We start from the raw sequence: 218190 nt of genomic DNA, 5'->3' as shown, positions 1-218190 counted from the left end.
AAGTCATATGCTCAATGCGACCAGTGATACCATAGCTATGAAGTAAACGTATAGATTAGATCAAAATAATATGACTTCTTCAGTTAAAAATAACAACCGCCCACTTCTCATTTGACATAGTATCTAAGCTATACAGCTGGCCACATGCGATGGCCTATGGCCTGGAAGTTAGGCAGACTGGCAAACGACGTTGCTAGAATTCCTGGTTCAATTCAAGCAACGCGGATTGGCTACCTGTCTCTCACATAATGGCCCATCGGCTGCCCATACCGTTCTACTCTATTTAAATGTCCTGTTCTAACGTAACAAGGGAGTTGACAATAAGTCTGCTACTAAAACAAAGTTTTCAACAAACAAGCAACTGTTAAAGTTACTGCTTGTTGCTTGAACTTGAAAATAAGTAACGGTCTTCTATCAATTACTAAGCTATTTACAAGCTAAACACACCGTAATTATTAAATTGAACATTTTTTACTTGCAGAGATTTACAATATTTAGGCTTACTTTGTGCTTTTGAAACTTACCACAAGTTTGTTCAACGTTATGAAACACGAGTAGAATATACGAGGTCAGTTCAACTTTTAAACCACGTGAATTATATCACAATGCTTTGTATAAAACCACACGTTAATTGTTCGTAATTTTTCAGTGTGCAATGTAATCCAACTAACCATTGACTAAGCAAGCTACATCTATTTCGTGTGTGTGTTTAGTCTGAAAATTATTAAAAATATAAAGCATCACACTTCTTATTGCACTGACACCTTTTCCGTTTAGTTAGTGACTAGAACATATTGTCGGCTGTCTTTGTGGCTATTTTTCTCACTGTCACCAACCACTCCTGAACTCAAGCTGAGTTATAAAACTGGAGATCCGGACTTTGTTGATTCCTCCTCACTGACGGCCACCGCTTAGAAACGACGCCGTGTTCTTCCTCGTGAAGAGATAAGGAGCTCTTGGGCTCGGACACAGAAATGTCTCCATTATGTCGGTGAAGGCACTGGACTTGTTCCCAACAGGTTGCAACATGTTATTCCACTGCATGGTAGCACCTAGAAGTAATAGCATACTTTTAACATACTGTATTTATCGATTTATGTCGCTGACCGAACTTTTCATATTTTAGTCACACACGAAATTTATGGGAGGAAGGTACTTCTTTTTTGCCCCAAGATAATTTGTGTCAATCATGCCTCGAAAATGTATATGAAGTTGGCTCTCCTGTTTACGCTATTGTTAAGAATATTTAAATGTTTTTTTTTTTCTGAAGAAGGAATGTCTGTATTTTTTCCTCAAAATTTGTTGCATTATTGCATTTTACTTACACGAACTATACCTCAAAATGTAATTACACGTTATATCGGCACTAAGGCGGGCCATGTAAAGACCGGAAGTGGATCTCGGACCAAAACAACCAGTAATGTTTGGAGACCATTGTTCTGATGGTTGTAAAAGCAGATTAGTAATATGTTTTATATGTGACTATCGTTACGGAGCGTTGCTATAATATATATTTCAGTTTGGAAATTAAGTTATATTAAAGTTGTGTGTTATGTTATGTAACACTATAGTGAACATTTATTATAATGGCAAATACATAAGAATGTACCAAGTGTCGGTTCAGGCAATAGTTTCAGGATTATATTGATTTCAGCAAATACTTTAGATACTACTCACAATCATTAAAATTGTAAGGATTCTAAAGGTGTGTGGGAGACTTTTTCTTGTCTAAATGCATCGTCCTCATATTTGTTCAGTGCCAAGTGTTTGTATCAGCAATTCAGCATGGAGGTGAAAAATCGTACACAGCGAAAGCAGAGACGTAATATTTAAAGTTGTTCAAGTTTTTGGAGGGAATTTATAAATATTGTAACACGGTAGCACGAAAGGAAGCGAGAGGAGAAAACAAATAACGAATAACTGTCCACTTTATTTCGCGAGTTTACCTGGGTTTTAGCCGTCTTAGTCGAGCTATATCCCAATTGAGGGCATTTTTCAACCCACCTCGGGAAACTTTCTGCACTCATACCCTACCCCCTCCCCCCAACACACCCACCTCCAACCAACACACACGTTCAATTTCAACACTAGATTTCAAAAGTAGTTAACTGGCATGGCCAAGAAAGTAATATCGTGCAGACTACTCACAAGCAGCGTGCCCCTTCTGGCTCAAGTGGAAGCAGTCCACAGAGAAATTGGAGAGGTCTGTTAGCTTGATTCCGAAGAAGGATCTTCTCTTCGGCGGGGTTAGCCTGGCGGTGAACGGTTGGATGACCACGGCGAAGTCCTCCTTGGTGTCATAGCGGCCACTCTCAACCTAAGAGCAAAATAATAGCACTTTTATGCATAATCTAATCTCAGAATAGGAAATTTTGTCAAGTTTTGATATCACCTTTGCCTTATGGATTTTTAGGCGCAATCAAAATCGACACAGAGTCACTGTAAAGTAATTGTATTTACGTACAAATGTTCAATAATTTCTCATTTATACAAAATCAAATTAACACACACGAACCTCAATTGTTTAGTGGTTAGCGAGAGGTCCAGCTTCGAGCCCTGGGTAAGGATTGAGTGTTGTTTTGTGCTTATATCCCACCATCTACTTCACCACGTCATAATTCATCCCATCGTCACGATTAACCAAACAGGTAGAAAGCGAAGTAAAGTAGCCGAAGCAGAAAGATGGAAATAAAATTAACATATAAATTGCACTTGAAAGAAAATTCAAATAAATTATTAACGAATAGTTTTTGAATTATCGCTAAAAGAGGACAGTATATAAGATCAGTGGATTGAAAGAGTTATGCCGGCGCCATTTTGGTTACAGTGTTCCAGGGGTGCCCACAGAAGGGATTGTGGCGCAGATTGCGCGATCGAAATTTTTTGGGGAGATTTTTTCCTTAATGTATTATAAAATTCAACATATATGTATATATTATTTCCAAAATAAATGTAAAGACGTTTACACCTTAGGTACACCATATTTAATCCATTAGATCAGGAACATGAAGTATTTAGAGGTAGCGATGATGCCCACAGGTGGATTTGTGAACTTACGTTATGTCCAAGCAACTTTTTTTTTTGGGAGGGACGATTTTTTGTGATGGAAATGTGATGTGAAACCGTGCAGCATTTGGTACAAGTTGAATTACGTTATTAACTATCCATTGCTGTTACATAAATAGCAAATTCTAGACTGCCAAAGAAATAGTAACGGGTAATATTATTATTAAGAAAGTGGGGATATCCAACTCTTACACATTGGGTCTTAAATCGACACGTGGATTCTGGTGGGGGATTGAGGATTAAACGTTGGGGAGGGGGTCAATATCCAACTATTGAATATCATTGTTAAATCTTAGATTATCGTGGGAATTTTAGTTAGGGGGCTGAGCATTAAATTTGGGGGGGGGGGGATATCCAACTATTGTGTATTAATATTACGTCTGAGATTGCAGCGGAAAATGTGGTTTGGAGATTATTTTCATTTGGAGGGAGTAATATCTAGGTTGGAGGATTGAATATTAAATTTCAGGCGAGGAGATATGGAGCTCTTAATAAAGTGTAAAATCTTAAGATTGTCAAGGGATTTCTTTAGGGTTCGAACATTATATTTGGGGACTATAGTTAGCGATATGGTATGCACACGTTTCGGCGCCGAACATGGGAAAAGAGAAGCTGGAAAGAGTAAATATCAAGCGATCCTATGAAAGTATTGAAGTCTCATTAAATTAATATTCTTGCAAGATTGCAAAGAAATTTTCTTGCTCGCTTCGTTCTCAGTGTTGCGTTATAAAAATGTCTGTCTGGAATTTTCATGAGACGATTGTGAAGAATTATACTGTAGCTGAATTACAAGACAAACAATATTCTCGATATTTAATAATAATATAATTTCTTATAATATAAAGTTTAGTGTCGGTATACTGCTCTAATTTAAAGCAGGTGAGTCAGTTTGATAATATGGTTCTATTAGCAATATAATTGTATTATTGATTCCCTGTAGGCTATGCTGCAATAGTTGTACTAACTGTGTACTTCATAGTAACGCCTTGCACAATGCACATTACTCGATAAAACAGGAAAATAAATAGTGTCAAAAACTTATTGTTGCAGGGTAATTTTGCTTTAGCAAGTGAAATTTGCACTTAAGATGAAATCCATGTAATTAATGCTATGGATTACTAAAAAAATGTAATTTCCCCAAGCAGAGGGGGTGAGTTCTTTGAAGGAGGCACCTTATTATATTCTCGTCCCGGCCTTGGCAATTTCTAGCTAGGGTTCTGTAATTTTTCGATCTTAAGTTGTATAAGACTTTGTGTTAAATCTTGTTCTCCAACCACAAACACTGTTTAAATACATATTTATATAATTATGACACTTGAGATTGCTAGCTTTCCGTTATTTCGAAAATTTGAACCATTAAAAAATATGGACAGTTTAACAGGCTATTGTATTCAAATGCATCCATTTGTAATGCATCCACAGTCTAGCTGGGGGATGGAAACCTCTGTGTAAGAAGGACGTGCAGATCAAGTATCGTGTTCAATAAAGCTTAAAAAACGTTACTTTCAGTAGACACGCTATCGTAATTAAATACTTCATGTGGATTACCACATGATTTAGGGGGATGCATGACGAGATTTGGGGGGGGGGGGATTGCGCCATTGACCTTGGGGGGGGATGGGCACCCCTGCAGTGTTCCCCAGATATATTAATCTGCTTTCACGAAGATACTTAAACAGGGTTTAAAATCAAATTTGTCCGTAAACATTCTTAATGCTAGAATAACATAGGCTACATGGATGTAGCTGCTTGTCTACTCGGTGGCCTAGTGTGTTGAGTGATGGACTCACAATCTCGCCGTGGGCGGTCCAGGTTCGAGTCGTCGTGTGGGCATAGGTGTTGCTTTGTCAGCGCACCTTCATCAGCTACACCTAATCATCATTTATCCTCATCGTCGACATTATCCAAAATGGCAAAAAGGCGACGTCAAAGGAGAAAAATAAAAATACTGAAGAACAAATTGGAGCATATTTGATAAACGACCTTTCGTATGTTGGTACAGATGGCAGGCAAATTTAAAAGTTCATAATCCTTAAAATATGTACAAAATATTGGATGCATTTGCTTTAAAATTGCATTTTTTACTGCACTTAATATTTTAGTATTTAGAAATTGAAATCGAACCAATATCATGTGCGTATTCCTGCCTGAATAGAGGCTAAGTAGTGAAATCACGCACTGATATATTTTAGAAATATGCGTTCAAAGTAGATAAAAAATCATGTGTAGCTTAAGTCTCAAGTCATATTCTCTCATTACAGCTTTATAGTTGAAATTGCATTAAATGTGAAAATTTGCAATATCCAAATTAATATTACTCAGAGCATGTTAATAAGTTGTAATAATTCAACATGCTCGCTTTCTCCCATAACTTCGCGTGCACTTCCAACAACAAAGACTCAACCAGAAATCGAACTTACACCTCTCGATTACAGGGTATGAACTTAAACACCACCAGGCTATCATGCAAAGCCCAAGATACTTGTGAAAATCTTAAATAATATGTTATAATAGGATGCCTTCACGAACTGCATCGAACGTGTCCAGTCGCTGTTTCCATTGTTGCTATACGTTATAATTTACACATGCATCCTTCAAGCTCAAGGTAATCGAAGACCCTTTATATTCATCCAAAAAATTGCAATAAGCCTTGACTTTAAACCCTTCACTCGGATACCCCATATTCATCTTGGAATTTAAGTGTCGTACACTCTTTTGTTACTCGTAAGTCTTGATTTTCCAACCAGATACTAAAAATAGCAGCTGGAAAGTATTAAATAACTTCCTGGTTATACATTTTGGTGGAGCTTGAAAATTATGTATACATGCAGTGGGTGAAGGCGAAGGTGAGCCACAACTTCAAATAAGAATGTATTTTGCGACCGTTCAGGAACTAAGAAAACTTGCTGGCTACCTCTCTAGCCAAGTTCTCTTTCCCTGACGGAATGAGTTTCGTGTTTCGAGTGGAACTCTTGAATTCTGAAGTGGTTGGTTCTGCTGATGTAACAGAACCTGATGAATCCAAGCTCCATCACTGATGAAGATTGGACAGATAGGGTGTGCCTCCTTCTTGCTGCTGTCAGGAGAAGGGTAAATAAAGGTGTAAAGGTGGAATTGAGAACTAGGGCAAATACTGTTGGTATCTATAACAGAAGAAGAGGCAAATTTCGATATGTCAGCGTCGTGAATGGAGCAAATCGTTGGTGGAATCAAATGTCGGGGTCGCGTGATTGGAATTTAAGCTGCTAGTCGTGTCTTCCTGGATGATATTTCAGATAACTTTGCTAGTATGGACACCAAAGGTTTGTTCACCGGCACCATAATGTAGTATATGTAAGTTCACGCTGGTTTGAATTCTGTTGAATAGGGAGGAGACAAAACAGACATTTTCTGCTACTAAAAACGATGACGAGTCTCTTGTCTCTGTAATTTTTTTGAATGGAACGGTACTCGAAGAAATTTGGTGGGTGTGTGTCCTGACACAGACTCACAGTTCGCGTAATGCAGATACCACAATATTTGGTATGCTATGTCTGGAGGACCTAACATAGATCGGAAAAACCATGAACATGTCACAAAGTGTTACAATCTCTCTGGCGAGAAGCAAATATTATAATCACAAACCTTTCAGTTTTGGAACAAAAGCTATTTATATGTTACAAAAATGAACATCAATGGATTTACCAATTCAATCTCTCGTGCGTGAAACTCCTTCACAACTCTTTTGAGCATCTTGTAGGCACTCTTCGAGTCACGAGTGAAGTAGAGACATCTACACTCAATCAGCGACATCAAGGAGCATACCGGTGGTTTCTCCACGTGCCATCCTACGGTGATATCTGCGGGAACAAGAGAATATTACATTAAACCCTATCGACATTTGACACTCATTAAAATGACTTTAAAATGAATCTAACCAATGGGGTATCAACCAGAACCAGCCGGTCACTTGACTGATTGTTCCCAAACTAAATTTAAAATGTTAATTCTTGCTTTTGGAAGGGGAAGAATAAACTAAGCCACGAAAATGAAAAAAAAATGTCTCTCGTACTTCACAAGAGCTTGAATCTAATACAGGGTCTCTCAAAACTCACAATCTAATTGTGAGATTTTAATGCTATGCTGTCGTAGAGATATGTATATCTAGTGCAAATTTGTGTATTTACAAAATGTTAATTGGTTTGTATTGAATTTTGTGTAACCGTTAAATTTTCCATTTCAGACCTATATCACTGGTGATGAACGTAGAGGAAGTACCGATTTAATAAAGAAAAATCTGTTCAGTGATAAAGCGACCTTATACACACGTGGAAAGGTTAATCGACGTAATTGTCGCATTTAGGCTAATAAGCAACAAATTTTCTTCAATGGGAACGAGAGACACCAGTGTGTTTTAACTCTTTGAGCTCCGTAGAGACAATTACCATCTCTATGTGGAGCACTAATTCTTTGCGACATATACTTTGAAATGAATATATTGTTCATGTCTTAACCTGTTTTTGTAATTCAAATTTTTCTTTAAAATAGATAGTGACTTTTGAGACACTCTGTATATTAATCTGGTGTCATCAAAATTCCCTCCAATATTTTTACATTTTTCACAAAAAAATATTTTTTCCCATTTCACCTTAAATTTTACTTAAAATTTTCCCTGGAGGAAGGGAAATTTCCCTTCAAGTAACAACACTGAGTAATGAAATGTAGAGTCTACCCAGCACTGGCAAGAGATTAACGAATGTCCGAGGAAGGTTATCCTTGAGGTAGTCTAGAGCGCGCTGCAGGTTTCGCTTGTGATCCAATGCAGAGCTGCCATCTTCCGGGTAACAGGGAGAACCACTACAGATGTCGTTCTGGCCCGTCAGGATCGTCAACAGCTGTAAGAAGAACATGTAGTGATTTTATACCTTGAATTTATTGCGATTTCTACTAAATAGTCAACAGCAAAGCGATTTTAAATAACCAGAATGCAATCAAATGAAATGGTATGATCTCGTGAATCGTAAAAAATGTTGGGATTGACATGTCGAAATGTCCGTTTGCCACGCCCCCCTCCCTTGAAAATGAAAGTCAACCAAAAAGTTCATGTTTCACGCATATAACTTCATTTCAGTCACAGTAATACATATGTTAATTATTGCAAAGGCATTACAGGAACATGATAACTTCAAACTGAAGCAATGTTTTTTGAGGGAGCAACACTATTATGGGGTAAAATTTGCCTCGTTTGCCCCTCCTGAAAAAAATACATTTGCTTGCCCCTCCCTGGAAAGTATCTTGCGGACGTCCATGAGCATCCATGCTTCATTCCTTCGGTTTGGAACGTCGCTAAAATCGATCATTTAATATAAAAGCTTAAAATGAACCGAAACACGCCTGCCTTAATTAAATATATTATTATTGTTATTGTTATTATACCTCCAGCTTCATCTTGGCTTTCCGCTAGGTAACTTTTCCGCCTTCACAAGGGAAGGTGCGTTCAATACCCTGTTAAGGTTCAGATCCCACTTTACCAGCCTTGATTAGCCTATCGGTGCATAAAGTGAACTTTAAAAAACTTAAATTCATTAGGTTTCCCAACAAAGATCCTGTAAACCCTTCATCCTTTTCCCATGCTTACCACATTAGCAGCCAGCCTAGACTGCAGTTTTCAGACTAGCGAGGCTGTGGCGTTTGGATTCATAGCCATTATAATCCTCTGTTGGTCTCATGTTGTGTGCTGTACTGTTATGTTTGTCATTGTCCTTTCAACCATCTCATCTTAACACCATTCATCCTCATATTTGCGATTAGCCAAAAGTGACAGAAAAGCGAAGTAAAATAAACTAAATCAATCACATTAGAAGCTCAAATAGGTTCTCTTGATTTTAACATGTTTTTCTTTCAATTGGGGCCCCCGTGGCGGAGTGGACATCGCATTACAACGCCAGGTGTCCCGAGTTCGATTCCCGGCCTGGGCATGGGATGTTTGTGAGTGTCCATTTATCAATTTCATAATATCATCACTCATCCTCATCTTCGCAAATTAGACAAAAGTGGCACAAAAATCGAAGTAAAATAAATCCAATCAATCAATCTTTCAATTGATGCTAAAAGAAGACCGTTAATTGTGCATATAGTTGCAAATATTTACGTCTTGAACCTTCAAATTTACTATACTAACAATATAGTCGCCACATTCATTGTATTTATATTAGATTCCGCTTTTCCATTGGAAAACGTGTTAAAAGTACTAATTTGAGGTGTGTGAAACGTGAATTTTTTTTTGAAACTAACAGCCACAAAACTGTTTACATTATGATAGTGAGTATCATTTCATACATCGTTATCGTATGTACACAGACACGCGTAAAACTTAAAAACATACATACATATAAATTTGTGCACCCATGTGTGTGGAGATTAAGACCCCCCTCCCCCTCCCCCGGTCTTCAATGATTTCGCACCCTGGTGACCGATAAGCATTTGGGAATGCCAACCTTCCAGTCGTTGTTGAAGTCCACCTTGGGGTGTTCCTTCATCAGCTGCACCAGACGCTGTGCCTGCTTCAGTAGGTCCTCGTCGTGGGACTGAGGGACCCCCATCGCGAAGTGCGACTGGTTGCCCCGGAAGTCCGACAGCAGATCCGTCCCTACTGCGAAGCCCACCAAGTTTGGGTTGAACTCCTTCAGGATGTTTGGCAAGGTCAGGAACTCCCTCCACGTCCTGTCGCCTCCTGTGTACAGTAGATAAGAAAATATTCAAATTAGTTGCATTGGGGAGGAGGGGGTCGAACGGATCCGACCCGCACTGGAGATTGGCATCGTTCATTTGAAGTTACAAAAAAAAACAGAAAGCTTGTTGTCTTTATTGTTAATAACTATTCGAACAGAATAATAAAAAATGAATGAAAAATACAGGAACCAGGTTGTATTTCCATATTCTACCATTTAATCCAAGAAATAAATGATTCCATAGTTTTCAAAATTCAAAAAATTATAGTTTCAAACATATATATACCATATATAAATATACATATATCTTGTGACCACTGTGCATTCCATCCATATGCTGTTTATTCCATCCTCTTCCACGCTCCAGAAAACGAATTTCGCTTTTATTGCTTACACAGTTTGTCTGTAGCGCATAGGCGTAAATTGGCGGGGGCAAGGGGAGGGCACTTGCCCCCCCAATTTTCAGTTTATTAAAATTTACAAGTTAGGGGAAGGGTCTGAGGAGCAAAGTAATAAAGAGTAAAATTTGTGATTTCGCATACGTCACAGTTATTTAGCAAATAATCCTGGATGCTGCTTTTACTGGATGGAAAACTTTTCAAACCTTTTCCCCCTAACATAAGCCCCAAGTCTGATTCTGCCCTCTCAAAATTAGGCCCAAGTTTAATTCTGCCCCATCAAAATTAGGCCCAAGTTACGCCCATGTGTAGATTGATTAGAGATTTTGTCGCTTTTCGACATAAAATATAGCCTATGTAACCAGCAACCGTGAATCTGTGATTATTAGTTGCATTAAACAGGATAACAATGTAGTTTTTCTTTTAGGGCTCGAAGCATCGAAACGAGGCTTGAATAAACCAAAGGATATTAAGAATATTGGCCTTGATGTCCTGTACGCGCTGTGAAAAGTTATCTGTGTTACAAGTATTATCAGTGCTGTGGTCCCCAAATTTTCACAGGGTACACGATAAGTTTCGTGAAAGGTTAATGATTGATTGACTTGCTTTATTTTACTTCGCTTTTTGTTCCACTTTTGACTAATTTGCGAAGATGGGGATGAGTGATGATATGATGAAATTTGATGAATGGGCACTCACAAATATCCAATCCCAGGCCAGGATTCGAACCCGGGACCTTTGGCGTCGTAGCGCGATGTGCTAACAACTCCGCCATGGGGCCGGCTCGTGAAACGTTAAGTGGAGACTAAGTTTGTATTATGTTTCCATTAAATACATGAATGATAAAATTCTGATGATGATGATAATGATATACCAAAAATTAGCATAAAAGAGGCATATTATAATAGAGAAGGCATTTTTAAAATATGAAACGCGTAATTTAATGATTGCGTTTGAACGTAAGGGGTACAGTACAACATGTTACTGTATTTTATTTTTTTATATTTCTTTAGTGAACTGTTAGTTTGTATACTGTTAATAACTTTAACAATACTCCTAATAACACTACAAATGAAAAATTTGGAATAAAATTCTGCACTATTTACATTGTGCAATAAAGTATTTTTCTGAAGATGTTTCTACCTCCAAATTACTCCTTTTGATACATCACCACAGTTGTCACAAGAACTCTTTTTTTTTCACAAACTCTAGAATTAGCGTCATTTGCAGTCATACGTTCATATATGAGGCTTAAACTGATCAGCTGAGGGGCTTCTCGACACTAAGTTCCCAATTACGTAAACCAGAAGTATTTGACCGTAATAAGTACGTAGAAGGTAAACGCTAATCAGTAGAGAAGACCACGAGGTATACGGCGTATTCCACCGTATACCCTCGACTACAGCCCTGAGCATCAATGTGATGTTTTTCAATATTAGTCATCAGAACTCTAAAAAATTAACTAAATGCCACTATTGGTACCAATTCCTTGCGTTCTTTATTACAGTCCCCCTTTTTTTAGTATTGATGTTGTCGTCGGTTGGGCGTCTGACGATAGACCAGGGTTTGACTTCCAGGATGGGTGATTTCAGTTCGGAATTTTTCCCGCAATATCCTTGCATGGAGAAGCTTTAGGGTTGACCAGCCTCTAATAAATGGTTACGGAGGTAAAGGCTGATCACATCACCCCCACAAATGGCTGAGGCCTAGAATGTAGGGAGTTCTACTTCCACACCCCTATATGCCTTCACATGTGCAGCATGCAGTGGAAGGGGGGGGGGAGTTTCTTTACTTTCGCTCACATAGGCTAATAAGGACTGAATCTGCAGTTTTTATCAAAGCGTGCAATGGTTTCCATCATGGATTTATTCATTTTTTTCCATTTGGGTAGTGTAAGATGGTTATTAGATGATATCGAAGTATATTTAGTTAACAAATGACTATAAATTGGACTTTTGTAAAAAAAAATGGGGGGATGTTTTGGGTATGTGAATAAATCCAGCGGGGATCGAAGCCAGGGCCTCATGGCTAGAAGGCGACAGCATTACCTCTACGTCGTTCGTGCTGTTAAGACATTATTGTAAGCATTTGTATCCGTTCTGGGTTTATTTCTGATGAAGAGTTATTGTAAAGATGTTCAGACCAGTTTCAGAAATTAATCCCTCCCAACCTCCTTGTAACTACAGAAAGCGACTACCTCTGCTCCACATCGCCTGGCGACAGACAAGTGGGTTATCATGCCGTATCAGAGGGTGACACGTGACCCTTCAAAGAGCATCCACTGCACTTGGTTACAGACTGGCCTAGCAAATCGAGTTGCATAAGTGACTTATGCAATAGAAGATTGAGCTACTGCCACGAGAGGTTTATCGCTTACGTAGTGTTTTTTTCTTTCTCCTTGTGTTAACCTAAAGATAATGAATATCACGCTGTGATTGATCCGTGTTAGATCACCGTGTCGACATGGGTTTAAGGAATTATGAATGTGTTCTTTTGTAATTCGGTATTATTGTTACTATCTGGAATTTTCAATTCTATTCAATGATTTCCTTGTGATATGGTATATTCAGTCTTTGTGACACTGGCCCGGGAACGGTTATGATTGGAGAGAGTACAAAATTCACATTAATAAATTCTCTCTCTCTCTCTCTCTCTCTCTCTCTCTCTCTCTCACACACACACACACACACACAGACTCCCCCCCCCACACACACAAGCATATAAACAACGTAGTATTTGAAAAAGGATGAAAGGGAATCTTCCCTCTTGTTATTAAGCTTTAGCACTGGAACGGAGAAAACTACAAACGTAAACACACACACAGTGCACTACTTTTCTGGCGATACGCAAATGTGCGGAATATTTTTATAGATGAGGTTAAAACTAATACTTTATTTTAGCGAAAGAAATGTGTGTAACTACATGGATGTACGATAATTTATGAGCACAACATAATATTTTGATTGATTTGCTTTATTTTGCTTCACTTATTTGTAACAGTTTTAGCTAAATTACGAAGATGAGGATGAGTTTGATGATGAAATTGATGAATGGACACTCACAAACTTCCATGCCCAAGCCGGGATTCGAACAATAATAATGACAAGCCAACTAGGAGAGTACCGGAACCTTTCATCCCAAAAAACTCAATATGCTGACCAAGGCAGAAATTTGTTTTATTATAAAACATAAACTAAACATAACGTTTCAACCTTCTGGCAAGGTCTTCTGCCTTGGTCAGCATATTGAGTTTTTTATATCAGGGAAACAAGGCGGCTTAATGGTGTTATAATTGGACGTTAAGTGTAAAGTATGTCCGGGCGTCACCACTGTGGGGAGGTGGGGGCCTCAATTACACCCTGAAGTAGTCATAGTCTACTCTCCTTAGCGTGACCAACTCTCCCGTATTTTTAAGGATTCTTCCGGAGAAAGAAGAGTGAGAAAGAGATAATGAGAAATAAATTGAGAGATAGGAAAATATAGGGGAACGAAAGAAGAAATGTAGAAAAAAGAAAAGTAGATAAAACAGAGGTAAGAAGGGAAAAAAGAGGTAATGAAAATGATGGAGTAGAGAACAGAACAGGAAAGTGTAAAACAGAAAACAGAGACACTGCCACAGGAACGTTTATCATTTTAAGGGACTTACAACGTTCAACCTTCACACTCACACACACACATGTATAATCATGGGACATTATATTCTACACCAGGACACATAGCTTTCAATTTTAAAAATGAAATTTACTTAGCCTTGTACTGCCCCTCCCCCCTAAAATATTTACAAGATAATATTGATTTTTGGAAGAAAAAAAATATGGCTACTTTAAAATATAGTTGTTAAGAGATATTCAAAATATGTACAATTCGGGAGCAGATAAGCTCTAGGCTTGATTCCATCGTCTTACACTCATTTCAAACAGTTTTTATTTCATTATAAAGTGTTCCGAGATCAGGTGACGTAACTAGTACCAAAGATTTCACACCGAAGCGTTAAGCAACACGGGTTCATTCAGTTTAAAGCGTAACATTTACAGCGCATATGCTCGAACAACAGACCGAGGTGACACGGTGCACGGTACACGTGCAGCTTGTCGTGTCGCTTCGGTTCGGAAAGTTCCATTTATTTCTAATGCTTGGTTTCCAAGCGACACAAGTTTTGTCGCCTATCGCGTGGCATGTCCCTTGAGTCAACGTGCCAATTAACAGCAACGTTTCACATCGTAGCGGCATAACACCCCGCACAAAGACAAAGTCTACGTTTGATTGGTGAAATTCTAAAGCGACACATGTTGCATGTCACTTGTCCCTTCGGTGTGAAATATCCCTTAGAGAAAGGCCCGGTCAGAGCGACACCTTCATCTTGTCGTGTCGCTTCTGCAGGAAAGATTGCACTTATTCCTCATTGGTAGGGAGGCAAATTTACGGTAAATAAAAACAGAGGAGAGCGGTAAATAAAATGTTAGATCAGGGATATATACCAGCGGTGAAAAAAAAATTGGCACACACTTTTTCATTATGAGAGGAAACAACATACAAAAGAGCTATAAATTGATAAACTACTTCATTTTTATATACTGTACACATACTATACTACATACTATACACAAGTACTTAGCTGTCCAACCAAAAAGGAAACATTTCACAAAATTACTTTAATTCTATATTGCATATCTCAAGTGATTTATTCATTGTATGTATTTAAAGGATATCCTTGCTGTCCAACAATAAAATAAACATACAAAATAGCTATAAATTGATAAACTAGTTCATTTTTATATACTGTACACATACACAAGTACTTAGCTGACCAACCAAAAAGAAAACATCAACACAAAATTACTTCATTTCTAAATTGCATATCTCAAGTGATTTATTTATTCATTGTATGTATTTAAAGGATATCCTTGCTGTCTAACAAACTGCATATACACAAACACATGTTGAAAATCACATGATGATACACAAAATTCATTCATGACTGAACACAAATGACACCATTGTTTCCCTTGATGTGCGGGAACAGACTAATCTTATCGCTGCTACAGCTAGCAAGTTCAATGAAACTGGAAGTTGAGTAGACATTCGGGGGAAGAAAGGAATGCAGCTTAACAGGAAGCGAAGTTTTCGAACTGAGATTATGTGCATGGGAAATCCTAATTTGCAGCGTCTTCCTGATGTGATCGAAGATAAAACGTTCTTCAGCTGCAAGTGGCAGGAAACTTTACGCAAATTTATCGTTACAAATCGACAGTTTGCGCGCACAACCTCGATTGCCGGTTTTTGAGTGTTTTCTACTTAATTTGATGATATTTCACAGGTTATTTCGCGAAAAAGCGTTCATTTCGTGAAAAAGCACACTTTTCGCATTACTTCGCGAATAAAACTCATGCATATTTCATCATTGGGAGTGTAGCTAAGTGCAGAATGTTCAAAATTGCATTTTTTTCCTTCTCATTTCGCGATTTCGCGCATCGCGAAAATTCAATGTCCCTACTCATTGGATTCCAAGTAACACGTATCGGTTGTCGCGTGTCGCTTGAGGCTGAAAGCTCCCTAAAGAATAGAAACCAAGCACTTTTATTTGTGATCTACTTGTGAAAGTGATGAACGGTGTCGGTGAAAGAAAAAAGAGAAAGTTTCCTCTCCATTACATCTCTTTTCTTTTCGTTTTTACTCGCTTGTTGTTGCTCATTGTCGCCTAGTTTCACGCTGCAATTTTACTACGCAATAAAACTTTGAATTGGTGCACTATTTAAACACATTTGAAGCTACGCTTATGTACTCTCATATAACCGAGACACCACCTGGCCCAAGAAAACAATTACATAACCTTCCCTCCATATAATCGAAAATATCGTTAACATAATATTCAACAGATGATAATTATAACACATTTTCAAATCTCACGTTGTGATGCAATTTCCTTTCGGACAAAGAGAAAGGAGATGTCATTATTACGTTGACATAAATTATGTAAAGGTAGTACCTCATTAAAGGTCCCTTGCGTTATAAGCTGAAACACGAGTTTCTGACCTGGTTCATACATCTTACACTTTGTCGATCTAACGGATTTTCCTCTTTGGTTATTCTGCTGAAATACCAAAAAAAAATGGTCAAGATATCCCTAGTGCATTACACTGTGTCTAAAGACTGTACACCGCGCTACGACGCCAGAGATCCTGGGTTCTAATCCCGGCATGGTCATGGGTCTTCTTTGTGAGTGTCCCTTCATTAATTTCATCATATCATCACTCATCCTCATTTTTGCGATTAGGCAATAGGAGCAGAAAAGCGAATGTCCTCATCCGTGTCCGTGCGGTCAAAGGCGCTGTGCTTTGGGTTCCGACTGCGGGACGACATGGGTTCGACTCCGGCTGGGTTCAGTCTCTGGGTTCTCGGCCTGTGTGTAGGACCGGTCGCAACCCACCATCGTGAGGAAATTGGGGAGCTACGAGTGAGTAGCGTAGCCCGGTCTGGGATATCTCCTACAACGGCAGAGGGTTCAACGTGCTGACGCCCCGTCACCTCATTACCGATTGAAGATCTCCACACCTCTTATTGTGGGAGGGAGACTGGGAGTCGGGAGATAGGCCAAGGCCCTTCCAGGGCTGTAGAGCGACGGGTTATTATTATTATTAGCAGAAAAACGAGGTAAACTAAAGAAATCAATAAATCAACCAATCAATCAACCGTGAAGGCTATAGCCAGGGCTGGATTAAGGTGGGTGCTATTGATGCTGCAGCATTAGGCCCATTCCTGAAATAGGCCCAGATGAAAAGAGACGAGAATTTTCCGAAAGCTGAACAGTTTTCTTTTGCTATAACATAAACCTACAGCTCTACAGCACCATGGCGGGCCTTGGCTTACCTACCGACTGCTGGTCTCCCTCCCACACTGTTCCGCCGTCACCTGTTATAGCGTGGAGGTCTCAGACCAGTGTCTTTTGCTATACTAACCTGAAAATAAATCAGAATTAAATTTGGAGCCCCAATTTCGGACGCCTAGACACAGCGTTACTTATTATACAGTTACTATTATTCTTCGCGCTGTGACGTAACCATAACGTCGTTGTGTTTATTGTTCACTGAAGATTTCAAGTTAATGCTTTCAATTTTACGTTAAACAGTTTACATAGTAATTTAGCTGCGTTTTTTGCAATATCTTGGCGATTGTTGCCACTTTATTATTGTTCGGTAAGTGCGACGTAGTAAATTTTTCACCTTGAAAGTTAATTGTACAGAAAAAATCGACGGTATGCAGCATCAGGCCCAATTTCGTCTTAATCCGGCCCTGGCTATAGGAGGTGTAGGGTAGAGCTTCACACATTCTTGGTTTCGAGCAAAGTGGAGGTGATTTGACCAGCATCACGTTATAGTCAGCTTTACTCCCTTAGAGTTACCCTCAGGTAGGGTTGAGTTAAGTCCGCTTTAGACGCAAGCATTTTCCTTAACATGTGTGCCATGACCAAAATGCTATCGTTTAAAGTGAAAAATATTATGGCATCTATTTCATGAAATTTCTCAAGGATATAATCGACTCTATTTCTGTACCATATATCGAAGCATAAGCAATCAGAAGCGATCTCTAGATCACGAGTGTAGATGTAATGGCGGCCGCGTGAGATGTAAACAATGTATCACTTTACATTTTTAAAACAGGATAACTATTCAACCGAGCGGAATAACGTTTCCTATTGAATGGTTTTAGGTACAAATCAATGGCGCTGCTTAAATACATGCTTTATAGCGTTTACTGTACACGCATGGAAGAATGTTTTAGTTATTTCAATTGTAAACACCCTACACTCAGCATAGATGGTGTAACTGGACGTGTCTTTCGTGCTGTATATGTTATACATTGCAATCGCAAAAGCTAGCCGAAAAGTTACACGAAATGCTTCCATGTAAAGCAATATCTGATCTCTGGAATCGAACCCGTGGCTTTGAGACACCCTACTAACTTGACCACCGCAGTTTTATTTTTATTTTCGACTATAAATAAAAATTTCTGTTTCTTTCTAATCTAAAACAAACGATGCAAGCTTCCAGGGGGTGGTCTCCCCCAATCCTGCCAACGCCAATGCTAACAAGACTAACTAGGAACATGATAAATTGGTAATTTTCCGTCTCGCCTAATGGCTTATGAGCTTAAGATACTCTAATGTCACAGGTGTCCGCCATTTTAGACGAAACGGTAATTCGCGTTTGGCCTAATTCAAATTAAAGGGGAAATAATTTCAAATTGGAGAACTTCTTGTCTGCAGGCGAAACGGGAATGGACGGATAGATTGGCCAAAATAGCGTGCAAAATGTTAAATCCCTCCCTTGCTTCAGTTCTATTGCTGCATTCTCGCAGAATCGTATTCCTGCAATCAGTAGGTGCTTAATCCGTATCTCTTCTGTTTTTGCATTCACTCGAATACAGTGCTAATCATGATGAGAGGAAGCAGCACACAAAGTGATGGGGGGGGGGGGGGTTGCTAGGGGATGGTATTCCCTCAGCTAACAAGATTTTTGCAAAGCATACCCCAGCTGTCTTATTATCACCATTTTAAACCATAGGAGTATCCCCCCACAATTAGCTCCAAGGCTCGACCAAACACCACCAGCTAAAAATTTCCACTTCAAGCGCTTGATTGTTTCGGTTGCTGTAAATAAAGGACACAGTTACCTACATTCACATGGACTTACCAATGGTCCAGGACACCCCCTCGTACTTGACGAAGAGATCGGGCAGGAACTCGGCCAGCGCTCCGTAGCCAGCCATCAGGCTGTCCCCCAGGGCGGCCACCACGTCGATGTCCCCCGGCCGCAGCCTGTGGACGCTGGAGGGTCTCTTGGAGGACCTCGACCCATCGCAGGGGAACCTCACTGACCTCGGAAGGGGATGCTGCGTCTTCGTCTCCCCGTTGTCCGTCAGGAACCCCAGCAAGTTCACCTGCCAAAAGAACATTCATTATATGTACATACAAGTTCTCAGCGGTATTATCGCCAAATCTTTTTCTCGTCTTGATTCTCAATCTCGTGTCTCGATTTCGTCTCACGTCAATAAAATCCTGAGTAGCTTCTCAGTCCATATTTGTACAATAACTTTTGTCTCGTTCACATTGTACATTTTTTGAGAACCTTTGTCTCATTCTCAGTCTATTTTCTTGAAGAACCTTAGACTCATTCTCACTCTATTTTTATGTAAGAACATTTATCTCATTCTCAGCCTATTCTTGCGTCACCTTTGCCTCATTTTCTGTACATTCTTATGAATTTTTGTCTCTTTGTCGCTCTGAAACCAGTTAAAGCTAAAGCAAACTCAAATCAGTTGGATCAAGTGTTTGTCCAGAATTTTCAATGAAGTATGGGTGATCACTGTCTTAGACAGATTTATGGCAGTTTTAGCTCAAAAACTATAATAAGTCTAGGTGAAAGGATTCACTAGGGCTATCGACCAGGTGAGTTGTGGAATTGATTCCAAGCTTTCGAGAGCTAACGTCACTTCTCATTTCTACCCTGATTATGAGAGTGATGTTAGCTCTCGATAGCTTGGAATCATTTCCACAACTCACCTGGTCGATAGCCTGAGAGAATCTTTTCATCATTCATTGCCAGGAAAGCTTCAAGACTTACTTCAATAAGTCTAGGGTTTGTATTAAAAAAATGGTAAAATTTTTGTGATGGTGTTAGAGGTGTGTAAATAAATCACTAAATTGGTAAAATAAAATGACATAAAATAAAAGTAACTATAAATATAGATAAACAAACCTAACAGAATACAAGGAATAGAGGGGAAAATAAAAGCAATGGTAGGAAATTAATAAACACAATGTCAGGTATTTGATCTAACGTTGATATTATTACACCACATGTGAATAAAGGTGTCTATCTGAAATGTTAGGAACATCATTGAAATATTAGTGCACAAAGGAACATAGCATTTCTTACCCCGAATTGATTGAAAGGGGACGTCAATTGATTGTCATCTCCGAGGGAGCGACTCACGATGACAGCGGCGAGAAGCAGCTCCAGCCACATCATCGATGTACAGAGTGTTCAGCATCTGTTGAAGAATAATCAAGTACAAGATGAATTCTTGTTATAAAGTTGTATTCTAATACCATGATGTTTTGCTTATTGTGGGATACACAAGAATATAATCCAATTTTAACTACATTGCTGGACAACAAAAACCGGACACTTGCATTTCAAGAAGCAACTACTTACAGTTACTGTTATTCATCAAAGTAACTGCATACCTCCAACAATGGTCATGATATGTAGGGAAACAACACGTGTAAGGTATAATCAAACATAAACAAACAAACTTAAGCAGTGATACTTAACTGAGAAGAGTAATTGCAATTCAGATGTCAAATATTAAAGTGTCCGTTTTTTTTTGTCCAGCAGTATAGATATCATCATTGCCCAACATAGTGAGAAATCAGAGGAGCTACTTGGTGTAGAGCGCCATCAAACAGCCACGACAGGACTCGATGCGCTGAACACACCTTACCCAACGGAGCCACTTTATCTTCAAAGGGTTGTTGAGTCAATCAATGGCATAAGTTTACTAGATCCCCTAATTAATCAGCTAATACTCGCGCACACACGCACACAGTCTCGCTGGTGAAGTTGGTACATTCAGTCCATTCTTGTGTAAGGTAGTTTCCTCGTTTTCAGTCCATTTTTGCGTGATAACCGTTGGGAGACATGTTTTCCCTAAAGTAAAGTACACAAAAGTAAATCTCTCTTGGCTCAAAATCCTTCTATCATTTCTATTGTATTATTAAATGTAAATTTCCATGTATGTACAAACCGCTGCTAAGTATGCACGCGTGTGTGTATGTGTGTTTACCATCTCCATAATTTATGCAAATTATGCGTAATAAGAAATCAAGGTATCTTCCAATTAGCTATGATTTTCACCCGTGCACGAATTATATAATTTTAATATTTTCTCTCCATAGTGGACGTTGATCCTATATTTTAAGCACGAGTTTTCGTTAGAATATTTGAACTTATCGCAGAAGCGTCTGTTTGATTTGATTGATCAAATATATATATCGGAATTCTCTGTACGCATCTATGGCTATCTAATCATTTACTGTTTAGTTAGTCTAATAATGATATTAGAGTTGAGATTTTGAAGGTTAATATTATCTATTACCATGAGTCTTCAAAATCTTAGCATAGAGAGTTAACATTATTTAATAAAAAAATCCCGTACCTTTTATGGATTTCCATGAAATTGTAGGGTTTAATAATAGAATATTTCGCAGAAAGAAAAGTTCTCGATTAGATCACGAGACAATAATATAAGGAGTTCTGGCGTTACGAGCCTTGCCTGGACGAGGGCGGGAATGAATAGAGACTTAAGTAAATTAGAATCTAGATCTTTCGTTTATTTGAATTGTTGTTTTTAAGTCAACTTTATGCACATATAGGCTAATCGGGACTGGACGTACAGTTTAAAGTGGGATCCGAACCACTGTGCGATGTGCTTCCACTCAAGATATTTCTTGGCAATTGAAGTTGCTTTACTTTACGAGTTGTTCAGATATATAAGAACATTACCACAGTAGGCACCGTGGAATAGCCTTAGCCTATCCTTTTGCTCAAACAAATGGCCAATGTGGGAGATTTTAGCATCATTTAGAGCAGAGCAAGAATCACAGAGAGAGAGAGAGAGAGAGAGAGAGAGAGGAAATAGGGAAAATTAGAAAGAGAGAAGCAAAGGAAGAGTGAAAGAATAACAGAGAGAAACAGAGGAACAGAAAAGAGAATAAAGAGGAAAAAACGAGAAATAAAGAAATAGAAAGTAAGAAAATTAGAGAGAAGGAAAGGAAGAAGGCGGGTCAGAGAGAGAGAACGAAAAAAGAACAGAACGAAAAGAAAAGAAAATGAATAGAGGACAAGTGATATAATGAGAAAGAAAAATAGAAAATCTAAAAGAGAATAACAAAGGGAGAAGTAGAGAAACAAAAGTACAGCGAAAGATAGAAATTGAATGATTGATAAAGAGAAGCGGTGATGGAATAAAGGGAGTTTGCGAAATGGAGGATGGAATGAGATCGAAAGTCAGAAAAGGATAGAAAGGAAGAGATTGAGAAAGAGTCGAGACAGTACCACCTCAGTGCCTTCCTGAAAAACATAGCAATTCTCACACACGATCCTCTATTCTGAGACATTCGTTGCAAACGTCAGTCGTTCGTCATGGCATGACAAGCAACCTTGATACCAGTTTCAATGTGGGTCAACCTGCTCATCCTCATTCGCGATGAGAGAGAACGAGTTCATGGTCAAGGTGGCTTGTGCTCGACGAAAACAAAGAAGGTGAAAGTGGTGTGTTGTCTCGTTAATGAGGTGTAACATGTGTAACATGTCACTTTCTCATAATTGCCTGTAAGACATTCTATGGCATAGAGATGGTTAACAGTTTTGCAGGTAACAGAATGTCAATAGGGTTATTAGAGCCACGGTGTGTTGTTGTCGACCTCCGTGGCGGAATGCTCAGTGCAGAGCGCTACAACAACAGGGGTAGCGGGTTCGAATCCCGAGTGGATGTTTGTATTGTCTAATCTGTAGAAAAGGGTAAAGTAAGAAAATGGAAAACTAGATATTAAGAGATATATAATTGAAATCGACGAAAACTAAATCGTAATACTAGCTGACTTTTGTGCAAAAGAAATGAGGCAGGACACCTGATCGCCACGCAACAATACCGAGTTCGATTTCCATGGTGGGTGGGTGACTTAAGGTGTGAATATTCCCATCATTATCTCTGCTTAGAGTGGCTTTGGGGTTTGCCGAGTCCTGTTAAATGGGTACCTGCTACCTGGCCAGTTAATGCCCGCTAAAGATTTAGGTCACACATTCAAAGAAGAGTGTATGTGCATCGTTATATACATACTCTCATTTTTTTCGCGAAAAAAACTCCTAGATACTGATAGGGTGGACCAACATGAGGACCAGCCTGATTTTGGATGGGCTATGGCCCATTCTGCAGCACCCTTGACGCCACCTCTGAACATTAACCTAAAGAGTAAGAAGTGTACTTCGATAGGAAAAAATTGTATCAAAAATACGAAAAAAATAATCCCGAAGACCTAATTAGTGGTCATCCTGGAACTAAATTTAACTTCACATATTCCCTTAGACTCACCCAAGATCGAAAACCTTGGATACCTCCCCCTCTCATAGCTAGTGTACTCACCTCATGTTTGAAAATCTCGCCTGTAAATTTTTCCACTAAATTCCTTTTTGGTCAAGAACTGCCTGAGAACATTCCGTTGCAAAATTACCGCTGCACTCTGTCCAAAACCAACACCGTTTTCTCTAAGTATAATGTTATTCCATCTTACACAATCGACCGCATCCACTTCTTGAATCCCCAGACAATGCTGCAGCGTACACCCACTGTCATTAACCGCTTAATGAAGCTATTTGTAATCGCAGCCCATTAAGGCTTCATAACGGACACCAGCCCCCGTGGCTCCTCCTTCGAAAGCTCGTCGACAAGTGACCACCAGTGACGTACCGGAAAGAGCTGGTCGCAGACAAAAGCTACTGAAAATGCCTTTGGGATATTGCGAGAGCTTGTGGTATTGGAATTCAATATACCAAAGGCTTTGTCAATGTCTACCGAGTCATCTGCAGAGTGTCCGTCGAACTATTGGCGGTGCCTTCTTTGTCCCGGAGACTGAGTATGTGGATGTAAGAGCTTGTCGCCAGGAACGTTCCCTGAATCGGCGAGTAGTGGCTACGTGTAGTCCATAGCCGTCGCACAGGAGCACAGGAATGTACAATTGTGCTTGGAATTTGGTGGCTTGTTGTCAACACGTTACGAATGCCATGTTCGAGGCTTGGCGTGCGTGTAGAAGACCTTGGAGTTTTCGTGCGTTTGTCTTCATGTACCTTCAAGGACTATCTTTTAGCACTTGCTACAAGATTGGCTTTCGCAGAAAATGACACTAATACTGTGATAAGCAGCGAAGAAGTACACGCTGAAGCTTTTGGAGGACTTCGTAAGCGCAGTATCTGTACTTGCATCGCACCATTCCTCTCTTAAATGTCTTTGGTTAGTTCTTAATGGTAGATGCAAACGAGAAGTCATTCCTCCACTTCACAACCATTTTGTACAAGAATTCAAAAGGTCGACCATTTGAAGTGTTCGAATGGCAATTTCGACACAGAATTGTTATTTTTAGACGTTTCTTCATAATGTACCAATCACACGACTAGACATCACTGACGTACATCTTACGATTCTTCAGGACACAAAAGTGAATGATATGTAATTCGCTGCGTCTTGGTTCTTTAAAGAAAACGGAACACGCAGATGTAATATAGAAAATAACATCCAAATTTCGTAAATATTAACTTACGTAATCATGAGCACATTTTAAATAAAAAAAAGTGCAGAGACTAACAGTTGAGACACCATAAATGTGGGATTATGAAATGTATTTCATAACAGATTTCCCAAAAGATCCCATTAATTATAATGCTAATTTTCCTTTCTTTTGGGTCTTAAATATTATATAATAGAGACTGCTGTAGACCTGAAATACAGCCTACGGAAACCAGCGTCAGAGCAAGTCGGCTCAGTTTAGCATATTTCGAATATATATATATCATTGAAAAGCTGCCCCCTACACATTGCAAAATATATAGATTGGACCCCATACATTCATAATCTCGTGAGATTTGTGGAGGTGATGCAATTTCCCCAGGGTTGGAAGTAATACCAGTGCTCGAAGTGAAAGGGAGATGTGGAGGATGGTATTTCTTCATCTAACAAAATTTTGCAACCCAGTTGTCTCATTGTCACCATGTTAAACCACAGGAGACGCCCCTTCCCCCAGCTAACCTCAAGTTCGATCAAACATTCCCCACCTAACATTTGCCACTTCAGCCGCTGGCTAATACACACTCTTGCATGAGTTGTGGAGTGACGTTTATATTATTTTCTATTTTGCTTCTCTAACGTCGCTTTCCTACATCTAGGTTAATCGCGGCTATAAGTATGAATGATGAATTGATGATGAAGTAGATGTCGCTACCAACAACGATCTCATTGCAATGATGAAAGATACCCGCACGGTACTTAAATTCGTTCCAAGTTGCAGCGAAGGGCGTTGAGCGGTCGACCCAAGTTCTCGCTATGAAAGGTCCCAGATTCGAATCCCATTATGTGGGCATTGTTTCTATATGAGTGTGAGTTCGTCGCTACCATACAAGTATCATAGACATCGTTGCGGTAAGTCAAACGTGGTTGAATATGAAAATAAAATAAAATACGTTTAATTAAATGCTGCATGCCTTCACCAAGTTTCAAATCCTTTATACAATCTGCCCGTGGAGGCGATTGGGTTCCAAAACCAGGGGGGGGCAAGGACAGTATATTTCCCTTTGTATATAAGATTTAGGATAGTGCGAGGGCAAATGTGGCGAAAAGTGGGGGGCAACTGCCCCCTTGACCCCCCTAAACGCCGCCACTGCATTCTGTTGAAAAAAACACTAAAGTGACTATAGCTCTTTTCAGTTGTTACGGCGTGCGCTCTAGAAGCTGGCAGGGGAAGTGGAGAGCGGGGAAACGACCTATCCAGCGCAACGAGACAGGCCGGTTAGAGAGAGAGACTGCAGCGTTGCCAGAGTAGCGGGAAAGGGGAGTTGAAGTCGAAAGAACCATGAAATACAGACGTCCCATTGTTCGCGTATCGCCTGAGAATGCGTATCCCCATCTTGTGGTCAGTAGAATACCGATAAGTGTATGATATCAAGTGTATACGTTGTAGGAATTCTTTCCAACTGTACCGAATGGTAGCTAGCGTTGTCCATTACAATCACTGCGTCTTTGATGTTCCTTTCGTCAAGCGTATCTAAAAACTGCAAAAAACCACTGAAAACTAATTTACATTCCTGTAGAAAACCAATGTGACTAGAACCTACGTGACAAACAATAACGCGCCCACCTTTACCCACGGGCACTTTTAAACCCCCTGTACCCTCTTTACTTTGCCAGATTTTCGTTGGGGCGTAATTCTGATGTATGTACGTTTCATCTCAATGAAATACCTATATAGGGCAAAGGTTCCTTATTTTTTTAGAAGATGCATTTTTCGCAAAAACGTTACTCTGGCTGTAACTATATCGGCTCTCTCCATCAGAAATCGTCTAACGTCGTTGCTCTTTTTGTACTTGAACCCCATATATTTCAGTATCCTCCACAACGACGAAACTCCCCACTGAAAGCTTATTTGTGTATGCAAATCAACGAAAACTTGTTCAGTGTTGGATATTCACCCTTTACATAATACCCGAGGATAATTCTTCTTGTTATATCTTTATCCCAACCGTCGATTGCCTTTGTGATACTGTTCCTTTTGATTCGCTTGCGCGGTGATTCAAATGACGTGGACCCCGACGCCTCAAGACTGTCTTTGCCTTCCCTAACAATATGCTGCACAGTTCGCTTCACAATGGAACACCGAGAGTACAAATAAACGTCACATCACATGCCACATACACGTTTATCGAAGAATCAATGCAGTTAGGCAATACACGACGCGACAACAATTACTCCCACGTATGTTGTTCCTACATTCCACTCATAACAAACAGGAATCAACACTGGGGCAAAAGACCATCAGCAACGCGGTGAATTGGCAACACAGCAACGTGCAGAACGAAGTTAGCGCTGCAGCTTCCTCCCTCAACTGCGTAACTCTCGGCTCCACCGCTAGGTGGTCTGTTCTCTGGTTGGTCAGCGGCATGTTCCCCGCTCCCCACTTCCCCTGCCAGCTTCTAGAGCGCACGACGTAAGAACTGAAAAGAGCTTTAGAGTAAGAAGAGTTTTTGAATGTGTGTATAAAACTCTTTATTTACGAAGCAGTGTTGGCATTGGACTATATGAGATGCATATCAGAAAAAACGTTATAACTGCAGGAAATTTATAGATATCCAGTTCTCACAAGCTCGTTGCAGTGTGCAATCCCGTTTTCTTTCTTTGTCGCTTAATTTATTCCTCAGCTCAAAATGAACCACGATTGAAATTTGGAACTAACGTGAGAACAATTGAGAGGTATAATAGGTAAGAGACCAGTACAACTCCTCAACCGAACACGTGATAATTGTAATATTTGATAGGCAGCGCCATCTCTGATCGCTGGAAAGAGTGAATATGCCATGATTTGTATACCATGAAAGAGTATATAAAATATGGGTGGAAAACGATTCAAAATTTTAGTATGTAAGAAAGGCATATCTCACTCTGACCCGAACTGAAGTCTTACGCGTGTTGTGATAGGTGCTTGTTTCGCGTCTCCGCCAACAGGAGGAATTCTACCAGCAGCGTAGTCCAGGCATCATGGCTGATGTTGTTATGGACACTGACAGTGAAACTGAAGAAAATGAAAAGGGGGAAGAAAAAGGTAAAGGAATGGAAACAGAGTAGAAAGACCAACGGAAAGCCTTGAAAAAATTTGAGAAAGCAATACATATCCAGCAAATGAGTAAAGCGAAATGTAAAGTGCGTAAAAAAAATTAACAAAATTTGTTGCAGTATTCCTTCATGCCAATTAGTGTTGGTCAGTTGCTTATTGATTGATTGATTTGGTGTTTTAAGTCTACTTTATGCACAGTAAGGCTAATCGGGACTGGACCTACAGTTTAAAAGTTGCTTACTGACTGCGCTTCTGTGTGTGTGTGGACCTGTGTAAGATAAGCAGAGAGTAGTTAAGGTAAAATGTTTATGACAGCTTGTGAAATTTGGTTTTTTCTACTCATTAGGTTGGCACTTGTGATAGTGAGCACATATATCTGTTCTCTATCATCATTTTTTTCGATATTAATTCAGCATATTTAAATATAAACCTTTTTCATCACTGATTTGTAAAACGATAGAACAACGCTCTTACATGTTCACAGCACGGACTAACGTGCAGCCAAGTTACACCGAAAACGCAAAAATCCTTCTCCTGTATTATTTTTTTGTAGGTTATGCCCTTTTCCCAGCATCCTCCCTCAATTAACATATTCCCTCTATCACCTAACTTTTAAAATCATCGTAATACCACAGCTAAATATACATAATTCTTATGAATGTTCATATTTCGTTTATTTTTGTTCGAAGTGTACAATATGCTATCAGTGATTTTCACTATCTGTGGTTTCATCTTTATTCATTTTAATCAATTCAAATGTTTCGATGAATTAAGTATTATTGTTTTTATGAGTCAATGGAAATAGTGACATTTGTCTTCCGACTAATACCAATAGTATAATTAATAATTAATATTATAATTATAATAATATTGATAAAATTTCGTGTCAGCGATTTGAGGGAAATTTTGCACCTTTGAAAGTGAAACCGTGCAACAATGGTCCGTTGATCAGAACGTGGAAGTCAAGTTGCGACTCCTGACACATCCGAAGCTTCCTGGAGCCAGTCGGAAGTACGTCAAGGGATTTCCAAGCACCGGCTTCTCTTTTGGAATACAAACGAACCAGGCTTCTGTGTCTGACTAAGTTTAGAGACAAACAGGCTTAGTCATTTTGCAGAGATAGGAAGCGACAAGTTCAACGAATTAAAAAATGCCCAAGTTTGATTATAGCATTGCAACTATGTCTTCGGGGAGGCCCACAAGTTACTGCTTTTCTATTTGTACAAGGAAAAATTAGAAAATGAGCTGAAATTCTTAATACGTAGTGGCGAGAGCAATAATGAATGGAAATCATAATTATGAGGTACCCATCAATAACATGAACTTTACACAGAAATGACTAATGCGAATGTTACAAGACGTGAGAAATATGAACAAAAAATTGAGTTCAGTTATTTTCAATTCAATTTCCACTTCAAACGCAGTCGTCAGAATTAACACTCTCTCTCTCTCTCTCTCTCTCTCTCTCTCTCTCTCTCTCTCTCTCTCTCTCTCTCTTCCTTTCTCTCTCACTCTTTCTGTCATTCTATCCATCCTTTTCTCTCGTTCTCACATGTCGCTTCGGTCTGAAAGCTCCCTCAAATAGTAACTCTGAACTATGGAGAGAGTGTATCCTCTTAGTTAGGCAGGTTTCAAACAGATGTGACAATAAATATGAGACACGTGTCATTTAAAAACGAACCTTCAGAAATAAATGCAACCTTTCGCACCTTAGCGACACGACACTACACGTGTCATTCGGACAGGCTCGTTTTGTCAATATTGCGCATCGTATCACCTACGTTCATTTTACTTCGCTTTCTTGCCATCTTTGACTAATCGAGAAGATGAGAATGAGTGGATATGATGGAATTGATGAAGGCATACTCACAAAGAACACACATGCTCAGGCCGGGATTCGAACTAAGAACCCCTGGTATCGTGGCGCGCTGTGCTAACTACTCTGCCACAGAGATCAGCTACAGATTTGAGGTGAAATGTCGCTCGCATGTCGATTGTCACGTCAATGTGAAACTTCCGTGGCGTGTGTCGCTTATAGCTTAAACCATAGTGAAAGATTAATGCTATTTTTAATTTGTCAACTTAGAAATCTGTTTAAAAACGACTACTGATTTACTTTTCTTGGCGGTGCGGAACTATATGGCGAAGCAATGGACAATACCATCACCAAATCAAGTGAAAATAAAGTGCCATCTCTTACCTAAGAACCAAACTTGCCGACACGTTCTTGCCAGCATTGTCAGACGACCACCTTCTGCACATGCCTTGGGCAGACTTCCAGGCTGCTGTCAACGTCCACATAGAGTGGCCGAAAGTGAAAAGTGATCAGGGTTTCGCTGCGCTGTCGGCTGATTTGATGACGAAACTTACTTTTAATCGGAATGGACCTCTTTATTCTCTCCCCTCCCCCTTCCTCTCGCTCAGGTGTATCTGTTGTAATCGACGTAACAGTTGAACGCATGCCTTCACCGATGGTCAATTCACCTAGGTCAACCAAAAGTGGGGCAAGTCTCTTTTTTGTTAATTTCTTTCATCTCGTCTACAATGGGCTAATTTCCAGTTACTAGACGTATCCACGGCACAGATTTAAAATAATCCTGGATCAGGTTTTGCAATTAACTTTCGACATTTCCTTTTGGACAATTGTCGCAGCTGTAACATCATCATATCCATCGCCACACGTTTCAAAAGCCGTCCCCTTTTCATAAACGCAGTATACGGCAAGCTTGTAAGTTATTTTCACAAGAAGATAAATACGAGGTCTGTTCAAAGAGAAACCGATTTATTACAATGAGAAACAAACGTGGCAACTCTAAAAGCATAGCCTTAAGCTATGTTCCCCTCTCCTTCCCTTGAAACATGTTGGGGAGGAATGTAGAAGGTTTCTGATATCTTGCAATGAAAAAGTTTCTTTATCGATGTCTCCGTGACAGAGAGAGAGTGTGTGTGTGTGAGTGTGTTCATTGGAACTTCTCTATGACAGACAAAATGAGGAACTTCAAAATATCCGTTATTGAGAAGTGTTCAATATTCGGAAATGAACTTACAATGCTATAAAATCTCGATTCGCACAACAAAATATCTCATGGATTTAATGGTCCTCAATTTTTTAAAGTTTAACGAACAACATTTTTCAATTTTCCATATTTATTTATAATGTACGTACAATTTCGCAAAATATCTCTAATTTCCTTTTCTGGAAGACATTGATGATTTCACCTTGATACGCACCCACTTATGGTATCATTTTAAGTGTTTAATATGTTTAATATGTTAATTGTCTATGATGACGTAATTTGTTTTGTTCAATTGGGTAGCCTGTTATGGTTATGGACTAACCTTAAAACATTTGATTGTGGGGTTGTTAGGTGAGAGATATGATAAATGTTGCTAGATAATGGAAGTGATTTTGGAAATGGACAGATGTGATTGTGTAAGTGAGTTGTTGCAAAGATAATTTTGTGTTCTAAGTTAGAATTTGAGACTTTATAGTTTACTGTTTGAATATTAGTGTCGTTCTAAATATATGTGCGACAATGTGAACATTAATTCATGAAAAAATCTAAAGGCCGTAAAGCCAAATTTGCTGGTACAAAACCAGCTGAATCCAACATGGACACGGACATTAGTGCCATGGAACTTTCCAGCAACGTGGAAATCATAACTTCTGTAGAAGAAGTTAATAAGTTGAATTCTCAGTGTAATAATATAGATTACACCCAACAAATAAGTAAATCAAGTTCCAAAAAAGTTTATGAGCAACAGGTATTGAAGTACAGAAGTAATCATTTAGGTCCGTATGAAATATTTGTGAAATCTAAACATCAGGATGCCTCAGGTGGAAATGGCAAAGGAAACATTGGTCAACTTCACATTTTAAAATTAGGCCAAATAGTCAGCAAAGAAAATATTAGAGGTTTGAAAGAGATAGATAGCCTTGGGAAAAATCTAGCTAGACTTACATTTACGACATCTAATTATGCAAATGATTTCCTTTCGAATCCATTACTGTTACAGAATAATTGGGAAGGTTTTGTTCCATCACACCGAGTACGAAGAATGGGAATTATGAAAGATGTACATCAGTCAATAAGTGAAGATGAAATATTGCAAAATATAAATTCATCAACAGCCAAAGTAATAAAGGTAAAACGCATTGTGAAGTATAAGTACGAGGAGGGTACTCGCGTTGCTGTTCCAACTCGAACGGTAATTGTAACATTCGACTCGCAATCCTTACCACAATATGTCACACTGTTTTACAAAAAGTTTGATATTGATAGGTACATTCCCTTGATTAAACAGTGCACTAATTGTTTTTATTATGGGCACTTCAGGGCTAATTGCAAAAGTAAATTAAAATGCAAACGCTGTGGTGAGAATCACGAATCGTCCTCTTGCACAAATAAGATCAAGTGTTTCCATTGTAATCAGGAGCACACTGCAATTGACAAAAACTGTCCTGAAAAACAACGCCAAAAGGAAATAATCAAAATTATGACAGTTCAGAATGTTACGTTTAACGAAGCTATGAAGAAAGTCCCAAAAATTATCTATATGTATGGATATGAACAGATATCTACTGGCCATGTTCAGGAAATAGAAAAGACAGTAATGCCATTTACATATGCTTCGATATCTAACAATTCGAGTAGCACCTCATATCATAATAATATAACACAAGATCAATACAGTGTATCTAATAAAAGGCCATTGTACAGTTCAAAGAAAGCTGGAAAATATTTGGAAGAGACTGAGTCTTCTCAAGGAAAACGCCAGAAATCTTCTCAAACATTGAAACCATTTGGACAAAATGAATATAAAAAGAGAATGACAAACCCTGATTATTCTTTGTCAGGATCTCGAAAAGACAATGCTCCGGATTTGTCGACAACATGCCAACAAAATAAATTATTTGTTCTTGCAGAGGCGGCTCAAGCTATCCAGCCAAATCGGGCACAAGAACAAAATTCTACAAAATTCCTAAATAATTTTTCATTATTTATAGAACAATTATGTAGCCTAGCAGGGACTTCGACATTGAACGTTAACCAGGACTGGACTTGCATTGCTACAAGTATTTTACAATACTTATTTCAACAACCAGCATGCCAGACAAAGTCTTGAAAATATTACAATGGAATATACGAAGTTTAATTCCTAATAGACATAATTTACAAAATATTTTATCTTATTTTTCTGCAGATGTCCTTCTTATACAAGAAACGTGGTTGAAAACTGACTCAACATTGAAGTTTAAAGGTTACACTTGGATAAGAGATGATCGTTTAGATGGATACGGTGGTTCAGCTATAGGTGTTAAAAGAAATATACAGTATGACATTATTTTGTTTCAAAATATAAACAGTCAAATTCAGATTACAGGTGTTCGGATTGCTGATACGTCTTATGTATCAATTTACTGCCCTCCCACAGTGCACCTCCCTGTTACAGTGTGGCAGAATATCGTTGGGCAGCTTCCACCAAACACTTCATTTGTGCTGGCAGGGGACATTAATGCACACCACCCTATGTGGGGCTGTTCTCTAACTGATCGATCAGGTAAAGATTTGTATAATTACTTGCAAGATTCCTCAGCTGTATTACTCAACGACGGAACACCTACAATAATCTCAAGACCTAATGAACAGCCGAGTGCTCCAGACATAACTATTACCTCAAATGATATACCTTCAAAAATCCATTGGAGTGTATTAGAGAAGTGTTACAACAGTAATCACATGCCAATTATGATAAGCTTTCAACATAATAAAAATATAACGTGGTTTACTATGCGCTCTGAACAAAACAATAGTCAATATATATCAAGAAGGGTTGAATGGCAGAAATTCTCCGGAAATGTAAACAATGCAATAAAGAATGAATTGCTGAAACAAGAAGTATCGTATGACACATTGGTTTCTCTCATTCGACAAGAACAAATAAATGCAACAGTATCTAATTTTGGATCTAGAAGAAAAGTGACTCCGTGGTGGACAACGGATTGCCAGAAATGGGTAAACGAACGACAAAAAGCATACATAAATTATAAGGAGAATCCTACCATCAATCATTTTATTAGATATAAAGTAATTGCAGCAAAAACTCAGAGGTTCCTAAAGAAATCAAAATCATACTTTTGGAAGTCATTTTGCTCTACATTAACTAAAGATTCTTCTATTTCAGTGACTTGGAAAATAATAAGAAGTATGTCCAATAATAATACTTGTCATTATTTTGGAGGAGATATCAATTCAGCCTGGATAAAAGAATTTCACCGCAAGTTGACACCAGATACGGTTGAAACTAATCTTTGTCAATTGTTAAACTCTATGAAATATCCAGAAACATCCACGTTAGAATCGCTATTCACTATGGAGGAATTAGAATATGTTGTTCACAAACGAAAGAAAACGTCTCCGGGTTTAGATGGTATTACATACGAATGTATTCAACACTGGCCTTTGAATGGATATGAAATTTTACTAAATACATACAATTCAATATGGAATAGTGGAGAAATTCCATCACAGTGGAAAGAAGTGGTGATAATACCCATATTAAAACCAGGTAAACAATCAGGAATACATACGAACTATAGACCTATTGCAATGTCATCATGCCTTGCTAAATTATATGAACATTTAATACTGAACAGATTCACATGGTGGGTCGAATATAATCAGAAATTACCGAAACATCAGATGGGATTTAGGAAAGGAACTGGAACAGTAGATGTATTAGCAACACTAATTTTAGATATATGGCTATCTTTCATACGGCGGGAATTTTGTATCGTAGTTTTTCTCGATCTAAGTAGCGCCTATGATTCTGTCCTTCCAAATTTACTGTTACAAAAATTGGAGAAAATGAACGTTCCACGTAATTTTATAAAAAGTATTCTTGGATTATTATTGGCACGTAAGTTGTACATTCGATATGGAGGACAGTTATCCACCGCACGTTATACACATAAAGGTCTACCACAAGGTGCAGTGCTGAGTCCCATGCTATTTAATATGTACACGGCAGATTTAGGCTCAAAAATTCTTCAACACACTCGTCTATTACAATATGCAGATGATATTGTTATATACACTAGTAGTAAAAATATTCAAGAAGGGGCTCAAAAAATTCAAAAATCTCTGGATGAATTATCATCATGGTGTGATATCAATGGAATTGAAGTAAATCCAGATAAGTCTTCGGTGGTAGTTTTTAATAAGAAGAGATCTCATTCATGCATATCAATAAATATAAACGGAAAACCTATTAGTCAACAAAGAAGTCATAAATTTTTGGGACTTATATTAGATGAAAAACTTAAATGGAAGTCACAAGTAGAACTGGCACAATGTAAGGGATCTCAAGTGTTTAACATAATAAAAATGTTGACAGTTAAGAAAAAGTGGGGTGCTGATCCTAAATTATTACATCAGATCCATAAACAGATGCTAAACTCAAGACTAGAGTATGGTTCCTTTATGTACAATGATAATTTAAGTTGGGCTTTTAACACGCTATCTTCTATCCAATATAGCAGTTTATCCAGGATTTATGGCCTTTGGAAAGGAACTCCAAAACAAGCAACTTTCGTAGAAGTGGGAGATCCACCATACAAACTTAGAGTTAAATATCTTGCGAGCAAATTTTTACTTAAGAAAATTGCCAACACGACATCTCCGATCATACCAAAACTTCAATTGTTAGACTCTTTGATGCTCATCAGACGTACAGCAAAATATAAATCCAGATTACCTATACTATATTATGCTTATAAGGACATTAATAAATTTCAAGCTAATGTTATTCGTTTACCTAATGCACCATGCTTCATGACAGACTACTTTAATATGATATCTCCCATGAGGATTCATTTTCCTGCCTACCCAAGTAGAGTTTTCAGGAAGACAATCCCTACAATTTCAAATAATATATATCAAGATTACATACATTCAAAATTACAATGTGAATATCACATATATACAGATGCTTCAAAATCAACGTCTGGAAAAACAGGAGCAGCATTTTACTGTGATAATTCTGCAGAATTCAAAATTTTTCCTTTGCCATCGTATCTGTCCATTTACACTGCAGAAGCTTTTGCAATACGACAGGCATTGCTTTATGTACAAAATAAGAAGTTAAATTCAGTTCTAATTGCAACCGATTCAGCCTCTGTGCTAAATTCTTTACAGTTTGCATCATGGTCATGTCATACGGAATGGTACATTGTTAACATAAGAATACTCACACTGAAATTAACGAGATTGGGATATGATATCAACTTTATTTGGACACCTGGACATTCTTTAATAGAAGGGAACAATATAGCAGATACTTTGGCAAAATATGCAGCGAATCAAACAATCCAACGGCCGCTTTCAATAAAGATTCCGTCCGTAGTTTTGGAATCACACACTAGAATAATACTATTTACTGACTGGCAAAGCTTGTGGACAAATACTGGCACTCAATGCGGTAAGGCCTACTATGCTATACAAGAAAGAATTCCAAAGGAATGTTGGTTTAAACAGATTCAACTCTCCCGGAGTTCCCTCACAACTATAATGCGCTGCAGGTTAAATCACACTATCGCCGCAGCTCACCTTTACAAGAAGAATTTAGTGACTTCACCAGTTTGTTTGTGCAATGAATATACTGCAACTCCAAACCACATTATATTTCAATGCAAACTTTATGAAACTTACAGAGAAACATTTTTACAGGAATTGTACAGGAGTGGACATCAAGCGCCACTGACACTGCCTTGTTTACTGACTTCACCTTCATCCTCGGTAATTTATATTCTTACAAATTATCTTAATAAGTCTAATATAATTCTTTAAAAGTGTAATGAAATTTGGAAAGTATTTATTATGAAAGGAATAATTGTGAGTAAATATTATGTGCATACATGTATATAATACCAATTGATAAATTGTTAACTGGTGCATGGATTTTGTCCACAACCAATAAATATTTTTATATATATATATATATTTTGGAAATGTGAATGTGTTAATTTGTGTAGGTAAAAAAAAAAAGGTAAAGTGTTCCCCTGTGCATAGCACCACGCCATGAAGGCGTATAGGGGGTGTGGGGGTAACGCCCCACACTTTCTTGATCCGGTCGTGAGTGGGGGTGATGTGATCAGCATCACGCCTCTGACCGCCTTTACCCCCCAGGGTTTCCCCCAGGTACCCATGTTATTCGACGCTGGGTAGGCGCCGGGGCCGCTTTCACCGTTAGAAAAGTTCCCGGATTTGAACCGGCCGGGGATCGAACCCGGGACCTTGAGCATGGTAGTCAGACGCGTTACCGACTGAGCCACCGCGGCCACGTTAATTTGTGTAGCCAAGAACTATTATGATCTTAATACAATTTTGTTTGTAATAAGGAGTTTAATTGCGAGTGCAAGTGTAATATATTAACATTAACTGACATCTAAATATATTTTTGGTGTGCGAGAGTTAGCAAGGTTTACGTTAACATATCCATCCTTATTTGATTTCCCACTACCTGAGGGCTTCAAAGTAGGCTGATAAGTCTCAGGCTCGCCGTTGAGGAATAAACGTAAGTTGATCCATTGAGAATAATCCGAGGAACGTAACAACCTTGTTTGATTTAAATTTTCTTGTTTGCATATCTACCATGTAACAAATATATTGAATTCTCAGACCGTATAGTAAAATAGATAAATTAACAGAATTTATTACTTTTAAATCAGAAAAGAAGCCCACACACCTCACAATATAAAAATTGTATGCAATTTTAAAACAATGAACTTCATTTGATTGATTGATTTGGTATATTTCATTCATATTTATGCCACTTTTGGCTAATCGTGAGGAGAGGATGAGTGATGATATGATGTTATTGATGAAGAGACACTCAGAAAAAGACCCATGGCCAGGCAGTAGCTGTGCTAACTGCTTCTCGACGGACGGCAATGAGTTTAAAATATTCACAAACCCCACATGTATTTCTGCAGCCATTCGCAACCTCTAGATTTCAAATCCGGGACGACGAGTGAATTGGTTAAATATACCAGACAACGTCACAAACAAGACATGCAATATGGCACTTAAAAGAAGTTACTTCTTGAACTCAAACCGACGTTCGTGGGAATTACCAAATTATCTCTGATACGCATCTTTAGAAAGAACGCCATAGCTCCACAACGACGTTGTGGTTATATTTTTCAGCGGTAAAATCCTTGAAGGTTACATAAGATGATATGTTGAAGCGTGTAATGTGCTCACTGAAGAAATGTGTGTCTTTGGAAGTTAGAACAATAGAATAAGTAAATAAATACACGTATGTTATTCATTTCACATAGTACTCAGGGGTATCTTATAAGGGGCGTGTCTTCGAAGATAGAAGTTTGCGTTTGTAAGATTGGCTCTCTCAAACGAGTAGACAATTGGTGCACCATAATAAGGCATTCATTGTCTTTAAAGCATCAAAGTGAAATTCTTTGCCTTTGTGTTGATTGGTTAATCCTGGTCCCGAACCGTAGAAATTCTGTCAACAGTAGAGAGACAGAATTGGTATGTAATCATTTTTTGCTTATCCTCTTTCTTTCTCGCTCAACTCTGCTTTCTTCACTCCATCTCTCTAGTTTTTATTCCCCTTCTACGTGAGTTTTTCGCTCTTGCTCTCTCTTTTCACATTCCTCTAGCTTTAGCTCCGTATCTCTCCTCCGTATCTTCTTTCTGTCTCATTCCTGCTCTCATCGACCCCCCCTCCTCTCTCTCTCTCTCTCTCTTTCTCTCTCTTCTTACCTTCTTTCTCTCATCTTCACATTCGAAATAACTCTCTATCTTTCTTTCTCTCTTACTCGTCTTGCATCTCTCTTCCTCTCATTCTCTCAGTTTCCTTTCTCTTCCTTTTCTATCTCTCTCTCTCTCTTTTACTCTCCTTCTCTCTAGCTTCCCCTATATGTGGGCGTTTCCTCTCTGGCTCTCTCCTTCACTCCCTCTCTACATCTGTATCTTCGTTCATCTTCCTTCTACCTTATTATTTCTCTTTGTCCTATCCTCACCTCTCCCTCTCTCTCTTTCTCTCTCTTTAATCCATTTTCTACCATTTTCTTTCTATGTCCATCCTCTTTCTCAATAATTCTCTACCTATCAATTTATCTTGTTCCTCTGGTCTCTATCTCTCCTTCTCTTCTCTCCTTCCCTCTATTTTCTCTCCCTTACTTTCCTTCTTTTTCCCTGGCTCAATCATGCTTTCTTCCTCTCTATCTCTAGTCTTCTCATTCTCAGTTTCTCATTTTCTCTCTTGGAAATAATGTTATTCTTAGCTTAAGAAGTACAAGTAAAAAAAAATGACATCTTGAATAATTAAATACCAAGTCTCACAGTCCTCTCTCTCCAGAGAGGTATTTTGCTTATTTTCTACAGTCACTACAAGCGACCACGTACACTTCACTTCATTGTTTCTTTCCTTCCCTACTCCTCTCGGTTCCTCATCATTCTCCCAAAACACTTCTGTCTCTATGTGCCGGAAGGTTTATCTTGGTCGCGTTCCTGCCAGTAAGTGGTCCGTCGGGTCTTTGTTGCCAAATTTATGTTTCGTGCAAGCGTGGTGACACGCCGTGCTGTTGCATGAAAGGGAAGGAAATAATAACAGTGAGTTATTGAAGTGCTCTCGCCATCTGAAATGTCTGCCGTTGGCTACCCCTCTTCTGTGCTGTTCGCTCTGTCTCTAACGCCACTCTTAGTGGGTGGAAGGTGGAAGCACTCACGTGCCTTCTGCCAAGGTTCTCCAGCAAACGACAGGCCACCGAGTGGAGGGAGCGGTACCACGTTAAACCTTACTTACTTAGTCGTGTCTTCTTCTACCTGCCGGTGTCGAGGAGTTACAGAGAGTTCTCCAAACGTTTCTGTCCATCGCCTTTTCCTGTGCCTCTTTCCATCTTATGCTTCGTTTCTCCAAAATCTCTTTGACACTCGTATTCCATGTCTTTCTTGGTCTTCCTTTTGGTCTTGTTCCTTGTGGACGTGCTTCCCATATCTGCTTTGGCAGTCTCGTCTCACTCATTCTGCTCAAATGGCCGAACCATCTCACTTGATTACGTTCAACTGTTTCTTGTAGTGGCTGAGCATTTAAAGATTGCCGAATGGTTTGATTCCTTATCCGATCTTTCCTGGTTTTCCCACTTATTCTTCGAAGGTACCTCATTTCCATTGTTAAACCTTCTGAGGTATAATTCATGTCTGGTCAGCCCGCTTTGATTGTAAAAGAACGCTCTCGTATTTTTTATGTGTACTTTTGTCAATTAGCGTCGCTTTTCTTACAACTTCTGGCTAGTTGCGACGTTGTGTATAAGTAACGATGAGATTAATCTGATGATGGGTCACTCAGAAAGAACTCGAACTCGGGAACTTGTGTGGACAGATCGAAAGTCGAGCACTTAACGTCAGGGTTGTTAAAGATTCAGGAGCCCATAAATTCTAATTGGGTTGCGCTGCAGGACCGGAAACTTTTTCGATTCGGTCCAAGTTGCGTATTGCTTCATTTCAATACGGAACTTGGACCCTATTTGAACTGATCCGGGAAAAAAGGTTCCTGGACCAAATTTAAATTCAACCGGAGAAAAGGTTCCTGGACCGAATTGAAATACTTCACAGATGAGAAGGTTCTTTACGGTCCAGAACTCATTTACACTTTCTGATTTTTCTCTCCTGTACCGGAATTGATTTTATTTAAAATTCCTGGACCTTCAGCAACCCTGCTAACGCGCTTTACCACCAAGACTGGGAAAGAGCGCTGTCCTATGCACGTGTAGACTGCAGAGGGAGCAGTGGTACTGTAGCATTGAAAGACGGGCAGGAAGGAGGTAGTGAGCGATGCAAGAGGCTCCGGTGATCTCGTTTGTGCAGTGTTCACACACTAACCAGCAGAAGCGCAAAATAGTTGCTCATGGCTGCAATTTACATTATTGTACGTACATCACATCTTTTTTTTCTATTACATCTTTGAAACACTTCGTTAAGGATTTCCCACCCATTTTAAGTGTTCAATTAAATGCCTATTGACGTAACTCCGGATAATAAATATAAACTCGTGCGGCCATTAACGAAAAATGTTTCTTTTTACAATGCAAATTCTCGGAACGAAACGCACACGAATATCATAAAGACACAAAGGTATTACTCTCTGAATAGTAATTCCTTACAGTGTTATTTACTTACAGTACCACCCGCTTTCCTTGTTGTTAGTTCTCATGAAACAGGTTTTCCCACTTCCGTTTTGAAGACAATCTTCCGCAAATAAGTGTAGCTTATTAAAGACAGTGCAGTAGTGTATTCCCTGATGTCCGTGTAGCACTTGATACACTAAGTAAGTAGCACTTTACATTATTCTCCTTCCTTTATGTGATTATAACATTAGTTTCTATTCTTCGTCCATTGCAAGAACGAAGTTAACGTAAACAAAACCACGTGACTTCCAAGAAATAGTTTCTTTCCTATGTGTTAGTTCTGGTGTTATTTTGCGCATGGTAGCATGGTATGAGAAAGAATTTCTCTTTGGAAATTACTTCCCTCAATCCGGTTTCATAGTTTTGGCCTTAGGGGATGATACGTATAATATTTAAATGCTTGGAAATATGTTATCGAAATATTTCCCTCAAGTGGAAATTTTGTCAAAAACCACGCAGATTTTTAAAAATATTTTAAATGTACGTGGTTTGGCTACAAAGTCCATGTCAGAAATAAACTATCTTGTAATCCAAGGAAGACAGAAACAAATTTAAAGAAAGAGAGAAAATGGAATTTATTTCAAGCCGCAAACAAACTGAGTACATACCTTGGAACTGAGTATAACGTTCACCAAAAGTCTGAGGACAGCAACATTTTATACTAGGCAGTAAGGAAAAGTAATAAAACCAAGTGTTATGTAATTATTTAAAATTGTAACAGAAATTAAATATGATATTGCAAATGGCAATATATTTTACGAAACAAATAGAGTTCCTCTGCTTAAGAAAATCTATTTTCTACCATTTCATCGTCGATAAGTCTACAATAAAGAAAAGAAAGGAGATGAAAGGAGAGAAGAGGAGAGGAGACGAAAGGAGAAGAGAAAAGCAGCGAGCGAAGGGGAGAAGAGAGAGGATAGAAGTGGAGAAAGAGTAATGACTGGAAGGAAAGAAGACGTGGGAGACAGAGATGAGGAAAAGGGAGAAAAGAGGAGGAAAAGGGAGAAAAGAGGAGAATAAAGGGGGAAACAAGATTAGATAAGAGGGGAGTGAAGAGGAGAGGAGGAGACGAGAAGAGGTGAGTGAAGGGGAGAGGAGAGGAAGAGAAGAGGGGAGTAAAGGGGAGAGGAGGACACGAGAAGAGGGGAGTGAAGAGGAGAGGAAGAGAAGAGAACAGGGGAGTGAAGAAGAGAAGAAGAGACGAGAAGAGGGGAGTGAAGAAGAAAAGAAGAGACGAGAAGAGGGGAGTGAAGAAGAAAAGAAGAGACGAGAAGAGGGGAGTGAAGAGGACGGGAGGAAACGAGAAGAGGGGAGTAAAGAGGAGAGGAAGAGACGAGACGATTGAAGTGAAGAGGAGAGGAAGAGACGAGAGGAGGGGAGTGAAGAACATAGGAGGAGTCGAGAAGAGGAGAGTGAAGAGGAGAGGAGGTGAGTGAAGGGGAGAGGAGGGGAAGAGAAGAGGGAGTAAAGGGGAGAGGAGGACACGTGAAGAGGGGAGTGAAGAGGAGAGGAGACGAGAAGAGGGAGTGAAGGGAGAGGAGGACACGAGAAGAGGGGTGTGAAGAGGAGAGGAGAGGAGAAGAGGGGAGTGAAGAGAAGAGGAAGAGACGAGAAGAGGGGAGTGAAGAAGAGACGAGAAGAGGGGAGTGAAGAGGAGAGGAGGAAACGAGAGGAGGGGAGTAAAGAGGAGAGGAAGAGACGAGAAGATTGAAGTGAAGAGGAGAGGAAGAGACGAGAGGAGGGGAGTGAAGAAGATAGGAGGAGACGAGAAGAGGGGAGTGAAGAGGAGAGGAGGTGAGTGAAGGAGAGAGGAGGGGAAGAGAAGAGGGAGTAAAGGGGAGAGGAGGACACGTGAAGAGGGGAGTGAAGAGGGGAGGAGACGAGAAGAGGGAGTGAAGGGAGAGGAGGACACGAGAAGAGGGGTGTGAAGAGGAGAGGAGAGGAGAAGAGGGGAGTGAAGAGAAGAGGAAGAGACGAGAAGAGGGGAGTGAAGAGGAGAGGAGGAAACGAGAGGAGGGGAGTAAAGAGGAGAGGAAGAGACGAGAAGATTGAAGTGAAGAGGAGAGGAAGAGACGAGAGGAGGGGAGTGAAGAAGATAGGAGGAGACGAGAAGAGGGGAGTGAAGAGGAGAGGAGGTGAGTGAAGGAGAGAGGAGGGGAAGAGAAGAGGGAGTAAAGGGGAGAGGAGGACACGAGAAGAGGGGAGTGAAGAGGAGAGAAGACGAGAAGAAGGGAGTGAAGAGGAGAGGAGGAAACGAGAAGAGGGGAGTAAAGAGGAGAGGAAGAGACGAGACGATTGAAGTGAAGAGGAGAGGAAGAGACGAGAGGAGGGGAGTGAAGAACATAGGAGGAGTCGAGAAGAGGAGAGAGAAGAGGAGAGGAGGTGAGTGAAGGGGAGAGGAGGGGAAGAGAAGAGTGAGTAAAGGGGAGAGGAGGACACGAGAAGAGGGGAGTGAAGAGGAGAGGAGACGAGAAGAGGGGAGTGAAGGGGAGAGGAGGACACGAGAAGAGGGGTGTGAAGAGGAGAGGAGAAGAGAAGAGGGGAGTGAAGAGGAGAGGAGGAAACGAGAGGTTGGGAGTAAAGAGGAGAGGAAGAGACGAGAAGATTGAAGTGAAGAGGAGAGGAAGAGACGAGAGGAGGGGAGTGAAGAAGATAGGAGGAGACGAGAAGAGGGGAGTGAAGGGGAGAGGAGGCCAGAGAAGAGGGGAGGGGTGGAGGAAACGAGAAGAGGGGAGTGAAGAGGAGAGGAAGAGACGAGAAGAGGGAAGTAAATAGGAGAGGAAGTGACGAGAAGAGGGAAGTGAAGAGGAGAGTAAGTTACGAGAAGAGTGTAGTGAAGGGGAGAGGAGGAGACGAAGATACGAGAAGAGGGGAGTGAAGAGGAGAGGTGGAGACAAGAAGAGGGAAGTTGAGAATTGAGTAAAAGAGAGGAAGGGAGAAAAGTGTAGTGGAGTCGGGAATCGAAGACAAGAGAGGAAATAAGAGATGGGTGGAGACAAGAGGCGTGAACAGGAGGCGACATGAGATAGAAGCAGAGGAAAAGGAGGGTGAGGGGAAGAAGAGACGAGAGGAGAGGGGAGGTAGTTGCAGAAAATATCGTCTGAGCGTCAAGAACTGATGCATTCATCAAATTATCAACATAAAACAATCAAATTGCGATCTAATATATTCTCGGGGCCAAATGTCTTTCGGCGAAGTTCAAAGCAAGTTAAGATCTTTCGCGTACGATTTTCGATTTAACAGCGATTGCACCACTAAAAACATGAACTTAATTTTCATATTTGTAAGAAGTGAAATAAACTCCTTACACCTTATTATCTCTCTTGTTTCAGCAATGAATCCCTACTCCTTTTTGTTTCGCTTCTTTTCGACGATTTTGCTTGATGCTTATTCACCAAATAATCAGGTAAGTCATAAATATGTAACAATTTCTTGTTCTGTATGTTATGTGTCTTCTTTGTGTTTTAGTACTAAGTATTATTATTATTTGATAATAAAAATCCTTAGAAAAAAAAATTGGACCTAAAAGGGATGAGGAGACAGGCGAGTGGAGAAGTTACATAAATTAGAACTGCATAATTTGTATTCATGTTCAGATATTATTAGAATAATTAAATCAAGAAAACTTAGGTGGGCAGGCCATGTGGCACGAATTGGAGAAGAAAGAAGATTTTACAGGATTACACAGGTCAACAAAAAAAATTAAGTTGTTGAGACTTTTTTTACATCCGATAACTGATTTCGCATCTTCAAGATGTATTGATTACAGAAAAGACTGCCGTTTCGCTGTATCACATCACGTTTCGCAAAAATGACACGTAATATGTAGATGCTTGAACTTGCAATTCTGTAATACATGTGAACCATACAACAAACATAATATGCTAAACAGTAATGAAATACACATTGCATTGTATTGTGTCCTTTGTACAGGTATAAACTAGTACACGAAATTCATAAACACATTTCACATTGCCTCTTGTCTCTTGTAACATTTAAAGTCCAAAGTAAAAGAAGCATAAAAGCTACTAATGGTGAGGTACATATTCAGTCAATAGAACCGTTGTCGCTTGGATGAGAAACTTCTTTTTTGACATGTTATCTTGTGTACTGTAACAGGATCGTCACGTTTCATATATATACATATATATATATATATATATATATATATATATATATATATATATGTATAAGTAGTGCAATCAACCCGGTTGAACGTCCTCTTGTGGTGAGCTGAAGTGGTGAGCTTGCCTTAATGGATTTTTCTTGTAAGGCATGAGCTCTATTTGATGGCGCAGTGTTGCCAGCTTCTTACTTGAAAAAAGCACCAAGGTTTTTGGGGTAACCTAACCTAAAACAAGGAGCTGGCAACCTTTTTCTCGCAGTGTTACCAGCTTCTCACTCGAAAAAATCACCAAGGTTTTTGGGGTAACCTAACCTAAAGCAAGGAGCAGGCAACTTTTTTCTCGCAGTGTTGGCAACACTACACCCGAAAGTAAAGCTCGGTGGGGCTTGCTTTAATGGTTTGCTCTTGTAAGGCATAACCCCCCCCCCCCTATTTTCGGACATAGTATTACCAACATCTTACTCAAAAAAAATCACCAAGGTTTTTGGTCTAACGTAACCTAAAGCAAGGTTGCCAACCTACTGGTACTTTTACCATAGCCTTTTACAAAAAAGAGAGAGAAAAGAGGGAGGGAAGAGTTAAACAGCCGGCAGCCTACCTACAGCTTTTTTTTTTGTCTAACCTAACCTAAAGCAAGGGGCTGGCAACTTTGCTTGAGGTTTGCTTTACAGTGCATAAAGCAATTTTTGCCAACCTACATATACTAAACAAAGAGAGCCGGCACTGCCGTAAAAGAGAGAGATGGATGGATGGGAACACTACACGGGTTCAACGTCATCAAATAAAAATCGCCTTAATGGTTTTTTTCTTGTAAGGTACGATCTCTATTTTCTCGCGGTGTTACCAACTCCTACCTACATTTTTTTTTAGTTGGCAAGGGCTAGAGAGAGAGAAAAACTTATAGCTGGGAACAGTAATGAGCGAATGCGCCATATCGTAATTTTCCAACTCCCCGGGGGCCAATGTTTGTATATCGCGACCTTTGTAAACCTCTCTCTCTCGGGGGGAAACGATGTGCCTCGCACACACACACACACACACACGCACACACACGCACGCGCGCGCATATGTATTGTAACACAAACAAACAAACAAAATAATAATTGTTGTTTTTAGGAGGCCTGGCCCCTATAACCTCGCCAGGGTGCGTGGTGCCCAACCAAAAATGTAAAAGTTTTCTAATGGCTGCGGTTATAGATTACCGCACCTCTGTAGAGTTTCACGTGTTTTTTTTTTTCCCCCAACTTCCATGAAACCCTACAGAGGACCTCCGTAATGCATGCAACGTGTACTAACGACTCTAGTGTTATTTTGATGTTGTGATATTTTTTGGATATAGAGTTTTATTGTGAGATATAGATAAAAATAATTATGTTTATTATAATATTTTCTTGATGAAGATGGAGAATGTATGTGCGTGTGTTACAAATAAAGTTGCATGCTTTTTTCTAGTGTGTGTGTATGTGTTTTTGATGTTTCGACAGCATCTGAAACGATAAAAAAAAATTTATTGTTAATTTTCACGTGTAAAAACAACAACAATTTTTTTTGTGCAAATTTTCTGATTGTCTCGTGCTATAGTGCAAAAAAGATATTGTAGCTGATGGCTAATGAAATTAACATTGTAACTGATCTGAACTAGTGAAATTCGTATTGTGCCATTGTAACTGATTGTGCTAGTGCAGAAAATTTCTTATTGTGCGAGAAAAGATGTTAAAAACCTGGTTAAAACTGCTCTGTGACCCTCTCGTTCTTCACGTCGTAGGCGAAGGACTTCTCTGCAATCAGGATGACACTGCATAGGGTATCCTCGGGCAAGGCATCGTGGAACTCGCAGACGACCTTGATGTTGGTTCGATCGTTGACCACAACCTTCTTCCTCTTAGATGTGTTGATGACGAACATCGGTCTGCGGATTTTGAATTCGCTGGGGGTGTAGTACATGTCCACGCTTCCCTCGGTCACGCGTTTGTAAGCCGTGTAAGCTTCGTAAAGTTTGAGGTAATCGTCTTTGGCCACGTCGAGGTTGTAATTCTCGCGCGGGAACACTTCGTTGCGTCCATTCTTCAAATAAACGTTCTTGATCTTACAGTCGTCGAACTTGCTGGAATCTTTTTCCTGATTGTTATTGCGCCCGGTCTGAAAGAGCACTACGACGAAATCTGGCATGTCGAACTGTATGTTGTTGAACTGCGTCGTCACGTCGAATTCCATGTGACTTCCCGACGCTATTTTCTGCACGCACTGGTAACCGTGAAAGTGAATCGGCACCTGCGGACTTTTCAAGATCTCCGCTTTGTACTTGAGGGCGTAGTTCGTTTCGTATTCCACCACCGGCATTCTCAATTCCATGCTCCGGATGACGCACTTGGCTGCTTCGGGTAAAGTGTTGGCTTTCGGCGTGGTGGCGTCCGGACCCAAAGTAGAGTATCGCATCAGTGCGTCGTTGTCGTTGGCCGCTCTTCGAAACGTAACGCGCAGTCCTCCCTTCCACATGATCTCCTTGTAGTCTGAGAAGAAACCCGGCAGCAGACGCATGGGAAAGAGTACCGTGTGAATTTTCGTCGATATTTTGGTCCCGGCTTCGAATCCTCCCGCTTGATAGTATGCTGCGTCCGTTTTGGATAATTTCAATGTTCCCACTGCCGTCGACGTGATGCCTGGATAATCTATTCTGTCGATGACGGTATTGTGTTTCCTCACCTCCACCTGCGAGAACAGGTGAGGCACGAAGTTGTCCACGAGTATCAAGTTTGCTGCTGCGGGAAACGCGTCTCCGCTTTCTTTCTTCACCACGTCGAATTGAAGGTAGAGGTCCGCTCTGTGAGGATGAACGAACCCGTCGCCTACGTCCACGTCGTATTCGATCTCCCTGTTCGCTTCGTTCAGATTGGCGAACGTGCGACGGTTGGGAGGGAAAGATTGCAATTCGTAACTTTCGATTTGCTCCATTTTACATGTATGGTTATTTATTATACGTTGATCTCCACGATGGCCGTCGTAGTGGCACCTGCGAAATCCACCACGTCTCCTTTCTCGTTCGTCACCACCAACTCTATGTCGTCTATGCGGTTGCGACATACTGGAAAATAGATCGGCGAAGAGGGTGTGTAGATGATCGGTTCCATGAACTCGGAACTTGGTTTGAAAGTGGCTATGATTCCCGTCTGCTTGTGACTTCCTAACAATCCGTCCAAAGATTTCGTGATCATACCTTCGGCCACGTTGCAGTGTACGTTCAGAGTCTCTATGGCCAAGAATTTAGGAATGTTGGTTGCCACGTGCTTGATGCCAGCTTCGAGTTTGGTGTCGTTCTCGAAACCTAAAAGTTCTCCCATGGTGCCTAGGTCCACGGTCTCCGTCGCGGATAGGATTTCCACTCTGTGCGTGACCGAATTTTGAGAAAGATATGTGCCTTTGGGTAACTGAGCTTGCAAAGTGGAAAGATTGTATTGTCCTGGCGTGACGACGATGTGTTCGCTTCCGACGCTAATTTTGTTGTTGTGCTGCGTAACGTTAGGTATGAGGTACATGCTGTAGAATGCACGCAGAGCCACGGATTTAGGATAGACGATGTCGTCGTGCAGCGTGAGTTTCAAGATTGAAGATTCACTCGTGAGATGGAACACGCCCATTCTAGTGATGCTGTTTTAGGTTCCACAATGCTTTCTGGAAATCCTCGATCGTAGGGTTATTTATTTTAGAGAGAAACGCGAGCATGGAGAGGCAGAGATGACCGCAGTTCACGTCTCCGAAATTTTGAATGCGTTCGTCGTTGTAGTATATGGAGGTTTTGTTCGTTTTCAGATAATGAATTAAATTTGTAGGTGGAACACCTCCGAAAGAATCGAAAACGAATACTTTATCATTGTCGTTTTTGTGGTAACATATCCAATGCGTGCCTGGATTTTCTTGACCGTCCAAGTTGACTACTCCGCATTCTCTTCTTTTAACGCTTGAAGGTAACGAGTCGGACATGAAAACTCCTCTGAAGTGTTTGATTTGTAACGGTTCGATCAGAGATTCAATGTCTCGGTTGGTGAGTGCTTCTGTTTCTTTTTTTTAAACTTTCTCATCACGCCCTTCCCCTTCTTCTCCATGACCAGGTTGTGACGTTTCTGTTCTTCCAACTCGGCCTTGTTCTTCTTCGAGTCGATGACGGTTTTTGCGATGGCGGCACTTCCGCCGGCCAAACTTCCAACGGCCCCCAATGCTGCCAGGATGGCCGGGATGCTGAATATGAAACCTCCGATCTTTTGCTGTTTCCGCGAACGTTGCAATCTTTTCAATTGAGGTGTGCTGAGCAGCAATTTCATTCCGTGTCCTTTTGACAAGCAAGAACGTTTCTTCTCGCGTTGTTTCTTGGTGAGTAACCCATCGAGAGCACCTAGATTTTTTAGATTGGAGTATGGTATCTGGTACACGACACCCTTGGGCTTCATGTTGATGCTCTATGTGTTATTTTCACGGTATGTTATTTATATATATATTCTGAGATTTTTTCTTGTGTAGTTTTTTACGGTATGTTATTTATATATTTTCAAAGCCTCGCAGTCGTTATACAAATTCTATTACGTGCTTCGTTTTCTTGCCAAGAAGTTCCTTTGTCCCCTTGTACACGATTCGAGTTTTGTTCTCGATTAAAATAGATAGCTTCTCGTCGCATAACATGCTAGCGTATCGATCTGGTAAAAATAGACTGTATTGTGCGTTGAGCAACAGGCGTACCTTGGGACCATACTGGGTAGAAACGATTGAACCGGAAGTTATCGTGTAAGGTTTGTCGACTTCCAATTCCTGAATTTTTACATACTCGACTGACAAATTTAGCATTTGTTTTAAGCTTGGAGATCACTTATTTTTTCGGTCGTCATATCAAAAAAAAATTTCAAAGTGTTAGAGAGAAATTTAATTGTTTTTCACGATGTGTGTTATTTATATATACCGAAGATTATTTTTTTTTCACGATGTGTGTTATTTATATATATCAAGTTTTTTTTCACGATTTGTATCGAAGATTTTTTTAACAGAGGAAGAAAGTTCGTGCTTCGGAAAACGCGAGGATGTGCGTAGTGATATCTTCCTTCTCCTGCATAGACTTGTACCAATCATCAGTATACTGTCTTCTTCCCTGCATCGCCTCGTACAGTTCGTCCGACCTCTCCTCCAATTTTTCCCCTGCAGCCGAAAGCAGAATGTTGAGATCACCGCACCTCAGGCCGCTGATCTCCCGAAGAAGGTCCTTGAGAACCATTTCACAAGGGATGCGAAATTCCGGCGTCGTTCTTGCTATGATTAGAAGTTTATTAACATCTCCGTTTACTACTTTCTTGAATATTTTAGATAGTAGCTCGGGTGGCAAATTAGTTATGTAATCCATGTTGTTTTTTTACTGTATGTTATTTATATACCCCACCCCAATTTTTGTTTCGTGTTCATGGCGATGGTGGTGCCTAGTGCGGCGACCCGTTCACCCAACGATGCGTCTCTACTCACGAATCTTTCGAAAGCTGCGTGCTCTAACTTTCTGTCTGCTTCGTGACGTGCATCCAGATCCGTCTGCGTGGTGTTGTAGGCGATGTCGTGATCTTTGCATGCGGCGTCCAACGGATTCACACCCTTGTCTCCTCTCTCCAATCTTTTCTCGAGTTTGGTACCCGGTCCGCAGTACTGGTAGCCAGGTAGATGCATCTCGAAAGGTAACTTGTTGATGATGTCGTTCACGAGTCCCTTTCCTTCGGCCACGTTCCAGAATTTCGGAGGCAGCGTGTTGATGATTTTGATCAGGTAACCTATGCCCTTGTCGTCGTTCACGATGAAGTTGGAAAGTTTCGTGCTGATCATGTCCACGATGCCAACCTTCTCGTTGTAGAAATTACGGTTGCCTGCATTCTCTTCGCCGGCTATCACCAACAATCGGTCCACGAGTTTCCTAACGTCGTCCACCCAAACGAATTCTTTGGGTAACGTGTTGTAGCGTTTGACGCCGCTGCCTGTTTTGACCTGGTTCCAAATCGGTTTGATGAGATTCCTGTACTTCTCGCCGCTGCTCGATTTCACCCTATTCTGCGAGGCGTCGTTGTTCTGGTACAAGGCATCCGTCATGATCAGAATTTCCTTGTAACTCTGGTAATCTTCGTCGGTGTAATCTTTCGGCTGCTTTTTGGCGACGAGTTCCCACAGTCCCACCGTACCGGGATACCTGTTCCAACTATCCTTGTCGCCTAAATTGACTTTAATGTCGTTGCCTTCGAAGGTCACCTTCGATTTCCCAATCTTCCACACCACACCTCCGCCTTCGCTGGTTTCCATGCTGGGATACAATCCGAACACTTCATCCTTGTCGAATTTCCCCGTGCTCAGGTAGTCTCGTGCCAAAGGTCCCAACTCGATTTTATCCGAAGACGACGTGCTGCCTATGGCTCGACGTCGTGCCGGTGCATCCTTCAGTTCGAACGGCGTCGAAGGAATGCTCGAAATGGGCGTGGGTACGGCGTAACTTTTAGCTGCGAGCGGTACGAGTTCATTAATCAAATTTTTATTTTGTTCCGTGACACTTTTAATTTCTTTACCTAGACCGCTGATGGCATCGATAACAGGTTGATCCTGACGTTTCTTCTCTTCGTAGAATCCGCGATTCTCGGATTTCCAACCTTTGAAGCGTTTCGCGAGGTAATCGCGAAGCTTGAGATTTTCGTCTTCGATTTTTCGTTTCGTCATGACGTTATTTATATACGTCGTTTCTCACAACGTTGCAACGTTTAGAAAGTCGTTGATTTTGTTTCTGTATTTTCCGTCGTTGGGTTTCCTCGTCATGTCGATCGTCGCGAATCCGAAATCGTCACCGTTCCAGCAAGTAGAGCAGCCTTCCGAAAATTGATTGTAGTTCATGTCTCCGCCTACGTAGTCATCGTATGCGTGCTTGAGGTTGGTGTGATCTTGACGAAACAAACATATGAAATTAGCGTTGTCGCGCACTAACTGTTTTGGAATTTTGGAAAACGTTTGAGCTAGGTAAAAACAATCCATTCCTTTGTGACGACCTTGCGTGAAAAAGTTGCGAATTTCATTTTGATTTTCCAGGATGGCGTCGTCGAACACAACGACTGAATTTTCACGACAATCGTCGAGTGGTTTTATTTCCGAGGCGAACGTTGCAATGTCCAGACCATCGTACAGTTTCATCAGTTGCTGGTATTTGGATTGCTCCAAACTTTTCGAGAACACGTACAGGTGCCTGTTCTTCCAATTTAACCAATTCGGTGCGAGGAGAAAATTGTCCACGAGCAGTGTCGTTTTCCCACACCCCGAAGGACCTACGATCAGACAGCGGATGCTGTCGGGAAGCAACTCGCCGTTCTTTTTCTTCGTTTGACTTTCCGGATCCGGTAGACGCTTCACCACGTTCCACGTACTCACAAGATCACTTCGTCCGCGTCGATCCAACTCTTTTCTGGAAGTCCCAGCCATTTGACAAACAGTTTGTCACCTTTCCTACGCAATACTTTCTCGATGAGGTACGTGTCGGGGTGTTTCGTTTTAGAGAGTTCCTCTCGTAAAATCTTCCTTTCAAAATCTCGCCGCTACTATCTTTTATTATATACGTGTGTCGGTTTCCGGGTAGAACTCGAACCACCGTAAAGAGTTCCGTGCTCCAATTTTTTGTAAATCCCTTCTCGAAGGTGCGTTTGAATTTGCTAATCCTCACCCGGTCTCCAATTTTGTATTTAGCTTTTTTTGTCGTGGGTGTGTACTTTGGACAGTAAACTGTAGAAATTAAACGCTGCTCGTCGGACTTGGTAACGTCGGCTGGCTTCATGCCTATCGTTCTGTGTACCGTATCATTATAGGTGTCGACGAGTTCCGGCAGGATGTCGACCCATTTGTAATTTCCCCGAAGCGTGAATCGTTTCCACATGTGTGTTTTCAAGGTTCGATTGAATCTTTCCACGATGCTGGCTTTGATGTGACTGAAGCTCGAATAATGTCGAATCTTGTGTTTTTGAATAAACTTTTGGAATACGGCGTTGTAAAATTCTTTACCGTTGTCCGTTTGCAGAAACCGTGGTCGTCTGCTGCCGCTTTCGTGAAAAATTAATTTGAATGCTTCCGTGACGCACGTTCCTGTTTTTGCCTTCAAAGGTAGAGCCCATGCGAATTTCGAAAATGTGTCTATGACGGTGAGGAGGTACTTGTTGCCCTTGTTCAATTTATGTATGTTTTTCAAATTGCCGCTACTCATCTCCACGAGGTCACTTTGCCAGAGGTCGTCGATGCCCTTGGTTACCACAGCCAAACGTTCGTAGTTACGGCGTGCAGGTTTATGCAATTCTTCGACGATGGCTTGCCTAGACATTTTCTTAGAGATTACGTTTCAAGAGAAGCACAAGCGTGATGGGATTCAAAGAGGGTGGCACTTCGCTCGTGTTTTGAATGATCAGCTTATCGCCGGCACTCACGTCGAAAACGGTGAGATCTTCGTCTTCGTGTATTTCATATATGTTGCGCGTTTCGTTCCAACGCGCCAGAGGAATGTTTCCTGCTTTCTGGACACCACGATTCGATATCAAAGTCATGGTGGGAACGCTAGCTTTTCTGCCGTGAGACCAGTACGAAAATTCGTTTATCTGAATCGTGCCATCGAGGAGAAACTTGTAGTACGGATGATAAGGATGTAGCATGTACAGTTTGTTACCTTCGACGAAGGTGGAGATTCTTTGTTGATTGGGAATGCTGTTGATTTCGATGGCTTGCAGAGAATGCAGTTTAGCGAATTTAGTGTCGACGCTAACGAGGTTGCTGTGAACTTGTCCGAGTTTATTTTCGATGGGGAGCAAATGCTCGACTATGGTATCCGTTACGGTAGATAACGACGGTTTGATTTTCACTTCCACGTTCAACTGCTTGTAGTTTTCGTTGAGTTCTTGCAACTTGGCACCGAAAGAGGCCAGCGTCGATTCCTGCGTGGATTCCAGCACTCCAACTTGATCTCTGATGTTGACGACGATGTTCTGAAGGTTCTCGACTTGATTCAATTTCGAGCTCTTCTCGGTAAGATCGTTCACGATGCTTCGCATCTCTGTAAACTGCGTGTGAAGGTCGGCGACGCTCTGCGAAGTGGGCAGCGTCGACACCAGCGAACTAATTTCGTCTCGAATCTGTTCCACGTTCGCCGTTTCCGTTTCCAGTCGTTTCAGCATTCGAGATATGTTTCTTTTCAAAGCGTGCAATTCTTTGGAGGTGGGGAGATTGGCCACTTTACTCTCGAGATCGCTCAACGAGCTTTTGATGTCGCTCGAATCAGATAGTGCCGTCACCGCCGTTTTCAATTTTTCCAAATCTTCGCTCGAAGGCACGCTCGTCCGTAACGATTCCAAGTCACCCTGTATGTTGTCCAGTACATGATGAAAATGAGCGAGATTCGTTTCGACGTTTAAATTTTCTAAATATTCGATCTTCTGCTGAACCGTGCTCAACGTGTCTTGAATGCTCGTCAACGCTCTCGCTTCGGCGTGAATATTTTTAATTTCTTCGTTGATCAATTCCAAGGACGCCTGAAGCGTAGCGATGGTGGTTTGAATGTGTTCGAAATCTCGATACGCCTCCAATTGAATTTTTATGTTCGCGACGCTTTTACCGATGACCTGCAGTTCGTCCGACGATGGTAGGTTCTTCATGGTATCTTCCAAAGTCTGCAACTTGGATTTAATTTCTTCCAACGTGCTGGTGAATTCTTCTTGTAATTTGGAAACGACGACATGCAAGCGTTCTGCGTCTATATCGTTCACGACGGTTTGAAGTTCAGAGAAATTTTTTTCTATTGCGGAAGTTCGTTCTTCGATTTCGAGTTTCAATTTTTCCAAATCTTCATTTTTCGATTGAAATTGCTGTAATTTGGCCAAATCATTTTGAAGCGAATCCACGCTCAACTGTATATTTTGAACGTTGTCGTAAGAAGGTACGTCGACATAATTTTTTATCAGCGTTTTCAGTTCGGAATCGATTTTCAGAATGGGGTCGAGACATTGCGTTTGGAGCGTAGCGATTTCCGACTCTAAACTTTTGTTTAAGGTTTCCTGCAAAGCGATCAAATCGGTCCTCAACTTCTTAACTCGAATGTCCAACATGAGAATCTCTTCTGCGTGGTCCACACGCTTGGTGTTGCCGAAAATGTCGTTAGGCATTTTGTTAACGGTTATTTATAATAGGATAGACGATTCGTAATTCTACGAAGAGAGGAATAAGTTTGTCGTAATCTCCGAGGAGTTCCATGTAAAGATAATCTCCTGCGGACACATCGTACGTAATGTTAGAAAGCATCTTGTCGTGCTTGATTCGAAAAATGTTCTTGCCGGTAGAAATTTTGATTTCGCCTGCGTTTTCCGGATTCACGGTGATTTGAAGTTTCCCGTCGATCGGAATTTCGTAGAAATGTAAATTGTTATTAAAAACATAAAACATCTTGCCCACATCGTCATTCAGTTTCGTCCAAATGCTGTTGAGGTGAATGATCAACAGACCGTTGAGTTTAGGTAACACGGAAGGTAAGACTTCATGATCTGGTATGGTTTCCATAATGATCTGTTTTTTGAAACCGAACAAATTCATAGGCATGCTGGTTATTTAAGAATACGGTCATAGTTTTTTTTTGTAATGACAGTCAAAGTGTTTTTTTTTTTTTTTTTTGTTTTGTTTTGTTTTATGAATCTTCTGTTGAAGATGGACATATGTTGCAGGTTTTGCTTTCTGCTAAGCGATAGTGCCCCCACGGCAATGTGTGAATACCACACTCGAGAACGCACCTCTTGTCGTCGTTGGGATCCAGCGCAATTTTTCTAACTTTGTTTGTGGTCAACACATGGTCGACGCTCTGGATTCGCTGTTCTGCTCTTAGAACCGACGACCTGGTCTTGAGGCAATCGACGAAGTCCTCGAATGCGAGATGCTCCCGAACCACCTGTCTGCCGACACCCTTGGCCTTCTTGGTAACGCTGCCCTCGGCTTTGATGGCATAGGCCTTGGCGCGAAGACCCGCAAACTCGAGAATTACATCACCGTCCTTCTCGTCTTTGAGTTTGCCAGGCACTTTTTTGTTTTGGGGCAGGATGCCGTACTGGTTCGGCTGGGGATAGCCCGAGGTGTCGAAGAGGTTGGCCAAAGCTGGTACCGTGACTATATCCCCGTACGCGTCGTCCGTGCGAACGTGGTACACCAAGCTGTCCGTGTCCGTGTAGAGAAGCGAGATGTTGTGGCTATATTGTGGACGTAATATGTCGTAGTACGTCTCGAACATGTGCAGCTTGCTCAGGTCTAATACTGAGGCACCAACATAAATTGGCTTGTCGAGTTTTACCTCACTCTTCCTCATATGCACCAGAGCAAGCTGCTCATTATAAATGGTCCTCGATTTGAATAACGGGTTCGCTACGAGCCTGCGACATTGTGCTTTCCTCGTTACCAATTTTATGTCCATGCGATTCCGTACATTCTCCATAGTTTTGCCAAACACCGCATTATTCATAAGCTTGAAGAAATCCTTATCGAGCTCGGACGTGGCTGCGGTGCGGTGTTTGGTGTTGACTTCAATATATGGACGCAACCACAGAGAATGCTCGAACTTGAGGATGCGGTGAACTGCGTGGACCGCGACCCCTCGCTGCATCAACCACCGGAGATTCTGGTAGTGTAGGACGTAATTCTTCTTGGGCTCGAAATCCATGACGAGCTTCTTCTGGTTGGAATCGGGTGGACACTTGAACTCGGGTGCAGGGGGGAGATCGCTGAACAAATCCTGCAGCTTCTCGGAGAACTCAAGGTCCACCTCGGCGAAGAACCCATGTTCCGAATCGTCGAAGCTTTCGACGTCGAAGTTGGAAGGGTCAGCCCACTCGAAGCCTCTAAAGGGGAGTGACTGCATCATGGAGTGCCCGTAGAGGTTATTGACGTCCGTGTACATAATATAGCTGGACGGCTGTGAGGGCTCGTAACCGGTGGCCATGTGGTGATTGTTGGCGCGCGAGTGTCGCTGCGACACCTGGACCATTCCACCCCGCACGGCACGTTCCACAAACAGCATCATGTCCACGTCCGAAAGAAGCTCCAGCTCGATCTTCGTCACCAGAAACATGGCTGACCACGCCAGTCCGGGGAGACTGTAGAAGTAGGCAGGGTCCAGCTGGTAGATCTTCATTGCGGTCGCACGGAACGTCTGGAACACGTCGGCGAGGAGCGTCACGTCAAGTCTGAGGTAGGCGTCGTGGTAGTCCCCGAGAGTTCGACAGCCCAGCTCGCGCCACATGGACTGGGCGTGGTGATAGTCATCCTCGGTGATGCCCGAGCCTCGCAGCTGACTGTAGAAGTTTGCTCGAGGAGGTAGCGACGTCTCTGCGAACTTGGAAGGGTCTGTGATGTATTCGTAGGGATAGACCCCCTTACGCTTGAAGAGGCCGGCGTCCAAGTTCGGAAAGTTTCCGGAGGTAATGAGCATTTGCTCGTCGCTAAGCTTCCCTGCGAGAGCATCGAGGCTGGCCGGGAGGAACCTCAGGGAGTCGAGGAAGCGAAGCTCGACGGTAGAGTGTGTTTCTGAGATTCGCACCCACTTGCTCAAGCTAATGTAACGCTCCTCGTTCTGCGCCAGGACGTTGATTCGCATGTCGTCGTAGCCAAAGTGAGGCACCAGATGGTGGAAGTCGTACCCCGAGCCATTATGAAAAAACACAGGGATAAATCGCGGGTCCCGAGCCATGAGGTTGCATCCGTTGCACCAAGGACCAACATACCTACCGTCAAAGTGATCGTGGTGTTGGACTTTACGGTTGTTGGCGGTGTACTCCTTGACGCAGACAGGGCAAGCGATGGACTCGTCGTGTCTACGCTGATCGTCGGGGGACAGTGGGAGCATAGACTTGGGGGCCAACAGTACCTTCCCTATCTCGCTGGCTTCCACAACCATCCTCTCGAGGAAGTGTTTGGCTGCGTCGGGACCACGGTACACGTAGGGCTCGGGGGCAATGTGCTGGTCACGTCGCACCACAACGTATGCATAACTCGAAGCCTCGTGGAGTTGGTAAGGGGTGGTGGAAGAAACTTCGGGATCTGGATCGCAAGTGGACAGGGGTTTGAGGAAGGCCTCGAAATCCGCGATGATGATAGCAGGATGCTCCACCATGGCACCGTGCATGTGGAAACGCTCCACGGTGCCAGGTTTAGGCAAGACTGCCACACCAGGCTCGTTGTTACTACAGTAGATCTTGTGGCTGGCAAGCTTCTCTGCAGTGATGTTGGAGCCTCGAACATGTTGGTAATTGTGTTGATCCTGTCCGTCGAACATTGACAAGCACCTGCGACACACCTCGACGTGGTGACTATCACTGCTCCGCTGGCTCGAAACAAGTCTAGAGAGCGAGCGAATAAGAGTGTAGTGGTGATGGGTCTCGTCCTTGATAAGTAGGAGATGGATTTCCTGCGCACCATCGTCCTCTACGTCGCTCACCCGGATGGGGTACACCGCATTTTCGTCAGTGAGACCGTAAACGTTGATGGCCAACCGCGTACGAGCCTCGAACTTTCGAATGTCCGGGACCTCTACCGGGTAGTCGATCCCAGCCATGGCAACTTCCAGCTCTGCCTCATAGGGTAGGTAGTGGCCAACACGTTTTGGATTATTTTTTGGCTCAACTGGGTGCAACGCTGCCAGAACACACCATACGAAGCACTTGGCGTCACCGTTCTGAATGTTCAGGACAGCCTTCTTTGCCGCAATAGTAGGTGGTAAGGGGACGTAGCTGGAGGCGGAGAGAGGCACGAACTTACAAAGTTTGACGCACAGTTCGTGAGGCTCGCCACACAGCGAACCCCCCGAGCCTTTAGCTTGATGTTCTTCCTGTTTTGCCACCAGCTCATCGGTAAACTGGTTGTAGATGACCTCGAGGTTGTCAACATCCGCCAGATGCAGTGTCTTCGCCTTGGTGTTGTGGCAGAAGCTGTAAATTTCGTCGGACGGTTTCTTGTACTGGCAACGTAGCGATGCGTAGAATTTGGTGGAGTGCATTGCAAGCGCCTCGCCGAGGATGGAAATAATTTCGGCTCGCACGTTCTCCAAAAAGATACGCACGTCGCATGAGCCCTCCGAAGTGATGACAAAATCTTCTAACAACCGCTGGAAAGCAGACTGGTTCGCTTTCGCCACAGGCTTGACGCGTTTGGCGGATGGTGGCGAGTCGGCTTCCGCTTTCCTCTTGGTCGAGCTGGTCGACGGTTGTGGAACAGGTGTTCCGACGACAACTTTGCATGATGTTATATGCCTCTTCAAATTATTAATGGTAATAGGTATACCGCACCTAGGACATGATTTTTTAGCGGTTACACGCTTACCAGGTGCACAGGTACGACAATGTCTTGCAAAATGTGCGCTTGATATGGTTATCTTGCACACAGGGCAATTTTTCTCAGATTGCATCTTGTTGAAAATATTTGTGGGTATGTTATTATATATATATAGTGGAGTGCCACAAAATAAATACTGTGCAATAATTCACAATAGTGTTGGGTTTGATGGGAGTGTGTTATTTATGCTATTTCTTGCTTCTTAATGAATCCTGTAAATAATTGAAAAAAAATAATTAAGCTTGTGTATAGAAAACACAAAAATATTATGTGTGCATAATTCTACCAAACATTTTGTTTTCTAACCCTCAGCCCTCTTGGCGTATGAAGTATAAATCATAATTTCAGAAAACATGGTTATTTTCCGCTCGCCATTTTAAAAATCAAACCATAAGCATTATTTATGTTTATAGTATTCGTCGAGCGATAGCAGATAGAGCAAGAATCGTTTTCCTACAACCCATAGTTGATGAATTACAAAACATCTTAGAAATTACATCTTGAAATTTTAATCCAAAATAACTCGAAAACAGCAGGCAGTAGTCATCATCCCTCCAATAAGTTGTAGAGTACTTCTAATTTTGTATCGAATGCTATTAAAATTTTCGAATTAGAGTAAAAACTAAGCCAGCAAATCAAGTTTCTCAAAAAAATAAAAAATTGTCTGTATTTCCGAAACTTGAGGGGGTAGAAACGATTTTATTTGCTAGTCGAATAGTTCTCGTCGAATCCTATCCAACAAACCTAAAATCATCATCCTAGCTCAATTAGGAGCCGAGAAAATCAATGTCTTGGAAAACGTCTTAAGATTTTTGTCTTAAGAAAATTTTCTTGACAGACCGGAAGTAACATCTTGAGATACCGGAAGTCGACTTTCTTAAAGATTGAGATATTTGTCTTAAGACATTTTCCAAGACATTGATTTTCTCGGCTCCTATGGGGCCTAGAACCATGTAACTTTGGTCTATGTATATACCAACACTTGCCCGACCCTGTGGCCGAGTGGTTAGCACATCGCGCTGCGACGCCAAGAGTCCCGGGTTCGAATCCTGGTCGGGCTTGGTTGTTTGTGAATGTCCATTTCATCACTCATCCCCAATCTTCGCAAATTAGCCAAGAGGTACAAAACGTAAAATAAAATAAACTAAATCAATCATTAAGTTCCGTGTTGCAATCATGAAATTAAATTTTAATTAACTTTTTTTTATCCATCTCTCTCTCAAATCTATATAGCCTGTTCATATTTGGCATGTCAGCCATTTTGTTTACGTAGCAAAAAAAAATCTCAATGCTCGTTGTAGCCATAAGTATAATTGGATATAATTGCCGGATTTTATTTAATTTTAGGTTTAAAATCAATAAGCGTGCATAAAAAAAAAAACTAAATATTTTAAATAAATAAGATTCGAATAACTATGTACTTCCACTAGTCTTTGTGATGGCGCAGCGGTAGCCTTGTATTCAAGGGTTCGATACCCGTGCAAGTGGTTTTTGAAACTCTAGGTCCAGTCCCGATTAGCCTTACTGTACATAAAATAGACTTAAAACATCAAATCAATCAGTACTTCCACTAGTTTCTGCGTTAGCACAGCGGTAGGCTTGTATTCAAGGGTTCGGTACCCGTACAAGTGGTTCTTGAAACTGTAGGTCCGGTCCCGATTAGTTTTACTGTGCATAAAATAGACTTAAACAAAAAAAAAAAAACGTTAACTCAATCAGTACTTCCACTAGCCTCTGCGTTAGCACAGCGGTAGGCTTGTATTCAAGGGTTCGGTACCCGTACAAGTGGTTCTTAAAACTGTAGGTCCGGTCCCGATTAGTTTTACTGTGCATAAAATAGACTTAAACAAAAAAAAAACGTTAACTCAATCAGTACTTCCACTAGCCTCTGCGTTAGCACAGCGGTAGGCTTGTATTCAAGGGTTCGGTACCCGTACAAGTGGTTCTTGAAACTGTAGGTCCAGTCCCGATTAGCCTTACTGTACATAAAATAGACTTAAAACATCAAATCAATCAGTACTTCCACTAGTCTCTGCGTTAGCACAGCGGTAGGCTTGTATTCAAGAGTTCGATACCCGTACAAGTGGTTCTTAAAACTGTAGGTCCAGTCCAGATTAGCCTTACTGTGCATAAAGTGGACTTAAACAAAAAAAAAAAACGTTAACTCAATCAATTAATCAGCACTTCCACTAGATATCAAAAACACGCAACTCTCCTCTATTTTTCATGTCTTCCTCTAACAATTTAACATATTTATTTTTTGAAATATGCCCCGCACACATATTTCCTACCTACCAACAGCGGCACACGGAAGAAAAAAAATATTCCAGCTACCAAGATGCTTGCTTCAAATATATAAAAGCAGAAAGAGACATGAAACACCTTCTATATTCTCTCTCTTTTTTGCATGTTTTGCGAGTATATTTTCTTCCACAAAAACCATACTTATAAATCAAAACCAACTCATGCGAGCTAAGAAACAAAGTTACTTACTTTTAGAAATTCTGCAGAAATACTCTTCACTAACGTTAAAAAATAAAACACAACTTTCTACACCAGCGCTTTAAGTTTTATACGGTTTTCTAATGACGTCAAAAATGATATGTTAGCCAACGCAACGTGGACCAATAGAAATCTAAGAACCAAATTCTCTAGACCATTCTCCCCCCCCACATTTCTGCCACATCATTTTACGTGTTGTGTTCGAAAATTCACAAGTTAATGCATCGCATCATTGTTACCTATGCTGTTAACTGGCTATGAAATAAATAACCGGAAAATTCATTGTATTTTTTTCTCTGCCACCAAGCATACGGCAGATGGCAATCTGTGACGCACGCAATAACTATCAAGGCTATGAAATAAATAACCGGAAAATTCATTGTATTTTTTTTTCTCTGCCACCAAACATACGTATTTGTTGAATTTGCGTTATTGCGTCAACATTATTATTGTTAGCTTTTAAAAAAACAGGAAGTACATCCGCCACTGTGAATAGCCAGAAATGCTGCCCCTCCCAGTCATCCATCTCTCTTACAATAGCGTGTGTGTTGGCAACTCTTTCTAGTTGACGGGAGATACTTTCCGTATAAAATACAGAGAGGGAAAGAGAACGAAATTGTCGTTTTTCTAGATATCCACAGGCAAAAGCATAATATTTTTTCAAATACAATATGACAGTCGCTTTTCGATACCGAAAAACTAAATACAATATATATATTTACAATATTAATATTTATTTAACAATATCTACCTACGAATTTGCCTCGAACGAAAACATGTCATAGAAAAACATTTTTCCAGCCGTAAATTCAAAAATTTTGGTCCCCGCGCGCGCGCGCGTGCGTGTGTGTGCGTGTGTGTGTGTGTGTGTGTGTGCGAGGCACATCGTTTCCCCCCGAGAGAGAGAGGTTTACAAAGGTCGCGATATACAAACATTGGCCCCCGGGGAGTTGGAAAATTACGATATGGCGCATTCGCTCATTACTGTTCCCAGCTATAAGTTTTTCTCTCTCTCTAGCCCTTGCCAACTAAAAAAAAATGTAGGTAGGAGTTGGTAACACCGCGAGAAAATAGAGATCGTACCTTACAAGAAAAAAAACCATTAAGGCGATTTTTATTTGATGACGTTGAACCCGTGTAGTGTTCCCATCCATCCATCTCTCTCTTTTACGGCAGTGCCGGCTCTCTTTGTTTAGTATATGTAGGTTGGCAAAAATTGCTTTATGCACTGTAAAGCAAACCTCAAGCAAAGTTGCCAGCCCCTTGCTTTAGGTTAGGTTAGACAAAAAAAAAGCTGTAGGTAGGCTGCCGGCTGTTTAACTCTTCCCTCCCTCTTTTCTCTCTCTTTTTTGTAAAAGGCTATGGTAAAAGTACCAGTAGGTTGGCAACCTTGCTTTAGGTTACGTTAGACCAAAAACCTTGGTGATTTTTTTTGAGTAAGATGTTGGTAATACTGTGTCCGAAAATAGGGGGGGGGGGTTATGCCTTACAAGAGCAAACCATTAAAGCAAGCCCCACCGAGCTTTACTTTCGGGTGTAGTGTTGCCAACACTGCGAGAAAAAAGTTGCCTGCTCCTTGCTTTAGGTTAGGTTACCCCAAAAACCTTGGTGATTTTTTCGAGTGAGAAGCTGGTAACACTGCGAGAAAAAGGTTGCCAGCTCCTTGTTTTAGGTTAGGTTACCCCAAAAACCTTGGTGCTTTTTTCAAGTAAGAAGCTGGCAACACTGCGCCATCAAATAGAGCTCATGCCTTACAAGAAAAATCCATTAAGGCAAGCTCACCACTTCAGCTCACCACAAGAGGACGTTCAACCGGGTTGATTGCACTACTTGTATATATATATATACCTGTGTATATATAAACAGTAGTTGACCATCATCGATGTATTCCAGCGTCCCTAGTAGCGCCTTTCCATTTTTCATTTTCGTTGTACTTTATTATTTATTGTAGCCGCTTAAGATTGTCATATGTCTCATTCAGGTGGACAGAATGAGCGACTGGAGCTGATGCTAGGATGTTACAATTGAGTAGCAGCACACCTTCTAAATATATCTTGCTTGAATCAATGAAGAGCCTCCATTTATATCTGTTATATTGTTCTCCTAACTTATTTATGAGGTTTGGAATGTCTATATCAGGGGCGTATATTCTTCGCTAGCTATCTGCAAAGCCCAGAGACTAAATTGCAAAAGAAAAATCTATTAGAGAACGTGCATAAAATTGTTCATTTCAATAAGAAGATGATGATTCTTTAAGAGTTGGCAACCTGCCCAGGTTTCTTCAAGAATATGCGAAATGCCGAAAGTCTTCCCACCATACTGGCCGATTAACTTGCTTTTAAACCGAAGGCTAGCCTTCGTCTTGAAAGCAGTGTTGCCTTTCCTAAGAACGAGAAATTTTTGGGGCCAAAAAAATGTAGGAAAGGGGAAAAGAAACACCTAAAAAAAAAGTGCATCTCGCCATCATCCAGCTGCCATAGTTTGTTTCCAGATTGAATCGGAAGAGAACAAACTTTGCAGCAATTGAGTAAATTCATGAAAACAGGGAATTTTAAGGTCAAAAAAGAATTGTTTGGCAGTGTTTCAAAATCGCTTCACCCTCATCACATCATATGTCCATTCGAACACTACAGTAAACTGAGATAGGCCAGGCTTTCAACTAAGCATACGCCACTGGTCTACATGCAATATACTAAAGAGCTTTACTGAGTAAAATACTGTTTTAGTTCTTTCTCGCAATGTCTGTAAACTGTTACATATGTTCCTGGAGCTAGCAGGTTCTTCTTTCATCCTTGAAGCCACATGTTCTGCAGAATCCTTTGGGAGATTTAAATCTCTGACCAAATCATTGAGTTAAATTTGTGTGAAAGTTTGGGGAGTGTCTTGTGTGTCTTCCCAGATGTGTCTGTTATCTTCAGATGACTCGGCTGGCATAGAACTTGATTCAGATTGCTGCAGGAACGTCACAGGCATGTGGTAGAGGCCTTTCAAGTCGAGATAAAACTTTTTTTTTAAGCCTTTTTCTTTGCACATACAAAAATAACTCTGAGTGAGTGTAGACTTTCACATACATTTTTGTATTGATATTTCATTGGGATATTGTGTATTTTGTAATCTTATTATTCAATAGACTTGTGAAAATATTTAAAAATTGGTATGTGATAGGACAAAACTAGTGTCATTTTTGGATTCAGGTACGTACACAACGTACTAATAAAACAATCGTCACAATCCAAAAAGGAAAATCCGTGTTGACCTGTGTTATTGTTTGGAAACCTGATGGTCAGAGATCTCTAGGAAGGCCAAGACGAAGATGGAGGGATAATGTTGACATGGACCAAAAGAAAATCGGTAAAGATGGAAAATATTGGATTGATCTTGCACAGGATAGGGACAGATGGAAGGCTTGTGTTGCTCCAGCCATAAACCTTCGGGATTAGAAATGCTAGAGAGTTATTATTAGTAGTAGAAGTAGTGCAAGTCCGTACTTGAAGCGAACACACTTGGAGAATGGTCTCGCAGTTCAGTCTCGAAGTCTCGGACTGAGAGCGGAAATCTTTCGAATTGCACGTCGACTGCAGCGCCAATACAATCGGTACATAAATCTAAGAACTTTTTCACACGTTTTAAACGCTTGTTTTTCACCATAGAAATCACATAGCATTTTAAAAAGTTCTCATGCTTATCTCTCCGTACCTTAGAACTAACAACCAACATCAAGTTGACCTTCGACTTCCACGTTTAGAAACAACAGAACAACGAGTGCAGAAGTCTAGTAAAGAAGACTACAATCTCGTAAGCTGCGCGCAATGAACACGATTGCTCGTGTACTTGGCGCTTTCGAAAAGCACTAGGTGACGTCACTTCCGACAAGACCATACTTCAAGACTGCTTTTTGGACCTTTCAGACAGCCAGAGATATCCTCTGGACTCAAAATTTCTGCAGACGGGTAAAGGCTGGATGCAGAACTGATCAATTCATTTTTTCTCCAGCAGGAAACAATTCAACGAGGTACCGGGATACAGGAACCCGTTCCTGCTTCTGTTCCTTTCCCTTGCGAGGTCCCCAGGATAACCCAGAGAGCCAGTAGCGTTCATAGGCTTCGACCGGGAGATATTAGCGTCATAGCAGCAATAGGGGATAGCTTAACAGCCGCTACTGGGTCTTTTGGTAAATCAATTTGGTTATCCGATTTTGTTGAGGATTCTGGAGTGTCGTATGCTATAGGTAAGCTGTATTTCTGCAGGTTCAAAGAAATCCATTCAAATATACTGGGTGATGCATAAATATTTGAGGTGTTACAAAAATGTATTGCATGTAAATGTTGAACTTTCATTAATGAAACCAGTCCAGAATGTACGAGAAACTCAAACAGTTTTTATTTACACCTACAAATGTTCAATGTGTGCACCACGGCTGACACAGCACGCATCGACACGATAGTCTATTTCTTGCCACACTCGTATCAACATGGGCCTGTCGATAGTGTCTATCGCTGCGATGATACGCTTCCTTAGGGCTGCGATATCACGCGGCATAGGTGAGACGAATACCATGTCTTTGATGAAACCACATAAAAAGAAGTCACAAGGTGTGAGATCCATGATCTTGGGGACCAAAATATTTCACAAAACACTGTGAGTGATGTGAGTGATATGGCTGATTTGAGTGTCGCCTACCGGCAGGGATGTGAACTCTCAGCTTAACAAAACATACATGCACAAACTGTTTGCGTTTCTCGATCGTTCTGGACTGGTTTCATCAGAGGCGGCGCCAGGGGGGCGCGAGGAGGTGCTTGCGCACCCCTTATTTTTTTCCGCACCCCCTTCAGCACCCGCTACGTTGTCACGTGCCAGTCCCGATGACACAATGAGAAATGCAAGGAAGAAATGTTTCCAGAGAGCGACGATAGATGGCAGCACGCCATATAAAGAAGAGCAGAGTTCATTGTAGAAACTAGGAGCGGAGAAGAGTGATTATATGTATATATTATAGTAAATGCAAATTACATAAAGGAAGAGTATAAAAATTATAGAAGGAGTGAATAAAATGTTGTAAATAGCAAATTAAGATAATTAAGATGTGTTCGTATATGAAACATTTAGGAAAGTTAATAAGTGAGCAAATGAATTCAGAACTGTATCCCATTTTGATCCTCGTGATCAAAATTTGATTTAATACCTTTAACGATGAGAAAGTCGTCAGCTTTTGTGGTTGTCTGTCCCTCGGTGGCGCTGTGTCCAATTAGACGCCCCAAAGCACTTACGGTTGCGCTCCTTATTAGACGCACTAGGCCATAGGTAGCGGTTGCTGCTATAGCGATCCTGGGCTGTTCCCCTTTGATCGTTACATAGGAGGCTACTGTCAGTTTAGACGCCCCTAATCTTTATATAAGTATAGCTTGTGTTGCTGTATAATGCCAAAGAAGCGGGGAAAGCGAGCAGGAAAGAGAGTAAAAGAATATATATTGGAACGAAAAAGACAAGAGGGTGGGGAAACTATCCAACCCCCAGCTAGAAGTAATGATCCATTGGGTTTACGATATGATATTTCAAAAGGACAAAATAAATATAATCCAGAGGTCATAGACGTACCGTCATCTAGTAAATGCAGCTATGAGAATTGGCAGGGGAGTAATGATAAAGACCCACGAGGAAAGGGAAGAAAAGATGTATAAAGCATAAAATTCAAGAGGCCAGATGACGTTATTGGAATTAATGTAAATAACGAACGATTATATAGATGCAGATATGTAATAAATAAGATTATGCTTTAAGAGGAAAGAAATAAATTAGAAGAAGGAAAAGAGAAAGAAGCCTTTTCCCGAATCAAAGATAGAAAAGAAAAAGAAGCCTTTTCCCAAATCAAAGATTGGAAGGAAGAAGAAGCCTTTTCCCAAATTAGGAGAAGAAAAGAAGAAAAAGCCTTCTCTTAAATCAAAGAAAAAAAAGAAGAAGCCTTTTCCCAAAATAAAAGGAAGAAAAGAAGAAGAAACCTTTTCAAAGATAAAAAAGAAGAAGAAGTATTTTCCCAAATCAAAGATTGGAAGGAAGAAGAAGCCTTTCCCCAAATTAAGAGAAGAAAAGAAGAAGAAGCCTTCCTTATTGGAAGAAAATCCATTTCTATTTGAAGAAGATGAAGAAGAAGATTTCCTTTCAATGATACATGTATACATAAGAAGAATATAACCTATGTATATTTTGAATCAACACATATATATTTTATGTACATACAAGCTTCGCTATATATTCTTCTCTGTATTGTGTACAGTTTTCAGAATACAGATCCGCATCTAACTATATCCTCTTGGCTATAAAACGCTTTCTTATTCGTATTCTCGAACAAAGAACCTATCCCCTGAGATAAGATGTCTGTATCCGTGGAATTAATACAGGGTGTCCCACGAACGGCGCAACTGGGAATTAAGAGTGGCGTTACTTTGTAACCGAAACCTGTACATACATAAGTCATACACCAAATGTTAGCCCTGTCCAAGTAGATATTTTTAAACATAGAAACAACAAACGGGGTGCAGTGTTGTTCATGCAGTGTTGCCAAATGTAAGTGAAAGTGTAAATTTATTTTTCCACAAAGCATGGAAAATTGCATGTCAAACATTCGTACGGAAATTTGGACGTCAATTTCCACCTTGGGTAGGTGGACTATTTCGCCATCTATAATTCAGAGAAGAAAACCGATCGTTTTCGCGTATAGCCAATCCTGAACTGCCTCGTAAAGGCGTACCGGTCCAAATGGGTGTTTTAAAAAAATTATGAGGTACAGTGGCAACACTGTTGATGTTTGAAGGCAACAATAGGTGTGTTTAGTGATGGTCTATGACATGGAAATACTGGAAACAGGAAAAAAAGAAAATGAAAATTATGGTGAAAAAAGTGTTACTTACCTACTCCTGGCAACCATGCAATGCGCGTGACAGACAGTGTAGCTTTACAAAAGATGTTGAAAATGACAACCATTTTCCCTGAGGCATTCATCAACACGTTTTATCATGTTGGAAGCAACTTTATGCAAGGTTGATTGGTTTATATTGTTAATGGCTGTGCAAATGTTTATTTTTAGATCATCAAGTGTTCTTGGGTTATTAATGTAAACTCTTTGTTTTAAATAACCCCACAGAAAAAAAATCTGGAGACGTCAGATCCGGGGAGCGACTGGGCCATAAGTTTTTGCTTATAATGTGATCGCCAAAAAACTCTGCCAACATGTCTAAAGTTTCATTAGACGTGTGACATGTTGCGGAGTCTTGTTGAAACCAACAATCACGTTCATCACGTTCCAACAGAGAAATAAACTGTGTGATAAGGTCACGATAAACTATTCCGTCAACTGTTGTGTTGAAAAAGAATGGACCGATTATTTTTCTCCACGAAATCGCACACCACACACAGATCTTTTGTGGATGAAGTGATTGTTCATGTAACAAATGGGAATTGTTACTTGACCAGTGTCGAGAATTTTGACTGTTGACATATCCATTTAAGTGAAACCATGCTTCATCCGTGGAAAAAACCTTATCCAAAATATTCACACCATTGTCTCTTAAATCACTGGCAGTATCTTACACGTGCACCTTTGTCTGCTTCCTTCAGTTCTTGCACAGCCTGTACCTTACATGCACGTAGGTGCAATTGTTTTAACGCTCGGTGAGTTGTTGTTTTTGATACACCTGACTGTGCAGCAAGTTGACGAACAGATTTCCTGGGAGTTTGTGATATTCTCTGCTCCACATCCTGCAGCACACCTTGTGTCAAAACTGGTGGTTGTCTGTGGTAGGGTTTGTCATTAACTGATCCTGTTTCACGAAATCTGGAAACAAGTCGATATATCGTCGAATTTTCTGGAACACTGTTATTCGGATATTTCTCGCGAAATACAGTTTTTACACTAGCGTACGATTTTGAACAAAAATAATGTTCCACAATGAACACCCTCTCTTCCAAAGAGTACTTCATTTCACAGAACAATTCTAATCTTCCCCTACGAACAATGCGAAATGCACCGCTCAAACAGCTCTGAGTTCACAACTAACTGATTCTTTTGTTCTCGTTCGGTGGGCGCTCTTATCGCATTGCATGGTTGCCAGGAGTAGGTAAGTAACACTTTTTTCACCATAATTTTCATTTTCTTTTTTTCCTGTTTCCAGTATTTCCATGTCATATACCATCACTAAACACACCTTTTGTTGCCTTCAAACATCAACAGTGTTGCCACTGTACCTCATAATTTTTTTTAAAACACCCATTTGGACCGGTACGCCTTTACGAGGCATTTCAGAATTGGCTATACGCGAAAACGATCGGTTTTCTTCTCTGAACTATAGATGGCGAAATAGTCCACCTACCCAAGGTGGAAATGGACGTCCAAATTTCCGTACGAATGTTTGACATGCAATTTTCCATGCTTTGTGGAAAAATAAATTTACACTTTCACTTACATTTGGCAACACTGCATGAACAACACTGCACTCCGTTTGTTGTTTCTATGTTTAAAAATATCTACTTGGACAGGGCTAACATTTGGTGTATGACTTATGTATGTACAGGTTTCGGTTACAAAGTAACGCCACTCTTAATTCCCAGTTGCGCCGTGCGTGGGACACCCTGCAGTATAGTCAAGTACGTACCCCCAGGGTCCGTATCAACGTTCAACTGAAAACCATAACCCTTAGAGTGTCATATTATGTCATGTCGTCACATTGACCGCCGAACGTTAGATACTGAAATAAGACCGTTATTATTGTATGCGACAGACAAGCACTTTAAGAGAGTGCTTATATGCTATTCTGTACTGGCGGCAGCCTCTATGAAGATCAGCGGCAGTTTTTTTCCCTCTCGTCAGCATTGTTGTGTCATGAGGTTTTTTTCTTCATTTGTTTCTTCAAGTGGTCTGTTTGTGGTTTTCGATAATTGCCTATAACTTAATGCGAGTTATGTTATTTTCTTGTTCTTTATTCCAGTGTTGATAAACGGTTTACTTTCCGCCTACTTGTTCTTATTCACATTGGATCAAAAATTTCAGCTGCTTTCAATTTGATTTCAGTCGGTAAATTTATGTTAATGAGTGGCGGCGATTAGGGTATCAATTGCACCCCCCCCCCCGCTTTTTGCTATTTTTGCTCCCGCACTGTACTAAACCTTATTACCAAGTAAACTGCCCACCTCCCCCCTTAGTTTTGAAAGGTTGCATGCGTGTCTAATGTTTTTTCTTATTTTCAGCATCGCACCCCCTAAATTTCTTTCCGCACCCCCTTAGCCCCCCGAGATGATTAATCCTGGCGTAATTTAAGTTCAATAGTTTACTTGCAATAAATTTTTGTAACCCCCCAATGATTTATGAAACACCCGGTACTTTCAGTTGTTTCTATGTTATAGAGATGAGATCAATTTTTTTCATCATGGTAAAAAAATAACATTAGTTTTAGTGAAGAAAAAAGTACTTACGTTTATCTCAATTCTGAAACATTCAGAACATACTGTAATAATTATGACTTGGATTTTTATAACCTAAAAAATCGCCAAAATATAAAATTAGCTTATGACTTTAAATATCCATAAATGTTTGAGTTCTTGTTTGAAGTTCGCTTTTTGCACAGAAAGGCTAATCTGGACTGGCCTACAATTAAAAGTGGGATCTGAACCACTATGTGCCTTCGCGGGGTATCGAATCCGGATTTCCATAAATATAAAAAAAAAGTAAAAGGTAAAGTGCTCCCCTGTGCTTAGCACCACGCCATGAAGGCGTATAGGGGGTGTGGGGGTAACGCCCCACACTTTCTTGATCCGGTCGTGAGTGGGGGTGATGTGATCAGCATTACGCTGCTGACCGCCTTTACCCCCCAGGATTTCCCCCAGGTACCCATGTTATTCGACGCTGGGTGGGCGCCGGGGCCGCTTCCGTTAGAAAAGTTCCCGGATTTGAACCGGCCGGGAATAGAACCCGGGACCTTGAGCATGGTAGTCAGACGCGTTACCGACTGAGCCACCGCGGCCACCATTTCCATAAATATGCCATATCTAAAGGGTGTTCCGTATAGGACGCCGAATTGAATCGAGTGCTATTGTCTTGTTTCGAAGTTGGCAGACCTGGTCTTACCAATGTTGGTATCTATTGTCATGCCGATTATTAATGTAACCTCAATTGTTTTGACTCGTTTGTTGTGGTTACGATATGGAACAGTTTACGATTGAGCAACGTGTTCTCATTGTGAAGACATTTTATCAAAGTGGTGAAAGTGCAACACAGACAGTGCGAAAACTTCGAACGATTTTCGGAAGGAATTTTAGACCTAACGAGTCTACAGTCCGCAGACTAATGTTGAAGTTTCAGTCAACTGGTTCAGTGTCAATCACACGGGTGATTGGATGCATCGGGACAGACATCTGCGAGATAGTTTTCAATAATTTTGTGGTGTGTATAAATGCATGCAGACTCAGTACGGTTGGTATGCCTGACATTGTCTTTCATACGTAAATGGGAGATGTTACTGCTTATATATATATGTGTGAAATATAACTATTTTCATGATATTTCCCTATTTTTATTTAATTTTCTAATTCGGCGTCCTGTACGGAACACCCTATACAATAGAAATTTATAATTTCGTAGCTATTATCCAGAGCGGTGGGAAAGAAATGTAAAATAACCAAATTAATCAACCAATCAAACTTATGATTAATGAACTGTGTTATCTTCATGAGAAAAAATATTTGCATAAGATTAAGTACAGGAGAGAAACGAGATAAAGCAAAGCCGACCATGGGCGCACCAAAGAAGGTTGGTTATGGGGGTCAGAACTTTACCCTTGGTTCATCATGTTACACAGAAAATTATCTTTTTCCCATAATTTGATGATAGAAAATTTCTGATCCTTGTATCATTTATCATTTTCAAATAACAGAAATCACTGTTTGGAACGGTACAACAGCATTTATCAATCGTTGCAACCTTTTGTAGGAATTTCAATTTATCCCTTATCAAGTTGTTGCTTGAGAATAAGAACCACGCCAGTGTTTTTTTTTGTTTTGTTTTTTTGTTTAACTTTTCATGTTTTTAATTTGGTTGAACCCTATCATACAAAATGCCTTCGTGCACCTAAGAAACTGACATTCTCTATTGTTTACTGTCGTATATATCACGTATCAATACTCTAATAGATATAAATAATCATGTAGTTTTATATACGTATTACGATCATTTTCTTTTATTTAAATTCGCAGGAGGTGCCAAGACATGGAGAGAGTATTTAACTCTTCCGAACATTTTAAAGGAATTCAACCCTCGGTTAAGGGGATACACCACAAAGAGTATACTTACCATGCGCAAACCTGGACACCTAAATATGGCCAAGTCTGCCATGATCCTGAAGGACACCCTGGGTGTAGCCAAAGGCCTAGTTAATCGGATAAGAAGGGACAAGAAAATCGATCTTTACAACGACTGGAAGGTAAGTTCAACAAATGTAACGTTAAATTATTATTATTATTTTTTCTATGAACTGTTGGGGCGGCACCGAAGTAACCCACATTTGCAAAGCAGAGAGGGGGTCAAAATTGGAGTTTATGATTCGTTGTTTAAGCTTTACTGGCCGTTCAAGGCAATTAGCTGATCGTTGTGGACGAACGCTCGCAAAGTTTTAATAAATCGGGGAGTCATTCAGTCATTCACATATCCCAGCTGAAGTGAGTGTTCTGAACTGAACTGGGCTTGCATTGGTTACTACCTGTTTAATTTCCTTTAAATGTGCTGTGCCGTGCCGTGGTGTGCCGTGCTGTGCTGTGCTGAGCTGTGCTTTGCCAACCGTTCATAACGGGAAATCTCTAAATTTGATGATCTAATAGATTGCCGGTAGAACTGAATTTAGTAATAAATTTCCTTGCATGGATTTGCACACAGATAAAGGGCCGTAGCTAATTTTCACTTTTTAAAACAATTCCTTAACTAAGCGTCTATTTTTTGTGGAAATCTCATTCTTATGTGCATGAGTGTTACCAGCAACAAATAACTGCAGAACAGAGGGTGGGGAAGTATCTTTGGGGGATCACACAGATACATGTTAACAACAAACACCGCTTGAAAATGCATACACATTTATAAAGCAGTTTGTTCAATTACCAAGATTTTGGTGTCTGATAAGGAGGGCCGTAATGTAGGCGACTTCCCCGTATGCATCTCCTCCACTTAAGTACAGTTACTGTATATGTGTGCCTCTTTAGTAATCGTAAAGCTACCTTTGATAAAGTGAGCTCTGTGGTCAACCTCAGTACCGAAGTGGTTGCCAGGGGTAAAAGTACTCGAATCCTAAGTAAAACATGGTTGTTTGTGTTTGTCCTGAATGAAAAAGTATAGAATGAAGTGAAAATGATGTGAAAAGATGAGAAAAAGAGTTGCATGGAAAGCTACAGCTTTTGTGTGTTCCTACGTAAGCGGGTTTACGGGTTCAAGTCCCGGCCAAAGCATCAGTGTCCTTTGTGACTGCCCTTTCATCAGTTTCATGTAATCATAATTCCTCCGCATGGTCGCGAATAGCCAAAAGAGGCAGAAAGGTGAGGTACAATTACAAAAATACAAATACAATGCATTAATTAAAGGTAAGATAGCTTACAGCTTCCAATCGCTTCTTTGACTGGTTTCCTCTTTCCTCTGTTGCAGCTGATCACCGTTTTTGTGGGGAACTTTGATATGTGTATGTTCGCGTGCTACGAGGACCACGACATGATACGAGAGCGTCGGGACAATCTTCTGAAGGCATTCGACTATCTGGAGAAACATCTCCCAAGGACCTTCATAAACTTACTGCCCAGCTTTGGTAAGTTATCACGAAAGGATCTTCCAAAGATGTGGGGGGCAGCATCCCTTGTAGTGTTTGAAGGCCAGTTTAATGGTGGATCGTATAATTTCGTACATGTAAAAGGCAGTTGCGATGTCAAAATTTGTATTTAGTCCACTTGAGAGCCGGTGTTAGGAAAGGGGAGCTCGGGCCTAGGCTCCGCGTTTCAGAGGACCCACACCAGATGAAAATAATTGTTTGGGAAAGGTTTATTACGAGTGTATAGGACTATGGTGCTTGGAATTAAACAACTAATCTCATTTTCCTGACTTTTGTTTCGTCATACTTGAAAATATCGAAAATTACTGAAATTATATTCTAAACAAAGGATTACACAGAAGTCAAGTTCTAATGTTATTGGATATGATTTATAATTCCCACTTTAATATATAAAATAATAGTTTGTTATTAAACACACCTGGTTTTGTATTTAAATATGATTGTCTCACACGCTTCGGAATTAAATGAAACACTGATTTAGAAACTTTTATTAGTTTCCCACAATTCTTGAATTTAAACTTCAATACGTTCTGCTTATTGCCCTTATTCTTATTGGAAGGAAACCATCATTGTTACAGTGTTTAAAAAAGGTGATATAATGAACAGCAATAATTACCGTGGAATTTCTCTCCTCCCAACATCATATAAAATATTATTTAATATTCTCTTAACCTGACTAACCCTATATCCTAAATCAATATGGGTTTAAACGTAACAGATCAACTATAGATCATTTTTTTCACATCAGACAGACACTTAAGAAAAAGTGGGAATATAATCAAAATGTCCATCAGATAGATAGATATTCATTGACTTCAAAAAGGCATATGATTCGGTTAAAAGGGATATATTGTGTAATATATTAGTCGAGTTTGAAATACCTAAGAAGCTTGTCAATATGATAAAAGTATGCAATAACGAAACAGAAGGTAAAATTCGTCTGGGTATTAATATGTTTCATCATGAATTATTTTCTTGTAGTTTACGGTTGTGGCAATATAGCAACCTAACTGTGAAAACTATATTTTATAACAATGTAACATTGACAACAACCATTATATAACGGATTCTTTATGTTTAAAAAATTGCTAACCATTGTTATAACTATATATTTAGTCAAAATAAAAATAAATGTCTGATGAAGGGAGCGTGTGTTCTCCTGAAACGTCACAACGAAAAACTGTTTTCTTATGCTTGTAATGAACGTAAACTACAAGAAAATAATTCTACAATGCAAGCAATGCGTACATACAAGAAAAACTATAATTCATTATGGGTTAAGACAGGGAGATGCATTACTTTCATTGCTATTTTATTATATTTTGCCAAGGGTCCCGGGTTCGAATCCCGGTCGGGCTTGGTTGTTTGTGAATGTCCATTCATCAATTTCATCATTTCATCACTCATCCCCATCTTCGCAAATTAGCCAAGAGGCACAAAACGCGAAGTAAAATAAACTAAATCAAATCAAATTATATTTTGCCTTAGAATATGCTGTTAGGTAAGTAAAAGAAACTAATGAAGGACTATAATTAAATAGTTTCACTCAGTTAGTAGTTAGGTGATGATATAAATACAATTAAGAATAATGCTAAAATATTTTAAAAGCATAAAAGTGTTAGGGTTGGAAGTTAGCAAAAATAAAACTAAATATATGCTTACAGGCCGATACCAATAGTAATAATCAATATTTAATTATTGATAACAACTCATTTGAATCATTTTCCAAATTCAAGTACTTAGGGGTAATCCTAACAAATGAAAATGATATTAAACATGAAATAAAAAGCAGACGTAATTCAGGAAATGTGGGTTACTTTTCTCTTCATAAACTTTTATATTCTCGTATAATATCTAAGAAACTAAAAGTTATAATATACAAAACGGTAATTTTGCCTGTAGTATTATATGGATGCGAAACTTGGTCCCTTTCATTAAAAGAGGAACATAAATTAAGAGTATTTGAAAAAGCATATCGAGAAACACAATGCAGAGAAACTTACTTACAAAACCGCGCAGCGCCGAACGAAAAAGAATCCATTGTTGATTAGAAAGAAAAATAATGCAAGCTTCAACTTGCTTTGCGTTCTTTTTCGCTTGGCAGACACTGCGTTACAATTTTAACAAGGATAAAATATACATTCAGAAAGATTAGACTACAAAAGAATTTATACGAGGGCTATCGAAAAGTAATTTGAATAATAAAGAAGTTTACCAAAATTTATCAATCGTTACACCCTATGTGGAAAAAATCTGCGAACGTCCGTGAGCCCCCCTTGCCCTCCTCCCTCCCTTGCGCACGCCTATGAATGTGACTTGCACTTCAGTAGGTTATTGAATCAAATATTCGTAAGATAATCTGGACAAATTATGATTTCTCTGAAAATCAATCAATCTTACCCACAAATAAATGATTGGCCTTGCACTTGTAAAATATGTGAACTTATAATCTTTACTAATCTATACTAATTTGTAAATTGTCAGTAAACACGAAAACTATTGTTTGGTAGACTGTTAAGACTTTACTCTTTTAGCTGTTACGGTGTACTTTTACACTTTAAATACATAAAGCTTGAACTTATTGGAAATGCTGCACTACCATTACAAGGCGTTCAAAATTATGAAAGAACGAGAAAATCGAAGTGTTACGAAACCGGTTTTCTGACCTGATTCTTTGAAAGAAGATAACAGAACGTTGTCCAGAACTTGCACAAAAGTCGGGGATCTCACATTAAATCTATTCCAATCCAACCTAACAGCTTAACCTACTTAATGATTTAACATTTGCGAGCTTTATGAACTGTGTTCAAGTTTCAAAAACATAAAAGAGAAAAATATAATGAACGACTGATTTGTAATACAAATTCCGATGTACGTAAATTTGAATAGCACCAGTGAAATTGGCGAAAGGGCGGCGGCAGCAATGTGAATCACTGAAGTGTGACGAGGGCACTGGGGCGTTGCTGGTCACGAAACTGATGCTATTCTAGGATCTTCAAGACGACCCCCTCCCCCTCGTCGAGGCTTCACTATTTGGCCCCAATGCCCCATCTCCGCACCTCATCTCACCTCCAAGTGCGTCGTTCAGTGCTCACCCTTAACCCCCAGGAAAGCACCCAGTCTGCAGTCGACAGTGTCACCCCCCTTCCTCCAGATGGCAAGGATTCTTCACACATGTTCGTGGGTTCGACACCGGTTCCAGGCTTGGCGGGGGGGGGGAATCATCTGGTAAGTAATGGTCATCCCCATGATAAAAGCTGACGGGGGGTCGGAGGAACTGTGCTCTCCAAACTGATAAATTCTGATGGGGGTGCTGGTGATAGCTGTCCGTCAACACTGATGACTTCTCAAGGCGCTGATCACTAATTATTATGAGTCGTTGGGGGTTGGGGCGCACTGGTGTAGACGAACCACTTATGGTGATCGCGGGTCGCAAGAATAACTGGTGCTTAAGTCTCAAGAACGTGATGATCACGAAGATGAAAAGTCCAGGGGGGATGATGCACTTCTGAAAGGTGCTGATCACAAACATGAAAAGTCTGAAGGGTGGAGTGCACTGCTGGACTCGAAAAACGTCTGGTGATCACGCGTCGCAAGAATGGTAGTTCCAGTAGGGAGGGGGTGCACTTTTGTCCTGGAGGGGACGAACCTCTGGAAGATGCTGATCCGGAACATGATGATTCCTGGGGATGCTGGATGCATCTGTTGTGATCTCTGCTTCAAACTGCAGCAACAGTCCTTGCTGGGCTGAGACGAATGGTGTAAAAAGGTAGGGTAAGGGGCAACTGAAAAATGAACAAGAAAACCAGACCAGATCGTTTAAAAAAAAAGGTAGGGGGCAAACTGAAACGTTACTTCTTGAATGAATCCAAAATAACGCGAGTGAAGCTAAAATCTAGAAAATGTGCAAAAAATTGCAATAAAACGCAAGGTATATGGGGGGGGGGTTAAGTTTAAAAGTTATTCTTTAAAATAAGCAATTGCAAATGCAAAGCACTAGCCCAAAGGTTATTTATTAAGATGGGGACGTGTGACCGGGGCTAGAACAATAATAATAATAATAATGATAAAAATATTAAATTGATAAAGGACGTTATTTTCCCGAGAGTGGTGATGAACTTGCAACAAGTGAAATATCCCGTCCTCTGTAGTCAACGTTGACGGCATTGGAGGGGGGAGTAATTACTTTAGTGTACAATGGGTAATAAATTGACTAAAAAAAACATATCATATCATAAAAATACTTTTGACTAAATCAGAACATTCACTTAATCTCGATGTGCTGAGACATTATCAAGATAGAAGTTGAATAATTTCAATTTGCCAAATATTGGCACTTATTTCCTTATTTATGGAGGTGTATGACCTTCCTGAGTAAGATGGCAAAGTAATACGAAGTGTATCCTGCTATACAGAATCAAGTGGGATGTAACAACATGATGTTGCAATCCTCAACCAAAAGCAAATAAATGTGCTTAGTATTGTGAATAAAAACTTTCATACTAAGCATTTTGTATTGCATTTAGAATGAAAGTGTTTTTTTTTTTAATATTGTGTAGTAGTTGTGGTGTGTTTGTGTTTATGTGTGTCTTGTGTAGTAGTTGTGCTGTCTAATGTGTTTGTGTTCGTCTTGTGTAGTAATTGTGCTGTCTAATGTGTTTATATTTGTCTTGTGTAGTAGTTCCTCCATTCATATTGGGGGTTAGGCGTAGAGCTGACAACTCTGCACTGTAAAAAAAATGTCAAGAAACAGCAATATAAGGGCATGGATGTTCCCAAGGTAAAATATTCCGGAGGTAAAATAGTCCCCCGTTCGGATCTCCGGGTGGGGACTACTTTGGGAGGTCCCTGGACTAAGGATAAGATCTACATTAGGAATAAGGATATTAAAATAGGCACCTGGAATGTTCTGAGCCTTTACCGGCCTGGGGCATTTCAGTGTACAGCTAATGAGATAGTTAAGTATAAATTAGATGTAGTACCTGTCCAGGAAGTTAGGTGGCCAGGAGAAAGTAATTGTAAAACTAAAAATTATACTTTTTTCTATGGTGGTACTGAAAATCATAATTTTGGAACAGGCTTTTTCATAAATAATAGAATTATCTCGGCTCTTAAAACAGTAGAATTTATTAATGATAGGATATCATATGCAGTTTTACAGGGTAGGTGGTGTAAAATTATTTTAATAAACATACATGCACCAACGAAAGATAAAGATGATAATACTAAAGATGATTTTTATACAGAGTTAGAACAGGTCTTTGATATATTTTCTCAGTATGATATGAAAATTCTGTTAGGTGACTGTAATGCACAGATTGGCAAAGAAGAGACATTTAAACCCACGATTGGTAAAGAAAGTCTTCATGAATTAAGTAATGATAATGGTATAAGATTGATTACTTTTGCAACCTCAAAGAATTTAATTGTGAAAAGTACCACTTTTAAACATAAAGATATCCATAAATATACCTGGTCTTCTCCAGATGGTAAAACTCATAATCAGATAGATCATATTCTCATTTATAAGAGAAGGCATACAAGTATAATTGACGTTCGTACACATAGAGGTGCTGACTGTGCCAGTGCCCATTATTTAGTAATTGCTAAATTAAGAGAAAGACTCTCAGTGATAAATCATAAGCAACAAAATCTAGAAGTTCTAAAATTTGATACAGGAAAGTTTACTGATGAAAGAATTAAGACAGATTACCAAATTAAACTGTCAAATAGATTTGATATTTTGCAGGATTTAAATGATGATGAAAATATAAATGAAACAGACATAAATAAGAATTGGGAGCACATACGTAATGCAATAGAATCAGCAGCTAAATAAAGTATAGGATACCATAAACCGAGAAAAAGTAAACCATGGTTTGATAATGAATGTCATAATCTAATAGAAATAAGAAATCAGGCTAGACTTAGGTGGTTTAATAACACTGATGATACAAATCTAAACAATTATAATAGAATAAAGCGAGAAGTTAACCGCACGTTTAGAAGTAAAAAGAGAGATTACTTGAAAAGCAAAATTAACGAAATTGAAACAAACAGCAAAAATAAAAATATCAGAGATTTATATAAAGGTGTAAATGAGTTTAGAAAGGGGTGGCAACCTAAAGAAAACTTGATAAAAGATAAAGACGGTGATTTTCTAGCTGACCCAAGCGATATTCTAAATAGATGGAAGAAGTACTTTAATGATCTTTTAAATGTCCATGTAGGAGATAAATCAGAGGTAAATGAAGTCCACACAGCAGAACCTTTAGTTCCAGAACCTAACTTGACTGAAGTTAAAGATGCTATTAAAAGGCTAAAGAATAACAAAGCACCTGGCATTGATTTAATACCAGCTGAGTTAATTAAATATGGTGGAAATTCATTAATATGTCAAATTCATAAATTAATTTGTTTAATATGGAATAAAAAAGAAATCCCTCAACAGTGGAAAGAATCCATAATTGTTCCTGTGTTTAAAAAAGGTGATAAAATGAACTGCAATAATTACTGTGGAATTTCTCTACTCTCAACAACATATAAAATATTATCTAACATTATTTTAACAAGACTAACACCATATGCTAATGAAATTATCAATGTGGATTTAAACGTAACAGATCAACTACAGATCAAATTTTTCACATCAGACAGACACTTGAAAAAAGTGGGAATATAATCAAAATGTCCATCAGCTATTCATTGATTTCAAAAAAGCATATGATTCGGTCAAAAGAGAGAAATTATATAATGTATTAGTAGAGTTTGGAATACCTAAGAAGCTTGTTAGTATGATAAAAATATGCACCAGTGAAACAGAAAGTAAAATTCGTGTGGGTATTAATATGTCTGACAAATTTACAATTCATGATGGGTTAAAACAAGGAGATGCATTATCTCCATTGCTCTTTAATTTTGCCTTAGAATATGCTGTTAGGAAGGTAAAAGAAACTAAAGAAGGACTAAAATTAAATGGTGTGACTCAGTTGTTAGCATATGCAGATGATGTAGACTTATTGGGGGATGATGTGAATACAATTAAGAATAATGCTAAAATATTTTTCAAAACTGCTAAAGAGATAGGTTTGGAAGTTAACAAAGAGAAAACTAAATATATGCTTACAGGCCGAAACCAAGTGTTAGGTCTAATAATCAAAATCTAATTATTGATAACAACTCTTTTGAACCAGTTTCCAAATTCAAATACTTAGGAGCAATATTAACAAATGAAAATTATATTAAAGAAGAAATAAAAAGTAGGCTTAATTCAGGAAATGCATGTTACTTCTCTCTTCATAAACTTTTGTCTTCTCGTTTAATATCTAAGAAACTAAAAGTTAAAATATACAAAACAGTAATTTTGCCTATAGTATTATATGGACGTGAAACTTGGTCCCTTACATTGAAAGAGGAACATAAATTGAAAGTATTTGAAAATAAGATCCTTAGGAAAATCTTTGGACCTAAAAGGGATGAGGAGACAGGTGAGTGGAGAAGGTTACATAATTTAGAAGTACATAATTTGTATTCATGTCCAGATATTATTAGAATAATGAAATCAAGAAGACTTAGGTGGGCAGGCCATGTGGCACGAATTGGAGAGGAAAGAGGAGTTTACAGGATTCTTGTTGGGAAACCAGATGGTAAGAGACCTGTAGGAAGGCCAAGACGAACTTGGAGGGACAACGTTGAGATGGACCTAAGGGAAATCGGTAGGGATGGAAAAGAGTATATAGAACTTGCTCAAGATAGGGAAAGATGGAAGGCCTGTGTTGCTGCAGCCATGAACTTTCGGGTTTAAGAAGGCTAGAGAGTTAGTTAGAGTTAGTTAGTATCCGGAACGTTAAGGAAGGTTTATGGTTTCTCTTATTTAGGTTTATATTAGATGTAATTTTGGAACAGCTATATTAGGTGGCCGGTCGAGTATATGTTTTTTCTAGAAATTCATTTAATGTAAAAGTCTATTGTTTTGCTTTTGCAATGTGAGTAGCCAAAAAGGGTAGACATAGAGTCCCCTATTATGTTAAGGAATTCCACGTGGACATTTGTAATTTGTGGCCGAGATATGGCTTTGATATTGGGTAGAGAAAGGCTCCCCTTATATTTTGTTATGAATGTTTTTGGAGGTTGACCCTGAAGATGGTAGTTTACCTCATGAGTTGCAGATGTGAAAATATGACAGAAGAACGAATAGAAATTTACGGAAAGATGTTATGCAAATTTTTCTTTGGTTCTGTTTAATAGTAATTTTGTCGACCTTTAGTTAATAATTTGTCACCCGTTATTTGAAACCAAGTTAAAGCTGTGTTAGTTCTATGATGGGATGTGGACACGTTACATAAGAGAGTGCTCTCTGGGTTTTATGTTTACTCAATAGAAAGTTTTGACTATCTTATGGAAGCCGTTATGATCTAAATTTTATCTTGGCATTGTTGTAGTTTTCCTTTTGATCAGAAGTTTGTATATTTTTCTTCTTTTAACTTAACTATGTTTGAATTTGTGAATAAGGTTTAGACGGAGAACCTTCTCTCATGTTAATTTTTGGAAAGTTTTTTGGAAATTTGAGATGTAAATAAATTTGTAATCGTTAATGGGTATTTCCTTATAGTAAATTTGGTTTATAAGTACAAATCAACTGGCCTCCTTTTGGTTTGGTGAGGTGTCCCGCCGTCAATGGTCAGTGAGGCGGAGGCTTTATCAATCCATAAGATGTCAGTTTAGATTATGCTGATTTCGCTCGCGACTCGCATGCGTATCCTCACTGGTCAGTGGGATGCGGGTGCGATCACGATGGAAGTTTAAGCGTAAGGAAGGTTACCTACTTTAGAGTTAAGGTTCTTGGTTAAGTAAACATTTTTTTTTTTTTTTATTCAAAAGCAGACCCTTACCCGAACTTTGGGATGCGGGCTCTCATGCCCCGCAGGAACTGAGAATTAGTCGTGGCATATATTATAACAGAAAGATAATTGGTAGGCAGCGACGCCCGGTCTTGGTCTTTCGAGGGGACCGAGCCGGTGTGTCGTGTGCCTTGGCAACGGGCTAACCAGCTCTTTGTTGCAAGGGACAAGCAAGATATTTTTCCGTGGGGCATATTACCCCGATAATAGTGCTGCCCCCTCAAAAACACCACTTGAATTTGAAATTATCGCATACTTGCGTCCCTCAATTACATAATAATTAATGTAAATGACTATGACTGAAATCAAATTATACGTGTGAAATATATACTTTTAGGTTGATATTCGTTTTCGAAGAGGGAGGTGTGGTAATCCTTGACCTCCTTCTAGATGTTCCATGCCCCTACATTATTATACTTTCAACTAGAATATATAGTTTTAGTAGTCCCTTCATGCAATGATTTTTGAATGATTTGAATTTTATTCTAATGGTAATTTTTAGCATATTGTATCTTAGAAAACTTCTCTCACAATTCTTAACTGAGTAATGCTGAACTTTAAGATATCGACAGTGTTTGGAAGTTACTTTTCAAAAGTAATTCAAAGTTAATCACTTGAGAAATTAATTCAGTTATAATTACTGTAGCTTTAAAACGTATCTAATTTAGTTACTATTACAATTACTTTATTCTAGATTAGTTATATCTTGAAAGACATGGATCAAAACATAAAATGCAAGCGCACTATTAATTTCATCACAGATGACCACCAACCAAAAACTTAAGTTTCATATGTAATTGAGGACTAAAAGTGGTAAACGTTGTAAGTGCCAAAAGCGAAAGTGTTGGGAAATCGCATCGTTCAGCACATCAGCTCGTAAGAACGTTCACACTAGTGCCTCTTTACACGCCCTTTGAACTAGTTAGAGGGTTATCAGCCCAATTTCACGTTTACCACATTATAAAGCATGGCACATTTCACAGTTCAACGTGGAAAACGGTGTTTGAATTATTGTGGCACTTACAGCGTTTACCAATTTTAGTCTTTAATTATAACTGCTGGTCTCCGTGTTGGAGTGGTTAGAACAGCGCGTTACGACGCTAGGAGTTTCTGGTTCGAATCCCGGCATGGGTATTCTTTGCATGGGATCGTTCGTAAGTTTCATCATTTATCACTCGTTCTCATCTTTGCGATTAGACAAAAATGGCAGAAAAGCGTAGTAAAATAAACTAAATCAATCAACCATATAATTATAACTAAATTATTATATTTTATATGTAAATACAGAGGCAATAAAATCCACATCTTTTACTAAAATATGAAAAAAATAATATTTTATTGTATTTTTGTTGAGCAAACAATATATTATTCAGAATTACTGTTGAACTGTGGTATACCAATGAGGATTGTTGGAGATTATGTAGCCTTATGTCGAAATTATTCTAATTAAAATACACTTGGAATAGATACATTCTGGTTCCTGGCAATAAATAAGATTGTTCTCGTGGTCTCACGATTTCAATAATCACTAATTCATCCATTCTTCAGGCGAGGATATGATTCAACAAATTGTAAAAATGGAACAGAAGAAAATTCCTTTCTATGCGAAAAAATAGTAATTGTACACTTCCGTTCAGATCAATTGGTACATACTTCAACTGTTCGACCCTATAAAGAGTGACACAGGAGTGTACAACTAACTTTGAACTTAGTTACTAGTTTGGTGGAAAAATAACTGAATTTCAGGTACTAATTTCATAAAGTAAGTAGTTTACAGTTAATGTTACTCGAAAATGTTACTGTTACTTCCAAAGACAGCTGCAGAACATACCAGTATAATTAGTGAAGAACTGTGAGAAGGACTTTGGACATTGTGCGGAGGCAACGTGTGTAAAATTGTACTTTTGTATTATGAAACGAAATAACAATCACTCTTCTGCTCGTTTACCCTTATTCCCGGTTTTCAGATAAAGGCCTCCCCTATGGCGTGGTGGTAACGTCGTCGCCTTGTAGCTACTCAAGAGTTTCGATACATGGTGGAGGCGCATTGCACAGTGGTTCGGATCCCATTTTAAACTGTAGGTCCAGTTCTGATTAGCCTATCTGTGCATAAAAAGGACTTAAAACATCAATTCAGGGTTTTCAAATAAAACATTTTCTTAAAGTATAGTAATTTGAGCTTTAATTTCCATTGTAACACTGCTAAGCCTTGTTTCCATGTCATTAAAATGTTGACAAAGGAAAGCTTTTATAGTATAAAAAAAATATACATAAAAAAGGTAATTTTTTCACCCTCTAACAGGGTCTTCTTCAGACGAATATTCACAATTGACAATAAGCAAAGATTATTTGGTCTTATCGTCATCCTGAGAAAATGGAACACTCTTTTGTATCAATTGGAATTCTGCAAGAAAAATACATTAAGAATCTGAAATTTACGTCCTTGTGGAAAAATTAACATTAATACTTTTAAGCATTTTTCAACAATGTTTATAATTGAAAAAATTGAAAATGTGTTTTATCTTTAATTTCATTTTACTAATACAGGGTGCAGAATGGCATTTCAACAATGAAAGCACGGTGCGTTGCGTTGCGTTCTACCCAAGAATATTTTGAACGGTCGCTCCATACACAAGAGAAGAACTTCGCTGGAGCAATCGAACGAAAGCAATTCTCTGGGCAAGTAGTGATGCGAGACGGCTCTACCAATGAACACGTGACAGGGAACGGGATTGCGTGGAACGGCGGAAAGAAAACCTATTTCTAACCTGTGGCTTCTGTAGTTACTAGCTTTCGCAGCATCGTGTACTGCTTCGCTCTACTCACTCGGCCCCCCCCCCCCCCTTCTCTGCCACTATGTGCAACCTTGCTGCAGCAGAGATAGTTGAGACAGAGTATAAAGTATCCAATCGAAAGTAGAAAGTACTGTCATACAAAATGAAGTGTACAGTCAACGCAGGCACGTATCCAGAAATTCCTTTCGGTGGAAGGGGGAGACAATATATTTTTAAGGGGTATAGATAGAACCTCAGTGGTGCCCTTTTGGTGGCAAAGCGGGGAGGGTTGGGGTGCCTAGCATTAAGAGGCAAAAAAACGAACGAGGCACGAACTAGAAGTAGACTTTGGTAGTTTACGGGAAATTGTCTCACTAGTCCTCTTCACTTTCGAATTACTAACAGATTCTGTTGTACTGATCAACCGGGAAATTGAAGCCGGGTATTTACGTCTTCATTATATTCTAGAATGTTCCGCAGGTAAAACGTTTCGTTATTACCAGTGGTTCGACTCCACCTCTTATTTGAGAAAGTTTCCTTTCCCGCTTTCCAAAGAATAAATAATACAAAGAATCGTCCTACTCGTGGCACGCTTTGTTGTGCAGCTTCCAAATGATGACAAATCTTTACACAATGATCGCGCTCGCTGCGACAACAACAAAGAAAACGCAAGAAACGTTTACGTGCAATATTGTCAATAAAAGGGTTATAGAACATTCTCCGTCTTGCCTCGATAATTACTCTCCTTAAATTATCGTCACATTGTTCAAGAAGCCAAAAAACTAATTTATCCAGTGTAAACTGATAAGATTTCCTGCGGGGGCTCGGCCCCCTGATCTCCACCTTGGATACGTGCTATGATCAATAATATGGTTATGGAACATTCTCTACCTTGCCCCGATAATTATTTATCTACTTAACCCTTCAAGCCGGGAGTTAAATACCCATCAGCCGCTGCGAGAGGCGGTAATTTTAAATCACCAAAACAGCAATTTTCTCATAATGTCACAAAATCGAACATATCTTAAAAACCATTTGCTCAATTACAATGAAATTTTCAGGACTTGTAAACCAAACTTCACACTAAACAAAAATGTATAAATAATGACATTTATGATATAATAACAAAAATAATAATAATTAAAACTTACATGTCATTTCGTCACTATTACACGGGACGTATACGTGTACGTCGAACCGCCTCTAGAAGCACTATGAGGGTCCGTACACGTGTACGTTGAACCGGCCTGAGGGGTTAAATTATCGTCGGATTTTTCAAGAAACCAAAAACCTAATTTTATCTAGTGTAAACTGAAAGATTTCCCTTGGAAGGGGCTCGACCCCTATGATCCCCATCTTGAATACATCAATTACAGGGTTCTAGAACATTTTCTGTCTTGCCTAGATAATTATTACTCTCCTTAAATTATCGTCACATTATTCAAGTAGCCAAAAACCTACTTTATCTAGTGTAAACTGAAACATTTCCTGGGGGATCGACCCCCTTTATACCCACATTGTACACGTGCTATTATCTATTACAGGGTTGTAGAAAAATTTACCTTGCCTCGATAATTATTTCTCTCCTTAAATTTTCGTCACATTATTTTATTTCACACACACAAGAAACCAAAAAGCCTAATTTTATCTACTGTAAACCGAAAACTTTCGGGGGGGCTCTAGCCTACTGAGCCCCCCTTGGATACGTGCCTGAGTCAACGCAGCATTTGATTCAAACTTATTCACAAAATTTTTCAATTATTTCAATTACTGTCCTCACTTGGTCCGTTTCGTGTTTGACTTAACTACACTTATTATTGTATTTTCTTCTCTGCGTTCTGAATATTAAAATAAATACTGAACATAAAATAACGAATTTTATATTAATATTTAACTACACTCATTATTGCATTTTCTTCTCTGCGTTCTAAATATTAAAACAAATACTTAATATAAAACAACGGATTTTATATTAATATTTCGACTATTACTACCCTCCACTGATGATATATTGCTTATTTCTGTAAGAACGTATAACTAAAATCTCATGATTATCAATTTCCCTGATTTACTACTATTTTTTTAATTCACTAACTCACCTCTAACCAATATGGCGTCATCTCACATTGAGTACCCTAATCGACCTACCTCTATGTATCTACCTTGGTTATATTTAAGCTGAGATTGGGCAACATGGCCCTCGGTTGCCATGGCAAACGGTGCTGCCATCTGTTATCGAAAAATTACCACAAAATTGCCTTTAGTACGGCCTTAAACTTAAAAGGAACTCCTCGGTGTTGTGCATACATCTTGGTATGGTAGTTCGGGGCGCAAGCTAGGCCTATGTGATGATAGGTACGCCGATAGCCATGCATTGATGCTATGCACAATACTGCAACCATTCTACGTTAAATAATAAAGCTAGTCTAAGGATTAATTTGGAAATAAAAGGCTAAAGATCAAATTTTGGCTCAGTTATTATTGCGTATCTCTTGATGTGGTAGTTCGATGTAACACTATGTAACATTTATTCTGCGTTTTATTGGATTATCGTAACCTTTTATTGTTCCTGTATTTATTTTATTTGTTGTGTATCTTCTTTCACATTTCCTTATTGACAATGATTAGTGGGTCATTCCACGTCAAATCATCCAGGCCATGTCACCCACCATCTCCGAGTTTGATGAAATTCAGTATACTTATAGAACTTTTCATGCTGATTACAAAAATGACAACTTTTTTTAGATTGGTCAAGGGGTTCAGAAATTACGCGTTTTTAAAAATCTCTGTGTACGCCACATGCGGTTCCACTTTAAATGACACGCATTAGGTTATAAATTATAGTATCTTCTCTCAGGTTTGCCGTAGAAACTTCATGTTTGATTTCTTTTGCTCAGGATAGTGTAAGCTTTCATTCAAATAAGGTTTCCGATCAGTGTATCAATAATCATGTATTTTATGTATAGTTTCATGTATTTTTTTAGAAAAATAAATGACTAACTTCAAGAGCGAATTTCGTGCAATGTCCCCCCTTCAATTTCACCCAAATTTTATATACAGGTAGCTCAGAGTGGGTACTAATGCTTGATGGAAAACTTGGGATGGGCGGTTCAGAGACAGGGTGATAAAAAAATCATTTGCATTAAAAGTTAATCTTATTAAAAATACTTATGTATTAGCACAAAGTCTGAAGTACAATATGTTTTGAGGTATAATATTCACAATTTCTGTTCACTATGTGTGAAGGTAAGCATAGACGTAACCTGGTGGGGGCAAAGGAAATCATTTTCCGTATCCAAAATATATAGATTAATTAAAACCTACAAATAATAATTGCAGTGGAACCCCGATTTCAAGTTCCTCGATTTTACATTTCCCTGCATTTTACATCCAATATTGGTGGTCCCAACATAGCAAATTTTCCTTGGTTTTACATTTTCTCGCATTCTAAGTTTTTTCAGCTTGGTCCCCTGAACAACGTAAAATCGAAGTTCCACTCTATCTAAATTAGTTTCAACTGTCTTCAATTCTTTAAAAAAATATATAATCATAGTCATTAGCATTCCCAAGCTTAGCAACTTTTCTTCGAGAACATTCTTCTTTTTGTGCATTTTATCTCAATATGGATTTTTTTTTACTCTTCACGGAGATACGTAATACGAAGTAAGAATTAATAATACACATTTGTGTTGAATGAAGATTTCCCAAATGGAGCTTTTCTTGCCACATAGCAGAGAAAATCTCCTTGTGATGGGGTGGTTGGAACACTTAGAAGACTTGTGTAGACATCAACAGTATCAAGTAACAAGTTCAGCAATGAAGTACCAATTCCATAGAAATATTATTAGAGGCATAAATTTCTTATTAATCACGTAAGGTGAAATGACAACAACCTCCAGTACAATGTGTCAGCGATTGCAAAGTACTATAGAATAGGACCAGGAAGATTAAGCATGCACTGTTTTGAACTTAAGCTACAGGTTATTTACAGTGTTCGGTAAGTTACTTTTTACAAGTAACCGAGTTTCAGTTACTCATTTAAAAAGTAACTCTGTTACAGTTACTGGTACTTTGAAAGTAACTGAGTTACTTTACAGTTACTGTGAAATAAACTTACAGTTAATGATCATTGATTTGTGTAAAAATTACAAATTGTGTTTCTAGTACGTAATCCGTATGTCTTCATAAACCTACATTACTACTGCAAATAAATGACGAAACACAGAATCAACTTTGCTTGAACGATTTTAATTAAGAAATCATTTGAATGCTGACCACGGTATTTTGAATATGGTGTCATTGATTCCACTTCCACCTATTTCTTTCTCCTCCATTCCAAGTTCAGCAAAATCCAAAGACCCACTCCTTCAACGATGACTGTTTCCTAGCTCGACAGTCCACCTGAAACACTGAAGTTTTCACATACAATTAGATATGAATTGAAGTAAAGCGTGGATGAAGTTAGCATGCAACAAAGCATAGCTTCCTTGACAGGCCAGCAATTCCAAGAAAATCCTTTCATGTAGCATCCAGAGAAGGTACAGATATATTTTCTTTTACAGTTGGGAACAGAAAATGTGAACGGCACAATTTATAGTGCATGAAATTTTGGCAATGTATAGAATACAATCGAGTAAGTATTTCTCGGTACTATCTTCATGGGCGTAACTTGCAAACTATATTTGGTTGAGAGAATCAAAGTTTTCAGTGTCATAAAAATAGTGTCAAAGATTATTTGCTAAATACATTTGAAAAATCACAATAATTACTCTTTTTTTGTTTGTTCCTCAAGTGCCAGGAGGTTCACAAAATATATTTAACTTGTAGGTTTTAATTAATCTATAAATTTTAGTAAGGGAAAATGGTTCCCTTTGCCCCCACCAGGTTACGCCTATGCTTACCTTCACACATAGTGAACAGAAATTGTGAATATTATACCTCAAAACATATTGTACTTCAGACTTTGTGATAATACATAAGTATTTTTAATAAGATTAACTTTTAATGCAAATGATTTTTTTATCACCCTGTCTCTGAACCGCCCATCCCAAGTTTTCCATCAAGCATTAGTACCCACTCTGAGCTACCTGTATATAAAATTTGGGTGAAATTGAAGGGGGGCATTGCACGAAATTCGCTCTTGAAGTTAGTCATTTATTTTTCTAAAAAAATACATGAAACTATACATAAAATACATGATTATTGATACACTGATCGGAAACCTTATTTGAATGAAAGCTTACACTATCCTGAGCGAAAGAAATCAAACATGAAGTTTCTACGGCAAACCTGAGAGAAGATACTATAATTTATAACCTAATGCGTGTCATTTAAAGTGGAGCCGCATGTGGCGTACACAGAGATTTTTAAAAACGCGTAATTTCTGAACCCCTTGACCAATCTAAAAAAAGTTGTAATTTTTGTAATCAGCATGAAAAGTTCTATAAGTATACTGAATTTCATCAAAATCGGAGATGGTGGGTGACATTTTCACAAAATTCTGGATGATTTGACATGGAATGACCCTAGTTGTAGTCTGCTTGAACAAAGAAGATTATTATTATTACTGTTATTATTATCATTATTGTTATTGTTATTATTATTATTATTATTATTATTATTATTAACCTTAACTAAATTTGCATTCCTAAGCCGGCACTCGTGGCGGAGTGCTTAGCACATAGCGCTACGACGCCAGGGGTCCCAGGTTCGAATCCCGGCCTGGGCATGGGTGTTTGTCAGTGTCCATTCACCAATTTCATCATATCACCACATAATCTAAATCAGTAAATAAACCATTAAAATATCGTATGCTAAAAACTCTGATAATAAATTATGGAATGTTTTTGCTTTCTAATTCATTTATATGTATTTATATTTATTTTATTGCAGAGATAAGTACAATCCTGCACAGTCCAAGAGAAGTGCCACGAATTTGTCAATTTTTGAGAAATTTGTTATGCTCGTGTGTCTATGGTATGAACATGGATAAATTATTTAGGATAGAAAGCATGATCTTCAAACTAGACGAAGAACTGGTAAGTTTACGGCAACATTATTTTAACATATTATTTCGTCATATTTATTTCGTTGTATTGTAGATAGTAGAAATATTGGAGCGAGAAAGGGACAAGGGACGTGTAGAACCATTAATTTCTTGAAAGACATTGAAACATTGTACGGTGTAACATTAATTACCAGGTTACAGTCTGTTTAGGCTCTACCAGGGTTGTTAAAGGTCCAGGAATTTTAATAAATTCCATTCCGGTCCAGGAGAGAAAAATCAGCAAGCGTTAAATGGGTTCTGGACTGTAAAGTCATATTTATCTGTGAAGTATTTCAATTCGGTCCAGGAACTTTTTTTAGGATGAATTTAAGAACGGTCCAGGAATCTTTCTTTCGTAAAAATTATACGGTCCAGGAACCTTTTTTCCCCGAATACGGTCCATGAACCTTTTATCCGGATCAGTTTAAATAGGGTCCAAGTTGTAATGACCCTGCGTGGTCGCCATTCACTTATTATTAGACCTTGCGTGGTCGCTATATTCATTTTAATTTCGGATGAAAGAGTTAAGCGAAATGTCCCTGCGAGGCGTATGCTTTTAGTTTAAATGTCTTCTGTAAACGTTAACGGATCCACCTCTAAGTTTATTAGCTTCACTTATTATTAGACCCCACGTGGTCGCTGTTTTCTGTAAACGTTATCACTTATTGTCATTTACACTGTTCAACTATTTGTTTAGTATTGCAGAGTCCTGCGTGGCTCATTATTAATTGTATTGTCTGAATGCACACAGTTTTAGTTTATTTTGACACGTGCATCTAGTGATTTTCCCACTAGTGATTTCTCAATATCAGACCTTGATAATTCTCAGTACGGAGTTTGCAATATGTAAAAAAATGTGTTGGTAACGCGTACTTTTAGTTAGAATTTTCACCGCCCATTCGCTACCGCAAGTATAAAGCCAGCGCAGCGTGGTCCGGAGCTCAGTTGGCTCCCTGATGTCAACGGGCAAACATCCAGGGTTAATCGGCCTCCCAGTTTGAAAACTAGAAGACGACGATGATAAGAGGGATGTTCATTAAATATTTCCCCTGACCCAGTTCTAGTTAATCTAGAATACTGAAATTTTACGTGTGTAATGATACATATGTGCATAGGTCATGAGGTAATTTACAATTCTGAACTCCTCATAATTTTTGTCTTACAAGTACTAAATTGAGACAAGGTGTAGTGATGGATGCAGTGCAATACCAAGCAGTCATCAAGTTTCTTTACTTGAGAGGCCGCACACCAAAGGAAACTTTTGGTGAGATGAAATGACCTATGGAGAGGATGCTCCATCGTATGACGTAGTGAAGCACTGTCATCATCAGCTGAAGTGTGGTCGGATTTTAGTAGAAACATCTCCCATTTTTGGGCGACCCCAGTCAGCCATTGACGAAAACACCATTGGTCAATTGAAAGCCGCCATCTTGGATGATCGCCCCATAACCGTTCGCCAACTAGCTGAAGATGTCAAGATCAGTGTGGGTCTGTGGAAAAAAATCATCCATGACCATTTGCACGTGCGGAAGGTGTCTGCCCGATGGGTATCTCGGCTACTCGAACCTTTCCAAATGCTGGAACGAGTCACGTGCTCCCAGGCTAATTTGACCATGTGCCAGGAAAACCAGGAGGAATTTTTTGACAGACTAATCACCCAGGGTTAAACGTGGGTCCATCACTATGACCCAGAGACCAAGGCCCATTCAAAACAATGGAAGCATCCTGACTCACCACCACCAAAGAAGGCCCGTGTCCAACCCACAGCGGGTAAAGTGATGCTCATGGTTTTTTTGGGACCAGCATGGAGTAGTTATGATGGATTTCCTGGCGATGGGTACCACAATTACCAGGACACAGTAGATATATTGACTGGTTCATAAACACAGGAGTCGAGGAGTGTGCTGGACTGTACTCTGAAGAGAATTCCTGAGAAGCTCGTGCCAGTGAAGGAAGATAAGTGTGAGATGTTGCAGTGTACCGAAACAGTTCTTTACCCGCTGTATTCTGTGCCACTTTTCCTGATGGAAGTTCTGGAGAATGAACTATATCTGTGGAAGACTTGGAACATCATCCGACCATCAGGGTATTTATTTGTGAGTGTATTGATTATCAGCTGGCTAGTTACTTTGTTCTACATTCTGTATCAGATATTACAATGTATTATTCTTGTTTCATTAATCCGTGTATGCATGCCTAACGAAGTCCTTGATCATTTCAACTGGCCTATCAACGGAGTAGACCCGCAAATCTCCAACTGGAACCAAAAGCTATTTCTAGCCAAGTCCAAAGAGCGCACTAGAAATATCAAACGAAAATTTAAGACTAAAGGCCATGCGCTCGAGCTGCACGAAGACGACTTGGTTCTTGTTCGAACTCATAAGCTTAGTTCGAGGAAGAATAAAACAATAGCTAAGCTCTTTGAAGTGTATATTGGACCTTATTTAGCCACTGATCTTCGGAACAACGCAGCAATGTTAGTTCACCCCAAGACCAGGCAACCCCTCGACCGAGTAAACTTCGACAACCTTCGCCTACAGGTGTTCATCGGAGCGAAGAAGAGAAGTGGTAGGGGAAGAAGATGACCTAGTGACTAAAGTGTAGAAGAAACAGAAACTCTTATTACTGTCATATTTTCTATTAAATTAATATTTCATGAAAAATTTTCATAAATTGTAAGATTTAAATTTCTTCACAATTTTCGCCCGAGGAAGGGGCATATGTAATGACTCTGCGTGGTCGCCATTCACTTATTATTAGACCTTGCGCGGTCGCTATATTCATTTTAATTTCGGATGAAAGAGTTAAGCGAGATGTCCCTGTGAGGCGTACGCATTTAGTTTAAATGTATTCTGTAAACGTTAACGGATCCACCTCTAAGTTTATTAGCTTCACTTATTATTAGACCCAACGTGGTCGCTGTTTTCTGTAAACATTAACAATTATTGTCATTTACACTGTTCAACTATTTGTTTAGTATTGCAGAGTCCTGCGTGGCTCATTATTAATTGTATTGTCTGAATGGACACAGTTTTAGTTTATTTTGACAAGTGCATCTAGTGATTTTCCCACTAGTGATTTCTCAATATCAGACCTTGATAATTCTCAGTACGGAGTTTTCAATATGTAAAAAAATGAGTTGGCAACGCGAACTTTTAGTTAGAATTTTCACCGCCCATTCGCTACCGCAAGTATAAAGCCAGCGCAGCGTAACCCGGAGCTCCGCTCTGTGGGACCTGGAGTGGAAACCTCACGGTGCCCAACGAAGCTCCAGACCATCGAATGTCGAGATCGCCGCGTCATAGTCACGCGTTCGCGCGATGTCAGTGAAGAACCTCAACCTACCCAACCCCGTCCAGGGAAATAAAGGAAGACGTCCAACAACCTAATCATCCGATTAACCATTCAGGGGGGACAATTCGTACTCCCACTTCCTCCCTCTGATAGACTATCGAGGCAACCAATGATAGATGCAGAACGCCTTAGCGATTCTGAAATGCATAATATTGACAACCGGGAACTTCAGGGCATTGCATCTGAGTACGGTTACACATCAGATTCTGTTGTAAATGAAGAGAGAAGAGTATCCGCTCACACCGGAGCCATCTCCAAATCGCAAGTAGGGAAAATGCGCCCACCACGACGAGTATATTCCAGATCTTCCGAAAACTTCTTTATAAAGTCAACGGATAGAAGAGAACGTTATATGCAATCCACACAAACCAAGACCGTTGATCCCGATGGGTTTCAACTCGTACCTAAAGAAAGAAAGTTCCGGCCAGTACTGCGACTGCTGATCCACCATCAACAATTGAAACATCAAATAGATATGATGCGTTCACATCAGACCAACCGGAATTACCACCTGAAAATATGCAGATTCAAACAGAGGAAGAAGACGAATTACCTTCCGATTCCACACCAAAACCTACCAGAGAGCCGTTGATCTATGTCTATCATCAACCTGCACCTCATAATTTTGTCATGAAAACTATCGAAACTACCAAGATTAACCCAAGGGTGCGTTACACAATGGATAGTATACGTTCCCAATGTACTTCATCAAATGATTTCAACAAATTGAAAACATATCTTCAAACAAACAGAGAAAGATTCGCTCCGAATCGTCAAAATCGTCCACTTCGGGTTGTCATTCGACATCTTCCTATAGATCTAGATACGAAGTTCATCATGTCGGAGCTCATTGGTTATGGATTTGAAGTTATGACTGTTCACCAAATAAGCCAGCGTAACCCAAAAGGTCCCGGAAGGAAGAACATACCACTATTCCTGATTACTCTCAAGAGATCACCAGCAGCATCAACGATCTACGATTTGGAAAGTATTAACATCTATAGGATTGAGGTCGTAGAATATCAGCCCCCAACAGTCATACAATGCCATAAATGCCAACGTCTAGGCCACACCCAGCAACAATGTTTTACCATACCACGCTGTGTTAAATGTGGTAAACCACATGAAGCATACAAATGTCAGAAGAAGAGGGATGATCCCCCCACGTGTGCGAACTGTGGGGAGAACATCCCGCAAACTTTAGAGGCTGTCGGATCTTCACTGTAATAGTTCAACAACAGAGAAAACCTCAGATGATAAATTGCAGTCAACCTGTCACAACCACCACTACAGCTCCAGCAGCTTCAGCTCCAGCTCCAGCTTCAACATCTATCAGGCCCACTAAAGCAGCACGTTATACATCTTATGCCTACAGAGCTGACCCACAGTCTCGAATGGGACAACGTCACCAACCAACAACAAATACTGGGCAAGCTGGCCAAGGTCTGCAAATACTCCTGGATCTGGCTAATACATGGAACTTTACCAAGATATGGCAACATGTATTCCGAGGACTACAAAAGATCTCTCAAGCAACCTCGGGAATGTCTATAATACCAATCATAATACAAATACTGACGTTCTTACCTCGGATCATCTCCCTGTTATCGCAGATATTGCCCAGGGCATCTACTATCATAGGCTCCAGGCACTACAGGAACCCAAAACAGATTGGAATGCTTTTCGCCAGCAATCACATATGAGACTGAACCTCTATCAATCAATGAATACGGCTGAGAAGATCGATGAAGCAGTAAACAGCTTTACAGAGGTTATTAAAACATCTTAGAACCGAACAACGATTACCACGTCTACTTTACCTACGTCAAACACTTCTCCAGTACTGGAAATTTTACTTTGTTTGACACGATGGGCCCGACGTCGCTGGTATAGAACTCAATCACCCCACCATCTTTACGAATGGAGGTTGCTTGCCAAAGAATTACATAATTTCCTAGTAAGAGAGCGGACCTCCCAATAGGATGAACATCAACGAAAACTGGAACCACAAGACAGGCAATTTGGAAGTTAGCGCGCACTCTCGATGCAAGAGATAAGCCAACGTTGAATTCGTTAAATTCTCCCGAAGGACCTATAGTGAATCCTCAGGAAATAGCGGAAACTCTTGCACACCAATTCCAAACGCATTTCAAACTTAATGCAGAACTTAATGATCAAGAAACAGAGCAAGAGGTGCAAAATACATACGACCAACTTCTACAACTTCCATCGACTCTTGATGCTCCACACGTAACACCTCGTGAAGTCCAAAGGCTGACAAAAAAGCTAAAACCGAAAGCAGCACCTGGCCTAGATGGTATTCCACCTGCGGCACTTCAGAATCTCACAAGAAAGGGGTTTGTGTATCTTGCCAAACTTTTTACTAACATTATACGACTGGGCTATTTTCCAACACAATGTAAAATGGCAAAGATAATAGCTATTCCAAAAATGGGAAAGAATGCGCACGAGAAGACAAACTATAGGCCTATAAGTCTATTATCTCATGTTAGTAAGCTTTTCGAAAGGGTGTTGTGCCAGCGTCTCACAGTTATTATAGACGAACATCAGCTAATACCAAACCACCAATTTGGCTTTCGGAAAAATCACGGTACTACATCACGGTACTACCGAACAACTTGTCAGAGTCGTTGACTATGTTGCCGTTCATAACAACAGAAAGCATAGTGTCGCTGGTTTATTTCTGGACGCGCAGCAAACATTTGATAGAGTATGGCACGGTGGACTAATGCTCAAATTACAACAACTTCCGCTACCTCAGTGCTACTTAAAAGTTATGATGAATTATCTGCAAAACAGAAAGTTTATAGTAACTGTGCAAGGGCAGAAATCTACATCCAGATCTATTGAAGCAGGGGTGCCTCAAGGCTCTGTCCTTTCCCCTACGTCCTCTGAAGGTCGTAATCAGGCAATTACGTATCGACGTGCCCTATGATACTTTGTTTGCGGAGATATTCCATATCCGAAAGAAGGATTACTAGCAATATATGCAGATGATACTGCATTGTTAGTACATGCAAAATTACTGTCCACTTGAGAAAAACGAATTAAGAAGTATGTGCCAAAATTAATAAATTGGACTCAGAAATGGAAAAAAAATCCAACAAAAAGAACACCATAGTTTTTGCATGGAGTGGAGCTAGGGAGAAAATCAAACTCCAAATATTCCAGACGCCAGTCCCTATGGTCAATAAGATAAACTACCTAGGAATAAGCCTTGATACAAGACTGACTTTTGGCCCATATCTAGATGAGGTGGCAAGAAGGGCAAAACAAGGAACAGGATACCTTATGCCTCTACTAAGATCACCAGCGTTGTCAATTGAAACAAGACTCCATCTGTATCAAATGATGATTAGACCTATATTATTATATGCCGGCCCTACATGGTTACAGGCTGCTAAAACACATTTCAAGAAATTGCAATATGTACAAAACAGAGCACTCAGATACATTGGTCATTACCCGTTAGCGACACATATACTACAACTCATGGACCAGCCCAGGATTGAAGATTTACTACATATTGTCCGGGATAACCTGTGCAGACGGATTACGATGCATCCAACCCCATTAGTGCAAGCTATAGGTCAAATAAAACCCCGAGTAGAGAGGGTTTCACTTCCCCGTCCATGACTGTTTATATAAACCAGATAAATGAAATGACAATCAAGTTAATGTAATGATTGTGATTGTTCATATATATGTAGTAGTGAGTAGATTTTGGGGATTTTCTGGGAACATTATATATTGTACTAACGCGACAGTTGCGTTAGTTTTTGTAAAATATTGATGTAAAGAAAAGTAATTATTTTAACAGTATTTTGTAAATTATTGTCAATTCCAGTTAATGTTAAATAAACAATATACTGGGATACACAAATTCTGACGTCAAATCCAAAAAATCCCGGAGCTCCAGGGGACACAGGATCATCGACGATCCAGTGAAGTCCCCAGTGTGGTGGATACCAAGCCACGCCAGGGGGTTACGGAAGACGTCGCGTAGGTCTGGAACCTATGCCTAGATGTCAAACAAGCAGAAGATTTCATTAGACGACCGCATACCTTCCGGTGTGTTGTTCATCTCTTCAGCCATGGGTACCGAAGGAGGACGCGACTGTCAGACGAGGTCGAGATGGAACAGAACCTATCTACAGAGACTGCCCACCAGGAAGGCACGCCAGCAGCCCAGATGACTCCACATTTCCAAGATCTGAAATCCAGAAATATCGGCGCCATCCCTCGGCATCATCCCTACCCAAGAGGTGGTTTTCGTGGTGGCCTGAACTCCAGACCTGTGAGTAGGCTAGATTTTGAAGAATCTCGCAAGAGAGAACGTCAACAGTCGATTTCCAGTGCAGACCAAGATGGTCTCCGATGGTTTTCAGTTACTGAATCCAAGGAAAGCTGCGAAGCCTAGTCAATCTGTGCCGCTTGCTGCCTCAGTGGCAGTGTCCAACGCATATCAGCTTCTTCAGACTTATACCAAGGACTCTGATTCTATGGCAGGAACATCTGCCACCAACGGACATCAAGATGGAATTGAATTCGCGGGTGAAAAATCTTCGTCCAATCGCAAGATACCTCCGATATTTATTTACAATGTATCGTCCCCGCACACATTTGTGGCTACGCTGCACAATATTCTGAAATCCGAACCGCGAATTCGATATTCAGCTGCAGTATCCGAATTCACTGTCAAACAATTGCTGAATTCGAATCTCTCGAACGCAACCTCACTACCAAGAAGATTGAATTTGCAAGCGCACCGGTTCGACAAGATCATCCTCTGAAGGTCGTAATCAGGCAATTACGTATCGACGTGCCCTATGATACTTTGTTTGCGGAGTTGGCAAATAAAGGTTACGATGTGCAAAATGTACAACGCATGACGCAGAGAGACCGAAAACCACACGTCCGGAAGCAAATACCTCTGTATCTGGCCACACTTCTCAGGAACGAAAAGTCTGCTGACATCTATACAGAAGAGTTCCTTTCCTATTATCGGATCAAGATTCTGGCATATCAACCACGCAGCATCCTACAACGCCACTGATGTCAGTATCTGGGCCACACCCAAAGTACCTGTGAATCTCGACCACGTTGTGCGAAATGTGGAAATGACTACCTTACCGCAGATTGTCCAAAGAAGGACAGAGAAACACCCGCAGTCTACTGTAATTGTAAGGAAAATCACCCGGCTAATTACCGTGGTTGCCGATACTTCACCGCCATGGCGAAACGGCAAACATTACAACCGACACAGTTTACACGCGCGTCGAATGCGAACACAGAGTCCCTGACCACTCCAGCCGTAACCTCCTCTCAGGATGCCACCAGCTATGCAAATACCGTGAGTAGTGTTGCAGACAACAGACGACGACAACGTCCTAAGGCCAATGAAGAAAACGAAGAAGATGCGGATTCCATACTCAAATCTCTACTGGATGTGGTTAATAAAATGCACTTCGAGAAGATATTGAAGTACATTAATAGAGGACTCCAGCGAATGTCACGTGCTACAACCAGCATGAACTATGTCACGATTGTTCTGCAAGCACTCATTGAAATGCAAAGTGACGGGTGCTTTTAATCGCAACGGACTTCTACGTCAAATAAATCTGCTTGTCTTTAATGCAAATGGCATCGAAAAACAAACCTTATTGCTTCAACATTATTTATGCTCACGGAATATAGATGTCGCTCTTATCAATGAGTCTCATCTTAAACCGCATATCACATGGACAGTTCCCAACTACAAAATATTCCGAGAAGATCGAATTGGTGTTCGTAAGTGGGGTCTGTTAATACTTGTTAAACGTGGTCTCTCTGTTGTCAAGATACCAGTTTCACCTTTAGCTTCGTTGGAAGCCTTGGCGGTGAAGTTCCATGCACCAAATGAAGACCTAGTTGTCATTTCAGCATATTAGCTTCTAAAAGAAGTTCTGGCCACCAACAATTTCCTTGTACTAGAAACACTTGGCGATAGAATTGTACTGGGGGGCGATTTGAACGCCAAACACGGTGACTGGCATTCTATCACCTCCAACACAGCCGGAAACGCTTTGGCTGGTATAATGGATCAGCTGGCTTTTTCCATATCTGCTCCTCACGAACCCAATCATTATCCACGCAATGCAAGTCGTCCCGATGTTCTAGATGTCATCCTGACCAAAGATGTCGGCCTCAGCACTATGCGATTTGTAACTTGGGACCACGATTCCGATCATCTCCCTGTCTCTGCTTCCATCGGATACGGTTTATATCAACATCAGTTCTGCACCTTACGAGAAGCTATTACTGACTGGACTCTTTTTACCGCTGGTGCCCACAATTCCGTTGACCTAACTACTCCGTTGTCATCATCTGCAGACATTGACAGGTGTGTTACTATCTTCACCAACGTCATCGCAGATTCCTGGCGCCAATCCACGACATTCACCAGAGATCCACTCTACTCATGTTACTCCAGTTTTGTACATTCTAACACGACTTGTGCGTTGGGCTCGCCGACGATGGCATCGCTCCAGATCGCCCATCCACCGGGGAGACTGGATGCTCCTTCAGCGTCACCTTCATCAATACTTACACCGTGAACGAATAGCCCTGCAGGCCCAATTATTGATCCCCAGAGGCAGGCTGAGCTTCTAGCCGATCATTTTTACGATCAGTTTCAACCAAACAATGATCTCCATGACGCTGTTACAGAACAGATCGTCGATGTTGCTTTCCAACGTCTTCAACGCCAGCCTTCGTCGTTGGATGTTCCACCTGCCTCGCCTCGTGATGTGGCAAATGCAACACGGAAACAGAAAAAACAACTCTGCTGCCGGCTTAGACGGGATACCTCCAGCTACACTGAAGCATCTGTCTCGTAAGGGTTACGTCTTTTTGTCGAAGTTATTTACAAACATCTTGAAGATTGGTTACTTCCCACTTCAGTGGAAATTGGCGAAACTCATCGTACTACCAAAGCCTGGCAAGGTTCCACAAAATGCCAACAATTACCGTCCCATCAGTTTGCTTTCTCATCTTAGCAAGCTTTTTAAACGAGTTATGCAACGATGACTTCATGAGATCATATAAGCTAACCATCTGCTTCCAGATCATCAATTTGTTTTTCGCCGTTCCCATGGGACGAACGAACAACTTGTTCGCGTCGTTGACTATGTAGCGATTCGCCTTGATTGGAAGCGCCAAGCATTAGGATTATTTCTATTTGTACAAAAGGCTTGAGCTTGGCATGCTGGACTCCTGTATAAACTGCGACGAATGAGGTTTCCACTCAGCTATAGAAAGGTCATAGCCAGCTTTCTGTCTAACCGAAGTTTCATTACGTCCATAAATGGGCAGAAATCGACGCCAAGACTGGTGCGTGCTAGGGTACCTCAAGGATCGGTGATTTCTCCGATACTTTACTCTTTGTATACTGCAGATGTACCCACCCCAGATAAAGGGGTAATTGTCACATACGCAGACGACACTGCACTATTCACTACCGGCAAACGTGTGCTTCAGTGTCAGAAACAGATGCAAACCTTCCTGCCGATCTTTTAACGTTGGTATCAATGGTGGAAAATTAAGATAAATCCAGAAAAGAGTACTTCAGTCGTTTTTAGTCTATCCAATGCTAAAAAAGGGGCCAGCTTGCAACTATTTCAGCAAGCTGTACCCAGCGCTGAACAAGTTAGATACTTGGGGGTGTTGACTGATAAACGCCTTACCTTCGGACCACACATCAATGCCCAGACTAAGAAAGCCAAACAGAGGATAGGATATATATATACCGAATGTTCCGGTCCATGGCACTCACACTCGAGACACGCCTGCATTATATAAAATGATGGTGCGGCCGATATTACTATACGCCAGTCCCGCCTGGCAGCATGCAGCGAAGTCTCATTTAATTAAACTGCAAAGAGTCCAAAATCGAGCTGCTAGAGCAATTGGAAGGCATCCTCCTCTTACTAGCATAATCTAGATGCACGAAGATCTGAATTTGGAGCTCCTTGATGTAGCACTACGACAAGCCAAAGTCTCATTTTGGAATAAAATAAGAGGACACACAAATCCATTAATTAGCATGCTGTGGTCGGAGAGGCCTCGTCATTTCCGCATTAAACTCCCGAGATTGAAGTAAATTTTTGATTTTTGTGTTATGTATGTGGTGATTGTAATTGTTTCGTTCAATTTGGGAACACAGTATTTTAAACTTCGACCGACAGTTGCCGAAGCTTGTTCTTGTTAGTATGTATATGAAGTTAATTGTTAAAGATGTTGTCTACAGCTCAGTTGGCTCCCTGATGTCAACGGGCAAACATCCAGGGTTAATCGGCCTCCCAGCCTGAAAACTAGAAGCCATCCCAGGAGGAAGAAGAAATAAGAAGAAGAGCCTAGCAGCAACCTACCTACCTGGTCCGATCGCTTCGGCTGATAGGTGCTCAGGTTCTACCTGCCCGGCTTGACTGGGAGTACCAGGACCTTTCCTTCCTAACCTGCCGTCCCTGCATAGGAGACACCGGTTGGCTCGCCAATTCCCCGCTGAAGCAGGGGGGTGTCGCGGCATCCTTTGATCCTTTTACCCAGCGCCCGCTATTCGGTGGTACCAATTGGTTTCGGCCAATTCCCGGCTGTGGTTGGGGATATTACGCGCAACCTACACTCTCTTACAGGGGAACCCGTGAAGTCAGCGGCGACCAACACCCTAAATAAAATGTAACCGGATACAGGCACAAACACATGCGATATTCAATCAAACCTTACCGGATTTGTTTTACCTCGGAACAGCGAGTAGGAGGTAAATGGCGAAAGTACAACTCACACGCGGACAGGCAAAATACTAGTCAAGTCAAAGAAACAACAGTTAGTTTTATAGAATAATGATGTATTAAGGTACTAAACACATATATAAATAACAGCCAACTTACACAGAAGATCGCACATTCCAGATAACTATTTATCATGAAAGTCCTCGACACTAAAAACCGTTTCTGATCCGTGTTCCATTGGCACTCTCGAGTGTTGCCAGATCCTAACCCAAGTTTTTTTCCCTCTTTACAACTACGATATTACTAAAGCAAGAAGTAGTATAACCTATCTGGTTATAAAAATTAGGTCCCCATACTCCCCCTGGCGCCTCACTGCGAGGAATAAATCTCTATCTCTTCGAGACCAAAAGTAAATACAGGTGTGTGGTACAGGTAAATGCACGTAAGGGTTACAGGTAAAGACACTTGTGTAAGTGTGCTAACGGACATCCTTGTGTTGTGATTATAATAAACATTATATATATGTATATAAACCTGGTATAACCTTTCTTTACACCCAGCAAGGCCTGAGATAATTCCGAGTCCACGTTCTACGACTGATAAGAAGTTAGCAAGTATGGGTAGACTTTTGCCGTCCTCTTAATTTGAAGTGCTTAGAGCGTGGTAATTGTGTGAAGAAGAGGGTGAGGACGTTGCAAAGTTCCGTACTGAAATGAAACAATATGCAACTTGGACCGAATTTAAATTTTGCGAGGAAAAATGTTCCGGTACTGCAGCGGAACCCATTTAGAATTTATGAGTTCCTGAACCTTTAACAACCCTGGTCTCTATTCGCCAGTCTGGGAGAGCTCGGAGACAAATTTGGCTGTTATAAACTTTCCTAGATACGGCTATAAAACGATGAAGTAGAGGATAATTTCTCTTTCTTTTACAATTTTTCTACATTATTCTTTCTTCTATTTTGAAGTAAACTGCTTGACAACAGTCTAAAGAACAGCCCCGCCCCGCGTCTTTCAGACCCGGCCCAGTCCTGAACTAATAATTCAAACAATTTTTTTTTTCCAATAAAATTACACTCGAATCTAATGTTAACTATATATTACAATACAATATTCAAAATTAACACATCGTAGCTCATCTCCAATTAATAAGTTTCACCTTTACCAGAAGTAATATTCAAAAGCAAAAAGCATATCTCTTTCATTTGAATCCTCCTACTATGACGGTATAGGGCCTCCCCATGGCGCAGTGGTAGCGTCGTGGCCCTGTAATGAAGGGGTCCCGGGTTCGATACCCGGTGGAGGCACAAGTGGTTCGGATCCCACTTTAAACTGTAGGTCCAGTCCCGATTAGCCTTACTGTGCATAAAGTGGACTTAATACACCAACTCAATACTATGACGGTATAGAAACTGTTCATTCCAATCATAGATCAAATAGAAAGTAGAAAATATGGGGACAGGTTCCTCTGTACAGAATAAAGCACTGCCAAATTCTTTGCTTTTCAAGCTCATAGCTATTTCTGCTTAAGCCCAATTTTCAATGCCAACAATAGTGTATATAACAATAATATTAATTATTATTATTTTTATTTATCTCTTTAATCATTGGGCAAGGTTCAGCCGCTGACTGCTCTACCACCCAATTCTAGTTTAAATTAATGCCTTCATAAAATTAATGAACATCAAAGAAAAGCGCACTGCTGCAGATATCAGAAATGACATGTTCGGAGCTACAGGTGTACACTTGACCCCACAAACCATTCGAAATCGGCTCCATAATGCACGGTTGCATGCACGACGTCCCTGGAGAACGTCCCCGTTAACCATGACACGCCGTAGTGTGCGATATCGGTGGGCTCACAACACCACGACTGGAACATTCAGCGATGGTCCACTGTTCTCTTTACTCATGAATGCCGCCTGTGTGTGCGACCTGATAATGGTCGAATACGTATGTGGCGAGAGTCAGGTAGCATTGCTCCAGCTCGGTATGTGTTGGAACAGCATCAACAGGGAGGTGGCTCAGTCATGTTTTGGGGTGGTATCATGATGGGACGTCGCACGCCACTGGTTGGTGTCCAAGGGACAATGAATGCTGTCACATATCGGGACTGTATTTTGGAACGTTTTGTCGCGCCTTTTCGTTCTGCTGTCGGAGATGCTTTCGTGTTGCAGGATGACGATGCTCGTTGTCACAGGGCGCAGATTGTAGGAGCGTTCATCGACAATGCAGGTATCACTCGAATGGACTGGCCTCCATTTTCCCCAGACATGAACCCCTTTGAACATATATGGGACAAGCTGAAAAGGGCTGTCCGGAAGCGTGTACCACCTCCCTCGACACTAAACGACCTCCGATGAGCGGCATAAGACGAGTGGGATAAGATAGACCAAGAGTTCATTGAGAACCTCATCAATGGTATGCCACGACGTGTGAATGACCTGAGACGTGTACGAGGAGGCGTTACTTGCTACTGAGATGGGCCATGTGCTTTGCAGAGATCAGGTCATGTGCTGTCTCTTTTTGTTCCATTTTCGCCATAATAGCATACTTTGTTTTTTCGCCCGTCACTTGACTTGGATTGTCATGTCGCTTCACTGTACTGTGGTCAAAGATTTCCACAAATACACTATTCATTTTTCATGATGCTATACCTCGTTTTCTTTCTCTAATACCCGGTACTGTGGGTGTTTCCAAACTTTTTTTTTATGTGTGTAGTTTGGATCCCAATTTAAACTGTAGGTTCCGTCTCGATTAGCTTCTCTGTGGATAAAGTGGGCTTGAAACAAAAACTCAAAAGACGTGTGTATAATAATTTAACCTTAGCTTACGTGCCGTACGGGAAACATACTTACCTGAGTAAGAGGGGGCCCTCACAGGCCAACACTTTTTTTAAAAATTAAAATTCAAGAAACCATTATGTTGAATCGCTGCTTCCTTTCATGATTACATATGTTCAGTTGTTTATTAATTATTATAATTACAAAAATTGCCATCATTACCAACCAATTGTACACTCTCGCTGGCGTGAGTATCTCGAATGACACACATTCAAAGATGGCGCTCAATACACCCACCTAGTGTATTTTACCTCCTATTTATATTAATATATACTTTATCCTTTTGTTCCTTGCAAAACACTTCATCTTTGCTTTCAAATAAAGGTTTAGGTCTCACTGGAGAACATGGGCTGATTTTTTCCTCTAAATAGACGAACAAAATTTATATCCCCTGAAAGTACGTACCTTCTACTTCCATTTTCTAGTGTTACTTTTCCGATTACCATTATATTATTGCGCAAAAAAATGTTTTTCCTGCTACTAAAAGCAATGCATTTCTCCATTTGTTCGCGTCCATATTGTTTACGCGCTCAAGTGTTGTGCGATAAGTGAGACCCTTCGTTTCGCGGCATTCGAGTTGATTTTGTCGCTCCGGATTCCACCCACATACGCAAAGTTTATTTCATTATTTCAGACGAGGAATGCTTACAAGGTTAGGTTAGGCCTGTTAGGTTGGGTTCCAATAGCATAAATGCATTGAAAAATGTTTTTCCTGCTACTAAAAGCAATGCATTTCTCCATTCGTTCGTGTCCATATTGTTTACGCACAGTTTCTTTCATTATTTCTTCGATGAATGCCTACAGGGTTAGGTTAGGTTTCATTAGCATAAATACAATGACTAATTATTATATAGGCTAAGAGAACTAAACCTAGCTACCTAACAACATAGACATTTTTTGCTTTCACTAGATTTGTGCAGGAATGTGCCTTTTCCTTCGTTGCTACGATTTCAATACCGCCCAACCTGGACACGTTTTTCTGGTTTTTTAATGATTTTTTTTCGCACTTTAAAACTTACTTTTCCCGATTACTAACTACAAAACGTTACCAAAAAATTATGAACCGCGTTCCTCCTAAGCAGCCCATATTCTGCAGTCTTACCAAGTCTTATTTCCTTGCATATCTCATTTCCTTCAAGACTTATTTGACATTCTATTCTGTAAGTAGCCTACTAAATTATACAACATTTTTTTTGAGCACTCTAAATCCAATCCATCCTATTCATGCCATGTGTTTATCACCCAATCTATATATTTGCCATGCTTTCGTTGTTATTTTCTGAAGACACTTAATTGTAAATCTCTCATCCATGCAATACACACTGGATTATCAGTGAGACTTCTGCCGAGTGTGCATGTGTGTTTGTCCTATAATCAGTTTCATCTTGTCATCATTCAGCCTCATCGTCCCGAATAAGCAAAAGTGGCAGAAGAGCGAAGTAAAAATAAAGTCAAACCAAATCAAATCATTTCTTGTGTGTATTTCAAGTCTTCCTTTAAGAAAAGTTGAACCAAAAGGGAAGGGGGAAATATAAATCTCGATGGGCATACACTGATACGAATTTAACAAACAAAACTTATTTTTGCATAATTTTCAAACAAGCATTGTACAATAAGGAATGCTAAATTTATCTTTTCTTCTGTGTATGCTTACATCGCTTTCTTTACTCTTATATTTCTTAGGGTTTTAGCAAATAGAATTTCCAACAATGTTTTTCCTCTTTCAGGCAGAGAGATACAGCAACAATGACAATTTCACTGTTGTTTCGCAGCCATTTCATCATGCAATAAAACACCTTATTCATGATGTAATGTTTAATGAGTCTTTGTACGCTCCAGACTGTTTACACATGAGCCAGAAGGGCAACGCAGCGGGTAAGATAATAATAATCAGTTTATTTTGGAAATCAACGAGTAATAGTGTCCATAATCAAAAATTGAGGAATAATGGGACATTATACAAGGGAGAGTCAAATGAAACCTTAATTTGTATCTAGTAGATTACTGTATGTAGGATTGTAATTTTGCTGCATTGCAGCACAGACCTATTGCTGATCTACAGTATATACAGGGTGTTTCTAAAGGTCGCTTACAACGCTTGGGAGGTGATTCCTTACAAGAAAACAAGCAAAAAGTGTGAGTTCCATTTTTACGACTGAGGCTTCGTTTCGGAGATAGGAGCCTCGCAAAAGGTGAGAAAGTGAACGTCACACCTAACTGGGAAGAATGCTATCACAGATAGAGAGGCGGTTCCAAGGGAATCATCAAGGAATCGTATGTGCTCAGTCCGGAAGTCACTATGAACAGTTCACTGCACGCATGCGCAATGGAGTCCTCAAAGGAATTGGGGATTTCCAGCAAGAACAATGCATGGAAAGGCTATGTAACGCAGCAAGAAGGACCGTGACAATGAGAAATGCGTTAAAGAAACACATCCCGACCTCAAACATCAAAACATGATCACGGAACACAAAATCCGAAAAGTTGAGCACGGTTGCATACCCCAGTTACACGCGAGGAATGAACGAATCATGTCATGTGGCATACGAGAGACACATTACTCCACCAGGAGGAGGGAAAGAAAAACACAATATCAGATGATTGCGACAACGTGTATTTTTACACGCGACAACTACGTAATATCACACACACACATACACAACAAACAACAAATGCTACAATTTCTTACGCACAGACAGTGCGTGTCACTGTACACCAACTGAAGATGTCACTTTCACCACACAAAGGGGGTGGGGAGCAATACCAAGAGTGTTCTCACTGGGATTTGCCGAGGGCGATATCCACAGACGCAGGCGCGTCGTCTGATAATGTTCGCATGAGCACGTGAACATTCATTTATATGTCTTAAATTACGTACATATTAAATACACACACACACACACACACACACACACACACACACACACACATATATATTTATTCGAAAAAATACTATGTTTGATGTACGAGTATATACACACAATTTACTCTGACAAGACTTCTTTCACGTCTGATAACATTTTCAGATAGTTGGTAACACTGACTCCTACGGTGTTCCGCGAAGGGCGTTGAACACAATTGCTGTGCGTGTTGCATAGAGCTGACAGCTAAGGGACTGTTGGCCACTATACCCCGAAGATGTTCACTTCGCTGTGCGAACACTGATGCAGGCGACAATACTTCTTACATTCGGGCACCCGAGTGCAGCATATGCTAGGTATGTCTAGGGGGATTCGAATAGTTCTGTGTTACATAGTTGCAAACGTTCGCGACAATTCGCTAAACCTGGCGGATTTTAATGGGGAGAGGGACAATTTCCCCTACGCCCTTCTTGTATTACTTCAAATATAGCGAGATTTTTGGGGGAAATTGTTGAAAATAAATTGAACTGTTATTCTCACTTTTTCAATTGAAGATGAATTTACAAGGGATAGGAGTATTCAGTACAAAAACATTATTGTGAACACTCGTATGCGAACCGCACGCGACGCCACGGCACAGACGGTTTTCAAAATGTCTGCCGTTCACTTCTACGCAGAGATGACAGCGACGAATCAAGGATGGTCGAGTACGAGCAAACAAGCCAGGTGTATCTGCTACCGTCGCGGCGGCGACGTTGATGCGAGCAACGAGGTCCTCAGCTGATGTGACAGGTGTGTCGTATACGAGGGTTTTGATTTCTCCCCAGCCCAGAAGAAAATATCGAGAGGGTTTAAATCTGGCGACCTCGGTGGCCAAGGCACAGCTCATCCGTACCAATGAACCTATTGCGAAACACGTCATTCAGGAAATGTCGTACATTACAATCGAAATGAGCTGGTGCCCCATCGTGTTGGTACCACATTTCTTGCCGCAGTGCCAAAGGTACGGTCTCTAACAGTTCAGGCAGAACCTCACTAAGAAATGCATGATACGTGCGCCCCTCCAGGGAACGCCGCCTTAAAGTAGCACTGACCGTGCGGGCCCATCTTACCTAATATATCCTATCCTAATATTCCTACCCAGTCCCAAACAAACAAATGCGAACATCTGCATCTGTGTCCCACATTGTGGAGTGGCAAGTGCCAAGGCCTAAAGATGGCAGCCCCATCATGGCACTTGGGGTCAGAGGGCCAATAACCCACTACCCTTAAAATAGATTATTAAAGAAACCAAACGAGGAAATAGCCGGACGGACAAACTGTTGACGACCTTTGGACTTAAAGAGAAAACTCTAGTGGGGTTTTGGAATGTTAGAACATTATATGAGGCAGGAAAATTGCAACAAGTAGAAGCAGAAATGGAGAAATATAAGTTGGACATCCTGGGAATGAGCGAAGTGCGTTGGAATGAATTTGGAGAGATGAAAACATCTGGTGGTATGACATTCCTCTATTCAGGTAGACCAAATGAAGATGATGAACATCGTAATGGAGTAGGCATACTCATAAACAAGAAGACTGCTCGAAGTATATTGGACTGGAAGCCTGTATCTGAACGAATAATTATGGTCAGATTACAGGCAAAGGTTAGAAATGTGAGCATCATACAATGCTATGCACCCACAAACCAAGCAGAAATAGAAGAAAAACAAGAGTTCTACAGAGAATTACAAGACACTATAAATAAGGTTAAGAAGAAAGATGTTATTATTGTAATGGGCGATTTAAATGCTAAAATTGGCTCAGAAAATGTAGGACTGGAGCAAGTGATTGGCAAGCATGGTCTAGGTGATAGAATTGAAAATGGGGAAATGTTTGTAGATTGGTGTGCCTCAAATGAAATGACTATTGGAGGTACACTATTTGCACATAAAAATATACATAAGATCTCTTGGGTATCCCCAGATCATAGAACTCAAAATCAGATTGATCATATAGCTATAAGTAGGAAATGGAAAAATTATGGCCGCAAAGGAGAAATTTAATAAACAAAGCACAAAGTTTGACATTGGAAAACTACAGAATAATAGTGTAAAACAGGACTTCAAGTTGCAACTTCAAAACAAATATCAAGAACTAGGGGAGCTGAATGGTGATGAGGTGAAACAACAACACTGGGAAAAGGTGAAAAATACATTTACAACGGTATCAAAAGATGTTTTGGGATATAGAAACCCTAAGAAAAAGAACTGGATGTTAGAGGAAACTTGGAGGAAAATAGAAGAAAGGAAACACATTAAGCAGAAGATTAATATGTGTAAAACTAGGAAAAAGAAAGCAGAATTACAAGAAGAATATACGAAAAAAGATCATGAAGTGAAATATAGTGCGCGAGCTGACCGTAGGAAATGGACCAGTGAGTTAGTCGGGAAGGCAGAAAAAGCAGTAAATGAGGGAAATATGAAGGAAGTATACCAAATTACAAAGATCTTGTCTCAAAAGAAAACCATACGGAATCGCCCAGTGAGAAATAGAGATGGAGTACTCCTTACGAATAAGGAAAATCAGCTCAATAGATGGAAAGAACATTTTTCAGAAGTATTAAACCAAACCATAGAAGGGACAGAAGATTTGCTTGAAATACCGGAAGAAATGCCAGAATATGAAATAGAAGATGAAATAACTACTAAAGAACCAACAAAAGAAGAAATTAAAAAAAGCATTGAGAGAACAAAAGAGTGGTAAAGCACCTGGAATTGTTAACATTCCACCAGAAATTCTTAAGGAAGACATGGAGATGACAATAGAAATATTACAACCACTTTTTGCAAAAATATGGAAAACAAAATCAATACCAGAAGATTGGAAAAGAGGTTTACTAGTAAAAATACCTAAGAAGGGAGATATTACTAACTGCAATAACTGGAGAGGCATAACACTACTTTCAGTTCCTAGTAAAGTTCTAAGTAGAATTATTTTAAACCGAATTAAAGTATGTGTTGAGAAAAAGATCCGGAGAGAACAAGCAGGCTTTCGAAGCAACAGTTCCTGTATAGATCAGATAAATACACTGCGTATTATTATAGAACAGAGTATGGAATACTTCTCTAATATGTACCTTGACTTCCAGAAAGCATTTGACTCTGTAAATAGAATGAAAATGTGGACAATTGTAAAAGAATATGGCATTCCAGCACACATGATTGATCTTATTAAAAACTCCTATGATGGTTCCACATGTCAAGTTGTGCATGAGGGAATACTTACGGATCCAATACCAGTTATTTCAGGAGTAAGGCAAGGATGTATTTTGTCACCAACAATATTTCTGATGGTAATTGATAAAGTAATGAAGAGGGTAACGGAAGGAAAAAGGAGAGGTATAAATTGGAGTCTCACCCAACAGCTAGAAGACTTGTGTTTTGCAGATGATGTTTGTCTGCTGTCTCACACATACCGTAATATGGAAAAGAAATTAGGAGATTTGGATAAGGAAGGGAAAAGAGTTGGTTTAAAGATAAATAGTATAAAGACGAAATCATTAAGAACAAATGTAAAAAAGATGAAAAATTTCCACTTGAATGAGGAAAATATTGAAGAGGTTAAGGAGTTTACATATCTGGGGAGTTTGGTGACAAATACAGGGGGAACAGAAGATGATGTTAGATCAAGAATTAGGAAAGCAAATGTGGCATTTATTCAGCTATATAAAGTTTAGAAAGCCAGAGAAATTTCAATAAGAACTAAGCTGCGAATTTTTAGAACTAATGTGAAGTCAGTTCTCCTTTATGGATGTGAAACTTGGAAACTAACGAAGAAAATTACTAAAGACCTACAGACATTCATAAACAGATGCCTAAGGAAACTTCTGGGAATATATTGGCCAGATATTATCTCAAATGAAGATCTATGGAGACGTACGCAAGAGCAACCGGTGGCAATACAGATCAAAAGAAGAAAATGGAAGTGGATTGGCCACACATTGAGGAAAGATCCATCGGCAATAGAGAGACAAGCATTGAGCTGGAATCCACAAGGACAACGTAGGAGAGGAAGGCCAAGAATGAGTTGGAGAAGGACAATAGAGCAAGAAATATGGGAAGCAGGAAAGATCTGGAACGAGATAAGGAAGATGGCTGGAAACAGAGTCCGTTGGCGATGCTTCGTTGAGGCCCTATGCTCCGTAGCGGAGTAACAGGAAATAAGTCAAGTAAGTCGTACATACTAATCTGATAAAAAGTTTCTGAACTGATTCAACTTTTGAAGGTAATTCTTGACTGTCAGAAACCATAATTCATTTGCATATTCAAGAATGGGACGAATTATTGTTTTATACAGGTATATTAAGGAACTTTATTTTTGAAAATCTTTCCATGTGAAAAATATATAACATCTTCTTTGCTCTTTTGCAAATTTCTGAAATGTGTTCATCAAATGCAAGAGAGGAGTCTATTAATATTCCCAAATTTTTATGGCAATCATACACTTGCATTTTTCTTTGATAAATGTAACAGTTAGAAAGTATAAAATGAACTTTCTTAGTAGGTTACATCTTAAAACTTTATACACTTTTTCAAGTTAATTTCCATTTCATTAATCTTACACCAATGTGTCATTCTATCAAGGTCAGCCTGCAGTTGAACGATATCATTATTTGTTAAAGTATTCTTAATTTTTTTATATCATCTGCATAGAGCAAGAATGAGCTAGATTTAAAATATAAAGTAACATCATTAATAACAACAGCAAATAGGATTTCGTTTGTGTAATTGCGTCACTCTTAGTATTATTATCATTATTATTATTATTATTATTATTATTAGCACATGTTTACCATATATATATATATATATATATATATATATACACACACACGGTCGCGCGTGTGTGTGTGTGTGGGTGTGTGGGTGTCTGCTCCTATCCCCCACCAATCTGCGATGATTTCGCACCCTGATTAGGAATATTCATTGACACGTTTATTTTTTAATAAGTCGTGAAGACGAAGATGACGTGGAAGGGTGGAAGAGAAAAAGGGGCGTATATTGAATGACAAGCAGGAAAATGGAGATACAATGCACACGGAGACTCTTCAAAGTTTCCTAAACGCAATCACTAAGCACCTATCCCGCAATTCGCTGAATCTCCTTAATTATTTATTTTAATCTATGGTGACTTAGGCATGGAAATTTCACTCATGCGGCGCAGACAATTTAATAATTAATTAGAAGAATATCTGTCGCGAATATAAGAGGGCAGTGTCCTTTGACGTCCGAAGCGTCAATCCTTCAAAAAGAGGAGAAGAACCTTCCTTCGCATCTCTCTGCCTGGGTGCAAATGAGAATTGCGTTGACGCTCCACCATCAGTCTCTCCACTCGATTCGCCTTCCTTATTTTCGTCAAAGTTGATTTCCCTTCGGCCTCGAAGCTAGCTTATGTTAGAGCCGTTATAGATACTCTACTCTTTACAATGGAATCTTCCGTGACGCCATCTCAGGAACGGGCGATTGAAAAACCATATGTGTGGGCACGACGAAACATATGCAAAGTTGTTTTATGAGAACCTCAATGTAAGTATCGTTTGTGCAAAGCCAGATCGTAAAGGTTTCAAAGTACACAATAACGTCGAAATTGACAAAATTCACCATATTCTTGACTTTTTTAAAAACCCTCTTTAAACTTGAGAGAGGCTATTTCTTATAAAAGACAAAACACATCGAACAACAATGGGTTGATTAACAGAAATGACAACAATGGACAGATATGTATAGATTAAAGATAAGGGCATCTGCTTTTATTTCCATCTATCTTTCTTGCTGCGACAACAATGATGAGTAACAGTGTGCTTCCCATCTGATCGGGAGCGTAACAACAATACAAGTCAAATTCACAGTTATATGTTCCAAGATTAACATAATTTTCCTTAAAACATATTAATCTTTACAAATGTTTGCATTACAAAATGTTCACCTTTCTCCTGGAGCTTTAAAATTACCAAGGTTATTATTTAAGTCGGATGTTAGCGTGGCTGGCGTGATCGTAGGTCGCGAGTTCGAATCCCGGAATGTGTTCTCAATTTTATGGCAAACAAACGGGTAACTATACAAACCCGAAAACAGGCATACCCGTCGCCAATGAAAAGTAAAAATCTACTTAAGAAACACAGAGGTAAAATAACGGAAGCAACGAAACAAAAGTCTATGTCTCCGTTACTGCAACACTAGTGGTAGTGTCTGGGTCGAACCCCGGAATGTAGAGTTACACGAACCCAAAACTAACAAAACCACCGTTGCGCGGAGAGAAAGGTACATAATGTACTAGGAAAGTCTTGAACTACAGACCACAAAATTAAAAGCACATTCACAGTCCTCCCAAAGCAACATTATGGTCAAACGGCTCGGGCCCAACTTCGTCTGAAGTTAAAACAAAACTCACAGAGCGATGTTAAGGAAATCATAAATAATAATGATAGTAATAAAAAGACACAATAACTTAAAAAGACGATAATGTAGTTAAAAACTTCTAACGGCACACACACGGTTCTCTTCGGCAACACAGTGGCGAACTGCCCGGACCCAACCTCAAGTCGAAGCTAAACGAAGCCCACAGAGCAGCCACGTTGCTGAGAACGATGTGCCTCTACTATGTCAACAAATAATAAAATACACAATAAATTTAAAAAAAAAAAAAAAAAGAGAAATCCAAATATCACATACACTGTTCCCCCACGGCAACATAGATGACCAACAGTTCGGGCCCAACCTCATTAAACAATTTATATAATTCAAAATATACCAGAGGCGGACCAGCCGAATGGGACGTCTGACAATAGACTCCTCTCTCATAGTTGATGGACACATTTCAGAAATTTTCAAAAGAGCAAAGAAGATGCTTGGTTATATATTTTTCGCATGGAAAATTTTGAAAAAAGAAAATACCTTAATATACCTGTATAAAACGATAGTTCGTCCTATTCTTGAATATGCTAATGAATTATGGTTTCTGACAGCCACCAGTTATCTTCAAAAAGTTGAATCAGTTCAAAAACTTTTTATCAGGTTATTATGCACAAAGTTTAAAAAAAATGCTATGATCAACATTACTCTGAATGGTTAACAAAGTTGAATATGTTTACCTTAGAAGAAAGAAGAAAAATGAAAAGGATAAATTTTGTGCAGAAGATGTTAACTTTCCAAATTGACAGTGATTTTTTTTTTAATAATATATCTTATTAAATTCCAAGATATTCCCTTAGATAGCTATATCTCAATTCTTAAAAGGTCCAAATAAGGTCAGAGGTTTAGTACCTGATCTTGTTGAAACCTACAATTTGAATTTATGATGATTTATGATGACGTATAAGTTTTTAGGATCCACTGTATTATTTGATAATTATGTATTAAAATCTGTAATTTTGTATAATCAATTTTGACATAGTGATGTACCTGGTTGCAAAATTGTGCTCATCACTTAAATAAATATTATTATTATTAAATTACTGTGGCACTGCGGACACTTTTAATCTCTGGAAATCCAGCATTTAAGGTTTAAGCAACACTTTCTAGTAATACTGAATACAGTAGATTTTCTCTTTGATATCCAAAAAATGCTCACAGTGCTCAAATGATCTAATAGTCATTTCTATTGATATTGATTTGGAATTATTGATCGAAAATAATATAAGCGGATCTGAGAAAGATATTTCTTCACAATATTAAAATGATATTGTCTTTCAGTTGCCAGCAAATTGTGGACCAGCATGTTGAAACCTGTCGGAAATAAATCATCTACTGGATACTACCCGTCTTTCGCGTCTCACGTAAAGTGCCCAACAAAGGAAGCGCCTTACCTCTTCACTGTGAAGAACTCGAAAAAGTTTCTGGAAACTGGTCGTCAATGATTATTAAAATATACAATAAATATGTGTTGAATTTATTGAAGATGTGTGTGTGCGTGATCATTTATTACTTATGTTAATATGTTATGGCGAACTAATCTGCCGATAACCGATTTAATGCCGTTTCACTGAATCGCCTTTCGCCAAATATTTTGAGGGGGGAGATTTTCCCTCCGCTTGGAAATTTCAGTGACTGAAGTGAAAGATAATTTAAATGAAATCAGAAACTCATTGTACATTTTACTTGACTGATGAAAGTAAAGTTCAAGTAGGAAGTAAGTAAAGTTTGGATTATTGGAAACTCAAAAACTGATTGTAATTGTAAAGAATGTTTCATTTACAGAATCACAGTATAGATTTCTACCATACCGAATTTTGAAAATGTAATAATAATAAAAATTTCCCCTCATCAAAATATTCGGCGAAACGGGAATTCGCTTTTCGCGGAATTTTTTTTTTTTTGTATAATTTCCTTTCAGTCACAGTAATTCATGTTAATTATTATAAGGCCGTTGCATGAACATGATAGTTGCAAAAGTCAAAGAGTGTTTTCTAAGGGGGATGCACTATTATGGGGGAAATATGCCTCATTTACCTCTATAATCGAAACAAGTATATTGGTAGTCTACATAGTGGTTTGAATTCCACTTTAAACTGTAGGTCCAGTCCCGATTAGCCTTACTGTGCATAAAGTGGACTTAAAGCATCAACTCAATCAATCAATCAATCTATTGGTAGCCAAAGAGGTGTTCGTCGCTATGTGTTGTTCTAGCTCGTCATCAAATTGAGAAACGGTGCGATAAGTGTTGGACATTGTACGAATTTTGTTTGTCAGTGATTGTAAGGTTTATAAAAAACATTTATCAAAAAATGCGTTGTTTTTCTTTGTTTGTTTCTTTACCTCATCAAATTACATCATTATGTTAATAACTTTTCTCGACCATATTTTGGCCAGTGCATGGGACCGGTGGTCACCCACCATCAGAGGAAAGCTGACCACACGTCACCCCGCAACTGGTTGGGTGATCGCACACCTCTACTGAGGCATGTGGGAATGAGGCCGTCGGTCTGTAGTTAGGTCTTGGTCCCCAAGGGCTGTTGCACCACGGGTTATAATAATAATTATTATTATACAGAAAAAAAGTGCAAATATTCCAATTCACTTTTGTACAAACACAATTGCAATTATCGGCCTCCCCTATGGCGTAGTGGTATTGTCATCGCTTTGTAATCAAAGGGTCCCGGGTTCGATACCCTGTGAAGGCACACAACCTAGAGATGGGAGCGGGAAATAATGATTAACCTGTATAGTTGTGAATAGATATTCAGCCTGTTGTGAAGTATGTGCGGAACAGGAGGGAACATTCTCTTGTGCTATTTGCAGTGGACCCTGGTCCTCCAAGAATGAGGGTTGGGCGTGGGGATGACAACCCAATCCAGTAAAAAGAACCACATTACGAGACCTCTAAAACATGTAGCCGGACAGATGTACCGACGAGGACTGGTGTGAATAATGGGCGGGCGAATTATGGAAAGAGAAGGAATCTATATGTAGGAAGTTGGAATGTTCTATCTTTGTATAGGGGAATATACAGGGTGGCACAATAAGTCACTTAACACCCTCAGTACAAGGCCACTGCAGCGCGCAACATGAAAATGGTGATGACCAATCGTTATCAGACCAAGAGGGAACCACATTGACGCCACCCACACGGTCGGCGGCCATCTTGATGTCCGCCATCTTGAATTCAACTTCAGAATTTTAAATGGGAAGGGGGTCGTGCGACATATCAAAATGGGCTAGAATTTCACGAGGAATGCAATGGTGAAGTTTTTTTTTTTTATGTATCTTTAACCACGAAAAAGTTATGCCTGAATTCTTGTACCAATTGTGCTCCTTTTCGAGGTGTTAAAAAATGCCTTAAAATTTGTTTAGCGCTTCGGTAATGCATCGAGATCAAAGTGACGTCTATGGAGAGACGTTCGCATGCCATTGCACATTATTTTAATCGGATACATCCATGAAGAGCTGTGCATTATGAATGGTTGTCGCGAACAATTTACAGTGTGACGCTTCCATTGAATTAAAAGTCCTTCACAGTGACAAGGCTAATGTTTATGTTCATAAGGAAGTTTATAAACAGAATATTCGATGCTTTTTATCTGATAACCCATTTTCGACAGATCAAAGCTGAATGGTTAGTGTTGGTAAATTAATGGTGTGGCGTGCTGTGTGGAACACGATTGGTTAGTCAATTTTCCATCAACGGAACCTTAAATGCTTAGGGCTACTTGAATTTTTTAAATAAACAGTTTTTTTTTCATCCTTGCTTATGGAAGAAGGTACTTTTTACAGAGTTTTTTCAATAGGGAAGAACACCAGAACACTTATGGGAACGTTATGAACCAGTTTTTGTCCAAAGTTAGTTATCAGATGACAAGGGTCACATAAGATGTCCAACGGTGGTTAAGAGGGGCAGAAGTCAATTATAAGAGGGATTTATCGGTACGGAACTGGCAGAAGTGTAAATGAGATGTAGGATGGATATAATAGGATTAGTAATGTAGCAAAGGCAATACTTTGAACACAAAAGGTAGCAAAGATAGAAACGTGGTTCGATGAAGAATGTCAAAATGCAACCAAAGAGAAGAATGATGCACATAAGAGGATGCAGCAAAGAAGTGGAACAGGGAGAGTTAGGGGGGAATATCAAGAGAAATGAAGGATTGAAAAGAGAGTCCACAGTTGGAAAGCCTGCATGAGCAGAAGAGTGTAAGGCAGATGTATAAGCTGGTAAATAATACGTAGAAAAGATGCTTTTAGGCCAAGTACAACAGTCTGTAGAAATGAAACAGGCGATATTTTTAGTGACATTTATGAAACTTTAGAAAGGTGGAGAAGGCATTTTAATGATTTATTGAATGTCAGTGCAGATGTAGCCGGTATGCTGAAAGAAGGATTAAATGAAGAACAGGAAGAGGAAGGAGAAGAGGCTGTAGAGAGTCCAACATTAGATGAAGTATGGGAGGCAATCAAAATGCTTAAAAATAGTAAAGCACCTGGGATAGAAAACTTGCTAGCAGAGCTGCTTAAGCATGGGGTGGCCTAAGAGTGTCACTAAAGGTTTGAATGAAATAATAAGCATAATTTAGAAAAAAGGACAGATGCAAACTGAATGGAGGACGGGTATCATAGTAATCACTATCATCCCACCAATTTTTAGTGTTCCGTTAGATGCCTTCACTAGTGATATTTTACAAACGTCCAGAAAACTTGTAAATTAATATTTCAAGCGAGTATCATACCATGAAGCTGACACGCAACAAAAGAATGGATGTGTATTTTTTATGTAACTTTCTTGGTTATAACACGAACATTATCTGGGAGTATAATTACAAGACTTCTCGGTAATAAGCATCTTAATAATTGTAGTGACGTACAGATGAATACCACTAAGATACAAAGAAATAAATGTATTCATTTTTCTTCCATTCTTAAAATTTTCACAGCGTCATCCGCTATCCTTGGGTTAGCTCCCATGCAACAGGAGTTTTTTCCCTTCTTTATTGATTTAATCTTCCTGAAGACAGGCAATTAGTGGGAGAAGCAGAAACTCTAACTGTGCAGTGTTGTGTTCCCAGACGTCTACATAGAGCTTACACATCGAGTAAGTACAACCTTGCTTATTTTTCAAACTCAATTTTGCTTTCTAACGATTATAAAATATCATATATTTTATGCAGATATGAGGATACTGAAGCAATGAAATTTCATGGTTACGAAAGCGACAAAACGATCCTCTCTAACAGTGTAGTGGCCCATCGTACTCAAAATGTCCCTAGTTCAATTTCGGCCGAGGGCACATTGTACACTCATTCGGATTACACTTTATACTCTAACAATTCTTTTCTCCTTTGTCTGTCAACTTGTCTCTTCATATCTGTTGATTTTTCCGAAACTATTGCAGATGTAAAGATAAAATCTCGTTGACGGACAGAAATAATACAGATAAATAATAAATAAATAATGGATAAATATGAAGACTTCAACATAAACCACTCAGCTTATAGTTAGTTTTAACATGAAAGTCAACAAATTTAGCAAAATTTCACACATCTTATAATGCTGTAATATATGAAATTTTACACACAAATAGTCAGTGGGTGTCTTTGAAACATATATTGTTTTCACAAATATTAAAAGGAGTATATTTCAGATTTTGAAAAGAAAAAAAAACTTTTTTGTTTTTCAAATATTACAAAGTTCGAATATCACAGTCATGTTGCATTTCAAATTAATTTCATTAAAAACAGAAGAGAAAGATGACACTAATTTGAGCTCCCTAGGTCAAATAATTTTTGATTTACAGCTGTTTGAAGATGCAAAATGTCAAAATATTACGATTACGATTGTTGAGTTTTTGAATTCCAATAGCTCAAAACTAAGAGCCCAAAAAATCTGAAATTTTGTAATTTTTGTCCTCTTGATAGGTACAATGAATAAACAAAACAATCTTAACAATCGGAATCGTAAAGGTTCACAAATATTTTTTTATTGGTTGATTTGACACGGAATGACCCAGTGTTAGAATAAGTATTGTTTAAATGGACATTGTCCAATTAACATTGCATGCTAATGTAGAATCATTGTCAGTAACATTCAGAGAATTGTTAGTGTTTAATATGCTATCCAATTGTTGTAAATATATTTGCATTCGATTTGCACGCGCGTGTGTAGAAAGTTTTACTTTAAGAAGAGCCGTGATTTTTTATTAATATGTTACCCTGTTTTTAGCTGGCAGTAATAAGAAGAAATGTTGAGATTTTGTTACATGTGTGATTATTGAAGAGGTAAGATCATCCCTTGGACGGGTGAAAATTTACCTCAGTTACCAAGAATTCTTGGGTCTTTTGGGGAAGGAAATCCATGGAATTTTACACCTCCCATAAATTCTCACCCTGCCCGCAAGCATGGAAGTGACAGCTAAATACTGCGATATAAAATGTAGTAGGCCAAAAAATATAATTTGTCAAGCCATGTGAGATATACACAAACCCTTTGGGTTGTAACGCTGCCATTGCAAATCAAAGAGATAGTTACAACCCACAAGTGTGCGTGACTGAACCTTCTTACGACATGTTGAATTTTTATCTTACAGTAATGGAAGCGAATGCCTTAGTCCTTGGACTGATGACATTGTTACATTATAATGCTTTGGTTCCATCACTTAATGAGGTAAGTAGGACAGGAAAACTTTTGTTGTTATTGTTTTATGATGTTTTGTGTATACCTTAATATAAAAAGAGAGGTTTGTCCTCGCTCACTGACTGATCATGGTACAAACCCAAGGACTTTGGGGACGTTTTTCTCTTAGGATGGGAGATGTCACTCTATCAATGGAAATGTACAATAACTTTCGCTATGTCATTCTTTGAGGGTATCCCCCAGTGGTATTGGTGATAATGGATTCATATTAACGTCCCGTAAGCAGAATGATTCTGGTAACGGCCCATTTCTGTATAGAGTTCCGATCAACCTATTTGTTCTATAGCTACTACGCTTATTTTTTTCTGTTTGTGTATATTACTGAAGAAAGAAAGCTATTGAAGAATTTCACATTACATTGTAGAATACTTTGTTCCTTTGGAAGTAATTGAGGACTAAAAGTGGTAGACGTTGTAAGTGCCAAAAACGAAAATGTTGGGAAATCGCATCGTTCAGCACATCGGCCCGTAAGAACGTTCACACTAGTGCCTCTTTACACGCCCTTTAAACTACTTAGAGGGCTACCAGCCCAATTTCACGTTTACCACATTATAAAGCATGGCACATTTCACAGTTTAACGTGGAAAACTGTGTTTGAATTATTGTGGCACTTACAGCGTTTACCAGTTTCAGTCTTCAATTATAACTATAATCAGGGCTCGAAAAATCCCGGTCGCCAGGTCGCCATGACGACTAAAAAATTCAGTTTGGCGACTGTGATCTTTTGCTGTAATATTGCCGTTTTTTAAGTTTCTGTGTACGAAACTTTCAAGATTCTAAGTTCAAATCGCAGTACAGCGTAAGTTAGCAAATGATTATTTTATCAACGTTGTGAACATTCTATAGAATCAGTTACAATTTCTTACTCTTTTTCTCCCAACCCCCCATTTCCCGCTTTCTCACATAATTTAGCGATGTTTTGAATACGGTGATGCTCTGCTTATCGACTGATTGATTTGCTTTATTTTACTTCGCTTTTTGTGCCACTTTTGGCTAATTTGCAAAGATGGTGATGAATGATGATATGATGAAATTGATGAATGGACACTCACAAACATCCAAGCCCAGTCCGGGATTCGAAACCGGGCCCCCTGGCAATGTGCTAACCACTCCGCCACAGGGGCTGGCTCAAGTTCTTATAGTATCCACAATTACTAGTAGGTGGTTTCCAGGCGCCTGATTTTCAGAGCTGGCGGCTAGCTCTGAAGAAGATTTTCCGAGCACTGCCTACAATGACTTCATAATACCTAATAATGCATTTTGGGAGGGGCCACGGGGGGCTCCCGTACCCCTCCAGCTAAATCCGCCAGTGGGAGGGACGTTCAACTTCATATTTGTTTTGATACGTTTACAACCCAAACCCCTGGATCCTGAAATATGAAATTATTTCTATTATAAACAAAAGTTCTCAACAGATAGAGCTGTGTATATTATGCATCTCAACATAATTATGTTTTGTAGAGATCTACATAAACTGACTAATGGACATGTCTGTTATTCAAACGAATGCTAGTTTCTGATGGCAACTGATATTATACCAAACTAGTGCTTCGTAAGTACTGATATGAGAAATAAATTCAGACACTTACTGATATTGTACTAAGCTAATGTTTCATATTTATGTGCTACTGACGAAAAGTCATGAATGATAAGTGACATCTGAGAAATGCCAGTAAAAAAGTTAATGTCGAGTAAATTTCAGTAGAAGCTGAGATAAAATAACTGTTCATAGTTAAAGAAAAATTGCAAGTAACTCTATTTGGAAAAATTATATAACGTAATTTATACATTTCTTTTTTCACCGACCTCCGTCGTGGAGTGGTTAATACAGTTCGCTAGAACGCAAGTGTCCAAGGTTCGAATCCCGGTCTGAGCATGATTGATCTTCGTGATTGTCTCTTCATCAATTTCATCATACCATGACTCATCCTCATCGTCGCCATTAGCCAAAAGTGAGAGAAACGCGAGACTAAATAACATTTTTTTTTTCAGGAATTGCCGGAAAGAGGTACCGGCATTCAGGAACCCGTTCCTTCTGCTGTTCCTTTTCCATGTGAGATCCCGAGGATAACTGAGCCTGCCACTAGCGTTCATAGACTTCGACCTGGGGATATTAGAGTGATAGCAGCAATAGGGGATAGCATGACGGCCGGCACTGCATCTCTTGGTAGATTGAGTTTTTTATCCTCTCTTGCTGAGGACTCAGGTGTATCGTATGCCATAGGTTAGTTGTATGAAGGATTTTTCTTAATTTTAATATTTAGGTCCAATGTTGAGTCTATTATTTTTAACTATTATTTTACTACAATAACAGATATATTCGCGTTTTTATAGTAAGAAGAGGGGTTAGTTTTATTCGAAGTATTGTCAGTGATGAAATCTTGCATCCAACTGACCACGGCAAACACCGACAGTACATTTTAGTAGCATGTCATTTGTTTTTCACAAGCAGACATACAAAATTAGATCTGTGTGAAGGAGTTCTTAGCTTTATAAAAGGGAATCTAAATATAGATAAACCCGAAAGAGATACAGATAGATGAAGGGAAAGCTGGAAGAAAAATTGTAGAGAAGAGGGATAGTGAAGAAATACCAAAGAAATACGAGAAAGATGAAATGGAAATGAAATGAAACAAAGCAGGATTGACAGAGAAGTGAGATAGTGAAGAAATGCCAGAGAAGAAGGGCGGAGAAGAAATGTCAGAGAGGTGAGATGAAGAATAAATACCGGAGGATCAAGGTAGAGATGAAATGCTGGAGAACCGAAATAATCAAAAAGTGAAAGAGACGTGAGACAGTGAATAAATGTCAGAGAAGTGAGGTAGAGAACAAATACCAGTGAAGTGAGATAGCGAAGAAATGTCAGAGAAGTGAGAAGGAGAAGAAATATCAGAGAAAAGTGATAGTGGAGAAATAGCAGGGAAGTAAGATAGAGAAGAAATGTCAGGGGAGTGAGATAGAGAAGAAATGCCAGAGAAGTGAGATAGTGAAGAAATGTCAGGGAAGTGAGATAGAGAAGAAATGACATAAAAACCAAATAGCGAACAAATGTCAGAGAGGTGAGATAGAGAAGAAATGTCAGAGAAAGGATAGTGAAGAAATGTCAGGAAATTGAAATACAGAAGAAATATCAGGGAAGTGAGATGAAGAAGAAATGTTAGGGAAGTGAGATAGAGAGGAAATGTCAGGAAGTGAGACAGAGAAGAAGTGGCAGAGAAAGAAAGGCAGAAAGATATAAGTTAATTTCTTGTGAATGCTTGATACAAGAAACGTTCATGTAGTGCTTTTTCCTATGAGAGAGTACTTTTCGTAACTTCAACAAAACTGTTGGTCCTGATTGTTTTATTTTCTTGTATATTTTCATCCGTTTCATCACTTCAGTATTACTTTAGTAGACATTTGTTTAATATTATAATCATCTATTTCTTATCTTTACATTTCCAGGAGGTGCCAAGACATGGAGAGAGTATTTCACTCTTCCGAACATTTTAAAAGTCTTCAACCCTCGGTTAAGGGGATACACCACAAGGACTATTTTTATCACACGGAAACCTAAACACCTAAATATGGCCAAGTCTGCCATGATCCTTAAGGACACCCTGGGTGTAGCCAAAGGTCTGGTTAATCGGATAAGAAGGGACAAGAAAATAGATTTTTACAACGACTGGAAGGTACTTTAACAAGTGTAATATTAAATCAATTTATATTTAATTTTCTCAAATTGTCTCAACTTATTGTTTTAGCGTGTGATGTAGTTTGCATGTAAAATTTAACCTTTCATCTCAAGAAATTTTACGTTTTTTTCTGAATTACATTGTTTATTTTCATGGAAGAAAGGTCAAGCTAAACTGATTTTTATGAAGTGTAAGCAAATCCATTTTACAATACAAAGAAATTTTAGCTTTGGATTATTCTAAAAATTTACCCTATTTACTTCAAAGTAAAGAATCATAGTTGATATTCACATTTCGAAAACAATTTCTTAATTAAGTACGGAATTTTTGTTAATGTATGTTATACATGTTTTGTCTGACTTATGTGCAGGAATGTTGTAAACAAGAAATGAATAGAGAACGGTGAGTGAGTGATATCTTGTTGGGGTTTGATTTGGGTAAAAGTTTGCTAAATTACTAAGTTTCAACTGTGTGCTGGGGGAGAGAGGGTAAGGTAGCTGTATTGTTAGGTGTTCCCTTTTTATCTCTCTCACGTGGCAATGACCCTTGCCTCTAAAGCTATGACTATGTACAACCTTAGTGACAATGAAGTTCGACCAGTCACAAATATAGGAGTGCGTTGTGAAAGAAGGAGAACACATGCATATGCTGAACATATTTTATTCAGCAGGCTACATAGAACAAAGGAAAACATAAATTTCCGCTGCAACGCAGCAATGTATGGTGTCCACACAAAATAAAACATTTTCGTCCATCTACACGTGACATTGAAGTTCGACCACTGTTAGAGGGGATCCTTTTTACCATGGTGTGACGCCGCCCCGTCGGCGAATAACTGTGCCAATGCGTCGGGCATGCTGCGGACGAGTCGTTCAAGGTATTCCACATCGATGCGGTGCCATTCCTCCTGCAGGCAGGCGATAAGAGCAGCCACTGTCGTGGGTCCCCTCTGTTGCATACGTCGCTTAAGAACACGCCACACATTCTCAATGGGCGAGAGGTCGGGACTCGATGGTGGCCATGGCAGAGTTCGCACGTGATGGCGAGTCAACCATTCTCTTGTCAGCCGCACTGTATGCGGCCTGGCATTGTCGTGTTGAAAGATGAGACGCCGCCTGTGGAACAGGTGCCTTCGCACTGTGGGAAGATGCCGGTCCAGTATGCGTGTATAGGCGTGTGCATTCACAATGCCCTCACAGACGTGTAGTGGGCCAACCCTAGATGCCGTCATGCATCCCCATACCATCACTGACGCAGGTTTCTGTACCCGACGTGCATAACATTTTGCTTCATTCTGTTCTTCCTTCCGACAAATTACTGTTTTCCGTATTTTCCCGTACACAACATTGAAAATGGATTCGTCCGTCCACAAATCCCTGTTCCACTGCCGAAATGTCCATCCCCGGTACATTCGTGCCCACCGCAGTCGATTGCCTTTGTTCAACATGGAAAGGAAGGGTTTACGTTTCGCCTTGTACACTCGGTAACCGCATCGCTGTAGGTAACGGCGAATGGTTCTGGTTGACACTTCAATGTGAAAGCGTTCTCGAGTCCACAGTCGTAATTCGGCCAAAGAAACATGATTGTTGGTCTGGATATAGCGCCTAAATATTCGTAGGTCACGCACGCTCAGCAGGCGTTTTCGACCGGGGGCCTTACCTGGCTCTGTAGTACCCGTATTTTGGTGGTGTTTGATGATGCAGTGGATGGTTGACTTGGGTAAGTTCAGTTGGCGCCCTATTTCCCGTTCACTGAGTCCATCCCGTTGCAACTCCACCACTCTTCTCCTCACGGTGTTGTCATTAGGTTTGCCCCTGGCCATGGTGATGATGCACTGCGGTTCCTCGGTGCACAGCACGCGCTTATATACGGCGGACTCCCTTATCGTGTCCGTGACGTCATGCTTCCGTCGAATGCGCCACTATCTGGAATTTCCGTATGGGTCTGGTGCCTGGTCGAAGTTCAATGTCACGCGTATAGTTCCCCGTTTTCGTTCTTTACGTGACCTTGGGTGCAACATGCTGGGATCACGATTCTTGCCTGCTCACACACCTTCTCTTACACACATGCGTCACTTCTGCGGGTCACCCATTCCACCGCCTATGCCTCTGTGCATTTAATCACGTATTCCTTTCTGGTCGAACTTCATTGTCACCAAGGTTGTACATCTGTATTTTTTTCTTTCTTGCGCAATGGAAGAAACTTCACCCATAATTAGTCCTATTCTTAACAGTAATAGATGCAGTCATGTATTTTATGGAATTGAATATAGGTTAACTCTTGAAAAGGAAGGGATTAAAACAGTTTTTCCAGTGTTCGAATTGAAGACGGGGAGGGGAGGACTTCAGAATTCCAAATGATTGAACATTAAGGGTTGGTACCAAGGAAGGGTTCTCTGGGCATTGTCTGCCTGTTGTGTTTTCGTAAAGCTTAGAATAAGTACATGAAAATCAGATATCGATTTTGATTTCTGAACTTGCATTAATCCAACATGCCAGAAGTTTCGAGAAATAAGTTGAACCCAAAGAACCTCCCCATTAAAAACTACCATGTTTGCGCTGACCGACAAGTCTCTTGTTCCTCTATTGCAGCTGGTTACCATCTTTGTGGGGAGCGTTGATGTCTGTGCGTTTGCTTGCTACGAGGACCACGACATGTTACGAGAGCGTCGGGAAAACCTTCTGAAGGCATTCGATTATCTGGAGAAGAATCTCCCAAGAACCTTCATAAACTTAATGCCCAGCATGGGTAAGTCATTGGAGCTTTGTGAAAGGATGTTCCAAAGATGTGGGGAAGAGTATCCCTGTAGTGATTGAATGCTAGTTTGATGGTGTATCAGCCATTATGTGAAGCTTTCTCCAGAAAAACTGTGTCTGCATTAGTGGTAATTGAAAATAATTTATTACTAGATAAACTGTATTTGATACAAGATTAGCATGCACAGAATACACGTGAAAATTGAACAGCCCAAATCGCTACACATAATTTCTTCGTGACAGTTCAGCGAACATTTTTTGGTTTTAAAAGAATAAAAAAAACATTAGTTGTTATTGATTTGTACATTATAGTCGAAATATTACTCTTGAGAACATTTACTATAGTGTTGCTGTACACTATCCCGGGAATATCTGGAGCAAGGCTGCGCATAACGATGTATAAGGAAAGAAAGTAAGTGGACGGAGCGAAGCAGTAAATGTCACTGCAAATGGCTGGTATATTACTTTTCCGGAATGTCTGGAGTAGCGACGCGAAGAGGCGAAAGCTTGTGGGCGGAGCCAGACTAGGCGGAGAAGGGTGCAGAATGCAGAATTCCCTTAGCAGGCTTGCGAGCTGTCATGTTTACTACAGAACTACTGGACCAGTCGAGTCGCCCTCTCCCGCGCGGTTCCCTCCCCTCCGCGCGTTCATTGGACGAGGCACACAGCCGCAACGTGCGCTAAGGACGCGTTCGCGTTCTCTTACTCCAGACGTTCCGGAAAAGGAATATAGCTGCAGTCGCTTTTCTCCTTCGAGTTCATTGGTCGAGTCCTCCCGAGACACTACTTGCGCAGACACTTGCTTCCGTTCGCTTGCTTCAGTAATTCCCAGGACAGAGTATAAGTACGGACTTATAAAATATAATCTTCTGTGTCCGAAAATTCTGCACCTTTGTCCTTGGTTTCCTTATCTGACGCGGCGATGAGACGATTCCGCGATGAAAAGCTATAAACCAATTTTTGGACTGAAATAACAGGGTGCGACGATTGTGCGGTGAAATACGGTATGTAAAAGCCCAAAAGCGATGTCAAGATTTGTGTTTAATCCACTTTAATCTGTAGGCCAATCGGGACTTAAAATTTAAATTGCGATTTGAAGCATCCTGGAATCGAACCTGGACCCCTAGATCGCAATGCAACGACGTTATCCAGTACCCTATCTGCAAGCCAATCTGCATTACATTGAACGACAGACTTATTGACTAGTATAATTTCAAAGTTTACCCCATAGTGCCAGTCGTGTGGACCACACACGAAAATTTTACATAAAAATCAACCTTAAATAAGAAATTTGACTCCATTGTTTCATGATTGGCAACTAAGATAACGTGCACCCTCTAAATATGTTTCATTGAGTAAAATACGAGTTGTACAAAAGAAAGACTCTCCCTCGTATATATTATATTGTATTTATATTACAGTGCACTCTCTTTAATTCGAGCTTGGATCATTCGAATTACTTGATAATTCGAACAAAAGTTTATTCCACTTGAGACCATCTTTTATGATGTTTCTTTCAATTCGAATTTTATACAATTCTAACTTTTTCGTGTCCCCTTCGAATTCGAATAAAAATGACCACTGTATATTATTAACAATTTACTAACATAATAGTAATTTGGTAAAATTGGTCTGCCGTTCGCGGGTCCCGGGTTCGAATCGTGAATGTTTGTTTGTGTTTGTCTGTCCTGTTGAAAACTGAAGAAAACTGAATAATAGAAGTACACGAAAATGAAAAACAAGATGTGAAAATAGTTGTTTTTTTTTACTTTAAGTACGTACTTAAGTGCTGTGTTTTAATCTCGTCACACAAATTGCGCGTTCTTTGTGAATGTCCATTCACCAATTTCATGTAATAATGACTAATTTTCATCGTCGCGATTAGCTACAAGTGGAAGAAAAGCGACACTAAATAACAAAAATACAAATAGAAATTACATTTTGAATCGTGACTAGATTTGAATCGGTTCCACAACGGCACGTTGCAAAGTCTGATATACGTAAATTATTCCATATAATAGTAAGACTTTTTAAAATTAATTTCTATTTTCTGAATTACCTACCTCTTCTCATTGCAGAGATTAGTGTATTGCAGGGTAGTCCAACAGGAATGTCACGTTCTTGTCTACTGTTGAGAGGTGTGATCTGCCGATGTGCATTTTCTATGAAGATCGAAGAGTTATCTAGGATAGAAAAAATGATCTACAAATTAGACGAAGATCTGGTATGTTTACGGCAAACATTTTTACTGTTTTTTTTTTTCTGGCACGTGGCTATATTTATTTTATTCTGATAGAACGGGGGGACTAAGTAAGAGAGAAACATGGAAAGGTACTTTTCAACCGCGACAGACTTGCCTAGTTTGAGTGAGCGAATCCAATGCAAAACGAAAAGTAGGAGGATAGCTTACGCGAAAGTAAGTTTCGTTTTCCAGATGAGTATTTGCTCTGTATGTGTTCAATTGTTTATTGTTCGCTTTACAATAGGGTGACTTTACTAATTTTGAAACTTCAGCTTTCTGCAGCAGACCATTTTCACGAAACCTGCTTCCTATCTGCGTTCCACCTGCATCGACCATCCCTATCTTGCTACTGGACTCCTCCAATTGGCCCATGCGCACTTACAGATGGGGGACAAAATAATACGAACACCTGTGAAAAAGTATGCCACATTTCACACCGGCAGTACAGCAGCACCACCTGGCACTGAAGTCTGCCACCTAGTGGCTGTGAAGGGGAAGGTATTAGTTTGCCAACAGCAGTCATTGGTGGTGCATTCGTCTATCATACGCTCTCAAGAGACACTGCAATGTCAGACCTGACAGAGTTCCAAAGAGGCATGATTGTTGGAGCACGTTCAGCTGGAGCCACGGTGACTGAAACCTCAAAGCTTGTTGGGTGTGCAAGGAGCACAGTATCAGCCGTTATGACAGCGTACACAACACAAGGTAAGATGGCGTCTTCAAAGCACAACATTGGACGACAGACAAAGCTTGCTGCTCGGGATAGGAGGGTGTTGAAGCGCATAGTGGCCCGAAAGCACAAGCAATCGTTATCCGAGATAACATCTGAAATGAACAGGCATCTCCAGGACCCCATTTCAACCAAGACTGTCAAAAGGGAACTCCATGCTGCAAACATTCATGGCCGAGTGGCAATTCGTAAGCCATTGGTGACATCACGTAATGCTGTCAAGCGACGCCAATGGTGCAGAGCTCACAGAAGTTGGTCCCCACAGCAGTGGCAACAAGTCATCTGGTCTGATGAATCAACATTCACGTTATTTCAGACCATGGGGCGCGTTTATGTGTGGAGAACGCCTCGAGATGCATTTCATCCTGACTGCCTCTTGCCGACTGTGAAGCATGGAGGTGGGTCCATTATGGTATGGGGCGCGATATCTTGGCATGGTGTGGGACCACTTGTTTTTCTGCATGGGAAGATCAATGCCAGTCACTATCGCAGCATTCTGGGGGATCATCTCCATCCTTTTGTCCAGACTTTATTTCCTGGGGACCGACCGCTTTTTCAAGACGACAACGCTCCTATCCACACTGCTGGGTCTGTCCAAACATGGTTTGAAGAACATGACGATGAAGTAGGACATCTTGAATGGCCCCCACAGTCTCCTGACCTGAACATTATAGAACATTTGTGGGGATATTTGGAGTCCAAACTTCGTGCTCGAAGTCCGCCTCCAGCCACACTTTCGGAATTGGAGACTGCTCTGGAGGAAGAATGGCTCCATATTCCCTTAAACATTGTGCATGACCTCTATGCGTCCATCCCACGTCGCATACAAAGTGTACTTCAGTCACAGGGTGGTCCAACCCCCTATTAATAAAGATTTTCTCTACATTCACAGGTGTTCGTATTATTTTGTCCCCCATCTGTACATCGATGGTAGCGGAAAAGGTAGATGGACTGTAATAAGCATTGTAGGAAAAAGTAAGAGCAAGAAGGAAAGAGATAGATAGAGAACCAGAAGAAGGAAGAATGGAAGACTATAAAGTTTATATGTGACCAACAAGGGCGCCCATATGGGGGGGCAGGGGGGGCACTTACCCCCATAAAATTTCTGGAAAGAGTTAATGTAATTCGAATGATGAAATTGTAGAATTTTTTTTAACGAAAAGTATCGTTTTCTGTAACTTACAGACCTTAAGTTACAGCAACTATTATTACTGTAGTATTTGCTATATCATTATTATTTGAAGTATGGTTACATTTAAGCTTACAGCCTATTTTACACTGATTGTATAAAAACTGCTTTTTTTCCTACATGAATTAATATGATAAGTATACAGTTATGCAAATTGTATTAGATAGCTATACAAAATATGGAAATTAAAAATGTATGTAATTTTAAAAAAAAGTAAGTGGTAGTAGTAATGGTAATAGTAATATAATAACAAAAAAATCAAAGCAACAATAATAGCAGTAATAATATCAATAATAATAATAATAATAAAAGTTTCTTTGAGACTGCCCCCATGGGAAAAAATCCTTCGGGCGCCTTTGGTGACCAACCAGACTCCACGACATCACTGCCTTGCAAATAGTGTCAACTTTTTTTCTACTTATCCTTGAAAATCACATTGTGTTTCAATTTAACCTATCTGCACCTAGATTTCCTGACAATTCTTCACCTTCTTTCAGGCAGAGCGATACAGCAACAATGACAATTTCACCATTGTCTCGCAGCCATTTCTTCACGGATTAAATCATATTCCAGCCGAGATAATGAGCAATGAGACACTGTATGCACCAGACTGTGTTCACTTCAGCCAAAAAGGCCATGCAATTGGTAAGGCTAGGAAAATAATTTAATTTGAAAAACATGTGGCAAATGATGCCTACAATCGCACTTTGATTTGGATATAGTACTGCATGTTGTTACTAATGTAATTAACTAGAAGTATAACTTCCGTACATCAACGGAGCTAACGTTTAGTTACAATATGTTTAATCCTATTTAATGTTGTAGATCAAGGGCATCAAGCCAATATTAACATTAATATCGCTTAAAATAACTATTAGAGTAAACTAGACAAATATGGGATACCATTTTTGTTTTGAATAATAACTATTAAAGGAAAAAATTAAACATTAAGATGTTGCAATGATATGTAAGGAGACATGTGAGGTAGATTGATTGATTGATAGAATTGCTTGATTTTTACTTCGCTTCTTGTGCCACTTTTGACTAATTTGCGAAGATGAGGATGAGTGATGATATGATGAAATTGATAAATGAACACTCACAAACATCCACGCCCAGGCCAGGATTCGAACCCGGGACCCCTGGCGTCGTAGCACGATGTGCTAACTAGACATGTTAGGTGTAATCCTATATAAGATAGACGCTTAGCAGAAAAGTAAACAAAAGTTAAAAAAGGACAAATGTGTACATTTGGGAAAGGGTCGACAAATATGGAATACCTGGTGCTATACTATATCAAAAAAATAAATATAAGACCTAAATGCAGTGGCGGCGATTGGGTTTCAAACTAGAGGGGCAAGGACCCAAAACTGGTGGGGGGGGCGGTCAAGGACACTTTATATTTTTCCTTGGTAGTTAAGGCTTAACTTAGTGCAGTGGCAAAAGTAGCAAAAACTGGGGGGGGGGGGGCAAATACCTCCCTCGCCCCTTCTAATCGCCGCCACTTCCTAAATGTTATATTTGTATACCAAAATAAGGAGAAATAGACAAACTGATACAATTGTGGAACATGCCAATCTGGTCAAATGTATCGTGTGAGATAGCAGTGAGGAACATAACAGCAGAAATTGTTCCAACAGCCAAGAAGAGTCTAATGGGTCAATCCATATGAATTCATACAACCTGGTTGCTTGACCATTTTTAAAAACGTTTATTTTTTGTGGGGTGTGAGCCTCATATATTGACAGTTCATAACCACTCTTATTTTATTTTTACTATCACCTATTTGAAGATGGCGGGCATTTTTTTATCATGGCGCGCGTCATTTTCTCCATTCGTAAGCAACAGCGGCAACTTTTTTCTCTCAGCTCTGGTAAGTCCTACGACAATGAGACAAAGTCTGTGATGTTAAGCACATTATAGGCTACAATTATATTTCTGTGTAATTTTCTAAATATTATTCCTTCATAATAAATTTTAAGGTCAAAATTGTGTATTTTAATTGCTCAAAATGACATTTTCGGACTTTTTTTGGGGGGGGGGGGGGAAGGCAGTTTGTTTGACACTTGAATTTTTTTGTGCAAGTACCTGTGTACCAATAGAGTATGTCAAAATTATTTTAAGCTTGAGACTTTAATATTTGTTTTTCTACAGGGTCATAAACATGTACTTTTTGTTAAAAAATTCCAAGTTCAGTGTTAAATATCTCTGGTGGGCAGTTGTTTAAAAATCTGAAATTTGTACACAATACAGTACTTCATGATAAGTAACGTCAGTAAAAATTTTGAGTTTGAGATTTAATTGGTTTAAGAGATACAAAACTCGTGAAAAATTCAACATTTTGCATTAAATATGGCATGTCTTATTTCATTTCTTATTAACATTTTGTGTTGAAATTCTGCAAACTGTAATTTGGAATGTCAATGAACAACATTACAATCCCAAAATGGCTCTGCAATAAAGTATATAAACGAGGGCGTGCTGAAAAGTAACGCTTCCTATATTTTTATTTTCTTTGTTACCTTGTAAACGCATTTTGGATTTTGAGCAACCATACATTGCACTTACAAGACTTTCCCGGTTCTCCATTGAAGGTTTCAAACTTCTATCGCCAGGGGGTGCTGAACTATTGCGAGGAAAATGTCAGCATGTAACCATGCAATGTCGGTGGAGCACCTGAAGTAGCGTGCAGTGATCGAGTTTTTAAACGCAGAAAATGTGCTACAAATTGACATTCACCTGAGACTGAGGGCACTTTATGGGGATGAATGTGTAGACATCAGTACTGTGCGATCATGGGCTGTTCATGCTCATAAAGATAACTCCAGCTGAACACGATTCCGATGACGTCCATCAGTTGCAGTTCGCGGCCTTTCATTCCATTCTCTCAAATAGCTGAGATTTCTTTAGCTGGGGTTATCTTTATGAGCATGAACAGCCTATGATCGCACAGTACTGATGTCTACACATTCATCCCCATAAAGTGCCCTCAGTCTCAGATGAATGTCAATTTGTAGCACATTTTCTGCGTTTAAAAACTCGATCACTGCACGCTACTTCAGGTGCTCCACCGACATTGCATGGTTACATGCTGACATTTTCCTCGCAATAGTTCAGCACCCCCTGGCGATAGAAGTTTGAAACCTTCAATGGAGAACCGGGAAAGTCTTGTAAGTGCAATGTATGGTTGCTCAAAATCCAAAATGCGTTTACAAGGTAACAAAGAAAATAAAAATATAGGAAGCGTTACTTTTCAGCACGCCCTCGTTTATATACTTTATTGCAGAGCCATTTCGGGATTGTAATGTTGTTCATTGACATTCCAAATTACAGTTTGCAGAATTTCAACACAAAGTGTTAATAAGAAATGAAATAAGACATGCCATATTTAATGCAAAATGTTGAATTTTTCACGAGTTTTGTATCTCTTAAACCAATTAAATCTCAAACTCAAAATTTTTACTGAAGTTACTTATCATGAAGTACTGTATTGTGTACAAATTTCAGATTTTTAAACAACTGCCCACCAGAGATATTTAACCCTGAACTTGGAATTTTTTAACAAAAAGTACATGTTTATGACCCTGTAGAAAAACAAATATTAAAGTCTCAAGCTTAGAATAATTTTGACATACTCTATTGGTACACAGGTACTTGCACAAAAAAATTCAAGTGTCAAACAAACTGCCTTCCCCCCCCCAAAAAAGTCCGAAAATGTCATTTTGAGCAATTAAAATACACAATTTTGACCTTAAAATTTATTATGAAGGAATAATATTTAGAAAATTACACAGAAATATAATTGTAGCCTATAATGTGCTTAACATCACAGATTTTGTCTCATTGTCGTAGGACTTACCAGAGCTGAGAGAAAAAAGTTGCCGCTGTTGCTTACGAATGGAGAAAATGACGCGCGCCATGATAAAAAAAATGCCCGCCATCTTCAAATCGGTGATAGTAAAAATAAAATAAGAGTGGTTCTGAATTGTCAATATATGAGGCTCACACTCCACAAAAAATAAACGTTTTTAAAAATGGTCAAGCAACCAGGTTGTATGAATTCATATGGATTGACCCTAATGAGACATGAATATATTTCTAGAAATCACACACACTCCGCCTGAATAACCTTCATATTCGTCGTGTCCCCATTCTTGAAACAGGCCACACTGGACCCCCTGCTCACCTTGATGATACCATTCCATATTTATCGCGGCCTCCCCCATGGCGCAGTGGTAGCGTCATTGCCTTGTAATCAAGGGGTCCCGGGTTCGATACCCGGTGGAGGCACAAGTGGTTCGGATCCCACTTTAAACTGTAGGTCCAGTCCCGATTAGCCTTACTGTGCATAAAGTGGACTTAAAACAGCAACTCAAACCAAAACCATATTTATCGCCCCTTCGGTATTCCATATTTGTCTCGCCGCCATGTTGGCTTTGTCTTTCCCGCAGCAGCCATCCTTCCTCGAAACATATTTCAACACCTCCATCCACTGATAGCTCCAAATGTACACATGTCAACACCAACGTACACTAAATTATTTGCGAATACATGCATACCTGCAAACCTTTTTCCACAGCCAAACTGTTCTTGTGCATCAACCAGCAAACACGTCCAGGTTCCACCAAAGTAGTCTCACAACTAACGGGGCTGCCTATTAAGATGTGGTTCATTAGCTTTCAGCCAGATGTCGACACATATTATACTACATATATAGATACGTCGGTGTTCCATATTTATTACCCTATTCCATACTTGTCTACTTTTCTCTTTTTTTTTTAAGTTCACTTTATGCACAGATGGGCTAATCGGCAGGCCTCTCCGATGGCGTAGCGGCAACACTGTCGCCGTGTAATGAAGGAGTCCCACGTTCGATACCAGGTGAAGGTACATGGTTCGGATCCCATTTTAAACTGTAGTTCCAGTCCCGATTAGTCCATCTGTGCTTAAAGTGTACTTAATTATATCAAACTTTGGCTTTGGCTAATCGGGACTGGACCTACAGTTTAAAGTAGATTGCGAACCAGTATGTCTTTCCACCAGGGACCCCTTGATCGAAGTTACCATTATACATCTGGAGGCTCCTACTTGAATCCTAATGGAAATACAGTATTACTCCCATTGCCGTCGAAAAGTGAGAGGGTACAATGAACATCTCCCACAACGGTGGATAGTTCATGCATGAGATCTCATTTTTGTGGATCTTTGTTCCACCGTTGCCTCAAGATCTGGTGGAGCTGAAAGAGCACATCATTGGAACCTTGCTGATTCGCGCATGGGCTGAATTATAATAACATAACGCGTGGTTAACATTATGGTGGATCTGTTCTTTAAAGCATGGATTAGCATATAATATGTGACACCGAGATCTGTAAATTTTGTGACCCTTGTCGTTTGTTGTCCTCCAATTTGATATTGGAAGTTTTTTGCAGCTTGAATGTTGTTATAGATAATACCTCATACTTATCAAGATTAAATGAGTCTATTATTATCCGTTTACGTCTCTGCAACGCACGTCAAGGTTATCTTTGTCAGAGTAAATTAGGTGGAAAGCAAATAGTAGGCAACTCGATTTTGTAAATATTTTTGGCAGGTCATTGATACAAAGTAAGAAAAGTAATGGCCCAATTTGGAGCCTTGCGGTATCCCATAGGACATAGGGTATTCCCTAGATATCCTCTACAATTAACAAATTGATTTCGGTTCATTAGGTAAGATTCTAGTAGAATAATTACGTTTTTAGAAACATTAAAATATTATAACTTTTGTAGTAAAATATCATGATCCAAGTCAGCATAGAATACATCTACCTGTTCCCCTTCGCCTAATTCATAAGCTACAAAATTTCCTCAAAATTTGTAGCTTATGAATTAGCTAGAATTTGTAATTTTTGTCGACCTCTGCTATATAAAGCCATGTTACATGGGTGGTAGGTATAGCCGTTCCTTATGGTGCCCATTGTCCTCGCATATACAGGGTAGTCCAAAAGTGCAGAACGAGCCGAATAAAACCGAAATGCATGCGGCTATTGAAATTTTATATGTGTACATGTAGTTTGGGGATGAGAAAAACCTATCGAACTGCTTTTGACATATGGTCCCCATCTTGAAAGACGCCATCTTGGTTCGATATCACTTCTTTTAAATGGGAACCTAGGCATGTGACACATGAAATTACACTGGAAAAAGCTCATAAACACGATGGTAACATTGATTTTTGCAAAACTGTATTCATGTTCATTCTACAGGGTGTTAAAGAAGTGTTTTCAACGGTTTCTCTCATTGTTGCAGGATGTTAGAGGATATGCTGAATGTGTCCACCATTGTTGGCCAGTTTCATATTGAGTCGATTCACCCATTCCTGATGGACTTTCGATAAGATGTCGGGTGTGATGCTTGCACAGCACTCGACAATTCTGTCTTTCAAATGTTCCATATCACAAAGTTTTACGGAATAGACCAGTGATTTCACGTGACCCCACAGATAAAAATCGAGGGGAGTCAGGTCCCGCGAGCCTGGTGGCCATTCCACAGCTCCCCAGCGACCTATCAACCGATTGGGAAACTGGATGTTCAGATAGTCCCTAACATTGTGACCAAAATGCGGGGGAGCGCCGTCATGTTGAAAGAACTCAGGGAAACTGCCATCCTCGATCATGAGAGATGGAGACACTTATATATCCAGTAAGTTCAAATAATCCTCTGCATTGTGGGTACCGTGAATGAAGAAAGGTCCTACCACACGGGTTCCCCATATACCACACCATATGATCACTTTTGAACGGAGGACTGTCCCAGATGTATCCACCCAATGAGGATTCGATTCAGACCAGTATCTCATGTTTTGTCTGTTCATCTCCCCATTGAGATAAATATTTGCTTCATCACTGAACAACGCCTTGTGAGGGAAGGTAGGGTCTTGTAACACACCTTACGGGACATTTCTTCTGCAAATTCAACCCTACGGTCAGGATCGTCCTCACTCAGGTGATGAAGCAATTGGATCTTGTATGGATGCCATTTGTCTTTTTAGAATCCTCATAATGGAAGCACAACCCACACAAGTAACAGCAGCATGACTTCAGGTACTACGGTGCGGACTCAACGTAACTGCCGCCAACACAGCTGTTGATGTCGCTTCATCTGTGGCTACCTTAGGGCTACCTGATTTGGGCCTGTTTGCAACAGATTCAGTCTCTCTGAATTTAACGAACAGTATCCGTACAGTGCTGTCAACATTGGGATCTCGTTCTGGATGGCGCTGATTGAACTCATCGGCGATGACTTTCGAGCTTCTTTCCCCTCACATCAGGATGATTTCCACGCGTTCTGCTTGTGTTAGCTCCATTTCTTAGTGCACCTGCAACAATGAGAGAAACCGTTGAAAACACTTCTTTAACACCCTGTAGCATGAACATGAATACAGTTTTGCAAAAATGAATGCTACCATCGTCTTTGTGAGCTTTTTCCAGTGTAATTTCATGTGTCACATGCCTAGGTTCCCATTTAAAAGAAGTGATCTCGATCCAAGATGGCGTCTTTCAAGATGGGGACCATATCTCAAAAGCGGTTCGGCACGTTTTCCTCCATCCCCAAACTACATGTACACATTTCAATAATCGCATGCATTTCGGTTTTATTCGGCCCGTTCCGCACTTTTGGACCACCCTGTAGTATTTTTTTCAAATACTTTGCAGAAAGTTGGTAGAATTGACTCTGGCCTAAAGCAGTGTTCTTTTCAGTTACCTTTTTTGGGATGGGATCATCTTTAGTGAATCTTCATTTTGCTGGGATATATGTGTGTCTGACACTTACGATAGCAAGTACAAATAGACATGAAAAAGTTTTCTGTATATCTGTCAGTGTCCAACATACAAGTATATTAACATAAAAAAAACTACTGTTGGTATCTTTCAGTTGCCCTCTCGTTGTGGGCCAACATGTTGGAGCCAGTCGGCAAGAAATCAACGGCTGAACACCATCCATCTGTTCCGCCACGCATCAAGTGTCCAACAAAGGAAGCGCCTTTCTTCTTCACTGTTAAGAACTCGAAGAAGTTTCTCGAAACTGGACGACAATGACTTTAGAAGATGCAATAAATATGTGCTGAATTTATTACAGATGTGTGTTCTCATTTGACTTAGTGTTATGTCTTATTATTTATGACATAAACAGAATTATACATCTCAAGAGTTGAACTTCATAAATAGGATTGGATTGATTTAAAAATTGTTTGGGTGCGTCGGCACTAAAGGCCATTTTGCACCCTTCAATGTATACGGGGAAGTAGCTCCTTATCTAAAATTCTGACTAAAATCTTAAAAAGGGGTGTAAATAGCCCCTTGGGAAAACATTAAAAGATGCAGGGTTGTAAAAAGACCTGCACGAGACAAACACAACACATTAAAAAGTCAGAACAACCAAACTAAAAACCTCCTTACAGACGGTGGAAGAGTCCAGCTCTTCGTAAAAAACTAAAAACATTTGATAAAATGATGCTGTCATCACCCAAGAGGGATGACAAACAGCCGGAAATGTTAAAAATCTGCCGGAGGTAAGCAAGATCGACACATTCCACGAGAATGTGTCAAATGCGTAAAGTAACATTACAAACACGACATAACGGAGGGTCCAGCCCTTGCAGCAAGTGACTATGTGAAAGACGGCTGTGTCCTAGACGCATGCGAGTTAGAGTGACTTCTTCTCGCCGAGAGGGACGGGACGAGGAACGCCGAGCACCTGTGGTGGGCTTAATAGCGTGAAGCTTGTTCCCCGTTTCCGTATCCCACTCGGCCTGCCAAGTCTCATGAAGGCGACAGCGGAACATGTTCTGCAGGTCGCTAGCTGGCAAAAGGTGGACGAGAACATCGCCGTCCGCATCAGCAGAAGTAGACCTAGTGGCCCGGTTCAACGCCCGAAAGTGAGGCTCGGTGAGGCTCGCAGTGTTGCCAACCGCTTATTCGAAAAAATCACCAAGGTTTTTGGTCTAACCTAACCTAAAACAGCAAGGAGTTGGCAATTTTGCTTGAGAGTTCAGAAAACCGGAAGTGAGGCTCGGTGAGGCTCGCAGTGTTGCCAACATTTTACTCGAAAAAAAATCACCAAAGTTCTTGGTCTAACCTAACCTAAAGCAAGAAGCTGGCAATTTTGCTTGAGAGTTCTGCAACCGAAAATGGGACTCGCAGTGTTGTTAACTCCTCACTCGAAAAAAATCACCAAGGTTTTTGGCAACTTTGCTTGAGGCTTGTCTTACAGTGCATAAAGCAATTTTTGCCAACCTACACACACTAAACAAGGAGAGCCGGCAACAAATATGTACTGCCGTAAAAGAGAGAGAGATGGATGGCAACACAGTATGTGTGCGTGTGTGTGTGTATAATATGTAGCATTATTAACTAGAGTGTGTTGGCAATTTACTTACAACTAAAAAAAAAAATAGAGATGCCAACGTTGCTGTAAGATGAAAAGAGAAAAAGAGATTTATGGCTGGCAACAGTAATGAGCGAATACACCATATCATAATTTTCCAACTCCCGGGGGACAATGTTTGTATATCGTGACCTTTGTAAACCTCTCTCGGGGGAACGATGTGTCACACACACACACACACACACACGCGTGCGCGTGTATTGTGACGCAAGCAAACAGACAAAATAATAATAATTGTTGTTTTTTTAGGATTCCTGGCCCCCCTGGCGTGGTGCCCAACCAAAAACGTAAAGGTTTTCCCGTACGGCCTTCGAACGTAGAATTGATTGACGTGCGGGCGAATCTCTTCCGGAATGTTTTTCAATTCGTACATCTGACCATACATGCTATTCATCATCAATTTAGCCGTGTTCTGTTTGGCGTCCATTTCGAGCAGTTTGCCCGGCGGTAAAGTCTTATTGTTTTTTTTAATTTTTTGATTTTTTTACGCAAGGCCATGATCTTGCGTATGCACGTGGCGTTTAGCGTGTCTCGTGAAAAATACACGTGAAGATCAGCTTCCGTACAACCGACTGGATTTGTAACGCCACGATAAACATCAACTTCCGTGCCGGACAGAACGCCTGTTCCGACGTGGAATTTGCGCCGCTCCCAAGTTCACGTTGAAAAGAGAGAGGCCAGCTGCTATTTTGGCCATGCACATGCCCCCTTAACTTGCCCCGTAGGACACGTTCTCTTCTCTTACGAGAATTAATATAGGTTGTCATAGAACCCTCCAATTCATGACTTAGCAAAAACAATCTGTTTGGGGATTCATCACGTACACCTATACGTGAGAAAAAATATGAATAGAACCTATGTTCGGAAATCCAAAATGGCGACCGGAAGTGGGGTTATCTAGGAAACAGTAAAACTTAGGAAAAATCTGTTTGCGGATTCATCACGTACACCTATACGTGAGAAAAAGTATAAATAGAACCTATGTTCGGAAATCCAAAATGGCGACCGGAAGTGGGGTTATCTAGGAAACAGTAAAACTTAGGAAAAATCTGTTTGCGGATTCATCACGTACACCTATACGTGAGAAAAAGTATGAATAGAACCTATGTTCGGAAATCCAAAATGGCGACCGGAAGTGGGGTTATCTTGGAAACGGTAAGACTTAGGAGAAATCTGTTTTCGGATTCATCACGTACACCTATATGTGAGTAAAAATATGAATAGAACCTATGTTCGGAAATCGAAAATAGCGACCGGAAGTGGGGTTATCTTGGAAACGGTAAGACTTAGAAAAAATATGTTTGCTGATTCATCACGTACACCTATACGTGAGAAAAAGTATGAATAGAACCTATGTTCGGAAATCGAAAATAGCGACCGGAAGTGGGGTTATGTTGGAAACGGTAAGACTTAGGAGAAATCTGTTTTCGGATTCATCACGTACGCCTATACGTGAGTAAAATATGAATAGAACCTATGCTCGGAAAACGAAAATGGCGAGCGGAAATAAGGTTATCTTGGAAACGGCAAGACTTAGAAAAAATATGTTTGCTGATTCATCATGTACGTCTATACATGAGTAAAAATATGAATAGAACCTATGTTCGGAAATTTGAACGAAGCGAACAGAGAGATCGAATACGACGTGGACGTAGGGGACGGGTTTGTTCATCCTCACAGAGCAGACCTCTACCTTGAATTCGACGTGGTGAAGAAGAAAAGCGGATACGCGTTTCCCGCAGCAGCAAACTTGATACTCGTGGACAACTTCGTGCCTCACCTGTTCTCGCAGGTGGAGGTGAGGAAACACAACACCGTCATCGACAGAATAGATTATCCAGGCATCACGTCGACGGCGGTGGGAACGTTGAAATTATCCAAAACGGACGCAGCGTACTACCAGGCCGGGGGATTCGAAGCCGGGACCAAAATATCGACGAGAAGTCACACGGTGCTCTTTCCCATGCGTTTGCTTCCGGGATTCTTCTCGGACTACAAGGAGATTATGTGGAAGAGAGGACTGAGAATCACGTTTCGAAGAGCTGCCAACAACAACGACGCACTGATGCACTGATGCGACGCAGTTCAACAACATACAGTTCGACATGCCAGATTTCATCGTAGTGCTTTTTCAGACCGGGAGGAACAAAAATCAGGAAAAAGATTCCAGCAAGTTTGACGACTGCAAGATCAAGAATGTTTATCTGAAGAACAGTAGAAACGAAGTGTTCCCGCACGAGAATTACAACCTCGACGTGACCAAAAACGATTACCTCAAACTTTACGAAGCGTTCTCGGCTTACAAACGCGTGACCGAGGGAAGCGTGGACATGTACTACACGCCCAGCGAATTCAAAGCACGGAGACCCATGACCGTCATCAACACATCTAAGAGAAAGAAGGTTGTGGTCAACGATCGAACCAACATCAAGATCGTCTGCGAGTTTCACGATGCCTTGCCCGAGGATATCCTATGTAGTGGAACGTGGAGAGAAACCTTGGTGATTTTTTCGAGTAAGATGTTGGCAACACTGCGAGAAAATAAGGCTTATGCCTTACAACGTTGCAACGTTTAGAAAGTCGTTAATTTTGTTTCTGTATTTTCCGTCGTTGGGTTTCCTCGTCATGTCGATCGTCGCGAATCCGAAATCGTCACTGTTCCAGCAAGAAGAGCAGCGTTCCGAAAATTGATTGATCAACAGGTCGTTGAGTTTAGTTCGAGAAAGACGAGGTTTTCGGATTGTACCCAACCATGAAACTCAACGAGGGCGTGGTTTGGAAAATCGGAAAATCGAAAGTCACGTTCGAGGGTGACAACGTGAAAGTCAATTTGGGTGAGAAAAACAGCTGGAACAGGTATCCTGGTACGGTTGGACTGTGGGAACTCATCACCAAAAAAGCAACCAAGAGATTACACAGACGAAGATTACCAAAGTTACAAGGAAATTTTGATCATGACGGATGCCTTGTACCAAAACAACGACGCTACGCAGAATCGCGTCAAATCTAGCAGCGGCGAAAAAATACAAGAACCTCATCAAGCCGATATGGAAGCAGGTCAAAACAGGCAGCGGCGTCAAACTCTACAACAACCTGCCCAAAGAGTTTGTGTGGGTTGACGACGTGCGCAAGCTCATAGACAGGTTGTTGGTTATTGCAGGAGAGGAGAATGCAGGCAACAGCAACTTTCGCAACGAGAAGGTAGGAATTGTGGACATGGTTAGCTCCAAGCTTGCCAACTTCATTGTGAATGACGACAAAGGCATAGGGTACCTCATCAAAATCATCAACACCCTACCTCCGAAATTTTGGAACGTGGCCGAAGGTCGAGGTCTCGTGAACGACATCATCAACAAGCTACCCTTCAAGATGCACTTGCCAGGTTACCAGTACCGCGGTCCCGGTACCAAACTCGAACGGCGACTAAAAAAAGGCGACAAGGGTGTGAATCCCCTGGATGCTGCATGCAAGGATCACGATATTGCCTACAATACCAATACCGATCTCGATGTACGTCATGATGCTGACAGAAAGTTAGAGCATGCAGCTTTCGGGAGACTCGTCAGCAGAGACGTCTCGTTGGGCGAACGGGTCGCCGCATTAGGTACGACCATCGCCATGAACACAAAACAAAAAAAAATAGGGTGGGGTCTATAAATAACAACCTACCCGAACTGCTCTGTAAAAAAATATTCAAGGTATGATCACCAAATCCTCTGACGGCATCCCAGGGAGTCACAAGCAGACAGGTATTATCGCTACATTCAAACCAAACTCTGAGTTCATGGAGCCAATTATCTACACACCCTCCCCACCGATATACTTTCCTGTATCTCGTAATCGCATAGACAACATAGAATTAGCAGTGACAAACAAGAAGAGGGGGTGGTTGATTTTGCAGGAGCCGCAACCACTGCCGTCGTGGAGATTAACATATAATAAATAGCCATCATGGAACAAATCGAAAGTTACGAGTTGCAGTCCTTCCCTCCCAACCGTCGCACGTTTGCCAACCTTAACGACGCGAATCGAGAGATAGAATACGATGTGGACGTCGGGGATGGATTCATTCACCCTCACAGAGCTGATTTGTACGTCAAGTTTGATGTAGTGAAGAGAGACAACGGCGAAGCATTTCTTGCCAACGCAAACCTAAGACTCGTAGATAATTTTGTGCCGTACCTATTCTCGCAGGTGGAAGTTAGAAAACACGGCACCGTCATCGATAGGGTTGACTACCCCGGGATTACCTCGACTGCCGTGGGAACACTGAAACTCTCCAAGACCGATGCAGCATACTACCAGGCAGGGGGATTCGAAGCAGGTACAAAAATCAAAACTCAAAGTCACACAGTACTGTTTCCCATGCGTCTGCTGCCCGGTTTCTTCTCGGACTACAAGGAGATCATGTGGAAGGGTGGTTTGCGCGTCACTTTTCGCAGAGCTGCCAACGACAACGACGCACTGATGCGATACAGCACTTTGGGCCCGGACGGGACTACCTTGCTTCCCAACACACCACCCGACGCTGCCAAGTGTATTGTAAGGTCCATGGAGCTGCGCGTGCCAGTGGTAGAATACGAATCAAACTATGCTCTCAAGTACAAAGCCGACATCCTGAAGAATCCTCAAGTGTCCATTCAGTTTTATGGCTACCAGTGTGTGCAAAAACCTGCTTCCGGCAATCATTTCGAATTTGACGTAACCACGCAATTCAACAACATTCGGTACGACATGCCCGAGTTTGCAGTCGTACTCTTCCAGACAGGAAGAGGTAACAATCAGGAGAAAAATTCAAGCCAGTTCGACAACTGCAAGATTAAGAACATTTACCTCAAAAATGGCAGGAACGAAGTTTTCCCACGTGAGAACTACAACCTAAACATCGCAGAAGAGGACTACCTGAAACTGTACGAGGCGTACACAGCTTACAAACGAGTGACTTCCGGTAACGTGGACGTGTACTACAATCCAAACGAGTTCATAGCTCGCAGACCCATGTTCCTCATCAACACATCTAAAAGAAAGCAGGTGGTTGTTAACGATCGCACCAACATCAAGATTGTGTGCGAGTTCCACGATGCCTTGCCTGCCGACACTCTGTGTAGCGTCATCCTCATCGCAGAGAAAACTTTTGTGTATGATGCCAGGAACGAGCGAGTAACCGAACAGTTTTAAGAAAAAAAATATATACTAACCAAAAATCCTTTGTTAACCTGCAACGCTGTGTCCAGGATGTACTGCAAGAAGTGGAGGTTGATAATAAAACATCTTCTTACAATATATATACACACTGCCTGTCAACACCTTGTTTTGTGGTCAATCTGAAAATATAATAAAATTAAATCATGCTTGAGCGCGCAATATTGATACGGCCTAGTGAGTTGGCAACATTAGTAGACCCAAATGGAGAATTCTGCGACCGAAAATGAGGCTCGTTGAGGCTCGCCTTAATAGTTTGCTCTTGTAAGGCATAAGCCTTATTTTCTCGCAGTGTTGCCAACATCTTACTCGAAAAAATCACCAAGGTTTCTCTCCACGTTCCACTACATAGGATATCCTCGGGCAAGGCATCGTGAAACTCGCAGACGATCTTGATGTTGGTTCGATCGTTGACCACAACCTTCTTTCTCTTAGATGTGTTGATGACGGTCATGGGTCTCCGTGCTTTGAATTCGCTGGGCGTGTAGTACATGTCCACGCTTCCCTCGGTCACGCGTTTGTAAGCCGAGAACGCTTCGTAAAGTTTGAGGTAATCGTTTTTGGTCACGTCGAGGTTGTAATTCTCGTGCGGGAACACTTCGTTTCTACTGTTCTTCAGATAAACATTCTTGATCTTGCAGTCGTCAAACTTGCTGGAATCTTTTTCCTGATTTTTGTTCCTCCCGGTCTGAAAAAGCACTACGATGAAATCTGGCATGTCGAACTGTATGTTGTTGAACTGCGTCGCATCAGTGCATCAGTGCGTCGTTGTTGTTGGCAGCTCTTCGAAACGTGATTCTCAGTCCTCTCTTCCACATAATCTCCTTGTAGTCCGAGAAGAATCCCGGAAGCAAACGCATGGGAAAGAGCACCGTGTGACTTCTCGTCGATATTTTGGTCCCGGCTTCGAATCCCCCGGCCTGGTAGTACGCTGCGTCCGTTTTGGATAATTTCAACGTTCCCACCGCCGTCGACGTGATGCCTGGATAATCTATTCTGTCGATGACGGTGTTGTGTTTCCTCACCTCCACCTGCGAGAACAGGTGAGGCACGAAGTTGTCCACGAGTATCAAGTTTGCTGCTGCGGGAAACGCGTATCCGCTTTTCTTCTTCACCACGTCGAATTCAAGGTAGAGGTCTGCTCTGTGAGGATGAACAAACCCGTCCCCTACGTCCACGTCGTATTCGATCTCTCTGTTCCCTTCGTTCAAATTTCCGAACATAGGTTCTATTCATATTTTTACTCATGTATAGACGTACATGATGAATCAGCAAACATATTTTTTCTAAGTCTTGCCGTTTCCAAGATAACCTTATTTCCGCTCGCCATTTTCGATTTCCGAGCATAGGTTCTATTCATATTTTACTCACGTATAGGCGTACGTGATGAATCCGAAAACAGATTTCTCCTAAGTCTTACCGTTTCCAACATAACCCCACTTCCGGTCGCTATTTTCGATTTCCGAACATAGGTTCTATTCATACTTTTTCTCACGTATAGGTGTACGTGATGAATCAGCAAACATATTTTTTCTAAGTCTTACCGTTTCCAAGATAACCCCACTTCCGGTCGCCATTTTGGATTTCCGAACATAGGTTCTATTCATACTTTTTCTCACGTATAGGTGTACGTGATGAATCCGCAAACAGATTTTTCCTAAGTTTTACTGTTTCCTAGATAACCCCACTTCCGGTCGCCATTTTGGATTTCCGAACATAGGTTCTATTTATACTTTTTCTCACGTATAGGTGTACGTGATGAATCCGCAAACAGATTTTTCCTAAGTTTTACTGTTTCCTAGATAACTCCACTTCCGGTCGCCATTTTGGATTTCCGAACATAGGTTCTATTCATATTTTTTCTCACGTATAGGTGTACGTGATGAATCCCCAAACAGATTGTTTTTGCTAAGTCATGAATTGGAGGGTTCTATGACAACCTATATTAATTCTCGTAAGAGAAGAGAACGTGTCCTACGGGGCAAGTTAAGGGGGCATGTGCATGGCCAAAATAGCAGCTGACCTCTCTCTTTTCAACGTGAACTTGGGAGCGGCGCAAATTCCACGTCGGAACAGGCGTTCTGTCCGGCACGGAAGTTGATGTTTATCGTGGCGTTACAAATCCAGTCGGTTGTACGGAAGCTGATCTTCACGTGTATTTTTCACGAGACACGCTAAACGCCACGTGCATACGCAAGATCATGGCCTTGCGTAAAAAATCAAAAAATTAAAAAAAACAATAAGACTTTACCGCCGGGCAAACTGCTCGAAATGGACGCCAAACAGAACACGGCTAAATTGATGATGAATAGCATGTATGGTCAGATGTACGAATTGAAAAACATTCCGGAAGAGATTCGCCCGCACGTCAATCAATTCTACGTTCGAAGGCCGTACGGGAAAACCTTTACGTTTTTGGTTGGGCACCACGCCAGGGGGGCCAGGAATCCTAAAAAAACAACAATTATTATTATTTTGTCTGTTTGCTTGCGTCACAATACACGCGCACGCGTGTGTGTGTGTGTGTGTGTGTGACACATCGTTCCCCCGAGAGAGGTTTACAAAGGTCACGATATACAAACATTGTCCCCCGGGAGTTGGAAAATTATGATATGGTGTATTCGCTCATTACTGTTGCCAGCCATAAATCTCTTTTTCTCTTTTCATCTTACAGCAACGTTGGCATCTCTATTTTTTTTTTTAGTTGTAAGTAAATTGCCAACACACTCTAGTTAATAATGCTACATATTATACACACACACACGCACACATACTGTGTTGCCATCCATCTCTCTCTCTTTTACGGCAGTACATATTTGTTGCCGGCTCTCCTTGTTTAGTGTGTGTAGGTTGGCAAAAATTGCTTTATGCACTGTAAGACAAGCCTCAAGCAAAGTTGCCAGCTCCTTGCTTTAGGCTAGGTTAGACCAAGAAAAAAAAGCTGTAGGTAGGCTGTCGGTTGTTTAACTCTTCCCTCTCTCTCTCCTCTCTCTTTTTTGTAAAAGATTATGGCAAAAATACCAGTAGCTTGGCAACCTTGCTTTATGCACTGTAAGGCAAGTCTTAAGTAAGGTTGCCAGCTCCTTGCTTTAGGTTAGGTTAGATCTGGTTAGGTTAGGTTAGGTTAGGTTAGGTTAGGTTAGGTTAGGGTGGGTTAGATTAGGTTAGGTTAGGTTAGGTTAGGGTAGGTTAGGTTAGGTTAGGTTAGGGTGGGTGTTGGCAGCTGTCGGTTGTTTAACTCTTCCCTCTCTCTCTCACCTCTTTCTCTCCTCTCTCTTTTTTGTAAAAGGCCATGGCAAAAGTACCAGTAGGTTGGCAATTTTGCTTTATGCACTGTAAGGCAAGCCTCAAGCAAGATTGCCAGCTTCTTGCTTTAGGTTAGGTTAGACCAAGACAAAAACCTTGGTGATTTTTTTCGAGTGAGGAGTTAACAACACTGCGAGTCCCATTTTCGGTTGCAGAACTCTCAAGCAAAATTGCCAGCTTCTTGCTTTAGGTTAGGTTAGACCAAGAACTTTGGTGATTTTTTTTCGAGTAAAATGTTGGCAACACTGCGAGCCTCACCGAGCCTCACTTCCGGTTTTCTGAACTCTCAAGCAAAATTGCCAACTCCTTGCTGTTTTAGGTTAGGTTAGACCAAAAACCTTGGTGATTTTTTCGAATAAGCGGTTGGCAACACTGCGAGCCTCACCGAGCCTCACTTTCGGGCGTTGAACCGGGCCACTAGGTCTACTAGCAGACTTGGCGGCAGCATCAGCTGCTTCGTTCCCCTGAATGCCTACGTGGCTAGGGACCCAACAGAAGTGTACATCGGCACGGGCAGATAGGGACACAAGCCGTCTGAATATGCGTTGCGCTACCGGATGCCGGGAATACGGCGAATCCAGGGTCTGCAACACGCTGGTCGAATCACTGCATACAAGGACTTTCTTCAGCCCATTGACGTCTGCAAAGTCCAGTGCCTTTAGAATGGCGTACAACTCTGCCGTATAGATGGAACAGGCAGGATGTAGCAAGTAACTGGAACTTTGAGAGTCTAGGACGAAGGCGCAACCAACTGATTCGAATATCTTGGACCCATCCGTGTAAAACACATTAAAATTGGGGTGCTTCGCACGAAGTTCTAAAAACCGTTGCTTGTATACAACCATTGCTGTCTCTGACTTTGGAAGGGCACTCAGAGAAAAATCGATAGAAGGTGCAGGAAACTCCCACGTAGGGAGAGGCGGAATGAGTGGAGAGACGCCAGGAAGATCACTGTCAACACCAAGTGCTGACAGGATCTCGTCTGCACGAATACCAAATGGTCTAGTGACACTAGGGTGGAGCCGATACCTTGCCAGCCTACCCTCGTCTGAGATGGTGTGAAATGAAGGATGTGAAGGCATCGAGCGAAGATGGAGGAAGTAGTTAACGGCTCAGAAGCCTCTACATACAAACTAGCGACTGGACTGGTCCGAAAGGCACCAGTGCACACACGTATACCAGCATGGTGGACAGTGTCTAGGATGCGAAGTCTAGATGGGCGAGCAGAAGAATACACAACACATCCATAATCTAGCTTCGACCTGATGAGTGCACGGTATAGGCGAAGCAATACCGTCCTATCAGCACCCCAAGAAGTATGAGTTAAAACGCGTAAAAGGGTAATTCAAACTTATAACAAGGTGGAATACATTCTTAAAACTAAAAATCATACATCAGGATACATAAACAAGATGCATAATCGTTGCTATGCACAGACAATGTACATTGGCCATAGCTGCCAGTTTACCATATGCAATAATGCATTTTATAATAGTAGAGGTAGTTGGTCGCTTCATAGTAATACTTGGTACGAGGCCTATTATTTTTATTAATTTAAGTACAATGGAAAACCTATTTTGACGATGTTTTTGTCGATTTTATACTATTGCAACTCTGTGCTTTTTCATCTCGTACTTCGTACGAATGTCATAATTTCTTTCGATTTAAAGTACGTAACTCACACCCACCCACGCTCACCCACGCACACCTACACTTACACCCACGTACACCTATACTCACCTACGCACACCCACGCACACCCACGAACACCCACGCACACCCACGTTATGCAACAAGTTATTATGCAATGTTTACGCAACAAGTTATTACGCAGACCTGTATCTAGCGTGTTGTTGGTTATGACGTAATGGGTGTCTTCTGATTGACTTACTGTTTCGGACGTTTTCATCCGCGCTTAGGTTACTTAAAGGGTTTTCGCATTACAGATCAGTCAGTATTGTGAGAGTGTTTTGAAGAGTACGGATGTGTTGTTGCAGTGTTAAAAGTTAAGTATTTAATTTATTTTAAAGCTACATACTATTTATCATTTTTAAGTTTAAAAAAAAGTGTATCAAGTGATTTTTCATAGTAATTTCGATCATCTTGAGTTTTGGTATATTTATTATTTTTTTATACTTAGTACAAATATATATTTTATATATAATAAAAAAATAGTTAATATAAAATAAAACGTCATGAATATTTTTGGGTTTAAAAAGCAACAACATAATCAGCCTGTAGAGAGAATTCCAGTAAACATGGATGTATTTAGAGAAATTTATCATCAATTGAAAGGGTTACTTCTTGTTCACTTGAACAGTATTTGGTCTCATGTTGACGAGGATATTGGAAAGCACTTATTTGTATTTAATAATAACTTATCATCATATAAGTTACCTGTTCGTGGGAAAATTCAAATAAACGTTTCACCACCCAATGCGGAAGTTTTGCACATAGGTCGAAATTTGTATAGAATTAAACATAGTACATTACTTAGTGATACGTCTTATGATGTGGAAGCTGGTGAATTTTTGTATGCTGAAATAATTGGAGAGTATGATAAATTTATTCCTCTGTTTATCGAAATAAGAATAATCTATCCTCTTATTAATATATAAAATACCTGAAAAAACTAAAAAAACATGGATATATTTGGTAATAGAAGGCGACAGGAGATTCCAGATAATTCAAGCGAGATTGTTAGTTTAGATGTACGTCTAAAGAAACTGAAATCAGATTTACTCATATTACAGAATTCGCTAAATCTAAATATTCAAGCAGAGATTACAAATCTTCAAACTCAACTGATTGATCCTATAGTAAAAATTGATGGAGAACTCAAATCTTTGCTTGAGAAATATACTAATTTAGCTTCAATAGATAATCTTCAGAACTTAGAAGAGAATATTGCCAACTTGAAAAAATAACTTGATAAATTTAGACAGATCCAGAGAACGAATACCGAACAGCTGAAACAGCAATTAAATGACCAGGCAAATAGTATTCGTACCGAACTGCAAACCATCATCCAGAATATCAAAACTCAAGAAGAATATGAGCAGGTAAATGCTAGTATTGAAATTGCAAGAACAGTTTCAATCTTTCGAAGTTCCTACATTGCAAAGTATCAAATCTGAATTACAGACAGATGAACTGCATACAGCTGTAACAGAAGTTCAATCGAAACTACAGACATTGGAAGATTTTATCAATAATTTACCTTCATCTTCTGAATTAAATGCTATTGCTCGGAGCGTTGCCGGCATCAAATTGCAGTTGGAGACTTATGAAGATTTTGGGAAGATACAAGGTACCATAGCTCACATAGAAGATACTATGGCAACTATGAGAAATGAGCTAACAAGTGTACAGGAAACTCTGGAATCTAAACTGCCTGGCATTACTGATATTCTAGCTATAGTTCAACAGCAAGTTACTAAGCTTGAAAGTTTTAATACTGAATCAGAATTATCGCATTTCCATCATCTTATTGACGACATTCAGAGTAAATTAGAGACACTGCAACAGTCTACACCTACGCAGGATGACATAACGCAACTGCAAGAAATTTTGAAAAATGCAGCTGATGCAACAGAACTCGATGCTATAAAACTAACTCTCACCACACTTCAGAATACTGTAGCTGCTTTGCCTACTTCTCAAGAAATCAGAGCTATGAGGAGAGCAGTACATCGAATTTTAAAATCTGAGGATATCAAAAACATTCAAGCAGAAATTGCGCAAATCAGAGAAACTGTTGCTAGTCTCCCCAACAATCAAATAATTAACGAACTACATGCATTATTTACAGAAATCAGAAGTCAAGTACACGATCTTGCTACCCAGAGTTCTAAATTGAAACTTGTGGAAAATTTACAGGAGATTATTTCTAATATTACGTTACAAATTACTACTCTTGAAGCAAGTCAAGAATCTGCTTTATCAGGTTTTGCTACTCAACTTCACGATCTCAAAGAGGAATATAAACAACTGTATGTTGATGTAAAAATCAAACCTAGCTACGATGAGTTGGTTCGTACTATCAACGAACACTTGGAATCGGTATTAAGCAGACTAGACGACGTAGATACTCGTCAATTTTATTCTATAGAAATTGTTAAGTTACAAAGTGTTCCAAATGCTCGAGGGCACTGGACGTACGTCAATGCTGGCAATGTTTACAAATTATAGCCGTACACTCAGGTACATGAATTTTTTGTTGATGGTAGTTTACGATTTCTGAAGTTTAGTTTTCTAAAACATGGAAAACATATTGAAGTTCCTCAGTTTACTATAGTGCGAAAAGATGGTATACGCAAGGCAGTTCAAATACCTATTGCATACTGGGATGAGTCTACCAATAAATATAAAGTACATGACGACGAACAATTATCAGTTTTTGATACTGAAATTGGTGACAAGCTAGTATTTGACATAAAGCGATTATACCCTGAGGACAACCCATTTTATGCGATATTCTCACTTCGAACTCGAACCTCTTACTGCTAAAAATTATGCAGATTTTCCTCCTACGCCATTATCTAGCATCCACACTCCTCTGGTACTTAAGGAACCACCTGCAAAAACAGCTATAGAAGAATCAGAGAAAATCGAGTTGGGTCCCCTGGAAAGGGATTACCTGAGTACTGGAAAATTCGAAAAAGATGAGGTGTTTGGTTTGTATCCAACTATGGAGGGAAATGAAGGTGTAGTATGGAAAATTGGCAAATCTAAAGTTACATTTGAAGGGGATAACATAAAAATTAATTTGGGTGGGAGAAACAGCTGGTCCAGATATCCTGGTACCGTAGGGCTATGGGAGCTCATTACCAAAAAACAACCAAAAAATTTTACAGAAGTTGATTATCAAAGTTACTCTGAAATTTTGACACTCTCTGATGCTTTGTACCAAAATAACGATGCCAGTCAAAAGCGTGTGAAATCGAGCAGCGGGGATAAATACAATAATCTGATTAAACCTATCTGGAATCAACTAAAAACCGGTAGTGATATAAAACAATACAATACTTTACCTAAGGAATTTGTATGGATAAACGATGTGAGAAAACTTATAGATAGGTTCCTGGTTATAGCAGGAGAGGAAAATGCTGGGAACAATAATTTTCATAATGAGAAAATGGGTATTGTAAACATGATTAGTGAAAAATTAGCTAACTTTATTGTAAAAGATCCTAAAGGTATAGGATACTTAATTAAAATTATCAATACTTTACCTCCTAAATTCTGGAATGTATCCGAGGGTCGAGGTTTAGTGAATGATATAATTAATAAACTTCCGTTCGAGTTACACGTACCTGGTTACCAATATTGTGGTCCTGGTACAAAACTTGAGAAACGAATAGAAAGATTGGACAGGGGTATTAATCCTCTGGATGCAGCTTGCAAAGAACATGATATTGCATACAACACACAAAGATCTGAATGATCGTCATGTGGCTGATCAAAAACTGGAAGAGGCAGCTTTTGGAAGATTAACAAGCAGAGATGCATCATTGGGTGAAAAAATAACAGCATTGGGTACAATTATTGCTATGAATACAAAACAAAAATTAGGGTGGGGTTTGTAATATAAATACCCTGAAAAATAATAATAATAACAACAACAACATGAAACCAAAAGGAGTTGTATACCAAATACCATATCATGATCTTAAAAATTTAAAACTTAATTCGATTTTAACTAAAAACAACAAGAAAAGAAGAGGCAATGTTTAGCCAAAGGGAACGGAATGAAATTATTACTTAGTACGCCACAATTATAAAGATTGCAAAATGCAAGAAAGAAAACACACAGTGGTGGATTCATATTCAGCATTCCAGCTATCCTGGCTGCATTGGGGGCAGTTGGGAGCTTGGCTGGTGGTAGTGCTGCTATAACCAAAACTGTATTTGATTCGAAAAAATAAATAAAGCAGAACTAGAAGAGCAAAAGCGTCATAATCTTGCTATGGAGAAAAAAATAGACAAAGGTGTGAAGTCTAGAGCACTCAAAAAATTAAAAAAAAGAAGAAGCTCTTACCAACCAAGACATTGAATCTTTAATTAAAATATTTAAAATAAAACACTTCAGGGGGGTTTTCATGTCTGATTCTCTCCCTAAAGGTAGTCCTCACTCTCGAGAATGTGGCGTGGTGAATTTGGACAAGTCCGAAAACGTTGGTACTCACTGGATATGCTATTATAAACAAAATTACAATGCTTTTATTTTCGATTCTTTCGGAGGGGTACCCCCCCCCCACAGAATTAATTCGTTACTTGAAACATGTTAAAATTTATTACAACGACGATCGTATTCAAGATTTAGATCAAATTATATGTGGTCATGTTTGCATTACGATGCTCAGAATTTTGAATAAAATACCAAACATCAAATTAAAATATTTTCAAAAAGCTGTATTATATATTAAATATGGGAATTTTTCATCTCTCCAGCGAGACTTCGGTTTTGAAACTACATCTTCACAATGATATTATCTATCCAAAATCCATAGCTCTAAGAGCATTCTACAGTATGTATCTGATTCCGAATGTAACTACCTACAACAATACTATATTAGTAGGTAATGAAAAAATAATTATTCCTCCTGGACAGTATAACTTATCTACTTTACAATTTGAACTTCCAAACACTGTCTTGCTTTCTCAAAATTCTGTAACACACAGAGTAGAGATTGTAACTACCAATGAAACAGTGGACTTATCTACCATGGGAGAACTTTTAGGATTTGAGAACAATAGCAAATTAGAACCAGGTATTAGGCACGTAGGTAAATTTATACCAAAATTCTTAGCTAATGAGACATTGAATATTCACTTTAACATTGCCAAAGGTATGACTACACTGATAAACAAGCTGTAGATATCTGACATGATGTTTACATTTTCTAATGCAGTTTTTCATGCTGATTTCAAATCTGAAAACCGTTTTGCTCTATCACCTCAGGTTTTGAAGATATCGACAAAATTTTATTTTTCATGGAATACCGTTCCTCAAAAAAAAAAAAAAAACGTCGTTTTTCGTTATTTTTCGTGCAACACCGATTTTTTTTTCGTCGTTTGTGAAAACAGTTATACTTAATGTAATACGTCGAAATATTTTCGAGATCGCATTACTATACTTTCATTTATTTATTTTTTATTTTGAGTGATAGTGGATTATGGCGTCCAGAGGTTGCATAAATTCACCAGATCTGTTTTGCTACGTGTGCGGCTATCTCACAGAAATTCATCCCATCGGAAGACTATTACACCGTTTCTGAAGAAAGCATATGAACTATACGATTCGAAGGTAGCCGTGGGCACCACAGTTCATATGTTTGACATGTGCATGCAACTTGCACCGTTGATAAGGAAGGCGAAGAAGTACTGCTGCTTCATCTGCGAGTAGTATAGCAGAGATAGGAAGCACCACTACATAAAGAAAGATTGGTCGATCAGAGATAGAATGCAGTCATGAAGTAAAAACGTCCTTCGTGAGCCTTTGGTTGAGCGTGAAAAAGTTATCATGCCACCGCTTCATTTGAAGCTGGGACTCATAAAGAATTTCGTGAAGGTACTAGACAACGGCTCAGATGCTTTTCTGTACCTGTGCAACAAGTTTCCGGAGATGAGTTATGCGAAAGTGAAAAGGTGTGTTCATAGGTCCACAAACAAGGAAGATCATTGCTGACAGCCACTTCCAAGACATACTGGGTGGCACTGAAGGAGATGCATGGGTGGCATTCAAGTCAGTCGTAGCCAATTTCCTTGGAAATATAAATCTGCTGACTATGTGAATGTTGTGCAGAAGTTCATTAGTGTGTACATCAGACAGAATGGTTGCAACATGTCCCTCAAAATTCACCTCCTCACCTCACATCTTGACTTCTTCCTCGAGAACCTAGATTCAGTAAGCGACGAACATGGTGAACATTTTCATCAGGACGTCTCGGTGATGGAATCACGCTATCAGTATCGATGGAGTGCAGCAATATAGGCTGACTACTGTTGGACGCTTCAGCCTGAGATGCCAAATGCTCAGCACAAACGCAACTCTGTAGCCAAGAAATTCAAACCAAACACACCTTAAATTAAGGAAGTATTTTCTATATGTATGTATTTTATATGTGTATTATAACGTCAACTAGATGTTACTATATAGTATGTGTGTCATGTGATGCATTTGCACAATTTTCTTAGCTAAAGCCATGTTCAATAGTACTCCATGTAGCAAAAAGTGTTCTAGTGAAACCTATGTCTGTGAGTTGTTTGCCTTGATACAATGTTAAACATATATAAATGGCTGATGTCGTATATCTCAAGATTGGTGGGTGTAACAGACAAATGGCTTGCGTATTTCGAATCAGCATGTTTCAATTGTCTTAGAACGCGTGTTGGATACCAAGATATCCGCCATTTTTTTTTGTTAATCAGTGTTATCAAAGCAGAAGAAAATTCGATTGGCAGTCACAAGGAGACAGGTATCATTACTACATTTAAATTTGAATCAGCCCAATAAAGAGATACAGTATGACATCACGGTGGGGGACGGGTTCATTCATCCGCATAGATATGATCTGTATATAAAATTTGATATTGTAAAACAAAGTAATGATGAAGAATATCCCCCACCCGGGGCTAATGTAAAACTTATAGATAATTTTGTTCCATTCTTATTTTCTCAAATTGAAGACAGAAAGCATGGTACAGTAATTGACAGGATTGATTGCCCTGGAATTACATCCACTACAGTAGGGACATTGAAACTGTCCAAATTAGAGAGTGCATATTATAAAGTTCGAAGCTGGAACAAAAATTCAAGCAAAAAGTCACACAGTACTGTTCCCCATGAGATTGCTATTTGGATTTTTCTCTGATTATAAAGAAATTATGTGGAAAGGTGGCTTGAGTGTCATATTTCGCAGAGCACTCAATGATCATAATGCCATCATGAGATACAAAACTTTGAATGCAGATGGAACAACTAATGAGGCTAGTTTACCCGAAGCTGCGAAATGTGTGATCCAGTCTATGGAGTTGCGAATGCCTATAGTTGAATATGAATCGAATTATGCTCTCAAATACAAAGCCAACATTTTGAAAAATCCTCAAATTCCGATTCAATTTTATACTTATCAATGCATACAGAGGTCAGTGGAGGGTAAATTGTTTGAATTTGACCTTACTAATCAGTTCCAATCTTTGCAATATGACATGCCAGAGTTTGTAGCTGTGCTGTTTCAAACAGGGAGAGATGACAATCAAGAAAAAGATAGCAGCAAGTTTGATAATTGTAAAGTTAAAAATGTGTATCTGAAGAATGGCAGAAATGAAGTAAAATTACAATTTAAACTTTACAGAACAAGATTATTTAAAATTATATGAAGCTTATAGTGCATTTAAAAGAGTAACTGAAGGTAACATAGACATGTATTATAATCCAGATGAGTTCATAATTCACAGACCAATGTTTTTAATCAATGCATCAAAAAGAAAATTGGTAGTTATAAATGATCGAACTAATATTAAATTAGTATGTGAATTTCATGAAACTCTACCTGAAAATACTACATGCAGTGCAATTTTAATTGTGGAGAAATCATATATTTATGATGTAAAAAATGAAAGAGTGATAGAAAAATTTTAATAGGAGAGAATAATATATAAAAAAATTAAACTACGTGTAGATATTTTTTTTGTTATTTTCAAAATTTTTTGTTTGATATTAGGTTTATTTTTTTCACATGTATTGACTGCAATTATTATTAACTTCTAAAGTAAAGTGCCCCCAAGGCAAAGTATGGATTCCACACTCGAGAATACACCTCTTGTCGTCGTGTGGATCCAGGGCTACTTTTTTTTTTATTCGTTGTAATCTCATGGTTTGAGCTTTGTATTCTATTATCCTCTCGAAGTATCCTCGACTGTGAAGAAAGGCAATGAATATAATCCTGGAATGTTAGATTGTTTTCCACGGTATCTTTGCACGTTCCTTTTGCTTTCTTCATGACGCTGCTCTCTGTTCTGAATGTATACGTCTTCGAACGCAAACCAGCGAACTCAACAATAATATCAGCGTTACACTCATCTTTGAAGTTGCCGAGAACCTTCTTGTTGTGGAAAGGAATTCCAAATCTGTTGGGTTGAGGATAGGAAGAAGTGTCGAAATACCCAAGCATGGAAGGATGTTTAAGATCTTCGTAGAGGTTAGCTGTTTGTATGTTATAAATAAAACTATCGGTGTCCATGTACAAAATTGACAGCTTATTATTATAGAAGGGTTTCATAATATTATAGTGAAATTCGAACATGTACAATTTCGACAAGTCGAGAACTGTTGCACCAACGTAAATAGGTTTTCTGAATTTTATTAATTTTATATCTAGATTAAAAAGTGTTAAATTCTCGTAAATTTTTCGCGATTTGAATCTAGGATCAGATACTAATTTTCTACATTTATTGTTATCTGAAACCAATTTTATGTCTACATGCTATCTGACGTTCTCCATTGTTTTTCCATAAACGGCATTATTCATTAGTTTATAAAAATCTTTATCTAATTCTGAAATGGCAGCTGTTCTTTATCTCGTGTTGGTCTCAATATAAGATTTTAACCATGGAGAGTGTTTGAACGTGAGAATTCTTCTCACATTTACTACCTGAACACCCTTCCCAATCACAAACTGGAGATTCTTGTAGTGGACGACATATCTCTCTTTTCTCTCCAGAGTTAACATAAGCTTGTTTTGATTAGAATCAGGTGGACATTTAATTTCGGGAGCCGGAGGTAAATCGGAGAAAGTAGCATGCAAATTATTTGGAAATTCAATGTCCACCTCAATGAACACACCAAATTCACGATCATCGAAACGATTAATATCAATAGAAATAGGATCCAGCCACTCGAATCCTCCGTATGGAAGTTTTTGTATCATTGCGAACCCGTAAGGATTGTTTACGTCAGCGTAAAATATGTAATTCGCTGGTCGATTTGCATCGTATTGATTCTCAGACATGTGAATATAGTTTGCCTTTGCGTATCTCTGCGAACATTGCACCATCCCCCCCCCCCCACGTATCTCCCTTTCTATAAAAAGTAACATGTCCACGTCCGATATCAATTCCAACTTGATCCTGGTCTGGAGCAACATAATAGACGACGCCAAACCAGGAAGACTGTAGAAGTATGCTGGATCTAATTTATAAATATTTATTGCTGTTTTTCTAAACACTTGGAATACATTAGCAAGTATTGTTACGTCTAATTTGAGATATTCCTTCCATATTAATTTCGCATGTTCGTATTCTTCGTCCGTGATTCCGGTATTTTTAAGTTGACTGAAGAATTCATTTTGAGGTGGGAGAGTGTCATCGTCAAATTTAGATTCATCGGTTACATATTCTTAAGGATAAATGCCTTTACGTTTAATCAGTTCTACGTGTAAGTTGGGAAAACTAGCTTTTGTAATTTTAAATTGTTCGTCAGTAAGTTTACTTGCTAAAGCATCGAGACTTGCCGATAGGAATCTAAAAGAATCTAGAAACCTCATCTCTATGATTTCATTCGTTCCTGGAATTTTAACTTTCTTACTTATAGAAATATAACGCTCTTCGTTTTGAGCAAGAATATCTATTTTTTGCGTATCGTATCCAAGATTCTTAATTAAAAAATGGAAGTCGTAATTAGATCCATTATCAAAAAAAATATTGGTACGAATTTAGGCTTCTGGATCTTGAGGTTGCAGGTGTTACAGATTCCACTAATGTAGTTTCCGGTGAAATGATTATGGTGAATTACTTTCCGATTCTCATCCGTGAAATGTTGATCACACACCGGACACGTTTCAATGTTATTGTAAGATTAAAGTTCATCGCTAGATAATGGAAGCATTGATTTCGATTGTCATAAGAAGCTGCCTATATTCTCAACCTCCTCCACCATGTTTTTGAAAAAATGTTCAATAACATTCGGTCCGCGATATATATATGGTTTATCTATCCTATCTTGCCAAACAACAACATATCCAAAACTATTTGCATCATGAAGCTGGTACAGTGTTGTGGAAGAAAATTCGGGATCCGGATCGCAATAAGACAATGGTTTGAGAAAAGCCTCAAAGTCTGCAATGATAATGGCCGGATGTTCCAACAAGGCCTTGTGCATTTTAAATTCTTCGAATTCATTTGCTTTGGGCATCAACATGCGAGCCGGTCTGTTGACTCCACAGTAGACTTTATGTTCAGCAAGTTTTTGTTTGGCAATTTCTTGAGTTTGGAAATGTTGGTAATTACGTTGGTTACGATTGTCGAATACAGTTAAACACCTTGGACAAACTTCGATGTGTGCATCATGCTTGGTTGTGTGGCTTCTGACCAAGCGGGAGAGTGAACGAATTATCGTGTAATGATGAACATGATCGTCAGCAATGAGAAGCAGATTGATTTCTATGGCTTCGTCATCAACCATATTAGTTATCCTAACAGGATGCACAAAATTCTTAACTGAAGTATAAGAATATACATTTATAGCTAATCGTTTTCCTTCTCTATTTTGTGCCCTGTTTTCAAACTTTGTTATGTCGGAAATAGCAACAGGGTATTCGATGCCTGTCATACCTTACCTTACCATCCGGCGCTACAGCTCCTGTCGGGCCATGGCCTCCTCCACTATGTCCCTCCATTTCTGTCTGTCCTGGCATTTCTGTTTCCATCTTGTTACTCCTATCTTGTTTAGGTCCGTGCATACTTCTTCCTTCCATCTGCTTCTAGATCTTCCTTTCCTTTTAGTTGAATATAGCTTACTCTCTATTATTCTTCTCGGCATGGCATCTTTTGGTAGGCGATATACATGTCCTATCCAGCTATTTCTCCTGGCTTTAATGAAGAGAACTATATTTTTAAGTTTTATTAGCTCCTCTAGTTCGTGGTTGTATTTTATTCTCCATCCTGTTTCTTCTCTAGTTGGTCCAAATATTTTTCTTAATATTGCTCTTTCAAATACCATTAGCCTTCTTTCTGTATATTTGGTCAACGTCCAAGTTTCGGCTCCATTTGTTACTACTGGCCTGATTAATGTATTGTATATTTTCATTTTTGTTGTTCTTGTTATTATCTTACTTTTCAGCAGATTTCTATTTGCATAATATGCTCTATTTCCTGCTCTGATCCTTCCTTCTACGTATCTTCCTATGTTATTTATTTCATTTATTTGATTTCCCAGGTATTTGAATTCATGTACTTCCTCGAACTTCTTATTACCTATCTCTATTTCTTTTCTTCTTTCTGGTTTTCGTGCTATTTTCATATATTTTGTTTTATTTATATTTACTTCTAGGCCCATTTCCTTAGTATAGTTCTCCATGTCGTTAAATACTTGTATTAACTTATTCATAGATCTTGCAATGATTGCTATATCATCTGCATAAGCGCAGATTTGTGAGCTTTTATTAAAGATGGTACCTCTTTGGTCAATCTGTTTTATAGCATCATTCAATGCTATATTAAATAGTGTAGTCGACAATCCGTCCCCTTGTTTTACACCTTTGTCAAATGTAAACTCTTGACTGAGTTGTCCTTTTACTTTTATTCTTGCTGAGGTGTACATCAGAGTCATCTGTACAAGTTGTCTTAATTTTTTGGGTATACCAATTCTTTCCATTGCTTTAATCAGTTCTTCTCTTTGTACACTATCAAAGGCCTGTTTGAAATCTACAAATAGCATATGTAGTTTGCTCCCATGTTCATAATGTTTCTCTAATATTTGTCTAATTACAAATATTTGGTCTATAGTGCTCTTATTTTCCCGGAATCCTGCTTGATACTCTCCAAGGATGGGTTCAATTATTTCCTGTATCCTTTTATTTAATATGCTCGAGAATATTTTATATCCAACATTTAACAGTGTTATTCCTCTATAATTGCTACAATTATATTTATCTCCTTTCTTATAAATGGCACATATAGTTCCTTGTCTCCATTCGTCCGGTAGTTCCTCCTTTCTCCATATTTTACTAATCAGGTCGTGTATTTTATGGTATAGTTGTGCGCCTCCATGTTTAATCATTTCGGCTACCATATTATCACTTCCTGGTGCTTTATTGTTTTTTAATCTATTGATTGCTTTTGTTACTTCATCTAACGTTGGTGGTTCTATTGTTTCTTCTTCCTCTTCTTCTGTTTCCCGTTCTGTATTTCCGGCTTCTATTCCATTTTCTCTTCTTGACAGTTTCTCTTTGAAACTTTCTGCCCACCGTTTTCTGATCTGACTTTCTTCATACAGTATTTCTCCATTTTTATCTTCACATCCTTCAATTTCTGGTTTATATTCTTTTGTAAGACGAAACATGGCTTGATAGAATTTTCTTCTCTCATTTTTTTTATCTAGTTCCTCTACTTCCACTAATCTTTGTTTTAAATATTGTCTTTTCTTTTGGGTACATATTCTTTTAGCGGCTCTTCTTAATTCTGTGTATCTTGCACAGTTGCTTCTAGTTTCTCTCTGTAACTTCTTATTTCTTGCTTCATTCTTCTTCTGGATGACCTCTTCGCATTCTTCATCAAACCATGGTTTTCCATATTCTCTTTTCTTTTCTCCTATTTTCTCTTCAGCTGTTTTTATTATTATTGATTTTATATTTTTCCATTCTTCATTACTATTCCTCTCTTCTATCTCTTCTGTTTGCCCAGTAATTTTTTCATTAATGGTGGCTCTAAAGGTTTCACGCACCTCTCTATCTTTAAATTTCTCCGTGTCCCATCTTTTTCCTAACATTCTTTGTTTTCTTCTGTCCACTTTAACAATTTTTAATCTTATTTTTGCTCGCACCATGCAGTGATCCGAATCGATGTTAGGTCCTCTCAGGCTCCTGACATCCATTATCGATGACCTATATCTTTTATTGGTGAGAACATGATCAATTTGGTTTACTTCTTGGGTTCCTGGAATCTTCCAAATTCCTAAATGAATGTTTTTATGAGGGAAAGTGGTGCTACTTATTATCAAATTGTTTCTTAAAGCAAATTGTATTAGATATGCTCCGTTTTCATTGCTTATGTTGTGGAGAGTATGTTCTCCGCTAGCCTTATATGTGGCTTCCTCCTTCCCAATTTTAGCATTAAAATCACCGATAATTAAGATCTGGTCATTTTTGGATATTTTCTCATATGTACTTTCTAATAATTCATAAAATATCTCTTTTTCTCTATCTTCTTTTTCATCAGTTGGTGCATGTATTGACAGCAGAGTTAGATTTCTAAACTTTCCTTTTATTCTCAATCTACAGATTCTCTCATTTATTGTTTCTATCTCCAATATTATCTTGCTGGTTTCTTTCTGAATCATAAAACCAGTTCCAAATAATCCAGTTCTTTCTCTGGTTCCACTATATATCATGGTAAACGCTGGTTTTCTTATAATTCCACTTCCCTGCCACCTTATCTCCTGTAATGCCATTACATCTATCTTATATTTCATCATTTCTTGTGCCATTTCCATCATCTTTCCTGCTTGTAGCATAGTTTGAGTATTCCATGTTCCAATCCTTATCTCGTAGTCCTTTAAAAGTTTGCCAGGTTCATTTCCTTTATATCTTCCTTTCCGAGGCATAGTGTTTGGTTTCTGAACCATTTTTTGTTTTATGGGGCCGGGTTGTTAGCCCTGCGCCCAACCCCCAACCTGGAGGACCATGTAATTTTCTGTTAGGGTGTTCTTCCCTTAGCCTTTGCCAGTCCCCTGGCTACTGCAAGGCAGCAGTGCTGATTTTGGTCCGCCCTGGCTATACCAGTACTATATATATATCTATATAGCATTCCCCTATCCGCCACCTGGAGAGGCGCCCGATTGGAGATCAGCAACTCCTAGCCGGGCGATGCCTGTCATAGCATATTCAATTTCATCGATATATTTCTTATAGTGACTAACCTGTTCCGGATTATCTATACAATGAATCGGGTGAAGCGCTGCTAAAATGCACCACATAAAGCACTTATTGTCGGTGATATGAATGTTCAGCACAGCTCTCTTATGCTGAATTTCTACCGGAAGTGGAACATAGCTCGAAGCAGAAAAAGGTGTAAATTTGTTTACATAAGCGATTAACCTGTGAGGACTTCTACATAAAGACCAACCTGATCCCTTAGCCTCGAATTCATCGTGTTTCCTAATCAATTCACTAGTAAGATTAGAGTAAAAAACGTTCAAATTATCAATGTCTGCCAAATAAATAACTTGGTTTCTCGTTTTGTGAAAAAAAATATTTCTTGTACCATTGGGTTTCTCATATTCACAAATTAGATCAACATAAGTAGTGGTATTTACGGTGGGATAAACCCGAGAAAGTACGAACCCCCCTCAAGCAGATTTGGCTACACTTAAAACAGGCTCAACATGCCCATATGAGCTTTTTGCTCAAGTGTGGAATCTTGTCTAATCCAAGATTTTTGTAAAAATGCCCTCGGGAATTTCCTGAGAAAGTACGAACCCCCCTCAGATTGATTTGTCTATACTTACAAAAGGCACTTCTGTAAGATTGTTGTCCATAAATTTGTTAAAAATATGCCCCTCTTGGGCCATACTTAAAACTAGGCTATACCCACCTATATACACCTACACCCACCCACACCCACCCACGCATATTCACTTCCGGTCCACTTCCGGTCCACTTCCGGTTCACTTCCGGTCCACTTCCGGTCCACTTCCGGTCTACTTCCGGTCTACTTCCGGTCCACTTCCGGTTTGCCTACTTCCGGTTTAAGTTCAACTGGATACCAGGTTCAATTTGTTTATCTATTATTAAAACAATGCAATATGCAGAGACCCTCTAGAATTGCTCCGTGACTCTCTCATTTCTTACATCATAAACATATGATTTTTCACCTATGAGAATAACACTACATATAGTGTCATCAGGTAATGCCTCATGGAATTCACAGATAATTTTAATGTTTGTCCTGTCATTAACCACAACTTGTTTTCTTTTTGAAGTGTTGATTACAAACATGGGTCTCTGTGTTTTGAATTCATCTGGTGTGTAATACATATCAGTACTGCCAGTAGTGACACGCTTGAAAGCCGAAAATGCCTCATATAATTTAAGGAAATCATCCTTGGACATGTCTAAATTATAATTTTCTCTAGGAAATACCTCATTTCTGCCATTTTTAAGATATATATTCTTGATGTTGCAGCTATCAAATTTACTTGAATTTTTTTCCTGATTGTTGTGTCTTCCAGTCTGAAACAATACTACCACAAAATCAGGCATGTCATATTATGCTGGAGAATGAATTTGTAGCATCAAACTCATAATAAGACCCAGATGCAGGCTTCTGTACACATTGATATGTGTAAAATTGCAGAGGAATCTGTGGATTTTTTATTATATCAGCTTTGTATTTAAGAGCATAACTGGCCTCATATTCAACAACTGGGATTCTTAACTCCATAGTCTGAATAATGCATTTTCCTGCATCTGGTAAGGTATTGGGCAGAGCTTCTCCTGTAGGGTTTAATGTGCTATACCTCATCAAAGCATTATTATCATTTGCAGCTCTTCTAAATGTAATTCTTAACCCACCCTTCCACATAATATCTTTGTAATCTGAGAAGAATCCTGGCAACAGGCGCATGGGGAACAGCACTGTGTGGCTCTTGGTTTTAATATTTTATCACCAGCCTCAAATCCACCGATTCTGTAGTAAGAAGCCTCGGTTTTGGATAATTTTAGAGTGGCCAAAGCTGTGGAGGTAATGCCGGGATAATCCACTCTGTTTATAACAACGCCATGCTTTCTGATCTCAATTTCAGAGAACAGATGCGGCACAAAATTATCTACCAATCTTATATTTGAATTTGCCGGATAATCTGTTCCATCGAGCTTTACAACATCAAATTTGATGTATAGATCTGCTCTGTGGGGGTGTATAAAGCCATCCCCTACATCAAGATCAACCTCAATCTCTGTGTTGGGTTGATTTAAATTTGCAAATGTCCTCCTGTTTTGGGGGGAATGATTGTAGCTCATAACTCTCAATATTTTCCATTGTATGTATTTTTATTTAAATGTTAATCTCTATGATAGCAGTTGTTGTGGCTCCAGCAAAATCAACTAATTCTTCTTTTTCATTAGTGACCATCAATTCAATATAATCTATTCTGTTATGGCACACAGGAAAATATAATGTTGGGGATGGATTGTAGATGATTGGCTCCATAAATTCGGAATTAGGTTTGAATGTTGCAATGATGCCGGTTTGTTTGTGAGTGCCTATGCCATTTGATTTGGTGATCATACCCTCGGCCACATTACAGTGAATATTCAGAGTCTCTATGGCTAAGAATTTAGGTATATTCATAGCAGTGTGTTTGATGGCCGCTTCAAGTTTTGTGTTGTTCTCAAATCCTAACAGCTCTCCTATAGTACCCAGATCCACTGTTTCTGTAGCAGATACAATCTCTACTCTGTGAGTGACAGAATTTTGACTTAACACTACACCTCTGGGTAATTGAGCATTTAGAGTGGATAGATTATATTGCCCTGGAGTGATGACAATTTTTTGATCCCCTACTGCAATTGTGTTGTTGTGGTGTGTAATATTAGGGATCAGGTACATGCCGTAAAATGCTCTGAGAGCTATTGTTTTGGGATACACTATGTCATCATGCAATTTGAGTTTCAATATTGAATTTTGGCTGGTGAGATGGAATACCCCCATGATGTTTCAAATACCACAAGGCCTTTTGAAAATTTTCAATTGATGGTTTATTTATTTGAGACATATATCTGAGAACAGATAAACACAAATGTCCGCAATTAACATCTTTAAAGTTTTGAACACGGGCATTATTGTAATAAAGATTAGCTGATTTTAAATATTGTACTAAATTTTCAGGTGGAACACCTCCAAATGAATCAAACACAAATGCCTCATCGTTTAAATATTTAAGATAACAGATCCAGTGAGTGCCCTGATTTTTGTACTCATCCAAATTAACAATGCCACACTCTTTGTTGAGTGGTTGTTCTGGTAAAGAATCAGACATGTACACACCCCTAAAATGTTTGATGCCCAGTGGCTTGATTAAAGCTTCAATATCTTGGTTTGTAAGCGGCTCTTGTTTTTTTTAAACTTACTCATGGCTCTCTTAACACCTTTGCCTTTTTTCTCCATTGCCAGGTTATGGCGCCTCTGCTCATCTAATTCTGCCTTATTCTTCTTGGCATCTATCACTGTTTTTGCTATGGCAGCTGATCCCCCAGCCAAGCTCCCAACAGCCCCGAGAGCTGCTAAGATGGCAGGGATGGTAAATATGAAAACCCCCACATGTGATTTTTTTCTTGATTGCTGTATTTTTTTTAATTGGGGGGTACTAAGCAACAATTTCATACCATGTCCCTTGGCAAGACAAGAGCTTTTTTTCTTCCGCTGCTTTTTGGTTAAAAGACTGTCAATAGTTTTAAGAGATTTGAGACCTGCATAAGGTATTTGATACATAACACCCTTGGCCTTCATTGTAGGTTTATTATATACATATTCACAACCCCCACCCCAGTTTTTGTTTGGTGTTCATAGCTATGGTGGTTCCCAATGCTGATATTCTCTCACTTAAAGAAGCATCTTTGCTTACAAATCTACCAAATGCAGCCTCTTCCAATTTCTTGTCTGCAACATGTCTCTTGTCAAGATCAGAATGTGTGTTGTATGCTATGTCATGGTCTCTACAAGCAGCATCTAGGGGATTTAGACCAGGATCCCCTCTGTTTAATATATGATCCAATTTTGTGCCTGGACCACAATACTGATAGCCTGGAATGTGTAGTTCAAATGGCAGCTTGTTTATAATGTCATTAACCAACCCCCGACCCTCAGAAATATTCCAAAATTTAGGTGGTAGAGTATTAATAATTTTTATGAGATATCCAATCCCCTTAGGGTCATTCACTATAAAATTAGACAATTTTGTGCTTATCATGTCCATAATTCCAACCTTTTCATTGTAAAAATTGTGGTTGCCAGCATTTTCCTCCCCAGCTATCACCAGCAACCTATCCACAAGTTTCCTGACATCATCAACCCACACAAATTCTTTGGGCAGGGTGTTGTATTGTTTGATTCCACTGCCAGTCTTGATCTGTGACCATATGGGCTTGATTAAATTATTGTATTTTGCCCCACTGCTCGACTTGACTCTTTTTTGTGTGGGATCATTGTTCTGGTACAGAGTATCTGATTTTATTAATATTTCTTTGTAATGTTCATAATCTTGATCTGTATAGCTGCCAGGCCTTTTCCTAGTCATCAGTTCCCACAATCCAGGTGTGCCGGGATATTTAACAAAACCACCTCTTTGTCCAAGATGAGATTCTGAATATACAATTATATCATCTCCCATAAATGTTACTCTGAAATTGCCAATTCTATGTATGATGCTGCCATCAAGCTCTGTGTCGGCATATAAACCAAACACCTCATCTTTGTTGTCTTTAGGTGTGGTTAAATATTTTTGAGCAAGAAGACCCAATTCAATAGGATCCTGAGTAGCCTCAATTCTTCTAGGAGCAACAGGACTAGGTGTATGAATACTGGAAAGTGGGGTGAAAGGATAATCTAATATGTTCCTTGCAGCTACAGGTACAAGTTCCGTGATCAAATCTTGATTTTGCTCTGTAACAGTTTTGATATTCTTACCTAAATTATTAATAGCATCAATTACAGGCTGTTCTGTTTGTTTGTGTTTTTCATAAATTCCCCGGTTCTCTGATTTCCATCCCTTGAATCTTTTTACAAGATAATCTCTTAACTTAAGATCATCAATGATTGGTCGTTTCATGGTTATTTATATACGTCTCAACGTCTAGAAAATCGTTGATTTTACTTCTGTATTTGCCGCTACTGGGTTTTCTTGTCATATCAATTGTGACAAACCCATAACTGTCCTGGTTCCAGCACCTGCTGCAAAATTTAGAAAAGTCATTGTAGCTCAAGTCCCCACCTACATATTCATCATGTATGTGTTTGAGGTTGGTATGATCTTGATGAAACACACATATAAAATTGCTGTTGTCTCGGATCAGCTGCTTCGGTATTTTTGAAAAAGTCTGTGCCAGGTAGAAACAATCAATGTTTTTGTGCCGCCCCTGTGTAAAGAAATTTCTAACCTTGTTTTGATTATCCAGTATAATGTCATCAAACACAACAACAGAATTATCGAGACAATCGTGAAGTGGCTTAACATCTGATTCAAAAGTGGCTATATCCAATCCATCATATAGCTTCATCAGCTGCTGATATTTTAATTGTTCCAAGCTCTTAGAGAAGACATACAAGTGCCTGTTTTTCCAGTCTAACCAGTTGGGTGCCAATAAAAAATTATCAACCATTAGTGTAGTTTTACCACAAGCTGATGGCCCAACAATAAGACACCTAATATTATCAGGCAGCAAGTTGCCATTTCTCTTATTCTGTTGTTCAGGTTCTGGCAGCCTTTTTATAACATCCCAGGTGCTCATATTATCACTTTGTCTGCATCGATCCAGCTGTTTTCCGGATGACCCAGCCATTTGACAAGTAACTTGTTGCCTTTTCTGCGGATGATTTTTTCTATGAGATATGTGTCAGGCTGTTTAGTTTTGCTGAGCTCTTGTTCATAGAATCTGCCTTTGAGAATTTCTCCTTGATGATCTTTTATTATATATGTGTTAAGGGTCCCGGGTTTAACTTGAACCACTGTAAATAATTCGGTGCTCCAGTTTCTTGTAAAGCCTCTCTTGAATAAGTGCTTATATTTGCTGATTCTTACTTGATCACCCACCCTGTATTTGGCCTTTCTTGTTGTTGGCTGGTATCTAGGATAATAAACAGTCTTGATCAATTTTTGCTCATCAGATGAAGTTACTTCAGAGGGTTTCATGTTGATTGTGGAATGGACCGAGTTGTTATATTTATGTAGAAGTTCTGGAAGAATATTAATCCATTTATAATTACCTTGCAGTGTGAATTGTTTATACATAAGATTTTTTAGGATTCTGTTGAATCTCTCTACAATTGAGGCCTTGAGATCACTGTAACTCGAGTAATGTTTTATTGCCTGGCTTTTAATAAATTGTTGGAACACTGAATTATAAAATTCTTTGCCATTATCTGTTTGCAAATAGCGCGGTGATCTTCCTGAATGATTGATGATTGTCCTGATGGCTTCTGTAACACATTTTCCAGTCTTGGATTTGAGTGGCACAGCCCAGGCAAATTTTGAAAATGTGTCTATTACAGTGAGTAGATACTTGTAGCCCTTGTTGATTTTGTCTAAGTTTTTCAACTGCCCACTTGACAACTCAATCAAGTCGCTCTGCCATAAATCATCTATGCCTTTTGTGACTACTGGCAGTCTCTTAAAATTATGCCTGGCTTGTCTGTGTAATTCATCAACAATAATTTGTCTAGACATAATATGAAAACAAGAATATTGCAACTATGGGGTGTTCAGCAGCTGAGACTGCAGGATTTTCTAAATATAATTTGTCTCCAATATGTATTTTAAATTCCAGAGAGCCATCATCTTCAGTATAGGCTGTTTCTAATGTATTGGGGTCTGTAAAATCCTCTAACTCTACACTGGTGACCTTTGCTTTGTTCTCAGCATTTGTTATTGATAAGGTAGGGTAGTGGTGTGCCTGTGGCTGATGCCAATATTTGATCTTGATTGGTCTCAGTGTGCCCCCAACAAAAAACTGGTAATAAAATTGTGCAGGGGACAGCATATATATTTTGCCACCTGGTGTAAATGGTGAATCATATTCTTTGTTGGGGATGCTGTACAATTCAAGAATTACTGAATGTTTTGGATTCTCGATTATGCCTGTTATTTCTTTTTCTGCTGTAAGCAATCTGCTTGTTACAGATTCAAGGTGCTCATTGATGGTCCTAACAACATCATCGTGGCCTGGCTTGATTTTTATGTCCACAATAAGTTTCTTGTATTGTTGCACAATCTCTTGAAGCTGGGTGGCAAAAACAGACAGAGCATTTGCTTGATTGGATTCCATGGTCCCTAGCTGTTGCTTGATATTAGCTACAATTTGTTGCAAATTTTCAACAACTGCCAATTTTGAATTTTGAGCAGTAAGATCATGGACCTGTCTTCTGATATCCTCAAACAGGGCATGCAATTCATTAATATGTTGATTGGTTGGTAGAGTGGCCACTGTCTGAGTGAGTTGTTTGATCTCTGCTTGGATATTCTTGATATCTTCTGATTTCAATATCCTATTCACTGCTCTCTTAATATTTTTAAGTTCCTGTGATGTGGGAAGATTTGATACTGTATTTTGCAAAGATTCAAGTGCCAATTTCACATTATTTAATTCAGAAGCATCAGCCACATTTTGCATAGCATTTTGGAGCAGGGCTATATCTGCCTGAGAGGGTGTGGATTGTTGTAAAATTTCAAGCTTTGTTTGAATATCATCGATCAAGTGATGAAAATGTGACAGCTCAGATTCAGTGTTGAGGTTTTCAAGCTTTGTGATTTGTTGCTGGACACTGACAAGAGTATCTACAATACCGGGCAGGCGAGTTTCTTGTACATTTGCCAAATCACTTTGCACTGCTGCTATTGTACCTTCAAGATGGGTTATGGTACTTTGAATTTTTCCAAAATCTTCATATGTTTCAAGTTGCAGCTTGATGTTTGCTACACTCCGAGTTATTGCATTCAAAGCATCAGAAGATGGCAAATTGTTCATAAAATTTTCAAGGGTCTCAATTTTTTCTTTAACCTCGGCTATGGCATTGTGCAGAGGATCCAGATTAGGTATTTGGAGTGACTGAATCTGTTCTTTTAGAGTGGAAATCACTAGATCAAAATCTTCTTGTGATTTTATGCTTTTGACAATTGTTTGGAGCTGTGTCTGGACATTATTTATCTGCTCTTCCAATTGCTGTTTCAATTGCTCAGAGTTGTTAGCCTGGGTCTTAAATTTGGCTTGAAGAGCTGCTACAGCTTCTTCTAAACTTTGAAAATTATCTAATGTTGCCAGATCAGTATATTTCTGAAGCAACAATTTGAGTTCAGAATCAATTTTAAGAAGAGGGTCCATGCATTGTGATTGCAAATTTGTAATTTCTAATTGAAGACTGGCATTGAGTGTGGTTTGTAAAGCTTGTAAATCACTTCTTAATTTCTTGACTCTGACATCAAGCATCAGAATCTCATCACTGTGATCTTCATGTCTTGTATGGCCAAATATATCATTAGGCATTTTTGTTTTAATGGTTATTTATTATAGAGTATCTGATTCTTAATTCTATAAAAAAGGGTATAAGCTTGTCATATGATCCAGGGACCTCAATATATAAGCAGTCACCAGCAGAAACAGTATATACAGTGCCAGAAATCATGTTTGAGTGCTTAATTCTATAAATATTTCTCCCTACTGAAATCTTGACATCACCCTTAGGGGTTGTAATAAATTGCAATTGCCCACCTACAGGTAATTGGTAATGATTTAAATTATTGTTAAATATGTACAATGTTTTACCTGTTTCATCATTATTATCTGTAAATATGCTGTTCAGATGAATAATTAACAAGCCACTCAGTTTAGACAGCATATCAGGAGAGGGTTGTGGTGTTGGCAGGTCCATAATAACCTGTTTTTTGAACCCAAATAAGTTCATGGGCATGTTTATTTATTTCAAATCATGCTCTGTCATTGGGCATTGTTTGCCACTTATCAAGTCACAATGACCCCATGGTAAAGTATGTATGCCACATGATAAAATGCATCTCTTATCATCATGTGGGTCCAGAGCCACTTTTGTTACAATATTTGAAGTCAGCAAGTGATCCACACTCTGGATTCTGGATTCTGATGTTTTGATTGAATTCTGGGATTTGAGGCAATTTTCATAATCTTCAAATTGAAGATCTTTTTCAACAGTTACTTTGCCAATACCCTTGGCCTTTTTGGCAACAGTGCCACTACATGTCTCAAAAGTGTACATCTTGGCACTTAACCCAGCAAATTTCACAATAACATCACCAAGTGTCTCATCTTTTAACTTGCCAGGCACCTTTTTGTTGTGGGGTTGAATCTTTGTATGTTCACTGGTATCAAAGTATTGAAACAATTCAGACTGTGCAATATCTTGATAAACATCTTCTGTTTGAATATCAAGAACAAAACTATCCGTATCCATGTACAATAATTTTACACGATCACCATAAAAAGGTTTCAACACATCATAATACAATGTTAACATATGTAATTTGGACAATTCCAATATCGCAGCCCCTACATAAATAGGTTTATCAAATTTGATCTTTGTTTTCTTCATGTTGAAAAGTGCCATGTGCTCATCATAAATTCTTCTGTAATTGAAATTAGGCTTTGCAACCAATTTTTTGCTCCGGCTGGGGTCAGTAATTATTTTAACATCGGTATGTTTTCTGACATTTTCTATAGTTTTGCCATAGACAGAATTCACCATCAATTTAAACAAGCTCTTATCAAATTGGCTCTTTGCAGATGTTCGAAGCTCCGTGTTTGTATCAATGTATGGTTTCAACCATTCTGAGTGCCTGAACCTTAAGACTTTTCCAACTTTGGTCACTTGAACACCATGTTTCATCAGGAACTGGAGGTTTTTGTAATATATGACATAATCCTGTTTTGGCTCCAGGGTCATCATGAGCTTCTTCTGTTTAGAGCCAGGTGAGCACTGAACCTCAGGAATTGGGGGCAGATCAGAAAATTTCTTGTGCAAATTATCTGGAATTATCAGATCAACCTCTAAGAAGAGGCCATAGTTACTGTCATCAAAATCCTGAAGATTCTCAATATTGAAATTTTCAACCCACTCAAGCTCTGCATATGGCAGTTTTTGCATCATGGCGTGACCATAGAGGCTGTTTGCATCTACATACAGTATATAATTTGATGGCAGTGCTGGATCATAATCAGGAATATGCTTGTTATTTGCTCTGGCATATCTCTGGGAACATTGCACCATCCCTCCTCTTATACATTTCTCCATAAACAGATACGTATCTTGATCGTGGATCAGATCCAATTGCATTTTAGTGTTGAAAAACATTGCGGCCCATGCTAGGCCCGGGGCACTGTAAAAATATATTGGGTCCAGTTTATAATTTTGCATGGAAGATTTTCTGAATGCCTGCAATATATCAGCTAAGAGAGTGACATCAAGTTTCAAATATGCCATGTGGTAATCACCAAATGTCTTGCAATTTAAATTGTTCCACATCAACTGGGCATGGTGATAATCATCATCAGTGATTCCAGATCCTCTGATTTTGCTGTAAAACTCTTCTTGTGGTGGCAGGGAACACTCATCAAATTTAGAAAAATCTGTAACATAGTCATATGGATATACACCCTTCCGCCTAATTAATTTCAGGTCCTGATTTGGAAACAATGCACGTGTGATTTTGAATTGATCATCAGATAATTGAGTGGCCAGTGTAGCCAGGCTAGCAGATAAAAATCTGTAAGAATCAAGAAATCTTATGTGAATAGGAACACCATCAACTTTAATTATCTTGCTAATAGATATATATTTCTCATCATTTTCAGCTAAAATATTTAAATTCTGCTTGTCAAACCCCTCGTACCTGATCAGATGATGGAAATCATAATTGGATGCTCCATGGCAAAATATGGGGACAAATCTTGGTCTCTTGATCTTAATATTACAGCTATTACACAGGGCCTGTTTATATCGACCATCTGTATGAGAATGGTGTTTCACCTTGATATTTGTATCTGAAAATTCAGAATCACATACCGGGCATTTTTCTGCATTGTTGAAATCCTCAATCTCTTCCTCTGTTAAAGGCAACATAGGCTTTGATTTTAATAAGATGTTAGATGCTATGTCACGGCACACATTTTCTATTCTATCTGCAAATTCTTTGATGGCATCTGGTCCCATGTATGAATATTCTTTAGTAACAACACCACCCCGTATAACTGTATAACAAAAACTGGAAGGTTCATGTAGCTGGTATGGTGTAATTGAAGATTCTTCAGGATCTGGATTGCAGAATTCAAGAGGTTTGACGTTCGATTCAAAATCACAGACAATATATACTGGGTGTTCCAACGAGGCTTCAAACTTTTTGAATTTGCAATTTTCACTTGGATTGGGCATCACCATATGAACAGGTTTATGGTTCCCACAGTATTTCAGATGCTCAATTAACTTATTTTTTGCAATTTCTGCACTCTCTTCCCGAACCCCTTTCACCATTTTTTGACCATCAAATTCAGTTAAGCATCTTCTGCACAACTTGAATATTGTATTGGATTTGCCTTGTTGTTTTCTGACTAAAGCTTCAAGATTATGTATCAGAGTATAATGGTATGTATCATCCCCTTCAATTAAGAGCAGATCAATCGGAACAGCAGAATCATCATCAAGTGTACTGATTCTGAGAGGTGCTATCAAGCAATTGCCAGTGGAACAAATAAATACATTAATAGATAATTGTTTGCCATTGATGTGCCTGGCCTTTTTTTCAAATTTATCAATATTCTGAACAGACATTGGATATTCTAAACCCTCCATTGCATCGTCAAAATCGTGCTCATGTTGCTTGTAATAAGTTATTCTCTCAGGATGCCTTGAAACTGGAAACAAAACAGCTAATATACACCACAAAAAGCATTTCTGGTCGGTATTTTCAATATTGACCACGGCTCTTTTGTTTTTGATATTGGCAGGTAATGGCAGATATGTAGAACCTTGTAATGGGTTGAATTCAGAAATATTAATATATAACTTGTGTGATGAACCGCATAGGCTCCATCCGGACTCTTTTGCCGCAAATTCAGAGTGTTTGATATTCAGTTGATCCATCAAACTGCTTATTATTTTGTCTGAATTTGCATTTGAATATACCGGTACAGTTTCTGTTATGTGGGGCTGTGTAAATTTTGTGCCATTTGGTTTCTTATATTGTACAAACAATTTAAGGGACAGCTTATAAGAGCCATTTTGTGCATTTAGAATTGCCTGGAGATTAGGATTTATACTGTTCAAGAAATTCTCAATGCCACATCTTGGCTCTGATACAAACCGGTGATCCCTTAATTGGCCGTTAAAACTGCTACGGATAGGTTCATGGCGTGGCTGCTTTGCTGCTCTGGCATTAACAGGTGCTTCGTGCTTTCTTTTCAGACCAGATGTAGATGGTTGTGTTGATGATTGTGCAGAGCAAGTATCTTTATGTTTATATGTGAAATATTCCATGTTATATTCTCTATGGCATTTGGGGCAAATTATTGTGGGAGTTCTGTATTTGTCTGGGTTACAAATCTTTTGGTGCTTGGCCCAATTGGAGCTGGATATATTTTTATTGCACTGATTACAATGTTTTTGATTCGGCATTTTTGTTGTTGTTTATTATATACAATTTCTTGGGATTCAATTCAAAACTTTATGCTGGATAAAAATATCAGTTGGGTTCAACACTGTGCTGTGTGTGTGTGTGTGTATGTGTATGTGTGTATACACTTAATATTTTTGGCTTTGGTATTTATATACAATTTCTTGGGATTCAATTCAAAACTTTATGCTGGATAAAAATATCAGTTGGGTTCAACACTGTGCTGTGTGTGTGTGTGTGTATGTGTATGTGTGTATACACTTAATATTTTTGGCTTTGGTATTTATATACAATTTCTTGGGATTCAAATTAAAACTTTATGCTGGATAAAAAAGCAGAAATAGGCCACAACTTGGCCACAAGTGGACCGGAAGTAGGCAAACCGGAAGTAGACCGGAAGTGGACCGGAAGTGAACCGGAAGTAGACCGGAAGTAGACCGGAAGTGGATCGGAAGTGGACCGGAAGTGGACCGGAAGTGAACCGGAAGTGAACCGGAAGTGGACCGGAAGTGAATATGCGTGGGTGGGTGTGGGTGGGTGTAGGTGTATATAGGTGGGTATAGCCTAGTTTTAAGTATGGCCCAAGATGGGCATATTTTTAACAAATTTATGGACAACAATCTTACAGAAGTGCCTTTTGTAAGTATAGACAAATCAATCTGAGGGGGGTTCGTACTTTCTCAGGAAATTCCCGAGGGCATTTTTACAAAAATCTTGGATTAGACAAGATTCCACACTTGAGCAAAAAGCTCATATGGGCATGTTGAGCCTGTTTTAAGTGTAGCCAAATCTGCTTGAGGGGGGTTCGTACTTTCTCGGGTTTATCCCACCGTAGATACCACTACTAACATATACTTTTATGGAGTTGTTTTCCAGTTTATTTTTCAGAATATTTATGGTAGATGTTTTAATTTCACTCAAGAAACTAGAAATATCACAGCGTGAGTTCGAAGTAAAACAGAAATCCTGGAGTTGGTCATTGAATGCATATCTAATCGGCTTTTGGTCATTAGACATCTTAATTTGTTTGGAAGTAGAAGCTTCAGCTTCAGGATAATCAATTTTTCTTTTCAATGTTCCATGTCTGGTTGATGCCTTGCAAATTTTCATGTGTTTACTTAAATTAGCAATGCTAATTATTTTTTCGCATTGAGTACAAGGCTTAGTAGGTAACAAACGATTTATTTTCGAACCTGTTTCGATGCATCTTGCCCTATGTTTGCTAATATTAGTTTTGGAGATGAATTTCCCACAAATAGCACATTCGATGAACTTGGTAGATGACTTTTTTTAATATGCTTTAAGTAAATAACAATAAAACGCACAATCAAGTCAAAATTCAATAAGATTATATTTACTAGAAAAAACACTTTTAAACTTACGATAATTGATAGAATGTAACTTAAAAAAACAATAGTTATAATTATAATAATATTTTTTCAGCTCTGGTATTTATATATAAATTTTCTCGGAAAAAAATACAAAATTCAATACAAATACAAATTCATACAAATTCAATCTGTGTGAAAAACGACTTGAACCACCTTCAAAATAAAATAATTTTAGCTATTACGATAAAATTTTCAGCTATGTTATTTATACAAAATTTTCGGAGACAACAAGTAACATCTGATCACATCAAAACTCAAACTGATCGAAATTACTATGAGCTATGTAGCTTTAAAATAAATGAAATCCTTAACTTTTAACAAAACAATTATGAGAAGCACTGCAACAACACGTCCGCAATCTTCAAACACTCTCACGATACTGACTGATCTGTTCGTTCGTTCGCTATGGGTAGGAGGAGTTTTAAGTATCGTCCCGTGGGACCTGACTTTTCTAATGGAGGGGAAGTTGTTTTGGGACTTGAATGGAGTTTTTGAATAGGGAAGTTTGGGTTTCCCCCAGCAACTGCTACAGAGAGAGATTATTCTGGGTTAGGATTGGTTTTGTTCGCCCCTTTTCTTGGCTGGGGCGAAGGAAGAAATTTATGGATTTTTGGGGTTTTCCTCCGTGGAGGACAGCGTTTGACAGTTCGGTCGGTTGTTTGGTTTTACTCTCTCGGCTCGGTGGGTTTAGGTGGGTCTAGGTGTTTGGTTCTGGTTTACGTTTGGGTTTTTGGTAGGTTCTGGTGGTGGTTGTCTATTCGAAGCATCCATCTTCTTGCATGTCGGCCAGCATGACGACGATGGCTGCCAACTTCCCGAAGTCATCGTTCTTCTTTGATCTGATCTCTCGAGCTGCTCTTAATATGTGAGGCATCATCCTTCCTATGTTCCCCTGGCTGAAGGTCCTCAAGAAGGATGAGAGTGGATCCTCTGGTGTGGCCGGTGTGTCGTTGGTGGCGGCTGCCAGTGCTGGACCTGGGTGAAAGCAGGTCCGGTTTCGGGGCTCGGCTGCTCTGGCGGCAGGTGCGACGGCTGGCTGCCGGTCTTCTGGTATGGTCGGTTGCCGGTCTTCTGGTTTTTCTTGTGGATGGTCTTCCCCTGTCGATTGGATGCTGCGGTGGCGTACGTCCGTCCTTTGATTATGGTGGCGAAGAACCGGCATCCTCGGAAGTTTGCAGGGTGATCTCCGTTGCAATTTGCGCATGTGCAGGGGTCCGTCCGATTTGGTTTCTTACGGTCTCTGGCTCTGTGTCCTCCGGCGCAGCGTAATCATCTGGGTAGGGCCCTACAGTTTCTGGCTACGTGTCCGATCCTCTGGCATTGCCTGCACTGCAGGATGCCTAATCCTCGGTATTTTTCGATTTTGATTTTGTGTTTGTGGATAAATTCCTCCTGGTAGATGTCTTCTACTCCCGGGCTGCGTCGGATGTAGACTAAGAAGAGAGGGATAGGTATTCTATTCTCCCCCAGTTTGCCCCTCTTGCTCAGTTGCTTTACATCTGTGACCTGGTATCTTTTGGTCTGGAGATCTTCGTAGATGTCCTGTAGATTTGTGTCCAGTGGCAGGTGTCGGATGACAATTTTGATGGGCTTGTGTCCTCTAAGAGTTCCTGTTGCGAACTGCAGCTTCTTTTCTTCGCAGATGCCGATGGTTTTGTTGTATGCTTCTGTGGATTCGAACTCCAGTCGGAGCCCTTCTGTGCTTTCGCATTTAAGTAACCTAAGCGCAGACCGCGTTGAAAACATCCGAAACAGTGAGCCAATCAGAAGGCACCACGTCATCGCATTACGTCATAATCCAACCAATCAGAAAACAACACGTCATCGTATTACGTCATAACTAACCAACCAATCAGAAAACAACACGTCAGATACGGGGTCATCATAATATTGAGTAATAACTTGTTGCATAACATTGCGCAACATGATGCAATAGAAGTAGACCAGAAGTAAATTTGTGTGGGTGTGCGTGAGTGTACGTGGGTGGGTGTGCGTGTGTGTACGTGGGTGTAAGTGTAGGTGTAGGTGGGTGGGCGTGGGTTGGTGTGCGTTACGTACTTTAACTCGAAAGAAATTATGACATTCGTTCGAAGTACGAGATGAAAAAACACAGAGTTGCAATAGTATAAAATCGACAAAAACATCGTCAAAATAGGTTTTCCATTGTACTTAAATTAATAAAAATAATAGGCCTCGTACCAAGTATTACTTTGAACCGACCAACTACCTCTACTTATAATAATTATATATCACTTAGTAAGTTTGGGAAATAGCTGGAAACATCGTATTTCCTTACAACAGCAGATGACGCCACAGAAAATGGTTGACCCAACATCGTGAGGAGCAGATATTATCCAGTGTTTTGCATTTGAGGAGTGTGAAGTCACTTCTAGAATGAGTGAAACCGTAAAATTAGCATCAAAATAGTCATAAATTAGGCTTTAAAAAATATATATTTCAAGCGACTGTACAGGTAGAATAAAATTTGGGGGAGAATTGTTGATTCGAATTGAGAACTTTCCTGAAAAGTAAATGGGTGGCACTTGTCACGAAAGCAAGACAAACCATGGAGTCTAGCTGACTGAAGGTCACTCTGATACGTTCAAGCCTGTATTATTATACTATTAAACGTATTATTGTTATTTATTAATAACTTAATAATACTCAGCGGTGAACGATGAGACTCGGTGAAGTACACAGACTCCCCTCAGGTACAGAGATAGAGTTAGTCAAAGACAATATTCACAGCACAGAGAAATAAAACCACATTACTGCAGTATGTATAAACTGAAAGGTTTTATTCTATATTTATTGAAAGTATAATGCAAATATACTTGAGACGAAGGCGAGGATTTCGCTTTGTCGATGAATTGACTCAACTAAAACGCATACACTCAATGCGTGGCTATCGGCAAGCCTATGATGACATAGACCTAGCTTGCGCCCCGAACTACCACACCAAGAGATACGCAATAATAACTGAGCTAATATTTGCTCTTTAGCCTTTTATTTCCAAATTAATCCATAGGCTAGCTTTATCATTTAACGTAGAATGGTTGCAGTATTGTGCATAGCATCAATGCATGGCTATCGGCGTACCTATGATCACATAAGCCTATCTTGCGCCCCGAACTACCATACCAAGATGTATGCACAACACCGAGGAGTTCTTTTTAAGTTTAAAAGCTTCGTCGATCCGTGGCGAAAGTGTGTGTGTTATTTCTTAGGCTACATCCTCGCTTTTATACTATTTCGAGAACTATTCAAGTACAGATGAATCACTCATTATTTACTAAAAGATGCTACCAACAAAACTGACATCTATACATGTTTAGAAATACAAATTCGTATAGTGCACTCTCGCAAACATGAAGATACATTAAACTACTCATAATAGAGCATAAAATACAATAAACAATAAAAAAATATATACATTACAAACAAGGTGCATTATTACATATAATAACAAGAAAATCACGCTCTCTTTCACAAAAATAAATATATTAGTGACATATTTTCTACTGGTGATCATATCATCTCAACAAAGACAATTTTCAATTTTTTCGTTCTCTCCCTCTTCTCTCTCTCCTCCTCTACAGCACAAATTATTTTCCCATAACATCTCCTTATTCCTTTCTCCTTTGTCTATGTATCCGCCTTGTAATGCCCTTGACTATTACCCTGTAATTTTAAATCTTATATTCTTGCTTGTTTCAGCGTTCTCAACTTCGACACAGCTTCTGCATATTCACTGTTACACCAAAATGAATCAGAACTGCAATTAATTTTCGTTTTGTTTATTTACTGAACACCATATCCGTAAAAAACAAAACATAAAATGTTCCCACGTAACTATACCTTGCATTTGTTTCCGTACTTCAGAGGGAGAATTTTCTTGGTTAAATTTAGACGGTGTCCTTATTATTTTCCATTTGTTTTATATGCTCGGGTTCGGACTATTCTGTAGAATTACTGTACCGGAAATGTGCATAATAAATATCTCTTGGGTCAATCATACCATCCCCTCGGCTGAAAACGTTGCTGTCTGCTCTGTACATGATACGATCTATACAATTTTAGAATACATTGCTTCACGTGAACAGGTTGTTATGTTGGTAACTGCCGTGATCAGGCGGACGGGCTTAAGAATGACAGGTACTAGCACGAGCAGATTTCAAGGCCATGTTCATCTCATTGGCTGGTTCGAGCACCTGTCATTATTCCCAGCCTCTTATAGCGTAATAGCGAGGGAAGGTCTCAAGAATGTGCGTGTCTGATTAGCTGTTTCGAGCTCCTGTTGTGACGCGTAGCAAATGTAATCCAGTAAGTGCCAATCACGTGGCCTACTTTCTGCTGTGACACAACAGCGTCCTCGTGTGAGATCGTGGAAATGTTGCTAATTTGAAAGCTAGTTAAGTTGGAAATAAAGTTGTTTCGAAAGTGTGTGACATGCATAAAATTGTCACAAAAGAAGTGATGTGAGTGAGGTAACAAAAATAAATTTTATAAAGAATATGGAAGACAGAATCAAGAAAATATGCACGAAAGAAGAGGAAAAAGAAAGCAAAATAGAGAGCCTATGGGAGTAGCTAGAAAAGAATGGGTACGAAAAGGAAGACAGACTTGACGTAAACAGAAGAAGAACAGTGTTTTAAAAATAGCGAACAACAAGAAGGAAGAAAACAGAGAAGAGGAAGATGGTGGGATTGTATATGAGGTTCAGTTCATGGAATGTGATAGGGTGTAAATAGGGGAAACGAAGAAGAGACTGAAAGACAGGTTGAAGCAACATAAGGATGATGTAAGACTTAAGAGAGAGAAAAATGTTACATTCAAGCACACGTAGGAAACGGGACACGACATATAATGGGAGAAAGCTAGGAGAATAGGGAGGGAGAAGAGAGGAAGTGGAAAGAGGCCAAAGAGAAAAAAGGAGAAGGCAGTATGAACTGGAATGGGGGCTGAAGATAAAGAATTGAAAGGAGTGCTAGAAAGAGTGGAAAGGATGAGAGAAAGGAAGGAGGAAAGAAGAAAGAGAAGAGGTGTAAATATTTTTTTACAATAAATTTTGCCTTGGTTTGCATTTAATTGTTTTAATAAAATATTTACCATTGGCTCATGAGATAAATAAATATTTTTGTAATTATTTATATAGAAAGGACAACTAAAAGCCAAAATGTTAACTGATCTATCATATTAACGTACGTCTACATATTAGGTATATTGGTCGTACTCAAACCCGTAGTGCTTTTTTCTCCAGAAATTTTGTTGTAAGCAATGTTTACAGAAAGAAGCTTTAAAAAGATTATTTTAGGGTCAGCTTCCTATTTAGGTGACTGCAGAATGTATCTTAAAGTTCACATTATACACAGAAAAGCTAACCGAGACTGGGTCTGCAATGTAAGGTTGTATCCGAACCATTGGGTGTTAGTACGGGAATCGTACTCGGAACCCGTTATTTACAAGGAGACAGCGTCAAACCGGACTTCACAAGGAAGATAAGTTGAATCTGAAATAGATCTACTAACAGTAATACCAACAACATGGACAGCATGTCTTGAAGTTTTCAGGCGACGAATGATGAAAATATTCTCTCAATATTCTGGTCAATATCCCGAGAAAATCTTCTCATCAAAATGGAAACCATTTACGATAACTACTGATCTCTACCAGAGTCAGGCTAGGATCCGGGCTTCATTCACAGTGTAGAACGGCTATTTTGACAAAAGCCTGTTTCCCTGCTGATTGCTTCGGGAAGGAGGTCCCTGCGCCGGCTGCTACGACGAGTTCCGCTTTAGATTCTACTAGAAGTTAATTTCTATGTGATCATTCATGACCATTATCGTGGCCATTTGCCCATTTACATCGTGACGGAGCGTATATATCGAACACCTCTCGTATATACTTGACAACGAAACGTTGGTCATCTTTTTTCGACAATGCGTCATAGTTTTCTTACACGTGTCACAATTTTCTGTCTAACAAAACAAAAGGAAAATAATAATCTTGTGAGTTTTCCTCAACACAAAACATCGACGCATCAAAAAAGTACATACAATAAACTGAATACTTTGCGCAATACAGGATGTTAAAAGTTAAGATGTTATATGTCTTTCCCACCTTGATGACGTTAATGTTTTGACATTCCTACAAGGAAACAATGTTTTTTAATTAATCTCTCCTACCAATTTGTTCAATTATACATATTTAGCGAGGGGTTTCTAGCAAAATTCTCTCTATCCTTCCGTCATGAAGTGACACTTCGAGAAATAACAAATACTGTAGAAAATCCCCAAACGCTCTCCTCTTCAGAGGATTGACATACTTAAATGTATAAATAGTAATCTGCGTCTTCTCGTAGATATGTATGAACATTTTATTGTTATTGTGAATATGTGTTTTTCCTAATTTACATTAGCCTTGCATAATCATCTTCATCGTTCATTGTGAGAGGAGTTCCAACCGAATGCAGTCTATATTATTTAACCTTTCCTTAGATTTGAAACAATTATATTTACAGTATAAGTGAAAACGTGGTGTTCTAGAAGTGGCATATCTCATACGAGTATTTGTGCGAACAGGGTTGTAATATGATACTGTAATTTGATGTGGGGTAGACAAATGTTTCATGTAAATGATAGAGACGGCGAAATATGTAATACTAATAATAGTGTTCAAACCCGACCTGGTGTCGTATCGCGCTGTGCTAACCACTCCTTCAAGGAGACTGCCGTAAGAACATTGGAATGTTAATATTGCCAGTGTACATTTTTGTTTCAATAACATCGTTTGACGATCTCAACACTAGAAATAAGCAGTATTTATTATTATTATTATTATTGCCTTATTTTCATTGGCGGTGTTAAGCCCTTTCAAGATATTAATAAGACACTGATAAGTACCCTGGGGGGTAAAGGCGGTCAGGGGCGTGATGCTGATCACATCACCCCCACTCACGACCGGATCAAGAAAGTGTGGGGCGTTACTCCCACACCCCCTATACGCCTTCATGGCGTGGTGCTATGCACAGGGGAGCACTTTACCTTTACCTTTTACCTGATAAGTAGAGCTAGGATTTTGATGACCTTAAAATTGCCAAAAAATGTCCTTTAAAAATGCATTTATGACCTAATACATGCAAGAAAATGCCCTATAAGCTTAGACAAATGACCTAAATATTCTGAAAGATTTGTAAAACAAATTTATAAACTGCCAAGAGAAATTCAAATTACAAATTAACGGTACAGTATCTATCACATGTTCATTGCGTATGGTAGTACAAGTAAGAAAGTTCACTTTTTGTCATATTTTACACTTTAAGTACTGAGTTGCAGTACACAACGAAAAACATATGCAAATTTTCAAAAGTGAATGATTGTCAGTTGTCGGACAAGAGAGCCTTGTACATGAAAAAATTTATCTCGACTTCCACCGACACAAGAGGAGCGTACTTGAAATGAACAATATTACTTGCTGTTATGTCACTTTCAATTCCATGGAGTGCAAATTGCTTCCCTGACAAAATATCCGATACAGAGCACAAAACTTTGTACCTTTGTACCCCTTGTTTCTTAACAATAATCCGTCTGGAGACAATGTATTTACTGATATAAGGGGAAATCACATTGTTTGAGCTGAATTGTTACACAACATCTTGTATCAACAATACTGCATAGAATTTCTTTGATTCTTCAGAACTGTGCTGAAGGCATTGAGACGAAAGTCGAGAACGTCTCCACTTCAAAGAGTTACACTTGCATGCAATATGCCCCTTCTTTCACCAAAGTGTAGAAAAAAGCATAATATGACTTTTGAAAGGCTAAATGACTTAAACTGTTTAAAAAGTTTAAAAAATGACCCTTACTCCAAAGAGAGTAAAAAATGCAAAAAAAAATGTCCTAACAAAGGCATCCCAATTAATTCACTTACGTGTAAAACACGTTCCTATCTACATATGCAATGTTTCTGCCTTACAAAAAAAGCAAGATGCATTTGCATCAAAATCCTAGCCCTGCAGATAAGTAAGTAATGGGCAAAATATTGCATACGGAATATATTATAGTATTTTACTCAAATACTAAGTATAACATGCTTAGATCCATTCATTTAAAGATGCTTCATAATTTTATATACCTAGGTATATGCACCATAATAGTTCTTATATGACTGGCATCATTATGTAAACAGGGTGCTGTGTTTTGGCCAGTTTTGGCCAGTTTCGGCTGTGTATGGTGTACCATAGCCATTTAACCCCCATTTGTCACTCTAGCCCCCACTTGCCCTTACCCCTATAATACTTCTGACTCAGAGCCGCATGCCAATGACTTTCATTGGGTGATGTGTAGACAGTGCATCAAGTCCTACCGCCGCGCTTTTCTGGTTTCCGAGTCGGCTACGTACTGTATCTTCTCCAATCGACCTCACGATACTAGGTCAACAACGAAACTTTCTCGAACTCGGAACCTCTCGCATTAAATGCGAAACAGATATATTTCACCACACAGGAGTCTACTGAAACGTAGCGTAAGGTTAAAATTCAGCACTGAACAACTCTACTCTATGTCACAGGCCGAGCTGCGTGGCAGAGGGGTCAGGACAGCGCCCTACGAGTGTGAGTGTCCCTTCATCAGTTTCATTATATCATCACTCATACTTATTTTCGCGATTAGCCAAAAGGGGAAGAAAAACGAAGTAAAATAAACCAATTCAATCAATCAACTTACATCACAGTATAATCCAGAATTTTCTAGGAGAACATGCATTTTAGAGGTGTGTGTAGCTCAACCAAGATGAAAAGAAGAAGAAAAAACAGGCAAACTTGCTATCCAAAGTAAGCAATCATTTATTTTCTTCCATTTCCCTTGTGCCGGGATTTCGTGTTGCTATTTGTATAACTTCCCTCCATTAATTCGTTGTCAAAAAACACAACAGCGTTAAAGATTGTTTCTGCTTTCACCGTGTACAGTTTTGTTCTCTTGCTTGGTGATACAACGGGTGACGAGGATAAGTTCACATTTTGGCAACTCAGGAAAGGAGTAACCCCACGTAGGGGCTGCATGACCTTGTAGTTGGTGGTGAGGCTCGCGTGCTCCGATGGTCTCCAAGGCTATACCGGCGGTAGCATAGCTACTGATAGGATCTTCCATGTCGACAGGCTAGTGAGTAAAGAGCCAGACTAAGAAGAAACCTAATGGTGAACGGCTCCAAAGGCGGAAGAGGATGGATGGTCATCTCAACGACTGAGGTGGCGGAGAAACCTAGACTAGTAAGACCTTGGTCCATTTGGCTTCGGATGATTGTACCTTGTAAGGGCCCCTTGCCAGGGTAACGGTGAAAACCTCAGCGGCATCTATGGCGAAGAGAGAAACCCTCAGAAAGGCAAAGATTGCAGAACCCATCCTCTTGGGACAAGAGGAAACGACTGAATTGTGGAGAGGGGAGGGATTCCCAAAGGCTAGGAGATGGAAAATTCTGATGCAAAACCAGGGGTAGAGTGGGCTCTGTAGCTGTAGTGAAAGCAGCCAACCTAAGGGACGGAAACCCAGATATCAAATAACCTGGTCCTCCAGGTTGGAGATTGGACGAGAGGCTAATAACCCCTCTTTTGTAAACATTAGAATGTTAAGAAATCAAGACAAAGAGAAAACCGGACGGATCTTTTGGATAGGCCAAAGCAAGGAAAGAGCATAAGAGGATTATGGTTAGCTACATCGAATGTACTTAGATTAAACAGATCAGGTGTCTTCACCAACTTAAAAACCGCTCTTAGAAACCATAGGATCAGTATAGAAGCAATACAAGAAATTAGATTGAAAAAATCTAATATAATAAAATCGGCAAATTTTATGATACTACACAGTGTTATTAACGAACAAAATATGTTGTTTGGAACATGATTTATAATGAGAAAGGAAATGAAGCATGACATAATAAATTTCGAACCTATCAATGAAAGACTTTGTTCACTAAGAATCAGGATTTTTTATTTTATTTTATTTTATTTTATTTGAATCTTTTTAATCAATGTACATGCACCAATAGAAGATGAAGAACAAGAACTGAAAAGGTATTTTATAGCAAATTAGAAGAAGTTTTTGACAATGTACCTAGAAATGATATAAATATTGTTTTGGGATACTTTAACGCCAAGGTTGGAAAAGAAGTGATACTTAGACCAAATATAGGAATGCATAGCGTACACCCTGAAAGTAATATTAATGGAATGATTTTGCAGTCAGTAAAAAATGATTGTGTGTAGCGCAAAGTTCCCAAACAAAAATATGCACAAGATGACATGGATGTCACCAGACGAAAGTACACATAATAGATCATGTGCTCATTTATAGAAGACATGAGTCAGAAGTTGCAGAGGGAGGGATTGCGACTCACATCATTTCTTGGTCAGAACTAAGTACAAACAAAGGATTTCTTAAAGAGGGAAATAGAAGAATACAAGATAAATTTGATGAAAGCAAGCTGAAAAATAACAGAAGTATTGCGGGACAATATAAATAGAAAATAGGAAGGAAGATAGAAGAATACTCGAACAGAGGAGAAAGCATCAGTCGAAGAAGAATGGAATACATCTAAGGAAGTTGTAACATGTACAGCAGAAGAAGTTGTTGGATATGAGTAGTGGAAACGTATTGTTTCTAAGTAATCCTTGTAGGTATGCCTAGTATTTAACCTCAGTTGTGACATATTTTGATGATTTTGATGATTTTTTATGGATTTTGTTGCGTTCGACGATGTTCTAGCCATATTTTTTGCTCAATCTCATTTTTGGAGCCTCATCTTTATAGGTATGCCATGATCTTACGTGATATAACTTAACCTATTCACTTTTTTACAGCCTTTTACGGGTTAAAATAACCTACAAAGTGTAAAAATGGTTGTTTCTATGTTATCCTTGTATTCTTGGTTGTTGTCCTCCCCTGTCTGGAAGAGCACGACCACAAACTCTGGCATATCGTACCGGATGCTGTTAAACTGTGTAGTCACGTCAAATTCAAAATGGTTGCCGGAAGCAGGTTTCTGCACACACTGATAACCGTAAAATTGCATGGGTACTTGGGGTTCTTCAAAATGTCTGCTTTGTACTTGAGAGCGTAGTTAGTTTCGTATTCCACTACGGGCATGCGCAGCTCCATGGACTGGATGATGCACTTGGCAGGATCGGGTAGTGTGTTGGGAAGTGCTGAACCGTCTGCACTCAAGGTGCTGTAACGCATCAGCGCATCGTTACCGTTGGCGCTTCTGCGAAAAGTGACGCTCAAACCACCTTTCCACATAATCTCTGTGTAGTCGGAGAAGAAGCCAGGAAGCAGGCGCATGGGAAACAGTACTGTGTGACTTTGAGATTTGATTTTTGTACCTGCTTCGAATCCCCCTGCCTGGTAGTATGCTGCATCGGTCTTGGAGAGTTTCAATGTTCCCACAACTGTAGAGGTAATCCCGGGGTAGTCAACCCTATCGATGATGGTGCCATGCTTTCTAACTTCCACCTGCGAGAACAGGTACGGCACAAAATTATCTACAAGTCTTAAATTTGCATTGGCAAGGAATGCTTCTCCGTTGTCTCTCTTCACAACATCAAACTTGATATACAAATCAGCTCTGTGAGGGTGAATGAACCCATCCCCGACGTCCAAGTCGTATTCTATCTCTCGACTCGCTTCATTGAGGTTCGCAAACGTGCTACGATTGGGTGGGAAGGACTGCAACTCGTAACTTTCGATTTGCTCCATAATGGTTATTTATTATATGTTAATCTCTACTACGGCAGTGGTCGTGGCTCCTGCAAAATCAACCACCTCTCCCTTCTCGTGGTAATTGCCAATTCTATGTTGTCTAGGCGATTACAAGATACAGGAAACTATATCGGTGGGGAGGGTGTGTAGATAATTGGCTCCATGAACTCAGAGTTTGGTTTGAACGTAGCGATAATACCTGTATGCTTGTGACTCCCTGGGATGCCGTCCGAGAATTTGGTGATCATACCTTCTGCCACATTGCAATGTATGTTCAGAGTCTCGATGGCTAGAAATTTAGGAATGTTAGCACCGATGCGCTTGATGCCAGGTTCGAGCTTTGTATTGTTCTCGAATCCCAAAAGCTCTCCGATCGTACCCAGGTCTACGGTTTCCGTGGCAGACACCAGTTCCACCCTGTGAGTTACAGAATTTTGCTACAGCAGTACACTTCTTGGCAATTGAGCCTGCATGGTAGACAGATTATACTGGCCAGAGGTGATGCTGATTTTTTCGCTGCCAATTTTGATGGTATTGTTGTGTACCGTCACATTAGGTATCAGGTACATGCTGAAGAATGCACGAAGAGCAATAGATTTAGGATAGATGATATCGTCATGCAATGCGAGTTTCAGAAGCGAAGTCTCGCTTGTGAGATGGAATACTCTCTTAGTGCTTCAGGTGCCACAATCCTTTCTGGAAATCCTCGATTGTTGGGTTATTTAATTGCGAGAGGAATACAAGCATGGAAACGCAGAGATGGCCACAGTTCACATCGCTGAAACCCTGGATGCGTTCGTCATTGTAGTAGAGGTTGACAACACTGAGATACTTTACCAACCCAGCAGGTGGTATGCCTTCGAATGAATCGCAAACAAATGATTTCTTGTTGTTGTCTTTGAGGTAGCATATCCAATGTGTACCTGGATTTTCGTAACTGTCTAGGTTAACCACACCACACTCTTATTTCTTCACAACAGAGGGTAGAGAATCAGACATGAAAACGCCCCTGAAGTGCTTGACCCCCAACGATTCGATCAAAGATTCAATATCGAAGTTGGACAGGGGCTCTTCTTTTTTTTAAACTTTTTCAAAGCTTCGAGGTTGTTTTTTCGCTTTTTGGTCACACCTTTCCCCTTCTTCTCCATAGCCAGGTTGTAGTGTTTCTACTCTTCTAACTCTTGTTCTTTTTTGCATCGATGACGGTCTTGGCAATGGCGGCACTGCTTCCTGCCAAGCTCCCTACAGTACCCAACGCTGCCAAGATAGCCGGGATGCTGAATATGAAACCTCCAGTCTTCTGCTGCTTTCGCGAACCTTGTAAGCTCCTCAACTGAGGAATGCTGAGCAGCAATTTCATTCCATGACCTTTTGCCAAGCAGGAATGTTTCTTCTCGCGCTGCTTTTTGGTGAGCATTCCATCTAATGTTCCGAGAGACTTGAGGTTTGCGTAGGGTATTTGGTAAACGACACCTTTGGGCTTCATGGTGATAGTATGTTATTTATATATCGTGAGAGGGTAAGAAGAAATGTCTGCTTTGCCTAATGCAATGAAGTGATGGTAGGTCGGTTATACAAGTTGCTTTTTTCACAAGGGTAATTTAGTTACAATCCCCACCCTAATTTTCGTTTTGTGTTCGTGGCGATGGTCGTACCCAATGCGGCAACCCGTTCACCTAGCGAGGCATCTCTGCTGACGATTCTCCCGAAAGCCGCATGCTCCAACTTTCTGTCAGCATCATGACGTGCGTCAATATCGGTGTGAGCATTGTAGGCAATGTCGTGGTCCTTGCATGCTGCGTCCAATGGGTTCACTCCCTTGTCTCCTCTTTCCAGTCGCTGTTCCAGTTTCGTTCCCGGACCGCAGTACTGATAACCTGGCAGGTGCATCTCGAAGGGTAGCTTGTTGATAATATCGTTCACCAAACCTCGACCCTCGGCTACATTCCAGAATTTCGGAGTCAGGGTGTAGATAATTTTGATAAGGTAACCTATACCTTTGTTGTCGTTGACAATGAAGTTGGCAAGCTTGGTGCTAATCATGTCCATGATGCCCACCTTCTCGTGGAAGTTGCGATTGTCTGCATTTTCTCCGCCTGCGATAACCAGCAATCGATCTACAAGCTTCCTTACGTCGTCTACCCAAACAAACTACTTGGGCAAGGTGTTGTTGAGTTTAACACCGCAGCCAGTCTTGAGCTGGGTACATATTGGCTTGATGAGGTTCCTGTACTTTTCTCCACTGCTAGATTTCACGCGATTCTGTGTTGCATCGTTGTTTTGGTACAGTGCGTCCGTCATGGTCAAAAGTTCTGTGTAACTTTGGTAATCCTCGTCTGTATAATCTTTAGGTTGCTTCTTAGTGATTAGTTCCCACAGTCCTACCGTGCCGGGATACCTGGTCCAGCTGTTCTTCTCGCCCAAATTAACTTTTACATCGTCGCCCTCGAACGTGACTTTTGACTTTCCAATCTTCCAAACCACACCCTCGTTATGTTCCATGGTCGGATACAATCCGAATACCTCGTCTTTTTCGAATTTCCCGGTGCTTAGGTAATCCCTTGGCAACGGACCCAGCTCGACCAGCTTGTCCGAAGAGGTACTGCCTAGGGCCTGACGTCTCGGAGCCGGAGCAAGTTCGAACGGAGTAGTGTGAATGCTGGATATCGGTGTAGGTATGGCATCATTTCGAGCAGTAAGTGGCACAAGCTCGTTGATTAACTCTTTGTTTTGCTCGGTGACATCTTTGATTTATTTACCAAGTCCACTAATGGCATCGATGATAGGTTGGTCCTGACGCTTTTTCTCTTCGTAAATTCCACGACTCTCGGATTTCAAACCCTTAAACCGTTTTGCCAGGTAGCTACGCAGCTTCAGGTTGTCGTCTGCAAGTTTGCGTTTCATTCTTTTTTTTGTATGTAGTTATTTATAGTAGGTCAAGACGTTTCTTGTAACGTTGCAAAGTTTAGAAAATTATTAATTTTGTTTCTGTATTTTCCGTTATTGGGTTTTCTCGTCATGTCAATTGTGACAAATCCGAAATCATCTTGGTTCCAGCATGAAGAGCAAAATTTGGAAAACTGATTGTAGTTTATGTCCCCACCTACATAATCATCGTAAGCGTGTTTTAAATTGGTGTAGTCTTGACGAAACAAACAAATGAAATTAGCATTGTCTCGGAGTAGCTGCTTGGGGATTTTGGAAGTGGTCTGAGCAAGGTAGAAGTAGTCCATGCCTCTGTGCCGACCCTGAGTAAAAAAATTGCGAATTTCGTTCTGGTTCTCCAGGATCACATCGTAAAAATCACCATCGAATTTTCGAGACAGAAATCTAGTGGTATCACTTCAGAAGCAAATATAGCTATGCCTAGTCCCTCGTACAGTTTCGACAGTTGGCGATACTTTGGTTGCTCCAAACCTTTGGAGAAAACATACACGTGCCTGTTCTTCCAGTTTAACCAGTTGGGTGCAAGAAGAAAATTATCAATAAGTAACGTTGTTTTTCCACATCCAGAAGGTCCAACAATAAGGCAGCGAATGTTGTCGGGTAGAAGCTCGCCATTTTTCCTATCCTGATGTTCCGATGGAAAATCTGGCAGTCGCCGTACCACATCCCAAGCACCCGTTACACAATCACCTCGTTTGCGTCTATCCAACTTTTTTCCTCGAGTCCCAGCCATTTCACCAACAGTTTGTCGCCTTTTCTACGTAATACTTTTTCAATAAGATATGTGTCGGGGTATTTTGTTTTAGAAAGTTCCTCTTCGTAAAATCTTCCTTTCAGAATTTCATCTCGATTATCTTTTATTATATACGTGTGAAGGTTTCCGGGTAATACTCGAACTACGGTGAAAAGTTCTGTACTCCAATTTTTAGTGAAGCCTTTTTCAAACGCACGCTTAAATTTACTGATTCTCACCTGATCTCCAATTTTGTATTTCGGTTTCTTGCTTGTAACTTTGTACTTTGGATAATAAACCGTACAAATTAAACGCTGTTCGTCGGATTTGTTGACGTCACCTGGTTTCATGTTTATCGTGCGATGCAAACTGTGATTATAGCTGTTAACATGTTTCGGAAGCATGTCGTGCCACTTGTAATTCCCCTGAAGCGTGAATTGTTTCCACATGCGTGTTTTGAGAGTACGATTGAAACGTTCCACTATGCTGGCTTTGATGTGACTAAAGGTGGAGTAATGTTGAATATTTTGTTTTTGAATAAATTTCCGAAAGACAGAGTTGTAGAATTCTTTTCCGTTGTCTGTTTGAAGAAATGGAGGTCGCCTGCCACTTTCATTGAAAATAGTTTTGAATGCTTCCACTACACAGGTTCCTGTTTTTGCCTTGAGGGGTAAAGCCCACGCAAATTTTGAAAATGTGTCTATAACGGTGAGAAGATACTTGTATCCCTTCTTAATTTTATGTAAATTTTGTAAGTTGCCACTGCTCATTTCCACAAGGTCAGCTTTCCACAGGTCGTCTCTGCTTTTGGTTACTACCGCCAATCGTTTGTAGTTTCGCCGTGCAGGTTTGTGCAGCTCGTTCACAATAGCCTGCCTAGACATTGCTCGAAAATATAATATAGCTTGGATGGGATTTCTGGCCGCAGACAATGCCGGGTTTTCTATGTACAACTTGTAACCTATTTCTATGTCAATAATTTGAGTGGCATCTTCGGCATAGACAGTCTCGCGAGTTTCGGGGTGGGTGAAATCGACCAACTCCACTCCTCTTATTTTAGGCTCGTCACTGATGTTCGTCACGGTCATGGTTGGGTAGTGGGTTGCGTGAGGCAAAGACCAGTATGAAACCTTGACGAACTGAAGTGTGCCAGCGATGAACAAACTGGTGATACGCTTTGGCAAAAGTCAGCATGTAGAGTTTGGCACCCGGATGGAAGAGCGAGGAAAATTCCCTGTTTGGAATGCTGTACAGTTCGATGACAACAGTGGACTTGAGATTGTCGATTCTGGCGTTCAGGGTGTTTACATTGGTTCGAACCTCGCTCTCCACATCTTCCAATCTACCATTTATTGATTCCAGGTGTTCCTCGATAGCACGGACAACAGTGTCGTAATCGATCTTGATCTTCACATCGACAATAAGCATCTTGAATTTTTCGTTTAACTCATGTAGTTGGGTACTGAAATTGGTTATGGCCGATTCCTGGCTCGCCTCGATGCTGCAAATTTGCTCTTTCACATTGGCGATAATCTGCTGTAGACTTTCCACGAGTGTCAACTTGGAGCTCTGGGTTGAAGGTCGTGGACCTGGGTTCTAATTTCCGCAAACAAGCCATGTAGCTCGCTGATGTTCTGGTTGGTAGGCAAGGTTGCAACAGACTCCCGAAGCAATTCAATTTCGCTTTGGATGTTTTTGATGTCGTCGGATTTGTGTATTCGGTTGAGAACCCTCTTCACGTTTTTCAATTCCTACGAGGTAGGCAGGGTGGCCTCCGTGTTTTGGAGCGACTCCAAAGCTTTTTCATCGCGTCCAACTCTGAGGCAGCAGCAGCAGCGCGTATGCCTTCTTGTAATTGTGTTATGTCGTCCTGGGTAGGGGTGGATTATTGCAAAGTTTCCAACTTAGTCTGTATGATAAATCCTGAAGTCGACCATTAAATGCAGACCTAACTGGTTTATATTTATTATTTAATTTAATTTGTTTTGGAGCAGAAGCTTCAGCTTCAGAATAATCAATTTTTCTTTTCAATGTTCCTTCTCCGGTCGATGGTTTGCAAATTTTCAAATGTCTGCTTAGATTTGGAATGCTAATTGCTTTTCCACATTGAGCACAGGCTTTAGAAGGTAACAAACAATTTGCTCCGTTACACCTTGTCTTATGTATCGATAAATTATTCTTTGAAATTAGTTTCCCACAAGTGACACATTCGATCTTAACATTCTTACGACTAAAACAGGTAGGTGATTCCCTTTTTTATATGCTTTAAAATATGAGCAAACAAACAATATGAGCAAACAAACAATAGAAATTTCAGATATGTTATTTACATACAATTTAAAATTTTTATATAAAATTTAATGGGATATCACCAACTTAAAATTCAACCTGATAATACTATTCCCTATGAAAAACTCTATGACCTTACTTGGGTTTTCCCGCCAAATTATATGCTTCTAGTCTCCTATACTTTGGTGGAGCCCGTTCAGGTTATATCCCCCGCGATGTGGGTTCCTCTGCCGATCCAGCAAAGATGAGAAATCAGCACTGTGCTCTGACTTATATAGATTTATAGAGCCAATAGAAATCTTGCTTACTTAAGCCAATCAGAAAACACCACGTATAAATTTTTAGCCAATCAAAATCTCTGTTTTTTAGCTATCATATAAAAAAAATGCAAAATATCCCAGTTTCAATTCATCTGAAACCGACAATTTGTATATTTTCATATGACTGTATGCTTGCCCCCTATTAGCACATCTTTTGCTGTTGTTGCTCATTTAATTTTCACTAATTGGCAATTTTCTTGAATAGGTCTAATAGAACAAGATACGGCGGTATGAGAAATATGCAAATTTAAAGATATTTTAGCGAATTACGCCGGCATAAGCTAAGTTGTATTGCTAGAAGGCCTTCGTCGATGCAAGTCACCTAACCCATTCACTGGCAAAAAGAGTTAAAAATGTTGATGTACTGAAAAAAATGACTTGTCCCCCTCAAGCATTCATCGAGTTTCAACATTTGCACATAGATGGCTCTGTTATTGAAAATGAATAACTGACTGAATTTTATTGCCCAATTCACTTACCATGAGGTCTACAGTGGAGGTGTGTGAATGGAGTGCTAAAAAAGCTTTGTGAAGGTAAAAAATCAGTATGATAATAGGAATGTTGGTGGGTTGGAGTTTAAATTGTATACATGTGCACAGGGGGAAACATTACTTTTTTATCTGTGAAGGTTCTAAGGTGGGTGAACATGTTGGAAAAGCACTAGCATATACGTAGACCAAAGTTACATGGTTCTAGCTCCCATAGGAGTCGAGATACTCAACGTCTTATAAAATGTCTTAAGACAAATATCTTAATCTTTAAGAAAGTCGACTTCCGGTCTGTCAAGATGTTACTTCCGGTTTGTCAAGAAAATTTTCTTAATGGCAAGTTTTTCAATGTCCTGTTGTTCAATGTCCATTGAACCAATTCCACGACATACATCGTGAAAAAGGGGGCTCACACATCATAAAAAAATACATCGTAGCCCTTTACGCTGAGGGCCCCCACCTACAAAAAAAATAAGGCCCCCAAATACATCGTAGACGTTTACGTTGAAAGCCCCACCTACAAAAAATAAGATTGAGCAAAAGGTAGGGGTAGAACATCGTCAAATGCTATAAAATCAACAAAAAATACATCGTAGCCGTTTACGCTGAGGGCCCACCTACAAGGATAACATAGAAACAACCATTTTACACTTTGTAGGTTATTTTAACCCGTAAAAGGCTGTAAAAAAGTGAATAGGTTAAGTTATATCACGTAAGATCATGGCATACCTACAAAGATGAGGCTCCAAAAATGAGATTGAGCAAAATATATGGCTAGAACATCGTCGAACGCAATAAAATCCATAAAAAAATCATCAAAATCATCAAAATATGTCACAACTGAGGTTAAATACTAGGCATACCTACAAGGATTACTTAGAAACAATACGTTTCCACTACTGATATGAAAGGAAATAAATTAAGAATGTATTGTATGATGAATAATGTCAGACACTGATTAAAGAAAGAAACAAGGCAAAGCAAAAAAAATGCTAATGAGAAGAACACGAAATTCAGTGGAAACTTTTAGGGAGAAGAAAAGAGAGTCTAACAAAGATTATCGCAAAAAAAAAAAGAGAATCTATGAAAAGAGACAAATACAAGAAATATAAGAGCTTGCATGGAACAAGGAGACTAGAAAGATGTACCAAAGAACATAAGGAATTCTAAAGAGATGAGCAGAACATTTTTAAAAAAACTATTGAATACGCCCATGGTACAACCACCAACTTATGGACCAGAGCAGCAAATACCAGAGTCTAGCTATGAAGAAGTTCAAGAAGCAATCAAAGAAATGAGGAATAATAGAACACCAAGAGAAGACAAAATTAAAGCAGAACTTTTCAAGTGTGCAGATACAGAGAATCTAGAAAACGGAAGAGATGCCAGAAGACTGGGCAATGTGTATTATTTGCCCCATTCATAAATCAAATGGTAAAACTGATTGTAGAAACCTCAGAGGAATTTCATTGCTAAGTGTCCCATTCAAAGTTCTGTCAAGAATATTAGCTAGGAGAATAACACCTGGTAGTGAAGAAATTTTAGGAGAGTATCAGTGTGGCTTTAGGAATGATAGATAAACCACAAACCCTATTTTATCAATGAGGTGTATACTCGAAAAGTGCTATGAACATAACATCACCTTACACCAAATGTGAATACCATAGAGTATATGACAGCATGTGTAAAAGAGCTCTTTTTAGCATAATGCAATAATTTGGTATATCACAGAAGTTAGTCACACTAATTAAAATGAGATTAGTAAATGCAAAGGTGATGGTAGGAGTCGAATATACTGAAGAATTTACAATCTTATGAGGAGTTAGGTAGGGAGATGTACTCTCAACCCAGCTATTCAACCTGGTCTTGGGAAAGCCATACGAGGGAATGAAATAAGCAAGGGAGGAAATACATTCAAGAGAATAAAACAATATCTTGCTTATAGAAATGATGTATGTCTATCAAGTAGAACTGTGATAGGAATAAAGCTTTACAACCAGAATCAAGCAGGAAGAGTGGATCTCGCATTGAACGAGGAAAACACAAATGAGGAATAAGAACGAGTATCAAGAAGTTAAAGATATACAAATAAACAACAGGAAATTTGTAAGTGTTGAGAGTTTCAAATATTTAGGGACATTCTTAACAGATACGAATAATGTAAGTGCAGAAATAAACAATAGAATAGCTGCAGACAATAGATGCTATTTTTCCTTCTTGAAGTTATTCAGATCAAAGAGCATATCTAAACATCTCAAGATAAGGCTCTACATGACTGTAATAAGACACACAGTTACATATGGAGCAGAAGCATGGTATCTAACAGCACAAGATGAGTAAAACCGACTCGTATAGAACGAAAAATCATAAGGAAAATATATGGGCCAGTGAATGAAAGGCGACTCTGGCTTATAAGGACAAACAAAGAACTCCAGGACCTATATCAGCAGCCAGATATTGTAAATGATATCAAGAGGATGAGACTAAGATGATTAGGACATGTGAAAAGGATGGAGGAAAGGAGGTGTGTGAGAGATTTAACGCATGAAAAAGTAGAGGGAAGGAGAAGGTCAGGAAGGCAAATGAAGAGGTGGCGGGAGCAGGCTGAGGAAGATTTATGGAAGCTAGGAGTGTGAGGATGGAGGAAGAATGCAAGAGATGGGCCAGTTGGTATGCCATTTTGGATGACACCAAACCCCTACAGGGGCTGTAGAGCTTCAGAGTAAGTTGTAACTAAGGAACAGGAGTATATGTCAAGCAGCTGATTGCATCACCCACACTCGCTTACAGCTGAAAATTCGACGAGAGCGCCAGAGAGGTTTTCTCTTCTTAGTCTAGCGTAAATCTGGCGTCACTACAATCAGTTCCGGAAGGCAAACTATTGTGAAATGTCATAGAAGCAGGTAAAAAGACATAAATGTAAATTGGTAAGCAAAACGATAAAGGTCAGTGAAAAATGACGCGTTTAGAGCCCTCTTCCAGTCTGTCCACCATAACGTACATTGCATCTTTTGGACTTAACATTGACATGTGGTCTAAAAGCCAATCACAAACTTTCTAGCACCCATAAACCCAAAGGAACAATCAATCCCATCTTACCCATCTTTGTTTGTTTCCTTCTGTTCAATCTTGTCCTTCCATCTTTGTTTTGATCTTCTCTTGCCTACTGGGGGGAGGAGGGCAAGGGTAAAAAGAATGGGTTATGTCCAACCCAACACCAGGCTGACCCACCATGTCGTAATGATGAATATAATGGAAGCTTTCCTTATTTGGACTCTGTTCATAACAAAATAATTGCTTTTTGAAGTAGCTCGCCGAATTCTTTGAATGTCCCCCATTAGTCCTCCTTCATCAGAGTCTGGTGCAGCCACTGGCTACCATCAGGTTTCCACTAACGATCCTGTAAACAAGACGAATATAGATTGCGTAGTTCAGTGTGACTACATGTAATAAGTAGTAGGTAAATAATAAATTAATAATGAAAACAATTTCTTTGTGAGTCCAAAATTTAATAAAAAGTCTTTCCTGAACAGATGAAATTGTGTTATTTGAGTAATAATAAGTCTAAACTTGTAAAATAAACAGATAGAAGTTGAGAACACACACTTAGTGAGTCGAAAATATAACTAAAAGTCTTTCCTGAACAGATTGAATTGTGTTATTTTGATAAAAATAAGCATAAACTTGTAAAATAATAAATTAAAAGTTGAAAACAATTCTTTGTAAGTCTCAAATATAATAAAAAATGTTTCCTGAATGGATGAAATTGCGTTAGTTTGGTAAAATAATAATTTAAAGGTGGACAGAATACACTTTGTGTGTCCAAAACTTGAAAAGTAAACAATTAAATATTGAAGAAAACAGTTAGTGTGTTGAAAATATAATAAAAACTCTCTCTAGAATCGTTTAAATTGTGTTATTTGAGTAAAAATAATAATAAGCTGGGAAAAAGTTTGACATAAAGACAGAGTTTGGTAAAAAATAAACTCAATATTATGTTAAAAAAAACACGCAGTAACATAAATTTACTAACTAAATCAATAATCAATAGGTACGAGGTTCGTTACCCCGTGATAAAAGCAAAAAGTGAAAACTGTAGGCCCAGTCCCTGATAGCTCTCCCTTCTTCATAGTACAGATAAAAAACCCTTACGCTTCGTTCTCGTTGTTCAAAGTAAAGTTTTCGCTCCAATCTAATTGTTTATCCAAAAATCCTTTTTTCTTGTGTACTAGGCAACCTTGGCCTACTTAGACAGAAACCTGTTCTGACATGCAAGCGCTCTAGCCTAAAACCCGCGCTAAAGCGTCCTGTGCCTTAGAGGCAAACCTGAGCGGAATATTAATTGGCGGCGGAAACCGGTTCTACAAGCGACGCATAGCTTCAGAGATTTGACCTAGATCGCGCAGTCCCTGACATCCTTTGTTGTCTGGCTCAATCCCTCCCCTGCCCTACGGAGGTGCATACCTTTCACCTGTTCTTGCGTTCTGATTAACCTTGGGAAAACCGGTTCTGATTAACGAATCGGGTTGTGGCGTTTTGACGTAATTTGACCTACATCGCACATCCCCCTAATTCCTTTCTCGTCTACCTGCGCGGAGTTCACCATCTCCTGTTTCGGACCACCGTCTTTCATACCATAATAACATTATTACATAGTACATTATAACCATTTATTACCGTTGCATATCGCGGGTTCGAGTACCAGGACCATAACTTAAATAGTAATTGGACCTGTACCTACACCCATTACCAACATTCATAGCGGTTCATAAACTGTAAAAACTTATTTTCAATATTATAAACATTAATTATTATCCTTTCATACATTACATACTTTGCAGTAATGAATATAAAACCATATGCATAATATTTAGTACCTCTAATTACCTTCTATATACATATTTTTCATAAAATAAATAATTATATATTCATAAAAGTTATAAATATGCAAATACATCAATGCAAATTTATTCTAATAATATGCAAATTTATTCTAAATTAAGCAAATTAGTTCTTAATTATATGCAAATAAAGGACCACCCATGGAGAAAACTGCCACTATCGTATTTACCTACTACTGTAATATACTCACATGATATTTATCACTTTAGGATGAATACACTAATGGAGCTTTCAGACCGAAGCGACAAGCGTCAAAGACAAGTTGCACGTGTCACTTGTCTCTTGCGTGTCGCTCGGACTGGGTCGTTTTCTTAACATCATTCTTCGTGTCGCTTGTTGTGTGTTGATAACGTATGCGCAGTAAATACCTGCTTATAAACCGAAGGGTGTGGGGTGTGGCTTGTCACTTCTGTGCAAGACTCCCATGTCGCTTCGGTCTGCAAGCTCCCTCACATCGAAGTGGCAAACGGAAAACGACACAGGCCTCATGCAGTTTGAAGAAAAGCATTCTCAGTGAATTCGCTTTCAACAGACCGAGGCGACACGATGCAATTGAGAAAACGGTCTAGTTCAAGCGACACGTAGAGTTTGTCTTGTCACTTCGGATCGAAAAGTGGCATTTATTTCTGAAGTTTCCAAGTTATACGTGTATCGTATCACTTGAGCTGGTCTGTTTTCCCTATGGCGTACATTTCAACACCAAGTTCTGGTGCTTGCACATGCGCAGTGAATGTTTATTTTACAGACTGGAGATGCCCATGTCGCTTGTCGCCAGTCGATTGTGTCACTTCGCTATGAAAGGTACCTTAGGGTTTAGGTAAGCGAAAGTTTAAAAAAAAGTGCCCTTATAGGATGGTGGTGTCTGGCTGGCTGGCAGTTTGCCCATCCAACCATGCTGATTATCGATATCTCATAAGTTAAGAACTAATTAGTAACAGACCTACACCTTTCATACATCTATCCAACGATAACTTAACACAATATAAATTAATTCCACTGGCCTCTCTGATAAAAAGTCACGTCGGTATCTTGAAAAGTGGCAATGTGAAGATCAAAGATTATCTAAAGCTGAAGACCTACAAATGCTAGTTTAATGTAATATGGATTTCATTTTTCCCGTTCGTCTATTTAGGGGCAGCGAAATAACATAATCGAAAGTAAACAATTGCTAAATTTTTACGGCTGCTATGTCTTCGAATCCATTCGTGAATTTTCGCAGGTTGAAGGAATCGAATTATCAATTTGTTAAGATAGAACTATTTTCCGATTGGTCCGCATCAGGCCAGAACCAGGATTGTTTGTTATATAGATTTTTCCCCCAACCCGTGTGCCAGTTGACAACATTTGTATATTTTTGGAGAGCTTATGAAACGAGGAAGTTTTATCCGTAATTTTTACGCTAAGTGTGTTACCATTTTTTTGAGTAATCCTCTTCGATTTAAACGATAATTTCCAAATTTCTTCATGACGTGTGCTCCAATGACTGTTTCTTTCTGTGGGTATGGGAATTCTGGGCATGAATTTTTTTCCCAGTAGTCATTCATTCGTCAGCTGTTAGCAACATGGCGATTGAGTGGCCAGGGTGTAGTAGTTTTTTTCACAATTAGTAGTTTTTTGGTCCCAAGTCGGAATATGTCACTAAAATCTACAAACTGCAATAACTCGAAACCCATTTATTTCCGAACCCTAGTGCATAGGGTCAAATTTGTTGCAAATGTGCTCTAGTATCACCCCTTTCCAGGAATAGGTCGAATTACCAATCACCCTGTATAACTGTCATGAAATATATGTCAATTATTAAATAATCAATTAATATCATTAATTAGTTAATTATTCTTTTATTTATATATATATTTATAAACATATAAACAGATTAACTTGCTACATTTATAAACTAGCAAATTAATTCCTTTAACGATTGATTCAAAATGTCAAGAAATTAGAAGATAGGTAAAATGTTTTTAATAAGTGTTAGATATTATTGAATTATTGCTTTTTATTAAAAATGATAATTAAATTTTCATACTTTTATTGTGTTATGTTTTTATAATGGTGTAAATCTATTAATGGTTTCTCGACAGGAAGTATTTCCTCATCAGAGTTTTAGCTAGAGATTTCAGCGCCCAGGACGAGAATGATTTTCGCACCTCCTGCACCGAATGTGCACCTTACCTAGATGTAGCTGGCATACTTAGACATTGTAGAAATTTTGTGTACTTACTCTTTTCCGTTGAATCCGATGTAAAGAAAACTTAGCATTCAAGAAATGTGACTAAGAAAAGGACAGTCGGTTGTGCAGCCCACACAATGAAGCAGTGTGTGTTATTGTTCACATCTGCAAAATCGATAGCAAATTAAAGATAACTAGATGGAGGGATAAAAAATTAGAAACTTTAATAAGACATTAGTTTCGTATTAAATTAACATGTAAGTGCTATGTTTTATTCCTGACGAAAGGAGGTGAGAAATGGAGGAGAAATGACAGGTCGGTCTAATTTCTATGTTCCAGGGATCTTCGCAACATTCACACACAGGCTGACATCATTCTTTGATATTCCTTCTTTGTATGTGTTTATGATGTTATTCTTAGTAAAGTATGTTTGAAGTCCAAACAAATTGCTTATCTTTGTTGTTATAACACAAACTCTTACCTTCGGAAAATTTTAATGGGGGAAACATTTTAATAGAACAAGATCGTTGGTGGGAGATCCCCCTTGCGCCATGGGAATTCGTACCCTGAATGTGACCACCAACATGGAATTATCCTTATAATGAAGAACATGTCTGAATGTGAATTAACCACAAAAAGAGGACATTTTCTCATCAAGACTGCAGTTCGAAAAAAAAGTTAAAACCGGGAGTAAATATGGAGAAGTGTCCCGACCAAATTGGAACATTTATTAGGTTCGCATAAATGGTTATAAAACTAAAATTACTAACTATAGTAGAGTGCAGATTTCTGCAGTCTCCCTCTCTCCAGAGACAACCCATGTATTTATACAAGAAGCAAACCTAAATTCTTTCAAAATCTTAAATATTATCCATGTTACTTTTGTAGCTTTACATCAAAATATTTCATGGCTCGAGGGGGGGCATGGCCCCCTTGCCCCCCCTCCCCCTGGGTACCGGCCTGGTCCGTATAGAATAAGATGGCTAAACGTTTTAAGAAGCAATGCCAGATTTGAACAAAAAGCTTTGTAGTCTGTGACTTGGTGGAGTTGGCGGGATTAAATATGGCTAATGGCTTGAGAAATGAGCCCGGATTTGAACAAATTGGTTGATATTCTGTGACTTCGTTGATATGAAATATGATGCAGTTGTAACGAATTGTTATTTAAAATTGTAGAGGAAGATTATTTCCGTAACTTCTCAGCTGTTCTGCATTTATAGCTTGGTACCGAGTCACAACTCCCGAAACATCCAATCAACAAGTGAGCCGATGACGTCATCTCAACCAGCACCAGTGGAGTATACTGGTTTAAGAACCTGGGCTATCGCACCATATCATAGTGTTCGAATGGACAAAAATTTGCTGGTGGGGGTGTTTTTGTTTCTTTAACTCATTTGGGGTGGCGGGTTGAAGTGATGTGACTCTGTGATTAAAAATATATACCTCATAAATAAAACATGGAAATATACACTGTCAGCAAAGAAAGGATTTCAAGAATTTAATTCTTATTTGCATAAATGAGAGGCCCATATTGTGAAATATTATGTTGGCCTATATACGAGAATAAAAATAAAATTTAAACCTACCTATTTTCACGATTTTAAGTTCGGGTACTCGTTGTTGGCGCAGTAATAACGTCGTTGCCTTGAAACTAAGGGGTTCCGGGTTCGATGCATGTTGGTTTAGATAACACTTTAACTGTAGGTCCGAACCCCATTAGCTTATCTGTTCATAAAGTGGACATACAAGAAAAATCCACAACGATTTGGAGCTTATCGTCATTCCTAAGCCGAAAAGACAGCTTGTTAATGGACATTTCTACTTTGACATGAAAAACGTTTTAAATCCATTCATTTTACAGATAATGACACAAACATGGGATGTGCAAAATATCTCGGCGATATGTGTTTTGGTTCTTGTGAAACACTCCTTCAAACACCGCTGACATTCACCTCCTACGTCACGGATTTGAAAAGGTCCTCTCCACAGACACGAGGTCCTCTGACGTCATCACATGGAAATGCGTGCAGGCAGAGCTTCTGCCTATGCTTCTGCTCGTCCCGTCAACTTACAAAGCATGAGCCGCGGAAGCGGCTGCAAACTCACTTGTTACTGTGTAAAACAAGTATCTTGTAACTTCCAGTGCAAAAATCGGTGCTCCATTTCTTGGAGATGAATTATGCCCTAGCAGTATAGTAGTATTTACTATAATTCAGCCATTCGGTAGAGGGTTTTCCCATTAGGGTGACAAAGCAAACCTTGTAACAGTCAATGGCTGAACACGTGAACAGCCTTGTTCATTGCGAATACATAGGTTGGTTCTGACTGGCAAGAACTTAATGTTATAGGAATGCCTTTTCTGGAATTACAATTATTTTCGTCATAATATTTTCTTCGCAAATTTTAAGATAATACTTTTAGAACACTGGTTTACACGCCAATTTCTGCAATATAAGAGGTGATACGGTATAAAAAGGTACGGTGTTTTTTAATTTCCTGCAGTAAATGACAGTTTTCTTCAGTTAATATATATATTGCAAATTTTTGTATTTAGCCTACTTTTACGTCGCTTTTCCGTTCACTTTGTTTAACCGCAACGATGAGAACGCATGGTTAATTTAGTATGTATCTACTCTAACATCACATTTCTTCCCACTTTTGGCTAATCGCTACAATGAAGATGAATGACTACAAGAGTAGTGCAGGAGTACACCCCCACCACACACACACACACTACCACCAACTGCACAATCTAAGTATCACCCAACCTGCCACGATACGAGACGAACTTTTTCTTCTGTCCCATTTCATTTCGAAAACATTCACTTGTCCCATCTCATTTTATGAGACGAGACGGAAAATGTCTCGTCTCGTGAGCAACACTAACATTAAGAATAGAAGCATCCCCTCTGCTGTCCCGAAGTCTCGAGCAAACATCCTCCCATGTAACAATTTCCAGTTCAATGAAATGTCACTCACAACGAAACAGTCATGCCCAGGTCGAGAGTTAAACCTGGAACATGCGACTTCCTCAGATAAATCATGAATTTTGTGTATAATAATTACAACGCCAGTTCATTCCTGGTAATTCTGAATTTGCAGTTTGGTTTGCATATATAAGCAGGATAATATTCAGTTTTCGAGGGCTCGTACCGTCGAAACGAGAAGTCAAAAAAAAAGAAGAAGAAGAAAGTTTTTTTTGTATTTATAATGATGCATACGTTGTTAATTCTATATTTTTCGAGACTTGATACGAGAATTGCCCTTCCAAACCGAGACGGATGTTTATAAATCGAGACGAGACTGTCAATGAGATATTTACAAATAAACACGAGACAGACATTTACAACTCTCAACGAGAACGAGACCATGTCTCGTCTCGATAGGATCCTTAGTGGTGAAGTTGTGAACCAACTAATTAATGCGTTCGGGGTAACGAGATGAGGCGGCTTTTTTCGCAGAACGAAATTCAAAATATATCGTACCATTTCAGTATGGGATATTGTTATACACATGGACCTATATATAGTTCACGGTGGGGGGGGGGATGGATCAACTTTTGGTATGATTAGGGTTGCTTTATTTCGTAAGTAAAAATCCAGGACACTGCTGGCTGGAAGCTTGTTGGGGAGCAGGGTTTGCTGGACCCGGCAAAGTTGTGTGTATGTAGTCACGAAGTCACGCTAGTATTGATACTTTTCTGTTCATCTTGTGTCACTGCGTTTTTAAAAACCAAATATCTTTAAGATGACTCGTGGGGGAAAAAATAACTGATTTGACAGTCTCAATGCAGTTTCTTATCGCAGAAATTCCGAAACTATCAGGAAATTGCAGACATTGGTCTGCAGTCCCATCTGGTGTGTGAAAAGTAGAGAGGCAGCACTTCGTTCCTACGCGTCAGCAAAAAATTGATGCGACTGGTGTTATGTTACATCCGGTCGTAGCGGGCCACGAGCGGTTTTATTGTTGAGTCAGCAGAACGTGTCTGATCACGTTGAAGACATCGGAAGCGGTGGGGGGAGGGGGTCAATGGGTTTGTCACGTTGTTTCTTGATGTATGCTAACCTAACACGTGCATATGTTTGTGTGTGTATGTGTGTGTGTGGAGGAAATGCGCGCGCAACCATTGCGTATGATGGAAAGACATGAAGAAATGATTTAAAGATGGCGCCGAAGGTGCTGTACCCCCGAAAGCTTAGCGGCTAAGGTTATTGCTCTGTAAAACAAGAGGCGTCGAGGGTTCGATTCCTGGTAGAGTCAATATTGATTGATTGATAGATTGAGTTAGTTTTTTTTAAGTCCGTTTTATGCACGGCAAAACTAATCAGGATTGGAGCTACAGTTGAAAAGTGGTGATTCGGACCACTATGTGCCTCCACCGAGTATCGAACCTGGGACCCTTTGATTACAAGGAGACGATGTCAATATTGAATGGTCTCGATTAGCCTGTGTGTAAATAAAGGCAACAAAATGGTTGAGTTCGAAAATCGAGTTGGGTTAGTGGTTAATGTTGTCACCTGGCAATGAAGAGGTCGCGGGTTCGATTCTCTAGGTAGTTAAATTAGGCCAATTGTTTAGTCCCGCCATTATAGGTCCCCGATTAGTCCATCTGTGCATAAATAGTGTTTGAATAAAATCAATATGGCGGCCTTGGGTTAGTGGTTATTGTTGTCGCCTGGTAATGAAGAGGTCGCGGGTTCGATTTTCTAGGTAGTTAATGAAACCAATTGTTTTGTCCCGCCATTATAGGTCCCGATTAGTCCATCTGTGCATAAATAGTATTTCAATAAAATCAAAATGGCGGCCGGGTTTTGTGTTTAGCGGCGGCGACCGGGGCGCGGCGCGGCGCGGAGCGGGGCGGCGCGGCGCGGGGGGTGTTTTTTATTCCGCGAGATGTTTTAACCAAGTGGTTGAGGGTTCGATTCCCAATGTTGGTGAAAATTGGATATTCAATTGTATTTGTTTAAAAGTTCCGATTAGCTTTTTGTGCACAAAGAGAAAATGAACTAATTGGAAATAGGATGTTTATGCTGTAATGAAAAGGTCCCCGGGTTCGATTCACAATGTCAAATTGGCTGATAATGATGTTGTTTTTAAAATAAAAAAAAAGAAGTGTGAATAAATTAGAATCTGTTGTTTTGCCGTGTGGGGCCCCAGTAACGATTATCTTAAATGCATAAAGAGTAGGTAAAATAAGCAAGATGGCCGTCACTATTGTTTTGTGATCAAAGAGGAGTCACAGGTTCGATTCAATCAAAGGAGGCAACATTCTATTTTTCAATTCCATGTAAAAGTCTAAAGTTATGTTTCGATTAACCTCAATGCATAAAGAGGAATTAAACAAAAACAAGCAAAATGGCGACAGATGTGATAAAAGAAAAATTGAATTAGTTTTTTTATAGTGACAAGAAAAAATAGCGAATCACTGTTAGAAATAGAATGAAAATAAAGATACTTGCCTTTGCGTGTCCAGCGCTGTGCAGAAAAGCTCTCATGCTTTATCTCCGACAAGTCCACAATACACAATTTTTTTTATTGTATAGTTAATTATTAATGTTGTTATTAACACAGATTCTTACCAGTGTGAAGAAAAGCTCTCATGCTTTATCTCCGACAAGTCCACAATACACACTTTTTCATTATATAGTTAATTATTAATGTTGTTATTAACACCGATTTTTACCAGTGTGAAGAAAAGCTCTCATGCTTTATCTTCGACAAGTCCACAATACACATTTTTTCATTATATAGTTAATTATTAATGTTGTTATTAACACCGATTTTTACCAGTGTGAAGAAACGCTCTCATGCTTTATCTTCGACAAGTCCACAATACACATTTTTTCATTATATAGTTAATTATTAATGTTGTTATTAACGATTGTTACCAGTAAAAATATAAACCATGAGGATTTTTAAAGGGGTGATAAATGAAAAAAAAGCCAAGACATATATTTTATCCCTGTTTATTACCAATATTTACAAAATTCAAAAGAGCCGCACACACACACATACATATGTAAAATGTTTATATTGTGTCACCAGTTTATCAGCATGTTATTTAACAAGTTTTTATTCTTCAAGTTTGTTCACTCACCCACATAAGGAATTGTGTCACTATCATATCCATTTTCTGCTGCAACCACTGAATTAAAATGTTTCACTATTTTTTCCACAAGCATGTTCTCGCAAGAAAGAAACACTTCTTTGGAAAGTCTTTTTCCGTCGATGTTTTGTATAGACAAAGGCTCAGGTTTTGTACATCCATGTAGATGGGAAAGCACAAACTTCTCCTTATTACATGCATGGACAGGGGAAATATCTGTGCAACCGAAACATTGTTCGCGAAGGTCGAGAATGCAAGATTCCACACAGTTTCCAAAATATGATTTCAGATACGGCGACACTGTTTCACACATAACTTTCGCATGCTCGATGCACACAAATATCTTCATAAAGTTCCGCCACGAACTTTCTGCGATGAACACTATCTCCAGGGAACCGTAAGCTGGTTTTTTCCTTATAATGATCTGACGACGATTGTACAGTGTGGTTATCAGCAATTCATGTTGCTCACTTAGTGGGTAGGAAACACGAGGCTGCTCACCTGGAATAGCGATGTAATTGTCGATTACTGGAAACAATTCCTGAAGAGCGTGCCACTCCTGCAACTGTAGTTCAACACCGGCCGCCCCGCTTCTGTGTAGCCTGACCACAGGTTGGAAATCCAGATGAGAGGAAAGTCCGATTGAGATAACCTTTGTTTTCGAAGCATTCAAATAGTAGACGTGATCAAATAATATCGACTGGCGTATAAGACTAGTTACTTGTTTTTGTTCTTCAGGTAAATGCTGATCGCTCTCTTTCTGAAGAACCCCCTTGAAATTAGTGTACGGTTGAAATCTTTTTTTCAGCGGCATCGAAATAGAGGATTCCATGATTAAGAACTGCGAGATACTGCATGTCGCAGCGTGCAGATATACATTTGAAGAAATGCGTGGGTGTGTTTTTGAGACGCATGCGCGCGTAGCAAACGAAGCATGTGCTGGACAAAAAAGGTGGAGGGGGCGGGGCGTTACAAAGATCAATGATGAGAGAAAAATCAGCAGAATATTATAAACGTCATATTGAGGAAATATTGGATAACAAATATTAATTAATTTAATTAAAGCATCAACCGCATTGTCGATCTGAAATTAGGTTTATAGACAGGGGGCAAAATGGAAAATATCGACGATGTTCTAGTATTGGATTGTTTCTGTATTTCCATCGGTATAATCCTCCACCACATTTGAAGCATACTGTTTTATCCTCTTTTTGAATGTAAAATAATCCTGCTTCGGACAGAGCTTCTACAAACGGGAATTCTTTTGATTGCCAGTTTCTGAAAGAAGACAATCTAGCATTGAAAGATCCCATCTCTGGATATTGCGTCATTGTTCTGTAAAGACACAAAACAAGATAAAGATTATAAGTAAGCTGTTGTAAACTGTAACGCTACAATATTATTAATATACTATTAGGACTATATGTAACTTGTATAAAATTTCAAACAGTATTTACTGTCAATATTTTCTAGTATACGTACCGAGTATTATAAATTTAATTTACGAGTCAGCAAATAAGTTGTTATAATATTGTCGTTTTTTATCGGTACTGGGAATAAAATTTGAAATTTATGCATGGGTTTACCAGAGGCTCTATGGAATAAATACAGAAAACAGTAATGCCCACAGTACACAGACCCGTAACTTTGTATCTGATGAGTGTTGTACGTATAGAATTTGAGTTACTTTCCAAAAATCGCAAATGGTTATGCACATGTGGAGGTTTTCCGTAACTATCAAAAAATTCCCCCCGGGAGTTACTATCTATGTAAATTGCTACCCAGTGCTTCCCGGGGCTATCTTTGGGGTCTGTATTTACAATCAACGCTGCTGGTAGTTCCACATGTACAGGTAATTCATTAGCTACGAAAACCCCAACATGATGATTGTCAAAGGCTCTATTTGATATTAACCCGTGAAGCAAATTTAAAGTCGACAGCATTGCTGGACACTAAATAGTAATATTGTGCAACTCACCTTGTTATACAATTAATCTAGATGAATATATCTTTGATTATTAATTTCCATGAGAGCGTCAAATTCAGAGTAGATAACACAAGTCACAGTAGATTCCAAAGCCGATTTGAAGTGGACTTCCAAGCTAACAGCCCCTTGCCGTTGAAGACTGCAGTGGGATATGGCACTTGCAGCTGCGTCTGGTGTTATATCGAAAACAAGTAATGCGTATCCCTGGGGGTATTCCTCACGCGATATATTGTTTCCTTCATCCATATAGTGTATCCCTGTTCCAGAGAATATTGTGTGATATGCTGTTATGTACTTGTTGTTTTCAAAGTCTGGTTGAAGTGGTTTGCCGGGAATTTGGACTCCATCAACATATAAAGTAAAGAAGTTGTAATTGAAATGTTGAAAATTGAATGGGTTTGTAGACAGAGTGCCGTTGAATGCATCGTTGGTAACAAACCCCACAACTAATCGTTTCGGAAGACGTCCAAGTATCACATTGTCAATTGTTTTTGAAGCAATATCTTTTGGAATAGTTACAGCTTTAAGTTGTACTCTTGTTAGAGGGTATTTTGCTGTACGTTTTTGCAATATGCGATTGTGACTAAGTTTGATGGATGAACTGACCGATACTTTTCTCACATATAGTGTAGCATCCAGAATTTCCACTTTGCCTTCACTGTCATCTACTCCCATCAAGCAGAAAGTGTTTTTCGAAGGAATCAGTTTTATTCGCATTTCCACTCCATTGATCAAAAATTTCTCTTGATTGAAAATATCAGAATGCAAGTAACCAAACATATCAAATGTTTTACTCTGTTTTGTTAGTTGGTTACGTTTTGTAAAGCCTTTGTTGTCTTCCGAAACGTTATCAAAAGTGCGTGCTGTATCCTTGTACCACAATGCACTTTGGAGATGAGATGATTTTGCAGATATGTCATAGTTCAGAATTTTTCAAAATAAGACCTGTATGGGTGCATGTGAGATGGAAACGAGATGAGTTTGTTATTTAAGTAGATTTGTACTTCGCTGAACATTGCATTGAGAAAATCATTGACAGGCCCAATTGTTTTATCTGTGGGTAGCAATAACTGACCATTCGCTTTTACAATTTTGGCATCTATATTCAACATTGTGTGTGCTAAATCCATATAATCATCACCATGTCCAGGTATTACAAACTCGGTGGGAGCATTATCTGCCAGAGAACTAACAGGTTTGTATCCGATGGTGTGGTGTTCTAAGATGCTTGTCTGAGTAGGTTTTACCGAGAAAATATCCAATTCACTTTTAAAACACTCACATGATTTCTCCCTAATTAGCGCCATATCTAATCAAAAATATCTGATGTTATTTGAATTTTTTTACGGTTGCGTTTGGTTGTTTTCTTGGTGTTTGTATTGGCACTGGATCTCTTCTTTCTCTGAGCGGTCCTTCCAGTTCGCTGTCCCGAAGCAGAGTGATTCCTTTTGAAATGTTTATGCCCCTGATAACCTGAACCAATCATTTCCTTTAGCTTTGTTTCAGCTTTTCTTTTAAGATTTGATCTGGCATCCGAAATTCTGGATTGTAGTGACTGTTTTAGGGGTGTTTTGTCTACAACATCACCTAACACATTTACCCCTGTTTTTAACATTTCTTTCCCTACAGCTTTCGCTCCTTTCTTGATAAGAGGCAAAGCTGAGCGAAAAAGTCCTCCAAGAAAACTTCCAATGCCATGTCCTTTTTGATAGGCAGCACCGTAATATATGTTACCCACACCAGATCCAGCTTGTTGATGGTAGTATTGAAAATATGGGTCATTCATAATCAGAGCTTTTCACCACAACATCTAAAATGAAGTTTCAAACACACTAGTCCGAAGGAGAATGGGATGTGTGCACCAGTGCTGTCCCTTAAGTCAATTTCTATTTGTTCGAAATTATGTTTCTGCACTGGGATGTAATGTGGTGAATCGAAAATTTGCACACCATCACTTCCAAAAGTATGTTCCATAGGATTAATGTTTATAATACGTAATAGAGGGGCGATAGCATCCCCCACCATATGTGATTCCACAATATCTGTGTAAATATACATCTGGGAAGGAATCTCTCTCACAACATTTGGAGGCGAGCGTCCAATTTTTACTTCTGATAAATCATCGGTCGGTTTACAACCTAATATCCGTGCCAGTTGAGGTGACAATTGTACATTATGTTTCTCTGCTTGGTAGATATATCAACAGTCACATGTTTGTACGCAGGATGATTTCGGAGACTAAAATTTAATGTTCAGAATATTTATTGATTTCTGCAACAATGCTGTTTATAGATGCGTAATAGCCTTCGGATATTCGAAGTTCGTTCCATTTGACATCAATCCATAGATTTATATTGAATATAGTTGTTAAATCTTGTAATGGTTTAGTATTGAATAAGGATAATGCACTTCTACCAATGCCATCTCCCATTTGTTGGTGTCCAACTCCACACGGTTCTGAAGCTTTGTGGTGTAATTAGTTAGACTATTACTTGGGAAATATTTCATGGAACTGTTACTAGGCAAAGTAATGTAGAAAGCGTTTTGTTTTTCTCATGATGTGTTATAAAGGTTATTTGTACCACTGATGAGAATATCTACAAAAATTTATGCCTCTCTCTCTCTTTTTTGACTCCAAAAACGATGCGCTAATCCAACTGTCAAATAATCTGGAGTAACCTTTCCAATGAACTAACAACTTTTTACTGGCTCCTTTACCTTTGGTCGCAAGGATTTTATCAATTTCATGCATATCCGGTAAGCGGACC

The 218190-nt window shown here is 39.5% G+C and overlaps 3 protein-coding genes across 4 annotated transcripts; 2 read left to right on the top strand and 1 right to left on the bottom strand.

The window, feature by feature from the left end:
- Positions 1-816: 816 nt before the first annotated feature.
- Positions 817-29896, bottom strand: LOC145995243 (phospholipase B1, membrane-associated-like). 2 transcript variants are annotated; one of them, XM_083131812.1, is made up of 8 exons: positions 29809-29896; positions 20110-20224; positions 18865-19111; positions 9543-9778; positions 7778-7940; positions 6751-6905; positions 2149-2317; positions 817-1052 (listed from the first exon to the last, which is right to left on the bottom strand). In XM_083131812.1, exons 2-8 carry the CDS (start codon positions 20200-20202, stop codon positions 895-897), a joined length of 1221 nt encoding a protein of 406 aa, XP_082987938.1. In that variant the 5' UTR covers positions 20203-20224; positions 29809-29896; the 3' UTR covers positions 817-894. The 2 variants fall into 2 exon arrangements, with proteins under 2 accessions (XP_082987938.1, XP_082987937.1); XM_083131811.1 differs by lacking the exon at positions 29809-29896 and adding an exon at positions 23378-23945.
- An 11039-nt stretch (positions 29897-40935) lies between these two features.
- On the top strand, positions 40936-118192 carry LOC145995242 (phospholipase B1, membrane-associated-like). The gene is made up of 8 exons (XM_083131810.1): positions 40936-40961; positions 44154-44227; positions 65828-66062; positions 73073-73299; positions 74505-74661; positions 92249-92394; positions 109115-109262; positions 117982-118192. The coding sequence occupies exons 2-8, from the start codon at positions 44156-44158 to the stop codon at positions 118143-118145; spliced, it is 1149 nt and encodes a 382-aa protein (XP_082987936.1). The 5' UTR covers positions 40936-40961; positions 44154-44155; the 3' UTR covers positions 118146-118192.
- Positions 118193-121756: 3564 nt separating this feature from the next.
- On the top strand, positions 121757-142110 carry LOC145995241 (phospholipase B1, membrane-associated-like). The gene is made up of 8 exons (XM_083131809.1): positions 121757-121810; positions 123302-123378; positions 125401-125632; positions 126853-127079; positions 129674-129830; positions 131917-132062; positions 134497-134644; positions 141916-142110. The coding sequence occupies exons 2-8, from the start codon at positions 123304-123306 to the stop codon at positions 142077-142079; spliced, it is 1149 nt and encodes a 382-aa protein (XP_082987935.1). The 5' UTR covers positions 121757-121810; positions 123302-123303; the 3' UTR covers positions 142080-142110.
- Positions 142111-218190: the final 76080 nt, after the last annotated feature.

The sequence above is a fragment of the Lepisma saccharinum genome, chromosome 11 (assembly GCF_977018435.1).
Source record: "Lepisma saccharinum chromosome 11, izLepSacc3.1, whole genome shotgun sequence".
Lineage (NCBI taxonomy): Eukaryota > Metazoa > Arthropoda > Insecta > Zygentoma > Lepismatidae > Lepisma > Lepisma saccharinum.
This window is presented reverse-complemented; position numbering and strand designations above follow the sequence as displayed.

Bases quoted from the DNA above. Each gene is read 5' to 3' on its own strand.
- LOC145995243 (XM_083131812.1), bottom strand. From the start codon at position 20,202: ATGATGTGGCTGGAGCTGCTTCTCGCCGCTGTCATCGTGAGTCGCTCC. The intron at 19,112-20,109 runs GTAAGAAATGCT...TTCTTTTGGCAG, and splicing joins CCCCTTTCAATCAATTCGGG to GTGAACTTGCTGGGGTTCCT. The intron at 7,941-9,542 runs GTTGGCATTCCC...TTCTTCTTACAG, and splicing joins ACTTCAACAACGACTGGAAG to CTGTTGACGATCCTGACGGG.
- LOC145995242 (XM_083131810.1), top strand. From the start codon at position 44,156: ATGAATCCCTACTCCTTTTTGTTTCGCTTCTTTTCGACGATTTTGCTT. The intron at 44,228-65,827 runs GTAAGTCATAAA...TTTTTTCTCCAG, and splicing joins CTTATTCACCAAATAATCAG to CAGGAAACAATTCAACGAGG. The intron at 109,263-117,981 runs GTAAGATAATAA...ATTGTCTTTCAG, and splicing joins CCAGAAGGGCAACGCAGCGG to TTGCCAGCAAATTGTGGACC.
- LOC145995241 (XM_083131809.1), top strand. From the start codon at position 123,304: ATGGAAGCGAATGCCTTAGTCCTTGGACTGATGACATTGTTACATTAT. The intron at 127,080-129,673 runs GTACTTTAACAA...CCTCTATTGCAG, and splicing joins ATTTTTACAACGACTGGAAG to CTGGTTACCATCTTTGTGGG. The intron at 134,645-141,915 runs GTAAGGCTAGGA...GGTATCTTTCAG, and splicing joins CCAAAAAGGCCATGCAATTG to TTGCCCTCTCGTTGTGGGCC.